The sequence below is a fragment of the Equus asinus genome, chromosome 16, assembly GCF_041296235.1.
Source record: "Equus asinus isolate D_3611 breed Donkey chromosome 16, EquAss-T2T_v2, whole genome shotgun sequence".
NCBI lineage: Eukaryota > Metazoa > Chordata > Mammalia > Perissodactyla > Equidae > Equus > Equus asinus.
The window spans coordinates 14,744,640-14,975,037 of NC_091805.1; the positions used below are offsets into that span (position 1 = coordinate 14,744,640).

The 230,398-nt window shown below is 37.1% G+C and overlaps 5 protein-coding genes, 1 non-coding gene and 1 pseudogene across 54 annotated transcripts; 4 read left to right on the top strand and 3 right to left on the bottom strand.

Annotated features, from left to right (window-relative positions):
• Nucleotides 1-1,733: 1,733 nt before the first annotated feature.
• On the bottom strand, nt 1,734-4,068 carry LOC139040353 (uncharacterized). The gene is made up of 2 exons (XM_070486361.1): nt 4,003-4,068; nt 1,734-2,507 (listed from the first exon to the last, which is right to left on the bottom strand). Exons 1-2 carry the CDS (start codon nt 4,066-4,068, stop codon nt 1,734-1,736), a joined length of 840 nt encoding a protein of 279 aa, XP_070342462.1.
• Nucleotides 1,880-79,484, top strand: MIGA1 (mitoguardin 1). Of its 6 annotated transcripts, none has more exons than XM_044749036.2 (17): nt 1,880-2,015; nt 5,253-5,369; nt 22,691-22,868; nt 24,311-24,447; nt 25,123-25,249; nt 28,177-28,310; nt 29,066-29,189; nt 50,972-51,072; nt 54,499-54,576; nt 61,997-62,115; nt 62,379-62,451; nt 63,137-63,223; nt 64,816-64,914; nt 67,223-67,357; nt 68,636-68,689; nt 74,127-74,191; nt 75,878-79,484. In XM_044749036.2, the coding sequence occupies exons 2-17, from the start codon at nt 5,271-5,273 to the stop codon at nt 75,939-75,941; spliced, it is 1,674 nt and encodes a 557-aa protein (XP_044604971.2). In that variant the 5' UTR covers nt 1,880-2,015; nt 5,253-5,270; the 3' UTR covers nt 75,942-79,484. The 6 variants fall into 6 exon arrangements, with proteins under 6 accessions (XP_044604971.2, XP_044604968.2, XP_044604969.2 ...); XM_044749033.2 differs by lacking the exon at nt 74,127-74,191 and adding an exon at nt 74,228-74,344; XM_044749034.2 differs by lacking the exons at nt 63,137-63,223; nt 74,127-74,191 and adding an exon at nt 74,228-74,344.
• On the top strand, nt 55,477-56,778 carry LOC106836634 (small ribosomal subunit protein uS17-like; annotated as a pseudogene).
• A 6,400-nt stretch (nt 79,485-85,884) lies between the features above and the next one.
• On the top strand, nt 85,885-129,722 carry NEXN (nexilin F-actin binding protein). 11 transcript variants are annotated; one of them, XM_070486653.1, is made up of 16 exons: nt 86,111-86,271; nt 87,464-87,498; nt 106,191-106,272; nt 107,027-107,179; nt 107,699-107,890; nt 108,082-108,157; nt 108,243-108,391; nt 113,092-113,133; nt 114,330-114,527; nt 114,628-114,804; nt 116,444-116,632; nt 119,967-120,164; nt 122,760-122,981; nt 127,787-127,972; nt 128,249-128,606; nt 128,701-129,722. In XM_070486653.1, exons 5-16 carry the CDS (start codon nt 107,783-107,785, stop codon nt 128,712-128,714), a joined length of 1,917 nt encoding a protein of 638 aa, XP_070342754.1. In that variant the 5' UTR covers nt 86,111-86,271; nt 87,464-87,498; nt 106,191-106,272; nt 107,027-107,179; nt 107,699-107,782; the 3' UTR covers nt 128,715-129,722. The 11 variants fall into 11 exon arrangements, with proteins under 11 accessions (XP_014705233.3, XP_044604932.2, XP_044604929.2 ...); XM_014849710.3 differs by lacking the exon at nt 107,027-107,179 and having other exon boundaries at nt 86,010-86,271; XM_070486655.1 differs by lacking the exon at nt 113,092-113,133.
• A 41-nt stretch (nt 129,723-129,763) lies between these two features.
• FUBP1 (far upstream element binding protein 1) lies at nt 129,764-163,964 on the bottom strand. 30 transcript variants are annotated; one of them, XR_011494815.1, is made up of 24 exons: nt 163,828-163,964; nt 156,962-157,052; nt 156,064-156,126; nt 155,198-155,236; nt 154,682-154,721; nt 153,845-153,897; nt 153,685-153,756; nt 153,486-153,543; nt 151,434-151,596; nt 151,237-151,335; nt 151,010-151,111; nt 150,653-150,755; nt 150,450-150,550; nt 149,579-149,720; nt 148,741-148,901; nt 146,338-146,489; nt 146,169-146,248; nt 142,710-142,838; nt 140,804-140,878; nt 135,108-135,167; nt 134,882-135,027; nt 133,189-133,283; nt 132,273-132,319; nt 129,764-131,357 (listed from the first exon to the last, which is right to left on the bottom strand). XR_011494815.1 is itself a non-coding variant. In XM_044748985.2 (23 exons), the coding sequence occupies exons 1-23, from the start codon at nt 163,945-163,947 to the stop codon at nt 131,327-131,329; spliced, it is 2,124 nt and encodes a 707-aa protein (XP_044604920.1). In that variant the 5' UTR covers nt 163,948-163,964; the 3' UTR covers nt 129,764-131,326. The 30 variants fall into 30 exon arrangements, 20 of the variants coding, with proteins under 20 accessions (XP_044604920.1, XP_044604919.1, XP_044604924.1 ...); XR_001399426.3 differs by having other exon boundaries at nt 133,189-133,288; XR_011494817.1 differs by lacking the exon at nt 156,064-156,126 and having other exon boundaries at nt 133,189-133,288; nt 153,845-153,894.
• Nucleotides 163,965-164,085: 121 nt separating this feature from the next.
• On the top strand, nt 164,086-209,566 carry DNAJB4 (DnaJ heat shock protein family (Hsp40) member B4). Of its 5 annotated transcripts, XM_070486661.1 has the most exons (5): nt 164,168-164,561; nt 164,871-164,914; nt 168,656-168,860; nt 205,184-205,752; nt 207,843-209,566. In XM_070486661.1, exons 4-5 carry the CDS (start codon nt 205,318-205,320, stop codon nt 208,074-208,076), a joined length of 669 nt encoding a protein of 222 aa, XP_070342762.1. In that variant the 5' UTR covers nt 164,168-164,561; nt 164,871-164,914; nt 168,656-168,860; nt 205,184-205,317; the 3' UTR covers nt 208,077-209,566. The 5 variants fall into 5 exon arrangements, with proteins under 5 accessions (XP_014705387.1, XP_070342762.1, XP_014705391.1 ...); XM_014849905.3 differs by lacking the exon at nt 164,871-164,914; XM_070486662.1 differs by lacking the exon at nt 164,871-164,914 and having other exon boundaries at nt 164,189-164,561; nt 168,649-168,860.
• On the bottom strand, nt 181,890-181,996 carry LOC123277777 (U6 spliceosomal RNA). Its single transcript, XR_006514993.2, has one exon. It is a non-coding gene; the product is annotated as a U6 spliceosomal RNA (small nuclear RNA).
• Nucleotides 209,567-230,398: the final 20,832 nt, after the last annotated feature.

Below are 230,398 nucleotides of genomic sequence, written 5' to 3' on the forward strand. Positions count from 1 at the left end.
GTCTCACTCCACAGCATTGTTTTGATACTATGCACATAGGATCCCCCAAATTCATTAATGGTTGATGTAGCAGGTACCTCACTATCTGGACAGTAGAAACAACTAATATTACTCCATGGACTCCACTCCCTGGTTTGGTGAGCATTACACAGTGGTTTTGGTTATCTGGGGGAGGGGCAGAGCTTTAGAATTAATCCAAGCCCCATTTTTTTTCTCCTGTTCCAGGATAGCAGAAGACATGAAGTCCAAATATGAGACTGTGTCCACCGGCTGCTGCATCCACGTGAAATACCCTGTCCTATGGTTTAAGCCACTATTTGTTCAGCTTTCTTTTGTTTGTAGCTAACAGCATCCCAACTGATATACCCAATAATGACTAAGACTGAATATTCTGGCAACCCAGGTGAAAGGAGGCTTGGAGCAAATTACACTGATTTAGAATAATAAGTAAAACAGGGCATTTCTTATTCTCCTGTTAAAGAGTAAAATCCACATCTAGTGTGCAATAGCATCTCTCTCATAATGTCTCTTGTGGAAGTAAAGGAGATAATGTTCTTACGAAAGTTGCTTTACGTGGTAATCATTATTGCTGTTCCTGCCGTTAGGCTAAAGCCTTGGAAGTTGTAGGAAACAGGGAGGAGGCAGCAGAGAGGAGATGGAGGAATAAACAAAAACGGAGGCTTACCCATTCCAGGTTCTTGAAGTGTCAAGAGCTTATTTACTTTCTAAGTGCAAAATACTTTCACATACAATTCAGTCTGTGCATTTTTAGTTACTTTTCATCTAGTAACATCACACATTGGTATTGTCATTCTCCCTATTTTTTGTTTGACTGAATGGGAATTTTGAAAACTAACAGAAAGGATTGTTCATTCTTGTTCCTTGGGAATACTAACATTCGCTCTCATGTTTTAGCTAACCTTACAAAATTATTTTGGTTTTTCACCACAAATATGCTCAGCAATTGGAATTTTTAAAATCTGCAGTTCTGACAGAATGTTTTGGCTCAGGACTGTACATAGAAATACCATTTTGTTTTGCTGTTCTTCCTCCCACCCCGTTAGTTTACTGTGTATTAGACAGAACCTCAGAGCAGTAAATATTCTGCCCAACTCCTCATAGTTGGCCATATTCATATATATATATATATATATATATATATATACACACATGTTTTTTTTTTTTTTTGAGAAAGATTAGCCCTGAGCTAACTACTGCCAATCCTCCTCTTTCTGCTGAGGAAGACTGGCCCTGACCTAACATCCATGCCCATTGTCCTCTACTTTATATGTGGGACACCTACCACAGCATGGATTTTTGCCCAATGGTGCCATGTCCTCACCTGGGGATCCCAACCAGCAAACCCTGGGCCACCGACAAGCGGAATGTGTGAACTTCACCGCTGTGCCACCTGGCCGGCCCCCATATTCATATGTTTTTGGTAGCCTAATTCACTAGGAAACCTGGAGACAAGTTAAAGAGGAATCAAAATCAATAATAACTTAATCATCAATACAGGGTTGGAATGCCTCTTAACATTCATTCATTTAGGGGCTGAGGGTCTGGGGTAGAAGTTCTTAATGTGGGACCCATGGGTTGGTTTCAGGCATCTTAACTTGCATATATATTTTTTTCTTTTAATAAGGTACGAGCGTGTCTATGTTCATTTTTTTAGAGGAAAGGCCCCCGAGTTTTCCTCAGATTCGCAGAATGGTCCTAGATCCTTCAAAAGGTTACGAACCCCAATACCACTCCTTGACAGCCCTGTAAAAAGATGCAATTCCTCTAATTCTTAGTGGGTCCAGCCTGGCGGGAGCCTCTGCCCTGAACAAAAATGGCGGCAGCGGCTTCACACGCAGTCCCTCCCGCAGAAAGGCCCGAAGTCCGCCGCCACTTTCACCCCATCTTCCCCGTGACCCCGGAAGGACTCCGCCCCCGCGGCCAGCCAGCGGCTCCGCGCCGGGCTGCGGTGGGGAAGCGGCCGGGAGCTGCCAGCTGCTGGCCTGAGGCACCAGGTACGCGGGGTGGGCGGCGGCCTCGGCCCTCTGGACCTGGAGTGCGGGCGGCGAGATGGAGAGAGCCCCGGGAGGGGAATGCTGAATCAGGGGGCTCGCGGCCGCTCGGAGCCACAGTGAGGGGCGGCCGGCCGAGGGGGGGGCCCCTTTTCTGGTCCTCGTGTAAAAGAACAAGGAAGAGCGGAGAGGAAAGTGCGGGGCGGGGGGAGATCCTGCTGGAGGAGGTGGTCCTGCTGGGGGGGGGGTTCCTGCCGCAGGGGGGTTCCTGCTGGAGAGTGGGTCCTGTTGGGTAGGGGTCGTGCTGGAGGGAGGGTCCTGCTGGAGTAGGGGGTCCTGCTTGAGGGAGGGTCCTGCCGCAGGGAGGGTTCCTGTTGGGGGGGGTGCTGCTGGTGGTGAGGGGGTCCTGCCGGAGGGGCCCAGCGGTGTGACCCAAGTTCCGCTTGCACGCCGGTGGTGTAGCGGGGAGTGGTGCCTGGGTGAGGACGAGTCTGCCTAGTTTGAAGGTGCTGTCAGAGAATCATTTAGCCTCGGGAGGATTGTGGCGTCGGAGATCCTCTGTAAATAAAGTTGTTCAGCATTTATTTCTTGATGGGAGGATTCCAAAACATCTGGCTCTTGCACAGATGTGTATTATTGTTCCTATTTTATCCTTATTGCAGCTAAGCGTTTTTGCTGTGTTGAAAGTACCTTCTCAGAGTTCGGTTGTGTAGATTTATGCTTCACGTCAAATTTTGGGAGGTATTTCAGGCTTTGATTCTTTCTTGGATTATAAAGTCCAAGTTGTAGAATAGAGTTTTAGGGTGTTTAAGAATCAAACTCTACTTATGACACTTATTTTTAACTCTCCAATAGTCAGAATGGAGAGAAGCGAGTAATATTACGTAGTACAATATTTTTGGTAATGTTTTAGACTTTCTCTACAAATTGGAATAATTATGCAACTGCCTTCATGTTTATCTTAATTCTTATGAAAGCAACTGAAATGATTAGTTTTTAAAAGTTGTTCAATTATTAATGATTAAGTGTGGAATCACTTCCTCAGTGATTTGAAATGAAAGACTGAGGTAATTAGAATGCAAAGATAGAGATTTGTCAGAATTCTTTTAAGAAAACCCCTGCAGCAAATTGAAGTGTTTGTTTTATTTTCTTTCTCTTCTGCTTAGAAATTTAGAACCCACTATTATGGAGAAAGTCACTTTGGGTGAATTACACTCAGTATTTTTTTTTTAATGCAGTATGCAGTATAGATGGCTTAATGATCCAGAATTTATTTAATTACTAAAAATATTTCTCAAGTGGTCAATTCTAGGGGGAGAATAAATGTTTTTGGTTTTTTCCTTTTTAGTGTAGCATTTTTTAGAAGTAATACATGTAAGACCCTAAAAAAAAAATCGAGTATTGTAGAAGGACGTGTAATGAAATGCAGTGGTTCACTGTCCAACCTCCTGACAGTCCTAGTCTCATTCCCCAGAGGACCATTTTTCACTTGTTTAACTGTTTCTTCATGGTTTCCTTTGTATTTCTCAATAACATGTCTTTATCACAATTTGTTCTTTGGAATAAATATGTTTCAGTGAGAACTAATCATGCTGAGCCTAGAAATTGTAATTAGAATATGGAGGAGGGGGAATTAAGTTTACACTTTGTGAGTGGCACTAATAGGGAATAGGGGGTCAGTAGCAGTAACCCACCCTGAGAAGTATTACTGTGTTTGATTTGAAAGGAAACCAGTACTTAATCAGTGGTTTTGTTACTTGTCTGGAAAAAGGGGGGCTGTTAATAGAAGGGGGCAGACTACTGCTGTTTAGAAAAAGGGAGCAGAGAGCTACATGCAGAAATAAAGGACTTAAAGTATAGCAAATAAACTTTAGTAGAGGGATTGTTGGTAATTTTTATTTTCTCTTTGGTAATGTTTACACAGCACTATCCAAGGACAAGAATATTAAATTTGATAGGCATAAAGACTTTGGTTACTCGAAAAGCCTACTCTCTTGTGCATCAGACAGTTCTCAGGCTTTTTCTTGGCCTGGATGAAATATTCCTCAGGACCCATTAATTTTATTCTCACCTGGCAGCCTTTTTTACTTATCAATTCAGCTCTTTTCAATCTTTTATTTCAGAGGGAGTATGTTTTGATAACATTTATAAGTATTCTTTCACTATATAGTGTATTTTTTTTTTTAAGATTTTATTTTTTTCCTTTTTCTCCCCAAAGCCCTCCGGTACATAGTTGTATATTCTTCGTTGTGGGTCCTTCTAGTTGTGGCATGTGGGACGCTGCCTCAGCGTGGTCTGATGAGCAGTGCCATGTCTGCGCCCAGGATTCGAACCAACGAAACACTGGGCAGCCTGCAGCGGAGCGCACGAACCTAACCACGTAGCCATGGGGCTAGCCCCATAGTGTATTTTTTTTAATGAATAAATTTGTAGACTAATTTATACATCGGTGCTATGTGAATTTGTTTAGTGTGTGTGCATCTGGGTACACTGATAAAATTGAGTTTCTGGCTCTACAAAGCTTTGACCGAGACCCTGAACCATTATGTTTCTATCAAAGTTCTGCTACCTTTAAACGGCCTCTCTGAGTGATGGCTGCCTCCTCTGTGGATGTCTGACTTTTCTTTCTTTGGTTTCAATAGAAATAGGCCTTAGGGCCAGCCCGGTGGTGCCGGGGTTAAGTTCGCATGTTCCACTTCTCAGCAGCCTGGGGTTCGCTGGTTCAGATCCCAGGTGTGGACATGGCACCGCTTGCCAAAAGCCATGCTGTGGTAGGCGTCCCATGTATAAAGTAAAGGAAGATGGGCACGGATGTTAGCTCAGGGCCAGTCTTCCTCAGCAAAAAGAGGAGGATTGGCAGCAGATGTTAGCTCAGGGCTAATCTTCCTCAAAATAAATAAATAAATAAATAAATATCTAAAACCTGAAATGTTTATTTAACCAGAGAAGAGAGAATCTAGAACCTGCAGTTTTCTGAGGAAAATTTACTACCTGGACTCAAACTTTAAATCTAGCTCATTTTCTCTTTTGCTGCTGTCGTGATTAATAAATAAACTTTTAGTTCAAGTAAACTTGGCTCAGATAAGTGTTTTCTTCAGGTAAGTGTAATATCATGAATAATTAGCTGCAAAAAAAGAAAAAACCAGCTGATAGAGTTAAATTTTCAGTTTGTGTCTTTCGTTTGGTAGAGTAACCAGAAATCCTTGAGGCTAATATGTTTTTCTGTTTCCTTTAATGAAGATTTCTAGAAGAGGAGTCATGTCAGAAGAAACAGTAAACAAATCACAGTTTTCCTTGAAGACAGCAGCACTAAGAGTGTTTGATCTTCCTCTGTCTTGGTATTATTCTCTCTCCCAGGTAAAAAAAAAAGAAACAAACATGATGTTGAATAGTAAGTTTATTGCTCAAAGCATGTTTTGTTTACAGTATGTAAATTTCAATTGAAGCTTTAAATGGTTCAGTCAAGGTGTTTATTAAAGTAGTTTAAAAATTGGTTAATATTTATTTCATGTTTTTTTGTGTGTATTATTATATGCATAACTCTTAGAAGGGGACCGTATTGCTTTAAAAAAATCTTCCTCCTGGGGCTGGCCCTGTGGCCGAGTGGTTAAGTTCGCGCGCTCCGCTGCAGGCGGCCCAGTGTTTCCTCGGTTCGAATCCTGGGCGCGGACATGGCACTGCTCGTCAGACCACGCTGAGGCAGCGTCCCACATGCCACAACTAGAGGAACCCACAACGAAGAATACACAACTATGTACCGGGGGGCTTTGGGGAGAAAAAGGAAAAAATTAAAAAAATCTTGGAAAAAAAAAAAAATCTTCCTACCATAAGTGAATTTACACAGTCTATTTCAGTTATTTTCAGTGAATCATGTTATTCAAATAGATCTGTTCTCACTATTATAATTCTTTAATTTTATTTTGTTGTGGTAAAATATCCATAACATAAAATTTACCATTTTAACCATTTTTAAATGTGCAGTTCAGTAGCATTAGGTACATTCACATTGTTGCATGACCAATTTCTAGAACTCTTTTCATCTTGCAAAACTGAAACTCTACAGCCATTAAACAGCAACTCTCCATTCTTCCTCCTACCCGCCCTTGTCAGCCCCATTCTACTGTCTGTCTCTATGAATTTGACTAGTCTGGATACCTCATAAGTGAAATTACACAGTATGTCTTTTTGTGACTGACTTATTTTACTCCGCATAATGTCCTTGAGTTTCATCTGTTTTGTAGCATGTGTCAGAATTTCCTTCTTTTTCCAGGTTGAATAACATTCGATTGTGTGTATATATCGTGTTTTGTTTATCCATTCATCCATCACTGGGCACTTGGGTTACTTCTACCTTGTGGCTATTGTGAATAATGCTGCCATGAACATGGCTGTACAAATATCGATTCAAGTCCCTGCTTTCAGTTCTTTTGGGTATATACCTAGAAGTGAAATTGCTGTATTATATGGTAATTCTATTTTTAATTTTTTCAGGAACTGCCATACTATTTTCCATAGCGGCTGCACCATTTTTTATTTCTACTAGCAGTGCACAAGTGTTCCAATTTCTCCACATCTTTGCCAACACTTATTTTCTATTTTTTTGATAGTAGCCACCCTAATGGTGTGAGTTGGTATCTCATTGTGGTTTTCATTTGCATTTCCCTAATCATTAGTGATTTTGAGCATCTTTTCATGTGCCTATTATTTATTTCTGTATCTTCTATGGGAACAATCTTTTTAATTTTAATGCTTGCTTCTAATGCATTTCCACTCCATTGTACTAAATAAAAAGTTATGTATGAAAGTAACATTTAGTTCACTAAACTTGCACTGGATTTCATCAAATCCAAGATAATCATTTTTCACATTTCAACATTTCTAAAACCTGCTTGTGTCATAAAATGAATAGTATCTTATATTGATGAAATATAGTGTGATTTTATAGTGTGAAATATAGTGTGATTATAGTGATGGCTGTAGAGTTTCAGTTTTGCAAGATGAAAAGAGTTCTAGAAATTGGTCATGCAACAATGTGAATGTACCTAATGCTACTGAACTGCACATTTAAAAATGGTTAAAATGGTAATGAAATATAGTGATGAAATATAGTGTGATTTTATCTAGGAAGGAATGTTGCACAGATAAGATGTATGAGAATAATAGTAATTATTACTTAGTGTTTACTATGTTTAAAACATTATTTAGGTCCTTCATACATATAGTGTCTCTAATTCTCAAAATAACCCTAGGATTTGATATCATCTCCATTTTACAGCTCTGGAGGCTTCACGAGCTTAATTAACTTCTCTAAAATTGCATATATAATAGGGGATTTGAGCTTGCACCTCTTTTCCTGAAACCCGTTTTCTCTCTTTTTCTTTCTTTTCCTTTTTCAGGATTACATGCTTAAAAGAAAATTTGAAAAATATGGAAAAGAATTAAAGAGAAAATAAAAATTTTCAACAATCCCTCTGTAAAAGCTTATTTGCTACACTTTAGGTCTTTTATTTCAGCATATCTGTCTGCCCCCAACCCCCACTCTACCCCCACTGCTGTGTCTCCCCCAATTTGACATGATAAAGTTGTATATTTTGAGCATTTTCTCTGTCATGAAAAATGCTTTATGAATATAGATGTGCTATAGTTTATTGACTATTTCTCTGTTTTTGTGTTTTGGGATTGTTTCAACAGTTCCTTATTTATGTATAAATCTTTCTCCAATTTTTAGATTTTTATTAAGGTAGATTCCTAGAGATGAAAATATGGAGACTCAGTGTTTGGTATTTATTCTTTTATTTGTTTATGTTATCATACCATTTGGATGACATTTAAAAAGACCGGCAACAGGACATAGCAGCTCCCACTGTGTGTAAAGCACTGTCCTAGACATTTTATATCAGGTAATTGACAAACTCGTATAATCCTTATAATGATTGGCAAACTCATAGAATCCTTATAATGATCCTAAAGTAACATTATTCTTTAAAATTTATTATTCGAATAGCTAATGCATTTACAAGGTCAAAAATCAAAACCTCACACACACACGTGTACACACATTGCATACATGGACATGCTTTACTCTATCGCAGTCCCCATCCACTCCCTACAGGTAACCATTTGGATTGCTTGACTATCTTTCAGGGTTTCTTTATTCAGATATCATCAAAAGCAATTACATATTCTTATTTTCTCCTCTTACAGAAGGTAGCGTGCTACCTGTGTTCTTGCTTTTTTGTACTTGAAATATTTCCTGGAGATCTTTCCATATTAATACATGTAGATCTTTTTCTTTTTTTATTCCTGCAGCTACATAATATTTCTATACATGGACATTTAGGTTATTTCTGATCTTACTCCATTAAAAACAATGCTATAGTGAATAAGTTTGATATATCAAGCTTTGAATTTTGATAGATATTGTTAAATTGATCTCTGTAGGAATTGTATTGTTTTATAATCCCCAATTTGGGGGATTTTTGCCAATCTGATAGGTGAGAATGGTATTCCAGCATAGTTTTAATTTTTATTTCTCTCTTATATGTTAGGTTGAGTATCTTTTTAGATTTAAGAGCAATTTACATTAAGTATGAACATTTTGAAGTTATTTTTTTTAAACATTTCTAAATTGCTTTTAAGATTGGCCATACCAACCCACAATCTCACCAGTAAGTAATATTTGACAATGCCTATTTTTTTACAGTCTAGACATCAGAGTATTATTTTTTAAAAACTTTACTAACATTGTATATTTCTTCTTTTATGAATTATTTTTGTATCCTTTGTCCATACTGATTGTAGTATACGACCTGTTTTTCTTTTTCTCTTTTTTTTAAAGATTTTATTTTTGCTTTTTCTCCCAAAGCCCCCCAGTACCTCGTTGTGTATTTTTAGTTGTGGGTCCTTCTGGTTGTGGCATGTGGGGTGCCGCCTCAGCATGGCTTGGTGAGTGATGCCATGTCCACGCCCAGGATTCGAACTGGCGAAACCCTGAACTGCCGAAGCAGAGTGTGCGGACTTAACCACTTGGCCACGGGGCTGGCCCCTACGACCTGTTTTTCAATCCTAGGAATAGTTTTCTGAGGCCAGAACTGTTGTTCAACTTGTTCCATAGAATATTTTAAAAATAATATAAAGAGTCATTGCAGGTAAACTTAAGGATATATCCTCTACTCTCAGTCACAGTACTTAGTATCCAAAACTCATTCCATGCTATGGAGTGGACTAAGATGGGTCAGCAAACTGCAGCCTGTGTGCCAAATCAAGGCTACCACCTGTTCTTAGTAAGTAAAGTTTTATTGGAACACAGTCAAGCTCGTTTGTTCAGGTACTATCTGCGACTGCTTTTGCATGCAACAGCAGAGTTATGTGGTTGTAGTAGAGACCATGTTTCCTCAAACCCCAAATATTGTCTACCTGGCCTTTACCAAAAATGTTTGTTGACCCCTGTACTAAGAGAGCAGGCTATAGTTTGAATAGCATCAAATGACCCAAAGAGGACTAGGGAGGGGCTGGCACTGTGGCCTAGTGGATAAGTTTGGTGCACTCTGCTTTGGTGGCCCAGGTTTGGTTCCTGGGTGTGGATCTACGCCACTTGGTGGCAGCTGTGCTGAGGTGGTGACCCACATAGAAAATAGAGGAAGATTGGCACAGGACGAATGTTGGCTCAGGGCAAATCTTCCTCAGCAAAAAAGAAAAAAAGGGACTAGGGAAAAGCTCAGAGTTCTTGTTTGGACAGTTCTGTAGCTTTAGAATTGGATTGATTTTTTATGAAAAAAGACATATATATATGAGGTTTTTTGTTCATTAGTTCAGCCTCCAAAAATTGGCAATCTGTGTTAGATGCAATTCAGTTATGTAATTAATTGCATAGTGAGATATGTCATCAGTATGGCTAAAGTAATTTCAATACGTGGTGCATGCATGGATTTAAACACGTCTTCTATGATGCATTTTGATTCATGTTTCACCAGTGTGGAATTGTGTGATGTTTGGCAAGTTACTTAACCTCTTTAAAACCAATTTCTATCATCTATAAAAGGGATGAAAAGCATAGTGTCTGGCACACAGCAAAGATTAGTGAGTACTCCAATAAATATTAACTCCTATTTCCCAGTGTTATTTATTTAAGGAATAATACATTTTCCAAGTATTTTTTCTTGCATTTAATGTGTACATACTCTAAACAAAATGCTCAAGTCTCTTCTTTTGTTTCTGTGGTTTTCTTAAGGATTACTTTGGTATAGTACTATGTATCATGTTAATACAAGCGGACTCTTGTTTTTCAGTTGGAAACCACAACATGAAGTGGTAGGTGATTTAGTTGATTCTCCAAATTCAGAATGTTACAACAAAAAAGACTAAGAATTAACTAAGCACTTAAAAATCTGTCTAAGTGCAGTGTGGTATCCTGAACTGGTCCTGGATAGACAAAGAACAGTAGTGGGAAAATTGGTGAAATCCGAATAAAGTCTAGTTTGGTTAATAATATGGTACTAATGTTAATTTCTTAGTTATGACAAGAGTACTATGGTTATATAAGATGTTAGTATCAGAGAAAACCTGAGTGATGTGGGAACTTTCTCTATCTTTGCAACTTTCTAAAAATATAAAATTATTCTAAAATAAGATATTTGGTAGAAAAATTTAAATTGAAATAATAACTCACGTATTTTGAAGGCCTACTCTGTGTTGATATTACTTTATGTATGTTATCTCCTTTCACAACAACCCTATGAGGAAGAGGTTATTATCCCCATTTGTCCAGGTTTGCAGTTAGTGTGTGACCTGTGTGTGGTGTGTTCCAGTTATTAGAGACATTCATTCAAAATGTGTATATTGAAGAATGCCTGCTACTTTCTGTTAACTCTGCTAATCCAATAAAAAGATTTCCTTCTACAGGCTTAAGAAATCGCCACAGAAGAAAAAACTATATATATAAATATATATATGTATATTAAGTATCTATTGTGTTTCAGTCAAGATATAAAGTGGTGAGCAAGATCTAGACAGATGTAGCTTAGAACCTCAACAAGCCTCTTAGAACGCCCTCTCCACCTCCCAAAAAAAGGTGTGGTAAGTACTGTGTTAGAGGACTATATCAACTTAGTTCTAGTAAGAAGTTTATGGTGAGTAAAGGGAAATAAGGTTATTGGAGCAGGAGACTGTGTGAGACTAAATAACTATCCTGTCTCCAGAGACATTGGATGAGGGGGAAACTTGACAAGAACATTATACAATGGCATCCGGTTATGGAGTGGGGAGGATTGTGAAACCTGAGCACGAGGAACAGTGTCTTATTCCTTTTTTTGTATTCTCAGTGCCTGGCCCATAATTTAATGCTTATTTCATGTGGAATGAACAGGACACGTGTCTAGTTTTCATTTTGCCTGGGAGTAAGGAAATGGACTATATCACCTCAAAAAGCCCCTCTGAGCTTTGGGATTCTGAGATGCTGTGTTTTCAGTGTTCCAGGCAATGCTATAGGAAGTAATTGACTTTCCTCTGGGGAAAAAGGTAACAAAACGAGAAGTGATAGGCAGGAATAGTATTAGAGATTTTAAAACCTTGTGTTGTCTAGCTTACTTACGATAACCATCTTTCCCTGGCAAATTTGTCTTATTTCTGTCATGGAAAAGTTTTCTTTTTTCATGAGATTAGGATTGCAAACTTCAATGGGTCTTTTAATGTATAAACAGACCTTGGATCTTTCTTTTTTTTAAGGTGAGTTTTTTTTTCCGCAAAGATTGGCATCTGAGCTAACATCTGTTGCCGATCTTTTCTTTTTTTCTTCTTCTTCTTTTCCCCAAAGCCCCCCAGTACATAGTTGTATATTCTAGTTACAGGTCCTTCTGGTTCTGCTATGTGGGATGCCACCTCAGCATGGCTTGATGAGTGGTGCTAGGTCTGTGCCCAGGATCCAAACTGGTGAAACTCTGGGCCACCCAAGTGGAGCACACGAACTTAACCACTCGGCCATGGGGCCGACCCCCAGAATTTGGACCTTAATAAAAATGAACTGATTAATATTATGTTTGAATTCGGGTTAGTAAAGTACATTATATGTCTGAGGGAGTAGTTTTAATTTTGTATTTATGTCTCCTAATAGTTTTCTTACTTCAGTGCCCTTGGGTATAGTAGAACTGACAGTTTGAGAACATATGATCACTTAGCTGTGATTGGACCTGTGGTAATAGATTCTTTTCTTTTCTTTTCTTTTAAAGATTGGCACCTGAGCTAACAACTGTTGCCAATCTTCTTCTTTTTTTTCTTCCCAAAGCCCCCTAGTACATAGTTGTATATTCCAGTTGTGAGTGCCTCTAGTTGTGCTATGTGGGATGCCACCTCAGCATGGTCTGATGAATGGTGCCATGTCCATGCCCGGGATCTGAACCAGCGAAATCCCGGACCGCTGAAGCGGAGGTCACGAACTTAACCACTTGGCCGTGGGGCCAGCCCCTATTTTCTTTAACGGAGGTCTTAATTTTATCATCTTGTATTTACTCATGCAGTAAATACTAATCTTTACATTTAATCTATGAAGAATATTTTTTTTGATAATAGGGTCATGGCATTTTATAAAATTTAAAGAAAAGTAAGGTGTTTTCTTTTTTTGGGAAAGATTAGCCCTGGGCTAACATCTACCAATCCTCCTCTTTTTGCTGAGGAAGACTGGCCCTGAGCGAACATCCGTGCCCATCTTCCTCTACTTTATATGTGGGATGCCTGCCACAGCATGGCTTGCCAAGCGGTGCCATGTCCACACCCGGGATCCGAACTGGCGAACCCCGTGACACCAAAGCAGAATGTGTGAACTTAACCACTGAGCCACCGGGCCGGGCCCTTAAAGTATATGTGTATACTTTTTTTTTTGAGGAAGATTAGCCCTGAGCTAACATCTGCCCCAATCCTCCTCTTTTTGCTGAGGAAGACTGGCCCTGAGTTAACATCTGTGCCTATCTTCCTCTACTTTATATGTGGGATGCCTGCCACAGCGTGGCTTGCCAAGCGGTGCCATGTCCGCACCTGGGATCTGAACCAGGGAACCCCGGGCTGCTGAAGCAGAACGTGCGCACTTAACTGCTGCGCCAACAGGCTGGCCCCAAGGTGTTCTTAATAGTAGTGCTATGTTTAGAATTTATTTTATTATTGGATCTTTAGCATCCAAATTCAAGGAAGTGTTGTGTTTTTTTCCCCCCAAATCTTATTTGGTTGCTATGGACACTGGAGAGAGAAAAACGTAGAAATGGAAAGAAATAAAAATTTGATAATGCCTATAATAGAGACATAAGAGAGTAATTCTTATAGTTTGTAAAGGGAAAAAATCTGAGGGAGTACTGGAATGTTCCAATTTTTCATGATACTTTGAGGGAATTTAAATGTACTTGGAAGAAATGTAGAGTAAGAATAGTTTTAAATTTTTTGTTAGAGCCCAGTCAGTAAGGCCAAATGCTAATGGCAAGTAGAAGTAAATCATTTCTGGTATACCAGAAAGTGAGCAATGCTTTTGGATTCATGGGTAGAACCAAGATGCTGTTTTTAAAAACAGCTCTATAGAGGTATAATTGACACACATTAAACTGTACATAATTGAAGTATATAATTTGAGTTTTGACATATGTGTGTATATACCCGTGAAATCCTTGCCACAATCAGGGTTGTGAACATTGGTGATCTCCTGAAGTTCCTCATTCTCCTTCCCTTTGCACCTCCTTGTCTGACTCCCCTTCTCCACTTTTCCTCGGGCAACCACTGATCTGCTGTTTGTCACTATAGATTAGTTAGAATTTTCTATAAGTAGAATCATACAATATGTACTTTATTTTGTCTGGCTTTTTTCACTCAGCTTAATTATTTTGAAATATATATGTGTTGAAATTAAATATATCAATAGTTAATTCTTTTTCATTATTGAGTAGTATTCCATTGTTTGGATTTATGCCAGCTTGTTCACCTGTTCACCTGTTGATGGACATTTGGGTTTCTTGTTTTTGTTTTTGTTTTTGTAAAGCTGCTAAGAACATTTCTGTGCAAGTCTTTGTATGGACATGTGCTTTAATTTCTCTTGACTAGATACTTAGGAATGGAATGGTTAGGTATATGGTTAATTTTTTAAGAAAATGCCAGACTTCTTCCAAAGTGGTTGTACCATTGATATGGCCAGTCTTTATAATTTTAGGCATTCTAATATAGGTGTGTAGTGGAATTTCATTGTGGTTTTATTAAGTTAAATTAATTAATTAACCTCCTCTTTTTGCTGAGGATGATTGGCCCTGAGCTAACATCTGTGCCCATCTTCTATTTTATATGTGGGATGCCTGCCACAGGATGACTTGATAAGTGGTGTGTAGGTCTGTGCCCTGGTTGCCAAAGTGGAGTGCACGAACTTTGCTGTGCTACTGAGCTCGCCCCCATTGTGGTTTTAATTTGCATTTCCCTTATGATTAGTAATGTTGAACATGCTTTCATGTGCTTATTTGCCATCTGTATATCTTCTTAGTTGATACGTCTGTTCAAAGGTTTTGCCCATTTTTTAATTGGGCTTTTTGTTTTCTTAAGTTTTGAAAGTTCTTTATATGCCCTGGATACAATTCTTTTATCAGATATATGATTTTCAACTAGTTTCTCTTGTCTGTGGATAGTCTTTTCATTCTCTTAACAGTGACTTTTAAAGAGCAAAAGTTTTAAATTCTGAAGTCTAACTCGTCAATTTTTTTTTTTAATGGATCAGGCTTTTGGTGTCATCTCAAAGAAATATTTGCCTAGCAAAGATGACAAAGATTTTCTCCTATGCTTTTTTCTAGAACTTTTATAGTTTTAGATTTTATGTTTAGATCTATGATCCATGAGTTAATTATCGTGTATGTTGTGAAGCATAGATTGAAGTTCCATTTTATTGCATATGGATGACCACTTTTTCCGGCACCAGTTGTTGGAAAGACTATCCTTTTCTACTCGATTGCCTTTGTAACTTTGCCAAAAATCAATCATCTGTATATGTACGGGTCTATTTCTGTACACTCTCCTGTTCCATTGATCTATTTGTCTCTCTTTATGCCAATACGACACTGTCATGTTTATTGTAGCTTTAAAATAGGTCTTGAAATAAGGTAGTGTTAGTCTTCCAACTTTGTTTTTCTTTTTCAAAATTGTTTTGATTATTCTAGATCCTTTTCATTTCCACATGAATTTTAGAATCAGCTATCCGTTTCTACGCCCCTCCCCACCCCCCCAAAAAAAAGCTTCCTAGAATTGTCACTTGGATTGCATTGAATCTGTGATCAGTTTGGGGATGACTGACATCTTTATTGAGTCTTTCAACCCAGAAATGTATTTCGTCTCTCTATATATTTAGGTTTTCTCTCTTTTCCCTCAACAGTGTTTGCTAGTTTTCAGAGTACGTGTCTTTCACATCTTTTGTCAGATTTATCTTTAAGTATTTCATATTTTATGATGCTATTGTAAATGGTGTTTTAAAAATTTCAATTTCCAAGTATTTCTTACTATTATATGAAAATGCAGATTTGTTTTTTAGCTTGAGGAAGATTAGTCCTGAGCTAATATCCATGCCAGTCTTCCTCCAGTTATATGTGGGTCACTGCCACAGCATGGCTGATAAGTGGTGTAGGTCTGCATCTGGGATTTGAACCCGTGAACCCCCAGCCATCGAAGCAGAGTATGCCAAACTTAACCACTATGCCATGGGCCTGGCCCCCAGGGAACTCTTTAATATAAAATGATAATGTAAAGACAACAAGCTGTGCACCATGGGTCAGTTCAGCTTAAATTGAAGAGTTGTGTGAAGGAAAACAATCCAATCATAAAATTCTTCCAAAAGTTTGTTAGTTTGAATTAATCTAGCTTAGCAGCTGTGCTGATACAGCTTTATTTTCTAAAAACTTTATTTTTAAGTAACTATAGATTAATAGGAAGTTGCAAAAATTGTACAGAGAAGCCTAGTAATTTATTGTAGTATTCTATAGTATATATGGATGTACCACAGTTTGTTAACCATTCACTTATTGAAGGGCATTTTGGTCGTTTCTGATTTTGGGTTATTATAAATAAAGCTGCTGTGAACATTTGTATACAGTTTTTTGTGTAGACATGAGTTTTCATTTTTCTGGGATGAATGCTCAGGAATGTGATTGTTGGGTCATAAGGTAAGTAGATGTTTAATTTTTAAAGAAATTGCCAAATAATTTTTCAGAGTGGCTATCCCATTTTAAATTCCTACCAGCAATATATGAGAAATCGTCTCCATATCCTCACCAGCATTTGATAGTGTCACTTAAAATTTTCTTTTAGCTCTTCTCATGGTGTAGTGGTGTGTTGCTGCAGACTTAATTTACATTTCTTTATTGGCCGATGATGTTGAACATCTTTTTGCATGTGTGTGTTTGTGTTTGTCATCTGTATATCATTTTCTATGAAATGAAATGTCTCTTCATGTCCTCTGCTTTTTTTTTGTTAAAGATTTTATTTTTCCTTTTTCTCCCCAAAGCTCCCCGGTACATAATTGTATATTTTTAGTTGTGGATCCTTCTAGTTGTGGCATGTGGGATGCTGCCTCAGCATGGCTTGATGAGCAGTGCTATGTCCGCGCCCAGGATTCGAACAGGCGAAACCCTGGGCCACTGAAGCAGAGCGTGTGAACTTAACCACTCAGCCACAGGGCCGGCCCCATCCTCTGCCTTTTTTATAACTGGATTTGGTGTTTTTACTGTTGAATTTGGGGAGTTCTTTACGTATTCTGGATATGAGTTCTTTGTCAGATAGGTGGTTTGCAAATATTTTCTCCCAGTCTGTAGCCGCTTAACAGAGTGAATCAGAGCTTTATCTAAATTTTTTATTTTGAAAAGATTTTATCAAGAGTTGTAAAAATTCTACATAGAATTTCCATATGCCCTTCACCCAGTTTTCCTTAATATATGCATCCATCATAAATCTAGCACAATCTCTAAAACTAAGAAATTAACATTGGCATAATATTCTTAACTACGCTATTGACTTTAATTATTTAGATTTCATTGGTTTTTTCCCCTCATGTCTCTTAGGATCCAGTCTAGGATCCACATTGCATTTGTCAGGTCTTCTTAGTCTTCTTTGGTCTGTGACAGTTCCTTCAGTCTTTTCTTGGCTTTCATGACTTGACACTTTTCTGAAGAGTACAGGTTAGGTATTTTCTAGAATGTCTCTCAGTTGAATTTGATCTTTTCTCCGGATTAGATTGAGGTTATACATTTTTGACAAGACACCACACTGCATCATATCAGGGGATACATGATGATATCTATGTGTCTTGTTACTAGTGATGTTAACCTTTATTATTTGGTTAAAGTTTTTACTCTTTGTAAATAAATTCGGAGGTAGATACTTTGAGACTATGTAAATACCTTATTTCTCCTTAAACTTTTGTCCACTAATTTTAGCACTTAGCAAATCTTGCCTTCAGCAGTTGTTACTGTAGTGTTTATTGGTGATTTTCTATTTCCCTCATTCCTTCTACACTTATTATTTAGAATTGTTCTGTAAGGAAGAGTTTCTCTTCTTCCCCTTTTATTTATTACTTTCACTATTTGTTTTATATCATTTTTGACATTTATTTTATTCTTTGGGTTATAATCCAATACTATTGTTATTTATTTTGTTACTCAAATTATTCCATTTTTGGCTATTGGAAGCTCTTTCAAGTTGGCTTCTGTGTCCTTTTCACATGCCTTTCATTCCGTCTTTTCCCCCAGTGCTGGCATCACCCATTTCTCCAGGGAGCCTTGGCTCTCTTTAGTCTCCATATTTAGTTTTCTTTAGTCTCTGGCATTTAGAAACTGGGTGCGAGGTGTGTGTGTTGCTACTGAAGTGTCGCTGTTTCTAGGCCCTCTTAGGAGACAGAGCTAGGAAATATGTGAATGCATACTAATCCAAGTGTTCACACACAACTACATTTCTAAATTTGTCTATCTGTATATATATTAAAAAGAAAAAACAAAAGAGTTCATATCAATGCTTCTGACTTCAGTCAGGTTTCGTTCTATCATTCCTACTGTGCTCATGTGTAACTTCTTTCTCCAGCAGCAAGACACCTGGCTCTCATTATCTATAATATGCTAGCTACAGTGTACTTACTTACTATAGTATCTAGTATACACATAAAGTAGTTTCAGAATTGCTACCCTAAGACCCCTTTGAGAAACACGTTTACCAGCCAGATTACAGTGTTTGTGTATCACTCTTGTTGTCAGCCCTGCAGTGTCTAGTCCAAGCACTGTTATGTAGGTCAGCCCTTGTCTTTACCATCCTCTTCAAGGTGCTTATATCCTTCATTTGTAGCATTCTGATTTATTTTTCACAGTCTGCAGTCCATTTTAGATTTCCCCCACATACTCACTGATTTTTAAAAATTTAGGTATAATCTGTACTTTGTCGTGCACAGTTCTGTGGGTTTTGACAAGCACACAGTGTCATGAATCCATCACCACTGCAGTACCAAACAGAATAGTTCCATCACCCCCAAAATTCTCTTGTGCTGCCCCTTTGTAGTCATCTCCTTGTCTCCCAGCAGCTGGCTACAATTGATCTGTTTTCTGTCCCTGTAATTTTTCCTTTACCAGAAAGTCATATAAATGGAATTATACAGTATATAATCTTTTGGAATTGGCTTCTTTCACTTAGCATAATACATTTGAGATTCACTCACATCACTGTGCGTCTGAATAGTTTGTCCCTTTTGATTGCTGAGTAGTATTCCGTTGTATGGATGTACCACAGTTTGTTTATCCATTCATCTGTTAAAGGACAGCCAAATTGTTCCTGTTTTTTGGTGATTGTAAGGTTATGTAGATTTTCTCCTATGTTATGTTCTAGAAATTTTTCCTTGAATTTCCTTTTTACCTTTGACAAAAATAGGTTGACTATATTTGTGCAGGTTTATTTCTGAACTGTCTCTTCTGTTGCATTAATCTATATGTCTATTCTGTCATCAAGCCTACACTGTCTTAATTATTGTAGCTTTATAGTTACGTCTTGAAATTGGCTAGTGTGAGTTCTCCAGCTTTGTTCTTTTTCAAAGTTATTTTGGCTACTCTAAGTTCCTTTGCCATTCCTTAAATTTTTTTAGAATAAGCTGTCAATATCTACAAAAAATTTTCTGAGATTTTGATTAGGATTATGTCATTTCCATAGATCAAATTGGAGACAGATGACATTTTGCAATCCACAAACATGATGTATAATTTCTTTTATCTTTGTTGATTTCTTTCATCACTGTTTTGTTGTTAACTAGCACAGATTTTGTTAGGTTTATCTGTAGGTAATTATTTTCTTTTTCTTTATGCTGTTATAGTGTTGCTTTTTAAATTTTGAATTCCAGTTGCTTATTGCTGTCATTGACTTTATAACCTATTAACCTACTAGATCTAGGAGGTTTTTTTGGTAGATTCTTTGGGATTTCCTCTGTAGACAATCATGTCAGTTGCAAATAGAGGCAGTTTTACTTTTTCCTTTCTAATATGTATTCCTTTTATTCTTTTTTCTTGCCCTTTTGCCCTGGCTAGTGCTTCCAATATGATGTTGGTGAAAAGATAGTTTTGCCTTATTCCTGATTGTATAGGGAAAGGTATATTTTTTATTCTTCATTAGGTAGGATATTACCTCTATGTTTTTTATCAATGCCAGAGGAATTTACCATTTGTCTTAGTTTCCTAGAGTTGCCATAACAAATTGCCACAAACTTGGTGGCTTAAAACAGCAGAAATTTACTCTTTTACAGTTATGGAGGCTGAAATTAAGGTGCAGCAGAGCCACATTCCTCTGAAGCTTCTTGAGGACAGTCTTTCCTTGCCTCTTCCGGCTTCTGGTGGCTCCCACCTTCTTGGCTGTGGCAACATAACTTTAATCTCTGTCTCCCTCTTTATGTGGCCTTCTCCTTTGGGTCTCTGTGTGTCCTTTTCTGTCCCTTATAAGAACTCTCTCATTGGATTTAGGGCCCACCCTAATGCAGTATGATCTCATCTTGATTCTTACTTTAATTACATTGGCAAAGACCTTATTTCCAAATAAGGTCACATTCTGATGTTCGAGGTAGGCGTGAATTTTGGGGAGGACGCTGTTTAACCCACTACAGTTCTATTCCTAATTTGCTGAGAGTTTTTTTTTTTTTATCATAAGTGGATGTTGAATATTTACAAATGTTCTTTTTGAGTCTATTGAGATTATATTATGGCTTTTCTTGTTTAGTTTGTTGTTAGGGTAAATTACATTGATATTTGCATGTTGAACCTGGAGTTGCATTCCTAGGATACCCACCACTTGGTCATATATGTTATTCTTTTTATATATTGCTGAGAATTCTATTTGCTAACATTTTGTGAGGATTTCTGTATCTATCAATGAAAGATATTAGTCTGTAGTGATTTTTTTGTAATGTCTTTGGTCTTGGTATTAATAGTAATGCTAGCTTTATAAAATGATTGGGAAGTGTTCCCTCTTTGTATGGAATTGATGTTTCTTCCTTAAATATTTGGTAGAATTTGACCTGTAGTTTTCTCTGTTAGGTTTTAACTACATACTCAGTTCCTTTGTTATTCTCTGTTAGGTTTTAACTACATATTCAGTTCCTTTGTTAGATATGTAACTATTCATGCCAGCTATTTCTTCCTGAGTGAATTTTGATAGTTTCTGTCTTTCAAGGAATTGGTCCATTTCATCTAAGTTCTTGAATTTATGGGCATAGAGTTGTTCGTAGTTAATTCTTTTTTATCCTTTTCCTGTCTGTGAGGTCTGTAGTGCTGACCCCTCTTTCATTTCTTATTTTGGTAATATGTATCTTTTCTCTCTCTCTTTTTTAATTAGATTGGCTAGAGGTTTGTCAGTTTTATTGATTTTTTTTTTTTTAAACCAGCTCTTGATTTTATGGATCCAGTTTTCCATTTGATTGAGTTCTCTTTAGTCTTTATTCTGCTTGCTTTGGATTGGTTTTGCCCTTTTTTCTCTAGTTTCTTAAGATAAAAGCTAAGATTATGGATTTGATACCTTTCTTCTTTTCTTACTCTAATCATTTAATATATAGATCTCTCTCTGAATTTAAAGCTGCATCCCACAGTCTAAGGCGTTTGTTCCTTTGTGGGAATCCAAGAGGAACGTACTGATGCAGTTCATGCTCCTCCAGGCACTGCTGTATCCCTGCCCCTGTTCAGCACCGTTAGAGAGACTTTCTTAGGACTCTCGCCGTCTTTTCTGTGAATGCCTGGTGGAATTTGTGAAGACAAAACCTGCAAAAAGTGTGGACTACCCCTATATTAGCAGCACACCTGCCCCCCCAGGGGGTGCTTCACCCTCTCTCACCATACACAGTCTTTACCAGTTTACCAGCCACACCAGCTGAGTTCTTCTTACCAGTGCGCTGCTGTGTCTTGTCCCTGTGTGCCAGTATTCATGTCTCGTCTCTCCCTGCAAATACCTCAACTTGCTTAGTTTCGGAGCCAGTTGATGACCCTTCTACCTTAGCATTCTGATGGGTTCAGGACAAATTGAGAGCCTGCCATTTGTCAGCTTTTTGTTGTTGTGAGATTCGAAATGATACTCTTTCCAGCTCTCTACATCCCCAAGCCTGTAGCTTTGTTTTAGAGCTCTTCTGCATTTTAGGTGATGAATAGTGTCTGTCCCCCAAGACAAACTGATTACCTCTTGCTCTGATGGTAGTACTTAGTACATGCTTATGTTACTGAATTTATTACACTCTACTGTCATTATTTGTGAATCTGTCTCTGCTATTAGCATGCTACTTGAAGGAAGCAAGAGCTGCATCTTCTCTATACCCGGTGCTCCCTGATCAGTGGAGGGCATTCCATATATGCTTATGGAATAGAATTACAGAAGATTTTTTATGTATTTTATTTTTTGTTTTTTTATTGTGGTGACTTTGGTTTATAACATTATATAAATTTCAGGTGTACATTGTTATATTTTGATTTCTGTGTAGCTTACATCATGTTCACCACCCAAAGACTAATTGCAGTCCGTCACCACACACATGTGCCTAATCACCCCTTTTGCCCTCCTTCCCGCTTCCCCTCTGGTGACCACCAATCTAATCTCTGTTTCTGTGTGTTTGTTTATCATTGTTTTTATCTTCTACATATGAGTGAGATCCAAATTACAATAAGATTTTAATTTTAATGTTCATAGCATAGTCCTGGTACATTTTAAGATGCTGAATAAATATTTGTTAGTTATTTCACAAATAAAAGGGCTTATTCAGAAGTTACTTAGAAATTGAGTTAGTTTACGTTTGCCCAAATTTCCACAGTTAAAAAAATTCGTTCATTTTAAAAGTCTGATTTAGTCATTCCTGTCATTAAAAATCTTGCTACCCTTTAGACAGAAGATTTAGTTGCATGAATTAATTAGTTGTTCAACAAATATTAATGGGGTTGAATTATTTTGTGCTCCCATTGGCTTTTTGGATAATATTGTTTACCTGAGAACTTCAGAGCAGTGGGTAGTAAATTACTACTTTTTTTGTTTTTAAAATTCAAATAGGACTAGCCATAATTGAAAGAGTGAAATAATATTATCTTGGTAGTGTTTATGACTAGGTCAGCTTAAGAATAATTTTAGTTCTATGTCTTGAAGTGAACGAAGAAAAGACCTTTTTTTCAATTTAACTGCATCTTTTCCAGATCAAATTTTCGCCGGTAGTTAAAAAGTTGTTTGTGGTAACTGCGGTGAGTGCTGTATCTGTAATTTTTCTGGCCCATCACTTTAAAAGAAGACGTGGAAAGAAGAAAGGAAAAACATTACCATGGGAACCAGAGCACCTCATACTTGAATACACTAAAAGAGCAGCATCAGACAAAGGTATGTAGAAATGGCTGAATTACGTCTGCAAAGGAGATTTCGTATGCAAATCATAACTGAACTGCAGTGATTTCATGTGTTTTAGTTTCCAAAATTTCCTTCCTTAATATTTAACTCACTCGTAATACCAATTAATTTTAGAGAGATTAGAAAATACACATCAGCAAAGAGAAAAAAATCGCTTGAAATTCTGCCACCCAGAAATAACTACTAACACTATTTATATTTGCATTTAAAGATCACATTGAGGGATAAAATTTTATATTATATACAAATAAATTTATATATATTAAAATTCTGATTATACCTTTTGTAACCTGCTTTTAAAATATTTAGCAATATGTAAGAATGTCTCTCCAGGTCAGTAAATATGCCTTGATGCTGTCATTTTTAATATGTACTTAGTGTTAAACTTAGTGTACACGTGTACCCTAGTTTATTTAACCACTTCCCTATTGTTCCCTTTAGGATGTTTTTCCTGCTTTGCTTATACTTGTCTGATTATTTTCTTGGTATATAAAGTTCCTGAAGTAGAATTCTTGGCCTTTAAAGGATCTATAGTTTTTGTTAGGGATATGGTACATTTTGCCAAATTGTATCAATAAAAATAATTTCTTGAGTATGCTGGATTTCTTAGTTTTTAAATTTTTAATTATTTTTTAATGTTTAGTCTATCATAAGCTTTTGTGATTCATTTGTCCAGCAAATAATTAATGAATGACAATTTTGTGCCAAGTACAGTGAACATTACAGTAGTGATGATGGCTTTGACTTACTGAGATTTTCTTAGCTGTCAGGTGCAGTACTACATGCTGTGCATTCACTGTGTCGTTTAACCTTTATAGCAATTCTATGAATTAGGACTATAATCTTATGTTGTTGTTCCCATTTTATATATAAGAAAATTGAGATATGGGAAAGTTAAGTGACTTGCTCCAGTTTGTATAACTAATAAGTGCCAGGATTTGGATTGGGGAGTGTCTTAACTGCTGCATGAAGATAAACTAAGACAGCATGTCTACCCAAGATGAGTGGATAGATGGTTAGGGGAGACAGACGTATAGAAAACTAATTGCAGTATAACGCGATATGGGTAAGTTTAGATGTGACTCAGGAAAAGAAGTGCTTATGTTTTGTTAAATTTAGAATTTGAAGGATCATAGTTGCAAGTATTTTTATACTAATTACAATAGACCATTCGAATACTGCCCTGATTAATTAGATGAATATTTTATTCTTCGTTTCAGAAGCAGATTTTAGCAGTGTTAACAACATTATATAGAGATGTAGATTTTAATAATGTATCTACCTTTAATAATTTACACAATTGAGTGAAATGTGTTTTAAAATCAGCTTCCTGAGTGAATATGACAGAAACTGAAATTTTACCGGAAATTCATCATTGCAGTTATTGATACTTTTAATGTTAATATGTTTGATAGGTTCAAGTTGTTCCAGTAGTAGACAGAATTTGACATTATCTTTAAGTTCTGCCAAAGACAAAGGCCCTCAGTCTTGTAACTATGCTAATGGAGGACTTTTCAGTAAACACTCAGGTTCTGCACAGAGTTTGACCTCTGTAAGTAAAGAAAAAATTTTGTTATTTTTCTTACGTTTGTTTATATATCCATTGTTATCTATTGTTTTAAATGTCATACAGTTATAGATCCTCTTAGTATGGAAAGAACCTTCCATTCTTTCAGGCATCTGGTTGTGCCTGTTTTCTTCAGGCAGATGAAAATGTGGGCTTAGGTTTCTCAAAAGAGGAAGAACCGGAGTTAGAGACTTGGGAGGTGTTGCATAGAGATGAATGAAATAATTGGCTCGGTGGATCTTGTTAGAGAAGGGAAAATGCTAAAGCCTTTTCAATTTTAGTTATCATTTAGCAGAGCCTCAGTACTGTAATAAATTTTAAAAGGAAAATAAGTTAGTTATCTCAAATCAAAGTAGGTGTGGATAAAATGTAAAAGTAAATACTTAATAACAACAGTATAAAAATAACCGCTTTATTTTTTAGTGGAAATAACTGATTTATGTTCAAAATCTTATTCTACTTTTGTATTTTTGAGCAAACAAAGCCTCAGAATATTTAAGGTCTTTTGACTCCTAAGTTTGTTTGAATATAATCAGATTTTTTTGTTCAGGTAGAGATTACATGGTTTGTTTTACCAGGAATAGGATTTATATAAATAATTTGTAAATATGAAAGATCACAAAAGAGATTTAAAAGTAACTTCTGTCAATCTTATTTTAGGTCCAGAGTGTCAATTCTTGTCATAGCTGTGCTTGTGGCAATTCTAATTCCTGGGACAAAGCAGATGAAGATGATGTTAAACTTGTTAATATTCCTGTGACCACTCCTGAGAATTTATACTTGATGGGTAGGAATAACACAATAAAGTTTTAAGATATTGTGCTCATATTTAATGTGAAAAATAAAGGATGATGATTTGTTTTAAGGGAAGTAACTGTAGTTTAAAAACGTTCTTATATGGGGCCGCCCCAGTGGCACAGCGGTTAAGTGCGCACATTCCGCTTTGGTGGCCCTGGGTTTGCCGGTTCGGCTCCCGGGTGCAGACATGGCACTGCTTGGCAAGCCATGCTGTGGTAGGTGTCCCACATATAAAGTAGAGGAGGGTGGGCACGGATGTTAGCTCAGGGCCAGTCTTCCTCAGCAAAAGTGGAGGATTGGCAGCAGTTAGCTCAGGGCTAATCTTCCTCAAAAACAACAACAAAAAAGTTCTTATATTTTTTGAATCTAGTCTACATAACGTAACCTATTGTATTAGTTTCCTGAGGTGCCATACCAAATCACCACAAACTTGGTGGCTTTAAACAACAGAAATTTATTCTCTCAGCGTTCTAGCGGCCAGAAGTCTGAAATCATCATCACCGGGCTGAAATCAAGGTGTCCTTAGCGCCATGCCCCCTCTGGAGGCTTAGAGGAGAATCCATTCCTGGCCTCTTCCAGCTTCTGGTGGCTTCTGGATGACTCCAGTCTCTGCCTTCCTCTTCGTATCACCTTTTCTGTGTGTCTCAAATCTCTCTCTGCCTCTCTCTTATAAGGAAGCTTGTGTCTGTATAAGGATTTAGGGCCTGTCAGATAATCTAGGATAATCTCCCCATGTTAAGATCCTTAATTTAATCACATCTGCAAATCTAAGGTGACGCAAGTTCCGGAGACTAGGGTCTGATATCTTTGGCCATTATTCTGTTACATTCACGTAACCTAATCTGTTGACTGTTGTCTAATGAATCTTATCAGAATCTACCTAATCTGTTTTATTTAGCTGTCACTTGTGTTCTTATATCTGGAAAAGATTTTAAATAGAAGGAAGGCCTGTGTTTTACATCTCAGCCTTCCTCTTGGCTTGACCACGACCTGTCTAGAAAGTCTCACTGGAGCCCAGGAAGACAAGCAAAGAACTTAACATCAAATCAGATTCAAATACTTTTTCAAATGCTTTTTCCTGTTCTTCTCTACTCTATTTATGGCTGTATTCCTTTTATTGGAAATGCATACTAATTAAAAAACAAAACCAAAAAACCTTGATATAGTCCTGGCCAATGAGCAGTGAAGGGGATGATGGCTTGGCAGAAGGACTGTGTGTCTCTGAATGCATTCCCACACTCTAGAATGTTAAAGACCGTGTCATCTCCAGTGGTGTCACCATAGCTACTCCTGCCTGTGGGCAAAGACGTGAGAGTCATTTTGCCACCTTTTCCAAAGGTATCCGGAGAGTTAAGGTCATTATGCTTCTAGATTATTCTAACTGAGGCTACTAAATCTACACTCACGGCTTCTGTTGGAATATTGAGAGTTAGAATTAAAGAGAAAGAGAGCGATAGAACTAGTATAGAATTCAGAAAGAACTAGAGAGGCTGCTGGGAGTCTCAGCGTCGTAGAGTTAGGATTGGTAGGACCCTGTGGATCACCTGATCACCCTCCAGGTGTTTCAGTTCCCTTTACAAGATTGGTGACATAAAAAAAAAGATTGGTGACATATGTTTGAATTCCTGTTACAGAACTGAAGACATGTGATAGTTCGGGCCGTGTTCTGCAGTGAGGTGAGAGACAGTACTTCCTGAGAGGCAACTTTTATCTTTGGACAACTCTGCTGTTAGATAATTCTTCCTTATGTTTAGCCAAGATAATCAGATGGACAGAAAATAGGTGGCATGAGAAAAGGATGAAGGAATTAGAATTGTAGAGCTTAGAGAAAAGAGAGTAGACAGTGATGTAATTGTCTTTTAAGTGCATACATTTTTTAGAAGTTAGATCCTGGCAGCAATTCTGTGAAACAAGAAATGGAACAAGAAAATGAAACAAGGAGGAAAGTCCTAAATTGCATTTAAAGAAGGTTTTATTTGTCTAGAGTTGTAGGTTCTCCAGGTAATTGAAGCAATGATTTTAGAGGAGAGAGATTCTTTACTATATCTTAAAAACATCTTGAGAATAACTTGTCTAGATCCTTAAGCATCTTTTAAAGATCTTTTCCTAAAAGGAAAAGAATGTTTGTATAGAAAAATTGAAGTTTTGAAATACTTTGGTTTTGTTTGAAGTACATAATTATTTTGGTTAAGTCTTTTTTTTTTTTATCTGGAGAAGAAGAGAGACATACTCACCTATTTTCCCACAAAAGCTTTCTATCAGCAGGGATATGAAATTCCTAATAGATGGTAGCCCTTTATGGATTCTTCCGGTAGTCTTGTAGATTTTTAACTCTGTCTTAGCAATTTATCTGTTCATATCAGCAAGTTGGTATCATAGTGGTTTTAGATACCTTTTGGTGGGAAAAAAGATAGAAAAGACTTTATTCTAGACTTGTATGCTATTGTCTTTCCTTTCAGCTTTACTCTCTCCTTCTGAGAGTCTCTTATAAACCTCATAGCTTCTTATCAACTAGTTTCTTCTATTTATTAGTTTTCTTTTTAATTTGGCGAGATATTTTGAAAGATAGTTGTGTGACTGAAAATTAGCCATGATTGTTGGACTTTCGATGAGTTCACGATATTGTTCTAGAAAAATTGCAAGCACTATATACATTTGAGTTACATTTTTTAAAAAATGAAAATATATTGGTCATTTCTCTCTGATTTTTGGTTGACTAGAACTGTGGGCCTGGAATATATTGGGAAATTAAGATTCTACTCTGAAATGATGTGAGCATAAAATTATACTTTAGTGCCAAAATTACAGTCAGACTGTGCTTTTGGTGATAACTGGATGAAAAACTCCTCAGACTCAAAATGATTTTATTTGGCGTTGGTTTTGCTTATTTACAATTGTGCTGTTCTTAATTTTTAGGTATGGAGTTGTTTGAAGAGGCCTTGCGTCGATGGGAACAAGCGCTCACCTTTCGAAATAGACAGGCTGAAGATGAAGCCTGTGGTTCCATTAAACTGGGTGCAGGAGATGCTATTGCTGAAGAAAGTGTAGATGTAAGGGTGGTTTATTTGAGAGGGGTCTTCATAATGTTGGAAAAATTAATCAGTGTACTTGCTTTCTGTGGCATTTAATAGAATTCGTTTTTCTTTCTCCCTCAAGATTATATGGGGGTGTTTCTTATTGGGCTTTTTCTGTTCAGTTAGTTGTTAAATCCCAAATTTGCAACTCATCATCAAGTTTCCTGATTTTCCAAGAATGTATAGAATTAAGCAGATGTGTGAGTTCTAAAGGAATTTTTAAAAGTCTGTTTCGTGCTTTGGATTTAGTTAAGTACCGTTATATTCATAAAAATCACACAGAATTAGCATTGGACTGGTACTTCTTGGTCGTCTAGCCTGATAATTCTCAAACTTGAGCATGCATCAGAATCTCTGAAAGGCTCGTTAAGACAGTTTTGGGGGCCCCACCCCCAGAGTTTCTAATTCAGGGGGGCTGGGGTAGGTCCTGAGAATTTGCGTTTCTAACAAGTTCCCAGATGGTATTGATGCGGTCCAGGGACCTTACTTTGAGAACCCCTGATCTAGTCCAACTCCTTACTGATAAAGAAACGGAATCCCTGAGAACTGATGATTTTGCCGAAGGCACAGCTGGAACCCAGGCCTCCTGACTTCTATCGCAGTACTTGCACCACCCAACAGTAGTTTTTTGTATCCCTCACTTTCTCTGCCTTTCATTTAAAAGTGGAAAATGTTTAGACTTTTAACATTAGAATCTAACATTTCTGTGTGTACTTTTTCTCTCCCTGTAGGATATTATTAGTACTGAATTTATCCATAAGCTTGAAGCTCTGCTGCAAAGAGCATATCGTCTGCAAGAGGAGTTTGAAGCTACCCTTGGGGCATCTGATCCTAATTCTCTTGGTAATGATATTGGTAAGATGGATATTTTATATGGTTTTTATGAAATGTGTGATTTTCTTCTTTTGTACTTTTGGAATCATTTGCTCAAGTGTATTTATATGGTTCCATATCTTTTAGAAAATAACCAGGAGAAAAAAAGTTCTATCATATTTAGTGGGTTTTTTTCTTAGTTTTATTTTTCAAGTGAACTTAATGCCCTTAAGATAAAAATTCAATTACTTACATAAGTAGGATTGTGACGTTGTTTTAAAATTATCTTCTAAGTGAAAAAAATCCCAAAGTGTTGGAGGGAGGTAAAAAAAACAAAAAACAGCAATATGAAAATGAGACAAAGACACACCACATCAGAAATGTGCATGTAGCTCATGGCATGCATTTAAAATACTGAAGTCATTTTATTTCCTGGACTCCATTTAATTGCAGGCTAGATTTTGATGTAAGTAGTCAATACATATATTATTCTATACCTTTGTTTCCTGTTTTAAAGAGGAAAGAACTTTGAACAGACTTCTTAAGTGAAGTCTTCCAAGGAAAAATTGATTGAAATTGCTTCCTCGACTTCTGTAAATGCTACAAAGAATGAAATAAGACAAAATTATATTACGTCTCTTTGTTAAAAATAATTTGTCTTTTTATTTGGGGAGCATTGTTGTTTTCCAATAAAGAAAAAAATGTTTAAGAAGTGTTAAGTTTTTCCACATTTATTTCTGAACATAAAGTACTGAAAGTGGCTTGCATTTTGAGATGTTTGCATATCTATGTATTTTGAATTTAGACAAAGGATTTCATTTCTATTAGAATTATGAATTACTGTCCATATGTCATGGTGAGGGCTATATGAATCCTCTTTGTAGGATTCAAATATTATTCATTAGACTTGAGTATTTTTTAATAGTTTCTCAGCTCTTAGACTAGGTATAATGTTTTGACATGGAGATTACAGGCCAGGAAAAAAGTAGACAATATTCATGTCAACAAATAGAATTTTTCAAAGCCTTCTTTTTATATTTGTTTCTTTCTACATAGTTTCTTTTGTAACTTGTTAGAATGGCAATTATGATAGTAAGTAGGAGAAAGAACAGAGAGAAGGAATTTTAAAAGAATTCAAATGTAAAAATGGCAATGGAACAACTAGAAAAGATAGGAAAGTGGTTAAGTGGAAAGGAAAGCCACAGAGAAGAATTAGAAAAAAATGATAAATATAAGGAGAGACAAGGAAAAGGGCCCAAGATTTTTAATGTATTGTTCACAGAGTGGAGGCTGTGCCCTCCCTGTTCTAGACTGGGACCCATAATCAATCCATGTATTGGGTTAGTGTAGGTTTGGAATAAATTCCTGACCCCACCCGTGTCTTAACCTTGGCTGTCATGGGCTAGTAGGCTGGCTGTTTTTCCCTGCAGCCTAGCAGTGCTGTGGCCTGTTATTGCCCTGGAGATTGCAGTTGCCATGAAGCTGTTATAGTTTGTTCCTTCTTGGGAATTGTTTGGATATTGTTCTGTTATTCCAAGTTCCATTTTTGAACTTCTGGATTGAAAGAGCTGAATCTAGGGCCAAGACTCTAGTAGGGGAATAGCTTTGTTATATCTATTAGTTGATATTAATCAAACTTGGTTAGAAGTCAGTTAACTCTCCTCATTCTCTAAATCAAAATTCATTTTACACATTTAATTTATATTACTGAGAGGCAATTTATAATTAATAGTCATAAATAAAGAAAGGCTAACAAATGCCTTCAGGGGCTCCTGTTGATCTGACTTCAGTGAATACTTTATTGTTTTGGAATTTGCTGTGTCTTATTCCATAAAATAAATTTTTTTTCTCCTGAGAATTTGAAAGGTTTTCAAAGTTGGAAGATTTCTTAGCAGTCATCTAATTTGTCTCCTTTTCCCCCGTTCTTAATATCTAACACCACCACTGTTCGCATGTTACCGTGTACCAGGCCCTTTGCTAAGGCCCTTTGTTTCTTCTTTGCTGGGTCAGGCACTATTTTGAGTGAAAATTATCTCACTTAATACTCACAACAGCTTTTATGAGATATATATATAAATAAATATAGTTATCCTCCTCATTTTTCAAATGGGGAAAGAGAGGTACAGAGGTATTAAGTAACTTCCCCGGAGTTACAGAGCTATTGAGTGACAGAACCCAGGTTTGGACCCAGGCAGGCCAGCTTGAGTCCATATTCTTAGCTGCTGAGCTATATTGCCTCACCACTTATAAGAAAGACATCTTCTTTGAATGGAGGGGTGACTGAACTCTCTGTGACAAAGTTCCCTGTAGAAATTGTCGTCTTGGAGCAGGCAGCCTGGAATCCCCACAGCTGCCCATGTAAGGAAACTTATTTCTAGTGGTGGTATAATTTATTTAGTCTGGCTCTTCCTTTTCTTTAAAAATTTGTCCTTCCTCCGTAGCCATGTGGGAATCTGCAGTTAGCTCGTGTGTCTTTCCTCCGCTCTGAGGCCCTTTAGGCATCCTGGACAGATTTCACTCACTTTGTAGAAGGGAGTTATCAAGGTTTAATCCAAGAACAAAAAAAATGAACTGTTCTGTTTACCCGAGGGGACTAGAGGAGAGGGCCCAGCATGCCCCCTGAGTTTCGTGGATAGCGCGTTAGTGTCTTACCCTGATAGATTATGCTTTGGCCTGTATCTGCATGATAACTAAAGTACAGACTCAAGATTCAGACTTCAAACCCTGGCTTCACCATTTATTAGGTGTGTGATTATATAACTTGTCTAAGCCTCAGCTTCCTCATCCAAAAAATGGGCGTATGTAGCTATTTTATAAAGTAATTATAAAGATTAAATGAAATAATACATATAAAGTGTAGGAACAGAGTAATAAAGTTTATTGGCTTGGCATTTGGAGCTTGTCTGGGACACTCTCGGGAAGAGCATCATTTAACCTCTAGGATATTAGGCTATGGGCTTCTTTTTGTTCTTATTCTCCCTGCCTCAGCCTATATTTGCTCATTTCAAGGTAGTCTAAAATTTCTGGTTCACTGCTTTTGATGTTTTCCAGTGATGTTATAATTTTCTTCATTAAAATTTTTTTCTGTCATTTTTAATGGGCCTGTGGGAAGAAGTAGATGCCTGTGCTCTGTCTACTGTCTTGAAATAGAAATTCTGGACATTATGATAGCGGAGTCTAAGGACCATGTTAACTTTCGTAATGTTGCTAATACTGAGCTGATGGTTAACTAAAACTTCTAAACTCTTCTTTGTTATTGTAGATTTGTTATTGTTAAGCCACATCTTCCCTCATTTGTTCTTTGCAGATGTGTTGTGGACCCAAGGTTTAGATGTTATATTTATTATTCTTACTAAATTGTCATTTCTGAATGACGATTTTAAATTGTTAAAATAGTTTTAGACTTTGATTTGACATTCCTCTAAGCTTTCTTGCACTTTCTAGTTTGGTCATTTGGTCTAGTTGGTCATCAGTGCTCTCACTGAAACCATTAACAAAAAATGTTTAAAGGAAAATTTGTTTTCCTCTACTCAGCTCTTCTGACACCAAATGTTTGGGTTTTGCACACCAAGCAACTCTCTAGTTCTCTGTGAACACCAACTGGGTGTCCTACAATTTAATCAGTTCTGACTACAGCTACCCAGAGTTAGCACAGAGCCCACAGGTTAAGGGCTCAGTCCCACAAGACTGCCCCCCACTCCCGTACCAATCACAAATGCAGGCCTCCTGTACTGCTGACAAACTGTCTATGAGTTGAGGATTCCTACAGCTCACTCCTCGGGCTCAAAGCTTGGTAATTTGCTAGAAGTGCTCACAGAACTCTTTACTTACTATTACTGGTTATTATAAAATATATAACTCAGCAATAGTCACATGGAAGAGATGCACAGGCCAAGGTATGGTGAATGGGCATAGCTTTCATGCCTCTCCAGATGTACTGCCCTCCCAGCACCTCCATGTGTTCACCACACTGAGAGCTCTCTGAACCGTGTAGGTTAGCATTCTTATGGAGGCTCCATTATGTGGACACAATTGATTGTCATTGACCATTGGTGATTAACTTAATCCCCAGCCCCTCTCTCCTCAGGGGTGAGGGTTGGAGGTGAGAGTTCCCACCTTCTAATCACATGATTGGTTCCCTTGGCAACCACCCCCAACCTCCAGCGTTACCTCATTAGCATAAACTCCACTATGGTTGAAAAGGGGGTCATTATGTGAATAAAAGATGCACCTCTCACCCCCATCACTCAGGAAATTCCAAGCGTTTTAGTAGCTCTGTGCCAGGAACTGTGATAAATATATATTACGTATTACATCACAGTATCTCATCTTAAAGTGGACAGAGCCAGAGTCAGAGATCTGAGTTGTCACTTTCCAGTTGCCTTAGGTCACTAAGAATTGTTAAGACACCTTGATGTCCAACTGGCTATAAACTCAACTGATTCTACTTTCGCACTTCTTTTTTATCTTGATGATAAAAAGATCACAGGATACTTTATTATATAGCATATTAAAACATATTTGTAATTTATCTACTTTAATAATTTAGGAAAATGTAAAAATTGTTTTGGAAAAGAGGCTAATATCAGTTCACATTATTTGGAAATATTGCTCATGCTGCGCTTTTTTGCAGGTAGGTATTTGCCTTTGAATATTCATAGCTGGTTTTACACTCAGTTGCAAATCATCTTAGTTTTGGAAGGCACATGTGTCAGGTTTTATTGGCAATAGTAGAGCCTCAGCAAAACTTATTTCACTAATTTGGAATTCAAAATATACACAGTACTTAATTTTACACTTGTACCGTCTACAGTAGAGTAGTTTGCTGAGTTAACATTTTGGACAAGATCATAGGAAGACAGTTTAAATCTTCCTCAGCACAGTTCTTTTACTATGGTTAAAATAGTCTTAGCAATTTTTTTTATATAACAGTGTGTTTATTAAAAGTAAATTATATCCTCTTTTTAAAAAACAGCAGATCCTTTAAAAAACTTTTGAGTTGTCAATATTACAGGTTATTTGGTTACTTTAGGTAGGTGAAGTTAATAAAAGTTTAACAAACGTATAGTATGATTCTAACACTGGATTATGGTGATGGTTGTACAACTTTATACATTTACTAAAACTTACTAAATTGTACAGTTAAAAATGGAGAATTTTACAGTATGTAAATTATGCATCAGTAAAGCTGTTAAAAATACAGTATGGTTGTGTTAAACTAATTTTAAGTAAGTAAATTTTCATGAATTTGAAATAGAGCAAAATAGCACCTTATACTAAAAGTTTTAAATAATACAAATCCCAAAAATTTTTATAAAATTCATCAAAAATCACTAGTTTCAAAGCTAGTGGGCCTGGTGAATTATAAACTGCGTTTACTCTAGGTGGTGCCACTTCAGCTGGTAACCAGAAATCCTGAGTGTCCTTTGTCAGGATCCTGCGAACCATGCTGTTGTTTACATGCAGGGGAACTTCTGCAAGTGATTATTGTGTTGTTATTTTTACTTTTATTGTTAAATTTAGAATCTTTTTTATATTCTGTAATGTTGTTACCCAAGTGGACATTAAATTAAATGAGATAAATACTGAAAAGAAGATCAAATAACTGCTGATGCCCCTGCTATTATTTTAGTACAGAGCATGTTGGAAATATTGGAACTAATGCTGAGAAAATCAAACAGCAGAATTAATGCAGGGGCATTTCTATTTTAAAAATGAGAAACTTCTGGCAATCTGGCTCTAAAATCACAACCACTCTAATGTACAACTAAGCCAGGCTATCATGTGTGTTAAAAGAGGAAGTATTTTTGGATAGTTGGGAAGGAAGTGATAGTGATACGAAAAAACTTTACTACAAATACTTTATGTTTTTAAAGCATTCTTAAAAATAGATTTTATTATAGATATTTGTTATGCTTTGAAACTATGCTTGAACGGGCCGGCCCCATGGCAAGTGGTGAAGTTCGGCGTGCTGTGCTTTGGCGGCCCAGGGTTTTGAGGGTTCAGATCCTGGGCGCGGACGTGGCACTGCTGGTCAAGCCGTGCTGAGGTGGTGTCCCACATGCCACAACTAGAAGGACCCACAACTAAAAATATGCAACTATTTACCGGGAGGCTTGGGGGAGAAAAAAGGAAAATAATATCTTAAAAAAAAACAAAATGAAACTATGCTTGGAAAAGAAATACAGCCCAATAGTTGTAATTTACTCCAACCTCTCTTTACACTTACTCCTGTAGGAAAATGGGTTTGAGTTATGTTTTATGGCACGAATTCCTGACATAAAATGTAATCACCATGTATTCTCCATTTCCTCTTGCCGTTCTGTACTGGTATTTCTTTAACCATTCTGAATGAGTGCATCGTTATTGGATATTATGTTTGCTCTTACACGCCACAGGTTTACTCCTGGCTTAAACAACAGTTATATGTCTGTTCCTCTTATTATAAAGTTATAAAATGAAATGAAGATTCGAATTAGTTCTCTAAGAATAAAATGAGTTTTCTTTCTTCACTTACGAGACTCGTTAGTGTTACATGCGAGGTGTTGACATCACTAGAGGGCAGCACGTTTTATGTGCGCTTCGAATGTCTGTGACTCATCACTGCTGTGCTGCGCTGCTCATAGCACTGGCAGTTACATTTAGGTCACATTCTTTTTCTGGTGTGTTTTGTATACACCTGCTGCTGTAACTCAGGGCAAGACGGAGTGTGGACGTTATGCACAGAAACTTGAAATAACGTTAACGTAAATTTCCGTTAGTGCACAAGTGCTTCTAGCTAACAGCATCTAAAAGTGTTTATTTGTAGTTTCTGTTTTTCAGAGAATTAAGTTACAATTTTTAAATTATAATTGTGAAGCTTAAATGAGATAATGTGCACATGGTAAACACTTACCTATTCGTATAGTAGTTATATTCCAGCATTTTTATGAGGCCTGTTTTAAGATTATTTAAAAAATGCGTGGTTACAAGTAGATGGATTTCACATGTTCATGACTTGTTTTACAATGATATTGTTCAGTCATATTCTCCAGACAACATTCTCTTTTTCTGAGAATTAATTTGATTTTTCTCATATTGTAGTACCATAAATTTGCATTTTTCTGGAACAAGATATTTAAGCCTTATTTAAAGTTATTTATTTGAGAAAATAAAAAAATGCTTTTTATAAATCTACTTCTCTGTGTTAGAAAAGAAACTGTCATATGAAGGACAATACTTTGCAAAAGTATTTCTTCTCGATGTAGCTAAGATCATTGGCTTTCCTTGATCCCTGGTCTTGCCATATGCATAGGAGGAAAACAAAAAATGGTAATGGATATATACTCCTTGCCAGCACATCCAATATTTAGCAAATTCTGTCGATTCTGCCTCCATAATACAGTCCTCATTCATTCTCTTTTCTCTGTCCCCTCACTATATTTTGCTTGGATTTAATAATCTCCTAATTGGGTTCCTGCCTGCAGGCTCTCTCCCTACTGGTACATCTGTATCTTGTTTCTGGAATTCTCTTCTTGGTGCAGAACTCTCACCTTGTCACTCCCAGGTTTTCAGACCACTTTTCTGACCTATTTGTTTTACTGTTTCTCGTATACTCCAGCCAAACTGAACAAAGTCTCTTCCAGAACTGAACTGCAATTCATGTCTAAGATTTTAGTTGTATAATCAACTCCAGATTTTTAGTAAATTTTCCATGTTTTTCTTTTTTCCATTCTTTTGCTGATGCTGTTCTTTGCATAATTTAACGTGCTCTGAATCACTTTTTTCTGCCTATGGAACATGACTCTGCTCAAAGCTACTTCTTCTGTGCATTCTTCTCTGCTTTTCAAGCCATAGGAAATCTCTCATGCCTTTCTCTGTTCCGTAATGATGGCATTTCTTAATCTTAGGCTTACCATTTAAAGACTCATCTGTCTCTCTGGGTTCTGAATAAATTGAGAACACAAAAAGAGCCGGATATCGGTTATAAAATAGTATTAACTTTATTTTGAACTTTTTTTGCTAGTGGCTGTATTGGACAATTTGGTACGGCTTCCTACGCTTTCCTCTTTTCCCCTCGAAAAGTTCTCTGGAGAAGATTTGGGAATGCAGAGCAAATTCCTAGCACGCTTACCCAGCCAGCTGTGTAAGGATTCCCTGCCTGCCTTGCAATCCCTACCATCACTCTGTCCAGCTCAGAAGAGTGAGATCCAGCACTAAAGTGATGGGTTTGCAGACCTAGACCTTTCTCTAGAAGACTTGAGAGAGAAAGAGAGCAAACACCGGTGCACACCGGGAGCCATGCAGTGAACGATGACTCATCTCATTTTCTTCTGTCCGTAAATGGTACTCAGGTTCTCTGCATTAGCTAAGTTACACTTCTCATAAGGAGGACCAAATGAAGAGGTGAAGGGAGCAACATAAATTGTTGTATCAGTATAGCTTCTTCCTGGAGGATGGAGTGGAAGTCTCATTTAAAATATGAATTTGTGGGAGGTTTAATGGTTTCCTCAATGGCATTGGTTACTTTCGACAGGACATTATAATTATTTATGTGTATACCCAGTCTCTTATATTAGACCTTACGCTCCTTGTGGGCGGATGGAGTGTTTAATTCTGTTCCTTTCACTGCCTGATATTGTGGCTTTTCTGTAGTTAGACTCTCAGTAGGTCTGTGGGACTTAACAAGATCTTTATCAGACTCACCTTTGTAGCTTTTCAGCAACGTGGATTCCTAGGCTTTGCTCCAGATCTGCTGAGTTTGAAATGGAAACTTGGGGGGTGGGCCTGTGAAATACATATGTATTTCTTAGTTCAAGAGGTGATTCTCAGTGCATTTCTGTTTAAGAGGCCTTTCAAGTAATATATAGATACATGGATGGTTAGGTGGAGAGAGACAATGGATGACATTAAGATTTTCTGCAATAATTTTAAGTAAATTGGTATTATAATCTCAGTTTATTGTTAAATATAGAACTTTAGTTTATTTTCAGTTAAGTGGAAATTTAACCAAAACTAATTTCTTTAAAGGATGTGAGGGAAATACAATGTATGGTTCATGGCTGTTTTCATTTAAACCTTCAATATATGGTTACAGTGCTGCTACCAGTAAGTTTATTTCTCTATATAAAAGTTGCAAAAACTATTGGTGCTTTTATTCCTTTTTCCTTTCCTTTCTGTGGAGGATTCTCAGGTCTCTATGGCTGTAAGGTTCGTCGTTGTTGTTTTTAAGTTCCCGTGCCTTTTTCTTCTCTACAAAGTGAAAGCCCAAGCATAAAGAAATGTATAGAGAATATTAAAAGTTTTATCAAATACTAACATTTTGCCACGTATGCTTCAGATTTTAAACTAATGAACTATATTATTGCAGGTATAGTTACAGTAACCTATGAATCTTTTCCTGATTCTATTTCTCTCTTGTTTATCATAAACCTGTACTTACAGTTAATATACATCATGTTCCAATGAACGTGATCACCTGTGATTCTTTGTGCATATTTATAGGCGTTTCTGTAGGACAGTTTTTTAAACTGGAGGTTATAACCTATTAGTGGTCATGAAATCAGTTTAGTGGATTGCAGCCAGCATTAGAAATATATCTCAGTGAGTGCATTATATATATATCTGTATATGCATACATACATATACATACAACATGTATGTCCAGTACACACATATATACACACATACATATATATTAGTTTTATGAAACTTCTGTTTCCTTTATGTATTCATGTAAATTTGTCTACTGGGTTTCAGAATGTATTTCTTACTTTGGATCATGGATAAACAAGAATGACAGCCACTATTATGGATGTGGAATTGAGAGGTTATCAATTATGCGGGTCTTCAGCTTTAGTAGATAGCACCAAATCACTTTCTAGAGTCTTTGTCCCCATTGAAACTTCCACTGGCAGTACATATGAGAGTTCCTCCTCATAACCTCATTTTGTTTAAGGTCTCTCTGGTTGTACCGAGATTTTTAATTTTAGTGTTACCACATTTATCAATCTTTCCTTTATGAATTTATGGTTTCTGTGTATTGTTTAGAAGATGTAAAGAGAAATCTTTTGTATTTTATTTGGAAAGTTTTAAAGTTTTGCTTTTCATGTTCAGGTTTTTAATCTGCCAAGAGCTGACTTTTTAAATGTAATGTGTGTCCTTACTATTTTTTTATCAATATTTGGTTAAGTAGTTGCCTCAGCACCATTCACTGGAAAATGTGTTCTCTTCTCACTGATTTAAGTGCCTCTCTGATCTGTCGAGTTGTCTTATATGTGTGTCTTTTCTGGAGGCTCCATTTTGCTCTGTTTGCAGTCTGTCCCTTCAGGTTTCAAAGTGTTGCTGTAGCTTTGTATGGTTTTACAGTGAGTCTTGACACCTGGCAGACTGAGTCCATTCACTGTGTTCCTCTCTAAGAATTGCTGTGGCTGTTCTTAGCTTTGCTTTTCCATGTGAAGTTTGGACAGCGTGTCAAGTTGGATGAAAACCCCGCTGAGGATTTTGATTATTACATTGTGTTTATAGGTCAGCTTGTGGGAGAATTTGCATTTTGATAATATTAATGTTTCCATCCACAAACACGGTATGGTTCTTCATTTAAGTTGTTTATGTCTTTCATAATTTTTTATAATTTTCTCCATAGAGGTCTTTATATCTTTATTCCTAGGTCCCTTATAGTTTTGCTATCATTGTACATGGCATCTTTTTAAAATTTTTGTTTTCTAATTTTTTCTTGCTGGTATCTAAAATGTTGATATTTGCATTTGAATATTATCAGCAATCCTTGTGAACTCTTATTAGTTCTACCACCAGTAATTTGTCTGTAGGTTCTTTTGGAACTTTTATCTAGACCACATATCTGTGGATGATGACATGTTTATTTTTATTTCTTTGTTTCCAATTGTTATGCTTTCTCCCCTCCCCTCCCCCCACCCTTTACTGCTCTGGGTAGATTCTTAGAGTCTTTTTGCCTCTGAAGAGAGCTCTGTAGAAAGGAGGACCATGACTTAGCTGGCCCACCACACACAATCGAAGACTGTGCCCCTGGGGCTGGCCCCGTGGGTGAGTGGTTAAGTTCGCACCCTCTGCTTCGGGCTGCCCAGGATTTTGCCGGTTTGGATCCTGGGCACGGACATGGTTGCCACTCATCAGGCCACATTGAGGGGGCATCCCACATGCCACAACTAGAAGGACCTACAACTAAAAATATACAACTATGTACTGGGGGCATTTGGGAGAGAAAAAGCAGAAAAAAGAAAAAGAAGACTGGCAACAGCTGTTAGCTCAGGGGCCAATCTTTAAAAAAAAAAAAAGACTGTGCCCCTGTTGCTATAGCCTCCTAGTAAGATACAGGAGAGTTGATGGTGGGGACTTGTGAAGACTACTAAGACAAATGATAGCTTAAAAAATCAACTGTGACTGTTTATTTAACTGTTTACTGTGTGCCTTATATGTGATAAAATTCGGATGAAATAAGGGCTAAACTCCCTGTCTTCAGGTTGCTTCTGGTCTGATTGGCTTACTCATATGAAGCCGCTAGAAAGTGATGTAGGTGATTATATACCTCAATACTGAGCTATTTCGTGAGACTCAGCCTAAGCTCCCTCCACAAAGCAGAAGATTCTTCTTTTAACTTGTCCTTCCCACCTCCATTCTTTCCCATACTTCCCAACTGAAGGGCCCTCAGCCTGTTTAAGAGCCTAAGATAAGAACTTGAAAGTAAACAGGTCTGGTTGGGGACATGCGGTGTCTTTGGTTATCTGCTGCTGCTTTTGCTGAAATATCTGATCGTCTGTGAAATTCATTTGGAGACCCATATATCCTGAGTATCAGGTAAGAAGAAGATGTGTACGGTCCTCTTTGCTGCATGATTATATTATTTTTCCTTAATAAGTAAATAATTCTTTGAAAAGTGGCTGTAAATGGGTAGTAGGTTCATAAATGTTTTAGTATTTTGATTCAAAATACACATTTATGCTGTATATATTTAATTTTTGTACATACCAAATATTATACAATAAAAGTATTTTATCTTTCATATTAAATAGAAATTTGTATTATTATCTGAATTATTTTGGTAAAAATTAGACTTTAGTTGATCACAAGAACTAGTGAGAGATTGATGGGATTAAAACCTAATACCGTGGGGCCAGCCTGGTGGCGTAGTGGTCAAAAGGTTAAGCGTGCTCTGCTTCAGTGGCCCAGGGTTCATGGGTTTGGATCCCAGGCATGGACCTACACACCACTCATCAGCCATGCTGTGGCAGTGTCCCACATACAAAATAGAGGAAGATTGGCACAGATATTAGCTCAGGGACAATCTTCCTCAAGCAAAAAAGAGGAAGATCGCAACAGATGTTAGCTCAGGGACGGTCTTCCTCACCAAAACCTAAAAAAAACCCTAATACCAAGGGAATGATTTATACTTTAGGAGACTTCTGTTATCATCATATCATGCAGGGTATGCATCATTACATGGTTTGGTAGTTTATTTCAGTGATGATACATTCAGGAATCAACATTATTCTTTACTCACTTTGGTTAGGCTGTTAGGGCAGGACCAAAATGCTGAATTTAATACCAGTGTAAAAATAAACCTGATTAACAACAAATGAAGCTTGCTCAGAGTCTCTTGGGGACATTATTTTGTTGATACTGGTTTACACAAATAAAGTTCAAGCTTATTAATCTACACTTTATATTTCCTCTAAAATTAATTGGGCTTCATAGTTTGTATGCTTACATTTTCTATAAAGGGTAGTGTGTATTTGCAACAGCAGTGTTAGCAGGCAACCCTGAAGCCATAAGTTTGATAAATGTTGTTTTTTTGGCTGAAGCAAAAGGACTTTGAGATTCTTTTATACTGATGTGCAGGAACAAATTTAGCACTTAAAAACAAGCCAGGCATTTTCGTAGCTTAACAGTATTGCTTTGCATATTTCAGATATGTATTTAGGCTGCTTTATAACAGAATGAACTCATAGAATCTTAGGTCTGGAATATTTATTTAGCAAACGTTTGATTGCCTCATATATGTCAAACATGGTATAAAGCAGTGGAGAGACAAGGATGAAGATTTTATCCTTGCTTTTAGGCAACACAGTCTAGTTTTGGCGATAGGCATTAAAAAATTATAGAGAACAGTGCAGTAAGTGCTGTAATAATGTGTTTAGAAAGTGGTATGAAAACACCAAAGAAAAGGATGTGATTATTCACGGGGGAGCTCAAGGAAGGCTTCACGGGAGAGACTTGGAGAAGGATGGTCTGCCAGGAAGACTGTTGAGAAAAGGCATTCCAAGCGGAGGGAACAGCATGGCTCAAGGCATAGAGTGGAGCCTGTTTAGGGAGCTGTGAGTCGTTTGGTATGTCTTGGGAACACAATATACGTAGGGGAGTGGTGGGAAGTGAAGCTGGAAAGGTGGGTAGGAGACAAATCATGAAGGTCCTTGTGTTGTACCTTTAGGTGAAAGGGAGCCACTGAGAATTATGAGAAGTCATAATCAAGCTTATATGTTTGCAGGAGATTATGGCAGGGTTGACTGGTACAGTTTAAATATTTTATCTATCTTTCTTTCTGCTCTCATGCAGAGGATTTCATTGAGACAGTGAGACATCCTCTGAGGGAAAATTAGAGATTTTTCCAGCCTAGTACTGACTGCACAAATTCTCTGGCAGAGAATAGGAAAAGCTGTAAAGTGGGACCTCCTGGCCGCTAGAGAGACTTTCTTCTTTTTTTGGTAAGCAGCCAGATAGAACATTTAGCAGTGTATTAAAGCTTGGGATCAAGAAGAAATACCTCAACCTATCATCTTGAGTCAAATGTCAGACTGCCAGAGTTGACGCTCTAAGACCTTGTCCTTTTCCTTTCCTGCAGAATCACTGTGGTTGGAAGATAAACTCCCTGAGCGTTTATTTCTGGGGAGAGACAGGAATTACAGGCTTAATTTTTAAACTCAGACCTCTAAATATACAGAGTGCAAGTTGCAGAATATATGAGAAATTTGGCCAAGTAATTTCCTCCCATGCATTAAGGCTCCTAATCTTAATTTCAAAGTGTTTAATAATACTACAAAATGAAGCCTAAGTCAAAACAGGTTCAGAAATGGAAGCAATATAAAGAAAACTGCTGGGGCGCCAGAAGCAAGGGACGTTCCTGCTGCTTGCCGTTATCTCTTGTATTCAAGTTACCTCTTACTGGCTTGGATTCTAGGTCCAGGACCTTCACTAGCCCAGACAGGGCCTGTATGTGATGTGGAAAAAGGTCTGTAACTCGTCGGGAAGGGCACCTTTGTGAGAAGAAAAAGGTTCACCTTCCTCCAGGAAGATGCAGGCCCAGGATATGGACTGGATTTCTGCCCCCACTTCTCTCTTTGGCCAGAGCCCTTTGTGTAGTGTACAGAGTGGCCACCTGTTCCTAGTGGCCCTGCTAAAGTCTCCGTAACTGCAGACCTAATCTTAATCTCTTTTTGCTCCACTTTAGGTTATCTAGTCACTTGTTTCTTTTCCTAAAAAGAGGTAGAGATGCAGGTGTATTGGCAGCTGTGTTTCCCAGTTGGGAATCACAGTTGTTGCATTGGCCAATCAAGGCCAAGTTTTCGATAAACGGGAAGCCAGAGCCAGCTGTTACAGAAAGCTCCTCGCGGGCAGTGCCGCAGGAGCGGGCGCGTTTGTACGCACGTTCCTTCACGTTGGCAAAGTCGTCTAAGTCATGACACGTCAAGAGCTGATCCATTCTCCTTTCTTTTGTTTCAGCGGATTTCTTTGTCACTCTTTTCAATATTAAGGTACATTGAGAGAAAAATCGAAAAGATACCCTATCTTAGCTTTCTTAGTTCTTTCACTTTCTGAAATTACATTGGTTTTGATTTTTGTACTCAACTTTTTTTTCTCTCAAGCTGTGCTATAGCATTTTAAAGCAATTCAGAATAAAAACTTGCCCACAGTATGGATGGAGCAGATAGTCATACAATATACACAAAGAGCAGCAGTGGTCTTCCAGACTTCTTAATTATTTTAACAGATTATAGCAGACTCTTTGGAAAATAGCTTGTCTTGTCGGCAGCAGGAACTTTTCCATTTTTAATAAAACCATAGAAGGACAAGGTTCCAAATCACATTTAAACTGCTAAAAATCATCTGGAGAATAGCTGCTGACATAGAAGTCAGATGACATTGAGACATTTGGCAGGCTTCCTCTTCTTGCTGGTGTCATAAAATCCACAGTGGACAGCCTGGATTTTAAAAGAAGAGTGGCATCTTTGGAATCTCCACTAGGCTATGCTGAGGTTAAAATAGACCTGATGCCTTCTGAGCAACAGAAAATAGAATGTGCCTAGGGATAGCTAAAGTGAGACACGCAGAAAACCCACTTGGACTGGTTTAAAGGGATCGATCCAGGCCTGAAGTTCCAAGTTCCAGGGCTGAAGTGTCTTCTAGTTTTTTCCTTTTCTTTTTTTAACTTTCAAGCAAATTCTGCTTTGGAAAAAAACTGAAGTAATATGTGAATTATGAGATTGTGAAAGAAGGAAGAAGGCTTGAATCCAGTCAGATTTTTGGCCTAAAATATTTGACTGCTTAGTTAAAAGTAAACATTGTACTTACAGGGTTCTTCCAAAGAACAACAGAGTTTATGTCTCCGCATGAATGTTTTAAAAGTTCTGGGTGATTGAGACAGGTAAAAAAAAGTATTCACAAATTTTAGATTTACTGTTTTAAAAGGATAGGGAAAAAAAGAGCTACTCCACCGAGAGCCGGTGAGGTAACTTGTGGCACATTTTTTATAATCACCCAGTTATGTGGAAAGCTTTCTTTTAGGCACTCCTAAGGTTAATGATGAGTCATTAAAGGGCTGAAGCTGCATATTTCAGGTTTACAAAATAGTATCATAAGTTTAATTAATTTAAGGCTGGGTTTTAAGAGTTTTAACAGGGCTCTGAAAACAAGTTAAAGCTGTATGACAGGCAAAATGATCTGGAGAAACACTAGAGGCTTTTTAAAATTGGGATTTTCACGTCTTGGGGATGGTCAATTTGTAATAAGTTTCAATGAGTTTATATGAACAAATATCTGTGTTCAGTGCTCTATTGAGAACTGTAGGAACCATCAGAAAAAACATGAAAGAAAAAGAAAAGGGAAGAGAGAAAAGACAAGAAAGTCCACCCGTTCAAGATGTTCCAGTCCAGCTGGACAGACAGGCTATATATTCAGGCAATAGTTAAATAAAAATTCACATAGCAGATTAAATGGTACATATTTATCTTTTGCACAACAATATGAGTAGTTAACATTTATTGAGTGCTTCCTTTACATGTATTAACTCATTTAATCCTCTCTCAGCTCGGTGACGTAGATTTCATTCCCATTTTACAAATGAGAACATAGAGGAATGGAGAGGATAAGAGCCTTACCCAAGGTTACACAGCTAATAAGTAGCAGAGTCAGAATTTGAATCCAAGCTGCCTGCCTCCAGAACCCATGGTTTTAATACTTTTGCTGTACTGCCTTACATAGAAGCAAAAAATTAGGAACTTTCGGAGGTTACTTGCAGGGGATAGTACTTAAGCTGCATTATAAAACAATGTATGTTCCTGGGTAGCAGGGGCAAGGAAGCAGAAGGAGAGAAATTTATATGTTGGAGGAGATGCAGGAGGAACCAAAGGCTTAAGTAAAGCATGCATATGGCAATAATAATAACAGGGAAAAATTATTTAGCACTTACTGTGTACCAAGTATTATGCCTCCGTAAAATCTCTCGCTTAATCTTTGTGGCAACTCTGAAATCAATATTGTTATCCCCAGTTTACCTAGATAGTAAGTGGCATGGCTGGGATTGGGACCGGAGCCACATGCTAGCTGGCTGACTCCAAAGCGCAAGCTGTTGCCCACTGCGCTTCTCCGTGGCAAGTGATGGTAGAGTGAATATACTCAGCCAAAGCTGAGGGGTCTTTTAGTAATTAATAGAAAACAAGATTAGAGAGGTAGGGTGAACAGACATTAAGGAAAGCTTTGAAAACCAGACGAGGAGCCATTGAAGATTTTGATAGGAAAATGGCTTTTTTTGTTCTAGTTACAATAAAGCATTCTTGTACATAATTAGGCTGTTCTTATCTAACAGTTGCATATATTAAATGAAATAAATAGTCTATGAAAGCACTTAGCAGAATGCCTTGGGCTCGTAGTAGTCACTCAAAAAATGTGAGTTGAATCTGAATCCTGTAAAGAACTCGTTAAGCTCTTTGCACTGTAGATAAGGTATGAGACAGGAATCCGTAACAGCTCTGTACAGTAGAAGTATAGTGTGAACCACAAATGAAACTTAATTTCCTAGTAGCCACATGAAAAAGTAAAACAAAAGAGGTGAAATTAATTTTAATAATATATTTTCTTAAGCCCACTTAATAAGATATTTTATGTATTTTAGTACAAAGTTTTCAAAATGCATTGTGTATTTTACACTTACAGCACACCTCAATTCTGACTAGCCACATTTCATGTGCTCAGTAGACTCGTGTGGCTAGCGGCTGCCCAATTGGACACCTGAGCTCCATAGTTTGATAGCATGGAATCTGGTGTCAGATGACCTGGGTTTGAATCCTGCCATTCCATTTCTTAACTGTGTGAGTATGGGCCGGTTACTTAACCTTTCTGTACCCTAGCTTCTTGAAACATAAAATGAAAAAAGTAATAGTACCTAACTCAAAGAATTATGAGATAATATATGTAAAGCATATAACTTGGTTTCTGGCAAGTCATAAGTGCAAAATAAATGTTTATTAATTTCATCACACTTTTATTTTTGTCATGAAATAGCAAGCATCTCTAAGTTTCTCTCTTCTTACCGCCAATAATTGATTATCCTCACCTAAACATTCTACTTTAGATTCTAAACCAATAGCTAAATAGCAAAGGACAATTGATGAACCAGAAGAAAAAAGGTTGTGAGTGTTATATATGTGGCATTCGTCTCTGCTGCTACTACTACTGGTGTTTCCCTGTAGGATGCAGATAAATTATTTTCAACTTGCTATTATACTTAGCGGACTCATCAGATCTTTTGACTTTTTAAACCTAGAGTCATTATTGATGCTGCTTTTACCAGGGAATAAAATTCATGTCTAATGATAAATTACAACTTCACCGCCAACGTTGAAATGTTTCATTGTCTTTTCTACTCTCAGCCATTTAGGGCCAAGATATATAGATACATTGCTTTCTTTCCTTCTATTTAGACCTTTAGAGGAAAGTGCACAAAGCTGAAAAGTACAGCGATTTATCACACCCTCTTGTGTAACTATCATGTAGATCAAAAAATAAAACATTGTTGGACTGGCCCGTTGGCTGAGTGGTTAAGTTTCACATGCTGTGCTTCAATGGCCTGGGTTTGCGGGTTTGGATCCCAGGTGTGGACCTACCCCACTTGTCAACCATGCTGTGTCGGTGGCCCATATATAAAGTGGAGGAAGACTGGCACAGATGTTAGGTCAGGGCTAATCTTCCTCAAGCCAAAAAAGAGCAAGAGTGGCAACAGATGTTAGCTCAGGGCTAATCTTCCTCAGTAAAATATAAAATAAAATAAAATAAAACATTGTCAATTCTCTGGAAGGTCCCCTTGTATCCCTAGCATTCAGTACCCCTCCCACCTACCTCCAAAACTAATCACTGTCTTGATGCTCGTGCTAATTACTTCCTGCCTTTTCTTTATAATTTTACCAACTAAGTATGTAGTCCTGATCATTGTAGTTTAGTTTTGCCTGTTTTTGAATTTTATGTGAATGAAATTATACATAGAATTCTTCACTCAACATATTGTGAGTTTCACCCACATTCTTGCATGTAGCAGGAATTCATTCACTTTGATTGTTGTATAGTATTTCATTGTAGGAATGTACCACGGTTTGTTTGTGCATTCTATGATAGATAGATGGTTGGTTTTTTCCAGTTTGGAGCTATTATAAACAGTGCTGTTATGAACATTCTTATACATATAAGCATGTATTTCTGTAAAACACAGTCCAGGATAGAATTGCTAGGTCATAGAGAATGCAGTCTTGAGCTTTTATAGATAATGCCAAACTTTCCAAAGTGGTTCTACCAATTGTCGTTTCCACCAGTGGTGTGTGAGAGTTTCCATTGTTGTACATCCTTAACAAAGAAAATTGTCATTTTTTCCAATTTAATCATTCTGGTAGGTATTTAATGATATTTCATTGTGTTTTTAGCATTTTTTTTCTGCTAAGAAAAATTCAGTTAGAAGTTTCTGAAAATATTGACTAAGATGAAGCTCTTGGTTTTCCATTTTCCATGCTGTCCCTGTCTTTCAATACCACAATCAAGAGTTGATACTTGTTGGAAAGAGCATTTTAAGTTTTAATTGGATGCATGAAAGCAGTTAGTTTGAGATATTGCCCAATATTCTTTCTTTATACTTTTTACTGGCTTATCTAAAAAACAGATGTATTATTTCTCTTCATAATTATTAAGCTGCCATTCCAGGAATCATAACAATTACTGAAATGAGACGTATGGTCTGTGGTTTATGAAGTTGGATGGAATGAGTAAATCTTTCCAGTTCCTCTGAGCCATTTTTCTGTGTTAGATTTTTTTTTTTAATAAATCACAGCCATGGTCACTGATCTGGATGACATTGAATGGCTGGTTCCTGCTGAGTGAAGTAAAACAGACGTGTAACAGCTCACGGGTAATGTCTGAGAGGCAAAGTGGCATACGATAAATGTCTGTGTTTTGCTCTGAAAATAGCAAAAGGCTTATGGAACTAAGATTTAACTTAATTGACTTGTAATTTAATCCTGCTTTAAAAGTGCTTTGGCATAATGAAAATTGCACTGTGATTTCTTTTTGCACAATTAATAGTAACAATGGAAAATAATTAAGAAGATAAAGGTTTGAAAATTGTACATGCCTATTCAATTTTATAAATAATCTCAAAGTTTGTGCAATTTTTTAAATCATATATGCACTGAAAAGAGAATAATGGGATTTTTTTCTGGATAATTGAATGTCCAGAAATATCAGTTTTATAGCTATTTATAAGTGTAAAGCAGTTATGTTGTTTTGTTCTCAAATTTGATGAAAAAATTTAAATTTCTAAAAAAACATGTATTTTTGAAAATAGAATAATTTAACTTCAAATTTTGTTCCATTAATAGCCTTTTAGTAGCAAAAGAATTTTAAGATGACAAGTTAGATACTTTAAAAGGATTGATGTAGGGGCCAGCCCCATGGCTGAGTGGTTAAGTTTGTGTGCTCTGCTTCGGTGGCCCAGGATTTCACTGGTTCAAATCCTGGGGCGTGGACATGGCACCACTCATCAAGCCATGCTGAGGTGGCGTCCCACATGCCACAACTGGAAGGACCCACAACTAAGAAAATACACAACTGTGTACCAGGGGGCTTTGGGGAGAAAAAGGAAAAATAAAATCTTTAAAAAAAATAAATAAAAGGATTGATGTAAACTTCATCTGAAAACAATTATAGTTTAAACTTGGAAGATGAATGGTTAAAATGTCAAATATGGTCCCACCAAATATAACCTAGGAAAAAAATATGCTCCATGTATGGTTATTTTTGATACTTAATAGGAGTGAAGCTTGTACCAATTACAGCTTATTAGCTCTCTGCTTGGCTTAGAGATTGGAATATAAATTGGTTGCAAAACTTTTGAATTTAAACTAAATTAACGGTTTGGATTAAAAATTCTACACTTCCTGTATAGAGTCACAAAATGTCTGTGTTTTCTGGTGGTTTGGGGGTTTTAAATAGGACTTGGAAAATTTCTGGTAAAGGCAATGAACTTTATTTTGGGGAAAATGATGGACTAGAAATTTGAATGAATGAAAGCCAAAGAGATTTCTGGTTTCTTTTTAAAGAAGATAAAGTATCTGACAAATTTAGCAGATTGAGGATCAAAATAAGAAAAATCTGTATATATTTTGTTCTTTGCTTTTCACACTTGTGATGAATTTTGAAGCATATCTGTCCGTTGTTTGCTACGATGCAGTCACATCTGTAAGCAAGTAAACGTTTATTTGAAACTTGAAGGTTAACAGATTCCTGATGACAGTGTGTGAACATGCTGCCCCCCGCGTTCAGAGAGCTGTGTGTTAGTAGGTAGGCTGTCTTGGTTTGGCCAGATTAACCATTTTCACATGTATTTAAACTTTTTTCAGCCCTTTAAAGTCATTGGGGCAAGTATATATGACCCTCAAGTAAGCAAAGTAAACGTCAGGGACCAGATCTGATCATTTTTGGCCTTTCAGTGTTTTAAAGTAGGCCTTTAAAGACTGAAGAACTCGGATGTATCTTCTTGAATTGTTTTAATTGATCCACTCATACAAGTCTACTGGCTAGACAAGATTTTATGTTAGTAGTTCATTTAACTTGAATGGAACCTACCAGTTCACCCAATTTGGGCAACACCACTTGCAACTAAATTGCTTTGTTTCAAACTATCTGTGGTATATGCTGATTTTACCATGTATGGTAGATAATCCAACTCAGTTGTTATATACCAATTTAAGTTATTATCTACTCAAAAGCTTTTTAAATCTGAAATTAAGTTTAATCCCTTTTACAGTAAAAATGTCTGCTTTCCAGCACTTTCTCCTCTGTATGGCGGTGTTTCAGAATCAGCTAAACAGTGAATACAGATTTGAGAGTCTTGTCAGATTATATGCCGTTGATTTGTGTTGTTTTCCTTTTAGATTCCAGTAGTCTAAAGAAAGACTGAAGCAAAACAAAAACAAAATCAAAACCAGCTAAAGAGTATGAAATATGGCGGTGATAAAGCATATCAATTTCTCAAATTTTCATCTTTTATTTTTCAGATAAAGATACAGATATCACCATGAAGGGGAATGTAGATGACTTTTGCCTGCGAGACACTTTGAGCATCGCATCAACCGACTCCTTTGCTTCAGCAGCAGAGGTAGGACATGTATGTCCTACCTAATGGCGATTTCTCATTCTTTTTCAGCTGGAGAAGTACAGTTGTGACATTGTGCTGTAATTCAGTTCAGTAGCCATTTATTTAGCATCTACTATGTGGCAGATACCAGGATACAAATATGAGTATAACACGAATATATGTTCCCACGGGAGCTTGTAGTCTCTTTAGAAAGATAGACGTGTAAACATGTACTTTAGGTGGGCGTTTTCATATCCTGTGCATTATGAGTGAAGCAAGTAAGTATCTTAATGGAAAGCATTTCACCTTATATCAAGAGTCTTAAAAACGTTCAGATTCTCTAGTTTAGAAATTGTACTTCTAGATATTTTTTTCCAAGGAGGTGCTCAAATTCAAAGATTTATATATAAAAATATTCACTGTGGCGTTTTAATATTAAAGAAAAACTGGAGGGGGCTGGCCCCGTGACCGAGTGGTTAAGTTCGTGCGCTCTGCTGCAGGCGGCCCAGTGTTTCGTTGGTTCGAATCCTGGGCGCGGACGTGGCACTGCTCATCAAACCACGCTGAGGCAGCGTCCCACATGCCACAACTAGAAGAATCCACAACGAAGAATGTACAACTATGTACCGGGGGGCTTTGGGGAGAAAAAGGAAAAAAATAAAATCTTTAAAAAAAAAAAGAAAAGAAAAACTGGAAACAGTCTAATGCCAAATTATGGTACATCCATAATTTGAAATATTGTAATGCCATAAACATGTTTCCAGTCATTTTTAATGACATGGGAATATGTATTAAGTGCAAAGAGGGGTATGTAAAGCTTTATAGAGGGCATGATTGTAATTTTGTAGTAAGAAAAGAAATGTGTGTGGTATATAAGTAGGCAGAGAAGGCTAACTATAAATACTCTAATGTGTAAACAGTGGTTTTATAATTACTGAATTATAAATTTATGTGTAATTTGCTTACAACTGAGATTTAAATTTTATATTAAAAGAATACTTGCAAAGTGGTCATCTTTTTATAATTCTTCCTACTTAAAACAGTTTTAAAAATCACATATGGCCAATTTTATCTTAGCATAATTTCATTTTTATGGTCGATTTTGGAGATTAGTGCTATCTTTTTTTCATGGAAATGGTATCACACATCTGTAATTGATGTGTGAATTCATTCTTTGTGTGGAAAACTTTAGATATTCCAATACCCTGTACCTAAGCCTTGAGTCTGCTTTTTTTTTTTTCTGGCTGAGGAAGGTTTGCCCTGAGCTAATATCTGTTGCCAGTCTTCCTCTTCTTTTGGCTTGAGGAAGATTAGCTATAAACTAACATCTCTGCCAGTCTTCCTCCACTTTATATGTGGGTCGCTGCCACAGCATGGCTGACGAGTGGTGTAGCTCCCCATCCAGGATCCAAACCCATGAACCCAGGCCACCAAAGTGGAACATGCTGAACTTTACCAGTATGCCATGGGGCCAGCCCCTTGATTCTGCTTTTTTTAAAGCTGTGCTGACCATAATCTTTCATTCTCTCAAGATTTTTCTAAATATGTATATTTTGGCTGTTGCTTACAGTATCATCTCCTAAACTGTTTGTTTTTCCTTATATTTTTATACTTGTAAGTTTGCAATACACAGAATATATTTATGTTTTTTATGGAACAGCTGTTTCCTCTTACTTTTACTATTTGATATAGACAGGCTTATCTTTCTATCCCTTTTTCTTGATGTTTTATTTTTTTCCAGCTTTATTGAGATGTAATTGGCATATAACATTGTGTAAGTTTAAGGTGTACGATGGATTTTTGATACACATATATACTGAAATAATTACCACAATGTTAGTTAACACCTCCATCTCTCCCATAATTGCCATTCTTTCTTGTGTGTGTGGTGAGAACATTTAAGATTTACTCTCTTAGCAACTTTGAAGTATATACTACAGTATTGTTAAGTATAGTTGTCCTGCTGTACATTAGATCCCCAGAACTCATTCGTCTTCTAACAGAAGTTTGTACCCTTTGACTGACATCTCCCCCATTTCCCCCACCCCCCAGCCCCTGTCAGCCACCATGCTACTCTCAGTTTCTATGGGTTTGGCTTTTTCAGATTCCACATGTAAGTGAAATCACACAGTATTTGTCCTTCTCCGTCTGACTTATCTCACTTAGCATAATGCTTTCCCTTCAGGGTTCGTCCATATTGTCACAAATGGCAAGATTTCTTCTTATGGGTGAATTATATTCCATTGTATATATATATAAATATGTGTGTGTGTATATATATATATGGTCTCTCTCTCTCTCTCTCTCTCTCTCTATATATATACACACACACACACACACACATCACGTCTTCTTTATCCATTCACCTGTCAATGGATACTTGGGTTGTTTCCATATCTTGGCTATTGTGAATAATGCTGCAGTGAACGTGGGAGTGCTGGTATCTCAAGATAGTTATTTCATTTCCTTTGGATATATACCCAGAAGTGGAATTGCAGGATCATATGGTAGTTCTGTTTTTAATTTTTTGAGGAACCTCCATGTTGTTTTCCGTAGTTGCAGTACCAAATTACATTCCCAACAACAATGCACCAGGGTTCCCTTTTCTCCACATCCTCACCAGCACTTATCTCTTGTATTTTTGATAATAGCCATTCTAACAGATGTGAGGTGATACCTCGTTGTGGTTTTGATTTGCATTTCCTTCGTGGTGGGTGCTGTTGAATACTTTTTCATATACCTGTTGGCCATTTGCGTTTTCTTCTTTTTTTTTTTTGGTGAGGAAGATTGGCCCTGAGCTAACATCTATTGCCAATCTTCTTCTTCTTGCTTGAGGATGATCGTTCCTGAGCTAACATTGGTGTCCATCTTCCTCTATTTTGTATGTGAGATACCGACACAGTATGGCTCGATGAGTGGTGCATTGGTCCGCACCCAGGATCTGAACCTGCAAACCCTGGGCCACCAAAGTGGAGCACATGAACCTAACCACTACGCCACAAGGCTGGCGCCTAGGGAAAACTATTTTAATGAAGAAAGTTATTAAGAAAATAAGATCAGAACTAGTTGGGGAAGTTAAACAGTTTGTGATCATTTGAAAGCTTTTTTCAGAATTACCAGAAAGATTTCTTGCTTATTTAGATTAAAACAAGCCCTGGCGTAGGCTTTCCTCTAAGCTCGGCCAGTCATTTGTACAAGTGATTCACAAGACTTTCCTGTGTAAGCTTTGCCAAACATTGATTTGGAACCACAGCCTTTTTTCTATGAAAAGCCTTTTTTAAATAATAGTTTTATTGAGATATAACTCACTCCTATAAAATTCACTTTTTTAAAGTGTACAATTCAGTTGTTTTTAGTATATTCAAGGAGTTGTACAACAGGAAATTTTTATCACCCCAAAAAGAAACTGCCGCCTAGTAGTGATCACTCCCTTCTCTCCTCCCCCAGCCCTCGGCAACTGCTCGTCTGCCATCTGCCTCCATGGACGTGCCTATTCGGGACATTTCCTACAAGTGGAGTTATACAGTGTATGATCTTTCCCGTTTGACAGTCTTTCACTTGGCATAACGTTTTCAGGTTCTGAAGTCTTTTTCACATTAGGATACCACTGCACTGAGCGCTCCCGAACTCTGCCATCTGTTAAAGAGATTGTCATTTAATAGGTGGAAACTAATATTGCAGAGAGCAATCTTAAGCTGTAGATTCCGATTTCTTAGATATACCACTATGCTATGTGTGTTTGTGTGTTTAATATATAAATTGTAAAGTGCTCTTTAAAGGGAAAATTTTATTTCTTATAATTCAGATACCTCTACTCATTCTCTAAATGGGAGCTTGGAAAGCTTTTGCTATCCCCACCTCTCTGGCTTGATAGCATTCGTTTACAGCAATCCACAGTCATACACTAATAATATACAAAGTGACAAGGATAAACATTGAGAATAATCGTAATCTGAAAAGGGAGGGCTATCTCTACCATTTACAATTTCTCTTCTGTTTCTTGAATTGTCTTACTTTCTGTGTTCTCTGGGGCTTTCGTTCCTGTGCTGACGGTTTCCTCTCAATGTGGAGGCTTCGTTGGTGACTAGGTTGATTTTCGTAGGTGGAGAGTACGGGTTTGCAGAGTTGTTTTCTGTTTGTCTCTCCCATGAGTGCGTGACCAGGAGGGCTAACTGGGTCAGTTTACTTCTTTGAGGTTGATGATTGGCAGGCTTTTCCTTAGGATCAGTGGTCTGGAGACAGAGTAGGCAGGGTGCCCCTGGATACAGAGTGAAGAGGGCCTCGCTCTGGGAGGCCCATCACTCACCCTGAAAGACTTACTCTCCCAAGGTAGTTCAAATAATTTTCAAAGAGGAATGTTCTCTGCTTGAAAATTTGCAAGCCGTCGCCCTGTGCAGAGATGGAGAGAAAGGAGCAGGGAGTAGAATGAGGTGTGGGGCGACTGCAGTTGTTTGGACTCAGAATTTCATTGAATCTCCTGTTTTTAACCCCTCTTCTTCACTCCTGCCCTCGAACCTGCCGACTCGAGGCCTGGAGCTCTTTGAGGCGCTCCTTAGCAGTGTCTCCCCTTGACCGTATCCCCTCTTGATCTTATTCTGGACTGTTGCTTCCTCTTCTTTCCCGTCTCTCCACACACTCCCATTTGCTTTCTAGTTTTTAGACATTTGTCTGTCTTTATTTTGCTGTTAGTGTTGTTTCCACGATTATATTAGTTATCTTGTAATAAATTACCTAAAACTTAGTGTCTTAAAACATGTAAAAATTCAGATATGGGCTCAGGGCCAAGGCTCTGGGGCCTGCCCTGGGCTTCAGGGGCACATTCTGGAAAGTGGTACCCTGTGCCCCAGTTTGGGGGTTAATTCCAGGGGTCCTCAATTTCCTATGGATTAAGTCAGGCAGGGAGCATATGTTTGTGTGTTAATCTAGGTTGAGCCTTTTAAATCCTGGGGTTTCCGTACTTGGGGCTTAATGGAGGCTTAGGTGTTTTAGAAGTTATCTTCTTAAAATTCGAGGTTTATGGGGTGGTTTTCTGGAGGTCTTGGGCCTTAGGGCTAGTCCTGTGAGAACTGAGCCCTAAAGGCTAATCCAGGGAGCTTGTTGTGGTATGTAATTCCGAAGCCACATGTTTTAGGTAAGGAGCGACTCCTGGACTGAGCATGCCTGCCAAAGCAGCCAACCATCTTTCAAAATAGGAGGAGGGTCCTGCTGGGAGAAACTGGCAAGAAGCTCCTGCAGTACTACAGGAACAGCGGTCTGGGCTTCGCGACACCTAAAGAGGCCAGTGAGGGCACCTACATTGACAAGAAGTGGCCTGTACTGGTAATGTCTCCATCCGAGGGCAGATCCTGTCTGGCACGGTGACCAAGGTGAAGATGCAGAGAACCATTGTCATCTTCAGGGACTACCTTTACTACATGCTTCGAGAAATGCCGTAAGAACATGTCCATGCACCTGTCCCTCTGTTTCAGGGACATCTAGATCAGTGACATTGTGGGTGAGTGCCAGCCCCTGAGCAAGACCATGTGCTACGACGTGCTCAAGGTCACCAAGGCTGCTAGCACCATGAAGCAATTCCAGAAGTTCTGAGACTGGACACCTGCCCTTTCTCCCAAACAAAACCAAGTTATTTTCTCGTTCAAAAACAGCAACAGTAAACGTTTATTATCTCATTATTTCTGAGGGTCAAGAATTCAAAAGTGGCTCATCTGGGTGGGTCTGGCTTGAGGTCTTCTGTGAAGCTGTAGTTGAGTACATTGGCTAGGGCTGCGGTCATCTGAAGACTTGACTGGAGCTGGAGAATGTGTGCTCAATACAGCTCACTTACATGAGTGGGGTGTTGGTGCTACCTGTTGACAGAAAACTGAAGCTGCTTACCATATGGACTTTTCTATAGGACTGCTTGAGTATCTTCACAGCACCTGGCTTCCCCCAGAGGAAGTGATCCAAGAGAAATGAAGATGGAAGCAGTGACTATTATGTTCTAGCCTCAGAAATCACACTCTATCATTCCTACAATATGCTGTTGGTTACACAGGTTAGCCCTGTTCAGTGAATCATTGAGGGCCATTTTGAAGGGTGTTGTGTGTTTATTTCCTTTTTTGTTTCTTTTCTGTTAGTGAGATAGGGGATAATATCAGCCTGCTTTCTTTAACTTTAAGTCCTATTTGTAATTTTCAGTGATTGATTGAAAGGAAAATGTAAATGTAAAAAATAGTCCATAGTAAAATGGATCTTAGCCTGTTTCATGAACCAACTTACAATAGTTTTGGGATGGTAGACATTTCTCTCATGGTTGTTCAGAGCCTTTAGAAAATATTAAGACTTTGGGCCAGCCCCAGTGGCCTAGTGGTTAAGTTCGGTGTGCTCCACTTTGGCAGCTTGGGTTTGGTTCCCGGGTGCAGACCTACACCACTCATCAGTAGTCATGTTGTGGCAGTGGCTCACATACAAAAAGAGGAAGATTGGCAACAGATGTTAGCTCAGGGTGAATCTTCCTCAGCAAAAAGAGGAAGATTGGCAACTGCTGTTAGCTCAGGGTGAATCTTCCTCACCAAAAAAGTAATAATAATAAATAAAAAATATTGAGACTTTAAAAAGTAGTACTTCACATTCAGCAGTAATTGCTTGCTGAGGAAGATAAGGCCCAGTCTCTCTTGCACCTCATGGAGGGCAAGGAAAGAGTAATTAAGAATGTTTGAGGGGCTGGCCCCATGGCCGAGTGGTTCACTTTGCATGCTCCGCTTTGGCAGCACAGGGTTTCGCTGGTTTGGATCCTGTGTGTGGACATAGCACCACTCATCAGGCCATGCTGCACATGCGTCCCACATAGCACAACAAGAGGCGCTCGCAACTAGAATCTACAACTATGTACTGGGGGGCTTTGGGGAGAAGGAGAAACAGCAGAAGGAAAAAAAAAAGATTGGCAACAGATGAAAAAAAAAGTTTGAAATCTTCAGCTAATCCTAAAACATTGCTTTCACTGGTTGCTTCATTGATGGGTTTTATCTGTTTGGTCTATTTTTGGTGTTGCTGTTGTCATTGTTGACTGACTTCACGTCTGACCTGGCCATTGTGGTGCTTGTGAGCTACGGGAGGTAACTGATAAGGCAAGGTGGTGCTTTGGTGTAAACCAGTGTAGTATTACTTTTCTTTTTGAAAATATTAAAATGAGTTTTTGAAATGTGCCCTTTTGAGGGAAGAATAATTTAGAAATAAAAGACATTTCAAGTTTCAGCTAGAAAAAAAAAAGTGCGTTTTCATGGTAAATTGCACGTTTCCATATACTGGGATTAAACTGTGTTACTGACCTCTGCTTCTGAACTAACATCTTGGCTCCAAGAAAGTGTTAATCTTTTTCTGAAACCTTTTAAAGATTTTATTTTTCCTTTTTCTCCCCAAAGCCCCCAAGTACATAGTTGTATATATATATTTTTTAGTTGTGGGTCCTTCCAGTTGTGGCATGTGGGATGCTGCCTCAGCGTGGCTTGATGAGCGGCGCCATGTCCACGCCCAGGATCGGAACTGGTGAAACCCTGGGCCGCAGAAGCGTAGCGCACGAACCCAACCACTCAGCCATGGGACTAGCCCCTGAAACCTTTTAAAAAGTTTTTGGGAATTTTGTCAAAAAATTCTTCCTATTGGATATATTCTAAAATGAGAATTTAAGCCATCATTTTAGTGATTTCATTTTTGCTTAAAAAATTTTAAGGTTCATGATTTAAATAAATGTTTCTGAGTTGCCATTGTCTCGAGGAGTTGATGATGTTAGCTAGTATCAAATCTTCAATATGATGTATTTTCACACCTGCAAGCCTATTTTAAGAGACTTATTTAAACGATCACTTTGGCTAAACCAACAAAGAAGCAAGGTAGACCAATAAATCAAGACTTGAGTCTGGAATCTCTCATTGTTGATTTGTTCATTCTTATTAGTGTAAATTATTTTACGTAGAGAGTTTAATTGGAGCCCCAGTTTCCTCCTTCGATTTTTCTCTACTGGTAGGTGTGTATACGTCCTATTTGTCTTGACAGTAGTACAGAACTTTAAACTATTTAATATCTAAAGAATTTTGAAGTTATTTTTAAACCTGTTAGGTTTTTTATTTTACCTCAAAACCACTTTGCCTTTAAAATACTATATTTTCCTTAAAATATGAGGAGAAATATTACTTAACAGAGAATTTATAGTGTCAGATATTGTCATTTCTGTTTACTTTTTTCTTCTTTTTTTTTTTTTTGCCTCTTCCAACAGACATATTTATACTATCCTAAGTATTGCTGATGCTTAAACTGCTTCCCCTTGGCTTTTGGAGAAGGCTGACAGGGATGTATATAGTTTGATATTTAAGAGTATAAGCTCTGGAATAAATGCCTGGGTTTAAATTCTACCATTTAGTTGTGCTACTTGGTGCAAGTTCCTGCTGATCTAAATCTCTGTTTCTTTATCTATAAAATGTGGATTATAATAGTACTGACTATATGAGTTGCTGTAAAGATTAAATGAGATAATCAAGTGAAAGTATTTAGCGCAGCTCTGGGTGCATGTGAAGTGCATGGAGAAATACTTCCAGAAGAGTAGATTAAGAATCTCCTCCACAAAAGCAATGAAAACATTGTTAAAAAAATTGTCAAAATCAAAAATTTCAGAACTCTGAAAATTAATGAAAGACTCACAAAAATTCAGGGAGCATTTACTCAAGAAAATGGCTGACTCTCCGTAAGAACAGTGAACTTTGTGGATTTTTAACTTGCTCTGTTCCCATCCTTGTCTCCACAGTAGGCTTGAAAACCTACAACTTCACAACTGTGATAACTGTGAAAACCAGGGGCGCAACAGCCACCGGAAGAAATTCAGTGGCTTTAGAGCTTCTCCCAAAGCCCCGTCCCTAGAGACTCCTCCCCCTTTGACCCGTGTGGCAGCTCCCGGCAGAGCTCCATTCTCAGGCCTTGTCTGCACTTGACTGGACTTAGAGCTTCCTCTGTGCGAGAAGTTTTACCCCTTGGGCCTGTATTGACAACCCTCAGTGACAGTTGTTTATCGTCACAGCTGCCTGAGCTGGTGATACCAGTTAGGGCTAATAAGAGACTGACCAAAAAACTTAAAAGGAAAAATAGGGCAGTGAGATGTTAACAGGGGGCTTTGAAAAGCTCCAACATGTTCCTGGGAATCTAGAAGGCCACGAGCACGTGCGGGGCTGTGCATCTGTCCAGGAAACTCTTTGGAAGGCCCTAACCCCTCATCTCTGGCAGACCTTGATGTTCTGCACAAGCAAGAGGTAAATGTTAAGGCAGACAAAAGAAAAAAATGATTAATTGGAATTTACCAAAAGTAAAAGCTTTTGCGCTTCAAAGAATACCAGCAAGAAAGTGAAAAGACAGTAGAATGGGAGAAAATATTTATAAATCATATATCTGATGAAGGGCTTATATGCAGAATATGTAAAGGACTTTTACAACTCAATGATAAATGGAAAAATAACCCAATTTAAAAATAGGCAAACCCAATTTTGAATAGATGTTTCTCCAAAGAAGACAAACAAGGGCCAGTAGGACATGAAAGATGCTCGACATCATGAGTCATTAGAGAAATTAAACCACTTTACACCCACTAGGGTGGCTATAATAAAAAAAGATGGACAACAGCAGTTGTTGGCAAGGATGTGGAAAAATTTGAATCATCATACGTCACTAGTGGGAATGAAATATGGTGGGGCCACTTTACAAAACAGTTTGGCAGTTCCTCAGAAAGTTAAACATTAGAGTTACCATCTGACCCTTTCATTCTTAGGTATATACTCAAGAGAAGTGAAACCGTAAGAAATGTGTACACAAATGTTCAGACCAGCCTTATTCGTGATAGCCAAAAAGTAGAAACAACCCAAATGTCTGTCAGTTGAGGAATGGATAAACAAAATGTGCTCTATCCATACAAGTCAGCCATAAAAAAGAAGGAAGTACTGATACTTGCTACATCATAGAAGAACCTTAAAAACATCACGCTAAGTAAAAGGAGCCCAACACAGAAGGCCACATATTGTTTGATTCCATTTATACGAAGTTTCCCGAGTAGGAAACTCCAGAGAGATGAAAGTAGATGAGTGGTTTCCAGGGGCTGGAGAGAAAGGGGATGAGAAGCGACTGCTGATGGGCAGGGGTTTCTTGTTAGGTGGTAAAAATATTCTGGAATTAGAAGGTGGTGCTAATTGCACAACCCAGTCAATATACTAAAAACCGCTGAATTCTATACTTAAAAGGGTGAAGTTTATGTTATGTGAATTACATCTCAATAAAGCTATTACTAAAAAACAAAAACCCCTACAGCATGCCATGTAAATGGATCACCTGGTATTGGGAAGTAAAATTAAAGGTTTCTTGCTTAGCTTAGTGTTTGCAGTTGTTTTTTAATGAACTGTCAGAAGACTGGAATTTCATTTGTAGAGTTAAGTTATGCTAGCCGGAGGGGCATGACTATTTTTCAGTTACACAAAGGTTAAACAAAGCCACATATAAGAAAAATTTCCTTAGAATTAGCCAAATTGAGATTATTTCAGTGTTTTTGTAGAAAGTTTTACTTCATTTTCAATGTTGAATCATAATACTTTAACCATTCTTTGGATATTGATAAAATCCTTCTTTCTCTTTCAATGCTTCGTATTCAGTTATTCTTGGTGGTGAACTGTAAGATACCGCTTTTCTGTGCACTCTGTGGATTTAAGTAGTTGGCTTAGAAATGATCTAAACTGGTAGAAAGTTTTACTCTATTTTACAACTGAGTTTTGATCTTACTAGCTGAATTCAGATCTCAGGAGCTGTAAAATCTTATTGCATGATTTTTATGGTTTAATCAAATTGAGTGTATTTTGATGTTAGCAAGATCCTATTTTCTATGTATCGTAGCTTTCCTTCTCCTATCGGTGTAGTCTGCTTTAACACACTGTATCCTTAGCTTGCAGAACACAGAGAAGTGCGGCATACCTACAGTCTGGAGTCTCTCTGCCACTGCCCTTTTTATGAAGAAGCCATGCATTTAGTCGAAGAAGGAAAAATTTACTCAAGAGTGCTTAGGTACCATTTCAGTTTTGCTTATGTTTATGAAAAATATTAAGGTGCAGTTGCTATGCTTGTGTGATATTTATTAAAAATGTTTATGAGAATAGAGGAAAATATATTTTTAGGCTCAAAAATAATTTTTTTTACATGTTTTGTCAGTATTGAAAAGACATGTGTTTTGTATTAAGGTCCTGAGGTTAAGCCCTGTTTGAGTCCAGATTTGTAGTCAGCTTGACCTTGAATGCAGTTTAACAGTTGTCTCCCTGTTTATTACGTAGAACTGAAATGTTGGAGTGCCTAGGAGACAGTGATTTTCTTGCCAAACTTCACTGTATTCGACAGGCTTTTCAGGTATTTTTTTTAACATTAAGTGACTTCACCCAGCCACTCACCCCCCCCCATGCTGTAGAGTCCAGCTGCATAAAAACAGGACAGCTCTTTGCTCTTTATTATCCTTCTTCCTAATGGCAAATATCAAGTCTGCTAAGTTTATTCTGCCTGCCTGCTGTTTCCCCTCATTTTTCTTCATTTATCATTGTCCTCTCCCACAGCTTCCCAGTCCCACCATACTTTGTCAAAACAGGACATTTTGATGATGCAGATGTGTACAAATGGCTGCTTAAAAGAAAAATCCTCTTTCTTATTATCAATTAGTGTGTATTCTAGATTGTTTTTTATTTGAATCACTTGTAAAATCATTGATTTCCTAAAATGAAATAAGGTCATTTAACAACAAAATTATCTTTATTTTCCTGTATATTAGGGCTATGCAATGTTTATTTTGGACTTTCTAATATTGAGCAGAATTTAAATTCAGATTTATCTCCCTTTAATCTTTTTTGATTATAAGTTTTAAGAGCTCTTTTTATTTAAGTAAATTAGGACTTTCTCTGTGGTCTGCCTGCTGAAATAGTGCGCATACAGTGCCTTGACTATATTAGGGTTATTTATGTGCAGATGGACTGTAAAGTTAAATGTCCATTCAAATTAATTATCAGTCTCTTTTTTCTTTGTTTGGGGATGGGTATTTTTTCAGGTAATTCTTTCAGTAACAGCCAACAGGATATTTCTTGCTGAGAGTGGAAGGAAAATTTTATCAGCGTTAATTGTGAAAGCTCGAAAGGTAAACTTGTTTTGTTGGCAAGTTCTTTATTATTGTTGTTTTAGTTGAACTGAAGATTAAAATCCATTAAATTTTTCACAGAAGAAAAAGTTTTGTTTTCTTTTTTGAGGAAGATTAGCCCTGAGCTAATATCCACCGCCAATCCTCCTCTTTTTGCTCAGGAAGATTGTCCCTGAGCTAACATCCATGCTCATCTTCTTCTATTTAATAGGTGGGACGCCTGCCACAGCGTGGCTTAATAAGCAGTGTGTAGGTCCGCTCCCAGGATCCAAACCAGTGAACCCTGGGCTGCTGAAGTGGAACGCATGAACATAACTGCTATGCTACTGGGCTGGCCCCAAGAAAAAGTTTTTTTAGATAGTTCCAAAGGTTCACATATTAAAACAGATAACCCAAAGAGCATTGATTTAACTTGTGTTGATTTATTTTCTATGTATAAAGTCCACACTATTTTTATCAAGTTGTTTCTCATAAATTGCTCCCAATTTGCCATGAAGTCTGAACGTCATGGTGAGAATCATCATTAGATCTGCTGCCACAACCAGCGCTATTGTTCTCTCTAATTCCTCTTCTCTTGCCTCCCTCAATCCTTTTCAGTAAGAAGGTTTCAGGAAATAGTGTAGACCTCAGGAATCTTGAAACACAAATTGAGCTGCCTCTTACCCACCTTCATGGGACTGAAGGAGGCGGAAGCAATGACAAGAAGTTAACGAAGACTGTAAGGATCCACTTTCCTTTATGCCAAGTGTGTCCAGAGGATGAGAAAAAAAAAAATAAAACGGGCCTTCCTTGAGCCATTAGAACACCGGGTTTTCAGACCCAGTCCCTTTGAACCTCAATTCCCTCATTTGTGTGACAGAATTACAGTCATGTGCTGCCTAACAATGTTTTGGTCAATGATGGGTCACGTATATGATGGAGGTCTCATAAGATTAATACCATGTAGCCCAGATGTGTAGGAGGCTGTACCCTCTAGGTATGTGTAAGCGCACTCTGTGATGTTCACACAATTATGAAATCACCTACTGATGCATTTCTCAGAATGTATCCCTATTAAGCGAAACATAACTGTACATTTATGGTACCCTATTTCAGAGGGTTCTTAGGATAAATAAAATGATAAAAAAGCTAATTCTTTTAAAAGTGTAAGATAAATGTAAGGTGATATTAACTACTTGCAATTCCCACTGTAAATCTTATGTTGCTGTCTTGGCCTTCCTGTGGCAGATAAATGCAGTGATTTGGACTAGAGTTCCTCCCAAAGGGGAGGCACTGCGTCAGAAGCATCACATGGTGTCTGCTCTAACCAGGTTTTCATCCTAAGGACTGACCTAAACAGGCATACACATCTGAGTAGTAGGCAGTTTGCTTATGACATTTTACTAATGTTCTTAGTCTTGACTTCTGCAGAATGTTGGAACAGCAAAATATTAAACCAGATGAATGTGGCATACCTTGAAAATGTATTTGAACCCAGTTGTCTAACAGAATGAAGATCTAACAAACGTATTTGAAGAGTAACTCATTTACTTTGTAGGCTTGAGCCTTGTTATAGAGTTGAGTTTAGAATTAAAGTGTGTTTTCTTTTGCAGAATCCAAAGAAGTTTGAAGATGTTTTTGATGAAATGATCTATTTTTTAGAGCAGACTGATCACTGGGATAGTACTGAAATGGAACTTGCTGCTAGAGGAGTAAGTTCAGATTTTTATGTTTATTCACGTTCGTTATTTACGCATAATATTTACATAATTTGAGGCCACTGTTTCCTTGTCCTTGTTAAGTAACAGTGAAACCAGTTGTGTGGTGGTAGTTATGACAGATTCTTAAACAATGGCAACCACAGTCTTTATACATTAGAGCAACAGTTGAAAAGAATTTTTTTTAAAAAGCCTTTCTGTCCTTCCTTCTTTTCTTTCTCCCTTCTTCCCTCCCTCCTTCCCTCTCTCTCCCTCTCTCCCGTCCTTCCTTCCTTCCAGGAACAAGGCCCTAGCAGGCGGCTTGGGTAGGAATGGTAGCCTGGGCAAGGACAGTTTTGGATGGGACAATGGGCAGTTCAGTGGGGCCAAGGGATCCTCACAGGATCAAAAGGATAATTAAATATATTGAGAATTATCAGAGCTAGATTTCTCTCTGTTAGGGAAAGGAGGTATAAAAAACTAGGCTTGGATACAAAAGGACAAAGTTGTCCCATTCACAACAACATGGATAGACCTTGAGAGTATTATATTGAGTGAAATAAGCCAGACAGAGAAAGACGAACTCGGTATGACTCCACTCATAGGTGGTAGTTAACGTATGGACAAAGAGAACTGATCGGTGGTTGCCAGGGGAAAAGGGGGTGGGGGGAGGGCACTAGGGGTGAAGCGGTGTACCTACAACATGACTAATAATGATGTACAACTGTAATTTCACAAAGATGTTAACTTTTATAACCTTAATAAAACAAACAAACAAACAAAAAACTAGGCTTAGAATTGGAGCTGACAGTGTGAATTCAGTTTACAATATATATAGACATAGAAATAAATATAAAGGTTTGCATATACATAAACATGCATATACTTCCTAGCTCTGTTCACTGAGGGCGTCTGGGAGCAGCAAGACCTCAAAAGAAATTCCTCCTGACACACAGATCTTGGCTTCTAAGTACCACCCTCCGGTAAAAGAAACTAGGACTTCTTGAAAATGACGGACTTCAGCACTGGGATAGGGAAAGTACATGCTGAGCCTGGAACATTTTGTTGGAACAGAAGGTTAAAGAAGGAGTTTGCAAGGGGCTGAAAGGCTTTCTAGGCAGAGAAAACAGAAGGTCCAGAGACATCGAGGCATTCATTAACTTTGCTTCTCTGGGTTCCCTCGCTCGGTGAAGGAACCGGCATCCCTTCCGTTGTGCAGACCAGAAACATGGACTCGTCCTTTACACTCCCTGGTCCTGGCCTCCTTTGTCATGGTCATCTCTAAGTTTTGTCAATTTTAACTCCTAAATATCTTCCAGTTTCTTCAGTTTCCTCTCTTCCTGCCAGCCCCTCATAGTCTGAGTAGCTGCTGTCTTTCCCTGGACTACTTCAGAGTCCTCGCATTCCCTGGTTCCTTGCCTCCTCTTCCCCTCCCACAGTCACTTTCTCCTCTCCACACTGCTGCCAAAATGGCCTTTAAGAAATACAGATCTGATCATCCATCTCCCCTACACCTGTGCCCCCTACAAAATACCATGAGGATAAATCCAAAGTCGTTCACACAAGCCGTAAACTGCAGGAGCTGGCCCTTCCTCCTCGTCTCTAGCCGCATGCCCGTGTCTCTGCCATGGAGAGCTACAGCACCCTCTCAGCGATTTGCCTCGACTCATCATGACTGTTCCTTCTTACCTTAAAGTGTTGACAGGTATTTCCTGTATGTGAGCTACCTCACTCCCTGAAGAGAGCCCTCTCTACACCCTGTCTAGATTAGGATCTCCATCATAAGCTGTCAGAATACCGTGTGCTTTTTCATTTACTGGGCTTATCACAGTTTGTACTTGTGTATTTGTGGGATTATTTGTTTCTGTCTGTTTTCCCCACTGAACTCGAAGCATCTAGTTTACTTACTGCAGAAGTCTGAGCACCTGGTGCAGGATGTAATACAACACAGTCTGCATGAATGGATGAGAGAGCAAGAGGGTCAAGATGTGGGGAAGACAGGCAGACGTACCAGTAACTAATGACACAGCAGAGCGAGCGCTGTGGGTACCATGATAAAAGCCTGAGCCAGGAGTCCTGGGATAGAGTGGAGGGGAGAGGAGTTTCACCTGAGGGGATCTAGGAGGGAACGGCTGTCACAGGATTGGTAACTTTGGGGGTGGGTTGTTTTTATCTTTGTCTCTTCTCTTCCTCTTTCTTTGTCAGAGATAGAATCTGATTCAACTGAAAACACCCTGCTGTTATAAAGGAGGACACCCTGGCTCAGACTTTATTTCAGCTCTGTGGAATAATAATTTCTGTTTTATCTCATAATTTAATGCAGGTGAAAAATCTCAATTTTTATGATGTTGTTCTGGATTTTATATTAATGGATTCCTTTGAAGATTTGGAAAACCCACCCACATCCATACAGAATGTAGTGAATAATCGCTGGCTAAACTCCTCCTTCAAAGAAACCGTAAGTGGCAGTTTACTTGGCTCAACCATGTAGATTTGAGGAAAGTGGTCAGCCCAGGGAAGATTAATAAGATGTACCTACATAGCTGCCTGTAGAATGACTGGTGTGGAAATTGAGCTCAGCCTTGGTGTTGGGACGAGATGTCTGTGTGTGACGATCTGCAGCAAATTCAGAGGAAATTCCCCTTTTGGCTCCTCCATCAGTCCAGCCTTGCCCGGGGAGGACCCAGTATTTCTTCAGATCTCAGAAAAACCTCAGGCTTCAGACTGGTTTAGGCCTCACAAAAAATTGTCAGTAACTGCAATGGCTCTATGACTGAACTGAAATAAAGCAGTTGCAGTAAAAGGCAACATATGTTTTTTTAGAGGAAAATATGGAGATTTATGTTTCCAAATAGTATCCAAAGTTAGGGGAGGAAAAATAGGCATGTGCAAAAATGAAACATGTTTAAACTATATTCTGTACTTGGAGTGTTTCCACTTTGTTGTTTTTTGTGCTCAAATCTCTATTTGACAGTGTTTTTTTGTTGGGCTTTAAGTGTGTACCTGGAAGCAAATGGGATAGATGTTCATGGTGAAGTTTGAATGCCTTTAAAAAAATATTCCAAGTGGCGAGTTCACAATTATTTTGGAAATTCCTGACATTAAATTTTGAGGCATTTTTAATAAATCCGCTTTCCCTCAAAGTATGTTTTAACCATAAGAGGTGCATGTTCTCCATTTCTGTAACTGCTTTGGTTAAGTGATCTTGATCAAAATTGGGTCATGCCAGAGTCAGGTCAGATTCCTTTATGGTCCACCCTGTCATTATGGTTGTATTTCTTAGTTCTTTATTTGAATAAAACTGTTAGCTCTACCCATAACTATTTCTAGCACTACTGTTCTAGAATAAAAAAATGTTACTTTGTCTTCATTATTACACATAAAATGTTTATTGTATATGTGCATCTATATGCACATATTTTCATTCTTTTCCTGTAGGAATAGAATTTAAGAATTCTGAGAACTGAATTATAATTACCGAGTTCCTTGGTACCCGAGGTCACCCTTTTTCCTTTAGTGGCTTTATTTTTAATTTTAAAATTTATAAAAACAAAACACTTTTTCATTAATGTTTACAAACAAGAGAAGGAACCTGGAGTAGTTCTTATTAGTAGTTAATGTTTTGAGCATTTTAGACCCATAAACTTTGAATTTCTAATAAAAATCACTTTTTTCTAAATGGAAAGTTTATAGTTATAAACTTAAATCTTGCCTTTTCTCCTCTGCATATGTCTAGGCTGTGGCTTCAAGTTGTTGGTCGGTGCTGAAACAGAAAAGGCAGCAGATGAAGGTAAAGTTCGTTGCGCCTTGGGCTTCTTTGTTAAGTAATTTGAGGCTCCTGTCAGTTCTCAGTTGGGGGTGGCAGCTCATAAGGACTGTCCCTCAAGCTAGATGAGTGACTTACTGGTACTGTGTTGGCTTCCTTTTTGAATTCCTTCTCCCCCTTCCTTAAGATCCTGTATAGTTCACTATGGCAAGTATTGAGGCATGCATGGGATTTCTACTAAGTGGGAGAGGGTGTAGGGTTGGAAACAGCTCTGATAGAATTTTGTTTTTTCAATTAATGATATTTTAAGATTTTTAAAAAATTGTTTAATATAGTAGATTCCACTTCATGTAATCCAATTGAGAAGTAATGATTTGATTCTAATTGCTGCTTTATTCAACTGAAAGCCCCTGCCAAAGAAACTCTCAAAGTTTATATCCTGCCTCCGTGCTGTACACCCTCCAGCCCAACTCACCTGCTATACGTGCTCTCACCATACCCTCCTGTGGTGGAGGGCGTGGACTCAGGAGAGAGACTGCCTGCTTTCAAGTGCCACTCACTAGCCGTGACCTTGGGCAAGTTGCTTAACCTGTCTGTGCCTTACTTTCCTCATCTCTAAAAAATCACCTTGGGGCAGACCCGGTGGCACAGCGGTTAAGTACACATGTTCCACTTCGGCAGCCCGGGGTTCCCCGGTTCAGATCGCGGGTGCAGACGTGGCACCGCTTGGCACACCATGCTGTGGTAGGCGTCCCACATATAAAGTAGAGGAAGATGGGCATAGATGTTAGCTCACGGCCAGTCTTCCTCAGCAAAAAGAGGAGGATTGGCAGCAGTTAGCTCAGGGCTAATCTTCCTAAAAAAAAAAAAAAGGCACCTCGCAGGGGCAAGTCAGGTGGTGTAAAGGTTAAGTTCTCACACTCTGTTTTGGCGGCCCAGGGTTGACGGGTTTGGATTCTGGGCACAGACCTACACACCGTTCATCAAGCCATACTGTGGTGACATCCCACATACAAAATAGAGGAAGATTGGCATAGTTGTTAGCTCAGGGACAATCTTCCTCAAGCAAAAAGAGGAAGATTGGTGGCCAATCTTCCTCACCAAAAAAAAACCCCCCAAAAACAAAAAAAAGACACCTTATATCTACCTTCTGGGGTTTTTTGAGGATTAGATGTAAAGTGCTTAGAACAGTGCATTATGCAAGTGTTGGTTATTATTGTATTATTATTTGCCTATCAACCTATAGCATTTTATCATGTCCATATTTCTCAGTCTGATCTTTGTAACTTTGAGATAGTATTGCCAAGTGCATGTTTCCAAAACGTAACCCTCATAGCTCTTCAGAAGGTGCTTGTTAAAAATAATTCCGAACCCACAGCCAACATCATACTCAATGGTGAAAAACTGAAAATTCCTCTGAGAACAGGAACAAGACAGGAGCAAGGTGCCCACTCTCACCACTCTTATTCAACATAGTACTGGAGGTTTTGGCCAGAGCAATTAGGCAAGAGAAAGAAATCAAAGGAATCCAAATAGGCAACGAAGAAGTGAAACTCTCACTGTTTGCAGGTGACATGATTCTATATATAGAAAACGCTAAAGAATCCATCAGAAAACTATTAGAAATAATCAACAACTACAGCAAAGTTGCGGGGTACAAAATCAACTTACAAAAATCAGTTGCATTTCTATACTCTAATAATGAACTAACAGAAAGAGAACTCAAGAATACAATCCCATTTACATTCATAACAAAAAGAATAAAATATCTAGGAATAAGTTTAACCAAGGAGGTGAAAGACCTATACAATGAAAACTATAAGGTATTATTGAAAGAAATTGATGATGATGTAAAGAAATGGAAAGAGATTCCATGCACATGGAATGGAAGAATAAACATAGTTAAAATGTCTGTAGTACCTAAAGCAATCTACAGATTCAATGCGTTCCCAATCAGAATCCCAATGACGTCTTCACAGAAATAGAACAAAGAATCCTAAAATTCATACGAGGCAACAAAAGACCCCAAATAGCTAAAGCAATCCTAAGAAGAAAGAACAAAGCCGGAGGCATCACAATCACTGACTTCAAAATATATTACAAAGCTATAGTAATCAAAAGACCATGTTGGTGGTACAAAAACAGACACACAGATCCATGGAACAGAATTGAAAGGCCAGAAATAAAACCACACATCTGTGGACAGCTGATCTTCGACAGAGGAACCAAGAGCATGCAATGGATAAAGGAAAGTCTCTTCAATAAATGGTGTTGGGAAAGTTGGATAGCCACGTACAAAAGAATAAAAGTAGACTATCATCTAACGCCATACACAAAAATTGATTCAAAATGGATTAAAGACTTGAATATAAGACCTGAAATCATAAACTTCCTAGAAGAAAAGATAGGCAGTACATTCTTTCACATTGGTCTTAGCAGCATCTTTTCAAATACCGTGTCTACTCAGGCAAGGGGAACAAAAGAAAAAATAAACACATGGGACTACACCAGACTAAAAAGCATCTGCAGGGCAAACGAAACCATGAACAAAACAAAAAGAAAACACACCAACTGGGAGAAAATATTTGCAAATCATATATCTGATCAAAAGATGGGCAGAGGATACGAACAGACATTTTTCTCTTTTTTTTTTTTAAGATTTTATTTTATTTTTTTCCTTTTTCTCCCCAAAGCCCCCCGGTACATAGTTGTACATTCTTAGTTGTGGGTCCTTCTAGTTGTGGCATGTGGGACGCCGCCTCAGCATGGCTTGATGAGCAGTGCCATGTCCGCACCCAGGATTCGAACTGACGAAACACTGGGCTGCCTGCAGTGGAGTGCACGGACTTAACCACTCGGCCACAGGGCCGGCCCCCGAACAGACATTTTTCTAAAGAAGATATACAGATGGCCAACAGGCACATGAAAAGATGTTCAACATCACTAATTATTAGGGAAATGCAAATCAAAACTACAATGAGATATCACCTTACACCTGTCAGAATGGCTGTAATTACCAAGACAAAAAATAGCAAATGTTGGAGAGGATATGGAGAAAAGGGAACCCTCATACACTGCTGATGGGAAGGCAAACTGGTGCAGCCACTATGGAAAACAGTATGGAGATTTCTCAAAAAATTAAAAATAGAAATGCCATATGACCCAGCTATCCCTCTACTGGATATTTATCCAAAGAACTTGAAATCAACAATTCAAAGAGACTTATGCACCCCTATGTCCATTGTGGCGTTATTCACAATAGCCAAGACTTGAAAGCAGCCCAATTGCCCATCGATGGATGATTGGATAAAGATGATGTGGTATGTATATACAATGGAATACTACTTAGCAATAAAAAAGACAAAATTGTCCCATTTGCAACAACATGGATGGATCTTGAGGGTATTATGTTAAGTGAAATAAGCCAGACAGAGAAAGACAAACACGACATGATTTCACTCATATGTGGAAGATAAACAAACATATGGACAAAGAGAACAGATTAGTGGTTACCAGAGGGGAAAGGGGGTTACATGGTGGGCATAAGGGGTAAAGGGGCACATATATATTTGATGACTGACAAATAATAATGTACGGCTGAAATTTCACAGTTATAAACTATTATGACTTCAATAAAATAATAAAAATTTTAAAAGCCACCCCCCAAAAAAAATAATTCTAGAAAACCATATATTTGAATAATTCTTGTTTAAAATGATTCCAGAGTCCCTGTGCTTTAAAGATGCTTTTTTTTAAAAAAAGATTTTATTTTCCATTTTTCTCCCCAAAGCCCCCCGGTACATAGTTGTATAATTTTTAGTTGTGGGTCCTTCTAGTTGTGGCATGTGGGATGCTGCCTCAGCATGGCCTGATGAGCAGTGCCATGTCCACACCCAGGATCTGAACCGGCAAAACCCTGGGCCACCGAAGCGGAGCCTTGAACCTACCCACTTGACACTTGGCCGGCCCCAGAGCCCCTGTGCTTTAAACAAGCTCCCCAGATGATGATTATGACTCTAATGTTCGAAAACCACTGGTTTAGGGCTTGCACACACTTGTAGACGTCGGTTTGATTCTCACACTAGCTAGTATGATCATGGGCCAGTTACTGACTGTCAGCTGACTTTTCAGTTTTGCTGTTTGCAGAATGGAGTTGACATCTTCCTCATAAGGCTGCTGTAAGAAATGAGACAATATCAACAAGCTTAATTTAAATACAAAATTAAGATTAAATATAGGAAAGCTTAATAAGTGGTAGTTTCCATAATAATAATGTTAACATTATTATCATTATATCAGCTTTATTTCTTACTTCTTAACATAAATCTTGTGCCTTAGACTACTAGTCTGCTTTCGGTAGCCACAGATACTTATGTATTTCACCTCTTGGTGAACTGTTCCCTGAGCCTGGAATGCCACGCTCCATCCTCTGTACTTTAAGTCTGACCTACTGGTGAGTGCAGCTCTCAAGATTCCTTGGTGAAGCTTGTGTCTTCTACTTCAGCCCATGCTGACTTCCTGCCTCTCCGAACTCCCAATACAGTTACCGTCTGTGTGGGACTGAGGATTGCAGTCTATGCAGAACATCTCTTAGACTACAGTGATAACTGCAGTGCGGCCCTGAGGACTTTGTGGCCTTAGCTAACTAACTGTGTGTGATTGAGGACAGGTGGTTTCCCCCTCTGAAGTACTACTTTTTACATGTTAAAATGATGTTAACACGACCTACTTTTTCAGGAATGTTTTATCACATTAGTAGAACCTAGCACATTATCTGGAATATAATAGATACTCATTAATGGTAGCTGATGCTAGAATATATTTTTTAAATTGAGGTTTAGAAGATGTCTTGGAGCCTATAAAACAGATAATAACCCCCCAAGAGCCAGAATCTGAAGGCATAGTTATCCCCAGTTGATGCTATATGAAATCCCACAGGATGTTATTTAACAAGGGAAATTCAGAAAGTTATTAATAAACTGGGAGAGTTTCCTAAATCACAACTATATGTATTACTGTTTCAGAAAAAGAGGCAATTACGAAATTAAATGTTTCAGTAATATCTGGCTCCTTAACTGAAAGTTAGGATTCTAGTAAGCGTATTTTCGTGCTTAATCATTTTAAATCATTTTAATCTTTTCCAGATAATCTAATTAAGTGATTGACTAGAACTTTTTAATCGCTGAAACCCTGGTAGTCCCATTAATCCTAAAAATTATGCTGCTAAGAAACACCGTAGCATTCTTACTGTTGCTTGGTTACAACACTGCTTTGATTGCGTTTTTATGAAGTATTTTTATGAGATGAAAATGCCTTTAAGAAATAATGTTTTCAGCACATTTGAAACTATTGGCTAGGATATAAAATCTACATAAAACATTTTGTGACTCTAAAAGTTACTTGTAAGTTTATTAACTTTCTTACTAGTCTGGCTCATCATTGACCCTTGGTTTACCCTCAGAAAGAACTGATCATATGGTGGACGTCAGTTTCAGTTTCTCTACTAGAGAAAGAAAATGCAAGAAGGTAAAAAATGACACGATTCTTCTTTACTTCCAACAGATCCCAGATGGATTTTTTGCCCATTTTTATGCCATTTGTGAGCATATCAGCCCTGTCCTAGCCTGGGGCTTTTTGGGTCCTAGAAATTCTCTCTATGATTTATGTTGCTTCTTTAAGGTATGTTCAGTCATTGAATCATTTCTTTTTTCTAAATCAAAGCAAATAAGGTTTTATTCTGTTTCGTTTTTGCTTTTGTAGAAGAAAGAATGTTATTTAAAGATAAAGTTATGAAAGTCACCTAAATGCAGTGTTTAAGTGCCAGTGGAACAGCATTATGTGGGTTTGGTGCTTTATCCTGGGTAGATTCAACCAGTACTTTCACTTTATCAACTCCTCCTGTGATGGGTACATGTTCTTGTGTGTTGTCACAGTGTCCCAATCAAATTGCTGTAGACAGTTTGTTCTTCATGCCTGGACACTTTTGAAATTTATAAAACAAATAATATTTGTCCTTATTGCGCATGTGGCAATTCAGAAATAAATTCTGCTTCAAGGTAATCTGAATGGTAAAATCCCAGCTGTGGGAGTTTAAAGTTGTATCCTAATGGCAGCCTTTAAATTTGCCCAAACAGGAATTACTGCTTGTCACCAGGTTCTCTGCCTTGGCACAGTGCCAAGCAAAATCTCACTTTTTAATAGCTTGCATTTTGGCTGAATTTCAAGAAGGAAATAAAAGGAAACATAATCAAGTATGAATCTGAAAGTTTTTGATGTTTGAAAGTTTGGATGTTTCACTATATCCTTCATTAAAACATTACTACGTTTATGTGCTGATAATGTAGCATTCATGTAATTGCTTTAGGAAATGTTTATTTTACTGTCATTCAAAACTCATTAATTTTTGACTAGTTTACTTGACCTCCCAATGTAAGTTGTGTTTAGTGGGAAAAATTTGGAGTGGGAATTAAGTCTGTTATTAATGAGCAGTCTGACTAGGCAAATCGTGCTCTGTCCTTCTTTTCTTCATCTGTGAAATGAGGGCACTCGACAAGTTATCTGCTAACAACCCTTCCAGATATAAAATCTAGTGAACCGGTGAAGTGTGCCATCTTAGTACTTCTTAACGTTTGATTTCTGTAGGATCGAAATTAAATATGCCTATCTTTTGCTCTTTGGCATGGCTTTTCTTTGCCATCATAGCATAACAGCCTGCAGCTTAATACTTAGTGGTATACAACTCGCTTAATAAGTCTCAACTGACTGAAATAAAATATCCTTCATGATCTTCCACTGATTTGAGCCTTGAAATTATTTTAAGTTTAGTGGAAATAGTTTATTCTCTGTCTTAAAATAGTACCAGTGCTCAGATGTAACAGAAAACTTCAATTATTGAGAAAGGGCTAATAAATAATAGCCCTTATACAGTGCTTTAGGGTTTACAGGCATTTCCCAGAGATCATTTTTTTATCATCACATGAGCCCTAAAGAGGAAAAAGAACAAGTGGTATTATCCCTTATTTTAAAAAGAAAATGAGACCCAAAAAAGGTTTAATCCCTTGTTCACGGTCCTATTTCCAGTGAGATATGAAGTAGCGCTGGAACTCAGGCCCCCTGACTCCTAATTCAGTGTTTGCTACAATGTTATTAACTACTTGGATTTATATAATTTTGATCTAATAAATGCCAATTTGTTGTGTGTTCATTTTCCAGAATCAAGTTCTTTTCTTTCTCAAAGATATTTTTGACTTCGAGAAGGTGCGCTATTCCAGTATAGAGACTCTGACTGAGGACCTCATGCAGTTGCTCATTCGCCGCACTGAACTCCTGCTGGCCTATCTTGGCGCGGATGCCCTGAGGCACACGAGTGGCTGTATAAGTAGTCATGGCCATGTTGTGTCCAGTAGCCTGTTGGAAGCCAAAGTACAATAAGTACCATGAGAATCATACACTTTGAGTGTGCTATGAAATATTTTAAGGTAACTATTGATTTTGTAACATAGATTACACAGAATTGGTGGATATGGACTCAGGGAGGAAGCAAATCTAGTAAAGAGTGAGTACTTTACTTACATGGGCCGTGCTGTACTTACACAGAAGTTCTGTCATTGACTCCCTGTGTAGCGTATCCAAAGCGGCTATTTAGAATCTTTAGGTAATAATTTAAGTCGTGAAATGTATATTTTACAGAAATATTGCTTGAATTGAAGCCAGTGCTTGGGAGTTCGTCTTGAAGCTGTCTGAAATGTCCAGTATCATTCTCAAAAAGCTCTGTTTTAATGCTTTGCACCTTGAAAATGTCCACTTTAGCCAAGACCTTTGTGGCCACACGTGCAAGAGTGTATTACTCCTAGTGTCAATGAACTTAGCTGTGCTTGAAATTGTATTTTTGACTGTAAAGTCATTCATTTGTTTAGTCAAGTTTAGGCAGTAGTGATGTTTACTACGTACTGCTTACATTATGGCTTGTGCATCTGCTTGTGTAATTAAATCAAATTGTAATGGCTAGGTATCGTCATAAAACATTTAAATGAATTGACACTGAGAAGATTACAAGCTACAAATTCATATTAGATTCACTGCAGTTTCCAAATATATTACAGTTGGTCCTGTAAGTTACAATAGAGAGACTGAAGAAATTTCTTGTATCTTTCTATGGATTAGAGCATTTTTCCTTTGAATGAATATTGATTTAAAAGATAATGTTTCTAACTGTGACAGCCAATTAAAATTTTTCCTATGTAGTTTTGAGTCTGTCTCCCATCATGCGAAGATATTAATCTTGGTACCGTAAAATAATTTCTTCTTTCTCCTACAAAACTGGCTTCTAGTTATTCCCACAGAGAACTTAGCATATTGGCAATTTGTCATATTATCCCCGTAGCTTTAAAATATTCATACTTTAACTGTTAGTGAGGTTTTAAAGAAGGTTTTTTTCCCCCTCTGAATATAGAAAAAAATATTTTTTAATAGTATGGAAGTATATTTCATGTCCTTTATGATAAATGTATGAACAAATGGGTTGTTCATATGAGTAAGGTTCTTCAGAGTATATTAGCTATTTTCAGAGTTGTATTAGTTTTGTGTCTAAATTATATACCACTTATTTGGAGTGGCTGACTCACTGTATCAATGGATTGGATTTGTTGATTTTGCTCCTAAAATGGGCTTTATTCATTTTAGGAATGAGTTACCCAGAAGGATCTAAAATATATTTTTTAAAAATGCATTTTTAAAGTGCCTAGTTTCTGATTAATGAATAGAAAATGAAAAGTGGGAAAAAATCATAATCTTTTAAGGTTTTAAATTTATGTATATGCCACCTTTATGTACTGTTGGCTATAAAATATGAGATTCAGAATCTTTATGCTGTTTGCGCATGTACTGTGTTCCATAATGTGTTTATTACAGCATTGAACAATATGAAATATGCTCTAATATTTTTTGAGTATATAGCTCCTTGACTTTTCTTACATATATTCTTAACTTAGGAATTGGCTATTCATAATTCTTATTATTGATGGAAGGGTATCATTGGATATCACAGCTAAAAATTCCATTATGCAATGTTTCACTTTTTATTATCTTGTATTTTTAGCTTCTTTTTGAGGCACCACTGGCCTTGAATGATTCACACACATACACACATATACATTCCCATTATCTCATAGGCAAGACAGTTAGTGCCTATATTAATTTTTCCCTTGGGGGTCTAAAGGTTATAAGCTATGGTTTTATAAACTAAGCTGTAAGTAAACTTAATTTTTTATTTGAGGAAGATGTTGTTGGAAATCTATTTTGAAGAATTGCACTATTTAATAATGCTGCTACTACACTGGATAACTCTGGGGAATTTATTTTATCAGATCAGATGAATGGCTTCCCAGAAGGTGTTTTTTTTCTCTTTTACATTTCACCTTTAAAAAACTTGCCCATATTCAAGAGGTTGGTTTGTCAAATTTAGTGCTTGAGTTTGATTAGTTTCTGGTGAGTTCAGTAGCTACTACTTGAGTAAGATGCTTTCTTTGTGGCCTTTGACAAGAGACATGAGTGACCAAATGGAATTTCAGGGTAGTAAGAATAGAAAAAACCTCTCTATTGTAAGGGAAGAAACTTGACCTTTTTAAAAGAAACAGCTCTTAAAATTGTTTCTGACCACAGAAGAGTACTAAGACATATGTTCCAATTTCAGTTTGTCTTGAAATTGGGTTAAACAGCTAAAGCAATATTTTAAAAAACAAAAAATGATTAAACTAGTCTAGAGCCTTTTAGGATAAAACCTTATTTAACACCTTCTCTTGATAGTAGTATCAGAAAATTGCCCTTGTCACCATGAGTCCTGCCAGCCACTTCCCTATATCAATTAGAAGAGGACCTGGAATTAGTCCTGAGAAAATGGATTTTTGTCCTCCTGTTTTCTGGAGGAAAAGAGAGAAGTGTTCAGGTGATTTATATTTGGTAATTTTTTTTCTATTTTAGTTTCTCTACATTTTTGTTCAACTAAAAGGCTAGTTATTTCTTCTTGAAGGCTTACAGTATGTTTATTAAGAGTCAAAATGAGATGGTCTTTTTTAAAAGAAGACAAGTTTTTCCTACTGTTATAGTCAGCTCCAAAGAGCTTCGTCTCTCAGAAAGCAGTCTTTCTTTGCACTTTTACTATTAATTTGTTGAATTAATGACTTTGTAAAAAATATTTGCAAATGTTTTCTTGCCTTAAGATGTAACATTTTCTCCTTAAATGATTAAGGAGTGATTATTTGCATTACAAAAGAATTCTTTAGTTTATCATTCCTTTAAACTCATGAAATAGGAATGCCAAAGTAACATTTACTATACTTCTCTGTGACCGTTCAGAATCAGAAATTTTAAATTATGTTGATAACATAATTTGCTTTTATTATAATGTAAACACATATTAGGACATTATTTGGAATATACATTTCAAAGGGGTTATGAGAGTTAGGCTGAATTCAAATCTTTCGTTTTCTTGCCTGGATTCATCAAATTTAGAATCTCTGTATGTGAGACTTAAGAATTTGTATAATCTGTGATTAATGGAAATAAGGACATCCTTTCTTTGTTCCTAACAATTATATTATGTTATTGTTTTGCTTTGTTGGAGAACAACCACGTATTAGCTTTACTTGGCTGCTAACAGTAAATGTGTCTATTTCCTAAATGTAAGGACTGCGCTTATTAATTTATGGAAAAGTGAGATAATACAGTAGCAGAAAAAATAGCACCGGCTCTTTAGCCAAACTCAGCACTGTAACAGGGGTATATTTCTACTACTGCCAAATAAAACATTGATGGTACAGCCTGCTGATGTATTGAGTATTTTCTGCGATGCTTGTATGTATCTGCAAGGTCATACTTGTCTCCTCCGCCCCTACCCTCTGGGAGCTTCCAGCCTCCACGGGGCCACGTGCAGGCACGGAGAGCACACAACTGCAGCAGCATTGAAATCAAGTGTAAAAGTGTATGTTTTCATCATGTCCTAAGTGGGAGGAAAGACAGTTTTGTGATGAATAACGTCAGAGTACTTGCATTTTAATTAATAATTTAAAGTGTTTTGGTTAATAATGCTACTGAACACAATATAAGTGTATCATATTGCTGTCCGTGCCTCCGGCCCTGTGCAGACGCCCCTTCCCCACCGCTTCTTGGCCAGGGTTCAGATACAGTCAGTCAAGGGGAGGGTGCTGCCTGGACACCGCTGGAGATACCACATGGCAAGAAGGGTCTACCTGGGTATAAAAGCAGTATTTTTGATTTGGGACTTGTAATAAAGAGGTTTATGTCAGAATGATTAAATATGTACAGTATAGATAAATATATATACTTTTTAAACTATTAAGCATAAACTGAAGTACATTACTTAACAAGCAAACCATACAAATAGGAGTCGAATCTTTTCCAGCTTGCGTCTAGGCCTGGCGCTGCAGCGGGAAACAGGGTCAGCAGCTCAGTCTCATCCTCCGTGTTCTTTGTCGTCTGCCAGCCTCCTGGATCCCACTGCCTGAACTGAATGTTTGGCACTTTAAACCTCTCTCTGCATTTTTCTGTATGTTTGAAATTCCTTTCTACAAGCCTCTCAGTGTCCTCTTACACCCTTTGGAGGCTTTGCTGGAAATCTCGATCACCTCGCTTGGTTAATCCATGGTCTTCTGTTCTTATGCCGCTTTTGACTTCTGTTTTTCATGTGGTGTTTCTTCCTATGCCCTGTATTCTGCCATCTTTTACCTGCCACTTCTCTTCCTTTAATCTCTCTCTCCTTGTGCTACTGACATCTTTGATCAGGCTGAGCTTCTTTTTTTGTTTTTTTCCTGCCTCTGAACAGTGAAAAGTAACCATCGTTTGGGTAGGGAAGGACTGAATTCCAGTAGAGGAAAAAAAGGAAAGCTTCCTTCTATGACACTTTTTATTCTTTACTTAGAAGCCACAGCAAAGCAACTGGTACATCAAATACCACCTCAAGTTTGCTTTTAACTGGTTCTTATGTGTCACAAAAGCCTTTCACAAAGTACATTTATATATAGGAAATTCCAGAACTTTTATAATTTGCTGTGTTTGAAATAATACCACAATATTGAATATAGAGAAGCACTTTGACATTTGAAAGCCCTGGAAATATAGGACTTTCAGAACTTTGCTAATTCTTGTATTTAATAACGCTCCGTGAGAGAATAGGCCCTGGGACTTCAAAAAGGACTGGCTGCTTCATGTGGTAGAAGATGGATAATAAAAAAAGTAGGTTAAAGCAGGTGTATTTGTTATCTTTTGTTGTGTAACAAGTCATCCCAAAATTTAGCAACTTGAAACAACAAACACTATTGGACACTGTTTCTGAGGGTTGAGAACCCAGGAATGGCTGGTTCTAGGGGTTCTGGCTTCGGGTCTGTCCCAAGATCGCAGTCATCTGAAGGCTGGGCTAAGGGAGCAAGATTTACCCAAGATTTGCGCACTCATGTGGCTGTCAGGGGGCTTTCGGTCTTTGCCACGTGGGCCTCTTAACAGAGCTGCCTGAGTATCTTTAAAACATGGCAACTGGCTTCTCCCAGAGTGAGTAATCCAAGAGAAATCAAGGCAAAAGACACAGTATCTTTTATAACCTAGACTTGGAAGTGACATACCATCCCTGTGCCACATTCTGTTGGTCACACAGACCAACCCTGACACAACATGGGAGGAGATTACGCGAGGGTGTGAATACCAGGAGGAAGGATCATTTGGGGTCATCTTGGTGGATGGACACCACAGCAGAGAATAGTAATAAATTATATGTAGATCAGGTAGACGTTTTAATTTTAAATGAATAAGTGCACGTTCTTTGGCCAATCTTTTGGTGTAATCAAGGCCTTTTCTTGGAGCATGGATCCACTTGGTATTCCAAATATCTTTGTTGCATAAATTACACCTCTAAATCATCATCTGGGATTTCCAGCTTCCTTTACTTAAAGAAAAAAAGTTTACATGAAAAGCAGTGTGTGCTGACTCCCTTTAGATTTTTATAATTTTGAGCCCAATCTTTTACAGTTGTCTTCCCCACACCTAGCTTGATGGTAATTTTGTAGCCTTTATCGAGTCTTCAAAGCATTCAATTTGACTTTTATAAAAACTATAACTTTCTTTTTGCCTTTATATTTCTTCCTTTTTTGTAATGTTTATGTAATTTCAGTAACATGCAACTGATATACTCAAGTTTGAGAACAAACCCAACTGATTCATGATACTTATACAAGGGTTGTTTATGCAAATTGGCAAACCTTGGGTTTCTAATACTCTTCCTGAACGTAGCATGTCCAACGCTGATCTGACCACACCAGCCCGACCCTCCTCCTAGTCCTTCTCATCCCAGTAAAGGACAACTCCCTTCTTCCAGTTCCTCAGGCCAAAAACTTCTCCTCACACCTCACATTCAATCTGTTACCAAAATCCTACCAGTTGTACTTAGAAAATGTACCAAGAAAACAAAATGTGCCAAGCGTTTCCTACCACCTTCTCAGCTCTCGCCTCGGTCCAGGCTCACACGACCTGCCCTCCTGGTTATTTTGGACGCCTCCTGATTGATCTCACTCTTCAGTTAGTTTATTTGCAGCACATCAGCCAGAATGAACATGTTCACAGTATGTCAGATCATGTCACTACTTTGTTCAAAGTCCACCCATGCCTGCCCTTCTAACTCAGAGTAAACGCCACAGCCCTCGCAGCGCTGGGCAGGCCTCCGCTGTGTCCCCTGCCCCATCCACTTCCTGTTATTCCAGCTTTGCCCACTCAGCTTCACCCACACAAGCCTCCTTGCTCTTCTAGAACATGGCAGACAGGATCCTTTTTGGGGCCTTTGGACCCCTCCCTGGACCACACTTCCCCCAGATGTCTCCAGGTGTTTACACGGCTTGTATTTACAGGCATCTCCAGGCATTTACTAGCTCACTGCCTCACTATCCTCAAGACTTACTCACATGAGCCTTTCCCTAGCCATTGCATCTAAAAGTACAATATCCACCCACCCCAGGCCCAGCAGTCCTGCTTCCCTGCTCTGCCTTATCCGTACTGCCTGTCACTAAGTACTACACAGTTTATTTGCTTACTGTCTGCCCTCTTCCACTAGAATCTATGTTCCCTGATGGCAGAGCTTTTTATTTCTTTTGTCACTCTGTATCCTCAGTATCTAGAACTGAATATTTATTGAATGGATGATGAATGAATGTTGAATTGGTGGGAGAAGAAGTAGGCCTTTCATGCTGTGGGTAGCTATCAGAGTTTTATAGGAAGAATGGAGAGCTTTGTTCAATCTGGTGAATCCGTTGAGTGGATATCAGCTAAGAGAGCTTGTACGCACTTCTTTAAATTGTAAAAATACATGTATAATTATAATTGATAAGTGTAGGGAGGAAAAGGGTGGAATGAGAATTTATAATAGGGGGGACTGACATAGACTGGGGTGAAAGGAAAGCTTCTCTGAGAAAGCAACATTTTTTTTTTTTTGAGGAAGATTAGCCCTGAGCTAACATCTGCCAATCCTCCTCTTTTTTTTTTGCTGAGGAAGATTGGCCCTGAGCTAACATCTGTGCCCATTTTCCCCTATTTTTATATGTGGGAAGCCTGCCACAGCATGGCTTGGTAAGTGGTGTGTAGGTCTGTGCCTGGGATCCAAAGTGGAGTGTGTGAACTTAACCCCTACGCCACAGGGCTGGCCCTAAGAAAGCAACATTTAAGCGGACAGCAAAGGCATACGTGGAAGTTAGGTTGGTGAAGAGTGGGGGAAAGGATTTCATGCAGAGTGAACAGCTTGTGCAAAGGCCCTGCAGCCAGAATGACCATGGGAATTTCCAAGAACTGAAGAAGGTCAAGGTGATAGTATTGAAGGAAGCAGGGGCAAGCTAGATCATCCAGGCCACCTATCACTATCTTGTATTAGAATAAGTTTAAATAGCTGTTTCAATGACCAATCTAGAACTTTTCTCTAATTGAAAAATGAATGGCTTACACTTATTTATTTATTTTTTTGCTGGGAAAGATTCGCCCTGAGCTAACATCTGTTGCCAATCTTCCTCTTATTTTTTTTTCTCTCCCTAAAGCCCCAGCACATAGTCGTATATTCTAGTTGTGAGTCCTTCTAGTTCTTCTATGTGAGCCACCACAGCATGGCTACTGACAGACAGGTGGCAGTTGCGAGCCCAGGTGTGGAGCCTGGCCAGGGCACTGAACTTTAACCACTAGGCCATCAGGGCTGGCTTGGCTTACACGTCTTAGAAGAATTTCCATCCTGAGTAAACGGTGTATGGCGATGGGGTGGAGAAGAAAAGTTATAGTTAAGAGCAGAAGGCCTTTTCAACATCCCTGAAAATATGATCTGAGTACCACTGTCCAGGGCTGCAAGCGGGAAGTGGTTGACACTGGTGTATCTGTGTGGATGCTAGTTCAACTTTTAATTAATTAATTTCATTTTCTGCACGCAGTGAAGAATCGAAGATCTCCCCCACTGGAAAAATGCCCCCTCTGGGTGAGCGTTTCAGGTTTTAACGTGGATTGTCTGATGGGTTCAGTTGACAGGCTGGTGGGCCAGGTGGAAAAGGTCGTGGCGGCTAACCTCCGGAGATATTTTATGTAGTTTTAGGAAGACCAGAGATGATTTGCCTTCAATTAAGGAAAAGTGGAAGATTATATAAATATCATTTTCTTTTATTCCTCCTCCTTCCTGTCCTTCTTCCACTTTTCTCTATCAACCACTCTTTTTTTTTTAATCTTTTTTTTTTATTGAGTTATTGATAGGTTACAATCTTGTGAAATTTCAGTTGTACATTAATGTTTGTCAGTCGTGTTGTAGGTGCACCACTTCACCCTTTGTGCCCACCCCCCACCCCACCTTTCCCCTGGTATCCACTAAACTGTTCTTGGTCCATAGTTTTAAATTCCTCATATGAGTGGAGTCATACACAGATTATCTTTCTCTCGCTGGCTTATTTCACTTAACATAATTCTCTCAAGGTCCATCCATGTTATTGCAAATGGAATGATTTTGTTCTGTTTTGCAGCTGAGTAGTATTCCATTGTATATATGTACCACATCTTCTTTATCCATTCGTCTGTTGATGGGCACTTAGGTTGCTTCCACGTCTTGGCTATTGTAAACAGTGCTGCAATAAACATTGGGGTGCACAGGACTTTTGGGATTGCTGACTTCAGGCTCTTTGGATAAATACCCAGTAGTGGGATGGCTGGATCGTATGGTAGTTCTATTTTTAGTTTTTTGAGGAATCTCCATACTGTTTTCCATAGTGGCTGCACCAGTTTGCATTCCCACCAGCAGTGTATGAGGGTTCCTTTTTCTCCACAACCTCTCCAACATTTGTTGCTATTAGTTTTAGATATTTTTGTCATTCTAACGGGTGTAAGGTGATATCTTAGTGTGGTTTTGATTTGCATTTCCCTGATGATCAGCGATGATGAGCATCTTTTCATGTGCCTATTGACCATCAGTATATCTTCTTTGGAGAAATGTCTGTTCATGTCTCCAGCCCATTTTTTGATTGGGTTGTTTGATGTTTTGTGGTTGAGTTGCGAGAGTTCTTTATATATTAAGGATATTAAGCCTTTGTCAGATATATGACTTGCAAATATTTTTTCCCAGTTAGTGGGTTGTTTTTTTGTTTCAATCCTGTTTTCATTTGCCTTGAAGAAGCTCTTTAATCTGATGAAGTCCCATTTGTTTATTCTTTCTATTGTTTCCCTTCTCTGAGAAGGCATGGTGTCCGAAAAGATCCTTTTAATACTGATGTCAAAGAGTGTACTGCCTACGTTTTCTTCCAGAAGCCTTATGGTTTCAGGTCTCACCTTTAGGTCTTTAATCCATTTTGAGTTTATTTTGGTGAATGGTGAAAAAGAATGGTCAATTTTCATTCTTTTACATGTCTATCAACCACTCTTTGGAGTTAAAAGCAGAGCCAAGAAAAGGAGAGCAACAGAGAGATGAAGTGGTACCCTGACTGCTGCCCTCGCTCTCAGCAAGAAAAGAGAAGTAGGCCCAAGTAGGCCCAAGGGGAAAATAAGGTAGTGGCTTGGCCTCTTGGTTAGAAACCAGAACTGGTAGAGTAGCCGAGAAATGGGCCCCAGGGCAAACCAGCCGTAGGTCGCGGGGAGCCAGCTCAAGCCTGTTTATGAATCCCATTTCAGTATCACTCCTTCCCCGTCCCTGGCCCCTGCCGGGAGGTGGAGGCAGACTTAGGGGAGGGGGTCAGCGACCCAGAGCCGGGCAACAGGCGGGTCCCGGCGGAAAGTTGGCAGCCACCGCCCCCTCGGCCGCCCTGCTCCTCGACTCTCCACCCTCCCCGGGCGATACGGCGGAGGTGGGGGTTGGGGAACTGGCCTTGTGTTTTGGAACAGCTGCAGCCGGCGCTGGGCCCGCCTGGAATGCGGGAACAGGCTGCGCACCAGGACTTTTATGGAAACTTGCTGTCGGAGACGGCGGCGGCGGCGGCGGCGGCAGCCAGAGAGCTCCCGGCGGCGGCGGTCGGAGCGCGCAGACCCCTGCCCACCGCCAGGCGCAGCACGCGCGCAGCCTCTCCGCGCAACCAGGACGCTCGCGGGTCGCGGGCCGCTGGCGGGTGAGAGGAGTCGGGGGAACGCGGGGCGGGGGCGGCGGAGACGGAGGTGTCGGGTCCCCGCGGGCGGGGCGGGGCTGCAGGGCGACGCTCCCGATCGCCGGCTGCGGGCCGGGCTCTGCCGCAGCCCCGGAGCGCGCCAGGCTCCGTCCCGCTGGGGCCCCGCGCTGCTCCCGCGCCCGAGCGAACCGGCCCTCGGAGCCCGTCCTGCGGGCTCGGCGGGGTGCGGACCGGGTCTGCCTCGCTGTCTCTGCATTCACCGGCCTCCGGCTTCGGGGTGGCTTCCCTGCCCCGGTCCCCTTTCTGCTCCGCTTGCGCCCCGTCTGTTGAGTTTCGGGTGCTTCCTCGACTCCTGCAGGGGAAGAGCCCTCCGTGAGCGGAGCGGGTGCCGGGCCCTTTGCTCTACCCTTGGGGTCTGGGTAAAGTTCAAGGTGGTCCCACCACGTGCCCCGGCGCCGTTGCCGTCTCCGCCGGGCTGCCTGTGATTTTCAATCATTCTTGATCTGTCCCTGTGGAGGCTGGGGAGTGAAATGTGACAACAGCCTATCATCTACCCTCTCCCTCCAAACGGTTTTTTCGCGATTCTGTCTGAGGTGGGATGTTGGGGGTTGTGCAACTTCAGCTGGAAGTTGGAGTGAATAATGTAGTCACCTCTTGAGACCTCCCTTGTGTATATTTTTGAAAACGCCAAGCCATTCCAACTGTGTTTGTAGACGGTGAAACGGTCTGCAAATGCTAAACACATATTATTGGCATTTGTAAAGAAAATAACCAGTTGGAGAGGTTAGCTGATTATTGCAATAGCTTCGAGGTCTTCATTTTATATTTATTTAAGGTCCGTAACATGAACAAAGAGAGTTGGAAGGGGGCGGGGATGGGGGAGGGAGGGGGACAGGCCAACAAGGTAAAAATAGCATAAGGATATGTCCTAACAAAATGTCTGTCCTTGGGAAAGAGGCAGGTGCAGAAAAGAAGCAGCCATAATAAGAAAGAAATTAGTTCCATGAGCGAAGCAATGGGAGCATCATTCATCAGCTAAATTTTGTTAATGAATTCATGTAACGGGCCCATTGGCCCGCGAGTCACAACATAACTATGTGTTGGGTAGTATGATTAAATAAACTTAAGTATTTATACCATCTTAGTCACACGTCACTGAGTGAACCACGTTATTTGCCCCCCAATCCTTTTACAGGTTAAATCGCTGCCGTAAGAAAACTCCGAATACACGTAAGTCTGTGACATTCTTTTGAGTTTTGAGCAATGGTAAGGTGGAAAAATGCATAATTAATCAAACTGAGGGACAGGGTTTTGGGGAGGCCTATTTAGTATAAATGGACTTTGGTATTTAATGTACTTAGTTAAGATTCCTCTTGACAGCCAGTAGCCCCTTATTTTTGAAGATATTTTGTATTTTGACTGGAATAATTTTTTTTAATGTAAGCAATTCTGTATTTTATAGGCAACAACTCCTGTATAGAGCTCTAAGGGAAAACCACAACAAAATTCTTTTAAATCCAGTTTCCCTCAATACGGTATTGATGTAATTCAGTTTTAATAGAAGATTCACACTTTTAAATCCATTTTAAGCTGAAATGTAGTGAATAGCAGTTTTTCCTGCCCACCTTACATTGGTATCTGTGCTATTTTTGAAAATTTGATATGTAAGACTGATCATTGTCAAAATGTATGTCATCTTGAGATGCCTATATTTAGCATCAACCAAGGAAGGCATTATCTAGGTTTTTGAACAGTATTTTTCCCCTGAAATTACACTTGAAGTATTTAGGTTAGGGTTTCATTTGTGAAGAGAATGAAAACTGAATACGTATATTTGGAAGAGATTAATTGGGGATTTAGATTGCTTAGAACTCGACTGGCCTGAAATGACATACTTCATTTAGGAAAATAAATAAAACCTACTATCTTTGAAACACCCTAAAGGCAAATTAAAGCATTGTTTAAATAAAGACTCATGCCTAAAAGGCAACAAACAATGCAGTAAACGTAGAAAAGTACATCGCAGATGGCAGATGTCTCCAAGCTTTTACAGAAGAGAGGCCTTAGTATGTTTTACAGTGTGTAGGCCACGCACACACAGAAAACGCCTTGGTAGTCTGCTTTATAATTTAGAGGGGAAATGACCTACAACATTCTTAACTTTCTGTTCTTATTTGATTACTCTGTGGTCATTTCTTTCTTTCATGTTCTCTTTCTTCTGGTTTTATAATTGCAAAATTAGGTATTATTTACAAACCTGGAATTGGGATTGTTATATTTTCTTTTTCTATTTAAATATTCAGAGCATAGTTTGGCTTGAATTATGGTAGTATACTTTCTACACTCTGGAGGGGTGGATTTATACCCAGAAATCCAACTTATTTAACTCTTAGTCAAATTTGTTTTTTATTATAAAGTTAATACCACCATATTATATATATGGTTAAAAATTACAGAGAATGGGGGACAGGCCCAGTCGCTCAGCAGTTAAGTGCACAGGTTATGCTTTGGTGGCCCTGAGTTTGCCGGTTCGGATCCCAGGTGCGGACATGGCACTGCTCATCAAGCCATGCTGTGGTAGGCATCCTGCATATAAAGTAGAGGAAGATGGGCACGGATGTTAGCTCATGGCCAGTCTTCCTCAGCAAAAAGAGGAGGATTGGCGGCAGATGTTAGCTCAGGGCTAATCTTCCTCAAAAGAAAGAAAAGTTATAGAGAATGGAAAAGGGGCTCTCAAAATCCGACACATCTGTTAATATTCTGATAGATTTCCTTCTTTTCCTGATGCATAGGATTTTTTTTTTGAGTTGCCAGATCTCAGCGAGGCTACCTGTGTGAAAGCATCTGATACATCTGCCATCCATTAAGTGTTCAATAGCTGGTTCTTTTTCTGCCCTCTCCTCCTTTTTTTCCGTCTTGTCATCTCTTCCTTTTTGATCTCCGATTAGAAGACAGGGAGGTTGGGGCTCCCTCGGCTGGGTTTTGAAGTTAGTGAAATTTGACTTCCACCTTCTTTCTGTGCCTCTTTCCCGTCCTTTCCTCCCCTTTGACTCTGCCTCCCTCTTTCTGGCCAAAATAGGCCTCCCCTTTGTCTTTTTCCATTTTCTCAGTGCTGTCTGTTCATTTAGATCAAGGGCCACAAATTGGCAGCCAAAAAGCCACTTTCAGCCGCAGACATACGTAAAAACTTGTACATTTTATATTAAAATATGGATTTCTAGCCTTTCTTGAAAAATTGAAAGATCTTGATAAAACTGGATCCACATTTCTGCATAGCAACAATACCCTGGATCTAAGTAGTGGCTCCCCCCTCAGACGGGGCACACACTCTCATTTTGACACAGTCTCCAACGTTCCCTATTGTTTTACAACTAGTCATCACTCATTTCCCTTACCTGTCAATTCTGCTATGTAACATTAACTTACATTACATTTGCAGTACCTGAGCCCGCACACTTGAGTATGCACTTGAGTCCCTGATCTAAGTGTTACGGCAAATCTGAAGTCGGGATATGATGGGAAGTCCACTGGACTTGGCATCAGGAACCTGGACTTCCAGTGTCTTACATACCTCTTGGTTAGCAATCCTTCTCTTAAATGATGTGATCATGGGAATGGGAAGAGGAGGTTAACATTCCTGGACACTAATTGCTAGTGTCAATTTGAGCTGGAAGGGACCATGTATTTCTAACTAAGACAAATAAAATATTTTAACTGTTGAGATTTTAAAAAGCACAGGGGAGATAGTTCTGGGAAAAAAATCTTTCCTAGGAACCCTTAAATAATCCTCCTCCCTCGCCGTCTTAGAAGCATTCAGGAGAGTTTTTGCGACGCCTAGAGATTGGTCCTAAAGAAGAGCTAACCGCTGACCTTCCTCTGCCTCCTCACCCCACCCGCTTGTTTGGAGCCAGAGGCCTGGGGCTTCCCAGTCCCAGCTGTGTCCTTCATCGCAAAGCTGTCTTCCACTTGCAGAGGGTGAGGAGACCAGCTCCTCCATGGACGACCACGTCCATTAGCTTGGGAAGCCAACTTCCTAAAGCCCGGAATGTCTGGTTTTTCGTGATATCTAGTTTAATGTAAACCTGCTCCATTTTATTTTATTTTCTATTATTCATTCATTCATGCATCCTCATCATCAGCCCTTGTTTTGGAGATTTCAATCATAAGCTTTACTTGGGCTGATTTTGGATTAGTTTTCTTGTTGCCTCTTTGTCATTCATCCACTCTATCAAATATGAATTGAGCTTGTACTGTGTCCTAGTTGTTGTGTGAGACAGTAAAGATAAAGAATGGAGTAGAACACAGTGCTTACCTTTCAGAGGCTCATGGTATGGTGAATCCTCTTTGAAAAATAGTCACATGAATGCAAAATATTATAGATTATTAATACAGAAGAATGTCAAGGAAGCTTGAAAATAAGGTTCTTGGTTATCAGGGAAGAATTGTGTATTGGCAGGAGAAAACAAATCTTACTATTTCTGATGGGTAAAATTGGATGTAATTTCATGTTTTTGAATTGTGATCAGATTTTGTAATATAAATTTTAAAGTATAAGGTTAAAACCCTCATTAATTAAATGTAATAGTTACATTATATTTAAATTTACATTTCTTGTACAAGTGAAAAATGATAAAAATTTAGGCTATTTTATGAAGTTCAAAACAATGTTGTTTGTTCCAACGACTGTAAAGAGGTAGGTTTTAACACTTACTTGTAGTATACGGTGAAGTGTTCTGTCTAAAACCTTCTTAAAATTTGAGACAAAGAATTTACTTGAGTTTAATGAAATGCAGATTTAAAGCTGTCACTGTCTTGAGAATTCTGTTCTCCTTGAAAAAGGAGATAATACATTAACACAATAAAACAGTTCATTATAAAGGATGTAGAGGTAGGATTTAAAATTCTTTTCTTGTTCCTGAGTTATTTGCTGTCTTGAAATATTTGAATTGCAAATCTAAAAAAGTCAAGGAAAATTAATTAAATTTAGAAAATTTAGAGGTCAAACAGGTTCAATGAAATTCTAGAACAGAAACATTAGCATGCATATTTTAAGATAGATCTGTTGTACTTAATATTATATTCTACTGTGAGACTTACATCTTGTCTCACAGCCTGAGCTTCATACCTTAATATTCACCCTGGAAATTATTTTATAACAGCCCAAAAGTATATCCTGTTCTTGAAACATATTTTATCAGGCCATTAAGTCATTTTCAAAAACTTCTGGAAGTCTGTCTCACTAATTGCTATGCCAGTTGTTACCAATGTTAGTATTACCATTGGGCATATTTTATATATATATATATATATATATGTATATATATAAAATGTTTCGTATTCTTAAATTAGGTAAAAAATGGAGAATGCTAGAGGGAAATGAGTAGTTAATTAAAAGTCAAGAAACCTGGAGTCTACTTCCTTCTTCTGCTACTGAACAACTTGCAGCCTCGGATAAGTCAGCGAATCTCTCTGTGCTTCTCATTTTTTCATGTGATGAATGAAGCTGGTTGGACTAAGTGATCTTTTAGTCCTTAGATGATGAGTCCTAAAAATCCATGATTCTTCATCATGTATGACCAGACCCCACATGTAACTCTGACAGGTAGTAAAACCTGTTCAAAACTGAACTCATTTTCTGACCCCTCAAACATGCTTTTAAATTTAATCTCAATAAATGGTAACCCTGTCCACCCATTTGCTCAAACTAGAAACCTGGAGTTAATTCTTTTTTTAAATATTGGCACCTAAGCTAACAACTATTGCCGATCTTCTTTTCTTTTTTTTCTGCTTTTTCTCCCCAAATCCCCCGGTACATAGTTGTATATTTCAGTTGTGGGTCCTTCTGGTTGTGGCATGTGGGATGCCATCTCAGCGTGGCCTGACAAGGGTGCCATGTCTGCGCCCAGGATCTGATCCAGCGAAACCCCAGGCCGTCGAAGTGGAGCAGGTGAATTCAACCACTTGGCCACGGGGCCGGCCCCTGGAGTTAATTCTTGACATTATTCCTTTCTTCACCTCTCCCCTCCAAATCTAACTGGCCAAAGTTCTTACGATATTGCCTCCACTACAATGTCAGTTCCCTAGAGGCCGAGACTTTGTCTTTTTGTTCATGGTGATCTCTCCACAGCCTAGGATAGGGCCTGGCATAGAGTAGGAGCTTAATAAATACTTGTTAAATAAATGGATGAATGGGTCACTATTCCTGTCAATTCCACTTCTAAGGTGTCTCCTCCAACTTTTCATTCCTAATGCCACTCTTACTTCAGGCACTCATCTTCCCTCTGTATTTGTCCTCCTCCTTGTAGTCTTTCCCCATTTCACTCCAATTTTCTGCACTGCTATCGGAGTCTCTTTCTTCTTTCTAGAATGCATACCAGATTAAGTCACATTCCTGCTTAAAAATCCTTTGCTGGCTCCCCCTTGCCTATAGGATCAAGTCTAAACTTTTTCTTAATGTGGCGTTTAGGAATCTTCCCAGTCTGTGCCCAGCCTGTCTTTCTAGTTTTACCGTCGATTCGCTGGACAACTTACAGCTCCCCAAATTTGCAGTGGATCATCAGACATTGGTGTTTTTGCTCATGTTGCTTTGTTTCCCTGGATGCCCTTACCCGCTTTTCTACTTTATGAAATCTTGCTTATCCTTCAAGGTCTAAATCAAATGTCACCATCTCTGTGTAACCTTCCTTAACCCCAGCTCCCTGATTAACCCTTCCATAGTCTTTTCCATGACTTTTCCATGTTTCTTTAACCGTGTGTATATGCTGCTATTATAGCACCTACTACTTTGTATTATAATTACTTGTGGTCCCATCTGTTTCTCCCTAGAAAGCAACTTGATTTCAAAGGCTATCTCATACATTGTATATCCCATCACCAGTCATAATGTCTGGCATACGGTAGGTTCTCCTTCTCACAAAAATGCTATATTATAAATACAGACCTAATCTGTCAAATGTGAAAAAAAATACAAGCTTTTTGATAAATCATGGGCAGCCTATAGCAATATTGCAATATTCCCTCTGAAACCTGTGATAGATACTTAGTTGTCTTCATTTAACATGGATCTGAATGTGCTAGAATGGCCTTGTTTCATCTCTTCATTGTCCCAGCTTTCTATATTATGACCAAACTCTTGTTGATCAGCCACATGTTCAAGCTGACCCTTTGGTCAGTGTTTTCTCTCTACTAGTCTTGATGATAATTCAGCTGGCTTGCCTGAGATCTCAGACACTTAGAAAAGTGCAGTGGGGCTGAATTGTTGTGTTGCTGCTGCCCCTTTAGGGTGGCCAAGGACATTGCATCTGTCTGCTCGGACAGAAGAAAAGTCACTTAATACTAGATTAAGAAAAGTCTATGAGATTCCGGATATAAAATCCTTTAAAATTCAGGTTACTAAGTATAGGAATTGAGTCGTTAAACTAATCTTCATTTAGCGTTCTAAAATGCAGTGAGGGACTGCTCACCCTTTTTACAATGGGACCTGACATGACTTGATAGACTGTTCTTTCCTATAATTCAGTAAGTCTCAGAATGTGGTCTTAGAGTCCCTGGGAGTCCCCGTGACCTTTTATGGGCCCATGAAGTCCTTCGTTTTCCAATCACATATCTGTGTGAAGCCATATTTTCTTTATAAACTTCAGTCAAAACAACGTGTCACAACAGTTTGAATGAGATATGAGAGTACCTGTCTTTTATTAAGCTAGATAGTAAAGAGATGTGCAAAAATGTAAAACAGCGCCACTCTTCTTACTAATTATTTTTATTTTGGAAAATATAGTTATTTTTCATAAAATGTGTTTATATTGACATATAATGGGTTTGTTATTATTAGTTTAAATAACTTAATAAGTATATATTTGAAAATCCTGTTTTAATTTTCAATACATTAAATATCTATAGATATAATCTATATAAACAAAAACTCTCTAGGGTCCTCAGTAATAGGCCCTGAGCCCAAAAAGTTTTGAGACCCACTCTTCTAATTCGCAGCCTTTCTTCCAGTGGGGGCATTTTCTTTAACATCACTGAGCTTATTTTTATTACCCACTTTCAGATGTTACTTAAATAAGTTAGTTTCTAACTAAAAATTTAAGCCTTATTATATTTTCTTGGTAATTATCTTTTATCCCATCTAGACTATAGCTCCATGAAAAGAGATATTTTATGCTCTTCATCTTTCCATATATAGGGCCTTATGCTCTGTCTAGAGCATTGTAGAAAGATCTTCAATAAATGCTTCTTGAATGAATAAACATTTATTCATTTTAGCTCATTCATCTTTTCCAGTTTATTCTTAGTTCTTCATACTCATCACCGCTAAATTTATGAAGTAACGTGGAAACCACGTAGTGCGTGGCACGTAAGAGAGATTCAGTTGTTAGTTTCCACCCTTCTCCTTTATTCAGTATAGAGACTGCAGGTCTTTCCTCTAATATATTGTAGCTTGAAAAAAATCCTTACATTTCATTTATATATGTAACTTAATTTTATTAATGACTTCATTAAATGAGGACTTACCCATTTTCTTTTAGTGGTTACTTTAAAGTCTTCCCGAGAGAGAATAAAAGGCAAGAGTGAGGAGGTTTGCTTCGAGGCATATTACTGAGGGGGTAGGAGGACGTACTGCATAGTGCTTAGGATTTAAAGCATCTATAAAATATTTGTGTCTTATCCTGCAGTAGATGTTGCACAAAATAAATGAAACAGACTTTGTAATTATTGAAAACAATGGAAAAAGTGGATAATTGTTGAAGCTTTGTGATGAGTATATGGGGGTTCATTATATTAGTCTCTCTAATTTTGTATATGTCTGAAATTTTCCATAATGAAAATTAAATAGAGATAGATAAGACTGATATGTCTACGATGTTTAACAATATAAAAATTTTTTAAGTTTATGCTGGATACACCTAGAAACCTAAACACATTTAGAGGTGTCAGGGACTGAAGGGGAAAAACATCCATGCTCAGGGTGAAGTGGAGAAAATCGCCATTTCTATTATAATTAGTTTTGGAAAATACTTCATTGGTAAGGAAGCGGCTAAAAAATCATCTTGGAGGTGGAAACAGGCTATTGAATACATTTGTCCAGATGGGAGGTTGAAGGAATGGGAGGAGACAAGGGAAACCAGAAGGACCGAGGGAACCTGCAGAAGGCCTGACAAGGCAGATGAGAGTTCTGATGCGCTGCAGTTGACATCCTCTGAGCTGGAGGCATAGACGAGAGAGAGAGGGAGAGAGAAGGCAGTGGTTGAGCAGACAGCCTGCTAGGCCTGGATGAAGGCACAAAGAATGGCGAGCTGTGACTGTTAGAAATCAAAAGAATCATGGCTAGAAGTTACTCTGGAACTTTATAAACCTCATTTTACTAATTATGTATACTTAAAATCATGAAGAGCTCTGAAGAAACGGTTAATTTAGCTTCCCAGTAGCAACTGAGGTAACTTTGTGTCCCTGCCACATTTGGATTCTGGTGCCTACTGAAAAGATTTGATAATTTGAAAGTGTTAGTCAGGATTCTGAAGGAGAGAAAACTTTTAAAGTGAGTATTTTGAATTTTATAGTTTCTCATTTTTTAAGTCTGTTAATCAAAATGATAGTGATACATATGAATACTGAATATATACATAGTATTTCTGGTAAGCATAAGTCAATAGTATTTGTATGATACTAAATATATAATAGTATTTCTGGTAAGCATAACTGTATAAAATAGAAGGAAGGCCTGGGGCCTCTGTGCTAAATAAAGCAGCGAATTCCACATGAGTTTATAGCCTAGTAAGTGAAACGTTGACTAATAATACGTGTAAAAAGCATGAAAGTGGGAGGAGATGATAAAATGAGTCAAAGATTGAATGGATATTTGGAATTTAAGAATATGTTTCCAAGAGAGTAATTTAAAAGTCCTCTGTAAGTGTGGGGGCCGGCCCGGTGGCACAGCAGTTAAGTTCGCATGTTCTGCTTCGGTGGCCTGGGGTTCGCCAGTTTGGTTCTCAGGTGTGGACCTACACACCGCTTCTCAAGCCATGCTGTGGCAGGCGTCCCACATAAAACAGAGGAAGATGGGCACGGATGTTAGCTCAGGGCCAGTATTCCTCAGGAAAAAGAGGAGGATTGGTGGCAGATGTTAGCTCAGGGCTAATCTTCCTCAAAAAAAAAAAAAAAATCCTCTGTAAATGTCCAACAGCAGATTTAAAAATACAGTACAGACAGTTTATTAAGGGAGTAAACGTTGAGTCAAAGGAATGAGATCTTTTAGACTTCTTAGTTTTTATGATTACTACATGGATATTGAAAATCCTTCCATGATGACTTTTGGGGTTTATTTTAAACTATAATTTATCATTTAACAGGCCTGAGCTGGGCACCTCAGAGGAACTAATCCTCTGTAATCTGCGAAAGGAGCATAAAGTCTAGCAGATGTACAGATGAAAGTGTGGGTGGAAGTAAGAGAAGTACAAAATGGGGACTGAGAGTGGAAGTTGTTGATCTTAGGCGTCTAACTGGAAGGTTGGGGTATGGTGTATGCTGCCTCTCAATTCCGTACCAACTGTCGATGTTAGAACCCTACCTGTGTCTGCAGATGGCAAAGCAGACTGGACCACTAAAATCCTGTTCCAAGGCTTCTGTTGAGAGTTTTGGCCCAGATTCTGTTAACAACATGAGAATAGGGGGAGTGTCTGTCTCTTCAGTGCTGTATTTCTCAATGTCTAGCAGAGTGCCTGGCACACAGTAGATACTTAATAAATATTTGTGTAATGAATGGTGTATTCTATTTGTATCGTATTCTTGCATAATGATAATCATAATGATAATCATACATTACATCCAGACAATCCTTAACTGTTTATAAAATGCTTCACCTTGAAGTTGGCAGGATTTACTTAGTCGGTAAACAGTTATTATATATGTCTTCTATAAGCCAGGCACACGCTAAGTGCTATGGATACAATGGTGTGTAAAATACAGTCTCTACTCTCAAAAGAGTTCGCATTCTGACAGAGGAGGTGGTGAAGAAAGTGGATCAGTGCCGTACATTCTGGTAAATGCTACAATCGGGGTAAACATGGGGATGCTAGGGCCACACACAGGAGGAGCACTTAACCCAGTCTTTTGGGGTCAAGGAAGGTTTCCTGGAGAAAAGAGACAATTAACCTAAAAACTAAAGGATGAGTAGGAGGTAGCTAAGAGAATAAGGGAATGGTAGAACGTTAAGCTGAGGGAGCCAGCTGTGCAAAGGCTTGAGATGTGCCAGTGTGTCAGTATGGGTGACAGAGCGGGAGAGTGGTGTGGAGAGAGATGAGGCTACAGAAGTAATTTAAACTCCCAAAGTGTATTCAATCGCTGAAGAAAAGGTGTAATGTGAGAAGAAAAGGGCAAAGATGGAAATGTGGGGGCAAACAACATCCAAGAAGTGGAGAGAGGCAAAGCAGGAACGGTCAGAGACGTGAAAGAACAGGGAGAGAATGGCGTCCTGGAGCCGAGTGAGGAGGAGTTCAAGAAGGAAGGAGTGACGGAGTGTCAGATGTAGCAGTGACGTTCAGAAGAAGGGAACTGTCCGTTTTATTTGGTAATATAATGAGAAAAGCATTATTATGCCTATTTTACATATAAAACTGAAGATCACAAAAGTTAACTGGTTTGTCCGAGACCATACCTCTAAGAAATGACCTAAACAGAAACTCTAATGCAAGTTTTCTGGCTCTAACTCCAGTGCTTTTTCCACTGTCACTGTTTTCTTAATGTGTTTGAAAAATCAACAATTAACTGAGAAATTATCATTAGGATATACTTATAATTCTGAATATTTTTTTTTTAAAGATTTTATTTTTTTCCTTTTTCTCCCCAACGCCCCCCGGTACATAGTTGTGTATTCTTCGTTGTGGGTCCTTCTAGCTGTGGCATGTGGGACGCTGCCTCAGCGTGGTCTGACGAGCAGTGCCATGTCCGCGCCCAGGATTCGAACCAACGAAACACTGGGCCGCCTGCAGTGGAGTGTATGAACCCAACCACTCGGCCACGGGGCCAGCCCCTTTAATTCTGAATATTTTGCTACAAAGGTCCTTAAGCAACAAAAGTTATGGTAGAATATTTTGGAAGATTTCAATTTACATATTTGTATTAATCTTTTATCAAATGTAAAAATACATGGGTTTGTAAATTTTTGTATGACAGAGGGCTTATGAAAAGTTATGACAAGATTGAACTTGTATATGCCATTTGTTCTGAATTTGTAAATTTCATAATACACGTTGCACCACATAAAATTATGGTCATTTAGATATTGAGGAGTTATTCTTTAGTCCAAGGCATGGTCCCTAGTGGCTGATATAAGAGAGGAAGGCAGTTTTGGCAGAGTTGAAGGTGATTGTGCCCTTCTGGGAGAGAGGGCATGAGTATTTAGGACATTGTGGAGGGAGGATGGAGAGAGGGTAGTAGGAGAGAGAAAGGAGAGGATTTAAGGAAACTGGAAAATTTCAGCTGCAGTTTAGAGAGCATTATGGCTCCCTTCCTTGGCTGAAGGTCACTGTCTGTGACTCCCTTCCAAAGGAACTTCCTTGATGAGTTTAGTGTTGAGATTGAGTAAGATGTGTGACATTCAACAAATTTTTGAACATTTCACAGAACCCATGTCATGACTTTGTTGGAATCAGTTAATACTTTAAAAAGCCTCTTCATAAAACCAAAATTCTCGCTGTCATTGTACAACTAAAAGTGAATTTGGCTACTTTAGGAGTCCATTGTTCAGTAATGTTCTGTTAGATAAGAAATTCAGAAACCTTCTGTACTCTTGGCAATTTAGCAAAATGATGAGATGGATCAGTATGTTTGTTAATCAAGAGAATGACATACATGTGAATATTGTTACTTGATTCTTCACAATCACTAATTCCAACAATAGGTGTGCTACTTGCATGTCGCTGACTTGGGCACTTCAAAAATCACAGACTAAAACAGTCCCTGATTTATCACACATGAATGAGTTCACTAAATAAATTCTAAACCACAACCAGCTGAGATAGAGCTGCGTTTCATTCAGTACCTGAGAATCATTTAATAACCTAACTCTGTGTTCTGCTTAACTCCAAGTAATTCCAAGAGTAACTGCTAGCATGTCATCAATTTAAAAGGAAATATACTTCCTTAAATAAAACTCTGTGCTGCTCACATGGGCAAAATACGTGTTTCTCACCAGCACCATGTTCTACTGCCAGTTGCCAGCTAAAGATTACAAATTCACTAAATGTAGAGAGTACTATCAATCATGCCTTTTTGGCCTCCAACATACTTCTGTTGCTCAGAATTGTGGTTCTGAAATAATTGGATTAAAGTTTCTGTTGATTACACCAGGAGGTAAAACCTTATGAGCTGATTGGTATTCCCCTTTCCCACACACACAGTTGTACTGTTTTCTTGGTATCAGCATAATACGATGGGTAGGAATGCAGACTCTGGAGTCAGACAGCCTGTTTTCATCCTATGTCCACCACTCGTTAGTTGTGTGGTCTTGGGCAAGTAATACTTGCCTTAGTTCTAAGTCTCAGTTTTCCCATCTGTAACAATTTACAGAAGACTTCAAATCCTATTAGATAAACTCTGAGACATTATTCTCATGTTAATATTTTAAGAATTTTAAATTACTGGGTTTGGAAATTTTTTTGAGAGAGTGTTAATAGTATTTACCTTAAAGGATTATTGTGGGGAGTAAATGAAATAATGCTTGTTAACCACCTGGCATATTACCTGGCACACAGTAAAGGCTCAATAAGTGTTAGCTTGGATTATTATCATCATAATTTTATTCATATTGTGATCAAAGGATGTATTACAGAGACAGTGGGTTTAGATCAGACAATACAAACAATGACTCTGGAACAGAGTTCTTTCCTGTGAAGTTAATAAACCAAACGTTGACATTGGTTTAGCACAGAAAGACAACTGCGTTAGCAACTGAAATACACTGTTGTTCTACCAGACAGAGTCACACTTTTTTTTTTTTAAAGATTGGCACCTGAGCTAACATCTGCTGCCAACCCTTTTTTTTCTTCTTCTTCTTCTCCCCAAAGCCCCCCAGTATATAGTTGCACATTCCAGCTGTGAGTTCCTCTGGCCGTGCTATGTGGGACGCCGCCTCAGCATGGCCAGATGAGCGGTGCCATGTCTGTGCCCAGGATCCAAACCGGCAAAACAAACCAGCAAAACAAACCGGCAAAACAAACCGGCCACCAAAGCAGAGCGCGCAAACTTAACCACTTGGCCACCGGGCTGGCCCCAGAGTCACACTTATTTAAATTATCTGTAAAGGAATCCTATAAATATTTATCTGCTTGATTTTGAATTTTTTTTCTCTAACATAAAACTATTTAAGAGATATGAGTCCTATTGGTTTTTAATCTACACCTTAAAAAACAATTCCCTAGGGGCTGGCCCCGTGGCCGAGTGGTTAAGTTCGCGCGCTCCGCTGCAGGCGGCCCAGTGGTTCGTTGGTTCGAATCCTGGGCGCGGACATGGCACTGCTCATCAGACCACGCTGAGGTGGCGTCCCACATGCCACAACTAGAAGAACCCTCAACGAAGAATACACAACTATGTACCGGGGGGGCTTTGGGGAGAAAAAGGAAAAAATAAAATCTTTAAAAAAAAAACAATTCCCTAAAACAAAAAGCTAATAAACTTATTTTGCTACAGCTTTTTTATCCTCAAAATGCAGAACAGAGAAAACTATCAGCAAGGGATCACTTGCTTATATTTTAACCAAAAAAGTTAAGGTTAGTACTGTTTGAATTTTCACAAACTTTCAAATTGAGAGCTCAGAATACTGAAACAACATTTAAAAAACTATTTTAAGTATTTTTTTCTCATACTAAATTTAAAAAGTCAATATTATTTTATTCTGAAAATATAAATAAGTCAAGATATAACCTGAGGATTTTAAAAAAATTAGACAAAGAGGGCTGCCTAATTCATTTATTCTCCAGGACTACTCTTGACAGGCTAATTCTTCACTGTCACCAAGCCACTCAATTTGCTTTCATTTCACCAGGAAAAAAAGGCATCTTGAAGTTCTCTCTGGCCAATTAATTCAGCTAAAATTTATCAATCCTTATAATCTCATGTGAGATTGCTCAAATTTTCCTCATACCCTTTGGCATCACTCTTTCAAATTACACAAACACTATGCTAATATATGCTCACTAGCAGAGAAGTATAGTTTTTTACTGAAGATGGTAAATTGTAGTGATGAAGACCATGAGTGATGAAATTATCTAACTAATGTTAGGTGTTATTCTAGAGTTTTTCACATAGGTTTTCTCATCTAATCCTAACTAGGAAGCAGTAGGGTTGGAATTTGGATTTAGGGCTGATTATCAAATTCTGGCAATCAAAGCATGAGGTGATGAAGGCCTGTATTAGTATGGGGGCAGTGGAAATAGTGAAGTAATATATAAGAACAAGTCTGAAAAAAACATTCACAAATCTTGACAAATTTAGGAGATATAGAAGAATGAACCAGAAATAACACTAAGGTTTGAGAAGCTATGAGAACACAGGGTAGGTTTTGTTGGTTATACAAGAAATATCTATTGGTAACTCTAGATTTGATACAATAGCTCAGGGAAAAGAACAGGACTGGAGCTCTTTGTTATTTTCATCTCAGACTCATAGAATTAGATGACTCATAAACCTAGTTAATGATGCTCTCATCCATGCATGGCCTGTTTTATTAGGTAATTATTGTTAATGAAGTAATAAACACCCACAGACCCACTAAACAACAAAAGTTAGGACCTTGTTAATAATTACATGGAATAATGTCCCACCCACCTCATCATATTGTCTCCTCCCACAAAGAAAACTTTAGCTCCAGATGGTTCCACTGGGAACTTCTTACAAACATTTAAGGAAAAAATAATACCTGTTCTCCGTGAACTCTTACAGAAAATTAACGAAGGGGAAATACTTCCCAACTCATTCTGTGAGAGAAGTATTACTCTGTTAGCAAAAGCAGACATTACAGGAAAATAAAACTGTATAAATAAATAAAAATAAATAAAAAACTGTATAAATAAAACTGTATAAAAATAAAAAGGACATTGAGATCAATGTCCCTCATACACATGGATGCAATATTTCTTAGCAAAATTTTATCAAATTGAATTTATTTGTATGTTAAAAGGATAATGCAACATGATCAAATGAAGCTTATCCTAGGAATGTAAAGTTGATTTAACATTTGAAAATAAATTAATGTAATTCACCATAGTAAAAATAGAAACCATATGATTATCTCAATAGACACAGAAAGAAATTAGATTAAATCCAACATCCATTCCTGACATCACTCCAGCACCGTAAAAGTAGACAGCAATGTAATCGGATATAGGGCATCTAAGAAAAATCTGTAGCTAAAATTATACTTAATGGTGAAAGACTGAACATTTCCCCCCTAAGATCAGGAAGAAGGCAAAGATGTCTGCTCTCTCTAATTCTATTTAACATTGTACTGAAGGTTCTAGCTAGTACAATCAGGCCAGAAAAAGAAACAAAACACATCCAGATTGGAAAGGAAAAAGTAGAATTGTGTTCACAGATGATATAATTGTCTATGTAGAAAATCTGATGGAATCTCCAAAAAACCCGATGGAACTAAGAAGTTACTTTAGCAGGGTAGCAGGATATAAGGTCAGAATACAAAAATATATATCTATATGCTAGCAACAAACAATCATCAATTGAAATCTAAAAAACACCACCAATTATAGTAGCATCAAAAATTTGAAATTAGTTAGGGATAAATCTCACAAAAGATGTGAAAGATCTGCACACTGAAAATGATGAAACATTTCTGAGAAAAAATATAGGAGAAGTAAATAAATGGAGAGGTATACTGTGTTCATAGATCAGAAGACTCAATATTATTAAGATGTCAGTTCTCCCCAAATCCATCTACAGATCCAATGCAATCCCAGTCAAAATCTCAGCAGGCATTTTCACAGAAAATGACAATCTGATTCTAAAATTTCTGTGTGAATACAAAGGACCTAGAATAGCCAAAACAACTGTGAAAAAGAACACAGTCAGAGTTACGCTACCTTTCTCAAGCCCCATTATTAAGTATACTAGTCCAGACTGTGGCATGGTGACTATAGTTAAAAAAAAAAAAAAGAGAAAAACAATGTGGTATTGGCATCAAGGGAGACAAATCGATTGATGGAACAGGATGGGGGGTCCAGAAGTAGACCCACACATGTATGGTCAATTGATTTTTGACAAAGGTACAAAAGCATTTTACTGGAGAAAGGATACATTTTTTCAATAAATGATCCTAGAAAAATTGTTATCCATATGCAAAAAAATGAATTTGCACCATATACAAAAATTAACTCAAAATGGATCAAAGACCTAAATGCAAAACCTAAAACTATAAAACTTCTAGAAGAAAATGTAGGATAAGTTCTTCTTGATTGTGACTTAGGCCAGTACAACACCGAGAGCACAAACCATAAAAGAAAAAATTGATAAAATGGACTTTGTCAAAATAAAGAACTTCTGCTCTTCAAAAGATACTGCTAAGAAAATGAAAAGACACGTGAAAGACTGGGAGAAAATCTTTGCAAATTATACATCTGATATAGGCCTTCTATCCAGAATATATAAAGTACTCTCAAAATTTAATAATGGGCAAATAAACAACCCAGTAATAAAATGGGCAAAAGATATGAACAGATACTTACACCAAAGAATATTTACAGGTAGAAAAGAAACATGAGAAGATGTTTAATATCATCAGTTATTATGGAAATGTAAATTAAAACCATAATGTGATGTCACTATATACCTTTAGAATGTCTAAAATTAAGAAGACTATACCAAGTGTTGGTGAGGATATAGAAAAAGTGTCACTCTCATGCACTATTGGTGGGAAGATAAAATGGTACAACCACTTCGAAAACAGTTTGGTAGTTTCTTACCAAGTTAAACATAAATCTACCATAAGGCCTAGTCATTGTACTTTATTTATCCCAGAGAAATAAAAAAAATATGTCCACACAAAGACTTGTACATGAGTATTCATAGCAGCTTTATTTATAATAGTAACTGGAAACAACCCAAATGTCCATCAATAGATGAATGGTTAACAAATTGTGGTATGTTCATACAATGGAATAATATTCAGTAATAAAAAGGGATGAACTGTTGATATTTGCAATAACCTGGATGAATCTCAGAATAGTCATGCTGGGTGAAAGAGACCAGACATTAGAGTGCATACTATATGATTCCATATGCAGAAAATTTAAACTAATCTACAGTGACAGAAAGCATATCTGCCAGGGGTTGGGGGTGGGAGAGGCAAGAAGAAGAGGAAGGTAAAGAGTCTGAGAAAACTTTTGGGGGTAATGTATATATTCATTATCTTGATTGTGGTGATGGTGTCATGGGTACAATACATATGTCAGAACTTATCAAATTGTACAGTTTTAAAAAGTGTAGTTTAGGGGCCAGCCTAGATCCTGGGCACGAACCTACACACCACTCATCAAGCCATGCTGTGGCAGGTGTCCCACATATAAAATAGAGGAAGATGGGCATGGATGTTAGCTCAGGGCCAGTCTTCCTCAGCAAAAAGAGGAGGATTGGCAGCAGATGTTAGCTCAGGGTTAATCTTCCTCAAAAAAAGAAAAAAGAATGTAGTTTATTGTACATCAATTATACCTTAGTAAAGCTGGTAGAATTTTTTTTAAAGTCATAAATAAAATTCTAAAAAGTATTCAATTAATCTAGAAATAGAAAGGAAAAGAATAATAGAGGAACAAAAGAAGAGAGGGCAAACAAGAAACAATCAGTAAAATGTTAGGCTTAAGTCCATGCCTATAAATAATTACATTAAATAATTACATTAATTTGGTAACCACTGCAACTAAAAGACAGATATTATCAGAACTGATTTTTAATTTTATTTTAATTTATTTTTTTGAGGAAGATTAGCCCTGAGCTAACTACTGCCAATCCTCCTCTTTTTGCTGAGGAAGACTGGCCCTGAGCTAACATCCATGCCCATCTTCCTCTACTTTATACGTGGGATGCCTACCACAGCATGGCTTCCCAAGCAGTGCCATGTCCGCACCCGGGATCCGAACCAGCGAACCCCAGGCCGCCGAGAAGCCGAACGTGTGAACTTAACCACTGCACCACCAGGCCCGCCCCAGAACTGATTTTTTAAAAAGCAAGCACCAATTATATGCTGTGTCCAAGAGATATACTTTACATATAAAGATATAGATAGGTTGAAAGTAAATGGGTAGAAAATTATATACCATGCAAAGTAAACTTAAGAAAGTTATGTCTATTTTAATATCAGAAGAATTTAAAACAGTGAAGTAAGAGGAGGGAAATTTCATACTGATGGAAGGGTCAATTCAAAAAGAACATATTACAGTCATAATGTAAATGCACTTAAAAGAGCTTGAAATTACGTGAAACAAAAATCACAGAATTAAAAGAAGAAATAGTTCCATTTAGTTGAAAACTGATAGAAGAACTAGGCGCCCCCCCAAAATATTTAGTAATGACATAAAACATCCAAATAACAGGATCAACCACCTCGACCTAGTTGATATTTATAGAATAATACACCCAATAACTGCAGAATACACTTTCTTTGCAAGTGCACTTGATATGTTCACCAAGCTATTCTGGCCCATAATCTTACAAGGATCTTGTAACACCATGAGCCTCGTACCTTCAATACCCTGTATCTTGGAAAAAGGAGCTAAGGGTTATCACAATTTGTTACTTGCCTAGATTATATCAGTATGTTTCGAGGAGCAATTAACATGCTATTTCTGTTCACAATAATACATAGCATATTAAAAAACTGTCATTAAAAATTCTTATTCAAGACTAATACATTTTTTCAGGTGCAAAGATATACAAAGCTTCATAATCACCCCAAGACCACACCCAAGAGCAAACATGAATGATATTTCCCAAAAAGCTGAGGTAAGTCTCAAAAGTTAAAAAAAAAATGGAGGAAATGTGAGATTGACTGCAGAATTGGTGAAAAGGCAGTTGTTTGGTGGAAAGGTCATATTCAGAAGTTCATGATAACAGTGTGAAGATGTAAAACATAAGAAAAGATAAAATTCACAGGCTGGTCTTGAGTGCGGTATTTTCATTTCATTTCACTGGATTCTAATCTAGGAAGCATGATTATTTGTGAATGATAGTGAAATGGCTACCATCTTTAGAATTTAATATCTTGATAAGTCTTAGGAGTTTTTTTTTTTAGTATTAAAAAACCAGATTTGATGCATACTCTTAGGAGAAAGTGATAATTCACTCTCAGGCCAGGATCCTTCTTCCAGCAGCTGCAATTCTCTTGGCCTTTTTCTGGTTCTTGACTGTAGTTACTGAGAGTTGTAGTAAGGGGACCTCAGTTTCTGACACCCCAAAATTATAAACTTTAAAAAACCTTAAATGAACAATGACACCATAAGTAGAAAATAAGATAGAGGCTGGGTATGCCACAAATTAATTTAAAAATTTGTCTTTATCACTAGGGGAGAATGTTTGGTGTTCTGAGGCACTGAAGTTTTATTTATTGAAACTTCTTTTAGAGATCAGCTTAATTTTCAAAAGATGAAAATAATATGCTTTCCTGGTTTTAGACTAGAGGAAAATCTTTTCTCCAGTCTTTTACCAGAGCCTTCCTTCTTTGGGAAGCTCTATTGCCATTTGGGAATTTTCCTCGTAGAGCTCATCCTACTTGGAATGATACAGCCATCTTACGCATTCAAAATGTTGGTTTAAAGAAGCTCTAGATGGGCAGGATAGAAGGAGCAACAGCATAAATCGCTGCTTGTGCACGAAGACCCTGGCGCACTTCAGCCACAAATGAGACGTAAAGGTCTGGCCTCCACTTTGGCTCATGTTAGATGTGGAAGCAAGCAAGAATGTTAATGTGTGAATTAGCCTTTAAATTTTAAAGCCTAAACTTTTGCTTTGTTTTCTACTTCATCAAATTTATTGAAATTAGTCTCCGTGTCCTTTAAGCAAGTGATGTAAACTCTGAATCTTTAATAGTGGAGTAGGTCACTAAAATACAGGTTGTTTTAAATTAGAATCCAGTATTCAATTTTTATATTTTACTAGTCTTAAGCTTCAGTAAAACACATCTACAAAATGGGACTTCTTTACTATTTATTAATAAAATTTTTACTCTCATGTTTTCCGTAATTTCATTTTTCATACTTGGATTTAGAATGTATCTAATCAGATTCTGATGGTACAAATAAAGGTTTTGAATTCATTTCTATTTTCTGTTTCAATAAGTATTTCTTATATTGCTTATTCTGCTCTGTCTTTACCTAATTTCCTCTTATCTTATTTTTTTTAACTTTCTTTTCTTTATTTTCTTCTAACGAAGATTCTGCTTTCTTCATCTAAACCTATCCAAAAATCCTATGTGCCAAAACTTGGCAAGGGTGATATAAAGGATAAGTTTGAAGCCATGCAGAGAGCCAGGGAAGAAAGAAATCAAAGGAGATCTAGAGACGAAAAGCAAAGAAGAAAAGAACAATATATTAGAGAGAGAGAATGGAACAGGAGAAAGCAGGAGGTTATTTTATTTTACTTTATTGTTATGCAAATACTCATTTTCATCTTTTTAATTTAATTATTCACATTAATCACATTTCATATTAACTATAAAATAATTTTCTGTAGTTATAAACTAATTTCAAACTCTGCATATAATATGACTTAGTCTAAACTTTGGACATGTTCATATTAATTTATGTAACCATCTAGATTAAAGAAATGCTTGCTTCTGATGATGAAGAGGTATCTTCTAAAGTAGAAAAGGCCTATGTCCCAAAGCTAACAGGTAAGAAACCTGAGGGGTAAGTTGTAAATTAAATTGCAAAAAAGGAAACATAGCAAAATATCAGACATGTTTCATACATTCTTAGGAACCGTGAAAGGTAAATTTGCTGAAATGGAGAAGCAAAGACAAGAGGAACAAAGGAAGAGAACGGAGGAGGAGCGAAAACGCAGAATTGAACAGGATATGTTAGAAAAGAGGAAGATACAACGTGAATTAGCAAAAAGGGCTGAGCAGGTACACACTAAATGTTAAATTGTTATTTGCTTCAGAAACTAATTTTACAGAGTAAAACTAATCAGTATGTTGCCTAATGAAAATATTTTAATATAACATAGACCTATTAAATAGCTGCTATCTCGAAAACAAGATCTTAAGCACAAATATTTAATGTCAAATGCCTAGAAGGATAAGGGCAGAATGTGCCTATTTTAAGGTTGAATACTGAGATGACTTTTCTTCTTTACCATCTTACCATTCTGTCCACGTTCCTTACAGTGTCCACACTCCTTATTTTTCCTGACATGTTAGAGGATTTTACAAAGAAGTAGGGCAATTTCATACATAAACTATCCACAAGCATCTAACAAGATGCTGGTCTTTTAATAGCAATCAGTAAATACTTTTTGGTTATTATAAAGCACCAAGGTGTAATTAGGATATCTTCCTAATCAAGAATTTGAAACAAATTAAATCATTTTATTTAATAATGGTATTATTAGCTAGCTTGTTAACTTTTTTTAAAGTTGGGGACAGGAGTAGGAGAGGGGAGAAATGTGTGACAGTCATTTCCTTCATATAGCTATAACTTGTCCATAGCCACAGAGGACAAATTAGAAGAGAGAAAAGTAGTAGTATGATTTTACATAGTATCTTAATGAACTGAGAATTCCCATATATTTTTAGATCAGAGCATGAGTACTAAGAGGCTGGTAAGTATTTTTAAAATACTCAAGAATCTGATCTAATTTCCAGAAAACATTAATCTCTCAAAATTATTAGTCATTATAATGACGTAGAAACTTGAAGTTCTAATAGTCATAATTGCATTTTATTGAGAACTGATCAATTCACAAAATTTCTTTAATATATTGATACTTATGTTATAAATTATCTGTAGTATACAGTTGAAAACATGACAGAAGACAGTTATCCTGTTTATGTACTTCAATCTGGTATACACTGTAAGATCAAAAAGATGATCAATGTAGGGGCTGGCCCCGTGGCCGAGTGGTTAAGTTCGTGCGCTCCGCTGCAGGCGGCCCAGTGTTTCGACGGTTCGAATCCTGGGCGCGGACATGGCACTGCTCGTCAGACCACGCTGAGTCAGCGTCCCACATGCCACAACTAGAGGAACCCACAACGAAGAATACACAACTATGTACCGGGGGGCTTTGGGGAGAAAAAGGAAAAAATAAAATCTTAAAAAAAAAAAAAAAAAAAAAAGATGATCAATGTATTGAGCTTAATGAGATGATAATGGTATTTATCTCCCGGAATTATTAATAAGATTATATGAGTTAATAAATGCAAAGCACTTAGAAAAGTGCCTGGTACAAAGTAAGAGGGCTATAAATACTTAATGTTTTACCTAGATAATATTATATATAGATAAAATGTCATGAAACCATTTTAGTTTCTCCTTCTCTCATCAATATTTTAACAAATATCCTAACATAGTCTTCACAGTATGTTGTCTCTTTAAAAAACATTTTAATTGTGAATTGTACTTGACTTTTTTTGCCTCCTCTTTAAGTGCCTTAAATCTATTTGCTATGCTCCTTTCAGTTTCCACTACGTTTATAAAAAGAAAAGTGACAAAGAAGGCAAAGCATATGCTATACTTGCATGTCAAAGAAATTTATTTACCCCAGACTTTGCAAATAACCACTTCCAAGACATGAATAGCCACTTGTATGCTGGCAAATAATGACATGCCAGATGAATTATAGAAAAGAATTGGAATTTCCTATATTGTATTACTTTGTACCTCTTTATCTGAGGAAAGGATGGTATATATTTTACCTCTGCCACCTCCAGTCATCAAAGATTAGTATTCATTTTGCAATGAAATTTCACAAGGGAATACAATTATAATAAATAAGTATTATAAATTATATATTATAAATATAAAATATATCACTATGTAACTATATAAATTATGCAATAAGGTAATACAATATAATAAAATATGTAATTAAAATATATGGTGTTTGGCAGCAAATAATGGGTATGCACACGGGGTTAATCTCCTTCTTTTAAATCTTGTGTCCTTTTTCAAAAAGCACTGATTGCTCAGTAGACTTTAAGACCCATTACAACCCGGGGGACTGAATATGTACGTAGTGGTTTCTCAAAGAAAAACTATGTGTGTGTTGAAGAGGTGAGTTTGAATATGATGAAGACGTAGGATACTCAGAGAGAGATGGAAACAAAATATAACCATGAAAAAGAACCACTTGGTTACTAACTCTTGATACTACATGGCAGGATGCCATATAATCCTGGTTAATGAAACTTTTGGCCTATTAAATTGTTTGAGAATGTGTAGGTACAGCAAAATAAACTTTTAATAGTAATTTCATCTTGCAACTATAGAAAGTTTAATTTTAAAATTAATTTGCTTTAATCCAATTAATATGTTTTCTGCTCAAATCTGATAAAATTTAATGTATCTTTGAATATAATAGGTAAAGTATGACATAGGTAGTCAAGAAAATTCTTAATGTTTGTTTGAAAAATCCACTTGTACAAGTGCATATTCAAGAATGCTATAGAAGGGATTCCTGAGTCAGGAAAGTAGCTGAGTGACCTTCAAGGTAATTACCAGTTCTGAGATTCTAGGATCACATGATGAATTAAAAATGGGGGTACTTTGTATACTAGATGTTAGAACCAAAGACCAATAAAATTTGGGGGAGAATCTTAATTTAGTATAATCTGGTTATCTTTGAGGATACTCTGATGGGCAAGGTTAACATCTATCAATTTAGAAAAGAGAACATATTGGTGGGGGATTGGGGTGTTGAAAAAAAGGGAAGAAAAGGAAGTTGATTTGGGAAGGAGTTTTCTTTCCATAAATCACAAGATATAGTTGAGAAGCAGCTCTTCAGTGGTAGCTTCTGAAAGCCAACGCTATGCCTAAACTGAGTATCTCAGTTCTCTGTGGATATACTGACACCATAGTCACTTAAATGAACTCATCTTTTTCCTTGTTTGTTGAAACCCAATGAAAAAAATTCTATCTTTTGTTGTTTTGGTAATAATTTAAAATAAGCAAAGAAGTAAGCAAAAAAAAAAAAACAAAAAAAAACCTCTCCAAGTACAGGGTACTGTCTTACCATAAGCTAATCAAAATCTGAGAAAGCTGTAGCAGCAAGAAAAAGAAATTTGAGATTAAGAAATTTAGAATTTCTCTTCCCTATACTCTCAATGTCTGGCTTCTCATCATATAACCTAGAACCTTTTATTGAGAGATTAATGTGATTTGTAGAGGAATTGTTAGCATGCTTTTGAAAGGACATAATTTTGTAATTATTTTATTATAGATCCATTAAAGTTTTTCTTAGTATAATGCATCATTCAATAAAACCTTCACCATTTACACAGCAAATCAGTGTAATAAATAATTCTGTAACAAAGCAAATTATTCTGAACAAAACTACTAAAAACAAACTATTAAAATATTAAGTAGAGGCCAGCCCTGGTGGCCTAGTGGTTGAGTTGGTGTGCTCCGCTTCAGTGGCCCGGGGTTTCTTTCCCAGGCACGGACCTACACCACTTGTCTATCAGTGCCCATGCTGTGGCAGCGGCTCACATACAAAAAATACAGGAAGATTGGCAACAGATGTTAGCTCAGGGCCAATCTTCCTCAACAACAACAATTAAGTAGATTATTTTTAATGAATGATTTGTTCAGAATAATTTATTTTTCAAGAAATTTGGTATCTTAATAAAATGTATTATTTCTTCCTTGACAGAGAATATAGAAAAGTGGGGTGATGAAAGAATAGGAACTGACCCAGTCCAGTTCCTAGTATAAGCCAAGGTGCAACACAATTTCCTTAGACAGTGTGAGGAACAAACTACTTCCAGACTCTTTCGTTGGTGTTAAAAATCAAATTAAAACAATAAACAATCTGAATTTTTACTTCCTAACTTTTCCCATTTTCCTATTGCTTATGTTCCCTCTTTCTGAACTCTCAAACATTGCATTATTTAAATCACTTATCTTCTCTCATTTCTCAGTTTGTTACGTACATTAATTAGCTTGCCCCTCAAATTAATCTAATGATATTTCTTATGAGAAATGGCCAAAAGCTCCCTCCTTTTGAATGAGGCCCTTTCCTACCTAGATCTAGTCAAAATATAGGGTACACAATTTTGAATGTCAGAATTATTTTCCCTTCTAAACGAGCCATGTGAAAGCCTACTCCTTTGACCACACTTTATTATTGTCAGTTATATTTTTGCCATGTATTTATATTGTAAAATATAGTCATGATGATGATTTGATTACTAATGACAGGTTTTCCTTTTGTTAGGCAGAGACAGAGAATGGAGAAATGTTTCTGTATCTCAGTTTATATTACTAATTTAATTAACAATTGCTGCTTTCGTAAGCTTACAGCCAGGTCATAAGAGTTTGGTCCATTATTCAAATTCCAGAATTACAAAGGTAGGCTTTATTTTAATTTTTTCTTAATATGTTGTTCCCTAGATATTGATGTTGATATCAAAATGCAAAAACTAATATAAGGTTTAATCTCCATTTAAAAGGACATAATTGGCTAATTTGGAGGAATATTAAAATATTTCAAAAATTATAAATTTGAAAATTTACCATAAGCACAACTAAACTACTTTTCAGTTGTATGTTTAAAAACAAAAAGCAGAAATCCAATGTAATGTAATGATATGAAATTCTCATTCAATAGATTGAGGACATAAACAATACGGGAACTGAATCAGCATCAGAGGTAAATGGACATTTCCTTTAATGAAACGTTCACCTAAAACTATCTGATTCACAAATAATCTATTAAAAAATTAAAAGTTTTTATTCTTTTTATTATAAATATAGCAACAACAAAAAGGATGAAAATATTTTGCAAAAGCAAGATCATACTTTTGCTCTTTCAAACACTATAGCTTAGTGTTTTTAAAGAAAAGTATGTTTTTGCTTTCATGGTTAAATTAGAGACGCAAATCTGAGTTTGAGATTCTCTGCCAAGACTATATAGTTCTTGAACTTTTACTAATAGTTGAGATTGTTGAAAGCTAACATTTTAAAAGGGCAGTTTTCTTTTCATCATTTGTCTTCTTTCCTCAGAGTTCCTGGTGGTTTGTTTCGGTTATTACATACTGTTAGAGAGTGCAGTATCTGTTACCGTGAAGGAATGTTCAACAACCACAAAAATTTTAGTTTTCCCTTTTTAACTAACAGAGAAAGTTATAAATCAATCAATTTGATGGTGTGCCTAAAATTTCAGCCACATAAATTGGAAGCAATTTTATTTTAGGAGCATGTGTTACAAATTATAGCTTCTCTTTATTTTTGAAAAAAGTTCAGAGGCAACAATGGATTATGTAATGGAACTAATTAAAATGCACTTTAAAAACAACAAATTTAAGACTATTTTAATAGGCTCAAATGCCAAATCATTTTATAATATAAATGTTTTATAAGTCACTTGAAAATACTGTTTTTTTCCCCCTCTCACTAAATACTAATTTTATTAAGTATTTAAAAACTCGCATGGAGAGAAAAATCATATGGAGACACTGTTTTGTGTGTTTAAACTGAATCCAGTCACCATCAAATTGGTTTAGAGTACACTCACATGCACATTACCTTTTGTGGGATTAGTGCACGGATAGCTAAATTCAGATAATATCATGCAGTTTTATCCAAACAGCTGTATTAACGTCATCTTCTAGGAACGAAGAGGCTCCTTGAACCTTGTCAGCAATGGATTTCAATAAGATTAACTCATAATGTAGAGGGAACTCAGAGAAAGAGCTATTTAATAGAAATCTGTAAAAAAATATAAATTTTTCTTCTTCATAACACTGATGGCAATGTAATGAAATTCACCAATGATGGAGGTAAAGTCTTGTGAAACCTGAATTTTAATTAGGGGGAAATATGCTAATTATCTATTTTGTAAATTAGGAAGGAGATGAGTCACTGCTTGTAACAGTGGTACCTAGCAAATCACACAAAGCATCTGGAAAAATAAAAAAGAATTTCGAGGATCTAGAAAAAGAACGAGAAGAAAAAGAAAGGGTCAGATATGAAGAGGATAAAAGAATAAGATATGAAGAACAACGACGATCTCTCAAGGAAGCAAAGTGTCTTTCGTTGGTCATGGTAATTTTTTTTTTTGTCAGGGAGCAAATCAAAGCAGTTAAGTTGGTTAGCAGCATTTCCCTTTATGATTAACAGATGGGTTTTCATAATGTTTTCTTAGGATGATGAACTGGAAAGTGAGGCTAAAAAAGAATCACTTTCTCCTGGAAAATTGAAACTAACTTTTGAAGAATTGGAAAGACAAAGACAAGAAAACCGGAGGAAGCAAGCTGAAGAGGAAGCAAGACAACGTTTAGAAGAAGAGAAGCGTGCTTTTGAAGAAGCAAGGCGGCAAATGGTAAAACAATCATGTATATATAATGTTTATCTATATAATGACATAATTTATAATTTAATAAATGATATATATATATACTTTATATAATAGTATATAAATGTCATATATAAAACATTTAATATTAGGGAAGGTAGCTGGCTTTAGATAAGGTTCAATCCTATAAATTCAAGGAGATTTTCTATATAAAAGGGTCTGATTTTGAAACTGTATACATATTGAACATATAAGATTCATTTATATTATTTTCTAGTTTCCATCTGGGGACATTTATCTAATATGCTTTAAATTTTTATTTTTATAAATTGTTGTAAATATGCAAAATAATTACTCAATGAACTTGGTTTCTCTTCCTCTGTTAGTTCAGACTGCAGTGTATTTAAACACAGGGTGCAGCACATTTTCAAGTCTAATCATAAGTGTACACTCAGTTTCAGTCCAGTTTTGCAAATGTTTGAACATATCAAAGTTAGTTTGCTATGGAATATGCAGTTTGCCATACAAAGTATGTATGTATGTGTGTGTCTGTATATATTATATGTGTATATATGTATATAGCGTAGTGTATATAGTGTAGTGGTTAAGAGTATGGATTTTGGAACCACACTGCCTGGATTCAGATATCTACCACTTGGTAAGTGTGTCACCATGAACAAATTATTTAACCTATATCTTAGTTTCTTCATTTGTAAAATGGTGAAAATAATTGTGCCTACTTCTTAAATTGTTAAATGAGTTAATACAGAAAGCAGTTGAAGTAGTGTCTGGCATATAATAAGTGCTTTAAAGTTTTTACTATTATTATTAATAAATTTATCAATAAAAATAAAATTTAAATAACAGATTCCAAATCTCATTATAAGAAGTTAAAAATGGAACATCTATAATTTTTTAAAGCTCTCAGAATTTCTTGACCAACTTTTATTAATGATGTTCTAAAAACTATATCTTCAAAATTTCAACTTTCTAGATATTTGTTTGAAAATGTTATTAGTTTTGGGTAATTACAGTTGCATAATACCTACACATTTTAGATATCACTGGTGGTTAATTTAATGAAAAGATAAAGAAAAATCATTAGTTAATCTAATCATTTCAATGAATAATATTAAATTAGAATTTTAACTATAAAACCATAAAATTTGAATTTTATATAAAAGACTTCCAGATAATCTTTTATCTGATTAGTATAAGGAAAAGTACCATAGTTCATAGTAAAAAATCCATGAAAATTACAAAAGGAGAACTTTATTTTATTACCAAAGAGATTCTGTTTAGGTATACTTGAACCTCAATTTAAGTACACACACACACACGTGTTTTATGTTTGTTCTGGGAGAGTTAATATTTAATAGAACTCTTAAATGATGCCTTAAAAAATTTTAAACACTCTATCTTATCTATTTAAAAATTTGACTTGCTTGAAAAATTTTATTTAACTTGAGTACATCTTTATTTGGAATTTCTCCAAATTTGAGTATTTTATCATATAAGACATTATAAAGGAAGGTGATTTTGGTCAAGTATATTAAGGGCAAAGAAACATTCCTGTATGAGGTGGCTGATTGGTGCTTTTTGATTGATAATTCATTCCTGTCTTTGATGAATCTCAATTCTTAGTAATGAGTTGTTTCTTGGTTAGGTAAATGAGGAGGGGGAAAACCAAGAGACAGAAAAAATTTTTAAAGGGTACCGCCCTGGTAAACTCAAACTCAGTTTTGAAGAAATAGAAAGACAAAGGAGAGAAGATGAAAAAAGGAAAGCAGAAGAAGAAGCCAGAAGAAGAATAGAGGAAGAAAAGAAGGCATTTGCTGAAGCAAGGAGAAGCATGGTAAGACAGAACGTACCTGAAAAATGCCATTAGGATTCAACATTTTAGAATATGTTGAGAAATCATTAAACTTTGGGGAATACACTATTATTTCTGGAATTTGAGCCAAGAGTAGGGATGGCAGGTAAGTTTTAAAGCCTCCTATGGTATGCGCCCAGTCAGTTAAAGGTGTTCACTTCAGTGTAGTGTTGAGAAGGTTCTGATTAAATTGCTGTGCCTGGCATAGGGGATTGAATATTCTCTTCCTTCTCTGGGAAGGCATGTTTCCCAGAACTAAGTACCTAAGCAGGGAGTTTCCTATGCCCACCTTTCTTTCCCTCCTCTCCCTTCACACATTTCCTCCTGCCTTCCCTCATTCCTTCCTTTCCTTCCTTCTTTCTTTCTTTTCAATTTCCATCCCATCTGGTATATATTAAATGGCCAAAGCCATTTAATCACAATTATTTAACTCTCCAAAATGGTCACCCATCACTTCTGGATATTATTACCCAACTTCTCTCTGCCACAAATTTTTATTTCTTATACTATTTTAATGTTTGTAAAATGTACCGCTATCTGACAAACTTTATTTTCAAGCAAGTTGACATATGAATGCTGCATCCCCTTCTTGACACATTCTAATTGGCTTCAGTGATGTGACCTGGCTTTCTTCCTAAGTCTGGGTGAGTTTCAGACACATTTATCCACGTGTTTATTTGGCTTCATCACTCACCCAGATGCTTAAATCACAAACTTGGGAGCCTTCAACACTTCCACCTTCTCATTCATGCCTCACATCAAATCATTCACTAAGTCTGATTTGTTCTACCTCCTAAATCACTCTAAAAATCTGTCAGTTTTTCCCCATTTCCCACTGCCACTATTAATCAAGGTCACTGTTATCCCTTGTCTCAGGCCAACTCCTAATTAACTTGCTTTCTTGTCTATAATCCATTCTTCTCTGTAAAGCCAGGAGTGATCTTTCTTTCTTTCTTTTTAAAGTAAATCTGATTACTTTACTATTTTGCTTAAAAATTTTCTACTTCCCTTAAGCAAAAATCCAAAAACATGTTTTTTGTTTTGGTGAGGAATATTTGCCCTGAGCATCTATGCCAATCTTCCTCTATTTTCTATGTGGGTCACAGCCACAGCATGGCCACTGATGAGTGGTGTAGGCCCATGCCTGAGAACTGAACCTGGGCCACTGAAGCAGAGTGTGCTGAACTTAACCACTAGGCACCAGGGATGGCCCCAAAAATTACAAAAACTTTTTTTTTGGTGAGGAAGATTGGCCCTGAGCTAACTTATGTTTATTGTCAATCTTCCTCTTTTTGCTTGAGGAAAGCCAACCCTGAACTAACATCTGTGCCAGTCTTCCTCCATTTTGTATGTGGGATAGCTCAACAGCATGACTAGTGAGTGGGGTAGGTCCACGCCCGGGATCCAAACCTGCGAACCCAAGCCACTGAAGCAGAGCTTGAAGAACTTTAACTACGTGGCTGTACTAGAAATGCATTCTAGTATAACAAACTTCCTATAAATGTGTGTCGAATAAGTAATATTAAAACTATCCTATGTGTAATATGAGGTAATCCTTGATTACAAATGGCTTCTAGAAACCCTACAAACATTGTGAAAACACTTAATTTTTGGAGAATAAACAAGGTTCAGAAGTGGTAGACAAGAAGTAGCTGTGAAGATCAGGAGGTCTAATTCTGGGGGCCGATTTTTAGACCCAAACTGCCTTTTTACCATGATTCACTAATGGAAAAAGTGCAGGGCAGGAAAACTGCATTAAACCACAACGCTAGTTTCCTAGAGACATTTCTGTATCAGGAAAGAGAAACTTCTTTTTTCATTTATGTTGTTTTCTTGTCCAGGGCCAAGTATTGTAACTTCATATTATAGCTCAGTAACTCATATATTAATAAAAAGAATTTTTTTGGTACTTTTTGGATTGTAAGACCATATAAACATTGTTTCTGAGTTGAACTGGTTCTGTGGTAGAGCTTTCATATATAAAACTTGGAGTGAATAAATGATAACCCTGTGCCTCTCTCTTTCTCCTAAGTCTATTTCAGCCACAGGGTCACAATTCAGGCCAGAAGTTTATGTATATACTTTCAGGGGATAGAAAAACAGAATTAGGTAATTGATTTTTGTGGTAAAATATATTCCAAGTCAACGGTTTAAAAGCAAAGTTTCTATTTGTAATCTAGAGATTGCCTGTATGTATAGAGGGAATGATAATGTAATAATAAAACTGCCATCTGGTAGCATACTGTAGTGTCAGGCACACTACTAAGTACTCCCAAACTTTATTTAATTCTCATGACAACTCTATGAAAGTTGTCACAGACAAAGAAACTCAGACTTGGAGAAGCTAGCTAACTTGTCCACAGTCACAACTAACTGGCAGCTAGACATGTAATTCATGAAATTACAAAAAGTAGGCTAAATCATTATCTATAATTTTATTAGACTTTTCAAGTTTTGACTCCCCCCTTTGCCATTAGCATTTGTGTTGACTTTGGACAAGTTACTTTTCAGTGCTTCATTTCCCTCATCTATAAAATGGGGATATTAATAATAGTATTACAGGATTAAATAAGTTAATACATATAAAGTGCTTAGAATGGTACCTGGAAGCTCTAAGTAAGTATTAACTATTATTATTTATTTTTAATTAGCCTGACAATAAATAAATCAGTATAATAAAATCATAGCATCAAGAGTGATATTTTTTGCCTGATTATGAAGGGATCATGATGGGTTATCTAATTCATTCAGACAAAACCATGATTTAACAGAAATGGTTGATTTTAATTGCCAGAATGGGGATTCATTTTAATCTAAAAAGTGTTCTCGATATTAGGAAATCTTACTGTCTAATTCAAATTACTGATAGTATAAAGTCAGTATTTCTTTGTGTTCATTGGAATGGAGAAAAGATGGTCAGCATTTCTCTGTAACTAGAAAATACCTTAATCTTATATATATATATATATTTTTTTTTTCCTGAGGAAGATTAGCCCTGAGCTAACATCTGTGCCAATCTTCCTCTATTTTTTATGTGGGTCACCACCACAACATGGCTGACGAGTGGTCTAGGTCCATGCCTGGGATCTGAACCTGTGAACCTAGGCTACCAAAGTGGAGTGTGCCAAACTTAATCTTATATTTTCTAATAATTCTTACCTTGTTTATTGTTTTATACTTTAGAAGAGAATTTAGGTCTCCTGGTTTTAGTTCAATGCAAAACTTTTCTATCTAAGTAATCACAGTTTCTACAAGTGATATCCCTTTTTAGTATGGATAATTCTGGCAAGAGTGGTAAAAGAATTATTTTAAATAGGTAGTAGATGATGACTCCCCAGAGATGTATAAAACAATCTCTCAAGAATCTCTTACACCTGGAAAACTGGAAATTAACTTTGAAGAATTATTAAAACAAAAAATGGAAGAAGAAAAACGACGAACAGAGGAGGTACGGAAGCATAAGCTAGAGATGGAAAAACAGGAGTTTGAACAACTGAGACAAGAAATGGGACAGGTAAAATCTTAATATCCATTTATATTCCACAAGTATTTATTAATCTAAGTATTTTACATGTATTACCTTACAATCACTTTCTAAGTATTTTTATTCACATAAAGTATACTCAATGAGGCACTTGGTACAAGTTTCAGCATAGTTAGTTGTACTTTCTAGGCTGTGTAACTCTACTCCTTCCTTGCTAGTTTAAAAAATATGTAAGATTGCAAGTGACTGAGATATTACTATAATGCCTTAAGTAGGTATTTCTTCTATATACCTCACATTTGTGTTTACACTATGTTTACGTTATGATTGAGAACTGTTGTTCTAAAGTACTCAATATACTCATTTATACTTATTTTCCTTGAAACAAACAGAATTAAATTGATAAATTTAACCAAAATAAGATAAAACTAGAGTAGTACCATGGATACTAATAGGAACATCAGTTTGGCAAGTCTTTGAATCAATTTATTTTACTAAATTATTCTGAGATACAACTTTGATGCTGTTAAATATTTTAGTATGATTTCTCTAGTACTGAAATGAATTAAACACACACACACACACCACACACAAATATAGACTGTCTGTACAGGGCCAGCTTCAGGAACATCAACTTGTGCCCTCACAGGATCCTATGTTCAGAAAGGCTGCACTTAGGGTTTAATGCTCTGAGGCTGCCATTTTGAAATTTTTAATAATTTTATCTTTGAATTTGTGTGTTGTAAGTGAAAGCTGATTGGACAATGGAGCATGCACTAGAGTCTTGGAGCCTTGGCTCACCTTCTGCTATGTCCTTGCTTCCCCACGGTGGGTTCTCAGCAACCCTCTTCCACCTTCTGATGTGCCAAGGCCTGTCTAACCTTCTCTTTCCCGCCCCTGGACGCTGCTGCCCTCTATCTGGATGGCCAACTAGTTGTGTAGGTGGGAGAGGGAGTGGGCCAGCGTCAGCATCCTACCCTAACCCTCAGCCTCTGGCGCAGGGGCCTGGCAGGGTCGGGCATCAGTGCACAGCCCTGTGACTTGGGGCCAAGTGAGCAGTGGCTGTCCCAGCCTTGGACTGGCAGTGACATGGCATTTTTGGCAGGTGACTTGGTGGGGCTCCCTTGCCAACTCCTTATCTAGGAACTGAGTGGGTTTCTATGCAGAGGTTACAGTCTCTTAGAAGTTGTCTCTTTTTCAAGAGTTGGGGCAGTGGGCCTGTGGGGATATTTACTTCCTTGCTCTAGGCGACCAAGAGACTATAAATGCTGTACAAGTATATAGGTAATAATAAAATATCATGAATATGCTGTAGGAAAATAATTCAAAGTCTAGCCTCAAAATTAAAAAAAATGTAATAGAGTTTATTTTATAAAGGAAGCTGAAAATGAATTATCTGTCTAGAAAAACTAACTTCTAAATTAGAATATATTTTAGTATGCTACTGAGATGTAATCTAACTAATATACCGCAGTGTGTAACTGTCAGACATTCTGGTGCTATTGAGTGACTTACCTCACTATGTCTGGGCGTTTTCAAGCAAGTAGCAAGCCAATCCCAAGATCACCTAGACTGTAGTCAATTAGTTCGATCATTGATTTTCATCACAGTGATTTGGGAACCACTGTAACACAATGTATATCATAAATTTGTTACTTTCTGGTATTTTAGGAATTGCCACATAGACCAAAAATTGGAGGTAGTATAAAGGAATGTTTTCTTTTCTTCCCCTTCGTGGAACCAAGAAATTAAGCCTCATGTCACATCATCCACTGTGATTCCCCCTTACCCCAATTTTTTCTCCCTCTGCCTAGAACTCTAGGTCTTCTCCAGTATACCAGGAATAATTGCAATATTTTACACTCCATATAGTGCGATTAGGGTTTGGTGTAAGAAGTATACAAAGAACTAGTAATGACAGATTGTGAAAAGGCAAGGGAAAAGGAACCTGAATAAAAAGTATTCAAGAAAAAATAGTATAAAGAATGGGAGCCCAGTTTTGGTTGACTCCTTTCCTATCTTTCTTGGCAGAATATAAAATTGACATTACAAGTGATATGTAGCGAAATGACTGTATCTGTAGAAATGCTTAATTCAGTTAATTTGAGTAGTAAGAGTTGTATTTAACTTTATTAGACTATCATCAAAGACAGGAGGAATTTTAGAAATACTCTGGCTATATATAGAGATGAAAAAATTACATCCAGCATTAAGTGACCAGGCAAAAGGCCACACATTGTCAGTCAAAACTAGAACTTGTATCTGCCTCCTAGCCCAGTGTTCTTTCAATTACATTTCTTCACCTTCCCCTAAACAAAGATCTTCCTACAACTCCTAGTAAAAGCTAATCTTGACATTGATATTTTAGTTTGAGCAGGTTATAATGGAACGTTCAGTGAGGTTTTGAGCCACATTCTCTATGAAATGATATTTTAAATGAAATGTTATCTAAGTCTTAAATTTGTAGCACTACTTTTAATTAGTAAATTAAGGTATTATGTTTAGGGAGATTTTTTTAACCTTAATTTTTGGCTTCAAATAAGAAATGGTGAACACTTTTTGGATGGGTTACTGTGCAAACTGATTCTTGGTATTTAATATATAAAAATCTTAAATTTTTTGAAGGAAGAGGAAGAAAATGAAACCTTTGAGCTGAGCAGGGAATATGAAGAATTAATCAAATTGAAAAGAAGTGGCTCTATTCAAGCTAAAAATCTAAAAAGCAAGTTTGAAAAAATTGGACAATTGTCTGAAAAAGAAATACAGAAAAAGATAGAAGAAGAACGAGCAAGAAGAAGAGCGATTGACCTTGAAATTAAAGAGCGGGAAGCAGAAAACTTTCATGAGGTATACTATATTTAACTTAGTTGTGGTGTACAGTAATGATAATGAACTCAGAAATAACATTGACTTACTTTAAAGTTTTGGTACTTACAGTTAACCCTAGGTATATATTATAATCTGGAAACTAAATAGCAAAAGCACATTAAAATCTTAAGAGACTTTAAAAGATTTCCCCACTCTAGCATTATTTCAAAATGACTTTTATCAGAATTAAAGCCTATAGTGAACATCAAATGGTTCACTCTAGAAAAATAGTTCAAAAGTATTTATTGGCATTAGTTTCAGTTTGAATCAGTAGAACCAGTGTATATTCGAGGTAAACTCGAGATTATTCTTTGTATAATTCAGAGATTATTATACTTTCTTATTTAAAGATGAGGCCAACAAAGCCTATATGATCTGCTCAAAGTCATGCCAATAATTCAATGGCAGAGCCAAAATCAGAATTCAGATGACATGACTTTGAAGTACCTCCATATGTAAAATAAGGAGGCAATTACTAGATGACTTGTAATGTCCCTTCCAGCTTAAAGACTACTTCTGTGATTATGAATACTGGTTTAAATAGGATCTGGAAAATTTTTTTTCTGCCAGAATTACCATTTAATAATATTTAACAGCATTTAACCTATATTCGTCTAAAAATGCATTTTCATCAAATATTCAACTAGTAAAAACAGGTGTGGGAAGTTGGGAGGGCCTTCAGAGGATACTGTGAATAAAAAGATACAATGAAGAAATTATGTGCAAATTCTCTGGACTATAAGCAATTCACTATTATTGAGGAAAGCAGAGTGCAAGATCAGCAAAAGATAATGATGAAGATGCAAACACACGTGAGATGACCATGGGTCTTAAATGCCATGCATAGAAGGAATTTTTAAAACGTGGGCTGATATTAACAAATAGTCTTCTTTATAGCTAGACCATGCTGAAGCTAAAGATGGTTTTAGATTCATGCATTAAAAAATTATTTGAATGCCTACTAAGTTCTAGGGATTGTTCTGAACACTGGGAGTACATTGGTGAATAAACCTGCAGCCCTTGCTCATGTAGTGTTTAGAATCTAACTTGGGGGGTGTGTGGAAAACAATTATTGGGTAGTAAATAAAAGCTATGGGGATTAACAAAGCAGGGCAAGGGAAATAGAGAGTATGTGGTACTATTTTGTACAGGGTGGTCAGAGAGGGCCTGATTGATTAGGATTTGAACCAGGGCTGGAATGGAGAGGACAGGTAAATATGTAAGATACAAAACTGGCAAGACTTGGGGATGGTGGTGGAGAGGAAGAGAGGGAGAGGAATTGATCAAAGTACCTGGTACACATGAACATAAGGCAATATGGGAATAAAGGAGTTAGGAAGGAAAAGAGGTCACAAGCTATTTTAGACAAATAGACATGCTGTGGAACATCCAGATATCCATCAATCAAATTGATATGCATCTGAACTCTGTGCAACACTAAAACATAAGGACCTAGTGCCTGGGCTAGTTGTAGATACACCACTTTGTCATTGCTAAAAGCAAACACCATGGCTGTTTTTCACATCTTCTATGTTGTGGCCTGTATTAAGTTTTGGGTACATAAAAGTGCATATAATAGGCCATCAGCCTAATGAAATGAAAATAATTATAATTGTTATAAGTGCTAAAATAGGAGTTATATATTTAGTGTTTACTGGATCAAATAGGGCAGAGTCAATATTCCTAGGAGAGGTTTAACAGGGCTGAGAAAATGAAATTTAAGCTATGAAGGTTGAATAGAAGTTGCAGTTAAAGAGGGGAAGCATTCCAGATTGGAGGGATAATGTGAGTCAACACAAAGGTAAACATTTATCTGGGGAGTGGCAAATAGGTTCAAAGGCAAGGTTCATAGAATAATGGGTGATAGAATAAAAAGCTGGGAAAGTAGGTTGTGGCTAGCTGATGAGGGCATTTTTAACTTTGCAGGGCCCATGATCGGGGAAGAAGGTTTAAGTTTTAGAACAGAGTGATAAAACGTTTGTTTATAAAAGAATTCTGGGATCCTGGAGGATGAACTGGAAGACAGGCACAAGGGCATGAAGTTGGAATCAAGGGAGAAAAATGAACCCAAATTTAACAAAACTCAGTAACAGGTTGTTTATGGAGAGGTGGTTGCTGAGCCTAACATTATTTCAAGATTACCAGGGAAACTAGATGATGCCACAGAGAATTCAGGTCTGGAGAGGTGGGGTGAATCAATTGTTTTGGCCATGTGAAGTTTGAGCTATATGTGGATAAGGGAAAGGCAGTCTCAAACATAAGTGCAGAGCTCAGGTGAGAGGCAGGAGCTAGATTGTAACTTTTTTAGATACTATTTCAAAGTATAGAAGCAAAGCCATTCTTAAAGAGTTTAATAGTTCAAAGGTGAATGATACAACCCCAGAGAACACCAACATTTAATGTATAGATGGCCATAGATCAGTTGATTCTTTAGAGATAAATGGATCACAGAAGGCAAAGAAAGGTTCAATCAGTATGCACTTGCTTCTTTTTTTTGTTAAAGGTAGAGAAATCTCAGAGCAGTCATACCTAGCTCTACAAAATATGTAGGTAAGATGATAAAAGAAATGAGGTACGTCAACTCTTGTTGTATTGCTATTACTGGCTCTCTTTTGTATAAAAGGATATGAGATTAGGACATGGCTTATCTCCTGTAACCCCTGAGAATGTCCTGAATGGAGTTTCCTGTGAAGAATGTTGACATCCCTCCTATCATATCCCTCTAGAGGGTCATTGAGATTTCCTTTAAAAACTTGTGTTGGCACAATTTTTGGTATTGAGTGCAATCAACTTCCAGAGTAGGACCCCGCCCCCCCCCATTCCCATTTGACCATGTCCGGTTCCCTCCTTTAGAAAATGTCAATGTTGAAGAGGTCTTCTGTTTATATTCCAGACATCTTTCAAGGCCTAACTCATTCATGCAACCTTTCCTAATCAAAGAATTCCACCCCAGCTCCTTAGCCCTTAACCTGTATCACTCATTTGGTACTTCTTAAATCACTTGTCTTATAGTGTTTGACTTTCTAAAGTTAGATTTTCCAGTAAGGTGTACGCCAAAACCATTCCTTATGCTCCCTTTTATCTCAAATTCACTACCTAATTGTGCTGCTTTTATTATTCATGTGCTGGGGAAATCAATTCCCTATCTAAGAATGCACCTAGAGAACAAAAATCATTCCCTTTAACACGACTCTTAGTAGATTCATTTCCCAGAAACATTTTTAACCTTGTTTTTCAGAGAGTCAAGAAAAGGCAAAATTATAGTTAACAACTGACTGTTCATAAACTTTCTCCCAGTTAGCTTATGAGGAATTTTACTTACCGAATTTATTTTCTAAAGGCAGGTTTAAGATAGCTAAATAACAGTTATGAATTTGCACAAGCGTTTACCCTAAAATCCACAAGGCAACTTATTAACTGGGAGGGATTCAGTCAGAATAGCAGTTATTAAACCTGCTGAAATATCCTATCTTGAAGATTCATTTGGTTAAGCAAAGAATAAAATTGACTGTATAGTGTGAACAAAGAGGTCCTTTTCTCATGTAAGCCTCAGATAAACCTGAGATAAAACTGCAGTAAGCAAACTGTTGTTTAACATTTACTTTTTAGTCTTTTAAGTATAATAAAGCAATCATATTGCTGATTAGCAATAACTGTAGTCAGGCATTATGTTTATCAACTGAAGGTAAATAATGGCACAAATAGAATTCACCCATTAGGTATCTGGTTGTGTCTCATGTTCTAGGATTTTCCAACATCAAATGAAAAATCTGATTCAGGAGAACCAGAAAAACTACCCAACTTACTCTAACTCCTCGTTCTACATCCATGAACCAAGATTTTCTTATATAGGCAATTGTTTTACAGCTTGTTTCAAAATTTTCTTTATTCAGTTGGATGTGGTACCCTGAAGCAATTTCCTCATAGTACTGTGAAATATAAATGGTAACATTTCCAGATAGACGCACAAAAACCTAAGCAGCTTAGAAACCAAGAGTCAACTACAACTAGAGTACTTGAGAAACCATGAATTAACTGTACCGTCCTCTACAAAAACTGTTCTCAAAGGCCAGAGTGACCTCATCAGCACCAAATTGGTTTTATAGACTCAACACTTTGACAGTTGAAACTGCTCTTAAATTACTCATTTATTTCCAATGGCTTCCAACTTTCATCCCTAAATAGATGACTTGCAATCATACTTTACCTCAATGACTTCCCCAAGTTCCAGCCATTGCCTCTTTCGACACTTGTCTTTCCATTTTTTCCACCTACACACTCTTCTCTGCCATTTGACCATCAATAAATTGTTGGATGGAATTCATCTCAAAGACAGTTGTCAACTAAGAAGGGTGAGGAAGAAAATCATGAAGTGGGAAATAAAACAGAAATTGCATTTTCTGTATGATGTAGTAGGGTGAAGATATGGGGACTCTTGCGAGAAGGAGTATGTTAACAATTGTCACAATGTATAGTATCCCTACCCTTTTCTGTTATTCAGCACTATCAACCAGGCACTGAGAGCTGGTTGGGCAAATAAATACACTGGGACTCGTGATATTGTGTGATCTTTACACTGGGAAAAAGGGATTCCAATTGTTAAGAGAATGTCTTTTCTCTTTAGCTTTCCCAAATTGAGGGATAGCGGAAATCTCCATGTCTGCAGTGTAGCACAAAATACGCTCACTAAACATGTTAATTATTTTGTGCCTGTAAATGACACCTTTAGTTCTGGTTGGTTTTTAGAAAACAAGCAATTCTTATCCTTGGCCCACTTCTTAAAGGAAGAAGATGTTGATATCAAGCCTGCAAAAAAAAGTGAGGCTCCGTTTACTCATAAAGTAAATATGAAAGCTAGATTTGAACGAATGGCTAAGGCAAGAGAAGAAGAAGAACAAAGAAGAATTGAAGAACAAAAGTTGCTACGCATGCAATTTGAGCAAAAGGAGATTGATGCAGCACTACAAAAGGTATGGGGCTTATATATCCTTTATTTTCCAAAGATGCTCTCTTAAAAATCATGCAGTTTTATATGAGGAGGGATAAAAAACAAAAACAAAAAACATTTTAATAGCTTTCAAGTCACTGGAATGTTTTGTAAAGTACACTTTGTAGTAAGCATACTTACATATTCTTTACTTTAGAAAAAATCAAAACACATTTGCTTTCAAAATTCTATGACTAACTCACTGTCCTGAAAATGCTATAGTATAAGTACCAACTTGAATGCATTTATTTTAATTTAGAAAAGAGAAGAGGAGGAAGAAGAAGAGAGTAGCATCATGAATGGCACCACTATTGAAGATGAAGAGCAAACCAGATCAGGAGCTCCGTGGTTCAAAAAGCCTCTAAAAAACACATCGGTTGTAGACAGCGAGCCAGTTAGATTTACTGTTAAAGTAACAGGAGAACCCAAACCAGAAATTACCTGGTGGTTTGAAGGAGAAATACTGCAGGATGGAGAAGACTATCAATATATTGAAAGAGGAGAAACTTACTGCCTTTATTTACCAGAAACTTTCCCAGAAGATGAAGGAGAGTATATGTGTAAAGCGGTCAACAATAAAGGGTCTGCCGCTAGTACCTGTATTCTTACCATTGAAAGTAAGAATTAATCACTTTTTAGTGTAGAACTTTTATTCTATTTAAAATTTTTTTCCTCTAAAAAAAAATCACTTTTCTTCTTCTCTTTTTTTAGCTGACGACTACTAGCTCCCCTTCCCTCTCCCTGGAACTTTCTCTCTCTCTCTCTCTCCGACTTTCTTACTACATCCATCTTTCTGTGGCGGGGCCAAAAAAGGAAACCAGAAGTGCCACTGTGTTGACTTCTTATTCCTTTTCATAAGTCTTCAAACACAAGCTCATCTAAAGAATGATACCTTCTTCCTTTCCAAATGAGCACCAGATTCATCGCCATATTATGCAGTAGAAGCTAATGTGTATTTAATGGGGGAAAGTGGGAAATTTATTCAATTATTCTATCAGAACCTATTACAAAGGCTGTGTATTTCCCGTAAATTCAAAGTAATTATATTAAAAAATCACAAATAGAACACATTATTTTGCATGAAAGATTAACATTTATGAGCTATTTACACCTAAAAATAGTATGAAATAGCTGAGACAATGAATTTGGAACCAATATTGATTTGAGTGGGCTTTTTTCCTTAGTAGTACGTCATTTTGGTGTTGTAGTTTCAGTCTTTCTGAACCAGACATATGAGGGGGGAGGGGTGTCATTCCTTTTATAGGAAAGGGGGAACATGGAGAAAAACAAAAAACAATTAAATAAGACTTTAAGGAACTGCCAGAGAAAATTTGATGGAAACCACTACCTACAGAATTCTGAGTGTTGAGAATATTAAACATGTACTTTTCAAATGAGTGTAATACACATTCAAACTTATAAAGAAAATTTATGTGGTGACCTTGCCTGAAAAATTATATTTTAATGAGAAAACGTTGTATTAATAATTCATGCAGAAGAAAACAGTTTCAACATAATCAAGAATTTCAAGATCTAAGAGGATTTAGGAAATCTAAGAGATTTAGGGAAAAAACAGCACAATCTTCAATTTTAAATTCTGGTCTTTAAAATGAGTTTGTAAATAATTAGCTACCATGTTCTATTATCAAGTTGTTTTATATTTTAATTTTCTGGAAGACAACTTTATTTTACAATGTAAATCCGTAATAAAGTAACTTCTGTATTAAAAAAAAGTCTGTCAGTGTTTTTTAAAAAAGACAAAACACTCCCTTAATAATATGCATCAACGTACATTTATTTTTTTATTGAGGAAACCATAATCAATACAAAATTACAGCAATCATGTGCCCTTTTACATACAATGTCATTAAAGCAAACTCTAAACCACAGTTTGTAAAGTATTCAATTTACCTCAAGTCCAAGCTGCATCTCCCTAAGACACTGTTCCCATCACAGTAGCCATTTTAAGCCAATCTTCTTTTTACACACGGGTAGTTTCTGTAGAGAACACTTTTCTCAGGACGAAAATGCATCGAGCATGCATAAGAAAAAATATATATATATATGCGCAAATACATTTAAGAGTTTCTATAGGGGTATCACTGAAGAAAATAAAACCCTGGGATTTATTTGCTTCGTAAAAGCACCAATTTAAAAAATCCCTCAGAAGTTTATACTGTGGCAAGAAAACTCAAGTGACTAAACAAAAAATAAGGTTATTTTCAGAGTCAAAATTATCTTTAAGTATTGTTAAAATACATTTTAAAATGAGGCAGAATTTTCAGAAAATAAAAATAAGACATCCTCATTGATTAGTAATTTCAACATCCTTATTCTAGACAAAAGATAACTTTGCAGGTGGAACTGGTTCTTCTGGCAGAGCATTCAAACAAATGAAATGTTATCACTTCTGAATATATTCCTATTTCCCTCTTAAGGTACTCTGCTACTCCTACCCAAACCGACCCTTATGAATTAACTACCAAGGTATTTGTCTAAGGATATATTTTACAATGTTTATAAACAACTAGTATTAAATCATTAGTTTTAGTATTAAAACCATTTTCATTAATTAAAAATAAAAGTATACTTCTCATTTCTAAAAGAAACATCAAACCATAAGAATTCCAAGTATCACCACACTAAGATATCTTAAAAAACAAAAACAAAACACATTGTCAAGTTTTTTAAGTGCTAAATAAAATAAATCAGTTCAATTTCAATCTAAACATTGTTTCTACCACTCCTAACATCCACTGCATTCAAATCAACTGGCTCACCTTTTCTGCTTTCCATTTATTTCAAGGTTAAGATTAGCGCCATATAAAAAATGCTTGCAGTATCAGTGAAGGCTTATGGTAATGAACAAAAAGATTTTCATGAGATAGAAACAATGCCCCAATATCTATTAGCATTCATTTATATTTTCTTTTATAAAAATGCAAACTACAACTAACCAAAACTTGACAAGCTCTTAAAGTTCAAAGAGCTCTTTTTATATTATCAATCATAACATACCTATCATTGACTATTAAAACACGCATATGCACACACATAAATGTGGTGCAGTAACTACATAACTTATGAAATTTAACAGTTCATTGAACATTTAAGATCAAGTGAATAGCACTTTAAAATGAAAAGTGATAAAAAGCAGGTACATTACACCCTATACCATATTATGTATGGGAATACATTTCATATTTCTCAATTATGATTTGCCAATTTTACCTTCTACATTGAGCCCTTCTACGGTCCATGCTCATCGGCTCACCAATGGCATACACTCAAAGGATTCCTCTTTATGGGTAACTATCTCAGGACCTGATTTTATGAGCTATGATTTGGTGCTTGCAGCATCTTCAGCACTGTGTGTGAAAATGAAGGCAGTATTTTTGAATATTTTTCTTTGTTGTAGAGATAAGCAGGAGTTTTAAAAGGATCAGCACATTTTAGAAATCGAATAAACAAAACTGATACGATGCTGCTCTAATACATTCATCTTAACTCAAAATATGTACCAGTTAAAATCATCTATAAGAACACACAAACATTTTAAACTGGCAAAAAATAAAGTAAGTGCAGCGTCAGTTATTAAAGTATTATAAATCAGAAAAATATTGGTTGCTATACAGATTATGAAAGGTTATTTGCTATACAGTTAACATTTCACTAATGCACATGCCTTTTATGAAAACATACTGCCAGTATTCCTTACATTTTTTCCTTTTTCAGTGTATATAAGTTATGAAAACTGAATTGGCTAAAAAAAAAAAAAAAAAGTAATAAAACTCTAACCCATAACGTCCCTACTGAATTACTATAGTTCAAGAATAAGAAAAAATAAAGACTCCATAGCTTTGGAGGACAAAGAAAATATCCTGTCAATCATAAACAGATTGTGAAGGCTGTTGAAGTTTCTGACCAAGTGATTTCCTATATCTTGAAAACTATGTAACTGTCCTTTAATTTTTAACAATTCTTCTATATTTGGGAAAAGATTACAAAAAGTTTGGATGTAGTTCAATTACAGCAGCAATCTACTCATCATTTCTTTTTTCTTGTTTTAATAAAAAAAATTAAAGTAAAAAACATTACCCAGAAATGTAAACAGTTGTTTGAACAACTTACAGACTTTCCACTGAAATGGTAGCATAAATAACAGAATACATTTTGGGGAAGCAGTAGCAGATTGCTTTTGAATACACAACCACAAAAACCTCACAGGGACAACATTAATGTACTGAAATATTTATTTATATATGTCCTTAGGTTGTGCTTACCTGTTGCTTTTTGCAGCAGAACCTAAGGTGGAAGGTCTGGGAAGGCACTGTGAAGTATAAATAATTGCACTGTTTGCAATTAATAAAGATTTTAAACCTTAAATGAATCAAAATCAACAGCCTCCAATTTGTGAGTTATGATACTGACTCCAACTGAACTATTTCTTCAGTTTAATTAATAAATGCACCACTTTCCTAAAAGGTCATCTATAAAACAGTATCATGCAAAATACTGAAATTGTTCACGTCAATACCCTACTCTTAAAGATAACAGATAACTCCTTAACTATTAAACTTCAAACTAGAACTACATATCCATATCTAAAAAAGGGTAAGGGAAGTCACTCTAGGTTCTATAAAACAATCAAAACATTTCAAAATATCTACAATGAACTGTACTGCTACCCTATAGGTTATCTCAACATTTATGTCCTTGTACATCTTCCTTTATAGTATATTCAGAACACAAAATGGTGCTCCCCACCAATGAAAGAATACATATTTATGAAATGGTGTTAAAACTGCTACATTGCTTAATATTTGCAAACTGAAAATCACTTCTGTCTGATACATTTCAAGTCTTTCATGTTAATATATAAGATATGCATATTTTACACTGAAAAACAATATATTTTAGGAGCACCAATGAGTAATACTATTCAACTTTGTTAAAGATCAGTTTTCTTTAGCTATAGCTAAAGCATATCAAAAATACTTACCCATTAAGCTCACTTAAAAAAAAATACAGACCTATGTATTATATTCTATGTTAAATTAAGAAGCAGTTATGGTTTTCCAAGATATGAGCACTGTATTCCAACATAATATTCACACAAAGTATGGCATTTACATTATGTGGAACATTGACAAAAAGATACTGTTGCAGTTCATCAATTTGTCATTCTGATGTACTTACAGTGCAATGCTCCTTGAAGGAACACAATCAAGGATGATACACAGCACAGTCCTCCTCACCCCTACAGAGCTAGTTCTATACTGGCTGGATCAAACCTGCACTTCAACAGACAATGGCAAGACAGACTGTATTTGCATGTAGTCTAATATATTAATATGCAAAGAGCCAACAAATATGCAAAGAGTAAAACAAAGGATTTCAACAAAATATCAAAACTTCAGCATGAGTGTTATAGAGAATAAAATGATTTCAAGTACATAAAAAATTTAAGTTGATTCAATGATTGGACTTGTGCATTTACAAAACAAAGCTTATCTATACTGCAAAAAGAGAAAAAAAAGCTTGAACATTTTCATACCCCAATAATGTTTCAATGGCAGATGCACTGTAACTATACTTTTGCATACTATTCACTTTTCTACCCTAAATTTAGAAAGAAACACACTAATATTGTATACATTGAAAGAGTTGCTTTAACATGAGAAAACTTATTAGACTACTCATATTCACTATCCGAAAACTGTTTAAAATTAGTTATGCTGAAACAGTCTTGGAAATCAAGTAATTATCAAATTAAGAACAGAAAGGTTAACTGTTATAGCAGCAGTACAGGTCTGAAACAGTGGTCATGTATAAAAGGAAATTTCACTGTTAATGCAATGGAAGTATGCCAAAAGATCATTGTACACACATGCAGTTTTTAATCAAACAGAAGGAAAAAAAATGAAGATATCAGGATTACTTGTGCTGAAACAGCCAAATACAATAAATGGAAAAGATCCTCCAATCTACTACTATACTGCAAGGGGGAAAAAACATGCCAGTGTTTAAAAACTCAATTAATATTTCACGGGGAAAGCTTATATATTTGTGTATATGTATCTTAATTTATCATTGCTAAGAAATTATGAATCCTTTAAATACCCACATATCCAACTTACCGACACAGGAGGTTTCATATCATTTATTGTAAAGCACAAAACAGGCATTTTAAAAGTGAAAGTATACATTGAAAAAGTACATTTATATCACAAAGCATTGACCACATAATAATTGCAAATACATTTGCTGGAATGTGTACATCTACACTAAATACTAAAAACAAACCAATTTTCATTTCTACACAGAAATATTAACCTCCTATCAGTAGTGATAGATATTTTGTACATATTCAAAAAAAAAAAAACACTATTTTAAACCAAAAACAAAATTAAGATCTTCATCAAGTCGTCTGCATCCATATATTTAACAAAGGTTTTTTTCCCCCACACAATGAAGCAAATACTGTATTGTCCACTTCTTATTATTGGCCCTGTGCAGAAGAGATACATAAGAAATACACAAAAAGTTAAAGAAAATCCTTTAAATGGAGCTAACTCAGGAGTGAATCCTTTAAGAAAGAAAACTGGTTAATATAAATGGTGGTGGCTTCTTGCATGATTTGCAAATCCCTGGGGGAAAAAAATTTATTTTTAAAATCAAAGGCATTGTAGAAATATTCAGCACTCAGATGCCAGAAAAGCATTATAAAAAAACAAACAAAAAAACCCAAACAATACACCACAGTACTTCATTTAGTTATACTTTGCCAGATAAAATTAAAAAGGCAAACATAATCCCAAACACACAAAACGGTAAACATGCAGAAAACATGACTGGAGTGGAAATCAACACATTAGTAAATTTATTATACCTGAGGTGCTGGAGGATGCTGTGGCATTCCCTGGGGACTTGTCTGGGCATAGTAGGCTGCTTGCTGTCTATAGTACTCAGCCCAGGCTGCACTATAATCTGGCTGACCACCTGGTGGAGCACCAGTAGGAGCAGGGACTGCTTGACCTTTGAGAAAACAGAATAACTTTGTTGCTGTAACCACAATTAAAAGCCCCAAAGAATCTCATTTCTAATAAAAACAATACCTTGCTTCTTGTAATATTCCTCCCAAGCCTTTGAATAATCTTGTGTCTGCCCTTGTTGACCTAAAAAAAACCCCCTAAATTTTAATACAAAATTATATCCACTGTAAGTACAGGTTATAAAGACAAAAGCACAGAGGATCAGAATTGCTCCTGTTTTATTTTAAATATTCATTAGTGTCAGAAAACTACTCTGTAATTAAGAAAAAGAAAATCAGATGCTTTTTATTTTCCTTTTGCCTTCTACTTACAACTTTTAGTCCTAGAGCATCATTATTAATAAAAAACAAACCCCCAACTATCCATAGTTTTAACTAAGAAAGGTAAAGAGTTAGGTATAATCTTGATTCAGTAGCAGAATTTATAAACTACTAATGTTCTAAATTGAGTTTGGAAAGAGCTCCAAGTAAGTAGTCTATGGTTCCTTGGTGGTGATGTTGAGGGTGGGGTGGGTGAGTGGGAGACAGGACCCGTCGGTGACTTTTTTTTTTGTCTCTTATCATTTGGATCTGGTACACTACAGGTTTTAAATAAAATACAAATCTTCAATGGAGAAAAAGAAAAATAACATTTTTGCAAAACAACAAAAACGCACTTAAAAGCTATTACAATAAGACATCATTTAATAATTTAAGGTCTGGCCAAGACTTTCCTTTCCTGATTAGTGATCTATAAACTGTGTGTACAAAGACTAATCTTCAAGATACTCTTTAATAAGATTCTTGAAGTTTTAATACAACGTGTACAAATTACAACACAGTTTTATTAAAAATGACCTGATGAAGGACAAAGAGCAATTACTAAAGAGGTTAAGCAAGAATATCAATGAAACACAAAACTCAAGCTTTCATAAGTGTTTTTCTAGGCAGGGTAACTTTTTATGAATTACGAGACTAAAGAGACATAATAACCAGGTGCAATGCATGAACCCTGGACAGGCTCTGGCTTAAAACAAACATAAAAACAAAACCCACACACAGACACAGCTACAAAAAATATTGTTCTGACAACCAAGGAAATTTAAATATGGTCTGCATATTGATATCATTGAATAATTCATTTAGAGCAAACAGTCTGTAACATACTTTGAAATGGCTTTGGCACAAAAAATGTACACGTACGCACACATGCACAAAGTACATAAGGCAAACTAAAAAAATGGTGAATCTGGGTAGAAAACATAAATACGGGTGTTTGCTGAACTATGTTTTCAATTTTCTGAAGGTATAAAAATTTTTGAAATAAGTTGGAGACAAGGAGAATGTGTTTTCCTATTTAGGTCCTTTATTTAAGCAAATTTTATTTAGTTTGTAATTCACTTGGCTTTATCAAAGTATTATAGCTAGAGAAAAAATACTGTAACAGACACACACAGAAAACTGTTTCTATGTTGGCTACTGCCAACAAGGCAACTTTAGTTTCAGAAAGTAGTCTATCATGGTCACAAAACTGATCAAAGAATAAAAGAAACTGAGTGAATAAAAGTTTAAGATTTATGAATAACTTTAAAAATGCAAGGGAAAGTCCCCTTCTATGGGCAACGGCACAGAGAAATTCCATATTCTATAAACAAAGTGCTCATGCTTTTGTTTTTCCATTAACTCTTTTCAAAGACGAAGTGAGTTTAACATTTTGATCTTAAGAGAAGACACAATTAAATCTGAAACAGGTTTCAATATTTAGACAACTGCCAAATATCCCAGTACCAATAGTAATAAAATCACACAATGTCTCTTACAAATTGCACACTTAAAACCCTGCTGACTTGAGGCCAAACCTGGTTAAGGCAGCAGCAATTTTCACTTCAGGTTTACAGAAGGAACTAAACATCATTGTTAGGAGATACTCATTTTAGAGGCAAAGTAACACCACAAAATAGTAGAAAGAGGGAGATGAAGCAAAGAAAATTCATCAACCTCAAATGTTCCCTCAAAAAGCAACACCCCCAAACTCAAATATCCCCATGGAAAGCTAAAAGTAAACCTGTTAGTCTCTAAGAAAAACAAACACTTGGGAAGTCATGAACATCTGACATTCCAAACTTGAAGGTGTCCAAAGAAAAACTCATCTGACTCCTCCGATCTGAAGGATAAATGTGATTCACTTTGCCCAGCTCAAAGTAGGTAAACAGCTTTTCCTATCTCATCTACTTATGACGTGGCTCTCAGAGAGACTCCTTGTTCCTTTTAGGTATGCTCCCTTTATAACTCTCAATTCAAAAACTGTTTTGACGCCAGATACAGTTCAGTCTATACTTTAGCAGAACATTAGTTAATATTCACATATAGCTTTACAACATATAAAGTTTTACTTTATTTCATTCAAGAGATAAGACTTGCCCTAGAGTTCACTTGTTAACATTCTATTACAGCCCAAGAGAGCCAGCCTTGCCTGAAGAGATTTTCACTCTCAGTTCTCTCTCTATACACCTGCATCTTTCTTACAACCACTCTCTCCCCATCCTTGTAGGTTTAGGGTACCATATGCTAAGGGTTTAGAGTCCACCATATCAGTGCGTAACATTATAATGGCCTTCCTCAAGTCAAACTTTTCCCAAAATGCTTTCATTAATCCTCTTTCAAACAGGAATTGTCCCTCTCTACCTTGAAACCCTGTTTGTTTTCTTTAGGGTGTTTACTTATTACAAAAATTCCCTTCATTCTACCTTCAACACCCATCTCCAGATTGCTGCCATTCCTGATATCACTTAAATTTCCTTTCTTTAACCCTCTAGAATCTCATCTTTAAGAATTTCTCTCCTAAATTTTCTTAGTGTTAATCCTAGGAAATACACAAATGTTTCAGAAACAAACCTAATTAAAAAAACTTAACTCATATCTCTTTAATAGAGATTTATTTACTAATAAGCAAACTGACAAATTTACAGTGTTAGTGGAGATTTTCTATTCTTAACAGAAGTTGAAATTAGGCTTCAAGAGCTGGGAGAGGCAGGCTGGTTTGATGAAGAGGGCATTGGATTGGGAATCAGGACATACAGACTCCTAGGAAATCCTAGCTCTGCCACTGGAAGAGTAAAACTCAGCCTCTCCAAATAAGAGAGCTGGATTTGAAGATAAAGATCTTTATCTCCCTGATATTTTATTACACCTTTCTTTAAAAATCTTGAAGAGTGAACTATATTAGTTTTATGCTTTAAGGTCTCTTATTTGTGGTTATCCTAAAAAGATCTTAAAGACAACTAATGCATCTAGAAGAAATTAGTTAAGCAACCATTTATAATAAGAACATTTATAGGCAAAAATAAACTGACCTTGTAGCTATCATTAAAGACCCGACAAACCTAACATTATTTCCTTTAAGATTTACATATAAGAGGAAATCACTCAATCGTCCACTTTGCTCATAAAATTGACAGCTTGATCACTGTGATGCTACAGAAAAACACAACTGAAAAAAAAGTGGGGGTTAAGGAGGATCTTCAGTCAAACATAGTGTTACTTATTTCCATACCACCTTTTCTTCACAAAGGATTCAAGACAGGCCAGCAACTATCTCTAAAATTAGAATTTAATAGAGTAGTCAGCAGGGAAAAGGCAGAATATGAAAAATTAAAAGAGTAAGGGGAAGTGTCTACCTTTAACAATAAAAATTTGAATGGTATTAAGATCCTGCAGATTACATTCAACATACCCACTCATTTTGGGAAAGTAAAATGTAAAACAGCTAAGTAGTAAATCTATTAATGGCCATGTTGCAAAGCAACAAGATAAAATCAAACAGAACTCACACTCATTCCTCAGTAATTATCGAAGTCCACCAACAGGCCTTTGTTTTGTTTTGTTTTAAAGATTGGCATCTGAGCTAACAACTATTGCCAATCTTCCTTTTTTCTGCTTTTTCTCCCCAAACCACCCCCCCAACCCCCCGGTACATAGTTGTATATATTTTAATTGTGGGACGCTGCCTCAACGTGGCCTGACGAGCGGTGCCATGTCCACACCCAGGATCCAAACCTGTGAAATCCTGGGCCATGGAAGTGGAGCGAGCAAACTTAACTACTGGGCCCCGGGGCTGGCCCGTTTTTACCCACTTTTAATAATAACGTAGGGAACATCTCTGACGTATTTCTCTTTGTGAAAATACAAGTTGGACCTGATTTTATTTTTAACCTCAACATGATCAATTCTTTAAAATGGTGATGTTATTTCACTAATGTTAAGGTGACCCTAGGCCCTGACTACCTGTTGTCACGGAATGATTAACAGCAGCATACTCAGCTATTCTCACAAGTATCCCAGTTTGGACAAGAAATTATGTGACCATCCAAAATTAGACTATACTGCTTTGAGGTTACAGGTTTTTTTTCAAAGTTTCTTTTTGCAGAATTTTAGCTATTGTAGATCTGGCTAAGATAAGCTGGGTCACAAAAACGAATTAGTAATCTGTGAAAGCCTCAGGAACAATAATGCAGCGTGACTTCCCTGGAAAGTCATTCTAATAGGAAAAATTATTTTTCTTTATATAAACAGAAATCAGCTGTGTGTAAACATCCTATCACCAGATGCATAAACTTTTACACAAAGAAAATTAATACAGTCACCCTCTGGAAACTTTTCTTTCTGTGAAAAATGACATTCTTTGTCAAAGAAAATACTAAAATTTACATTGAGAACCACAAGGAGACTCTGTCTTATGGCAAAATTCTACCATCTATAAGAGACACTTTTTTTATCCCAGTGAAGAATGGGCAAGTTTATCTGTTTATTTTTCATTTGTGACAAGTGATTGTGGGATAAGTGTGTTGATTTTAAATAACTAAGAGCATAAGCATCTGAAAAAAACTATTTGTCCGGAAGTGTAACATCAAGTTCCAAATGGTCCCTGAAAAAAGCAAATTTGGGAGACAGGCGTGGGACGTAGACCCTCTTCACAGTGCAAATTCTGGTTCCACTTAGTAGTTGTGTAACCTTTGCTTCCCAGTCTGTACACGTGAAGTGTCAGTGAAGACACAATTCGTTTCATTCACAGCAGTTTGTAGTAAGTATTTGCAAAGCACTTCATTCACAACTGTACAATAACCAGAAGAGCAGGGCACCTAGCTATATTATGCCCACAATCACATTCTCAGCATCTATCAACTATGCTTGGCATGTAGAATATGCTCTATACTTACTGAATGAAAATGGCCTTTCTAGGTGACTGTTTTTCTTTTTCAATATATGCAAATATTATTTAATTAATTAACTTTCTCTGTTACTGTAGGTTACTTCTTAGCTGCTTATTTGCAGCAAAAATACTACTACACACAACCAATTCTTGCTTGGTGCTCTAGAAATTTAACCTATGCCATTTAGGCTACTAACAAGTACAACTGTCTCTGACAGAAGTGTAGGCAATATTCAATGTCATATCTACCAGTGGGGAAATGTTTAGTTTCAATCAGAAAGTGGTCGACAAATGCATTTAGAAATAAAAAGATTTCCTTGTTATATAACCACAAATTTAAGAATTATTATTTGTAATAACCTTGATATATCTGAAAGTTCATGGACTTTGGAATGCATTCTTGCTCAATTACTCTGCCCATCAAGACTTTAAAAGTTAATGGATGAAAGATGTCCAAGGTAATAAAAACATGGTATAAACATGCTTTTATCAAAACCTTCAGCCTTCTAGGATGATATTTACTAAACATTTCCATTTAATTAAATGTATAAAAAAAGAAATGTAGAACATACCCATTTTCTTGTAGTACTCTTCCCAAGCCTTGGTATAATCAACCTGTCCAGCTGGAGCTGGATTCTGCTGATCTCCTTGTTCAAGAAAAAATAACATAAAAAAATAACATTAAGATTTTTAAAAGGCAATTTTGGCCCTTTCCTTCTGTTCCTTGAGTGGAGGAGTTGCATGTGGCCTGTGAGTGAAGGTAGGAAGGAGGTGCTGTGTGGCAGGGCATCCCTCATGGTGCCAAATACTGTGTGGGGGTACGGAGGTGGTGGACAGAGAAGGTGATCTATGTATGTGGAAGAGGAGTTTCACTGAGCATCTAAGTAAATTCACTGGTCAAATAAAGAAACACACCAAGGATACCTGGGTTTCACCATTTATAAGCATGGAAAGGGAAAAAGCTAGAAAGAACCCTGAAGTGTTGAAATGGAACTGCAGATGATATGAATGTATAATTTTAAAAATACACACATATATGGATATTTATGTGTATGTAAGCTTATTTCCTAGCTCTGTACACTGAAAGGAGCTGGAAGCAATGAACACACTGAGTTTGATTTCTAAATACTATCATCTACTACCAAGAATCAGGACTCCTTGGAAAAACGGCTTATTCTAGCGCTGGAGCCCAGAAAGCACAAGACAAGTATCTTACTGTACAAAAAAGTAAGGAAATGCTTAAAGAATAACAGGCACCTCAAAAGGATACAGGAGCCATCTTGAAGGTACTCCTGACTGGCCAAATCTAGGACAATAATCAAAATAATAGATAGTTTAAAATACTACCTATTGAATAAAACAGGAATCCATAATGATATAAATAAATAAGAAGAAAAAGAAAGCTCTTCTCTACGGCAAAATACCAACTCTTAAATGTAGAATGAATGATGGAAACAGAAATTACCATCACAGTTGCTAGTTCAATCAGGGAGGTGCTATCAATGAAGGCTAAGGATGATGGGTAGAAGTTCACTGAGGAACAGAATAGTGGTATAATCTCAGTATAACTCTCCAGAAAACAATTAATTTCAAAGATAAAAATGGTGATCTTATGATATAGAAACCTGGCAGACACCAAAATGACCAAGTGACCACGGTTACCATCTCCAGAGATCAAACAGGTCAATATTATATGACCCCTGATGCAATGCACCAAGAAGAGCACAGCATTATTTCTCAGGAATTCTTGCCATATAAATAGGATCTTATGATCATGACCTCATTCACCTTCATGAGAAAAGCTGAAGGGACCTAAGTTGACTGACAGTCATCCCACAAAACAAAGCTCTGCACTCTTTACAACATGAAAAAGGCTAAGGAATTACTCCTGATTGGTGAGACTGAATAGACCTGATTGGTGAGACTGAATAGACCTGACAACTAAATACAACATGTTACCAGATGGGATCCTGGATCACAACAGAGAAACTGTTGGAACAACTGGTGCAATCTGAATAAGGGCTGTGTACTGGGACACTAATGATGCATCACTAGTGACTAACTGATTTGGAGGGCTAAATGATGGTTATGTAGTTTTGAAGTAATACCGAAAGGAGTATTTAAAGGTAATGGGGGCATCACCTCTAACAGCTTGGTTTTAAACGGTTCTGAAAAAGACTAATGATAATGGATATGGACACATGATAGACAGGGTAATGGAGCAAATGCGGGTTGGGGGATAATAACATTAACAGCTGGGTTATCTGGGTGTTCTTGGTAACGTATCTTACAACTTTTATAAAAGTTTCCAATTATTTCAAGTAACTTATTTTTAAAAAGGAAAGTGGGCTTACTGAAGCCATAACTGAATAATATCAGAAATTTTTAGGTATTATACATTGATGCATTTCATACACAATTCCAAACACAAGTTTTCACTTTCACCTACCAAACACATTCTTTAGTTACCATAGTTACCTTGTCCATTGGTTTGGGTTGTAGTTGGTGCACCAGCAGGAGCTGCAGGTGGTGGCTGTGCTTGTTGTTGGTAATAGTGAGCATAGTAAGCAGCCCAAGCTGCTGAATTCGGATCCGTTCCTGCTTTAGCTAGAATAAACACAAGTTTAATGTTTGCATTTAAAGTCATAATCTCTCTCACTCTCATATCTCCCGGCCCAGCAAATACACAGACCCCAAAATTAACTGGACATCAAAAATAAATAGTAAACAGAAACTTTCAAATTCTCGTATTATTTTCATTGTCATCACTAGCTTTTACTATAGAAAACTGTGGCTCAGAGATTAAGTGACTTTCCTAGTTTCTAGAAAAGCAGGCAATGCTTTGTCTCAAACCATCCTGTGCCCTTTTTTTTCCTCAACTGGTTTTGTCTCAAGCACAACAGTCCTATGTGTCAGATGACTAAAGGAAAAGATTCTTAGGAACTAACCTGTACAAGAAACAAACAATTATTTTAGAACTATGAACTCTGTCCTTCTTGTTGTCAACGAAGAAACAACTTAAAAGTCTCGGAAAAAGAAACAAGAGATCAGCCCTATTTTCTATCATATTTCACAGTGATTATCTTAAAACATCAACTCTATGTCACTACCCTGCTTGAAATTCTTTGTGTATTCCCAAGGGTCTTCAGGATTGTCAAAGCTTCTAAGTATAGCATATCATTTAATATCTTTAACGATCTGGATTCCCTGACTTAACCTTGTTCCATTCCAGCCTCATTTCCCCTCTTTGTCAATATTTTTCCAACACTTAAGTTCTGGCCACAGTAAATTGCTTATATTTTTCAGAAGTCATTATTCCCGTATGCAGGCCTTTAACCACGTTATGCTTCCTTTGCACTTGGCTCACCCTCACTCATCCTTCACAAAAATCAACTGATGAATTACCAGTTTTGAGACTTCTCAGCCAGGAACAGAAATCCTCTTCTTCTGTTCTTTATACTAGGAGTATCATATGGTAATATAAGTATACCTTTAATAGTTTATATCAAGGAGAATATGATTTCCTTAGCGTGAATCAGTATCTACATGTATTCTGTTTAGCCCTCATCCCAGACAGGCAGCCATTCTCAGCTGCTTAATAAAGGTTAGTGAAGTTTGAGAAAAAAGGAGTAAGGATTTCTAGAGTGATACAGTTTCCAAGGTGATACAATTACAAGACATTATACCACCCTCCAAACCATTCTCAAGTAATAAATGTATTGCCTTTTCTATGTTGGATATTTATGTCTCACTAGTGTCATTACCTGTAAACTGATAAAAATATTTCTGTTGACACTATGTCTGGACAGAGAAACTGAGAAAAGAGACTTCAGGAAGTGTTACCTGTATTTCTGAATGTGTAGACCATATAACAAAACCAGTTACATGTAACTAATATGTACTGAAAACTTAATATTTATTCAACCTGATTTCATTCATTTATTATCACTTTATAGAAAAGAAAACAGATTTAGAGGGGTTCAGCAACTTTCTTTCTATCCCACAATTAGTAATTTGTAAGACTGCAACTTACCCAGGTGTGTTTCACTCTGAGGTCTAAGTTCTTGGCTACTACAAAAATCCTCAACAGCCCATTAATTTTTTATAGAAACGGATTTTAGTTCAGAGAATATTGACTCTCTTGTCAAAATAAGGGCACATTTAAATACCAGAATGTTTAATCAAATTCAGCAAAACAATTTCATTTACATTATTTTGATTTTTACATATGCTAAGTCTAATATAAGCAATCTCTAAACCCTGATACTTTTAGCTAAATGAGTTACCTCTTTCCCAACGGCAATGCTGGAAGCCACATTCATAACTAATTCTTATAGTGGTGACTTCACTGCTACACTCCACTTGGGAAAATGAGATTGTGATAGAGACCACTTCCTATTCTCATCATTTTTCTCAATCACGCTAGCTACTCAAACACAGGGCTCACAGATGCTCCCACATATCCAAATTACCCAATACAAATCCACCCCTTAACTTGCTCAAACTCTTGAATCTCTTAAATGGTGTGGTTCCTCTGCTTAATCACACCATCCCAATTAGCCTACAGGAGGGAAAGAAAAGTCCTTCATTCCTAAAAGACTAATTTTTAGACTATATTACAGTGAATCATATCTACCCCTCCTTTCTGTAAGTCCTTCTGTCACAGTGATGCTAACAGTTGGAGTGCACTCTTTTACTACAGAATGTAAACTCATCTTTGCATACCCAGATCCTAGCACACTCAAGTTGCTTCTTGAATGAGTGGAAGTTATGGTTATTTGGTGACTGTCATGCTGTGTCATCATACTCCACAAAACACAATCCCTACGAAATTGAAGTATGTTATCTAATAGAGGGCCACATAAATACCAGAATGTTTCATCAAATTCGCTAAAACAATTTCATTTAAAACAATTATTTTAGTTCAGTTTTTAAAAAAATATACTAGTGCGGAAAGGAATCCATAATTCAGTACCTGCCTTGAAACTACTCCAGTGAAAGAGGCCTAAAAGGTATAGTAGGTGAGAAAAAAGGATCATAAATGTCACTTGGTCTTGATGAATGCCCCTGTGACCATGACGGAAAGAAAACTACAGGGTGGGAGAAGATGCAAGAATAGAACAGAATGTAATATATATAAAATCTGGATCTGAACAGAGGAAATATTTAACTAAACATATTTTAGAGTTCTAACCCACAGGTATTAAATACAGGCCTGATTTTTACTAATATATGAAGTTACCATATCAGGAATACTCAGATACAACTTATGTATCATATTTGAGATACCTGGGAGTTTAATGAGGAAGGATTAAAAACACCATTAGACTCATGTAATTTTTTTTTTTTAAAGATTTTACTTTTCCTTTTTCTCCCCAAAGCCCCCCAGTACATAGTTGTGTATTTTTAGTTGTGGGTTCTTCCACTTGTGGCATGTGGGATGCTGCCTCAGCATGGCCCGATGAGTGACACCACGTCAGCACCTAGGATCCGAACGCATGAAACCCTGGGCCACTGAAGCGGAACGCACGAAGTTAACCACTCGGCTATGGGGCCGGCCCCTAGACTCTCATAATTTTATAAATAAATGTACACTAACTATTCTTTCAAGGATAATGTCGCAATTAACACTATACATTTGATGGCAGTGGTATCTAAAACCTAAGACATGGTACTTCTTCCAATAGCTTTTGGCTCTGTTTATCACTTCAAAAGCAGGGAAAGTCATTTGCAGGTAGAAAAAAGTCACATGAACACAAACCATAATCACAGCAGTCTTATACACTGTGGCAGAACCAGAACCTAACACTCTTCTTGAAAGAGTAAAACAAGTGCAGAAAATGCACACAATATAGAATCAACACTAGAAAATTTAAGAATGTAACAGGTTTGGCAAACAAACAATACAGATTACAGACAAATAATAAGCATCTTTACCTGGATCAGGAGGGGCCTGCTGCTGCCAATGTGGATATGCATTTCCCCACCCCTGGGGAGCATAGGGGGCTGGAGGACCACTGAAAAGGATAGAAATCAATATAAAAATATGATTTACCAAAAGCTACAATCTTTAGGGGAAAAGCCCAGAATCAAACCCAATACTTACTGAGGAGCAGGGCCAGGTGGTCCTGGATTATAAGGTGCAGGGTTGTATGGTCCCATTGGAGTTCCAGGCCCTGGAGGCCCAGGAGGCCCATGGGGGCCTGGGACACCATGGGGCCCATGGGGTACAGGTGGCCCTAAAGGATTTACTGGGCCCTGCAAAAAAGGAGAAAGACATACAAAAATAAGAAAAACAGTAATGGTCGAACATTTCAAGGGCCAAATAACCTTTGATTTCTACTCTTTTATACAGCCACAGCAATAAACATTAAATTTTCCTTCATTTCCTCAATCATGTTACAACTATCTCAACTATATCATATTAATGAGACGTAAAATTCATTAAAATCAATAACATTAGCAAAGAATTGAAACATTTCCTTTACCTTCTGTTCTTTTCAGACTATTATCCCCTTTCCACTACTCCCCTTTCCTTTTATAAGTCTTACTTTTACATTTCCATCTTAATCATGGAAGTTTATCAAATATCTGGTCCTTACCTCTAAGCTCTTCTCTCTTTGCAACTACTGAGTCTACTCTCCTAACATTAATCAGACACCCACCTTGCAAACATATCCCCCAAACTGCTTAGGCCTTATCTTGCGAACTGTCTACTGAATACCTGGCCAATAATGTAACTCCTAGTTCTCACTGGACAACTAAAGTCCTCCTCACCACCTTTCTGTCACCGAACCATATTTAGGTCGATAATTTAAATTTATTTCCTCTTTTGTCCTTTACCATAATTTTCTAAATACCATGAAAGTTTTCCTTGTAATTGATTTAACAAATCAGAATATTTCATATCCATATTATGCGACATCATAATTAATAATGACTCACTCAATTCTTTTTATAATCCAACTTGTAAAGACCACTAGATTTAACTGAACACATACCTAAAACACACCTTTCATGCAGTTAATACTGACCATGTGATATTTTGGACAAAAATGCTTAAACTACATTTAGTTTTAATTCTTCTTAATACAAAATAATAAAGCTAAACTTCATAACTTCCAAAGTTCCTTTTACTAACTTGTCTAAGTCTCTAATTGCTATTGTTATCCCTCACTTCTATTATCCATAATCTATCCTTTCTAAATAGTAAAAAAGGATTACTGAAAAAAGTAGCAACATTTTTATAGGGCTATGTACCAGGCACTCTTTTACATAATACACACATGCATACTTCAATCACTTAATCCCTACAACCCTGTAAGGTAGGTACTATATCCTCATTTTCAGAGGAAGAAACTTCAGCACAGAATAAATAACTTACCCCAATGTCACAGCCAGTAAACGATTCAGAGTGTTTTGAACCCAAATAGCTTAACTCTAGAGTCCAGGTTCTTAACCACTATACTACACTGCTTCTCTAGAACAACCTATCTGGTTTGCCCATCAATCCAGAAGAAATCCTGATCCATGCAGGCTAAGGATAGTAAAATCCAAAACCAAGATGTGCAATTCATTTTTCTGGCATCAATCTCTGTCATTACTGATTCCACAGTTATTTTCTTCATTTTTTTTGAACAATTACATTCATTCTCCATACCACAAAACTTAAATGTTGGTGTATATTTTCATGATATTCTTCAAGTGTCTTTTGTACATCTATTTTTTGTCTTCCCAAGCAGACAGAAACAGTGTCAACCTTATTTTGCACCCCATTTACAACACGGCAAACATCAAGAATTTTCCTAACAAATTCTAATTATTATTAATAATTTAAGATGCTCTCTCACATCGTATGTTAATTCTTCACGGTAAAAGAATACAGGAAAGCACTTTTTGCCACATTTACAAGAAAGCAGTCAAGATTCTTCATGCTTTTTTGTACTACCACCAGCAAACTTATCTAGAGAAAAAAGTTCCAAATTTGGCTGTGTATCAGAATCACCTGGAACATCTTTGTAAAATTAGATTGCTGGGTCCTACTCCAGACATTATGAATCAGAACTGTGTGTTAATGTGTAAAGGTGAATACTCAGGATTTGTAAATTTCTACTTTAAAGTAAGGGACGCATTCGATTCATCTTTGCCTCAAGAGGGTTGGGTATAGTAAGCCCTTAATAAATATTGAATTCTCGTTAACTATCTCCTTCAAGTATGTTTCACAACCCTCTATCAACTGTAACGTCCTATCTGCAAGTAATGCTATTTTCTCTTATTTACCCACACCCAAATATAAGGTTGTAAACATCTGTAACTATGTATCTAATTGAGTTACCCTTGTTCCTGGAACATCTTTTCTATGTTGTATGTATCTATTATGTGTTCAGACCTAAAATCTTACACCAGAAATGGACATTTTTCTGTGCAGCACATCGAGGAGCATCTGAATTAATGTCTTATTTAACTAACAGGGTTTATGCTATAAATTGGAAGTTTAAAACATACTCACACCAATCTTTTCTTCTATGAGTTGCCGAGCATAGTCTATTTGCTGTGGAGTGCCACGAATTGTAAATAACTTCATATTAGGATCTGCATTAGGTGGAGGATTTCTCTGAAGTTCTATTCTTGCACCAGATTGTTGGCTTATGCTTTTTATGGTTTCACCTCCTAAAATCAAAACACAGTAATTTCTCTAAAGATTCAAAGGATACAAGTGGAAGAACTCAACAGAAAATGTCACAATTAAATGGGCCATTACGAGAAAAGTTTTGACCTGTATTCCATCTGCCAATATTCTATTAGGATTTTCCATGTATTCAACACTTTAAATTATATAAAGAACTTTAAGCTTCTTTTAAAATTCATTTAAGTTTCAAACACAACTTGGTATATCTGTACCCAACATTATGACAAATTATAACTTACCAAAATATTTGGTTCAAATAAATTGCTTTTACAAGCAATGTAAATATAAACTAACACACTTATTAAAAAATTCAAAATTTTAAAAACATGAGAGTCAAGAAAAAGCAAAATAAACAAAAACACTCAAACCACTTTTTAACTCAAAAGAAAAGTTTCTTACACTAATAATTAAACTGTTGGCCTCCTTCTCTAGAGACCAAGGTGATTCAAATCCTACTCTCATTTAAGTATATTTAAGATCCTTTACGTATGTTTTAGTTGTTACTTATCAACACACGAACACTTTTCTACTAAAATATAGCAAGGAAAATCACTGCTACTTGTTTATAATAGTAACAGAAATGGTGTCCAGAAAAATTAGGTAAGGTGTTTAAAATTTTAACCACACATTAAAACATTAAGAGTTTAAAATACATTACCTTTTCCTATTATTAATCCAGTTTTCCCAGTTGGTACAATGAAATTAAATTCCTGTAGTCCACCAGGTGGTCCCATGTTCCAGTTGCCTTGACCTCTACCTCTTCCTCGACCACCAGGTCCAGGTCCACCAGGATTACCAGCCTAAAAAGGAGAAAGACAAGGAGGAAAGAAACGAAGTCAGCAGAAAAACAAACTCTTCTTTCCACAATAAAATTATTACATGTCGAATGGAATACTACTCAGCTGTAAAACAGAACAAAATCATTCCATTTGCAATAACATGGATGGACCTTGAGGGAATTATGTTAAGTGAAATAAGCCAGCGAGAGAAGGATAATCTGTGTATGACTCCACTCATATGAGGAATTTAAAATTATGGACTAAGAACAGTTTAGTGGATACCAGGGGAAAGGTGGGGTTGGGGGGTGAGCACAAAGGGTGAAGTGGTGCACCTACAACATGACTGACAAACATTAATGTACAACTGAAATTTGACAAGATTGTAACCTATCATTAACTCAATAAAAAAAAAGAAAAAAAAAATTATTACATGTCGATTTTCCTCAACTTTCATTTTCCTAAACCAGAAATTTAAAGAAGCTGGGAAATGACTTGGGCCAGATAATCAGCAAGTGATAATCACCATTTATTCTTTTTATACTGGGGTGAAAAAGGTAGTGCACATATGTAGCTGCCTTCCTGCTTCCAAGATGTTTACCTCAAAGCAATTTAAACTTTCTAGCTATTAATAAAGTACCATCAAACAGATCCCGATATAAACATAAAGGGGAGGGACACTTTCAGATTTGATGAAGGAAAATGTTTTCTAACTGAAAACAAAACAATGAAATTATTAATATTCTATCAAACCTGAACACTTCGAAGAAGGTCTGTAATAATTTCTGCAGCATGTTGACATCGGTCTGGAGGTCCTGTTATTTGTGCTATTCTATCAGGTGTTGTTCCATCATCTTCAGAACAAATAAAGAATCAAATTGGATTAATTTAGCATTAAATGTGAGTGTCAAAAGTAACTGCTACCAACACTTAGAAAATTAAATCTATGTACTCACCTGGTTTAAATTGAATTCGAACACCAGCATCATTTTGTATTTTTTTAATCATCTCTCCATTTCTTCCTATTACAATGCCAACAGCAAATCTTGGAATGGGGACCTTATGCAAAGAAGACCAAGTATTAAGACAGCCATTTCCTGAGAATTAATCTGCCTTAAATCATAAAAGCATACGCAGCACTACGTTTCTATCAAATAGGGTAACGATACAAAATATACATTCTGTGTTCTAACGTAGAAAGTGGGGGGAAAAAAGAGGATACAATATTAGAGAAAGCTATGTAATACAAAACAGGAAAAACATTATACTTATGAATTAGCACACAACAGTTTCTGAATGGGTATTTGACTTACATCTATCCCTTCATTTCCTCCTATTCTTGACCCATACTCATTTCGAACTTCTCTGAAACCACCTTGATCACGAATTAACTCTAACACCATTTCCTTGGCTTGCTGAAATAGAAAAAATTACCCAATTTAGAAAGTATGCCTCGAAACACTGTAATTATTCAAGCATATTTTGCCCATTTTGTCATCCACCCCAAATCCTTCTTTGTAAAATATAAACGTAAGTTTACTTGAACTTTGTATGGGTCTCCCGTAATCCTAAGAGGTTTGTCAGCACCAGTGTTCTGAGGTCCATCTTGAATCATAACCATTTTAACTCCAGCCCGCTCCTATCAATCACAGACATCAAGTGTATTAACAAAAGGGGAGCAGAAGGAAACTGGCTTCAAAACAGACGAAAAACAATCATTTCACAAACATGTAATACCTGAAGTTGTTTAATAGTCTCTCCCCCCTTTCCAATTACTAATCCTGCCTTGCTAGCTGGAATCATGATTTCTTGAACTGCATTTCCTGGTCCATCACCATGATGGAAGCCAGGGGCTGGTCTTCCTTTTTCAACAATCTGGTCCAGTAACCGTTTCGCTGATCTGTTAACAAATTTAATAGTTAAATAATAAGTTGTCACATACCCAAAAGCTTATCCAAATAGAGAAATACAAAATAAAACAATCAGGTACTCTTCTCATCCCAATTCAGGTTTAGGTGGCTCAAAGCTGTATTTTAATAATTTTAGTTAAAAGAAAATGACATGGGGTCAAAGTTGGAAACTATACAACGTAATTTTCTAGGTATAAAATTTTCAATATTTTTAAGAATAGTCCAAAATTTCAAAGTAGTAGCATTCTACTTCTAAAGTGATCTCATAAGTAAGCTGATTCCTCCAAGAGCTAAATAACGTATTTACATTTTTAAACTACCACTTTCCACTGACACGTTAGAATTTATTCATTCAACAAATACTTAAGAAACGTCAACTATATGCCAGGTACTATTCTAGGTAATGGGGTTACAGCACTGAACAAAAACAGACAGGGTTCTTGTTGGCATGGCTTAACTTCATTAAATAATTTAAGTAAAATTAGTAGGTTAATTAATCAACATGGCATTTGGTAAAGAGGTACAAAGAAAAAGGAGAAGGAGGACAGAATGTGTGTGTATGATGGAATCCTATTTTATGCGAAACAGCTATGGGACACCTTACTGATGACGAGCATTTGAGCCAAGAGTTGAAGAAAGTGGGAAAGTGACTGAAAATATATGGGAGAAAAATGTTCCAAAGAAACAAGAAGTGCAAAGGACTCAAATGAGAAGCATGCTTGGTGTGCTAAAACAAGAAAGAAGCTAAATGGAGTGAGAGCAGAGTGAGTTGGGAGAAGAACGGTAAAAAACAACGCGAGAAAGGTAGCTGGTAAGCCAGTCCATGATAAAGACACTGACTTTCATTCTAAATGGGGATGCATTAGAGGATTTTGAGCAAAGTAGTGATGTGACTTGATCCACATTTTAAAAGGGTCACTATGCCTATACTGTTACAAGAATAGCCTATTGCTGGACAAGGCTAAAATGAACGGAGTCACGCTGCAATTACATAGGCAAATGGCATCACAGATAAGGTGATAGTTAGAAGGTGGCAAGAGGCTGGGTTCCAAAAAAATTATGAAGAAAACATGACCCAGAGTTGCTTAGGGATTAATGAAGCATAAGAGAAAGATAAAGTACTAAAACAGAGTTGCCATACACTGAGATGAGATGAATAAGATGAGCAGAAGAAAATGCAGGCTCGGAATGGGGTAGAAAGACAATTTTGTTTGAGATGTCTAATAGACGTTTAAGTGGAAATACTAAGTAAGCAGCTGGATATGAGTCTGGAATTTAGGGAGAGAGATCAAGGTTGAAAATAAAAACTTAGGAGTAAATAAAATTTATGATATATAAAGCTATATATTAAATGAGAGTAAATAAAATCATTTAAGGAAGATGTGTAGCTATAGGAGGACTGAATTTTGTGGCACTTTCATGTTGAGAGGCCAGGAAGATAACATAGGACAACCAAAAAAGACTGAGAATAGCAGTAAGAGAGGTGAGTATCTTTAGGTGAGTGGTCCACTGTGTCGAAAAATGCTAATCGGCTAAATAATGTGGAGGCCACTTGTGATCTTGAAAGGAGCAATTTCAACGGAACAGTGGCAATAAAAGCCTGACTGGTATGAGTTCAAAACGAAAACATAGGCAGATGATACAGGAAGCAGAGGTACCTCTTTTAAGGAGTTTTGTTGTAAAGGGAGCAGAGAAATAGAAATGTGGGGTTCAGGGATGGTTTTTGTTAAGATGGAGGAATTTTCAAACATGTTTGCATGCTATCTAGAAATTATCTAGAAAAAATTAATACTGCAAGAGAAAGTCGGTTCAAGTGCAGGAGCAACGTTCTTCAAAAGGAAGGAGGAACTGGCCTTAGGCACATGATTTTCATACTTACTGGACAGATTCAGGTGTTCCAGTTAACATACACGACCTTTCTGGAAGGCCACCACTATCTACAATAAAAAAAAAAAACAAGAAAAAAGGAGTAAAATTTTAGGTCAATAAAAGATGAACAGCTGGCAACATTTTCACTAGCAACTTAAAAAATGTCTTTGTTTTCTACGTCATTTTGAAAATAACGAAAAGAATGTTACCAGGAGCTATCTGTATTTTGCATCCAGATTCCTGCTGTATGCGTGAGATCTGTTCACCTCCTCTGCCAATTACTAGTAAGAAAAAAGAAAATTATTTGCTGAAAAATTACAAAGTATGTTTTGACTATGTTTTCAAAGCTTTAAAAATTATGCTACTTACTAAATCCAACCATTCCATCTGGAACTTTGTATTCTTCTGTCATTACAGACCTGCTAAGAAATAAAAGAAACTAACATTTTCCTCCAAAAAAAGATAATCTGTTTACATATAAAAGGTAATCTACTAATAAAAATGCAAGTCTAATAGCTTAAACTAAGTTTCCAGGCACATATTCACAGTCAAAATATGTCTTGAGCAGTTAATGTCAGAATCTTAATTAAGGTGATACACATAAAGTGAGGAGGGTATGGTGGATGGAATGGTCTAAAGGCATGAACTGCAAAGGAGCCGGGGTGGAGTTCTGGGAATGTTTTCTTTTTTCTTGTTTTTTTTTTTTGAGGAAGATTAGCCCTGAGCTAACTAATGCCAGTCCTCCTCTTCTTTTTGCTGAGGAAGCCTGGCCGGCCCTGAGCTAACATCGTGCCCATCTTCCTCTACTTTATATGTGGGACGCCTACCACAGCATGGAGTGCCAAGCAGTGCCATGTCTGCACCCGGGATCTGAACCCGCGAACCCCAGGCCACTGAGAAGCAGAACGCGTGAACTTAACCGCTGCGCCACCGGGCCGGCCCCGGGAATGTTTTCTTAACTGTTATTTTAATTCACCTTAGTTCTTCTAAAATGTGGCTAATCCCACCCATCCTTCCAAATTACAAATGTATCTCACGCGAAAAGAAAAACGATCATGCTATATCACTTTCTTAAGTCATGGGAAACGAATTATACCAAAAAAAAAATGCAGACACATATTCACTATACACTAACTTGATTATATGTTTTTACGTACAGTTCAACTAAAACTTGCAAAGTACTCTTTGAAAAGCATTTGACTATACCTTTGCTGCTGATGCATCGGTGGTAACTGTGTTCCAAAAGCTACCAAAAAATTAAATGAAAAATTTAAACTTAAGTTCACATATATTTTATAATCATATCAAGCAATTCTAAAATCTTTCCCTGATGCACAGCCAACACTTTGAAGAGAGTAAAATTTTCTGCAGAATACTTAAATCAACTATGACAGTAGACAAGGAAGTCAGTGAAAGGGCAGACATTAGCAATGGCATAGAACAAACTGTCCCTTTACAAGTGGTGCAAGCAGAGATTAAAAAATGAAGTTATAAACTAAACACGTAAAATACTTTACCAACCAAATCTTAATATACACCTGGCTAATACTTAAGTGGGAGATTATAAAGACAGGAGGTACATATTTACAAAGAAATTCATTCTAAAAGAATATTCACGGCCCTCAACTAACTTGAAAGATACCCATCAAAAGAGAGGAACAAAACCCTAATATTAAAATCCAGTTACATTAGCTTTTAACCCAATTTAAAACAAATACTTACAGTCATTCTGTGGAGCAACTTTCTTAGCATCTGGTTGATCTGCAAAATTAAGAGTCTTTTAATTTTTTGCCACTAAGTACAAATAGTAGACTTAGCTCCCACATGCCCAAGCCAAAATATCAATATAAACATTTATTGAAATAGCTAAGGGTATGGTTTGTCATTTGAACCAAAAAGCACCAAAACTCAGCCCAAAATCTTAGTAATCGAAAGAAGAAAAATTACATTTATTTCATTCTCTTCATATTTAGAAAAGATGCACAGACATTTTAAAGAAATTGTTTTTGATTCTATCAAATCACTGACCTTAATGTATGCTACGCACTTTAGAATGATACAAGACAAAGTATTTAGGCCCATTACTAGCAAAATATCACATGCTAAATAAAAGCTAATGATGCTTCCCACTGTAGGAACTCAAGATTGGAAGGAAAAAAAACCACTATCAAAATGTGAAAATTTGACATATCAAAAGTTGAATGTATCTACAGTGACCACAGAGCTATGCAAAATAAATAAATAAATAAATAAATGAAAAATCACATTACAAGGCAATCTCAGTCTAAACTGTTCTACTGTTCCCAACCAAACATTTCACGGCATAAACTTCAGCAGAAAAACTCAAAACAACTACATGACTACCTTCATCTACATCCTTTACACAGATGAGTACAATGCATACCTTAATAGACAACCTAGAGCTGAAAGGACTACATTCTCCTCCCCCCTTCAAACTCAAATGATTATCAGAATGTTGTGCAGCAAAAATTCAGACACATAATCCAAGAAATATTTGTGTCCATTTAAGAATCCACTGGTTTTTCACGTTTACATACTAAACACAGGTAATAAATAAAAATTCCTGCCTTTAAAAGGAGAGGGCATTCCCTCCCAGTGTGTTGTACTGCTCGGACTTGTCCAAGAGCCATCTACACATAAAATAAAAAGAATACATTACATACAACATCTGAAGCATCATTAGCTCATTTTTCTGTATATTAAAACCTCACTATAAATGTGAAAGACACTTACATAAAAGGAAACCAAGCACTCCTGGTTAAAAGCTACAAATACATTCTACAGGCTCATTCAGAATCCTCTTTTGTTAAAAAATAAAAGGGCAAAAAGAAAGTGTATCAAAATTCATACATCAAATCTAAAACAAAAAATGTGCACACTTCTAAGTTCAGAAGCTTCAACAATTATGTTTTTAAAAAATACAAGGCACTGTATATCTACTATTTTAAGCCACATTTTGAGTTAAACCTGAAACACAAAACAAGGTACTAAAACGAAACAGTAACATAAAAAAATGGTATAACCTGCAACACACTAGAGTAGCAAATGATAACAACTTCAACCTTTAAAGTGAAAACTGAAAATAACGAAAATATAGCATATAAAGATTAATTCATGTATGATGAGGGAAAAAACCAGTGAAATGTCTTCCACATTTTAGATTTTTGTTTGTTCCAGTTTATTAACAAGTGGTCTGTGCAAACTGTCACTCTGTCACATTTTCCACTATCTTAAAAGAGGGAAAATGTTTTCTAATAAGACAAAACTGGTTGGTTGACTCAAATTTTACTTACCTGTCTTGGTCTCTTTTTCCCCCTTTCCTTTTGAAGCCAATATAAACCTTACAATTTTAGGAACCTTATGATAAAAGTAATGTTTCAATAAAAGAACATTTGAAAAATACTGAAAATCACATCATCTAAACTCTACATAAAACAATTAAAATACTTATTGGCTATAACTTACCTCCATCTTCCAAAGGTCTTTTTTGTCCCCCATAACCATAGTCATTTGAATTCAGTGATGTACCAGCATCACCTCCAATTTTTGCTGCAATCTTAAAAAACAAAAACATATCATCATTAAGGATAGGATCATAACTACTGTATACTAGTCAGTATTAAATTTCCTCATATATTTCCTAATATGCATATATGCTAAATATCTATGACATAAGAAAATTAACTTGATACAAAAATAAATTACAATTACAGTTCAATTTATTACTACCATTAATAATTTCATAGAATTAACAAATAATCACCTGGGATTAAGCTTCTGATACATCTCTATAAGAACAAACAGGGAAGAAATCAAGTAGGAATCTTTTAGAAGACTGACTAAATATCACTGAAGAAAATTTGGATCCTAATTCTATCTTCTCCACCGCTCTCTCCCATGACTCTTCAAAAGACATGTGTGGACACAGAGCATGTGAACACCTTGTGGGATGGACTCTAAGGCTGGCTGTCTAATAAGGTAGATGCTAATTACACGTGGTTACTGAGTACTTGAAATGTGGCTAGTACAAGTTCAGATTTTAAGTGTACTTTAAGTGTAAAATACACACTGCAAACGGAAAACCTGGAACAAATATAAGAATGTAAAACATCTCAGAAAGTTTTATATTGAACATATACTGAAATGACAATAATTTGGATATGAGGGGTTAAATAAAATATGTGACTTGCATCATGGTTCTATTGGACAATCTTGTTCTAAGGAAACATGGGGTGGGGGTGAAGCCTGGGAAACCGTACCTCTAAGAAAGCCTCAGCTATAGAACCAAAATCATTTCATCCTTAAAAGACCTTTAACTTTTAGAGCGGGGCACATAATTGCTTGCACTTGAGTAAACAAACATCATATAATAAATGCAGTCTCAAGTCCCAAGTAGGGCACAATCAACGGTTATTTATCTATGAAAGGGAAAATAGAATATTACCAAGTGCCAGCTATAGGCCAAAGCCCACACTATAATAAGTGTTTTAAATTCCTTTTGTCACTGAATCATCACAACGACCCTATGAGGTAGAGAGAACTTAGTGAGATGGAGATCCATTTTACAGTCAAAAAAAATGTCAAGAGGTAACTTAACTAAGGTTATATGGTAAGTCAATGGTGGAGATGTCTCAATTTCTACACAGCTCCATGTTAATTGCCACAAGGGGTAATCACTGAAGATGGGTGATAGGGTCATTAGAGTTCATTATATTCTTCTTTCAATTTTGAGTACGTGTGAAAATTTCCATGATAAAGAATTAAAGAGAAAATCAAACTTTTGGTGACTGGAATTCCCCCAAAGAGATCCTGATAAAGAATGAAACCAACTGCTTCAAGCTTCATTATAATTAGGAAACTGGAGAGGGTAAGAGGATATTCAATGACTTGGTTCTTAAATCCACTATGTATCACCTTAGTCTAATATATATACACACCAGCTCTCATAAGGCAACTGTACCTCCAAGGCTTCTTAGATTTCCCTTTCCCCCATCTGTAAATGCAAACATCTACCACAAAGCATACCAGGATTAACTACAAAAATGCCTGATACAAAAAGGTCTAAATTTTGGGGCTGACCCGGTGGCATAATGGTTAACATCGAGTGCTCTGCTTCAGCAGCTTGGGATTTGCGGATTTGGATCCTGGGCATGGACCTACACACCACTCATCAAGCCATGCTGTGGCAGCATCCCACATACAAAATAAAGGAAGAAAGGCACAGATGTTAGCTCAGGGCCAATCTTCCTCACCAAAAAAAAAAAAAAGAGAGAGAGAGAGAGAGCTTAAATTTTATTTTCCTGACTCCCTACAGATTTGATCAATCTAACCTCCCTTAATCATCTTTCACTTTCTCAAAAGCCTGTTTCTGTCTTTGAGTATCTAATGAAAATCTTATTTCTTTTATGAAAGTTTTCCTCATCACACCTGGAAACAACTGCTTTTCCATCCTTAAGTTTTAAAGCACTTAGCATTTGAATTGTTCCTTAGAAACTTAAATACACTGCCAGGCATTGATGGGCACTGATGTTAGAAGGAAAGTATTTCAGGTCAGAGAAAATAGTACTACTAATGATAGGAAAATGGTTTAGGCTGTGAATACCTTCTGCAGTTATAAATGCTCTGAGTTTGCAGAGCAGCACTCCTTGAACTCCAAGGAACTTCTGCATAGAGAAAGGTTACTCATTTATATCCCCTTATTCATTAAATAATTCTAGTACTTGTCAAATTAAAATGAAAGTTGATACTTAGTTCACTCAAAAGAATCAGTTAACACCATCTCAAAAATTCAGAACCAACACAAAGATACTAGACAAGAGATTTAGTAAGAACACTAACACAGATTTAATCAATTCTTAAGATCAACAGAAAATATGTATTTCCTAGGTCACTACAAGAAGGATTAATTTGGGGCCGGTCCAGTGGCACAGCAGTTAAGTGTACACGCTCCACTTCGGCGGCCCGTGGTCCACCAATTCCGTTCAGATCCCGGATGTGGACATGGCACCGCTTGGCAAGCCATGCTGTGGCAGGCATCCCAGATATCAAGTAGAGGAAGATGGGCACGTATGTTAGCTCAGGGCCAGTCTTCCTGAGCAAAAAGAGGAGGATTGGCAGCAGATGTTATCTCAGGGACAATCTTCCCTCAAAAAAAGAAGGATTAATTTAAGAGAAATAATAATTCATGAAATCTAAACTCCACCTATATGAAATTTTTATTAGACTAGCAGAATTTCGTGTAGGCAATTTCTTTGATTTTAACTTACAATAATAATTCAAGCTTTCCATTTGGACCTTGGTCTACTTCTCAAATGAGTATTTTTCATGCTTTCATTGTTTTAGCATTTTTCACCTTTCTTCATTGACTATTCCTCAAACCCAAGAATTTTGGAGTTGAAAGGCAATTTAAGAGATTATTTAGCCATACACCTGATTTTAGAGATTAAAAAAAGGTGGGGGCGGTGCAAAAGCTGATTCTAAGAACTACCTAAAGGCCAAAATGACTTATCTCCTAATTTTCAGTCCACTATAGGCTTCCCTAGGCTTTGGGGTCCGACTGCAATTTGCAGTAGGTTGTGATTCTGGTTCTACTGCTTTGTGTCCTTGCCAGATTTTCTTAAGCATTCTGTGCCTCATTCACTTTATCTGTACAAAGGAGATAATAGTTTCTACACTTACCTTGGAGGATGGTTATGAAACTGCAATGAACTAATACAAGATATGTTTAGCACAGAGCCTAATACGCAGTATATAAATTGCCAGTTATTATGAACAAATCAGCATACTATAATTCAACTACAAAGCATGGTCCACAAGACTTCAAATATTTGATTTAAAAAATTTAACAGATTTTTATTTGTCCTGGCCAAAGATAAAATTACGTTTTATTTGTGAAAACTGTGCCTATGGAAGAATAAAGTATACAATCTCTCTTTGTATCCCTAAGATCTGACATAGCCATATTGTCCGGATTCAAAAGACGAATTTTGAAACAATGTAATTATTTTCAAAACAAAATTTCATTACAACTTTAATTCATTACAGATATTTGTTGATTCAATTCAATAAATACTGAGTACCTACTATGGGCAAGGTCCTGATGGATTCAGTTCCCACGCACCAGAAGTGTGAAGATGCATGAAGGACACTAGAAATATTACTAGGCCATCATTTTATTAACACTGTCCCATCTCTACAACACAGGAATCTTTGCTTAATATTATAATCAAGCTTTGCTATCCTGTCACAAAATGTTAAAAAAAAAACACACACTCAAATGCTAGTTTTCAATGAAAAGATTAACAGTAATTAAAAAGTCAACAATTCTATTTTATAAAATTTTCATTGCACTCAAACAACATAATGTAGCCTGAATCACTTTCTACAATTACTAAGGAAGAGATTTTAAGAATAATTGAGTAGATAAAATTACTAATAGTCATGTAGAAGGGAAGGAATGATGAGGGTTGATATTTTCTGCTTAACTTGTGATCTACCACTCTACTCATCCAGTCTAAGTCTCTGATTCACTTCTATCTTCATATAACCTTAAGGAGAACAAAAAAGTAGGTACATTTTAATCTTCCAATGTGTCAGAGAGAGAACTTGTTATTCAGTGTGATCACAAAACATCTAATCAAAGAATCCAAACTTCATCCTCTGGAGTTACAGCTTGAAATACACAAATATAAATTTCTAAGGTGTATACACTGGCAATCCTAAACTTGAGAAGCAACCTGGTGCCCCTGTGCTGAATTTAGCTTAGAGTACTGTAAAAATCTAAAAATTTCACATTAAAAAATAAGCTATCGAGATTCTCTAGAAAAAAGATTGGGAACTTGGCCTAGGTTACCAGATGGCAACAATCAACTAGAGTAAATGCTACCAGGTAGGGACCAGGGATCCTAATCAGTTGTCCTCCTTCCCTGCATAACAAAGAACTCTCCAGCTAAAAATGCCAATAGCATCCCCACTGGTACACGGCTCTTTGAGGGCAAGAAGCTGTTCTTATACCTCTTCCTTCCGAAGAACACAGCATAATATTTTAGACAAAGAAAAGAAACTTATGGTTAGATGGGGATTTGGGAAATATAATTCAGTATCCTTTTATACAGATAAGGAAAAAGTGGTTCAGATATCAACCTATCTTGTTCCTTCAGTCCAAGTACTCTTCCTTATATTCCACTTCTACAAAATCAGACAAGCAGCTACACCGATAGAGACATCCTCAAATGTAATCAGAACGGGTAACTCAACTCGAAAGCCAAATTTTGGAATCTCAGATTTAAGATCAATTCTGTAAAAAAAAAACCCCAGTGAGTTATAGCAAAGACATCTGTTAAAGAATCATTATCATTACAGCAAGGGCATTGGGGCAGCTGACCTACTGGCATATAAAGAGAGTGCAAGAAATTCCATAGTTTGAGGACAACTTCTATGTTCAAAAAGCAGTCTACCTTAATCAGGAGATTATAGCTTAGCCAAATAAGGAAGTCCAATTTTTAATTAAAGCACGGCAAGCCGAAGTCTTTCTGAAATGGTATCCATCTATCTTTTCTCACATCATTTTCCACCCTCCTCACCCCACTCAACACTATCCTCCAGTGACTTCACTCTTGGGTTCTTGTCATTCCCAAACCCCCCATACCTTTGCACATGCTGCTTCTTTTCTCTCACTCATTCTTCAATGCCTTGCTTAAAATATCAGTCCTTTACTTTGGCATTTAGGCACCCCACTCCCTGGCGTTGTGTACATTGCCTGACTTATAGTAGGAGCTCTATGTTTACAGACCAAGTGTATGAATTAACATTGTCCATATTTGGTCTACTCATCTCTGAAAACATTAATCAGATACCACTATTCATTTGCATTTGGTTCCTTGACTATATCATAGCTTTATAGAAGGCAGAAATCCAATTCAGACATTAGAAAAATCTGCAGTATCTAACTACAGGGTGGTACAAATCAATTCAATATGCTAGTTGAACAAAATTCACATGAGTCTTTCAATCTAATCTAATAAAACCCCACTAACAGAGCGCCTGTCGCTATATAAATGTTTCAGTCACTATCTAAGCATGCTCAGAAGTAATTAAAAAAACTAGATGAAAAAAATCGCAGGATTAGTATTAATGACTTTTTGTTGACCCCCCCAAATATTTTTGGTTATAAGCACGTACAGGTACATTCTTATTTATAACATGTTGCTATTACAAAAATAAGAGCGATTTGTTACATCACTACAGATTTTGACTCAAATGATCCTTTCATCGAACTGGAGGATAAAACAGAAGTTAACGAAGTGAACTCCTAATGCAATCAAACATACTACAAAATTAGTTTCGGATTACCATTCGGTTAACACTGTAGACTGAAAACGTCCAGCACCTAATATGCAGAGTGTCAAAAGGAGAAAAAGATTCTTACTTTTGCTTACATATAAGTTCATACCAACATCGCACATTTTTAAGCTGCAATTATATTAAGGGATTACCTAGTAAAGGTAAAGTTCAAATTAAGAAATCATTCACTTTCCTGGAGTACACGTACTTTTTTTTTTTTACAGCTCTCGCTGGAGAAAGAAGTGCCTTCAGGGCAAATGTACGCAGCTACGTAATACAAAGAGGTCTGGACAGTTTACGACTCTGAACAGAGAGGCAGATTCAAATTGAAACTTCGGGTATAATGGGCCCGAAGCCATTTTGAGAAATAAGGAGGAAGGACTGGTAGAACACACTGACACGTAAATCCCGCCCTGAGGAAGGATTCCAACCCGGGACACTAGTGCTCTCCGTAGTCTCTTCCTCGTGGGTGTGAAAGTGAAGGAGCCCGAAAGATTAACTGCGAGAGAGAGCTCGAACGAGCTGGAGGCTGTGAAGACTGCTTCAGTGACACATCCTTTCCCTTACTATGGCTCCTGTGGACAGCCCCTGGTCCTTTCACAAACTCATTACCAGAACCTTCCATACTATTGTGTAAAACTACGTGCGCTTTACTCCAACGGAGAAGGACGTTCACTCCGAGGGAAAGGAAATGCTAAGCCAACTCCTTGGAGAAAGAAGCGCGAGCGCCGCAGAAGCGGGAGAAAGACCTAAAGCCAGCTATGCGTAGCACGCGCTGAGGTTTTAAGTGGCTTAGGCACCAAGAACACAAAACCGAGTTCCGGCCTCTAACCGATATTACCAACGTTGGGAAACGCGAGTCTCGTCACATTTCAGAGCCCAGAAGGGCACTTCTTTCCTCTTCCTGACGCGCGAAGAAGTAGCGGCCTACTCAGCCAACGGCCAATTACCGTGAGCTGTGGGGATCCCGCCGCGCGGTCCAGACTTACCTGCCGGGCTCTCTGAAGCGCATCTTTGAAAGCATCGTTAACTCCTCCACCGCCGCCGCCGCCGCCTCCACCACCAGCTGAGCCAGAGGAGGGTGGAGGCACTGTTGAATAGTCTGCCATGTCTACACTACAGTGGCCGCTACCGCTTCTTCGCAGAGACCTTCCCTCAGCCAACTCCTAAGAAAGAAAGAAAATGGCGGCCGTTGAGCCAGTATCACATTCTTGTGCGACCATCGTGCCGTAAAGGGGCGGGGACTGGAAGAAGAAAATCTCGCGATGTTTTGATGCAACGGGCTGCTGTGGAGGTGGGGCTGAAAAAGGAGAGGAAGAGAGATATCGCGAGAATTGTGTTTGCGATTTCGCGAGAATGGGGTGTATTTGGCGCCTCCTCTCCGCGCGGCCCTAAGTTGTGGCACTGTGGTTGTTCTTCTGGGGTAGTGTGTGAGACTGCCGCGGCTGCCGCGGTTGGCTCGAGTTTCTGAAAGCCTGAAAAAAGGAGGAATTGTTTCTTATCGGTCGCCGCCTCAGGGAGGAAGTGAGGGTGGATTTTCTGCTGAGGGTCACGCTGTGCATCCACGGGGAAGAGGTGACGTCGATAGACGTTACAACGACGCAACAGTGTCTCGAAAGCGCCGCAGCCGGGAGGGCGCCTGGGAGAAGTGCGCCTCGGCGCCGCGGGTGATGCTCCTGGCGACTTCCGCCAGGCCCAGCGGAAACTCGGCCTGATTTTCACGGTAGTAAAGTATCCCTGTGTTTTACGTCTAGATTGTCAGGTTGTTAGTTTTCTCTCAAGTGGGGATGAATTCAGGCTGGAGGCCTCTGAGCTCCCAAGCCGATATGGAAGTTTTTGTAATGTGGATGAGGCTGTGGTAATGTGACTGCCCTTTTCTTTACCTTTCAAAACCGTGATTGTTCCTTGAATTCAGTTTTAACCAAACTTAGTAACCTAGTATTGTATGTGCCCGTATCCAGTTTTATTGAGGTCTTTATAATTTAAGAACAGCATCCATTTCTTGACCAAAATTGACTTTATGCCTTCCTAGAAATAGTGTCCTCCGGCCCCTACCTGTGAGAACTCCGATGTAAGGTAATGTTCTGAATTGTCATCCCGGGAGTAGATAAAAAATTTTTTTGTGTGTTTTATGTTGTCTTCTTCAGTTACCAAGTAATTTCAGACTTCAGACTTCCTGAGCATACTGTGGCACGTGATTTACTGCACTAGTAGTGATTTCAGACTCCTTAGGATGCTTTAGGGATTAGGAGGCGATCACAGTGATTTTTTCTAAAATTCTTTCCTTTTACATAACAAAGAACGAGGTGGAATGAACTTTACCAACTTTGGCATTTTGTGCTTTGTGAATTAGGTCTAAAAGTGTACTTTTCCCACTGCTAGTCTTAGTGTAATTGAGGGAAATGTGTGCTGCAGTCTTCCTGATAGCTAAAACGAGTGGGCCCGCTGGCAAAAGGCCCAAAGTAGACAGATAACTACACACTTATGTGCACATAGATACAAGTGGGCCGTCATTTTTCACTACTGAGCTTTTCCTGCCATTTTACCCGTTTATAGGTCTGATTATGTTTTTCAGTGTTTATAGCCATCCCTTTAGATTATTGGGGAATTTATATTTGGAAAAGCAATGAAAATATTGAACTATAGATTTAAGCATAACTGATAAGAAAAATTGTAAAAGCAGTGTTGGGCATTATTGCTAAGTAGAATTTTTTCAGTTATATTTTGAGAAAGTTTGTTCAACAAATGGCATTTATTAATCAGTAATTGATTTTTTCGTATTTGATTAATTAGACTTATATACCAGTCTTTCTGAGCAGCATAGTGTTAACCACAGAGTGGTATGATTTACCTCCAAACAAATAAACTTTATTTCATGTCTAACACAATTTTAGTTGTCTCTAAATGTTGAAAATAAGTAAGGACCTTATTTTTTACCTTTTTTTGTAGATTATCCTGGAAGTGTGGGTATTCTAGAATGGGAACCAGTTGGAGTGAGTCTGTATCAGGATTTTTCAGCCTCAGCACAATTGACACTTTTTGGCCAGATAATTCTTTGTTTTGCAGCACTGCTGTGCGTTGTAATATGTTTACAGCATCCTTGGCCTCTACCCATAGATGCCAGTAGCATATTGCCACCTCCCACCCCCACTACCAATTGTGACAACCAAAAATGTCTCCAGGGGCCGGCCTGGTGGTGGAGCGGTTAAGTGAGCATGTTCCCCTTCGGCGGCCCGGGGTTCGCCGGTTCGGATCCCAGGTGTGGACATGGCACCACTTGGCAAGCCATGCTGTGGCAGGCATCCCACATATAAAGCAGAGGAAGATGGGCATGGACATTAGCTCAGGGCCAGTCTTCCTCAGCAAAAAGAGGAGGATTGGCAGCAGTAGCTCAGGGCTAATCTTCCTTAAAAAAAGAAAAAAAAATGTCTCCAGACATTGCAGATGTCCCCTGGGAGGCAAAGTCACCCCCTCATTGAGAACCACTGGTCAGCCTTGATTCCTGCCCCTGCCCCTCCATCCATGAGGAGGTCCTATTTACCGTACTTCCAAGGTATATTCCAAATTCCATTACTTTTTACCTCCACTACTCGCAAGTTACCATCACTTCAGCCCTGGACTGTTACACTAGCATTCTAGTTGGTTTTTCTGCTTGCACCCTTACTTATCTACAATTTCCTTTTCAGAATAATGAGATTTTGTGCAAGAAAGTATATAATATACATGTAAGGTGTCCAAAGTGATAAGTACCCATGTATCGACTCTCTAGGAATGATCTTCAAGGAACAGACCATTACCAGTACCTGTAAAGCTCAAGAGTGGCTACCTGATTGTATTATAATTGTTTTTCATATAATAACTTGAAGGATTTCTTTAAAGCTTAAATTCAGATCATCTCACCTATGTCTTTTCTATTGCACTTTAAATCTTTTCTCTTTGAGTGGCCTGATGGCTCCATATTATCAGGCCACCGTCTCTAAACAGTCCTTCTCATTCTACTTCAGCCACTTTGCTGTCCATGATCTTTCTTGCCTCTGGGACTTTTTATACTTGCTTTTTCCTGTGCCTGATTCATATGCTCTTAAGACTTTTCACGTGTGTGGTTTGTCCTCATCATTCAGGCCTCAGTTCAGATGTCACCGCCTTAGACCATCTCTGACCTCTGGTTGTGCCATTCTGCAGTCACTCTCTATCCCATTACCATGTTCTCTTTGTAGCATTTATCTGAGATTATCTTGTGTTCTATGTCTTTACTTGTTTATTGTCTCTTGTCTGTTAGAATGTAAACTCCTGGAGAGCAAGGACCTTGTGTGTCTCTACCATTGACCAGTCTCTAACACATAGTCTTAGCATTCTAGGTATTTGTTGAATGAATATTGAAAAATATCTGCCTCTACATTTTAGTTGGTTTTGTGACCTTGGGCAAGTGACTTAGTCTCTGTGTCAGATTTCTCGTCTACATAATGATCATAACCTGCCTTGCTGTCCTTGAATGAGGTATCTCTGTGAGCTCTTCAGAAAGAGGAAAGTGCTATACAAATGGAAATTGGTATTATTAAACGTCTAGTTCAGCTTCTGGTATTTCATAATCAGAAAGGGACAGTCCATGGTACTCCATTTCTGTAAATTTTTTGTATTAAACAGCTATGTTCAGATCTTAGTTTTGGTAAAACCCAGGATTCTGCAACAGCAACTGAATTGTGGGAAAACTGTAACCAGTGACTTTGGATTAGACTATATGTGGTTGATTCTGAGTGCACTCCATCTTCTCAAAGCCATTTGTACTTTGCTAGTTGCTCTAGGTGTTTTCATTATAACTGATGAAATCAGATTTTTCTTGACTGTGTTTATTCCCCTTTGCAGTATAAATCCTCTTAAAAGTGGATGTATTGTAACTAATCTAAAATCGGTTTATTGTGCTTTGAGAGATTGGTTAAATATTCAGCCGAATTATATTTTACAGTCACACTCTTATCACAGAAATTGATATCCATATTTCATCCTCAGGATGAAACAGAAGTCAGTATTTTTGAGGTTATAGAAGCCTGGCAGGGGCATTTAGATTTATCAAATAACAGAATGAAAAGATTAGTAAAGATAGTAAAAGTTGGGCTACTACATGTACTGGCATGGTTCTTCATTTTACCTTCTGCTTTTTTGGTTACCAAATGACTGAGTGAATCTTTTTTAGCATGACTTTTCACTATTGGATTTTTTTTTAAATCTGTAAAATATTAACAGATTCTTATTTATAGCTACTGGAGAAAAATAATCCATTAGCACTCTTTGAACAGGCATTTTAAAGATTTTATTTTTCCTTTGTCTCCCCAAAGCCCCCCTGGTACATAGTTGTATATTTTTAGTTGTAGGTCCTTCTATCTGTGGCATGTGGGATGCTGCCTCAGCATGGCCTGGTGAGCGGTGCCATGTCCACGCCCAGGATCCAAACCAGCGTAACCCTGGGCCGCTGAAGCGGAGTGCGTGAACTTAACCACTTGGCCAGGGGGCCGGCCCCTGAACAGGCATTTTAGAGTGGCAAAATTGTATAGGCTTCCTGCGTCACCTTTATACCCATCACCTACCTCCTAACAACTCTTAGCCAGAGGGATCTGATAACTTCATGCTGCATGCTGTGTGTCATTCAGACCAGTCCTGTATTTTCCCAGTGCACAGTCACAACAGAGTCTGGTTAGATATAAGGAGGAAAGTGGCCACTTCAAATTAAAGTAAATGGTCTATGATGTTGTTAGGGTATTTGATCAGTCGGTTGGTCATTGGTCTTAATGACTTTTATATCTCTTCTGATTGAGTTTCTAGGATTCTGTTTCAGACTGGTGTGATTGGAAGCAGGAAATACTTGCATGTTAAAGGACAAAGTTGTTAACACAAATGTAACTTTGGAACATTGTGGAGAACAACAGTTTGACCAATGTCTGAAACTGAAGACAGTCCTATATAGTGAAAAGGACTCTGAACTTGGTCCCAGAGGATCTAGATTCAAGTCTGACCCATGTGCCCTTTGGTAAGTCATGCAACTTTTTCCTTTTACCAGCATACCAAAAAGAGAGAGCAGGGGCCAGCCTGGTGGCACAGTGGTTAAGTTCATGTGCTCTGCTTTGGCGGCCCGGGGTTCGCCAGTTCAAATCCCGGGCACAGACCTATGCACCACTTATCAAGCCGTGCTGTGGCTGGTGTCCCACATATAAAGTAGAAGAAGATGGGGGTAGATGTTAGCTCAAGGCCTATCTTCCTCAGCAAAAAGAGGAGGATTCGCAGTGGATGTTAGCTCAGGGCTAATCTTCCTCAAAAAAAAAAAAAAGCAATTTAATCTATTTCTGAAAAGTAGCGAACAATGAAGGATAATAAAAAGTCTTATGTTTTTACACAGTGATTTCTGTCTGTTTTCTGTCTCAGACATTACCATAGTATCATCTCACCCTCAGTTATTACACATTTCTTCTCTGATTTGGATGCTAAATTTGGTCATATATCCTGATTGAAGGGCTGTTAAAAGATTGAAGAACACTAGGATATTCCTCATGACCATCGATTTGCCCTAAATCCAGCCTTTTACCATCCTTGTCATTCCCACCTATTCATAACTGTAGAGCCCTTGGGCCATGGTGCATATCTTTCTCTTTGTCTGGAACACTTCTCACCTCTTTGATTTTACTGTTGCCCAGTGATTTCCATTTTTCCAGAAAGCCCGTCCAGAACTCTCAAATTTGGGGATTCCTATTTGTTCTCATGTACCATATCATGGTGATAATACTGTAATAGTATTTATCATTTATTTGGAATTCCTACTAGATTGTAAGGTCCATGACAGTAGGGTCTAAGTCTTTTTCTCTGTCTTTACTGCATAGCATGCTCTAAAACATAGTAATAGCTAATAATAGCTAGTGGTATATACTGGGCGCTGTTCTAAGTGCTTTACATATATTAAATTCATTTATTCTCACAATGGCTGTAGGAGATAGGTGCTATTAAAATCTTCATTTTGCTGGAGTACAGATAAGTTAACTAATTTGCCCAGGGTCACATGTTAGTAAGTGTTAGAGCTATGATTTGAACTCAGGCAGCCTGATGTGAAAGAATGGGAAGAATCTATAAAAAGTCAAGCAATGAAATGTATCTCTTTGTAATTTCTAAAGTGGGATTCACAACTTAGTATTTCTTCCCTGGATTTTAAAAATATTTGCATTAGTTTTTATCAAGACTTGGGCCAAAATTCGCCATGGGAAGGAAGCTCTTAATGTAAGGTAGTAAAAATAAACTACTTACAAAATTTGAAGAACCCATGTGTTGTATTACATGATAAAATTTTGTTTTTCTTTATTGTTAATTGCATTGGATGGATTAGTAATGTGCCTTACTGAAGTATATAGTGCTTTATGGCGTGTGTGTACATGTATATACACACACGTATACATATCTGTCTGAAGATGACTAGTGTTATTTTTCAAATACATTGTTCAGGGGATTTATGTCTTTGTAGTCCACATCACTAACTAGATTGTAAGCCTCTTCAAGACAAAGATAGAGTTGATTAATTTTAATTTCTCCCCCATGTTACACACAGCACCTATGATAGTGTTTGTACTGTCTACATATTTGATTCCTCCACAAAATAGCCAATCTGCCAAAAGAAGCTTATCAAGAGTTTTTAGATTAGACTCTTCTGAGAATTCTGAATAAAGTTCTTCACAGTTTAATGTTTTAGAATAATTAATACTTGAGGCAAATTTCTTTGTGAAGGTAAAATAAATTTTATCTGCCTTTTAGGAACTCTTCAGTGAAGGTGGAAGGTTTATGGGAGAAGTGGCGGGGTTTGCTAAAGTGTCATTCTCTACTTTAGAGGGTGCTTCAAATATAGTGAGAGAAGGAACATCCTTAGTATATCATACAAAGAGCCTCTTTGAATATATACAGAGTGTTTGGCTAGTTGCACACATCTGTTGGCGTCCTGTCTGTAAGCAGGATCTGTCCTTTGACCAGGATCATAGGAGATAAAATGCAGTGCCATAGAATGTATAGGAAATTGCATATCAGTTTAGTGAGAAAAGTTTAGAGCTGCCTGCCCTTGCTAGTAAGCCATGACGCTCCCAGCTTCCCATTACTTTAGGGATAATGCTGGGTTGAAATTTTGGGACTCCTGAAAGCATCTGTCTCAAAAAATTGGTCTTTACCACCCAGTTCTTTTTTTTTTTTTAATTTATTTTTCATTTTTCCTTCTTATCCCCAAAGACCTCCAGTACATAGTTGTATATTTTAGTTGTCGGTCCTTCTAGTTGTGGCATGTGGGATGCCACCTCAGCATGGCCTGACCAGTGGCACTAGGTCTGCGCCCAGGATCCAAACCGGTGAAACCCGGGGCCGCCAAAGTAGAGCGTGGAAACTTAACCACTCGGCTACGGGGCCGGCCCCTGCTACCCAGTTCTTGAGTGGTTTTAGCTAATTCTATAGCATGCATTTCAATAACTTATAATAAAGCTGATATATAATGCTGCAGAATATAATATATAATGAAACTGCAGAATAGATATATATGGTTTCATAATTTACTTTAAATTGATCCTATACTTATTCCCGAAATGTGTTTCCAAACCTGTGTCTGCAGCTACCTCGAAGACTCATTTTGCATGTTGCGTCTAAACCAAAATGTCGGGCCGGCCCTGAGGCTGAGCGGTTAAGTTCACATGCTCTCCTTTGGTGGCCCAGGGTTTCGCTGGTTTGGATCCTGGGCATGGACATGACACGGCTCGTCAAGCCATGCTGAGGCAGCATCCCACATGCCACAACTAGAAGGACCCACAACTAAAAATATACAACTATGTGCTGGGGGCCTTTGGGGAGAAAGAGGAAAAATAAAATCTTTTAAAAAAAACACAAAAAACCAAAATGTCTAAAATAAATTTACTGTTCCATTCTCTTTATTTTATGGTCAAAAACATGGTTTTTTTTTTTTTTCCCCTTCCCTACTTGGATCGTATGTTTATGCATCATTGGCTTTCACTTCTGTTACATTTGCCTTTTGCACTAAATTTTTAGCCCAAAAAGAGTCCGATAAAAAATTATCTTTTTTCATGAAACTTAACCTGACTAACCAATTCCAGTGATCCCCAACCTCCACTCCCAGAGACTCTGATTTAATTGACCTATCTGTATATGTAAAAACTTCCTAGATTGATCCTTAAAGTGCAACCTACACTTGAGAACCACTGAAATATAGCAAATCTCTGTGCTCTGTCAGACTTTTGCTTATTTTTAATGCCTTGCAGTTTGTTCTCTAGTTTTTATGGTCATATAGTCTTTAGAACTCAAGGTCTAGAAACATTTTCTGTTTTTGAACCCTGTCACCTTTTTGTTGATCTAGGCTAGGGCAATGTTTCTTAAGAGTCACCAGCGTCATCTGGAGTGCTTTGTAAAAATGTGGATACCAGGGCCCCACCTGAACCTAGTGAATCATGTTTTGGGAAGTCTACATTAAAAAAAAAAGCATCATATTTGATTCTTAGGCTCATCAAAGTTTGAAAACTGCCCTTTTATGCAAAAAGAATATTTAATAAGTACAGAATTAAGCTGAATTAAATTTTGTTTCCCCAGCTAGACTGTAGTAAATGTTCTAAATACAGAGATCTTGTCCTCTCTCCTTTTTCCTCTGTATAGGAAAGAGGGCTAGTGAGGAACTGGATCTTACTTTTTGCTTTCCCCAGTAGAGCTTAGTGCTTTTATGTTGGTAAATCTTAATAAATATCAAGTTGAATTCTGTATTATTATACTTACCGTTTTCCTGCAAAGCTAGAGCTCAACAAATTATTGAATATGTCGTTATGACTGTTGAGGGCCTTTGAGGCTAGATTGCACTGAAGAGTAGCTTCACTCAAGCTTTCCTTAGAATATCAGACTCGGAAAGACCTTAAAGATCATCTAGTCTGTTTCTTTCATTTTATGGTGGAGACACTTGTGACCCAGATTGCTTGAGTGCCGTGTCCAAAGTGACAAGGTTAATTACAGAGCCAAGACCAGATTCCTAATGTTGTCCTGTTTATTTCATGAAATAAATTCTATATGAAGCAGTGAGTGGGTTAAAGTTTCAGATGGAAGTTTTCTGCTTCTTAGGTACCAAGGGAAGAAGAATCTGTGCAGAACCGAAAACATCTTGATTTTTGTAATCAGACATCTACTTTTACTCATAAGATTTACTTTTTGAAATATCACTGGAAGATGGAGGATCTTTGCCAATGGAATACTTAACTGAAGAGGGATGGGTATGAGATATAAAACTCACTTGGCATATAGTTTTGTTGTTGTTTTTTAGTGGGACTTTGCTTCTCTCTTCTGACATTTTCATGTCTCTATTTATAGCAGTGATCTCTCTGGAATTTGCCTTCTGATTCTGTTTCTTCTTTTATGTTGCTTCATATTAACTGATATTCTCACTTCATTTTTTAAAAAGTGTATTTGAAAGGACTTGAGAAGGAAAAGAATTAAAATTTTTAGAAAGAGTAATCTGAAATTACTGTTTCCCTGTGACTTATCATAATCATTGTTTATAACAGGTCATCTAATTGTAGTACCTAATGATACAAATAGTAATTTTTCAGCATAGAATGGTATTTTATTTTTTAAATTTAAAAGCATATGAAGCCTACAATAAATTCCTTTTATTCAGGAGAGAGATTACTTTTAGATTCTTAGCAACCTTGCTCCTTAACTATGTGCTTTGATACAAGTGAAGATGAAGAGATTTTAGTTAGACCCTTTAAATGGTAAGCTCCTTAGGGGCCAGAGCTGTCTTGTTTATCTTTGCGATTAACATAATACCTGGCATCCAGTAGGTCCTTATTAATCTTTTCATTTATTCAGTTCAGTAAAAATCCTGGGCATTGTTCTAGAGATAGAATAGTGAACAAAATATACAACTCTCATCCTCATGGGGCTTATTCTACTTAGTGGATGTTGAATGAAACCATGAATCATTTTGCAAAGACTCCATATTTGTTTTCAGATAGTCATTTGCTTAAGTCTAAAAAAGAGTAGTCTGTAGTTTATTAAGCAGTGAGTTGAAGAGTTGGAATGGGAAAACTTAATGATCATTCATTAAACATTTATTTCCTAGTTTGAGTATGTAAAATTATTTGAAATAATCACATAATTGCTAGTCATTGTCATCCTGATTGTCATCGAATTCATGTTCTTTTTGTAACCCTGAGTAAAGGCCTCAGTTGCTAGCCAGACCACATCCAGGGAACTTCATCTCAAATCAGATACCACTGAGTGCCTCTGACTGTGTTGGCCCAAAACTCCGTTCACACCAAAGTTCTAGTTGCTTACTTGTTTATTGTCTCTTCTTTACAGCAGAGTGAGAGTGCCACAGGGCATCTTGTCTGTTTTAGTCACCACTGTATTCAAGTGCATAAAATAGGGTGCCACATAGTAGATGTTAATAAATATTAACTAAATCAATCCTTGACCACTCAGAATGCAGTTCCCTCCCTACTCATGGCTACAGCCCGCATCTAGTTTTCATCCAGATTACTCAAACAATAAAAATCTTCGACTCCAATATTCTTCTCTCAAGAAGAGTTCTCCTTACTTTAGCTTGTTTACTAATGTACTACATCTGTTCTTCTAGTCTTTTGACACTGCCCCTTTCTTTCAGTCTCTTACTTCCTAGCCTCCCTTTGAAAGTTGTCAACTTCCATCCCTTTGTCTTTCAGTTGTGTCCACTCTTTAAATCCACAACTTTTAATCACTTAAAATAGATTTTTGCATTTAGATGAGCTTCAATTCACCATATGCTATGTAAGTGCCAAGTTATTGAGCCTTGCAAGTTTAACCTTTTTAGGATCTCAGTTTGTTCTTTGGTACCCTAAGCATTGTTATGAAAATTAAATGAGATTATCATAATCAGGTACTATTGCCCATAAGTTATGAAAACTCTTATTGAATAATAACCAAAAAATCCAGGTGCAGAGTGGCTCTACAGCTAGTTGATTTAGCAGCTCAACAATATATGGGGTATCCCATGTTTTTTTCATCTTTACCCCCTGCCATCCTCTGCATGTGGCTTAATGCTCCTAATGATTGCATAATGGTTGCCACAGTTCCTGGTGTTAATGCAGTCATGATTGTAAAGTAGAAGAAAGCTTCTTCTCTTTAAAAAGCAAGAAAACCTTTCTACTACCCCCTTCCCCTGGATACAAATTGGACTAGCCTTGTGCTGAGCAGAACTGAGTCACAGACTTACTCTAACAGGTATCATACTTGGTTTTGAATAATTAAGATTCATCTCCTGGGGCTAAGGAAGAGGCCTCACCTTCCTAGTAGTAGTTATTATTACTACTACATTTGTGAATCTTAGGACTTTGTCCTTGGACCTTTTGTATTTCCTGTCTACATTCACTCTAGTATAATCTTTAGTCTCCTGGTTTTGAAGATCACTTCTATTCACAATTTTTTATCTTCCCTCTTGACTGCTTCTATGAATACCGGATTTATATGTTCAACTGCCTGTTAGAGATTACCATATGTAAGCTTAATAGGCATCTTAAACTTAATATGTTTCATATTGAACTCCCTAATTTCCCCCTCCGGCTCTTCTGTCTTCCTATGTTAGTAAATAGCAGTTCTTTTCTTTCAGTTTACTGAAGCTGAAAAACCTTGGAGTCATTATTGGTTTCTCTCAAATCCCACATCTAATTCATCAGGAAATCCTATCGACTCTACCTTTAAAATAAATAAAATAGTGCCTCCACTGCTACATCGTGGTCCAAACCACCTGAACTATTGCAGTTCATTCTTATTGATCTTCTCTTTTTTTCTTAAAGGTATGCCTTTTTGTTGTTTTTTTAATTTGGTGAGGAAGATTGGCCCTGGGCTAACATCTGTTTCCAATCTTCCTCTTTTTTTCCCCTTCTCCAAAGCCCCAGTATATCCTAGTTGTAGGTCCTTCTAGTTCTTCTATGTGGGATGCCGCCTCAGCATGGCTTGATGAGTGGTGTATAGGTTCATACCCAGGATACAAACTAGCAAACCCCAGGCTGCCTAAGTGGAGCGTATGAACTCAACCACTAGGCCCCCAGGCTGGCCCCCTTATTGATCTTCTGTCCTTGCCCACCATCATTCCCCAGTCTTTCTTAACATAGAAGCCAAAATGATCCCGTCATTCTTCTGCATAAAACTCTCCAGTGGCTTCTCATCTTCCCTCAATCCAAGTCAAAGTCTTAGTGTTCTAGAAGACTCTACACTGTCTAGCCACCTATTATTCCTCTGACCATCTCCCAACACCTTTACCACCCCACATCATCATTCTGACTTGGCTGCGCCTCACAGATGCCTGTCGTTCCCTCACCTCCAGGCTTTTGTACTGGATATTTTCCTCTACCTGGTATGTTATACCCCCACATATATACGTGTGGCTTTCCCCCTTTCCTCTTTGGGGTCATAGTACAAATGTCATTGTCTCTGTGAAGGCATTTCTGGCCACCCCATCTAAAATTTCAATTCTCTTATTTCCCTTTCCTACTTTATTTTCCTTAGTTCCTACCACCATCTAACATCTCATATAGTATTTTTTAAAATGTTTTTAATCATTAAAATATTTTAAAATTATATCTCTCCCATTGGAATGTGAAGTATATGAGGTAGGGATTTTTGTTCATACTGTATCCCCAGTACCTGGAAAGGTGCTGTGGCATGTGGAAGGTCCTTAATAAAATGTTCATGAATGATGTGAGTATCCATTTGTCATGGTTTCTGGTTTTGCCTAGGTCCTCAGGAAGATTTAGTAATCCTTTACTTGTTCTGATCAGTTTCCTTCCTGTTTCCTATAATTGCTGTACCAAACCATCGCCATTCTTATCAAATGCCCTACTTGTATACTCAGCTCTTTAGTAGTGGCTCTCCTTTTTAACAAAATTTTTAAGAGCATTGATAGCATCTATGAACTTTTTCGCTTTCCTAGTCCTCTTGCCTTCAAATTTATAAATTTGTCCTTATTTATTTTATTTTAATCTAGAGCCCACTTCTAATTTTGTTCAAATTTCGTCGGTACCCTTGCTACCAAGCCCTCCTATCTTCTCTGTGACCCTACTTAAGCAATCGTTTATTTTGTTATGTATTTTATTTATTTTTATATGTCTTATTTTCCGCTATATTGTTTTCTTCCTTTCTTGACCGTCTTAAAACTTCCTTTATCCATCCCTTATTACAATTCTCTCTCCTTTCCTTCAGATGACTTTCTTGATATGTCTAAATTTACTATTCCATTTTCATATCCCTCTTATTATTCAATTTACTAGATTCTGGCTTTTGCCCACAATTCCATCTACCTCATAGGATTGTTGTGAGAGACTAAATAAGGTTATATGTATTAAGTTTTTAGAGTAATGCTTGCACATAGTTAATGTTTTCTTTAGTGCTTACCATGATTAGCTGTAACTGCTGCATCCAAAATCATTCTCACTCTTGTGGGTACATTCTTGACTTTCCTATATCGTTCATGAAACACTATCCTCCTTTTGCTTTTGGGACACCAGTGGTATCAGGATGCTTTCAACTCCAAGTAACAGAATCTCTTTAACAATAAGTTCAATGATAGGTGGTTCCAAGATTGATTCAGAGATGCAACAACACTAGCAAGGACCCAGGCTCTTGTTCTCTTTGTACTCTACTATTCTCACTGTGTCACAGATGTGTACTCTCAGGGTTGTAAGAAAGCAAGCATCATATTTTCATCATCCAAAAGCAGAGGCAGTGCTGGGGTTTCTCCTGGGTAGGTATCTCTTTATAGGGAGGACAGTCCCCCAAGTTCCCAGAGCATTTCCCTTACATCTCATTGGCCACCCCTACACCCGTCACTGGCAAAAGGAAAAGTGATTACTGTGATTGACTTATACTAACCATGGGACTGGGAGAAGCTCCGTCTTTCCTTGAGTTATTACTCTATTCTGGAAGAAGTTAGCTATCCGTTAGCCAGAAAGAAGATAGGAATGGCTGTTTGGTTTGTAATCAGTAGTGTTTGCCATACCTCTCACCTGGCTGATCTCTGATTGTTTCTTCTCGGTGTTTTTCATTTGTCTCCTCTTGATTGATGCGCCCCTTAAAGGCTGGTCATCCCAGAGTTTTGTCTTTGATTCTTTCAAAAATTATTCCTCTTTTACACTTTAAAATACCACCTGTGTTTTGATCTATTCTAAATCTTTATTTCCAGCTAAGGCTTCTTTCCTAAGCCCCAGTTCAGAATATCCAACTCTCTCCTGGATGTCTTCATTCACATTCAGTGCAATTGAATATTGTACTAGGTTTTCAGGAGTCACAAAGTAAATAAACCTTGCCCTGTATGATCTTACATTATAGTTGGGAAGTTGACCAGAGAAACAAGTTACTACAACACGGGTAATAATTAGGAATACAGTCTTATCAAGCAATAAAGTTTACCAAGCATAGAAATAGCATAGGTGAAGGGATGATTAATAGGGTTATAGGCTTGTTCTTAACAGAATTCATCTTTCCCTTCAAATGTACTCTTCCTGTATTCTGTTCTTTTGTTAGTAGCCCAGCTGTGCACACCTTCGTTCAATCGAGAAACCAGGGCAATCTAAAATCCTTGCAAATTGCCACATATAGTTGGTTGGCAAATTGTACATATTCTGCCTATTTATTACTTAAATTTACCCATTTGTCTTTTTATATGATAGTCATTATACTTTAGGTCCTTGTAATTTCTCATTTCATTGAATTATTCACTCAGTACAAGTTAACTGAACTGCAATGTGTTATAAGTAAGGCCTTCTACTAGACAAAAAGTTCTGGGGGAAAAAAACCCAGGATCGTTCAGGGAGGTTACAATCCAGTGGGTAAGTCATAAGCAAACAAATGGTTATATAGTTGTGATAAGTGATAGAGTAGAGATACTGGGAAAAATGTGGCAACTTAAGGTCAGGGGAACCTAACCCAAGCTGGGGCTCAGACTTGCCCAACTAGAGGCTGAGTCTCAAAGCAGCAGTATGCTGTGTGGAATGAGGAAGAGGGGAATACCCACACATCACTTGTTTTATAGATACTAAGGAAATGTGGCTCCAAAGACGTTACTTTGGATGACTGTGTACTTATTAATGTTGCTCTTGCTCAAAAATAATTTTTAACTCATAATTTAGAGATGATCAGTAGTAATGCATCATTGTACATTGATCCTTCGTTATTCACCAATTCTGTGCTTCAAGTTTGCCCATTTAGTGAAATTTATTTATAATTCCGAAATCAGTACTCAGGGTGCTTTCCCAGTCATTTGCAGACATGTGCTTGGGGAGAGCAGCAAAAAATTTGCTATGTTCCCAGCTGAGATCCAACAAGGGAGTGTTTAGCTTTCTTGTTTCAACTCTTATAAACAAGTCTTTGTCGTCTATCTAGTGCATTTTTGTAATTTTTGCATTTTTGTTGGTGATTTCACTGTTTAAAGAAATGTTTCAGTGAAGTGCTGAAATGCTGCCTGGTGTTCCTAAGCTCAAGAAGGCCATGATGTGTCTTATGGAGAAAATACGTGTGTTAGATAAACTTCTTTCAGGCATGAGTTATAGTGCTATTGGCCATGAGTTCAATGTTATATTAAATAAGGTGTCTTTAAGCGGAAACACATAAAACAAGATTATATATTGATGAGTTGACTTAACCTTCTGTTTCCCTAAGGGACAATGATTCAGCATTCACGACTCTAGCATCCCTGGCAACTTTATAGAACATAAGTGTGGCAAATAATGAGAATTTTCTACTTTCAGGGTAAATTTGATTTTGAGAAGTAGCCAAAGTCATTTACGGCCAGGAGTGATGAGTTAGATGAGGATGGTCAAGCTGGACAACATGGAAATATGATTATTAAAGTCTTTGTCAACCTTTTAAAATACATGAGCCCATTTTGATAAACATCTTAACTCACCACCATAAATATTCTAATATATTTCTCTTAGCAGACATGCCTAGGTGAGAATTAGTGTACAAGTTTTATTTTACCATCAGCCAGACTGATGTTTTATAGTGAAAGCTGAGTGTTTATAGTGAAGACTATAGTTTTTTAAAAGTTTGCTAGATATAGTAAAATTTTATGGTGTTTAGTGGTTTTTTTACACTGTCCTCTCCCTTCAGTCAAGAATAATTTGTATAGAGTAGTGGTTGACAAACATTTTCTGTTAAGGGCCAGACAGTAAATTTTTAGGCTTTGTGGGTCATACAGTCTCTGCTGCAGTACTCAGCTCTGCCACTGGATGGCGAAAGCAGCAATAGACCATAGGTATTATTTTATATCTTATAAACTCCTGGGGGCAGGGATGTCTTAATACCGTTTTATCCTTCATGATGCACATAACACAAGAAGGTCTCAATAACTTTTCCTTGACATACTGATTTAGCCTAGATAATTAAAAAGCTATATATATATATATATATACAGCTTTCTTGTTTCAACTCTTATAAACAAGTCTTTGTCGTCTATCTAGTGCATTTTTGTAATTTTTGCATTTTTGTTGGTGATTTCACTGTTTAAAGAAATGTTTCAGTGAAGTGCTGAAATGCTGCCTGGTGTTCCTAAGCTCAAGAAGGCCATGATGTGTCTTATGGAGAAAATACGTGTGTTAGATAAACTTCTTTCAGGCATGAGTTATAGTGCTATTGGCCATGAGTTCAATGTTATATTAAATAAGGTGTCTTTAAGCGGAAACACATAAAACATACATATATATATATGTATGTATGTTTTTATACATATATTTTTATATATGTTTTTTATACATATATATATATATATTTTTTTTTTTTTTTTGGTGAGGAAGATTGGCCCTGGGCTAACATGGGTTGCTAGTCTTCCTCTTTTTGCTTGAGGAAGATTGTCACTGAGCTAACATCTGTACCAGTCTTCCTCTATTTTGTATGTGAGATGCTGCCACACCATGGCTTGATGAGTGGTGTGTAGGTCTGTGCCCAGGATTTGAAATGGCAAACTCCGGGCTGCCAAAGCAGAGCACATGAACTTAACCACTGTGCCACCAGGTGCCCCCTCTCCCCCAAAAGGCTATATTTCAAAACATTAAAAACTCAAACATTATAACCCATCCATTTAAAGTCAAATTATTCTTGAAATCTTTTTTCTCCTATGTATAAATGTTCTTCTTTAAGCAATTATAGCTCAATGTATTTGAAATTAGGCAGTCAATGGCCTAATTTTATAGTGATTAGTGAATACTTTAGAACATGTTGGCTTATTTTTATACCTGTCCTAATACTTGATATTTGGAAGGTTGCAATAAAGTCTTGAATCATAGTTAAGTCTCCACAGTAGCAGTAGTTTAATTTATTATGCATTCAATGATGCAATGTATTATAAAGATATTTCATAGTTAAGATTAGGTACTGATTTAAATTAAATCATTTTAGAGTTGTAAACAGTTGGAGAGCTAAATAGACTTGCTAGATAATTAATTTATTGCAGTGTTGACCAAAAGCCTAAGAGTTTGGAGAAAGAGCAGCCTTTCCTATCCTTTCCTGCCTTATCTCTGTGCTACAGATGTTTTTGCTGTACTACTTGTCTTACTCTGAGGAGCTGTTTGTTTCACATTGGCCACAAACCACTCCCCTCTCTCTGGCCAACCGGTTAAGTTTTCCAAGTGGTTCTGATGCCTTATGGCTGCTTGTGAGAGGAGAAATTTAAGAAAAGAATAAAGTGAAAAATCACATAAATTCCTCATTTCCTAGTGTTGCTTTTACTTTCAACATTGTGAAATTGTATACTGAGTGAGCATATGTAGATAGAGACAATCCCAATACTCTACTCTGAATGTAAAGTATTATTTTGAAAAGATCCTCACAGGTATCTTTTGTTGTAGATGAAAAATTGAATACCATTTTATTTTTAAACTTTAATGAAGTATAATTGACAAATAAAATTGTAAGATATTTGAAATATATGTTGTGATAGTTTGATAGATGTATACATTGTGAAAGGATCCATCCCTTCTAGTTAATGAACATATCCATTACCTCACTTATTTATCTTTTTAGAAATATGGAATGCTTTGCACATTTTCATGTCCTTCTTGCACAGGGGCCGTGCTATTCTTCTCTGTATTATTCCAGGTATAGTATATGTGCTGCTAAAACAACCACTGGAGTACTACTTTAAAGTGAAAATGAACTTTTCTTTAGAGTTCATCTCTGAAGATTTTGTTTCCCCTAAATGTGCTTCTGAGAGATGTGTGTGTGTGGCAGACTTAAGTTCATAGGTTGAGGTTTCTTAAAAATTGGGTTGTAGCACTGGTGATTAGGAGAAACCTCCACATCTACACTGCCTGATACAGTAGCTGCTAAGCCACATGAAGCTAAGGACCTGAAATGTGGCTGTCTGACTGGGATGCTGTGTAAGTGTAAAATTCACACTGGATTCTGAATACTTACTACAAAAAAAAATGTAAAATATCTTATTGATAATTTTTATATTGATTACATGTGCAGTGATAAGATCTTGGATTTATTGGGTTAAATAAAATACATTATTAAAACTAATTTCATGTTTCTTTTTACTTTTATTAAAATATGGATTCTAGAAATGTTTAAATTGCATATGTGGCTTGCATTTGTAGCTCGCTTTATATTTCTGTTGGATAGCACTGCTCTAGATTATGTGATCTTTCGACATAATATGTTATAATCAAATGTGAATTTACAAGATCTTTAAGATGACGTAGGAATTCTGTTGTTTCTTTTGGCTCTCTGATCAGTATTGAAAAGTACTGTAGAGAACACTTTAAGTGATCCCAAAATGCTACGAAAGGATGAGATTAACTCACTGTAAGTTCACTAATCCTCTAGTAAGCTTTTCAATGACTTGTAAAAGAGGGTAAGAAAGAAAGACTGTTTTATTAGGATACATTTTAATATCAGAATAAAATTAGTTCTACACTGTGGGGGAAAAAGGAAATGATTTTTTAAAAAGCGTAAAATATTTCTGATCCCTGTGTGTCTCCAGATGACTCTAGTAATTTCTATAAACTTCTTAAAGCAGTTTTACTTATCTTATTTTTTTAAAGGCATGTACTTTAAAATTTTTTTGAATTTTATTTTAAATTTTTTTTTGGTAAAAACCATTAAATCAATAAAATTGTGTATGTCATACTATACTGCTTTGTGAAGGATAAGTATTATAAAATCAAGCAATGACACAGTGTCACGCTTGAAGACTTTGGGAATTACTCATATAACTATAAATGATAAAGTACTGTGACATTTGGGTGGTATAGACAATAGTCCAAGGAGAATTATGATTGATAAAGCTCTTCTTACCATCTTTTTAGGTTAGTTTTTTACTAGTGCCCTTGGAAACCTAGAAATATTAATGAAACTTTGTTCAGAACACTTCACCTTACTATGAGAACCAAAAAAGTAATTTTACCAGCTTCAAAGTAAATTGACACTCAACAAAATGAAGCAACTTTTAAAATAAAGTTTGTTTCAAAGTCTTAACAAAAGCACTTTTTGAAAAACATGAAAGAGCAGTGATTAAGTAAAAAACGACATTCAAAACTTTCAACAATCTGACCATAACTTTTTTCTCTCTGCTTCCTAAAACGAGCCTTCCTAAGTCCTGTGCTTTAATATGACTAGTCTTTTTGCTGTATCAAATTCATTTTATGCTCTTTTGCCTCTGGGTTTTGTGTTCTTGGTCCAAAACACAAACCCTCCTCCTTCTTTCCTTTCTTTCTAAATTCTATTAACCTTTCAAGACCCTGCTCACATTTTTCTTTTCTGAAACCTTTCCCATCCCCACCACTCCAGCCCAAGATGAGTATATAATTAACATTTGGCAGTACTTTATTTTTTGTAAACCCCTTTCACATATTTTCTCATTCTTTATGTCAATTTAATGAAACAGATGGTGTTATCTGTTTTATAGAATAAAAGAATTGAGGCTCAGAGAAATACATGATTTTTCCAGAACTCTATATAGATATTAAGTAGCAAAGCTAAGAATACTAGAACCAAATCCTCTCATTCCAAGTTTTATTATCTTTCTTCTTGCCTTGATGGTCCCTTCACTTCTATTATAGTTACATAACACTCATTTGGTCATTAATTGTTTACTATCTTTGTATCAAACTACTTAATTTGATTTTTAGCTGTAGATATGAAGGGATATGTAGAGATTTGTACATGGGGAAAGGCAATAAATGGGAAAGATGAAGAGAACTGAAAACATTTATTCTTGATAATAGAATCAAAGAGGTCGTTAAGACCTCCTTATCAGCCCATTTGCTTTTCTGAAAGCATTATACCTTTTAAAAAGTATGATACCCAGACTTTCTCCTTTTCCTCTAGCCAAAATAACTATCCACCTTAGTGCCGAATTTTTAGTATAATTTTTATTTTTATTTATTATTACTTTTTTGCTGAGGAAGATTAGCCCTGAGCTAACATCTGTGCCAATCTTCCTCTTTTTTTTGCTTCAGGAAGATTAGCTCTGAGCTAACATCTATGCCAGTCCTCTCCACTTTATATGTGGGTCATCGCCACAGCATGGCTCATGAGTGGTGTAGGTCCGCACCTGGGATCTAAACCCGTGAACCTGGGCCGCTGAAATGGAGCATGCTGAGCTTAAACACTACACCATGGAGCCGGCCCCTCAGTAGAATTTTTAAGAGCTAAACAGGCCTTCCCTGACCACCCTGGCTAAGGTAGCCCCTCTCCGTCAGTCTCTGTCTTAGTAACACTTTAGAGTTCTCTTTAAAACACTTCAAATTATCTGAAATTATTTCATTTATTAACTTGTTTATTGGTTGTCTTCTACTAGAATATGCGTTGAATGAGAGCAAGGATGTTATCTAATTTATACACACAGTAAGCACTCAGTAAATATTTGCTGAATAGTTGAGATACTTTTCATGGAGAATGTTGACTATGAAAACATCCGTCTTTTATTTATTTATTTTATTTTATTTTTTTAAAGATTTTATTTTTTTCCTTTTCCTCCCCAAAGCCCCCTGGGAGATAGTTGTATATTCTTCATTGTGGGTCCTTCTAGTTGTGGCATGTGGGACGCTGCCCCAGTGTGGTTTGATGAGCAGTGCCATGTCCGCGCCCAGGATTCGAACCAACGAAACACTGGGCCGCCTGCAGTGGAGCGCGTGAACTTAACCACTCAGCCACGGGGCCAGCCCCGAAAACATCCGTCTTTTAAAACAAGTTTTGTAGTAACCATCAAATACTGTAAAATGGGCACTCAAATACTATCGACTGCTTAATTCCAAATACAAGTCCAAATTGCTGTAATTACCTAAAGAAGGATATTTATAGTTAAGAAAAAACTAGGATTTCTAGAACAATTTAATTTTAAATAGATGGAGTTTAATGTCTTAAAGACACTTGCCTTAAGTTTACTTCTGCTGTCTTGTAACCTAGCAGGAGTAAGAAATGAATCTCTTCAAAATTTTTCCATTTTTTTCCCCTAAAGATAAAGTTGCATTTGTAACCATGACAAAATGTTTAGGTGTTGTAACTTAACTCAAAGTCTGAAGCCTTTCCACAGGAGTGAGAATTTAGTCTGAGTTCCGAACTTACAATCAAGCAGTTTGCTATAAGAAGTCTATGATAATGATGCCTCAGTGCTTGAAGGTGTTTTAAGAAAGTATAACAGGTGGAGGTAAGATATAGTCTATTAGTAGATGGCCAGTAGTTTGATTATATGTAGTTATTTAGATATTATCTAACAAGCAGGCCAGATAATAGACACTGCCTACTAACCCTTAAGTTTATGTTAATATTAGAACAATATGTATCTAAATATTGTTAAGAATATCATAGCTCACTATTAGATTACTGGCTATAAAAAAGCTCTTTGAAATCTTCTCACTATATATATGCACATGTGTGTGCATGTGTAGAGATTACATATGAGAAAGCATATGGAAGTGTTTGAAAACTGTATTGTATAACAGTTATTATTATGGGGAAAACATAGAACAGTTAATTTTTTGACACCAAGAGTAAAGTTTAGAGAGAAAGGTCTGAAAAAGGAACATGGCAAGGAGCATGATCTTGGGGGATGCCTGAGTCCTTTGGGGGTGATTCTAGAAGTTACTTTAATGCTTTATTCCTGAGTAAAGGGAGATGATTTGTCAGTAGACCTCCAAGTGGTAGCAAAATAGTTTGTATAGCTTAAAATAATGAAAACAGTTTATATGTATATGTCATTGTATAGTGCTTTCATGCATATTATCTCTTCTGAGTCTCACGATAACCTTTGTTGAGTTAGGAATTCAGAGAAATTAAATAGTTTGCCTAAATTACTCATCTATTAAATGGCAGAGCTGAGATTAGAAACCAAGCATTCAAGTTCTTAGGTCTTTATTCTTTAGACTTTTGTGGCCCTTTATGCTAGTCCGCTAACAGGAACTGAAGATTCAATGATAAATAATAGTTTCTCCTAGGCAACTTTCAAGTAATTTAATATGATTAAAGTATATGATGCAGTAAGAGAAATTAAGGCTGGAAACATCTTCTGACTCTAAAATCAAAGAATACTTTTTTTGGTCAGGAAGATTGGCCCTGAGCTGACATCTGTTGCCAATCTTCCTCTTTTTGCTTGAGGAGGAGTGGCCCTGAGCTAATATCTGTGCCACCAATCTTCCTCTGTTTTGTATGTGGGATGCTGTCACCGCCTGGCTTGATGAGTGGTGTGTAGGTCTGTGCCTGGGATCTGAACTTGCAAACCCCAGGCCACTGAAGCAGAGCATGCAAACTTAACCACTATGTCATGGGGCCGGCCCCAAAGAATATATTTTAAGAATATAAACGTTGCACTTTTTTCCCACTTATTTTTATTTCTAATTCTTTATTTTTTTAATTTAACTTTTTTTTAAGATTTTATTTTTCCTTTTTCTCTCCAAAGCCCCTAGTACATAGTTGCATATTTTTAGTTGTGGGTCCTTCTAGTTGTGGCTTTTGGGATGCCACCTCAGCATGGCTTGATGAGGGGTGCCATTTTCACACCCAGGACTCGAACCAGTGAAACCCCGGGATGCCAGAATGGAGTGCGCGAACTTAACCACTTGGCCATGAGGCCAGCCCCTAATTCTTTATTTTTAAAGATTGGCACCTGAGCTAACATCTGTTGCCAGTATTTTTTTTTTCCTTTCTCCTCTTCTCCCCAAAGTCCCCCGTTGCATAGTTATATATTCTAGTTGTGAGTGCCTCTGGTTGTGCCATGTGGGACACTGCCTCAGCATGGCCTGACGAGCAGTGCCATGTCTGTGCCCGGGATCCAAACTGGTGAAACTCTGGGCTGGCAAAGCGGAGTGCATGAACATAACCATTCCGGCCTGGGGCTGGCCCCTCTGTTTATTTTTAAAATTTTAAATGCTTTATTTTTTAGAAGAGTTTTAGGTTCATAGCAAAATTGAGTGGAATGTACAGAGATTTCCAATATATCTCCTTCCACAAATGCATAGCCCCCCCATCATCAACATCTCCCACCAGATGGAACATTTGTTTACAATTGATCAACTTATATTGATACCTCATTATCACCCAGAGTCCATAATTTACATTAGGGTTCACTCTTGGTGGTGTATATCCCATAGGTTTGGACAAATGTATATGCATACCACTTCAGTATCATACAGAGCAGTTTCACTGCCCTAAAAATCCTCTGTACTCTACTTATTTGTCCTTCTCTTTCCACTAACCCCTGGCAACCACTGATCTTTTTACTATCTTTGTAGTTTTGTCTTTTCCAAAATGTTATATAGTATGTAGCCTTTTCAGGCTGGCTTCCTTCACTTAGTAATATGCATTTGAGTTTCCTCCCTGTCTTTTTATGGCTTGATAGCTCTTTTTTTTTTTAGTGCTGAATATATTCTATTGTCTGAATACACTAGAGTTTATCCATTCACCTACTGAAGGACATCTTGGTTGCTTCTAAGTTTTGGCAGTTACAGATAAAGCTGCTTTCAACATCCATGTGCAGGTTTTTTTATGGAAATAGGTTTTCAATTCCTTAGGGTAAATGCCAAGGAGCATGATTGCTGGATCGTATGATAAATGTGTCTGTAGTTTTGTAAGAAACCACCAAACTGTCTTCCAGAGTGGCTGTGCCATTTTTCATTCCCACCAACAATGAATGAGAATTCCTATTGCTTCACATTCTTGCTAGCGTTTGGTGTTGCCAGTAATCTAGATTTTGGCCATTTTAATAGGTATGTTGTGGTATCTCATTGTTTTAATTTGCGTTTCCCTGATGACAGGTGAGCAGTGTTCTCCTGGATGTGAAGTGGGGAGGGGTCTCCGCACCATCGCTTGGGGTGGGGGCATTTGGGGCATGTGCAGATCTTCCCTTCTTGTGCACAGCACCTTTTGCGTACATTTCCTTTTGTGCATGGTACCCCATCGCCATCTTGGATGTTTCTGGTTCCAGTTCTGCAGTTTGGCCATGGCAGTGTTCTGCCTTGGATCCTATAAGCAAGCCCAACTGAAAAACAGCATTAGACATGGAAAATGTTTTAGGGACTTCTCTGGGTCACACAATCCCTCCTCTGACTGTCCTGCTCCTCATTCTTGAGGGGCAATGGATGAAGGTTCGTCTTCGTAATTACTTCCAGCTGACCGGGGCAGGGTGGGGGGAGTCACAGGGGTCCGTAGAGGAGCAGAACTTACCCCTAGCCACTTTTAGATATGTTTGGTTGTCACTGGGTTGGACTCCCAACGTCTCATATCCCTGGGTTAATAGCATTTGGAATTTAATAGATTCTAGTCTTTTGCTGACAAAGGAAATGAGACGGTTTAGAATGCAAGGTACAAAGAGTAGAAGAAGGAGAATAACCAGCGAGGCCACTAAAGTGGTAAAAACTAGGTCAGGCTGGGAAGAGCCTGTTTAACCGCACTCCAGATCTGTTTTGTTAGTTCTGGTTGGCTTTTTCCTTTTAACCAATAAGCCTTTTCTTGTAGTCTAGTGGCACTGTCTTCAATGATGCCAGTGCTATTTATATGACCTTAAGGAGTAGGTGCATCTTGGAAAGGCTGTGAGCAGTTTAGGCAAAAGCAACTGGATATGGGCACTCCAAGGGGAGCACAGGTCAGGGTGAGGATAAATATAGTTATGAGAGATGACAGAAGAAGGAGTTTTAGATCTCCATGGGGTTGGGATACCAGCCCACCAAGGACTGTCTTTGTGTCTTCAGAATAAGAGCTTCAGGTCTGAGAGGGGCTCATAGGAGAAGTCAGAATGGCTTGGAATTTCTGAGTTTTCTGGTTTAGGACCTCTCTTGACTCGGGTATGGTACACCTGAGGAGTGACTCCCTGTACTTTTAGGGCAGAGTAAGTGGTTAGAATCACCAAATAAGGCCTGTTCTGCTTAGGAGTGAGTTGGTCCTGTGGGCTCCCAGTTTTCCATGTTTCTAGGTGTACCCAGCCAGGCTGGAAGGGATGGAGGGCCAGGTCCATGGGGCCGGCAGGACCTGGTTGCCATACACTGTGAGTGCCTTCACCATTTCCCCTACCTGAAGGGCATACTCTAATTGTTATCCTGTACTTCTGATATTCCCCAGTTGGCTTTTTGACCAGGAGGATTACAGTGTTGCATGCTGAATGGCATGGTCTAATGAGGCCTTGTTCAGTTGAGTTTTTTTTATGACAGGGGCCATGCCGTTTAGGGCATCCTATCTGAGAGGATATTGTTTAACATTTGGGCACTTGTGTCCCAGTTTCAGTTTGACAGTCATGGGGCTTGCTTGAACTGCATACCTCACTCTCAGGGATTTACCTCTGGTAATTCCAGTAAGTTTCCCTTTAAATCTTTTGACTCAGTCCATTTTGTCAGGTGCATAATCAGCTGGTAACCAAAGGCTGAGGGGACATTTACCTTCAAATAGTGCCCTTTCTTTCTTTCTTTTTTTTTAAAGATTTTATTTTTCTCCCCAAAGCCCCCTGGTACATAGTTGTGTATTTTTAGTTGTGGGTCCCTCTAGTTGAAGCACATGGGATGCCGCCTCAGTATGGCCTGATGAGCGGTGCCATGTTCGTGCCCAGGATCCGAACCGGCGAAACCCCTGGCTGCCGAAGCAGAGCGCGTGAACTTAACCACTCGGCCACAAGGCTGGCCCTGGTCCCCTTTCTTATAAAGGGAGGCTCCTAATTTATGCACTAAGTCCCTACCCAGGAAAGGAATAGGGCATTTTGGCATGTGTAGAAAGGAACTGGTTAACTGTTTTTCATCTAATTTGTGGCTTAAAGGTTTAATAAACTGCTTGTTCTCTGGACTCCATGATCTCCCAACTATATTACATCTCTGGCTAGTAAGTTTGGGCATTTGTAGCCAGATATTTGAGGAAACAAGAAGAATTCAGGATCCAGTTCAGTTTTTATTCTGCTCATTTTTACCAAAGATAGCCAAATTAAGACTAATTGGTTTATAAAATAAGTCTAGTTTCAATAAACTTGGCCCATTTATTTACATAAGTACAGCAAGAATAGCAGTTCATCATACAGGCTCTTTTAAATCTGCTTTGCTGGAACTTTTTATTAGGAATCTCAGACTGGACTTTAAAGCCTTCTCATAAGAAAGCAAAGCAAAGGACTTGTCATCAGACTGCCTGCAATACCTATAGACTTGGGTAAATTCCTGTCTTCTCACAGTTTCCAAAATATCCTGAGGTTCCTTGCACCTACCAGGGAAGTGGCCTTCTTTACTCACCTGGTAAGGTTGCTGGGAGACTGTAAGCAAGGTATCTGGCCAATATTTCCAAGTGGCTTTATTCCACAAAGTCAATCTTTGTCTGTTAGCTGTCTTGTCATATCTGAGTCTATATGTTTCTCTCAAATATGACATTCCAATCAAAGCTCTAGGAATATAACCAATGTTTCCAATTTTGTCCTGTTATGAGGAGATCAGATTCTTATTGAACTTCTGCAAATAACTGTATTGCCATGAAAATAAGAGTCATCAGGTAGGGAGAAAAACCAATGTTTCAATTCTTACAAAGATATAATTTATCAAATAGCTATAAGTTATAATTAGCTTAAGAGAAAATGTTTCCTTAAATCTGGAAAAACAGAACATTTAAAAAATCAGCAGTATTTCAAAGAAAAAGTCATCAAAATTATAATCATCTTCATCAATCGTTTAGTCCTCCTATGTAGTCAATTGTTGATCTGTTAGCAGGTTTAGGATGCCATCAGTTTCTCTGTTAGAATTCTGTAATTTTTTCCTAGTTCAGTTTTATAATCTGAAAGTTCATCAGAAACCTGCATTCTATAGCAAGTGTCAGAGTTCTTTCCATGAATCTCTCGGAAGATGAAATGCATCTGCAGAAACATCAGAGTAAAACAACTATTTGCAAATGACAGAAGACTCAAGAAGGGCAATTGACAAAGAAACTTGGCTATTTCTGTGACATACAACACTTCAAGATAATAACTAAAATTATAGCTGAAAACCAGGACAGATCAGAATTTAGGAATGTTACATGATTTGTTACAAACACTTATGTTAATAACATTTACCCATATGGTATCATAGGTCCCTATGAAACAATGCTAGTTATCCATTTAACCATAGTGAGAAAGATTTTCAGGCGAATGCAGAAAATTAAATAGCTGTAAGAAAAAGTTTAGCACCTGCACTTAAAGACCTAATAAAAACAATATAGGAAATTTATTTTGATAAAACCTAAAATCCCCACCTTTCTCATAGACTACTCAGAAAACCTTTCATAGCCTCTTTATTAAGAGCAGACTAAAAGTTTAAGAAAAGTATCCCTTTTAAGAGAGAGAAAACCAAATTTTAATTTTTGTACCAGCTTTTTCTATTAAAATTTATTTACTTAAATTCATTTTGTTCTTAGCCAACTCATCCATGCACAAAACTCTTTCATCAGGATTCCTTTTCCACAAACTTTCTGTAATTTTCATTTTACATTGAGAATTTGTCCCCTGCCTTCTTTTTTCCCTAGTCTTTAGAACAAATTTATCTTTCTCAACAAAATAAAAATTTCTGTTCTTTATACCTTCCTTGCTGAAAACATATATCTTACTTTCCTTGAATACAAGGATGTTTTCCTTATTAATTTTAGTAGCTTTAATCACATACATTAATTAGATTTTTTAATTCTTACAGACCCCTTAATTTTTAGTGAAAACTAAGAAGTAAGCAATTATGAACTATCTTTTATGACAGTATTCTGTGGCTTGGCAAATTTATAGATACTTTTATAATTTCTAGAAACATACTACCTCACAGTATAATTTTTAAATAAAGTACAAGACATATTTACTAGTAGACCTAAATGTCTTTTTAGTTTCTCTGTAGTAAGAAGCGAAAAATAGATAAACCTATATCTATTAATTAATGTCTAACATTTTATCTTATATAGAAATGGTCTGGATATTCAATGAATTTTCCATCATTTAATTTAACCTAGCAAAACTTCAAAGTTTCAAGTTACCAAGAGATTTTGGAAGTTATTTTATATACATGTTAGGGCTGGCCTGGTAACACAGCAGTTAAGTTCACAAGTTCTGCTTCAGCGCCCTGGGGTTTACCAGTCCGGATCCCAGGTGTGGACATGGCACCGCTTGGCCCGCCATGCTGTGGTAGGCTTCTTACATATAAAGTAGAGGGTGATGGGCACAGATGTTAGCTCAGGGCCAGTCTTCCTCAGCAAAAAGAGGAGGATTGGCAACAGCAGTTAGCTCAGGGCTAATCTTCCTCAAAAAAAAACCCCACCAAAAACGTGTTACTATAATTTATTGTTAAAAACGTTTACCCAAAAACTTTTATCGTACTTACATCTACTTAGTTTGTTTCCAATAATTATGCTTACATTTCCTACAAGAGCATTATGAGACATTTGGCAACATCAGCTATCATTCTAAGCTATTATTTTTGTTGACAAAGATAACATGAAGTTATTTTACTAGTAAATGCAGGCTGCATGTGTGCATCATATCCAGTATTGGTACCTCTGAGGACATGCCTATTTCAACCAAACCAACAAACTGAAATAAGCTTTTTTTTACCAAAGATTAATTTATATCATGTTAGCTTGAAAAATATTTGGGTTAGTTTCTGGTACTTCTATTAATGTTATTTAGAAATAATTTTTTTTTTTTTTTGGGGGGAAGAGAATTTTTTTTTTTTTTTTTAAGATTTTAATTTTTTCCTTTTTCTCCCCAAAGCCCCCCGGTACATAGTTGTATATTCTTGGTTGTGGGTCCTTCTAGTTGTGGCATGCGGGACGCTGCCTCAGCGTGGCTTGATGAGTAGTGCCATGTCCGCGCCCAGGATTCGAACCAACGAAACACTGGGCCGCCTGCAGCGGAGCGCGCGAACTCAACCACTCGGCCACGGGGCCAGCCCCTATTTAGAAATAATTTATGTAAGCACTTACTTTAAGCTAGTTGAATAGAGCTCTTAATTTTGGCTATACCATCCAGAGGTTGAAAATATCATATATATAACATATATATAGACACATATAAACAACAGACAGATGCAACAAAGATTTTATAACCTCTGTTTAAAAAATTTTCCTTAGATTTTTGGGCAAGAGTGTTTTCATAGGGGCCGGCCCGGTGGCGCAGCGGTTAAGTTCGCACGTTCTGCTTCTCAGCCGCCCGGGGTTCGCTGGTTCGGATCCCGGGTGCGGACATGGCACTGCTTGGCAGCCATGCTGTGGTAGGCGTCCCACGTATAAACTAGAGGAAGATGGGCACGGATGTTAGCTCAGAGCCAGGCTTCCTCAGCAAAAAGAGGAGGGCTGGCAGTAGTTAGCTGAGGGCTAATCTTCCTCCAAAAAAAAAAAAAAAAAAAGAGTGTTTTCATAGTAGTCTGCATCTCCAAAAACAACTTTTCCTATTACTTTTTTTTCAGTCTTAGGAATCTGGTATGGTCTATAGTAGCTCCTAGAGAGGTCACAAGTTTTTGAGATTAACTAGGGAGGTTAGTTACTTATCAAAGGACTGGCACACCCAGCTGGTTACATTATCCTTAATTTACTTCTTTCCTTCCAGGTACATAGTTTTATCTTAATTTAGGGAAGAATGCCAAAAAAATCCCATCAGGTTTTAAATATCAGCTTCTAATTTAGCCACATTTCTGATCATAAGTTACTAAATCTTGTCAAGTTTCAGCTAGGACAAATAGTAACTATTCCTGACAGCATTAAACAACTCCATTAATTTTTCTTTTTTAATTTTAGTTTCCGCTTGACTGTTTTAAGAGTAGCAGTTTCCCAGAAAATCTCTCAGAGTCTTGTTAACCCTGGGAGGGCCTCATATTGGGTCCTTCTTGAAACGTAGATTAGAGGGGTGTCTGTAAAGCCATGGCTTAATAAGCGACTTCTTAAATGATTTTACCTAAATGGAACATTCCTTCTAATAGCCAATGTAAAGTTTTGGAGGCTCAAAGGAGCCCCAAAAGTGGCCACTGTAATTTTAAATTATCCGGGTTATCTTGATCCAAAGATTCTTTCCTTTTTGCAGTAAAGATCATTTTTATAGCTGTTTTTGAAGTCAATTTGACCATTTTAAAGTGAGATCTCCTTTACCATGGTTAATTAAAATTGCCTGAAAGGTGAATTTATATGCCCTCACAGTATCAGGCAAAGGAAACGTTTCTCAGTGAGATACAATATTTATCCCCACAATATAATTTGAAATACAATCAGACAGGGGCCAGCCCTGTGGTCTAGTGGTTAAGTTTGGTGTGCTCTGTTTTGGTGGCCTGAGTTTGGTTCCTGGGTGCGGCCTTACACCATTCAGTAGTGGCCATGCTGTGGTGGCAACCCACATACAAAATAGAGGAAGATTGGCACACATGTTAGCTCAGGGCAAATCATCCTCAGCAAAAAATGAACAAAAAAACAATCAAACATTAGAGATGTAATCACTTTTATACAAAGCCCATCATTCCTGGCTGGTCTTCTTGGAAGAAGATTAGCGCAATGATAAAAGCAAAAACCCTCAACAGCTGTTTCACCTGCTTCTGTCACCACCTCCAAACCTCCCACTGAGGCATCTTGGCCTCAAAGGTCGGGTGGCCCCACTTGTGACCTGGAGTGATCAGGCATCCCTGATGTTTCTCCCAGTCCACCCCTCACAGACTGGTACTGGTCTTGGGGAAAGGGGCTACCTGAAGGGACGGGTGAAACCATTCTAGGGAGAGAGGCCTCCTTGGCTGTTTCCTGGGAAGAGGGGCTCCCTCAGTCCAGTCCTGGGGAGGAGCCCCTCTTCTCCCTCAGTCGTGCCTGCGTGCATACACTGTGTTCTGATGCCAAACCAAAGGTAAACTTTATGTTGGCTCATGGGAAATCCCCCTTGATCCGAAGGAAGTGGCAGAAAACAAATGTCTAGGTGTGGCTGCAGATGCCAGTTCAGTAAGAGTCATTGAGGAGAGTCTGGCAGTCAAACACTGGGCAGGACAGTCCTGGTTTCCCTCCTGTTCACAAAGCCTCCTGCAACATAGGTGAGTCAGCTGGGGACATGCTGCTGCAGGCCATTGCTCCACCTGTTGGGAGCTGAGAGGCCAGAATCAGGGAGAGGAGACAGCAACTATTCCAGTCGCGGCAGAGTCGCCAGATTTTGCTACCAAGCCATATGGAACTGTGACCAGCAAGTGGGTCCTCTTGCCTGGAGCTGCTCCCACCATTAGGCAGAGACTGAGTTTGAAATAGCAGGCAGAAACTATTTGTTGTTCAAGAAGTATGGAGAAGGAGAGCTTGCGTTCTAAAACAGCTTCTCCTCGTGAAGTGGGGAGGGGTCTCCACGTCACCACTTGGGGTGGGGACATTTGGGGCATGCTCAGATCTTCCCTTCTTGCGTGCGGCACCGTTTGCACACTTTTCATTTTGCCCAGGGCATTGCATTGCCGTCTTGGACGTTTCTGGTTCGGACTGATTGCAGTTTGACTGTCTAGCAGTGTTCTGCCTTGGTTCCTCAACTTAAAAACAAAGCGTTAGACATGAAAATTGTTTTAGAGACTTCTCTTGGTAACACTACTCTTTCCTTCACATACTCTATTTTTGTCATGATAATTATTTGCAGGGATGACAGTTACTCGCGCTGCCCCACAATAAAAAAATCCCACATTCATCTCATACAAACTTGGATGAAGAAAATTTAATGTGAAGTGATGGTGTAATGGACTTTGAACCCCTCAGTGGTAGAGGAGACAGCTCAGTCTGAAAAAGTGAATATAAGAGTAAAATGCCTAGGGACCAGCCGGGTGGCACAGCGGATAAGTGCACACGTTATGCTTCGGCGGCCTGGGGTTCCCCGGTTCAGATCCCGGGTGCGGACATGGCACTGCTTGGCAAAAGCCATGCTGTGGTAGGCATCCCACGTATAAAGTAGAGGAACATGGGCACGAATGTTAGCTCAGGGCCAGTCTTCCTCAGCAAAAAGAGGAGGATTGTAGCAGTTAGCTCAGAGCTAATCTTCCTAAAAAAAAAAAAAAAAAGTAAAATGTCTAAAGTATTATGTAGTTTACTAATCATCATATTGATCCATTACCCTATTGCATCTAACTGCAATGAGTATATTTGTATATATAATTTTTTCTTTGAATTATTTTGTAAGGACAAATTTCCTGGTGTGGTATTCACAGGACTTTTAAAATTGTTTTTTAATAAATGTTCCCATATGTTTGAAAATTATTTATGCTGCTCACTTTACCAAAATCTAGCTAGATTATTTTATTATTTAAAGTATTAAAATTATAATTGCTTCCTTCTTAACTTGAAATTTCTAAGTTGAGGTGAATTCTTGCTTTTCAACTTTACCGCTATGATTCTTTTTTGTGTGTATGATATTTAAAGAAATATGACCTTTATCACCCTTCTGTATGTGTGGAGAGCTGGATTTCTTTCCATTTGTTAATGTGTAATGCATGTCTCAGAGATATGTAAGTTTTACTCTTTGGGTTCTAAAATCATTTAATATGTCAAGTCCTGAGAATATTTCTAACTCTCTGAAAATGATCGAATCTGATAAGAATCTATTTTTTTTCCTCCCAGCATTACCCACCAGAACAATTCAGACTTTTTATAGATAGTAATGTCAGTGTTCCTTTGGTAATGAATATTTAAAGGAACTCTCTTGGAAATTAATTCTAGAAGAGGTGATTTTTATTATATTTTTACTCTAGATACTGATCCTTGCACTGGATTCCAACTTGCAATATACTTTTTTAAAAAATAGGAGTCTTCAGGTCACTTTAGGAAAAATTAGCATTTTTCTCTACTTTTTTTGGATTTAAAAAATTGTCTTTTGATGTTGATTATTCCTTGATGGGACTGAAAAAACTTGCTGAATAGCTGACAAACCTCTGTAACCTGTAAGTAGGTAGATACATTTCTAATACTAAGCTGTTTTTAAAGTAGAGAGTTCTGAGAAATAAGAAGTCCTTGCTGTCAAAATGCACAAAGATAGACATTCTGAAAGAATTGCTGAATCATTAACGTAAAGCTGCTTGGCATATGGAGTAGGTGTTCCCATAGCTTTAAAGGTTAACACGTGATCACCTTTTCATTATACTCTAGACATATATGTGCATTTACTTTTCTTCATAAATGTTCCTTTTTCTTTTAACTTTACAGATTTAAGATATTTAAGTAAAGGGCTCTGTGCATTTCTTTTGACATTTTCTTTTTAATCCATCTTTCCAAAAAAGGGAACATTTTTTAAAAGATGAGTTATATACATTGAAAATATTTCTCATAAATATCCAAAATATTTATAAAAAATCATCAAAAGGCTATGCAAATGATATATCAACTTTGTTAATAAAAAGACAAATGCAAAACTACAACAAATAACCATAAATATTCATAGAAAAAAGATTAGAAGGAAATGCACTAATATTTAGCAGGGATTACTGGAAGTGGTATGATATCGGGAGGTTTTTATTTTATTCTTTTTTGTTTCTGTGTTTTTCAAGATCTTCGATGATGAGTATTTATAATTAGGAAAAATGTGTTTTTAAAAGAAAAAATATTTTTCATATTACTGCCCCATAAATAGCATATCCAGATTTTAAGATGAACCAGTTAAGGTCTTAGGAGAAACATGAGTATTTACTTTCTGTAACCTGACACTTGTCTCCTCTTTCCTGCTGCACAAAAATTCTTTAAATAGTGACCCTAGGAATGGGGTGGGTCTCATTCTGTTTTACTTGAAGTAGCTAAAATCAGACATGAAGCTTTCACAAATTTGAGTTTGCCAGAACTTAAGGACTCTTGTATGCTACAGAAACTAGTTAAAATCATTAGCTAAAATCATATTTAGGTCCTTTACTTATTTTAAAATATTGCTTTTGATGTTTATGATATATAACCTTTTACAATGTGAAATTGGTATATTGACTTCCTAGCATTTCTGATTGATAGACCTCAGGAATTTTGAAAATGACAAATTATTTGAGATTTTTAATTTAAACAAACTAGTATTGTATATTTTATATTTGAATATCTTGAAACTGAAATACCTAAAATAAGTTCAAGGGTACTTTTATTTGTATAATAACTTTAACTTATTTTAACATAGGATACTTAATGGTTATAATTATTTTTGTTGCTTTTTCACCTAGAATAGAAGAAATAAATGTGTAGGTATGACTTTCTATGCTGAAATACTGGTTTCTTAAGCCACTTGGCCTCTTAAAAAGGAAATAAAAATGGTAGAGCCACAAGGAAAATGAATAGTTAATCGTGGAGGAGGAGAAAACCTAGCTCAGTACTTTGACTAGAGGCAGCAGGGGAAATGACGTCCTGTAGCATTTGCTGTTCTAGAAAGTACAGAGACACGTAGTGAAAATGGGAGGATCTAGAAGGAGGCCGTCTCCTGTGTAGTGTATATTTATCTGTAAGTGAGCTGTTGGGGAAGGAATTAAATACAGAGACGCTGTCGGCTTGCTGTCTTCAGACAGCGAAGCTGAATTGCTGATTTGCTTTAACTTTTGAAATACCCAGCTTGGTTTATTTTTCTTAGAATCGTATTGCTAAGACTGGGAACGCTGTTTTCTTTCACAAAGGGAAATCTAAGTTCATTTCAAGGCATTCGAAATGGGGAAAGACTATTATGGCATTTTGGGAATTGAAAAAGGAGCTTCAGATGAAGATATTAAAAAGGCTTACCGAAAACAAGCCCTCAAATTTCATCCAGACAAGAACAAATCTCCTCAGGCAGAGGAAAAATTTAAAGAGGTCGCAGAAGCTTATGAAGTATTGAGTGATCCTAAAAAGAGAGAAATATATGATCAATTTGGGGAGGAAGGTAAGTATTCTGTGTATATCTTTCTCTCTCTCCAGCTCTGTGTCGTTCTCTCTTTCTCTTTTTCTTCCCTTTCTCTCTTAGCCTTCTGGTTATCATTCAGTTAAATTCTCAGGCATATCAAAAGTAGAAAGACAAATAATGGATAAAAATGAGATTTCAGCCCTGATCATATGAATGAATGTTACATAGCTGTGAATGAAATGTACTTGTTTGCCTTTTTTTGGATTTGGACATTTTGTAATACAAATATTCTACCATTAGATTTATAATGTTAGCACTGTATATTTGAAAAGAAACCTTAAATTCCCATACCCATTAATGAATTGTGTCAAAAGTCTTATGCAACCTGTTTTGTTTTCTAGTGAATTTTCTGCCAGAACCAATAAAGATCCTTCAGTCATTTAAAATTTTAAGATTGGCAGTTCAGATTCTGGGTAGTGTATATTTTATTCACGAAAACAAAAGAAGTTTTTTGCCTTTCTTTTAGCAAAGCTAGCTTAGACTGAACAAGACAGATCGTCTCTCTGAGAAGCAGAAGGCCCAGGCATTTAGCTCTAGTTGTTTTTGGCATTCTGCCTGGAGAGGAAAGAATTTTCCTGATGTCATAAAATACCAGAACAAGTTTTTAGCTTAATTGTAAACAGTAATTGTGTGCCAAGAAAATGAGATCTCAGAAATACAATTTTTGACCTAAAATGGCCACCTAGTTAGAACAATTATTGATTTAGTTTTAGGTAATTATTTCTTTTGAAATTTTACTATCTAGGTATAAAGGAAAGGTGACAACTTCCCTTTCCTCTCCCTGCCATACTTTTGCCTCTTGCATTATGAGATCGAAAACTAGTTCAATACAGTGAATAAGGGTAATTTCAAATTATCCTTTTATCATTCTGGATTCTAGACTAAGTTTGTCCATCATTTCCATATAAATAGCTATAAAGTAAGACTATTTTAAATTGCTAATTAACAACAACAACGAAAACTAATTCCTACGAGTTCTGTGATTTTCAACTTTTAAAATCAGGACTAAGTTATTTTATTATTATTTTTTCTCCCAAAATGTTCTCTTTTAAATCATTGTAGTTATGAAAACATTTCTTTTCTTCCTTTATCGCATTTAATGTTGAAGTTTCATAATTAGAAATATATCCTAAAATCCAGTGAAGCAATGACTGCTTATTTTGAGTTAAAATGTTAAATGTAGATAAGCAGGGTGATTGTGTTAAAGGGGTTTTGTTTTGTTTTTCTTTTTGATCTGAGTGGCCAAAAATTGCAGTTTCTGCCGCTGATTTTGGTGTGATGAGGACCTGCAGTTTCAGATTCTTACAGAGTAAATATTGAAAAAGGCAAATAGTGGGCAGTTCAGTCCTGCTTGTTCCTTATGACCATACTATTCAAAATACTATGATTTGGTTCATCTCAAAAGCTAAGCAGAATTCTGAAATATTACTAATGTACTATTCTTTCTGAAGAAGTTATTTTGTAATTTTGTGAAGAGATCCACAAAGGTGGAGTAACACTATAAATTCCCATGAAGCAGCAGATATCTTCTGCTTTAATCCACATCTCACTGATAGCTCAAGTCTGTCTATTGACTAAGCCATAGGATTCGGTGTTTACTGAGGATATTAGTCTTCAGAATTTTCAAGTCACCAAATGATATATTTTTCTTGGTTTAACATTACCTCTTATTTTTCTTCAGATGTTTCTCCAGTTTGACTTTTACTGATCATCAGTGAGTGAATTTTTTAAAAAACTAAAGCAGGATCATCTATGTACCCTGATTCCTTTTTTGCTCTTGACTCAGATAATTGATATAAGCAATAGAGATAATAGTGAGGGGAGAATAAGTTTTTTAAAGCATTGAAATATTCAGAAATATCATGCTCTAGTTAAAAGTTACTTGAAAATCTAGTTAAGTGAAAGTTATTTGATTATTTTTTAGGAATTATTCTTCTTTTACAGAAAAGCATTATATTTATTTGCCCTTTATTCAGAATATCTCATTAATTCTTAAAAAAAAAATCCCCTTCAGGTATACTGTGAAAATGTAGGAAAACATTTTTTCTCTTTGCCTTTCATTGATCTGTTTGTGCCTGCAGACCTTGTTTCTCCAGTAATAACAAAACATTGAATTTTGAGACTGTGGAGCCATTACTAACATACCTGATACACTTTTTTTAACCCATTATTATACCCTCTTTCAAGGCTTGGGACAGTGGGAATAGAGAACCATGAACTGAGAAGTGTATTAGTTGAACAGTTTATATTTAGGAACTAAAACAACCAGTGATCCAGTTTATTCATGTTTTAAAAATCTATAATATCCACAATTTTAAATGAGGGGTTTTTAAAAAGTGAGATCAGCATAGAAATGTTTTAAATTTACCATATGACCCAGCAATTCCACTTCTAGAAATCTATAAAAGAGAAATGAAAATCTAGGTCCACGCAAAGACATGGACGTGAATGTTCATAGCAAAATTATTTTTAATGGCGCCAAACTGGAAACAATCCAAAAGTACCATCATTCAGTGAATGGATAAACAAAATGTGGTGTATATATCTGTGTGTGTACACATACATACACCCGTATATACACACAAAGGAATACTACTTAGCAATTAAAAGGACCAGTTTAATGAAACATGGTACAACATGAATGAACCTCAAAAACTATGCTCAATAAAAGAAGTCAGATGTAAAAGACTACATATTCCATGATTCCATTTATGTGAAATGCATGGAAAAGGCAAATTTATAGAGAAAGAGAGCAGATCAGTGGCTAGAGGTTAGAGATGGGACCAGGGATTAGTTACAAATAGAAACTAGAGAACTCTTTGGGTTAATGGAAATGTTCTATGACTAGATTGTGGTGATGGTTGCACAGCTCTACAACTTTACTAAAATGATTGAATTGTATATTTACAATGGGTTGGTTTTATAGTATCTAATAAATAAAGCTATTTTTAAAGACAGAGAAATTTTCTCCATAGTTCAATCATTTGAAAACAAAAAATACAGAACTACAGATATTTAAAATTGGATTTTGAACTAGCCTCTCCCAAAAAATTTTAGTTTGTTTCTTAATTGTTCAGTGGATGTCAAGAGAAGTTTGTATTAAAACACTAAAAAAAAATATTTCAATAACACATCCTTACAGTATCCTAGTTCTCTAACATTTCTTTTTCTTTATGCTATTTATTGTTTATGGTTTACTCAATAACTTATTTTAAATCCTAAAAGGTCGTATTTATATGATCAAACTTGTGTTTAGTATGTTAATCTTTATACTAGCTTGCGTCTTCTTTTCTTTAATTTATATATTTAATCAGCTGGATCTCTTTTTGTTTACTATGTATTTCTAAAAATAAGTAAATTGGATTTTTGTGAATCGTAGCTGTTTAAAGGATCTCATTATGCTAGCATCCCTGTAAGTTTTGGCTGTAAATCTGGAGTTTTACATAGTAGATCTCCTTAAAGTAAGAGTTATTGAAGTCTTATAATTTTTTCTTTGAAATCCTAATTCGTCTCTAATGCTGCTGGTTTGGATAAACTTTTAGTCAACTAATTAGTGGAAATATCGTTATGGAGAGTATCCCAAACACGTTTGTTTTTGAATTGCGAATTGGTTGATTGCTTGGTTGTTTTTTAAATAATAGCAGCCTTGTTATAGCATAGGCAAATGTTGATTCTAGAGTACATTCCTTAATTACATAAAGTGATGATGGTGTCTAGAAAACATTTTGGATAGCAGAGGGAATCTAGTTGAATATTAAAATGTTCCATGAGTAGTATGTATGTGAAAATGTATGTAATAAAGAGTTGACTTTATAGTTTATGAAATGCCTGTTACAATTCAAGTGTAGGCAACGCAAGTAATACTTGCATTGTAATTCATAATAGTTCATGTTATATTGGTATGAATTTTGGTAGGATTTTCTGTCACTATAGTATGCTGCCCTTTATCTGAGCTGTGTAGTTGACCGTTTAGTCTCAAGGAAGACCTCAGAGATCCTTTGGAGGCTTTTTGTCAGCTTTGATAAATGTCACTTGAGACAGTGTGTGAATCTTCTCAGGGGCTCTGTAATCCTGACTGAGTTACCATTTTTGGCAGAGGAGGGAAGGGGTTTAGGGAAAAGCCAAACCCATGATGTAATAACTTAAAATGCAAGTCTTTCTTTTCATGAATCTATTGTGAGTCCAAAACATTTGGGTTTTGTCTTATAGAGGGCTATACTCAATTTACTTTATTAACTCCCTATTAAATTATTGTACTCTATTATATATGTGGGGTGAAAGATGAAATGATTGAAATAATTTAAACATTGATTTAGTCGCAGTAGTCATGACCTTGAGTTATATACATACCCTATCATTTAAAAAAATCTATCACTAGTTTTTTTTTTTAACATTTGGAGGTATGACTATACCACTAAAATTTATAAAAAGATATTTTGGATGAGTTCTTGTCCTGCTTGTATTTTTCGTTCTGTTTCTACAAGGAATATCCCTAACTGCTATTTGGATATATCTCTCAATTACCTTTTGACAATTTTCAGATTATTAAATTTCTCTTGATCTCTCTAGATTTTTATTCATGGATGAAGGTAAAAATTTAAACATTAGCTGAGAATGTTGGATGAAATAGAGTACACGTATACTTTTTAATGAAAGAAGCCAAATAGAATAAGACATGCAAAACTAAGCCTGTTTGAAAGCATGCTCAGTGATTCCAGTAGAATTTTTTATTGTTAAATCTCTCATAAATATGTGGGATTATACTTTATATTGCTTTTGCTTCTTCCTCTTCTCAGTCCTGATACTCAAGACACCTTTTAAAGTTTCTATTGAAGGGACTTTAAGAATTAGTTCATTCGTCTATTCAATAAACATGAATGCCTATCGTTTTTAGCCCTGTATGCATGAGCAATGCAAAAATGAATAAAATGTATTTCCTGCTCTCAAGTTACTCATTGTTTGAACATATTGAAATTTCTTAGTTTAATCTCTGGAATTTTTCACAATTTTAAAATTTTTAGACTCTGTTCCTGCTTGTTTCCTTGGTCAAGGAATGCCCATAAGGCTCATTCAGAAACTTTGCTGATACTGTAATGATATAAATCCTTGTCAGTATTGATCTCTTAAAAGATCACTATACTAGTGTTTTGTGGGTTTTAGTAGAATCTTTCTTTGGTATATAGTGGAAAATGCTGCTTCAAATATGTAATTTCTTTTGAGCTACATATTACTTAGTTGAGCCTTAGAGAACATGGTCCAAGAGTCACTGTCTTGGTGTTTGAAGCAAGTTGTCTGCAATAGACAGAAATAACCAGTCCAAAGGCCTTACATGTCAAGAGGATTTGCAGCACTTGATTTCAGTCTTCTTTTTACTTCTGTTGAAATTAATGCTATCACATAGTATGCCTAGATAAACAGTTTTGTTATCTAAGATAGGGATAACAACTTTAGTGTCTAAGAAAACATTTTTCATAGTGTCCTATTATTAGGATATTTTCCTCTTGTCACAGAAAGAATTCTATTTTAATTCTTAAACAGTAAAAGATCTGAAATAAAGCTAGTTAGTATAAATATGATATTTTATGTTATAGATTATGCTCATTGATTATAATGATACTTAAAGATTTAGGTTATGCATTTTGCATTGAAGACCTTTTAATTGACGTCTTTTAAAAACTTAGATTTATATACTTCAGATTGTCAAACCAGTAGATTTTGAGATAAGAGGTTCCCAATTTTTATTTATTTTCTTATTTACCTGTGGAACAAAGATTCAGAAGTAAATTATCCCTTAAAGATGGGGATTTGGAGGAAGATTTTGAAAGCTAAAAGTTTAATTTAGGATGGAATGATCAGAAGTTATGTAGCTATTCTGTATTTAGTTATAGTGGCATTTCTGGCCAACGTTAGTAAATTGCAACCTAAGTTGGCCAAAGTTTATTAGTAATACAATTTTTGAAAGTTTAACTTTCAAGAGTTGCAAGGTTTTTTCTAATCATGCTTATCTCTTCATTTAGGGTTGAAAGGAGGAGCAGGCGGTACTGATGGACAAGGAGGTACCTTCCGGTACACCTTTCATGGTGATCCTCATGCCACGTTTGCAGCATTTTTCGGAGGTTCCAACCCCTTTGAAATTTTCTTTGGAAGACGGATGGCTGGTGGTAGAGATCCTGAAGAAATGGAAATAGATGGAGATCCGTTTGGTGCCTTTGGATTCAGCATGAATGGATATCCAAGAGACAGGAATTCTGTAGGGCCATCCCGCCTCAAACAAGATCCTCCAGTTATTCACGAACTTAGAGTATCGCTTGAAGAAATATATAATGGTTGTACCAAACGGATGAAGATTTCTCGAAAAAGGTTAAACCCTGATGGAAGGAGTTATAGATCTGAGGACAAAATTCTCACCATTGAGATTAAAAAAGGGTGGAAAGAAGGCACCAAAATTACTTTCCCAAGGGAAGGAGATGAAACACCAACTAGTATTCCAGCAGACATTGTTTTTATCATTAAAGATAAAGATCACCCAAAATTTAAAAGAGATGGATCAAATATAGTTTATACTGCTAAAATTAGTTTACGAGAGGTAAGTTAGTAGGACCTAGGATTCTGAAACCAAACAGAATTATACATCTGATTTTAGGGAATTTAAATAATAGCTAACATTTATTTAATGCTTACTACACATTATTTTATTTATTTATTTATTTTAAAGATTTTATTTTTCCTTTTTCTCTCCAAATTCCCCCGGGACATAGTTGTATATTTTTAGTTGTGGGTCCTTCTAGTTGTGGCATATTGGATGCCACCCTCAACATGGCTTGATGAGCAGTGCCAGGTCTGCGCCCAGGATCCGAACTGGCAAAACCCTGGGCAGCCGAAGCAGAGCACGCAAACTTAACCACTCCGCCATGGGGCCAACCCATACACATTATTCTTTAAATTCTCTTAAGAACCCTCTGAGGTAGTACTACCTGTTAGACCTCTTTTATGGATGAGATTGTATTTTCTAAATTTAGTTACCTATACTAACAATTTAAATGGCAATTTCAAGTGCTAATTGGATTATGTACTATGAGGCCTAGTACTGGGTTAACTCTACTCTGTTTTTATAAGTCTGGTTTATGAGATTTTGCATTGTAATCTCATCACCTTAGTCCACGTATGAGACTTTTTCCAAAATTGTTAATTTGGAATAATTAACAAAAAAAGTATTAAAAAAGAAAATAACTTATAAGGGTACTGCTTTAATACATGAGTTCTTATTTGTTGTGTTTTTAGGCACCATTTCTCAAATTGGATTATAATCCTGCAAATATGGCCATGTCGGTTCCCAGCTTAAAATTCTTTTTTTTTTTTTAAGGATTGGCACCTGGGCTTGTTTGTTGCCAATCTTCTTTTCTTTTTTTTCCTGCTTTATCTCCACAAACCCCACCCCGTACTCAGTTGTATATCTTAGTTGCATGTCCTTCTAGTTGTGGGATGTGGGACGCCGCCTCAACATGGCCTGATGAGCGGTGCCATGTCCGCGCCCAGGATCCGAACCCTGGGCCACCGCAGCGGAGCACGCGAACTTAACCACTCGGCCACGGAGCCGGCCCCTAAAATTCTTAAATAACTCCACATAGGATCTACCATAAAGTCTAAATTCTTTAGCTTAAAATAAAAGGTCATGTTTAGTTTGATTTCTAACCATAAATGTATGTGCATTTCCCTAAGTTTGCTGTGTCATTATCTGAGCTCTACTTGCTGCAACACTTGTTTCTCTCTCTGCCTCAATACCCGCCACTGGTCCAGTGCTTACTCAAGCATTCTGTACTCCTAGAAGCTAAAGGAGTAAGTGGGCGCCCTTTCTCTCACAGAAGACTTCTGCACATACCTCTATGCCAACAGTGTGCTGTATTATAATTACTAGTTTGCTTCTGAGTTCCTTGTGCATTCCTTGAGGTGAGGTCTGTGTTCATGGTCCCTGTATGCCCAGTATCTAGCAGGAATGTGTGGCATATAGTAGATACTCAGTAAACATTTGTTGACTAAAACAATAAATGTTCTTCTAGGGGCCGGCCTGGTGGTGCAGCGGTTAAGTTCGCATGTTCCGATTCTTGGCGGCCCGGGGTTCGCCAGTTTGGAACCCAGGTGTGGACATGGCACCACTTGGCAAAAGCCATGCTGTGGTAGGCGTCCCACGTATAAAGTGGAGGAAGATGGGCATGGGTGTTAGCTCAGGGCCAGTCTTCCTCAGCAAAAAGGGGAGGATTGGCAGTAGTTCGCTCAGGGCTAATCTTCCTCAAAAATAAAAAAAGTTGTGACATTATCCCTCCAGGGAAGTAGGTAGTTGCTCCTATCCTGTTCTTTCCAGTCCTGAATTTCTCCCTCTTCTTCTCTCCCCCCCAACCCTGCATCTTGAATGTTGTAATAGCAGCCTCAGACTATCCATTTCATTCCAGGGCAACATGAAAGACATCCTTACTTCTCTTTCCCTTTTCCTTTCCTTCCCCTTCTCCTTTCTTTTGTATGTCCTGAAGGGATTTTCTAATGAGGAAAAAGTCTTATAATTATTGATATTCTTTTGGAGGTTAAAAATTTACCTTAGTGGTAGCATCTTTTATACCTGGTGGTATTTTTGTTTAGACTTTTAAGTTTTGGAGTTTATTAATTTTATTTCGTTCATTCTAGGCATTGTGTGGCTGCTCAATTAATGTGCCAACAATGGATGGAAGAACCATACCTATGTCAATAAATGATATTGTGAAACCTGGAATGAGGAGAAGAATTATTGGATATGGGCTGCCGTTTCCAAAAAATCCTGACCAACGTGGTGACCTTTTAATAGAATTTGACGTTTCCTTCCCAGATGCTATATCCTCATCATCCAAAGAAGTACTTAGGAAACATCTTCCTGCCTCCTAGAATGAAAAACTTTGTTACCCATATTTTGATAAGGCACTGAAAATATAAAAGGACTGGCTATTTACTGTTGTAGATGTGAATTCTGTATAAAGACATGTAAATTATTTTGAGGGTTCATTAAATTGCATGAATAGAGACGGGTCAAATAAATAGGCAAAAGGGATTTTTACAGTTGGAGATGAAGAGAAAACCATTCACTGTATTTTATTTCATTTCTCCCAAATCAAAAATTTTTAGTATTTTGCTTACATGTAAAATTTGTTTTTGTGGAGTTAGTAAATATATTTCTAATAAAGTACTAGACTTATATCTTTACGTTATCAGTATGATAGGTTCTCATTTATAATGGAAATTTAAATTCTCAACTGAACTACACATGTGATATGTATTTCTGGAAAATAAAACCCCAAGTCATTTGGAAATGTGGTTAACTAGATTTAAATCACCATCTGAAATGCTGTTATAGGGCTGGTATCCATAAAAGAATATCCTAATGCATATGTTTTACCATTTTGATTTTTAAAGTATTCTGTAGCATTTCTTAAAAACATAGCTGTAAAGTTCTTAAGGCAGACCTTTTCTTCATAAAAAGGAAATTAATGGCAATTTATCTCCTGTGGAAATCCCAGTTGCCTGAATTACTGATATTTTAGAAGTAGGCTGTTTTTAAAATGCCATATGTAATTTTATGCAAGTTGACTATATATCTTGGACTTATAAATTATAGGCACATTTTATTGTCCACTAGTTTAAAATAATTTGTTTAAAATTGTGTTTTTAGAGGAAATATTGTTATGTGGAATTAATTTTCCAATTAAATAGTCTTCTATAACTTACTCATAATAATCTATATGTACCTTATGCAATTTCCCTAAAAATAATAAACTACCACTATGGTGTTAAACCAAAATACAGGGAAAATAAACACTAACTGCTGCTTATGAATGATGTTGCTACTACTTGTTATGCATATAAATATTTTACTTTTTCATATGTATAGATTGCATTTCTTAGGTGTTTTAATTTTTTAAATATATTTACGTTTAAAAAATTGTTTTGTTTTGTTTTATTACTGTAGCGAGAATGATGTTTCAAAACAAAGTCTTTAGTTCAAAAGTAACTTTCAGGATGATTGTTATATATACACAAGGTATACTGGGTCCTATCGCCTTTTAGCAGGATATGAAGTCTTATTCTTTTAGAAATTCAATAAATAGGTTTTACTCACCATATACTTTATAGCTTTATTGAGATATAGTTCACATGCCATAGAGTTTACCCTTTTAAAGTGTGTAATTCAGTGATTTTAGTATGTTTACAGAGTTGTGTGACGACTTTCTAATTTCAGAACATTTTTATCACCCTAAAAAGAAACTCTATATCCTTTAGCATGCGCTCCCAATTCCTCCATCTCCTGGCAAACACTAATCTACTTTCTGTCTCTGTGGATGTATCTCTTCTGGACATTTCATATAAATAGGATCAAACAATATGTGGCTTTTTTGTTTGGCTTCTTTCACTTGCATAATGTTTTCAAGGCACACCTATGTTGCATTGTGCGTCAGTACTTCATTCCTTTTTTATGGCTGAATAATATTCCCTTATGTGGATATACCACATTTTGTTTATCCATTCATTAGTTGATGGGCATTTAGGTTATTTCCACTTCTTGGTTATTATGAATAATGCTGTATGAACCTTTTTATACAAGTTTTTGTGTACGTAATTTTTCAATTCTCTTGGATATATACCTAAGAAAAGAATTGCTGGGAATAACAATATACTCTAGTTGCAAATTGAAGATGCTTGAAAATGCCAGAGAATTCAGTTAATCATACTTATTTTTCCATCTAATTCATAAATGATTCCTTTATAACTTTGTTTCTCTGAATGGCAGTTAAAACTTCCCCTAGGGGGAAGTGTGGACATTGTGGAAATTTTCTCACAGATCTAAAGAGATCAGAAGAGCTGAAAAGCAACAGTCAGAGTCGCCACTGTAGTTTCTATTTTAAACTCACTGTCATTTATTGCAATTTTCTTAAGCATTTTTTCCCAAGCTAAATAAAGGATTATAGATTAGATAGATGGATAATCTTTGGATTAAAAAGTATTTTTTTAAAAATACAGAATTATTCTTCTAGTAGTAAAAAAAAATTTGTATTGCCATATAAAAACAGTATACCAATACCTTTCTTGTCTTAAGGATACTGATAATGCCTTAGCATGTAGTAAGTGTCCAATATTTATATGTTGAATTAATATAAAAGAGTTTTAAAGTTTTCTTATTTATTTAAATTATGAAAGTACTTTTTATTTTATTTATTTTATTTTTTTTGAGGAAGATTAGCCCTGAGCTAACTGCTGCCAATCCCCCTTTTTGCTGAGGAAGACTGGCCCTGAGCTAACATCAGTGCCCACCTTCCTCTCCTTTTATACATGGGACGCCTGTCACAGCATGGCTTGCCAAGCAGTGCCATGTCCTCACCTGGGATCAAGCCAGTGAACCCTGGGCCACCAAAGCAGAACATGTGCACTTGACCACTAGGCCACCGGGCCGGCCCCTACTTTTGATTTTAAAATGTTCTTCTCTTTAAGTTCAACTGGGTTCTTGGATACCTGGAATTGTTTTCGTTTGTTTTTTGTTTGTTTTTTTGGGTGAGGAAGATTGGCCCTGAGCTAACATCTGTTGCCAATCTTCCTCTTTTTGCTTGAGGAAGATTGTTTCTGAGCTAATATCTGTACCCATCTTCCTCTACTTTGTATGTGGGACGCTGCCACAACATGGCTTGATGAGTGGTGTGTAGGTCTGCACCTGGGATCCAAACCCGTGAACCCTGGGCTGTGGAAGCAGAGTGCACGAACTTAAACACTACTCCACTGGGAGGCCCCTGGAACAGTTTTAAAGTACTGTAGATCCCAGTAAGCGAATTGATAATGATGTTTATTTTTCTTACAAGAAAAACCACAAGTTGCTTATGCTTTTTAATTAGGATGTTTTTAGGCAAGGTGTGTACTCTTCTCTTGTCACCGACCCACCACTCTGTTGTGTTACGTAAAACTACTTCACATGTTTAGTTCATTTGCCTTGCCAGCTCTGAAAGCATCTGAGTTTGTGACCCTACCTTATTTTTTGGCTCATCACTCCTGCCTATTATTAGCCTTTCTTGGGGCAAGGAGTTGAAAATGCTCTTGTTTGTTTTTAAGAAACTATTATTTAACTAGTTACGATGGATAAAATGAAATTAATATATGTGATTGGACTCAGTAAATGGCTTAGAAGTGACTACTCTGTCCTCATATTTCAAGAACTGTTTTACTTAACCTCACAGAGTTAAACATCACCCTTAATTTAATAACACAATGTTTATCCAATAACGTAGTGTATTGCCTATATATCTGGCTTTCATATGCATATATATTTTCCTCTGTTTATGGAGAAGTGTAGAGAAAAAATGTGATTTGTTACTTTAAAATAATTATTTATTTGAAGAGATGAGTTTTACAGATTAAATCTTTCAACCTTTTTAACATATCCTTTTTTCTGTGATACTTAGTTCATAAAATTCATACACGTTTTGGAGCTGGCAAGAATTTTAGAGATCACATTTCCCAGATGAGGAAGTCAACCCGAGAGGCCAGATGACTTCACTGTGGTTAAAGAGCAAGCTTGCAAGGGAATTCTGAGGAGTCTTGTCTCTTATTCTCAGTGCCATTTTCCCCCAGTCCCCAATGATAGTTTGTGTTGCTAAATTTCCAAGACGAGGTCAAATTCTGTTAAAGTATATGTGCCTATTTCTTTGTGTAGTCTGGGCAATTAAACATATTTGAAATATTTTGAGTCATTTATGAATATGTAACTATAAACATAATTTGATGGTGTTAACTAGAAAACTTCAAACATTAATGACAAAAACTGCCTTTTTTTAAAAAAATTATTTTTATTGAGGTCACATTGGCTTATAACACTGTAAATTTCAGGTGTATATTATTATATTTCACTGTCTGTGTGGACTGCATTGTGTTCACCACCAATAGTCTAGGTTTTATCTGTCACCACACGTGTGCCCCTTTATCCCTCATCCCCGTCCCCTCTGATAACCACCAATCTGTTCTCCTTACCTATGTGTTTATCTTCTACATATGAATGAAATCATATGGTATTTGTCTTTCTCTGTCTGACTTATTAAGCTTAGCACAATACCCTCCAGGTCCATCCATGTCACAAATGGCACATTTTTTCTTTTTTTTTAAATGCTATTTTTTTTTAAAGATTGTCACCTAAGCTAACATCTGTTGCTGATGTTTTCTTTTCTTCTTCTTCTTCTCCCAAAAGCCCCCCAGTACGTAGTTGTACATTCTAGTTGTGAGCACCTCTGGTTGTGCTATGTGGGATGCTGCCTCAGCTTGGGCTAATGAGTGGTGCCATTTCCACATCCGGGATCTGAACTGGCAAAACCCCAGGCTGCCAAAGCGGAGCGCACGAACTTAACCACTGGGCCATGAGGCCGGCCCCCTACAAAAAAAACCCACTATTTTTTTAAAAAGGGAATTAATGTGTACCCATCAGAATTAAAATGTACTCGTCATTAATTTAATAAAATGTATTCCAGCCTTACTCTCCAAAACTGTAATGCCACATCTGAACTTTTAGATAAACGTTATAAATTTAAGATTTTTCCAAGTAAAAAAATTACTGCCCAAAATATGTGAAATTATATCATTGTAAAAGGAAAAGAAAAGGAGAGAGAGAGAGATGAAAGAAGGGGGAAGGAAGAAGAAAGGAAGAAAAATCCCTGTAGATTTATTGAGGAGGAAAATTTGTAATAACATACAGAAGCTTTGCAATCATTTACAAATATAGTAATCCCTCCAAAACTAAAAATTGATTGGTACATCTTCTCTGTAGCTTTTAGAATTTTGGTTTGTCTGAATGTAGTTCTTGAGCCATTTTTATAGAGAGAATTTTAAAAAGAGGAAACTGGAGGATGAAAAAAGAATGGGAAAGTAAAGCAAATGGCAGAGGCAAGTGAGAAGTTTTGGATGCAGGCTTAACCATGAGAAATAAAACCACAGGCAGAGAACTCTACTCCTGTTTCTGTTAAAGGGATGACCTTGAGATGAAGTAAAAACTCTGGACAGGAAGTACTATTGTGACATTAAGTTATAATAGGAGGTTCTGTATTAGAGAAGAGCTTGAGAAATATTTAGTTATGTTTATCTAATAGGTTAAATGTACAGTATTTTTAATCTCAAACGTATTTTGCATTTATTGAGCTTTGAGGATATGTAGATTAATGTTTTTCAATAAATTTGGGAAGTTTTCAGCCATTATTTCTTCAAATTATTTTTCTGCTCCTTGGTTTCTCTTCTCCCCTTCTGGTACTCTCCTCTTCTAGAACTCCAGTTTTGCATATATTGATGCGCTTAATGGTGTTCCACATTTCTCTGCGGCTCTGTTCATTTTCTTCATTCTTTTTTCTTTCTATTTTTTGGATTGCATAATCTTTATCAATCTATCTTCAAGTTTGCTAATTCTTTTTTCTCCAGGTTCACATTTGTTGTTGAGCCCCTCTAGTGAATTGATGGTTTCAGTTATTGTCCTTTAAGCTCTAGAGTTTCCATTTGTTTCTTTATTGGTATTCTCTATTTCATAAGACATTGTCATATCCTCCCTTACTTAGTTAAGCATGGTTTCCTTTTGTTCTTTGAACATATTTATGATGGCTACTTTGAAGTTTTTGTCTGTGAAATCCAACATCTGTTTGCTTCACAGGCAGTTTCTTTTGCCTCTTGTTTTCTGGTGTATAGGTCGTACTTTCTCTTCCTTTGTATGTCTTGTAATTTTTTTTTAATATTAAGCATTTTAGATAATATAGCAACTGAAGGTACTGGTCCCCACCCCCTTGTAGGACTTGTTATTGTTATTTACTTGTGTAATGACTGGCTGAATTATTTTAGTGAAGTCTATTTTTCCCCTGTAATGTGAAGCCTCTGATGTTGCCCTTCAGAGGATGCAACCTTCAGTCAGCTCAGTCACCCTGGGATGACAGTGGTTTTGGCAAGGCTGCCTTTGACTGTCTCTTTCCCTGACCACACCCAGCTGTTAAGCTACACTAATTGTTGACTGATATTCTATTATTTCAACAATGCCCTTGGGCCATAAATTGCTCCACAAACTGATCACATCAAATTAGACATCCTTGGAAGGGATAGTTCTAAAATTTTGAGCTTTGTTCTGACCACAGGAGGGTTCCTCCCAAGTCTCTTTCCTCTTATCTCTCTGGCAACCTAGTGCTGGGGGGTAGGGATAATGTTGCTCTTCTTTTTGAGTGACACCCCTGCTTTAGCACCTGAATGCTGGGGGCGGGGGGGCGATTTGGGAGTAGCCCCAGGTCTCCTCAGCTTCTCTCTCCCAGCATGGAAACCCTGCCCCGTGAACCAGTAGAAGGGCACTGAGGGCTCCAATATTCTCAGCAGTGCTAAGCACAAGATAGATCCTCCATCCCAAGTCGGGGTGGGGGGAATGGAAGAAGAGATCCCCCAACTCTCCCTCACACTCACCCAGATCTTAGCCTCAGCAACAGGTAGTGGGGCAGGATGACAAAGGCTGACATTTTGCCTTCCCAGGAAGATAAGCCTCTGACTGGGTTATAATTCCTCTGATTCTGGTCGGAGGAACAGGGGCATTCTTGGCTGTGGCAGTCTGGAGTTTCTGTCTCACTGAGCTGGAATGGGAAGGGATAGAATGGGTCTTGGTTCAGATACCACAGACTCTCACTATTCTTACCAAGTTTTAGTAGATTTTCTTGCATAAATGTTTCTTCCTTTGCTGTATGCTTTTAGAACCATTTCTAGGAACTTTAATAGTTCTAAAAAATAATTTTCACTGGGGACTGGGTCTCCAGAGCTTCTCGTGCTGTCTCATACCTGAGCTTCATAACGTCTCAACCCTAACAGATTAAAAAAAGCTTCTTGAAAGGGTGATAGGTAAGTTGCTTGTAATATTTTTTTAGTCGTTCATATTTGTGTAATTATTAAAATGCCTAAACTAATATTAATGTGTTTTAACAAATGTCTTTGGAGAAATAAAATGGATATATCTTTATTCTTTTTTATGAGTAATGTTTTTACTCACTTCTGAATTATAAGCTGAAATAAAGCACATAGTACTATAGTACTAGAGGGTGGTCGATTTAAAATATGACCCACGTAAGAATGAAAGCAAAATGTTGGTAGAAAGAATACTATTAGGCATCTGGTTTTACCAGTAACTAACATTTGTGACCTTGGGCACATGGTTTAACCTCTCTGTCTTTAGCTTTTTTGCATTGGTTAAATGGGTTGCAAATAGGTCCTTCAAGTTTATGGCTTGTCTTTTATTTTTTTCACGGCACTTTTGGATGAATAGAAAGTCTTAATTTTTAATGTAATCTAGATTCTCAATCTTTTCTTTTATGGTTTGGACTTTTCGTGCATTCAGAAATTTTTACATTCCTTGAAGTCCAAAAGATACTCTTTTTTATTTTCTAAAAGTTTTCAAGGTTTTAAAAAATTTCACTTAAAAGTTTTTAATCCATCTAGAAAAGCTTTTTCTGTATAGTATGAGTCAGGGCTCCAGTTTCATTGTTTCCACCTGGATAACCAATTGTCTCAGCACCATTTATTCAACAGACCGTCCTTGCCTTGGTTGATCAGCAATGCCACCTCATATAGTTCATCTCCTGGAAATCCAGGAGTCTGGAAGAGAACATTGCGTCGGTGGTTCCGTGAGATTTCAGCTCCAGGTTCAGACAACAGGGAACCTGGAGAGATGGAAGGACAGAGGGCAGGGCAGGGCTGCAGGAGCAGCAGGTAGGAGGGCATCAGTGAGGGCATCCAGTGGGCATCCATGCCTGGAGTCCCAGCCCAGCCTGATCTGGAGCCCATGATGATTTTTTTTAAATCGCAAATTGCAACTCGTGGTATCTGATAAAGGATTTTATTTTTTATTTAGGAGTCAAAATAAAATAAAATTAGATTGTCAAATCACCTTTATTTAGTTATTAAAAAGTATTTACTGAGCATACTCAGTGTATGTCACTATTGTTGGTGCTAGGATATACAGTTCTACCACTGAAGACCTTATGTTCTAATCGTGGGAGATAAACAATAAATATGTTGAAAAAATAACTTGTTTTTTGGATGATAAACATTAAGACAAACAATAATGAGATAGAGACTGGTGGGGAAACAAGAGTGCTACTCTTTAGAGCAAAGAATGTCTCTTTGGGAAGAGTGACATTTGCACTCAGACCTCAAAGATGCAAAGGGGGCAGCTGTCCAAGACCTGGCAGAAGAGCATTTAAGAAAAAAGGAACAGCAATTACAAAAGTCCTTGGATGGGAACCTTTATTGAAAAGAAGAAAAATACATTTAATTAAGATTTTCTTCCAAGTTTTCAAGTCTTGTTGATATTATGTTTCCTAATACACACCAAAGAGGCAGAAGATAGTGTCAGAGAAAGCAAATGGGACCAGAAGATGTGAAGCGTTGACCTCTGAGCCTGGCTTTCACGGGCTATAGAACCTCAGTAAAGTTTCTTTTCAGGCTTGTTTTCCCTATTCATAAATGGAGAATACTTATCACATGTACTTCTTAATAGAATATGGTACTGTATGAAGACTGCTAGGTATGGACAAGGTGATATTAAAAGAAAAGTTTACTTCGGCATTTTAAATTAAGTTAAAAATTCATCTTTAGCCAAAGTTTTTCAAATGAAGATTTTAAAGGACATTGGTTGTATAGCTCTCAGGCTGCTGATTTATATACAGATAACTTTCCTGCATATTCTTGAAATTTGAAATGCTTACCTCTTGAAAATGAAAATAAAATTACAGAAAAGATTTACAATCAATAAGGAATATGAGTATATTAAAGCAAAAATAATATATTTCATAGTCATGGTTTCAACCTTTCTACCCCACGTGGGCCTTTTATTATATTATTTCCCCCATAAAATCTTTTCAAAGAATTTTTTTCTGCTGAACAGATTGTATTTATTAATAATAATAATTTTTTTATATATCAAACAATACAACTGCTAGTCAGCTACCAGTAAACAGGAAGTAAACAGCTGGAAACAAAGAACTTGATGTTTAAAAATTAACCTCAATAACCTGTTTGACAATGTATGATTCCATTAAGCAATTTGGAACACTGAAGGTAACTTGATGACTTACTTCCATTAGTTTCCTTGGACTCTGGAGACCTCAGATTAAGAGCCTCTCACCTTTGTCTTTGATCATAATTTTGGTGACTGCTGTTAGATGATAATGACACTAGATGAAGTCTATTCTCCTGTAGGTTAAATTGTATTTAGTAATTGTACCGTAAATTTAATTCATTAGAATGTATTATTTTTTTCAATCATGGGCCAGAAGTTTGTTTGTACTATTAACAACTTTGGAAGGTCCTGCAAGTTTCCTAAAAAGAACAAAGTTCTTTTTGTTAGTTCTTGATGTTAGGGTAGAAAAGAATAATGTATGCCTTTTATAATTATAACAAATCACAGTAAATGATCCATGGAATTTAATTAGGTAGTGCTATTGTTTCATAATGCTTTGAAATTTAAACTATTTAATAGGAATGATATGGCTTTGGAAAATTGGTACAGGGGACAAAATTAGAAAATTAGTTTGCCTACCTCTCTTGATTATTCTTCACTTAACCCCCCCATTTTTTTCTCAGAGTGTTACTAGAGACAAGAAAAATATAGAAATTTAGAAACTTTAAAATATCTATACATTAATAAGCTTGTTAGAGTTCATTTTCAAATATCAACCCACTTTACAATGTAGTATAAAAAGTTAATGAACTACAAACATTTCATAAATAAGTAAAACTGTTACCCAACCCAACTGGTCCACTTCTTCATGAGGTGAAATCAGAACCTTCACCAGAAGTAGTTGTCACACAAAGTAAAGTTTATTTGCAGCAAATAAGGAGCCCATGGGGAATTATTTCTACTACTTTTTTGATCTATAAAAAGCAATATGAAATTATCTGATTTTTTAACCTATAAAAATAATCTCATATACATATACATATACATATGAAATGAAAATTTCATAAAATATAACCTACCTTTCTTAGATGGAATGACACAGATATTTTCCATCTTACTCTGGTTAATTATATAATTTGAAAAACACTCCTAGGTATTCTTGGAAAAATATAAATGTAGCGATTGCCAAAATTTAAAACCTGTCCGTTTGTTTAAATCCACTTTTAAACTATTGATTGGAAGGTTTTAACTCATAATTTGATTGTTGGAACAGCAATAGATATAGCTCTTTCTTGGTCATGAGACAAATCCTAATAAAAGACCATTATTTCAATTAATTTATAGGTGGACTTCATTCCACTCCCTCCCCCAGAACTTAAGATAGTTGTAGATAAGAACATAAATTTGTATTAAATTTAACATATTAAAGACCCATATCAGTTGTGACAATAACAGATTTCTGTCAAGTTCTGCTTACATATTGTTTTATCAAATCAATTAGTTGGTAACCTTTTTTAAAAATTCATTTATTTTACTTTTTGAGGAAGATTAGCCCTGAGGTAACATCTGCTGCCAATCCTCCCCTTTTTGCTGAGGAAGACTGGCCCTGAGCTAACATCCATGCCCTTCTCCCTCTACTTTATATTTGGGATGCCTGCCACAGCATGGCTTGACAAGCAGTGCATAGGTCCACACCCGGGATCCAAACAGGGAACCTCAGGCTGCTGAAGCAGAACATATGAACTTAACGGCTGCACCACTGGGCCAGCCCCAGTTGGTAACATTTTTAAAAATTAAACTTTCAAACCAAAGACCTTATGAAGATCTCACATTAAAAGATGTATGTTTTAGAAAGAAACATAGAAATGTCTTGAATTTCTCATTAGATTTATTTTGAATATTAATTCAGAACAGACTTGAATTAGTTTAATACTGATGTGTTGCTTTACCCTGATTGCAGGGAAGATAACTTTTATTTTATTTTTTTAAATTGTTTTTCGAAGATTTTTTATTTTTCCTTTTTTCTCCCAAAGCCCCCCGGTACGTAGTTGTGTATTTTTAGTTGTGGGTCCTTCTAGTTGTGGCATGTGGGATGCTGCCTCAGCATGGCTTGATGAGCAGTGCCATGTCCCTGCCCAGGATTCAAACTGGTGAAACCCTGGGCCACTGCAGCAGAGCACATGAACTTAACCACTCGGCCACAGGGTCAGCCCAGGAAGATAACTTTTAAATGGAGCACACTTTTACTTAAAATTTTTAAAAATTTACTTTGAGTTTTAAAGTAAATTTAAAATTTATTTTAAAAAAATTCCATTCTGTTTGCCAGCATCACAACTATTCCTTTCAGGATTACATATGAGGAAAGAAATACCATTAAAAGAATCAGATTGGGGGCCAGGCCAGTGGCATAGTGGTTAAGTTTGTGTGCTCCACTTGGGTGGTCCAGGCTCGCTGGTCCAGATCTGGGTGTGGACATATGCACTGCTTATCAAGCCATGCTGTAGCAGGCATTCCACATACGAAATAGAAGAAGATGGGCACAGATGTTAGTTCAAGGCTGGTCTTCCGTAGCAAAAGGAGGAAGATTGGCAGCAGATGTTAGCTCAGGGCTAATCTTGATAAAAATAAAAAAGTATCTGATTGAATTATATTTTCACATTATTTCTTATTTTTATGGTCATCATTATAGACCACAAAAATAGTGTAGGGAAAATATGTTTCCGAAGTTGTCATATTCAGTGGGTTTTTTTCTTCTTCTCCCCAAAGCCCTCCAGAACATAGTTGTATATTCCAGTTGTAGGTCCTTCTTGTTGTGCTATGTGGGACGCTGCCTCAGCATGGCTTGATGATCCGTGCCATATCCCCTCCCAGGATCCGACCCAGTGAAACTCTGGGCTGCTAAAGCAGAGCATGCGAACTTAACCACTCGGCCACGAGGCTGGCCCCTCAATGATTTCTGTTTGTAAGCATTAAGTAATCTTGACGTTTTAGGAGATTGTACATACATAGTATTTATGTGTAGCCTGTTGGGATTCATAGACCTTCAGAAAAGTGTCCTCTTTATTACTGTTATTTCAGACCAAGTTGTGCTTCTGAGATATAAATAAATGGGCCACATACATATATCTCTTGGGCAGAAGCCAAGAAATTGTCTCATAACTCTTCTTATAAAAAATTAGAAATTATTCAAAAATTAATTTGCATTGAGGTGTGTATGTGTGTTTGTATATATAATTTCCAAAGTCATAAAAGTATATTTTCAGAAAAACTAAAGTTGCTTCTCTTTTCTAGAAAAAAATCAGAGTACTAGTTGACTAAACATAGTTGGAAGATATTAGCGCTATTAGGTAAATCATTATACATAGTGTATTAGGATTCTCCAGAGAAACTGAACCAATAAGATATATACAGATATATGTAAGAGATTTATTAAAGGAATTGGCTCATACAATTAGGGAGATCAAAAAGTCCCACAACGTGCTGTAAGCAAGATGGAGAACCAGGAAAGCAGTGGTATAATTTAGTCCAAGTCTGATGGTCTGAGAACCAGGGGGCCCCTGTTATAAGTCCCAGAGTCTGAGGCCCAGAACCAGGAGCTCCAAGGTCCCAGAGCAGGAAAAGATGGACGTCCCAGCTCAAGAAGAGAGACAGCTCTGGATACGCCCTTCTTTCCCCTCAAGGGGTTGGATGATGCCCGCCAACCTTGGTGACAGCAGATCTCTACTCAGTCTACTGAATCACACGCTAATCTCTTCCAGAAAGTCCCTCACAGACACACCCAGAAATTTATGGTTTTACCAGCTATCTAGGTATCCCTCAGCCCGACCAAGTTAACACAAAATTAAACATCACACATAGCACTTAAATTATATGTTATTATTGTAAAGAAGTATGCTTCTTTTTGTTATTTCTCACTCAGAACACAAAAGGAAATCATGGTTGTTTCATTTATTACAGGTAATGCCTCACTTCAAGGAATAAGCACCCATAATGGTGTCTGACTCAAGAGTAAATATTAGCTATCATTAGTCATAGCATCTTTTCAGTTGAAAGTGAACTTAGAATCTGAGTTTCAGGCCTCAGTGCCAGGATTTATTTGTTCAATACCTCCTAAATGTTTAAGAGTAAACTGTACGCCCCCGCATTAGATTCATGAGAATTTGAGGGTTTCTAGTTCCTGGCCAGGATGGGAAAGCAGCAGGAACTGTAAGCTCCCTCTCTGATAATCAACCCCAGAGAAACTCTGGAGCTGGATGGAAACAGGAGCAGCCATGTGGAGATTTCGGCTGTCAGGGTCTACGGGTAGCAGGCTGGTGAGGCAGCAGTGAGAGGATTAGCTGGAGGAGAGCTTCAGTCTGCTCTTGCCTTTCTCCTGCTTCACCTTGTAACAGACATTGCCCGCAGCTTCACTTCTGAAACCGGAGGCGAGAGCCCATGTCGCAGATGCTGAGAACTGCAGTTCCCCAGGCAATGCAAAGCCTCAGCATCAGGTGCTGAGGAAGACAAACGTAGACTGACTGGTAGTCCTTGGATATTCATTCCTTCTCCTCCTTCCCTTTGAGGCCCTGGACTGGTGAATTACTTCTCCCAATGTGCTTCTCACTAGGGATTTAAAGGTAAAACTCAGATGAAGGAGTTGCCTAATGGACAAGCAGCCGACCAGAATGACCCATACATAGTGTTTAGGCAGTGCCTGCCGTCTGTGCCCTTGGGGTCCTCTCAAGACCTTCAACTCACTGATTCCCTTTGTCAATTTTCATTATCAGCAAGAGTAGCTAGGGGGATGTGGCCAAAGTAAAAAGATACCAGACCATTTTTTCTCTCCGTGTAAAGTGGATAATCAAATGAACGGCCCAAAGTTCTGCACACCGGGAAGACAGCCCCTCACTCTGTGTTTCGGGGTCACCCCAAGTGGGATGCAGAGCAGTAGCTTTCCATTTGGGGCTGGTGCCAGCATACTGTGCAGATCCAGGCCTGTGTTTCTTCCTCATTCATAACTAGTCTTTACTTAGCCCCAGTCTTGCCATATCGTTTCTACTAGTGGAATGCATTATTCCATTAATTCCAATAATGTGATGTGTATGTCAACTCTGTGCTTTGGTTGACCATGCAACATTCAATTCACGAGAAGCAGCTTTCAGGCTTCCATGTTGGGAAAGTGCTTTCTAGGAGCATCCTGAGCAAAAGGTAGTGGTATTAGGGAACTACCAGTGCTTTAACAGGGCTACAGTGTGGGGTTTGATTTGGGAGAGAGGCAGGGGAATTGGAGGGGATCTGGTGCTGGATGTATGCTGTCCTAAGATATTTGTGTTTTATCCTATAAGCCAGCGGTTCCCAAATTTAGGGTGCATCAGAGTCACCTGGAGAGCTTGTTAAAACGCGGATTGTGGTTTTGGAGTGGGACCTGAGAATCTGCATTTATAAAAAGTTCCTGGGTGATGCCGATGGTGCTGGTCTGGGAACCACACTTTCAGAACTACTGCTATAAGCAACAGAAAACAAATGAGCAGTTTTAAATAAGGAAGTAATGCAATCAGATTTAAGTTTACTAAGCATTTGAGATCCTGGTGGAGAAGAAAGCACTATAATGGTAGAGAATGAGATAAACTTTCTTTGGGGGAATACATTTTCTTTAATTCCCAGAAAGAAGATGTCTGTTACAGACATAGAACCAGATTATCAGCAAAACTACATCCTCTTTTAACAACCACAAGGATGATAAAATTTTAAATTTTCTATTTTCTCTTTCTTTTTTTTTTGAGGAAGATTAGCCCTAAGCTAACATCTGTTGCCAATCCCCCTCTTTTTGCTGAATATATTTTACTTAATGCCCAGAAAGAAAATATCTGTTACAGACTTAGAACTGGATTATCAGCAAGACTAAATCTGCTTTTATTTTAACAACCACAAGGATGATAAAATTTTAAATTTTCTATTTTCTCTCTCTTTTTCTTTCTTTCTTTTTTTTTTTTTTTGAGGAAGATTAGCCCTGAGCTAACATCTGCCGCCAATCCCCCTCTTTTTGCTTAGGAAGACTGGCCCTGAGCTAACATCCGTGCCCATCTTCCTCTACTTTATATGTGGGATGCCTGCCGCAGCATGGCTTAACAAGCAGTGTGCAGGTGTGCACCTGGGATCCAAAGCAGCGAACCCCAGGCTGCCGAAGCAGAACGTGCAAACTTAACTGTTGCGCCACTGGGTTGGCCCCCTCTTTTTTGTGTGTGTGTGATGAGGAAGATTGGCCCTGAGCTAACATCTATTGCCAATCTTCCTCATTTTTTCTCCCCAAAGCCCCAGTACATAGTTGTACGTCCTCCTAGTTTTTCTATGTGGGATGCCAGCTGAGCATGGCTTGATGAGTGCTGGTGCTAGGTCTGCACTCAGGATCCGAACCGGTGAACCCTGGGCCACCAAAGCGGAGTGCATGAACTATGCCACCAGGCCAGCCCCCAAATTTTCTATTTAAGTAGGAATAATCCATTTTCACCTTCTAAATGATACCGATTGATAAAAAGTTAAAGTAGTCCCATAGTTTTATATTGAATCATAGACTTATATTACTTTTGTATTTAAAGGAATTTTAGGTAATTCAGTCCAACTCCCAGTTTTATTTTTTAAAAACAAGTAAGGAAACTAGTGCCCAGAGCTGTCAAATGACTTGCTCAGAAGCTAATTGGTAGTAAATTTTAGACTAGTTTTCCTTATTCCTAGTCTCGTGTTCTACATTAACCACATTATCAGTTATAATCAATTGCTTACAAAATAAGATTCAAACTTCTTCCTAGTATTCAAGATTATTTATAATCTGGTATCAACCTGATTTTCCAGTTTTATATATTGAAACTCCAACCCTAGGCACATATGTAAGATAAACTATTCATATCTTCTTATGTTTGGCCTCTGCAGAAAGAAAGTCCCCCAATTTTTCTCTACATGTGGTCCTTATAGCATTTTTTAAAAAGATGTATTTATTTATTTATTTATTTTTCCTATTCCTCAAAGCCCCCCAGTACATAGTTGTCTATTTTAGTTGTGGGTCCCTCTAGTTGTGGCATGTGGGACGCTGCCTCAGCGTGGCCTGATGAGCAGTGCTAGGTCCTCGCCCAGGATCCGAACCAAAGTGGAGTGCGTGAACCTAACCACTTGGCCTGGGGCCGGCCCCAAGTCCTTATAGCATTTTAATCCTAACTTCTGTCAAAATCAAGGTCTACCTCAGACTGAAGACATTCCTGATCTCTTTGATCAGAATCAATCTTTTCCTCAGTCTGCTTATTTCCTTGTAGAGCTTATTATAATTTGCTTTGTATAATTAACAATTATGCTAATCTTCCTCACTAGATTGGGTCTTCTTGAAAAGAGACTTTGCCAGCATTTAGGTCAAGCCTTATGCAAAACAATTTCTTAATAAATGTTGCATTGGGGACCGGTTCTATGGTATAATGGTTAAGTTCAGCATGTTCCACTTCCACAGCCTGGGTTTGCAGGTTTCGATCCCCGGCAGGGACCTACACCATTGTCAGTCATGCTGTGGCGGCCAACCGCATATAAAATAGAGGAAGATTGGCAGAAATGTTAGCTCAGGGCTAATCTTACTCAAGCAAAACATGAAGAAGATTGGCAAGAGATCTTAGCGCAGGGCACATCTTCCTCAGCAAAAAAAAGTAAATAAATAAAAGTTGGATTGAATTTATGCTGAATAATTTAAACAGTAGACATTTTGTGGAATTTATTTGCTAATATTTTTATTTAAGACAGATGTCTAAAGAGGCAGGGAACAATTTGGAAAGAGTAGACTATTCTGAATTGAAGAAATATTAAATACAATGTGTCATAAAGATAGATTGTTTGATTACTTTCTGGCTTCATTTACAACTTGAAATATTCATTTACTAAATAAACATACTTCAGGATTGAATGTACTGAGCAGATAAAAATGTGATGATCAGCATAATCAAATTGTTGACATTTCCTATTATACTTGAAAATGATTGGATTGCAAGTGTTTTTAACATTTCTCTTATAACTTATATTCACTATTTAAACCAACTTTTCTTAATCCAAAATGTTTGGAATAAAATGTTCTGATTCATTATTTTGACTAATTAAATATATGCCATGTTCGGAAAGTCTATTTTCAAAGTTTATGAGTAGAATGGAATATACATATGAAAACTATTACCAAACACAGGACACGTACTTGATTCAAAGATACTATAGGGTCTGACAGTATGTCATTCATTTTCATTATGAATACCTATTGTGCAATAATAATTAATATTCATTAATCATTTACTATATGCTAGGTACTATGCTACCTGGCCTACAAATATTATTTTGCATAACCCTCATATTAACCATAAGAAGTAAATATCTTTGTGGGGTTTTAAAAATTTTTTAAATTTTATTGAGGTCATTATAGTTTACAACATTGTGAAATTTCAGTTGTACATTATTATTTGTCAGTCACCATATAAATGTGCAGTTTTACCCCTTATGCCTACCTCCAACCCACTTCTCCTCTGGTAACCACTAAATTGTTCTCTTTGTCCATGTGTTAGTTTATCTTCCACATATGAGTGAAATCATATGGTGCTTGTCTTTCTCTGACTGGCTATTTTGCTTAACATTATACCCTCAAGGTCCATTCATGTTGTGAATGGGAAGATTTTGTCTTTTTTATGGCTGAGTAGTATTCCATTGTATTTGTGTGTGTGTGTGTGTGTATATATATATCACATAGAAGTAAATATCTTTGAGTATGAAAAATTAGCCAAGAGAGATGAAAAGATCTGCCCCAAATTATAGTCAACCTCTATTATATAATAATGTGATGACTTGAATCAAGTCTTTTAATGGAAAACCCATGCACTTAATTGATAACCTGAACAGCTTCCGAGATTTGTTAACAGTTGTGGAAAGTATAGGAAATGATACCATCTCTATATAATATTCCCTTAGGGCTCACTTTTTCCTTTTAAACTCACCATGTCTATTTGTTTACTTGACTTTTGAAAGGAAAGTGGAAAGCAGGATACCCACTTAAAAATTCCAATTGGATTTTTCCGTTATATCGACGTCATGTAAATAATACTCTGCATTCTGCTTGGCAGGCATGAGCTTCACCCTATCTCTGCTAACATCACAACAAAACCTGAATTACATTATATCAAATTATTGAGGTTATTATAATGATGTGTTTTCAGGTCAAATTCCTTTTTTTTAGAGATTGGCACCTAAGCTAACAACTGTTGCCAATCTTCTTATTTTTTTTTCTTTCCGCTTTTTCTCCCCTAATCCCCCCAGTACATAGTTGTATATTCTAGTTGTGGGTCCTTCTATTTGTGGCACGTGGGACGCCACCTCAACATGGCCTGACGAGTGGTGCCATGTCCGTGCCCAGGATCTGAACCTGTGAAACCCTGGGCTGCTGCAGTGGAGCACGCGAACTTAACCACTCAGCCACGGGGCCGGCCCCTCCGGTCAAATTCTTAATTTTAAAAACTTTCTGGGTAAGTAAAGTGTTCTAATTTTTTTTTTTTTTTTTGCTGAGGAAGATTCACCCTGAGCTAACATCTTTTGCCAGTCTTCCGCTATTTTGTGTATGGGTTCCTGGGACAGCATGGCCAGTGACAGGCAAGTGGTGTAGGTCTGGGACATCGAAGAGGAGTGTGCCAAACTTAACCACTAGGCCACTGGGACTGGCCTTCAGTGTTCTAATTTTAATTACCAAATGCGGCAAAATATTTTTGGATAACATTTACTAGTATGATTTTTCCAGTAAAATTAAGGAACAAAACAAAAAATATTTGGCCATGTTTGAGAACCTATTATTTGCATGTATTTCAAGTTTAAAATGGAACACTTGGAGACAATCGTCATCACTAGCTAATGACTCTCAGGTGCTGACAATCTCTCACTGTTTCCCCCAGCAAATGGATAGGACAGTGACCCCATATTTCAGATTTTTGATACTTAATGTAATTAGTCCAGAATTTCTACTCTTATGTGAGATGTTTTTCTTTAGAGAAATTATATATTTTTTTAATCTGTGCTTTATCTTGACCTTAAAATCACTATAGTGATTATTTTAAAAAGGTTGTTTAGGTTACTGTTTTCATAGAAAACATTTGTTTTACTCTATAATTTTGGGTTCTGTTTAAAGGAAATTATTTGCCCAACTCTGAAAGTGTCGTCAAAGGCTTATATATCAACTATTCACTATTGCTATTTTCAGTTTTGTATACAGTTCCTGAATGATTAAAATATGTGGCTTCTGAACATGGCTGCTTTCTGAATCCCACGCGGCAATTCCATATTTAAGTTATTGTATAAGAACTGACGTTACATTAGCTTACTCTTCACATCTGTCCCTGCCTCTTTGTTTTAGTTCCCATAACCTCAGAGATGGAGAGTAATTTGGTCCCCATGCCAGAGGGTTTCCTCCAAGTATCCACGGATGAGATAATGCATGTAAAATACTGAGCACAAAGCCAGACACACAGTCGGTGCTCAGTGAACACCTACTGATTATTATTGATTGTCAACTTTCTTCTTCCCACTATATCACTCCACCTCCTTTTTCTCTTCTTATTTTCCAGTTCTCTATTTCCAATTATTCCTAGAAAAATTTATTTGAATTTTAGCTAAATAAAGGTTATCTCCTTGCCCACTTGTCATCTTCAGTTGTTCATCGTTGCCATGCAACCACAAAACACGCTATCTTTAGTTCCAGGGAAAACTGCATATGGTTTAACAAATCCTGTGTTTATTTTCTCCACAGTATTTGCTTACTGGATATATACATAACTGAGGTCGGAGAGGGGAAGGGTGTTGGGGGGTGCGAGTGTGTGTTTCTTCCTAATTCTTAATGTTACTTGCTGTAATTAGGGGCTATATTTGCTGGGAAAAACCAGTCAGTATCTTATGATTCATTTGATGACTACATGTTTCCTGATAAACAAGTTAATACTATTGCTTTGGCAGACATATAAGGTTATATTCATTTAATCCTCGAATTTTTTTATGGCTCACTCATATTTAATTTTATAGTTGATACTTTTAGGCTGGTAGGAATATCAAATGCTACTGGGTGGAAATACTGTGGATCAATAACCTGGGCTGAACGGTAAGCCTAGATGTAAAGTGAAGACGAATACTTTGGATTAATTGTAGTTAATTCATTTATCTTAGGTAGTAACAAAGGTCAATTTATTTTACCCAATCGTATTTACTGATATCTATTACATACATAACACCATGTAAGAATCTGGAGAGGATACCAAAGAGGAGTATGAAGCATGGTTTCTGCCATCAAGGAACTGTGTGGTCAGGTAGACAATTTACCAAAGGTGAAAAAAGTCAGCATGTACACAAATACAAAACCCTGTTGCAAAGAACTATTTCTAGAACAATAGATGTGCATTAGGAACTCGGAAATGAGGTAGGTGGGTGTTGTGCCAGCTAACTTCCATTTCTCTCTCCAGATCCAATCTTCACCTTTCCCAGTCTTTCCTGGAGGCATCTGCAGCCTGGGCCATATCAACAGAGCCTCTTCCCTCTGGCACGTGATTTAGTTCAATGTTGAGTCTGGGGAGATGATCTGAGGAAGGGAGGAGAATAAGGTCAGAGTAGGTACGTTTGTGGCACCTGGGGCAAGGGTACAAATGGAGGCCCAGCTATTGAAAACTAATTGCTTAGAGGCCGGCCTGGTGGTGCGGTGGTTAAGTGTGCATGTTCTGCTTCTTGGCGGCCGGGGTTTCGCTGGTTTGGATCCCGGGTGCGGACATGGCACTACATGGCAAAAGCCATGCTGTAGTAGGCGTCCCACATATAAAGTAGAGGAAGATGGGGATGGATGTTAGCTCAGGGCCAGTCTTCCTCAGCAAAAAGAGGAGGATTGGCAGCAGTTAGCTCAGGGCCAATCTTCCTCAAAAAAAAAGAAAAAGAAAAGAAAAAGAAAACTAATTGCTTAAAAATAGTCAAATAACATATATTCTATCCTCCGAATGTATCTTCAAAGAGCTCTGAAAAGCCAAGTTCAAATTAAGAGTTCCCCAGTTCATCAGATGTCCACATTGGGATGTAGGGGCACCGGGAGAAACAGGCCTCTGCCTGCAGCTTACCTCATTCTTTTTCTACCCACCTCTATTCTGCGACCCCAACCCCACTTACCGTGGCAAAGAGCTTCTCCTTGGCTTCCCAAGGCATTGGGGAAGTGCACATCAGCAGTGCTGGCTGCCTGGACTCTGGAAATTGCAATTTCTGGAAGCAAGCTTGGGGCCACATGGGCAAGGAAATCCAGGATCTTGGGTATCCAGAGCATAGTCCAGAAGGGAGGGCATGGGTTCTCAGTGGCCATGCCCTGTTGACCTTGTCGACTCCGTACCTTGTAGGGTTTTGTGCAGCTGAAGGAGAGCTGGAGCAGGCGCTCCTTTTGCTCACGTCTAAGGGTAATAATGGGTCAGGCTGTTTATTTCCGTTTCCCCAGCTGCTTTCTCTCTAGATTGCCTCTGGGTGGATGTTTCCTTCAAGCAAATGTGACAGCTCCTCTTAAGGTGTTTCTCTCTTCAAAATTTTCTAATTCCTCTTCTCTTTAGATTTTGGGGTAGAAACAGCTAACGGATACTCTACTACATGTTTTTTTTTTAACTTTAACTTTTCTATTTCAGTAACACTGGTTTATAACATTATATAAATTTCAGGTGTACGTCATTATATTTTGGTATCTGTGTAGACTACGTCATGTTCACCCAAAGACTAATTATCATCTGTCACCGTACACATGTACCCTTTTACTCCTTTTGCCCTCCCCCACTCCTCCCTTCATCTCTGGTAACCACCAATCTAATATCTATATCTATGTGTTTGTTGTTGTTGTTGTTTTTATATTCCATTTATGAGTGAAATCATATGGTATTTGATTTTCTCCCTCTGACTTATTTCATTAGCATAATATCCTTAAGTTCCATCCATGTTGTTGGCAGTGGCAAGTTTTCATCTTTTTTTAATGGCTGAGTAGTGTATATAAATATAGTAGTGTATATATTCCATTGTGTGTATATACCACATCTTCTTTACCCATTCATCCATTGATGGGCACTTAGGTTGTTTCGAAGTCTTGGCTATTGTGAATAATGCAGCAATGAACATAGGGATGCAAATATCTTTTCGACTTAGTGTTTTCAGGTTCTTTGGATAAATATCCAGATGTGGAACAGATGGATCATATGGTAGTTCTTTTCTTAATTTTTTGAAGAATCTCCATACTGTTTTCCAGCGT

Excerpts from the sequence above, each read along its gene's own strand:
- LOC139040353 (XM_070486361.1), bottom strand. The coding sequence starts at position 4,068 with ATGGGTCCTGAGGAATATTTCATCCAGGCCAAGAAAAAGCCTGAGAAC. Across the intron at positions 2,508-4,002 it reads ACTGTCTGATGCACAAGAGA|GCAGACTCGTCCTCACCCAG; the intron begins GTAGGCTTTTCG and ends CCTTCAAACTAG.
- MIGA1 (XM_044749033.2), top strand. The coding sequence starts at position 5,271 with ATGTCAGAAGAAACAGTAAACAAATCACAGTTTTCCTTGAAGACAGCA. Across the intron at positions 25,250-28,176 it reads TGAGAATTTATACTTGATGG|GTATGGAGTTGTTTGAAGAG; the intron begins GTAGGAATAACA and ends CTTAATTTTTAG. Across the intron at positions 51,073-54,498 it reads CCTTTGCTTCAGCAGCAGAG|CCCTCGGCAACTGCTCGTCT; the intron begins GTAGGACATGTA and ends CTCCTCCCCCAG.
- NEXN (XM_014849710.3), top strand. The coding sequence starts at position 106,246 with ATGAATGATATTTCCCAAAAAGCTGAG. Across the intron at positions 108,158-108,242 it reads CTATGTCCCAAAGCTAACAG|GAACCGTGAAAGGTAAATTT; the intron begins GTAAGAAACCTG and ends ATACATTCTTAG. Across the intron at positions 120,165-122,759 it reads TGAGACAAGAAATGGGACAG|GAAGAGGAAGAAAATGAAAC; the intron begins GTAAAATCTTAA and ends AATTTTTTGAAG.
- FUBP1 (XM_044748984.2), bottom strand. The coding sequence starts at position 163,947 with ATGGCAGACTATTCAACAGTGCCTCCACCCTCCTCTGGCTCAGCTGGT. Across the intron at positions 148,902-149,578 it reads TGGATTAATAATAGGAAAAG|GAGGTGAAACCATAAAAAGC; the intron begins GTAATGTATTTT and ends TTTTGATTTTAG. Across the intron at positions 142,839-146,168 it reads GCAGGCCCCTCCTGATCCAG|CTAAAGCAGGAACGGATCCG; the intron begins GTAAAGATGCTT and ends TGTTTATTCTAG.
- DNAJB4 (XM_070486660.1), top strand. The coding sequence starts at position 198,935 with ATGGGGAAAGACTATTATGGCATTTTGGGAATTGAAAAAGGAGCTTCA. Across the intron at positions 199,146-205,183 it reads TGATCAATTTGGGGAGGAAG|GGTTGAAAGGAGGAGCAGGC; the intron begins GTAAGTATTCTG and ends CTCTTCATTTAG. Across the intron at positions 205,753-207,842 it reads CTAAAATTAGTTTACGAGAG|GCATTGTGTGGCTGCTCAAT; the intron begins GTAAGTTAGTAG and ends CGTTCATTCTAG.